Source organism: Sciurus vulgaris (assembly GCF_902686455.1).
Source record: "Sciurus vulgaris genome assembly, chromosome: 3".
Taxonomy (NCBI): Eukaryota; Metazoa; Chordata; class Mammalia; order Rodentia; family Sciuridae; genus Sciurus; species Sciurus vulgaris.
Window position 1 is genome coordinate 155603276 of NC_136463.1, and position 247733 is coordinate 155851008.

General features: G+C 34.8%; 2 protein-coding genes and 1 pseudogene across 18 annotated transcripts; 2 read left to right on the forward strand and 1 right to left on the reverse strand.

Moving 5' to 3' along the window:
• Positions 1 to 37514: 37514 nt before the first annotated feature.
• NBEAL1 (neurobeachin like 1) lies at positions 37515 to 237700 on the forward strand. 16 transcript variants are annotated; one of them, XM_079130555.1, is made up of 57 exons: positions 37516 to 37713; positions 38639 to 38910; positions 59759 to 59850; positions 67108 to 67269; positions 67954 to 68035; positions 69544 to 69671; positions 75808 to 75890; positions 84464 to 84549; positions 88838 to 89144; positions 98910 to 99016; positions 120505 to 120591; positions 122556 to 122642; positions 124676 to 124774; positions 124865 to 125445; positions 126174 to 126306; positions 127061 to 127180; positions 128254 to 128557; positions 130419 to 130504; positions 136321 to 136410; positions 138890 to 139058; positions 139479 to 139612; positions 140044 to 140203; positions 140310 to 140412; positions 141338 to 141494; positions 143479 to 143637; positions 145310 to 145469; positions 148291 to 148379; positions 150844 to 151416; positions 151862 to 152037; positions 153005 to 153158; positions 153447 to 153575; positions 164955 to 165260; positions 165353 to 165502; positions 175026 to 175183; positions 177299 to 177423; positions 181837 to 181963; positions 193504 to 193652; positions 194230 to 194363; positions 196485 to 196586; positions 198185 to 198280; positions 199036 to 199160; positions 201186 to 201326; positions 204450 to 204580; positions 207209 to 207318; positions 214878 to 214995; positions 215939 to 216036; positions 217606 to 217722; positions 220797 to 220859; positions 221025 to 221114; positions 222641 to 222750; positions 224075 to 224247; positions 224730 to 224824; positions 227622 to 227738; positions 228130 to 228291; positions 229060 to 229208; positions 231498 to 231633; positions 234230 to 237700. In XM_079130555.1, the coding sequence occupies exons 2-57, from the start codon at positions 38860 to 38862 to the stop codon at positions 234329 to 234331; spliced, it is 8232 nt and encodes a 2743-aa protein (XP_078986681.1). In that variant the 5' UTR covers positions 37516 to 37713; positions 38639 to 38859; the 3' UTR covers positions 234332 to 237700. The 16 variants fall into 16 exon arrangements, with proteins under 16 accessions (XP_078986680.1, XP_078986681.1, XP_078986672.1 ...); XM_079130554.1 differs by lacking the exon at positions 234230 to 237700 and having other exon boundaries at positions 37515 to 37713; positions 122559 to 122642; positions 231498 to 233279; XM_079130546.1 differs by lacking the exon at positions 234230 to 237700 and having other exon boundaries at positions 231498 to 233279.
• Positions 106864 to 108492, reverse strand: LOC306655916 (ADP-ribosylation factor 2-like). Its single transcript, XM_079130706.1, has one exon. It carries the CDS (start codon positions 107706 to 107708, stop codon positions 107067 to 107069), a length of 642 nt encoding a protein of 213 aa, XP_078986832.1. The 5' UTR covers positions 107709 to 108492; the 3' UTR covers positions 106864 to 107066.
• On the forward strand, positions 109657 to 119796 carry LOC306655894 (importin subunit alpha-1-like; annotated as a pseudogene). The gene has a single exon. The product of its transcript is annotated as an importin subunit alpha-1-like (transcript).
• Positions 237701 to 247733: the final 10033 nt, after the last annotated feature.

Consider the following 247733-nt stretch of genomic DNA (forward strand, 5'->3'; position numbering starts at 1 on the left):
ATTGGCTTATCTCACTTAGCATGATATTCTCCAATTTCATCCATTTGCCTGCAAATGCCATAATTTTATCATTCTCCATGGTGGAGTAATATTCCATTGTATATATATGCCACAGTTTCTTTATCCATTCATCAACTGAAGGGCATCTAGGTTGGTTCCACAATCTGGCTATGCTGAATTGAGCAGCTATGAACATTGATGTGCCTGTATCTCTGTAGTATGCTGATTTTAAATCCTTTGGGTATAGGCCAAGGAGTGGGATAGCTGGGTCAAATGGTGGTTCCATTCCAAGCTTTCTGAGGACCGATTCCTTACTTTTTAAATCACACAAATCAAATTGTCAAGAGCCTGGGTTAATGTTTAAACTAGTTGTATTGACTGTTTTGTGTATGTGTTTGAGCTCATGTGCACTTATATCAATAAAGGATTTCCTCCATCTTAACTTTTCACTCTCCTTAATTAAGGAAAGATAATTAGCCTTTTATAATGATAACATTGTATTTGACTTTAGTTATTTCACTTTTTTTTCTTTGTTTTTCTTCCCTTTCCTCTCCTTTAGGAAGCTTTAAGGACTAACTGATGAAAAATTATTCTGTCATGTGTTTAGGAATATCTACTGAAGAAAAGAAAGAAAAATTAATAAGATGCTTTATGTTTTTTAAATTGCTTTTTAAAAAGATATGTTTCTGATTAAAACTACAAGACAAGAAAGGTCTCAGTACCAAGATAAAAGACTTTCAAACAGGATTTAAATAATTTTTAAAAGATAATTCTATGTATAAATACAAAGCTTATATATTATGTGGAAGATGTTTATTAAATATTCCTGTTAAATAGATGAATCAGGCTGGGGTTGTGGCTCAGTGGTAAAGCGTTTGCCTGGCATGTGTTGAAAAGGGAGCTAAACCGCAGCCATGACAGGCTGCATTTAGGGCATGAAAGATTTCAGGCCTAGATAGCCGATTCCATGAAGGCTACTAGATTAGGACTGGCCTTTGGCAAACAACTAATCAGGAGCTAACAAGCCAGTGCCTAACATTCCAAATCATATATGTCAATATGTTAAGACCTGGGTACCCTAAGCCAATGGAAACATGCCAAACCTCACATGTTGGAAGATCAGCCAACTGTGTACTTTGTTTTGTTCAAATTTCCCGCTCTACTGTGGAGCTCATAAAAATCCCACTGAATGGAGACTGGGGACTCTCAGCCAGTACCTGCTATGTCAGTGAACCTGTGAGTCTGAGCTCAATCCAGCTTGCAATAAAGACCCTTTTGCTTTTGCATCAGAGATGGCTCCCTGGTGGTCTTTGGGGATTCGCAGTCTGGGCACAACAGCGTAAGACCCTGGATTCAATCCTTAGCACCAAAAAAAATAAATAAATAAGTAAATAAAGGTATTGTGTCCATCTACAACTAAATAATACATTTTTAAAAAGAAAATTTTGATATGTATAAACAAAACTCAAAAATTCTAAATGTTTCAATAAATTTTTAAAAATACATGAATCATTAGACAAATTAGAATGAATTAATCATATTGGTTTAAAGCATTTAAAAGCAATGATCTTCCTGACACTAGTGATACCGCCATTTACCGGTGACGAGTCCTGCTTCCTCAGGTATTGAAGTATAACGCCAGAGAAGCACGCCAAGGTAAGTGTAGAGTAGAAAGCAAGAAGCTTTATTAAAGAAAAGTAAAAGCAGACTTCTCCCAGGTGGAAGAAGGGGACCCAAAGGCAGAATCAATCGGATTGAGCAAATCTTGTCCTTTTTATAGGTTTTATTCTCCCGTTCTTTCCCCCTTATCTCTTTCCTTCCAGCCTACGTGATTAGGTTTGCATAAAGTGAGAAGCAATATGCAGGTAAGGACCCAGGGGGCATTCATTAGCATCTTCTTGTCTGTAGTCCCTATAAGAGCCGGTAAATTTGGCAATCTGGGCTCTGCAGTTCCTTGACATTCCATTCTCCCAGAGCAGTCTCCGACTTCCAGAGTCAGATGGTTTTCATGGCCCCCATTTCCTCAATTTGACCCGATCCCCTATTTCTACATTAACTGCCTGTCCCCAATTCTGGCTTCATTAGTATGTAAAATTAACGACAACTCGATACTCTGAATAAGTATAAACAAAAAGGTTGACTTTCTCATAAATTAAGCTATATTTCTAGCATTGATTTTATAGGTCAAATAGGTTATTAGTATTATCATTCTTTCTGCAAATTAGGATTACAAGAATTTAGGCCTAACTAAAATTGTAACAATGGGTATCTTTAAAAAATTTACATCTTATGATTTTTCATAATATTAAATTTCTTTACTTTGTTTAGCTGAATTTATAATTTCTAGATCTATAGCTAACTTAAATACCTGAGACAAATGTTAAATTGAATAAATTAACTGACACATAATCTTTGTATATTTGGAGAAAATCTAAAGAAAAAAATCAGGGACAAAATACTAGTCACTAAACAATTTTTTTTTTTTACTATTATTCTTATACATTTGGAGATAAAAATTTTCAGGAGGTGAAAATGTATTTGGATTTTGTTCCCTATATAGACTCCATAAAATTTATGAATATGAAAGACATACTTCTTTTTCTTTCATTTATTTTTATTGTAAACAAATGGGATACATGTTGTTTCTGTTTGTACATGGAGTAGCAGCATACCATTTGCGTAATCATACATTTACATATGGTAATGATGTTTGATTCATTCTGTTATTTTTTTCCTTCCCCCCACCCCTCCTACCCCTCTTTTCCCTCTATACAGTACTTCCTTCCTCCATTCTTGCCCTCCTCTCCCCCATTATGTGTCATCATCCGCTTATCAGCAAGATCATTCATCCTTCGGTTTTTTGATTTGGCCTATCTCACTTAGCATGATATTCTCCAATTTTATCCATTTGCCTGCAAATGCCATAATTTTATTATTTTTTATGGCTGAGTAATATTCCACTATATATATATATATATATACACACACCACAGTTTCTTTATCATTCATTAATTGAAGGATATCTAAGTTGGTTCCACAATCTGGCTATGGTGAATTGAGCAGCTATGAACATTGATGTGGCTGTATCTCTGTAGTATGCTGATTTTAAGTCCTTTGGGTATAGGCCAAGGAGTAGGGATAGCTCGGTCAAATGGTGGGTCCATTCCAAGTTTTCTAAGGAATCTCCACACTGCTTTCCAGACTGGCTGCACTAATTTGCAGCCCCACCAGCAATGTATGAGTGTACCTTTTTCCCCACATCCTCGCCAACACCTATTGTTGCTTGTGTTCTTGATAATCACCATTCTAATTGGGGTGAGATGGAATCTTAGTGTAGTTTTGATTTGCATTTGTCTTATTACTAAAGATGTTGAACATTTTTTCATATGTTTGTTGATTGCTTGTAGATCTTCTTCTGTGAAGTGTCTGTTCATATCCTTAGCCCATTTGTTGATTGGGTTATTTGTATTCTTGGTGTGGAGTTTTTTGAGCTCTTTATATATTCTGGAAATTAGCACACTATCTGAAGTATGAGTGGCAAAGATTTTCTCTCACTCTGTAGGCTCTCTCTTCGCATTGCTGATAGTTTCCTTTGCTGAGAGAAAGCTTTTTAGTTTGAATCTATCCCAGTTATTGATTCTTGCTTTTATTTCTTGTGCTATGGGAGTCCTGTTAAGGAACTCTGATCCTAAGCCATCAAGGTGAAGATTTGGACCTACTTTTTCTTCTATAAGATGCAGGGTCTCTGGTCTGATTTCAAGGTCCTTGATCCATTGTGAGTTGATTTTTGTGCAGGGCAAAAGATAGGGATTTAGTTTCATTCTCTTGCATATGGATTTCCAGTTTTCCTAGCACCATTTGTTGAAAAGGCTATCTTTTCTCCATTGCATAATTTTGGCACCTTTGTCTAGAATGAGAAAATTGTATTTATTTGGGTTTGTGTCTGTGTCCTCTATTCTGTACCATTGATCTACCTGTCTATTTTGGTGCCAATACCATGCCGTTTTTGTTATTATTGCTTTGTAGTATAGTTGAAGTTCTGGTATTGCGATACCCCATTTCATTCTTCCTGCTAAGGATTGCTTTAGCTATTCTGGGTATCTTATTCTTCCAGATGAATTTCATGATTACTAGCTCTATTTCTGTACGGTACATCATTGGGATTTTAATTGGAATTGCATTGAATCTGTATAGCACTTTTGGTAGTATTGCCATTTTGACAATATTAATTCTGCCTATCCAAGAACATGGGAGATCTTTCCATCTTCTAAGGTCTTCCTCAATTTCTTTCTTCAATGTTTTGTAGTTTTCATTGTAGAGATATTTTACCTCTTTGGTTAGATTGATTCCCAAGTATTTTATTTTATTTTTTTTTTTTTGAGACTATTGCAAATGGAGCTGTTTTCCTCATTTCCCTTTCAGATGTTTCGTCACTTGCGTATAAAAATGCTTTAGATTTATGCGTGTTGATTTTTATAGCCTACTATTTTGCTGAATTCATTGATGAGGTCTAGAAGTTTTCTGGAGAAGTTTTTTGGATCCTCGAAATATAGAATCATGTCATCCGCAAATAGTGACAGCTTAAGTTCCTCTTTTCCTGTTCGTATCCCTTTAATTTCTTTAGTCTGTCTAATTGCTCTGTCTAGAGTTTCGAGGACAATGTTGAATAGAAGTGGTGAAAGAGGACATCTCTGTCTTATTCCCACTTTTAAAGGGAATGGTTTCAGTTTTTCTCCATTAAGAATGATGTTGGCCATGGGCTTAGCATAAAGAGCCTTTACAATATACAGGTATGTTCCTGCTATCCCTATTTTTTCTAGTGTTTTGAGCATGAAGGGGTGTTGTATTTTGTCGAACACTTTTTCTGTGTCAATTGATATAACCATATGATTCTTATCCTTAATCTAGTGACGTGATGGATTACATTTATTGATTGATGGACATTAAACCATCCTTGCATTCCAGGGATGAACCCCACTTGATCATGGTGTATGATTTTCTTAATATGTTTTTGGATATGATTTGCCAATATTTTGTTAAGGATCTTTGCATCTGTATTTATCAAGGATATCGGTCTAAAATTTTCTTTCCTTGATGTGTCTTTTCCTGGTTTGGGTATGAGGGTGATATCAGCTTCATAGAATGAGTTTGGTAGGGTACCCTCCTTTTCTATTTCCTGGAATACTTTGAGAAATATTGGAATGAGTTCTTCTTTGAAGGTCTTGTAGAACTCGGCTGAGAATCCATCTGGTCCTGGGCTTTTCTTGGATGGGAGGTTTTTAATGGCTTCTTCTATTTCATTGCTTGATATTGATCTGTTTAAATTGTATATGTCCTCCTGGTTCAGTTTGGGAGGAGCATATGTCTCTAGAAATTTGTCAGTGTCCTCAGTAGATTCTATTTTGTTGGAATACAGATTTTCAAAGTAGCTTCTCATTATGTTCTGTATCTCAGTGGTGTCTGTTGTGATATTTCCTTTTTCATCACAAATTTTAGTCATTTGAGTTTTCTCCTTCTCTTTTTTAGTGTGGCTGAGGGTCTGTCTATTTTGTTTACTTTTTCAAAGAACCAACTTTTTGTTTTGTCAATTTTTTGAATTGTTTCTTTTGTTTCAATTTCATTGATTTCAGCTCTGATTTTAATTATCCTGTCTTCTACTACTTTTGCTGTTATTCTGTTCTTCTTTTTCTAGGGCTTTGACCTGCAATGTTAGGTCATTTAGTTGTTGACTTTTAATTCTTTTCTTGAATATGCTACATACAATGAATTTTCCTCTTAGTACCGCTATCATAATGTCCCAGAGATTTTGATATGTTGCATCATCGTTCTCATTGACCTCTTAAGAATTTTTTTATCTCCTCCCTGATGTTTTCTGTTATCCATGTTTCATTCAATACCATATTATTTAGTCTCCAGGTGTTGGAGTAATTTCTGTTCTTTATTTTGTCATTGATTTCTACTCTCAGTCCATTATGATCTTATAAAACACAAGGCAGTATCTCTATTTTTTTGCATTTCCTAAGGGCTGCTTTGTGGCATAACATATGGTCTATTTTTGAGAAGGTTCCATGTGCTGCTGAGAAAAAGTGAATCCGCTCGTTGATGGATGGAATATTCTACATATGTCTATTAAGTCTAGGTTATCGATTGTGTTATTGAGTTCTATGGTTTCTTTGGTTGGATTTTGTTTGGAAGATCTATCTAGTGGTGACAGCGGTGCATTAAAGTCACCCAGAATTATTGTGTTGTGGTCTATTTGATTCCTGAAATTGAGAAGGGTTTGTTTGATGTACAGGGATGCACCATTGTTTGGGGCATAAATATTTTCTATCATTACATCTTCCTAATGTATGGTTCCCTTAAACAGTATGAAATGTCCTTCTTTATCCCTTCTGACTAACTTTGGTTTGAAGTCCACTTTATCTGATATGACGATGGAAACCACCGCTTTTTTACTGAGTCCATGTGCATGGTAGGTTTTTCCCATCCTTTCACCTTTAGTCTGTGGATGTCTTTTTCTATGAGATGAGTCTCTTACAGGCAGCATATTGTTGGGTCTTTCTTTTTAATCCATTCTGCCAGTCTATGTCTTTTGATTGATGAGTTTAGGCCATCAACGTTCAGGTTTATTATTGAGATATGATTTGTATTCCCAGTCATTTGGGTTTATTTTTGGTTTTTAAGTTGGCTTGGTTTCTCCTTTGAGTGATTTTTCTCTAAAGTAGTTCCTCACTTTGCTGACCTACATTGTTGTTTTTCATTTCCTCCTCATGGAATATTTTGTTGAGAACATTCTGTAGTGCAAACTTTCTATTTGTAAATTCTTTTAACATTTGTTTATCATGGAAGGATTTTATTTAATTTTCAAATCTGAAGGTTAGTTTTGCTGGGTATAGGATTCTTGGTTGGCAGCCATGTTCTTTCAGAGTTTGAAATATGTTGTTCCAGGCCCTTCTAGCTTTTAGAGTCTGGGTTGAGAAGTCAGCTGCTATCCATATTGGTCTCCCCCTAAATGTAATCTGATGCTTTTTTCTTGTGGCCTTCAAATCCTATCTTTATTTTGAATGTTACGCATTTTCCTTATAATGTGCCTTGGTGTGGATCTGTTGTGATTTTGTGCATTTGGTGTTCTTTAAGCCTCTTGTATCCAATTTTCCATTTCATTCTTCAGGTTTGGGAAATTTTCTGACATTATTTCATTGAATAGGTTGTTCATTCCTTTGGTTTGTATCTCTGTGCCTTCCTCAATCCTGATAATTCTTAAATTTGTTCTTTTCATGATGTCCCATAGTTCTTGGAGATTCTGTTCATGATTTCTTACCATCTTCTCTGTTTGGGCAACTTTATTTTCAAGATTAAATATTTTGTCTTCATTGTCTGAGGTTCTCTTTTTCATGTTGTTCATGTATCTTCCCCTCTAGCAGTGCAGATCTTGGTATTGCAGATTTCCCCCTATAGCCTTATAGTGGCCCTATAGGTTTCCAAAACCTTTTCTGTAAGTGGAGATCAGTATTAGCAGTGCCCAATTCAGACACTATGCAATCCTATGCCAAATAGCCCCGATGAGGACAATAACAAAATTGTCATAATAAACAGAATGAGTTCAAATATTATCTTCAGTAAAACAAACATATTTGCAATAAAGTCTGCAGTTTTTAATGGAGGACAAAGAGGATGCAGAGGGATGTAGAATGTGGCTGTTAATGGGATAAGAAAAGAATATAGATAGAAGTTCTAGGTTAAAAAAGGGTGAGAGTGTAATCAAAAGAAATTGTATGTTAGCATGCAAAAAAGGGAGAAAGAGACTCGGAGGAAAGAGGTAAACAAAAGGAAAAGAGAGTAAGAAAAGTAAAGAAATAAAAACTTAAAAATTTCAATAAGGAGAAAAAAGAAAATCTATAGTATAACAGTCATATAGTAATAAAACCTCCCAGTCTTTAGTAGCCTGATGCAGGAGAAGTACCTGACATTGAGCTTCTAGTCTCCAGCAGGCGTCTCAGGATGGGATTTGCCCCACCTAAAGATCTGAGCTCCGGCTTCCAGGATAACCCAAGATGGCCGCTCTGGCTTTCAAATGTGTTGGCAAATGGGGAGCTGCAGCTCAGGGTGTGGCCATGGTCAGCAGGAGGTCCTGGAGACGGATGCCTTTGGTCAGGCAGGGGTCCTGGAGGTCGGGTGTGCTTGGTGTGGTTGCAGGATCCTGGAGGCCTGGTACAATCAGTGGGTCTGGGGTCCCAGTGATAGGGCGCAGTCAGTTGATCTGGGGTTCCTGGTGGCAGGGAGCAGTTAGTGGATGTGAGGGTCCCAGAGGCAGGGAGTGATTGGTTGGGCTGAGGGATCCTGCAGGTACTGTAACAGTGAACTTCCAGGCAACAGTAGGCAGCTGGTGGTGATCAGTTTGCTGACTGTTGTCAAACCTCGTGCTTGTTGGGTGATGGATAGGTGTAAGGCAGGCAATGACAGACAAGAGGCAGGTAAATGGCGGATGATAGGCACCTGACAGTGAGAAATCTGCACTCACAAAAGGCATAGATATGCTGGCAGACTGCAGGTGGTCACAGCAGAGAAATGGGGTAAACAGCAGGAGATAGATAAGCAGCAGAAACTGCCTCACCAAGAAACAGATATCCTCTGCTTGAAACCAGAGTTACAGAGCAACACAGAATGCAGCCTCCCTCTAGTCTGCCATCTTGGATCTCCCTGAAAGACATACTTATGTAGAAAAATAATTAAACATTTCCTGGTTTTCTGTCTTCTAGTTTTGCCTGGGGGAAAAGGTTGATCACTTTTGTTAAAGGGAACAATTAAGAGTATTTTTGGTATAATTAATTAGGGAGTGAGAGAGGAATATTTATGCAAGATAATTGATATTTAGGGAATATTAGGGATTGATTGAATCAGGGCCTTGCATGTGCTAGGCAAGCCCCCACCCTTTGTTCATTTCTTATATAAATTGCACTTTAGAATGACTTTTAATTTGCAAAGCTGCAATATTAACTCAGACACAACACTGAGACAATCAGTACCATCCTTAAAGATGCAGTATGCACATTAAATCAGAGACCTTTATAAGATTCTGCGTTCCCAACAGGAAGAATATAGGGGCCCAAGACCCAAGTGTCCTCATAAACCATCATTCCTAGGGATTACACTAGGAGATGTTGTGCTTTCCATTCTTTCATCTCTGGATCATCAGGGTAGAGGTCCTGTTCCCCCAAAGGGAACGTACGTTTGACAGGGGAAACAAAGTTTTTATTGAACTATAACATGGCTGCTTCAGTGCACTTTGGAGCCCTAATGTCCAGAGACCGGCAGGTGGATAGAGACATCAGCATTCTGGCATTGATAGTGTATGCTCATTAGCAGGAGGCAGAAGGGCAGGAGAACTCCATGTGGAACTCAGATCATCCATTTGGGCACCTTTTGATACCCCCATATTCTATTGTAACTGCGAATGAACACACGGCAACCTTGTTGTCCTGAAAACAGTATGATTGTTTAGATTCATTGAGGAATTAAAATTTGGGTCACACATCACCAATAAACCACGAAGGCCTAATGAGCTGATAGCTGAGGGTGAGGGAAATTAGAGTAGCTGGTGGAAAAAGGAGAACAGTAGTGCCACTTGCAATCCCAAGATCAACTTCAGTATCAGAGTCCTTCTGAGTTTGCCTCTAAGAAAATAGGCCCACAGAAGTCAGGCAGGAGCTGTACCTAGAGCCTGTAGGAAGACACAAATCACTTCAGTGCAAGAGGTGGACTGTAGCAGCTGTGAAAATAAGTTCCTCGGAGCTCTTGCTGTACAAACTAATTGAAACATGACCCCAGCTTTCTCTGGATCTACCATGGTGCTCTGCAGAAGCTATGCCTTTACCCTCAGAGATGATGCTAAGATCTGTGAAGTTAATGTTCTTCCTTACTGCAATAAACAAAAAACTCAGTTTTCTGTACCAAGAAGTTATGGAAGGTCAAAGTAACATAAGCTTAGAGATCAATATGAGAAAGTGGTATGAGATGAAGTTAGAGAAGCATCAAAGGGCTTGGATTCATGCTAATCATAGAGCCAATATCATTTTAAGAACAACAAAAACCATAAAGGTTTTTAAATGGAGAAGTGATACTGTAAGGCCCCCCAAAAAGGAAACCCCAACTCTGTCCCATGGATGGACGGCAACCCCAATCAACCGCAGGAGGCGTCACTTGATGCAAACCGCAAGAGGTGTTTATTCCAGCGCGCTGGGACCCAACTCGAGGAGTCGAGTCCCCAGCAGAAAATCTTGTAGGTTTATAAAGGCAGAAACCACACATCGGGAGGGGTCGCACATGAAAGGGAAAAGGGGGACAAAGCTGCCGGGAAATTTCAAAGGGGGTCTGGGTTTGCTGATAACATACAACATGTTTCACAATGTTTTACAACAGGGCGTAGATTCTGGTCAATAGTTTCTGGTAATCATTCTGTTTGATCACTATCTGGCTATCTGGCTCAATTTACCCTTTTATTCTCTGTTTGGGGCTGTTTCTTGGAACAGCTTTAAGGGCTTTGTTCCCATTCCTGGGAGGGTGACCTTAGGGAGTTGAGATAACTGGGAGGGTGACCTCAGACAGCTTAAAAAAAATGTCCATTCTTTCAATACCAGAGGAGTTTTTATGAGGGGAAGTAGTATGCCCTGGGTATATGTTGTAGGATAATGTATCACAGAAGGACATAAATTGAGATGAGGAGACTGATTAGGAGTTTATTGCAGTTGCACAGGTGAAAGCTTATGTTGCAGCTAGAGTGATAACAGCAGGCAAAGAGAAAAGGACAAATTCAGAGTACATTTTGTTGATAGAATTGAAGCCAGAATTGGGGACAGGCAGTTAGTGTAGAAATAGGGAATCGGGTCAGATCGAGGAAATGGAGGCCATAAAACCATCTGCCTCTGGAAGTTGGAGACTGCTGTGGGAGAATGGAATGTCAAGGACCTGCAAACCCATTGATGACCAAATTTACCTGCCCTTGTCAGAGACTGCAGGCAGGAAGATGCTGATTAATGCCCCCTGGGCCCTTACCTGCCTGAATCACTTTGGCCCTCCCCCTGCCCCATCCGCTTCTCACCTGCAAAACCAGGCCTAATCCTGTAGGCAGGAAGGAAAGAGATAAGGGGAGAGAATGGGAGAACAAAACCCATAAAAAGGACAGGATTTGCTCATCCCACGGATTCCGCCTTTGGGTCCCCTTCTTCCACCCGGGAGAAGTCTGCTTTTACTTTTCTTTAATAAAGCTGCATTTTCCACTCTACACTTGCCTCGGCGTGCTTCTCCGGCGTTATACTTCAACACCTGAGGAAGCAGGACTCGCCACCGGTAAAGAGCGGTATCAGATTCATCGACACTTGCTGACTGGGGTTGTTGGGGTTAGGGTGAAGTGAAGGAAAAAGAAGGAAGAATGACTTCAGGGTTTGGCCTTGAGCGGCTGAATAGAATGGTAGTGAATTTTACTGAGTTGAAGTGTTACAGAAAACTCAGCAAGAGACCAAGCACCACTTGGAAGGTTGGAGAACTCAGGTTTATTTTGTCTGCAGACCCAGGTAAGCTAGTGCTCTGAAATTCTGGGCCTTGAGCTGAGATAAAAGGGGCTCTATATAGGAAATTTGACATTATTCCTTAACCATTACAACATTGATGGGTTAGAATTCTTGACCTATGTGACCAAGAACCATGTACAGAAATTTTATGATATGTAGTTCACAGGTGCAGAACAAAGGCAGTAAAACACTTGCAAGTGTTATCATGAAGTGGCCTTTACCACAGGCAGCAGTAACTCAAAATGACTTGAGTTTACCTCCTTAAGAGCTATATTTCTAAGAACCAAGCCTATGAGCTTATAGTTTAGACAGCAGTTAACCTACAGTTTATACTAGCAATTAAGTAATACACCTACATTCCTACAGAATTTAGAAAATTATAATGTATAAGAAGAAACAACTGTTTTCACAGGCAACTGTTGAATCTCTGCCCTTGAAAGCCTGGCACAGGGATATTTACATTTTAAGAGGAAGTAGTCAGACTCCTAGAGATAGCTATTTACAATCCAATAGGTAGGGACCCTTGGTTAATTAGGTTTCCTGAAGAAAGGTTTACAGAAGGGGAGGAGAATTAACCCTTTCCCCAGGCATTGGATCTTAATCATAATGTTCTATAATTTTATTTATAATCAGGTCTGGTTTTTCCATCACAAAAGAATAGTCATGGGAGAATTGATTTAGAAGAGAAAAATGAGACCTTTTTTGGACCTGATTCATTTGATTTACAAATGGAAATGTTCAATAGGCCCTTAGAAATACAAACCTACAGGTAAGAATTAGAGATAAACATGTTTATAGATTATCATATATAAATGGTATTTAAAACTAGGGATCAGAGAGTTTACTTGAGAATAAAATACAGATAAAGAAAAGAAGAATGCTCAGTATCTAGCCCTGAGGCCCTCCAACATTGACATCAATTAGTTAAGAAGGAATGACTCAGAAGTTAAACACCAGAAACATGCCTGGCAGGTCTATAATCCCAGTCAATCTGGAGGCTGAGATGGGAGGATCTCAAGTTCTAGGCCAGCCTTAGCAATTTAGCAGGGCCCTAACCCATTTTGGGAGTCCCTGTCTCAAAAAACAAAACCAGAAGGAACTGGAAATGTATCTTAGTGGCTACATTGATTTCAATCCCCAGTACCAAAACAAAACAATCCTTTAAAGACAATAACAGCACATCACCAGGAATGCTTGGTCACTTGAGTTCACTTTAGAATCTGTGAGGGCAGAGACAAACCCAAATAAATACAGATATCTCATACTAGACAAAAGTACCAAAAACATTCACTGGAGAAAAGAGCCTATTCAACAAATGGTGCTGGGAAAAATGGAAAGTCACATGTAACAAAATGAAATTAAACCTCTATATCTCACCCTGCACAAAACTCAACTCACAGTGAATCAAAGACTTAGGCACTAGAACAGAGACCCTGCACCTAATAGAAGAAAAAGTAGGTACAAATCTTCACCATGTTGACCTAGGATCTGATTTCCTTAACAAGACCCCTAAAGCACACGAAGTTAAATCAAGAATCAATAAATGGGATAGATTCAAACTAAAAAACTTCTTCTCAGCAAAAGAATCAGTAATGTGAAGAGAGAGTCTACAGGTTGGGAGAAAATCTTTACCACATGCACCTCAGATAAAGCATTAATCTCTAGGATATATAAAGAACTCAAAAAACACCAGAAAAACAAATAACCCAAACAATAAATGGCTAAGGAACTGAACAGACACTTCACAGAAGAAGATATACAATTGATTGACAAATTTATGAAAAAATGTTCAGCATCTCTAGCAATTAGAGAAATACAAATCAAAACTAAGATTTCGAGCTGGGGTTGTGGCTCAGTGGTAGAGCAATTGCCTAGCATGTGTGCGGCACTGGGTTCGCTTCTCAGCACTGCATATAAATAAGTAACTAAAATAAAGGTCCATCAACAACTAATAAATAAACATATTTTAAAAACCCTAAGATTTCATCTTGCTCCAATCAGAATAGCAATCATCAAGAATATAAGCAACAATAAATGTTGACTAGGATGTAGGGGAAAAGGTACACTCATACATTGCTGGTGGGACTGCAAATTGGGGCAACCACTCTGGAAAGCAGTATGGAGATTCCTCAGAAAACTTGGAATGGACCCACCATTTGACCCAGCTATCCCACTCCTCAGTTTATACCCAAAGGGCTTAAAATCACATCAATCTTTATATCAACTCAATTCACAATAGCTGCTATGGAACCAACCTAGATGCCCTACAACAGATGAATGGATAAAGAAAACGTGACATATATATATGATGGAATATTACACAACTTTAAAGAAAAATGAAATTATGGCATTTGCTGTAAATGGAGTTGAAGAATATCATGCTAAGTGAAATAAGCCAAACCCAAAAAAACCAAAGCCAAATGTTTTCTCTGATATGCGAATGCTAATTCACAGTAAGGGTGGGTGGGAATAGAGAAGAATAGAGTTACTTTATGTTAGGTAGAGGGGAGTGAAGAGAGGGGAAGGGGTCTGGGGGTAGGAAGGATAGTAGAATGAAACTGACATTATTACCTCATGTACATATATGACTACATGACTGATGTGATCCTATAATATGTATAATCAGAAAGATTAGAAATTACATTCCATTTGTGTATGATCTATCAAAAAAGAAAGAACTAAGAGGCTGCCTGCTTCACTTACTTCTCCACCCTCTTCTCCATCCATACACTAAGAGAGAAGTAGCTCTTAATTCATTAATTTTGATTCTTCCATTTTAATGATGTTTTTAAAGTGTTTTTAGTGCTTTGAATTTTCCTGATTACTGTTTAACTATATGCCATTGGTCCTGATACATAATATTTTTATTATCATTTCTGTTTAGAAATTCTGTAATATTAGTTTGTTTCCCCTTTTTCTTCTGAGGGTTAACAACTTGTTTAAAATTAAAGGTGGAAGAAACTTAAAAAAAAAAATGGATAGATAAATAAATTTCCTGAGATCTCTAGCTAATAAATGGCAGAAGAGAAACAAACAAACAAATAAACAAACAAAAAGTCTGTAAAGGAATGGTAATGGCAATAAGGACCTCAAAATAGATTGGTTTCTAATTAAAGCAATTTCTTCATTCCCTTAGTCATATGTTCAGTGTATTATAAATGGGATCTCCAAGAGGCATTATGCTCTAAGATAGTTCCAGTCTAAATGCCTCTTATACACTACATATATCACCTTCCCCCTGAAAGCAAGGGTATCAGATCTCGAGGATTGATCATAAAACTATTTCAAAAAAGTTTGTCTTTCTACTCTCTAGTTCTTTTAATCACTTAGAAGTGATTTTTGAATCTTGCTTGTCATTCAATCTTGAGATCGAATAAAGTATTAAACTATTTTGCTTATTTTGTTTTTACCTACCATGTGGTCAAATGGCAGCATAAATTCTGGCTTTAAAATGATGATTAAAATATGTAAATATACTGTCTTAAGGAAATTTCTCCTTTCTTTTCAGGTTTCTTTAACATTTGAATGTTTTGAGATCAGAATTATATTAATAAAAAATAAGGGTGTATTTGGAACTTCAAGAAGAATTTAGCCAGGAGCTTGTAGATATAACTCAGTGGTAGAGTGTTTGCCTATCATGCACAAGGCCCTTGGTCTGATCCCCAGCATAAGAAAATAATTTAACCAAAAGTTGAAGCGAAAAACAAGGCAAAATAAAGACATCTAGCTCCTACTATCTGTAAAACAATGTGTGGCTTTCAGAATAACAGACTTCCATATTAGTTGTATAATAGTAATTCTTTATTCATAAGGTCTTTTTATTTCTATGGTCATGTTAATTTTTAATTATACTAGAGTTTATAGTTCCATAGATTTTAACCCTGTAATATTAAGCACAGAAGCTAGAGTTTTACTCATTTACACTTTAAAAAATATGAAGGAGGAGGGCTGGGGATATAGCTCAGTTGGTAGAGTGCTTGCCTCACAACCACAAGACTCTGGTTCAATCCCCAGTACCGCAAAAAAAAAAAAAAAAAAAAAAAAATGAAGGAGGAAAAGATGGTTAAAATGATTATGGGTTGCATTTAGTTGTATATTATGATTACTATTTATGGTACTAGGAATTGAATGGGGCTCTCTACCACCGGAGTTACAGCTCCAGTCCAGGACTAGAGAGGTTGAGGCAAGAGGATCACTTGAGACCAAGCTTTCAGGGCCAGCCTGGGCAACATTATCAGACCCTGTCTAAAAACAATTAGACTTCAAAAAAGTAATTCAAACAAGTACATTTAAGATACAACTTAAGTATTGCTTTGAAATTTCACTGTGTACTGAGATTTAGCTTCCTTTCTATTTGTATTTGTTAGTTATCTATATCAGTAATTCTCCACCTATTGATGAGACTCCCAAGGGTAATCCAAGAGTAACTCCCAAGGGTAATCCAAGAGTAACTGCAGAGAAATATGAGAAACATGTTGTCTCCAAATACATAATATGGTTTATATAAACAGAATAGTATCTGTTTAAGTGCATTAATAAAAATATAAAGTGAGAAGTATTACTAATTTTATGATATTTTCTTTTTTTGCTCAGTGCCTGAGTCAAAGAAATATTTTGATGATTAATGAAACTAATCATCATTCACTCTGGAAAGTTACTTTGTTTCTGTGTTTGCCAGCTTCCTAGAATGAGAGAAAACAGGTTTTCTTGTCAATGAAATATTTTTTATCTCAATGGAAAGTGAAAAATAACTATTTTTTCAACGTGATAAGTTTAATGAAAATAAAAATATTTAAAAATATATAATTTAGCTTTACATTTCAGAGGAAATATTGAAATCATTACTGGTATGCTGATATACCACAACATTTTGCACTTACTTTTCTAGATTAATATATGTGTCTTTACTAAGAACTGGATATACTAGCATTCATTTTATTTACATAGTAATAATTTGTGCTGTTATTATATGAATTATGAAAATTATACTCTAATTTTCTACATGTATCTTCCTTAAGATACTATTGTATTTGATTCATGTCTTATAATGAATATTATAGTAATAATAATAATGTGCAACATACTGTATAGTTTGCATAAAAACTCATTGTAGATGTGTAAGCTCCAGGGTGAGGGCGGGTGGAACAGAAGTTGGACAAAAGCTGCTCAAGCAAGCTTTATTGGATTTTGGCTCTCCAGCGAAATTCTCAGCCTGCTGGGGTACAGGCCAGGGTGGAGAGCCGGAGAAAATCGCACGTGGCCCAGCTGCCCAGAGTCTTTTTGGCCCAAATAGGAGGGAGTCCTGCTGAGTGATAGTGGACAGAAGGGTCAATGGGGTTTACCTGTCCACATTTGATTGGTTGCTTTTTGTCGCACTGCCCCCAGCCTTAGTTGTTCTGCTCCCTCCTATACAGCTGCTTAAATCTGACCTAACAAGATACTATATCTTATTTGAGTTTTATGTTTCCCTGATTATATAGGTAAGTATTTAAATTCACTTTATTTCAAAGTATATTCACCAGTTGCTTAACTCTTCACAAAATTTCTATAAAGCCATGTCTATTATTTTTCTATTTTATAGCTGAAGACATAGAACTATAGGAAATGAGTGACGTCTTTATTTATAGTACATGTCTGATAATTGGAGTTGAAGTTATATAAACATAATCACTTGGAGGTAGCTTTCTGGTACTCAGCTGGGTAATTTTTATATTTGAGATTATCTAAGCTACAAACGTTTAAATCTTAAAAATCTTAAATTTCCTTAGTTACTCTAGCTTTGCAATAATTCTGCTCACAATAAAGGCCCTAAAACATTTATTTTCAAGAGATGACGGAAATACAGAGTCACTTCTTATAAAAGAGGAAGTAGATTTGCTTATGAAATAATACATGAACTTTGGTCATAGGCATAAAATTAAATGTACAGTGAATGGCAATACATTTAATCATTTATTTTTTCAGTAAGTACATGGCACTTACAATATAAACCATAGTGTTTTAAAAAATGCACAAGAAAGAATCACCTAAGACTTGTGATCTAGCATCATGGACTTTCTTCATAACTTGCCTGCCCTTCCCCAAGCTATACAACATTAAAACTCCCAAAAATGCTAGAAAGTAAAACTGTTCTTCACTTAATATAGATTTATTGAGTTCCAAAAAATTATAATAGATAATATTTATTGAGTGCCAAGTACTTTATATTTGTTAGTTAATCCTCATAACTGTCCTAGATGTAATTCTTAATTTTATGGAAAAGAAAAGAAACTCAGAAAGATTCAGTACTTTGTTCAATCATGTATCCAGAACCTGGGATCTGAACTTATGATATTTTTACTCCAAAAAATCATGTCACAATTAGATGTACCTTTAAAAATTCATGAACTACCACAATTCACCATAAAGAAGAATATCCTGCCAACCTAAAGAATTCAGAAAAGAGACTATATTAATATATTAATGTGGGAACTAATATATTTCTTCCAAAGTGTACTTTAATTTTATTTTCAAGCCACCTTGATCTTTGAGATTTCTTGCAGCAGGAGGATTGTAGTTTTGAGGCTAGCTTTGGCAACTTTGCAAGATCTTTTCGAAATTAAAAGTTAAAAAAAGAGGCCTGGGGACATAACTCATTGTTAAAGCATCTATGGGTTCAACTACTAGTGGAATCAGGGTGAGACTGCAGGGGTAACTAAAAGGAATGAAGTTCTGACATATGCTATAACATGAATGAACTTTTAGAGGTTACCAGGAGTTGGATGGGGACAGGAATGGGGCATTATCACTATATGGTTACAGAGTTTCTGTTTGTGGTGAAGAAAGATTTTGGAAATAGTAGATAGTTGGACAACATTATGCATATTAATCTCACTGAATGGTACACTTAAAATGATTAATATGACAAATTTTATGTTATAATAAAATAGGAAAAAATAAATAAAAACAATAAAGGAAAAACATTCTCTATCCAGAGATAATGAAAATATCTACTAAAACTTTATAATTTACCCACCACCACAATATAATACAATACAATAAAATAAAGCTTTATAATTTTGATATACTTATTACCTGGAGTGAATTCATCTATACGGTATGAGATTGGTTCAAATTTCTTTTTTTATTTTCACATGAAGAGTCACTATATCAGTATCGTTTAATAATTATCTATTCCCCACCTCTTTGCAGTGTCCCCTCTGTCATTATTTATATGACCTTATTTGTATGGGTGTATTTCTAGATTGTACTCTGTAACATACGTGTGTTTGTCCAACTTTGCATAAATAAAACACTGTGTTAACTACCATAGTTTTACAATAAATCTTGATGTGTGTTAAGCAATGTTAAACATTGCTTTTTTAAATTTATTTTTTTATTTTTTATTTCTTTCAGTATGGGGGATTGAACCCAGGGCACTTTACCACTGAGTTACACCCCCAGGTTTTTGTTTTTGTTTTTGTTTTTGTTTTGAGACAAGTTCTTACTAAGTTGATGAAGATCTTACTAAATTGCTGAAGTTGACCTGGAACTTGAGATCCTCTTGTGTCAACCTCCTGAGTCTCTGGGATTACAGGCCTGTACCACCATGTCCAGTTGCTCTTCTTTTTGAAGAACATCGTGGCTATTATGGGATATTTAGATATTTTCACCTTTAATCCTTGAAGATTTTTGTTGTTTTGCATTTTCATATACATTTTAGTATGACTTTTTCTATATACATTTTCTATATACATTCTATGTACATTTCTATATATATTTTCATATATATACTTTTTCATATACATTTTAGTATGACTTTTTCTGGCAATGCTTGCTTTTGGAAGCCACCACCACACCCAGCTTGTTCTGAATTTTATAAGAAATTATTTTAAAGGTCCCTATTTAGAATAATGTTTAAAAATATTTAGTTAATATTTATTAAGTCTGGGAAATTATTTTCTGTTTGCCTTATTAATGTGGGAAATTACATTTATAGATTTCAACTATTAAATAATTCTGGGATAAATTCATTCATGTTTATCTTTTGACATGCTGATTTTTCATTTAAATGTCTGCTTGTGGAATCAGGGTTATACTGGTCTCAGAACATGTTTAAAACTATTCCTTTGTTTTCTATTGTGTAGAATGTAATTAATCTTTTGCTCCTATTTGAAATATTATCTTTTAAACATCTTTTAATTTTTCTGCCTCCTGTTTGTATGTAGAAATATAACTGAGAGCAGGGCGTAGTGACACATGCCTGTGACACCTAGTGACACATCCCAGAGATTCAGGAGGTTAATGCAGGAGGATTGCAGGTTGGAGGTCAGCCTCAGCAATTTAGTGAGACACTGTCTTCAGATAAAGATAAAAAAATTACTGGGGCTATAGCTTAGTGGTATAGTACCCCTGGGTTCAATCCCTGATACTGAAAAAAAAAAAAAAAAAAGAAGAAAGAAAGAAAGGGAGAGAAATAAAGAAATAGGGCAGGGATTTTTTTGTTTTATGCACTTTCACTGCTATACTCTAGTCTCTATAACAGTGCCTACAAGTAATAAGAACTCTGTCGTGTTTTTGAATAATGAATGAATTATTTATTTGCAAAATTGGTAATGATGTTCTGTGACTTGTTTTAAAATACCTACTGCAGGAGAGACTGCTTGTTTCTTATTTTATATCTATTTCCCACTGTTTCTCTAGCAAAAGATTATATATTGTCCTTGATGGCAATGTGACTAGCTAAAACCCTGCACTTTTCAGTCATCATTACAGGTAAGAGTGATCAATGAGATCTAAGTTGAAACAATTGAATTTCTACAAAATGTCTTTGAAGAGTTCTTAGCTCGAAGCAAGTTCCTGTTCTTTTTTTTCTCTTTTCTTTTTAGTTCTATCAGGAACTCAAGTGTTATCACCAGAGCCTAAGAAGCCATCTGAGATTATGAGTACCCTTGGCATCCTTGGCATCTATTAACCATTGAACAAAGTGCTAAACTGACACCTGTCTCTGGTCTTGAGATTTTCTGGGAGAAAATAATCCTCTATTTAAAAAAAAAAAATTTAGTTGTGGATGGACACAATACCTTTATTTTATTTTTATGTGGTGCTGAGGATCAAACCCAGTGCCTTAGCAAGCATTCTACCACTGAGCTACAACCAACCCCTCCTCTATTGTTTTTAAAGCCACTATTTTTAAGCCTTCTCTGTTACTAGCAGACAAATGCAGTTCCTAACTAATACCCTTGACCAACAGAGTATAGTGGTAATTGTGCTGTGTGACCTCTAAGGTCACACCATACTCTTCTAACTTGCTTTTGGAAGCCAGCAGCCATGCTGTGGGGAAGACTAAACCAGCCCATGCAGATAGGCCACATTTATAAAACAAGACTGGTGATTGATCTGACAACCCAGTTGAAGTCACAGCCAACAGCTAGCTTCAACCACAAGACATTTAAATGAAGACATTTCCAGATTATTTCAGCCCTTAACCACTGAGTCACACTTAGGTTTTGAATCTTTCAGCCCAACCCAGACATTGTAAAGCAGAGACAATTCATCCTTTCTTTGCTCTGTCCAAATTTCTGGTCTGTGAGCACAATAAAATGTTTCATACTACTGTTTTGAGATGTTTTATTATACAGGAATAGTATCTTGAATAAGAAGACTATGGGAACCTTTAGAAGAATTTTTTTGTTGGGGGGGGGCTGGGGATATAGTTCAGTTGGTAGAGTGCTTGCCAGCACCACAAAAAAAAAAAAAAAATTGTTTTAGTTGTAGGTGGGTACAATATCTTTATTTTATTTTTACGTGGTAGATCAAACCCAGGCCTCATGCATGCTAGGAGAGCACACTACCATTGAGTCACAACTTCAGTCCTAGAAGAATGTTGTGATAGATGCAACCTCATAGTTTTTAGTCTTTGAAGATATTAATATGTTAAAGAGAATCAAACGAAATTTAGTCATCATGATGATGGTGGGAATAGGGTAAAATAGCAGACTGTAAATTTCTATACTACCCTACTGGATGCCATACAAACCTATGCTAGTGGATGCCCCCCACATCCATTTTTCCATAGTATTAAATAGGTACATGGATTCTAGTGAGAAGTAATGTTTTATAATATACTTTCCAACTGGACATTGCCATTGACTAAGGTCTTGCCCAAGGAATGTGAAAAGAAATGATAGGCAAATACCATGTCACTAGCTTAAAAGGAAATCGCTTTTCAGTTCCGCTCTCTCCCTTACTGTGCACTGATTGAAAACAATATCCTAGGACATGAAGAGCAATGAGAAGAGAAAAAGGGAGTCCCTTCATTTCAATGTGTAAATGGAGCTGATCTACTACCTGAACAGCTAATCCTCCTTTAGATTGTTCAAAGAGAATAAATATATTTATTATCCACTGTTGCTTTTGGTATCTGTATTATATTAGCTTAACTGCTTACCTTAACTTATATAGGTTGGTTGGAACAGGACTGGAGTGACAGGAAGATAGTTGGGTTCCTAGATTCATAACTTTAGGAAGTTGGTAAGATTCATGATGATAAAGATATCACTTTAATGAAAACAGGGACTGTATAACCTAAATGGGATAGGAAGTTGCTCTTTTAGTTACTCATGCACTGATTCAGCTGGTCAAATAATGATCACTCACGTGTCTGAAATTTGTAACCATTCCATAACCTCTATTATTTTATTTATTTGTGGCACCATAGAATGAACCTGGGGTGCTTAACCACTGAGCTGCATCCCTAGCCCTTTTTATTTTGTATTTTGAGACAGGGTCTTGCTAAGTTGTTGAGGTTGGCTTTGAACTTGAAATCCTCCTGCCTCAGCCTCCTGAGTCACTGGGATTACAGGCTGGTGCCATCACACCCAAATACCTCTATTATTTTAGATAACTAAAATATCTCTATTATTTCAGATATCAACCCAAGTAGGTTGATGAAAATATTTACAATGCATAAAATATTACCAAAAAAGTCTGATTTGGCCTCTTTATCACACCTTGGTCAAGTGGAACAACTGGTTCTCGCTCTCCCTCCTCTAATTTTTCATATAGTAAATTATACTTAACATAAAACTTAACATTTAAATAATTTTAAAGTGAGTAGTTCATTTGCTTTCAGTACATTCACATTACTGTACAACTATCACCACTATCCATCTCCAAAAACTTTTTTTCATTCCCATCTGTAACTCTGTACCATTAAACTCTCCATTCTACCCTCACCCCAGTAATTCTGATTTTTTTTTAATAAAAGTTATCTTTTAGTATAACTAAAACATCAGAAAGATGTTTAATGGGATAGAATAGGTAACTATAAACAATAAGAAAACGTAATTAGGAAACTAAATTTTTGCAATGCCATTACTGTTCCTAAAAATTATTCAGTTAAGGGTACATCATTTACAGAGGCTACTTGATTTCTCATTTGGAAACATAAAAGGCACATTGAGGGGAAAAAAACACACACAAGATTTTTTTTTTTTTAATTTTCTATACTTCTCCCTCTAACTTTGTACTGAAACAAACTTTTGTTTCATTCATACTCATCTCTTTAGGGCACTATTTTCCATCTGCTTATTCACAGCTAGAAACCATAATCTTGATTTACTAATCTGTTTTATGGCCATGAGACATGTAATAAACAAAAACCAATGATCATTTTGACAGACAATAAATACAGAATTTGAATTTTCAATAAACAAATATCTTTTCCCCTACATTAAATCTATTACAATAAAATAGGGAAAATGAAATGTGTAACAATTCAGCAATGTCTTTAGAAACTTGTGAAACATTTTTTAATTTTAATCATTGTTGAGCAGACGGCTTAATATACATCAAACTCTCAATTTAAGTAGGAACTACTGAATTTCAGATTTGTTTTTTTCTTTCAAGTGTTACTACTATTTTAAATTTTTGATATATGAAAAAGTAAGATCCCATGAGTCACATAATCATTTACCCTGAAACACTAGTGTTACTTACAAAAGCTCATGTTTGAGACAATTCAATAAAGCTCAGAGGTGAAATGATTGGGTTATGAGAGACTTAACCCAATCAGTGTATTAATCCCCTTACAGGGATTAACTGGGTGGTAAATTTAGGCAAGTGGGGAGTGATGGGAGGAGGTGGGTAATTGGGGACTTACCTTTCGTATTTTGTACCTGAATAGTGGAAAACTCTCTCTCTTTCTTGCTGATGTGCTTTCCTCCACCACACTCTTCCTCCATGATGTTCTGCCCCACCTCTAGCCCCAAAGAATGGAGGCAACCTTCTTGGACTAAGACCTCTGAAACCATGAACCCCCAAATAAACTTTTCCTCTAATTGTTCTTGTCAGGTCTTTCAGTCTCAGCAATGAACAAAGCTGACTAAAGCAACTAGATCTCATTATTTTTTTTCATCAGTTTAATTCCAAATATACTAACAATTATTAATCTACTCTGTACTCAAACAAAAAGTAATAAGTGCTAATCAATGAAATGAAGAGATGCATCAAAACAAATATCTGAAAACACACTGCCAGATACAGTTCTCAGAAATGCTAAGAGATTAATGACAAGAAATAGCATGCATTCTTAGATTCTTTTTTATTTTTATTTTTTTTTTCACATAAGAGGGTTTATTAAGCAAACAGAGTGTCTCCCTGCAGGGTAAGAGAGAAAATGAGAGAAAAAGAAAAAGGAAAGAGAAAGGGCACGTGCTAGAGAGAGTGGAAAACCGAGGAGGAGAAAGAAAGTGAGTGAGTAGGACAGAAAAAGCCCATTCTTAGATTCTTATTGTGGGAAATGTAGGGAAAACTGTGGTACTACAGCAGACAGACTACACAAAGATATTTTCCTTTTTTATTACTTATAGTTGCATGCATGTTCCTATAAGAAACTTCTCTTGATACATAACAAGTAAAGATCTCTCAGATATTAACTTGAATTTGCATTACAGCAATTGACTTTCTTTCTTTGGTTGTAATAGGGGTTGAACTAGGGGCATTCTATCAGTGAACTACATTTCTAGGCCTTTTTATTTTTTATTTTGTGATAGGGTCTACTAAGTTGTTGAGCATTTCAATAAATTGCTGAGGCTGACCTTGATCTTGCAATTCTCCTGACTCAGTCTCCCAAGTCATTGAGATTATAGGTGTGTGCCACTGAACCTGGAAGAAATGACTTTCTTAGAATAAGAAATATCTCCCAATCTCAAAATGTTCTTTCTTTCACATTTACATAAAAGGGTAGAAGAATTTAAAAAGAGAAAAATGCTAATTTTTTTACATAAAAATTTCCTGTAATTTCCTTTTTTTCCCTCTACTGTAGAATGTGGAAGTCTTAACTGTCAATTAATTTCTCAGTCACCATGGAAAATTCATTATAGATGAAAGTGGTTTTCTTTCAAGTTTCAACCTAATTTTAATTACTCTGTGTGTGTGTGTGTGTGTGTGTGTGTGTGTGTGTGTGTGTGTGTATAAATTTACATGTTGCCTCGGGCAAGATATCACAAGATCCGGGACAACAAATACAGCTTTAATCTTGTTACATCCCCATTTACACACTCTGATTTACACAGAATTAATTCTAAATCATTGAACTGGCTTTCAGGCAGTCATCCATTGTAACCTGGTTGTAACCTACATCCTCCCTACCTCATGTCATTGTTCCTTCTACCCCAGGGAGACTGGCCACTAAATTCAGAGAATGTCTTGCTGGACACCAAAACTCTAACAATCTTTCAAGGCCTTATTCAGGTACACTTTCTGCAATGTACAAAGCTGCTCTCCCCGCCCTTTGCGGTGCAGCCATTTCCCTGCCTCCCAACTACTGTGAGTCTGTGAACATGGTAGCTAGCTATTGGTTGATCAGTCAGCTTGCAAGTATCCTTCTCCGTTATTGGTCCCCTGTTAGCCGAGGGGGGGTGGGATTCTTAAAGATAGTTTCACTGCCATCTTTGCTCTCTTGCTTTCTCTCCTCCACTCACTTTCTTTCTCCTCCTCACTTTTCCACTCTCTCTAGCATGTACCCTTTCTCTTTCCCTTTTTTTCCTCTCATTTTCTCTCTTACCCTGCAGGGAGACACTGGTTGCTTAATAAACTCCCTTATGTGATTTCCCATGTCCCAGCGTGGTTTCCATGGACTCCTTACACTTTCCACTGGAAATCTTCCTTAGCCATAGAGCTTACTTGGTGGTTTCTGCTGCCAACTCTCCCCATTAAACAAACCTCTGGACCTCTTTTAAGAATTCTCTTATTTCCCTGTAATTCTAGCTTCTTAGGAGACTGAGATAAGAGGATTTCAAGTTCAAAGACAGCCTTGGCAATGTAGTGAGAGCTTATCTCAAAATAAAAAAAAAAAAAAAAAAAAAAAAGAAGTAGGGTGCAACTCAGAGGTAAAGCATCCTGTGTTCAGTGCCCAGTACCACCACCGAAAAACAGGGGGAGGGGGTTATTTCTTTTCCTTTCTCTATCTTATTTTTCATATCTGCCTCTCAGTCCTGACTGCTAAAGAGGTTATGTTAGAGTGGATATTTGAGTAAAAATATATAGTGTTAAATATGGCTAGTTAGTATGATTTTTGCTTCTTTTTATTACTAGTAGTCTGTGGGATCTTACGCCAGTTACTTAAATTTTCTGAACCATAGTTCTCTAATCTGTAAAATAAGAATTCTATCTGCTTTGAAGTTAATCTGAGAATTAGAGATGAACTCTATAAATCACATAGTACTAAGTACATAGTAGGTAAAGCACATAGTACTAAGTACATAGTAGGTGCTTCACAAATGATTATTATTTATGTTTGATTTTAACTATTCTACTAATAGCTACCAATGGGAAGCCTCGTGTTAGTTTGCATTTATAGAACTAGATCACATTCTTGAAGTTGTTGTTATACAATCAAGTAAGCTGGATCTTTCTTCTTGTGGGACTCCTAAAGAATATTTTTTATGACTACAATATGCTGGTAGCAGAGATTTTAGACCACAGGTTCTTTTTTTTTTTTTTTTTTTTAATTGGAACTGAGGATTGAACCCAGGAGCACTTTAACCACTGAGCTACATTCTAGCACCCTGCCCCCCAATGTAATGCACAAAGATGCTCCCCGCCCATAATGTTGCATCACAACCTAGCTTGTCAGTCTGAAAGCTGCTCTCCCCGCCCTTTCCGGTGCAGCCATTTTCCCCGCCTCCCAACTACTGTCAGTCTGTGAACATCCTAGCTAGCTAGTGGTTCATCAGTCAGCTTGCAAGTATCCTTCTCCATTATTGGTCCCCTGTTAGCCCAGTGGGATTTTTAAAGATAGCTTCACCGCCATCTTATCTCATGCTTTTCTCTCCCCCTGACTCACTTTCTTTCTCCTCCTCCCTTTTCCATTCTCTCTAGCGCATGCCCTTTCTCTTTCCCTTTCTTTTCCTCTCATTTTCTCTCTTACCCTGCAGGGAGACACTCTGTGTCCAGCGTGATTTTCGTGGGATTCCTTACACCAACTTTTTCTTTCTTTCTTTTTTTTTTTTTTTTTTTTTTGACAGGGTCTTGCTAAGTTACTTAAGGCCTTGCTAAATTGCTAAAGCTAACTTTCAATTTGCAATCCTCCTGCCTTAGCCTCCCAAGTCACGGGGATTACAGGCTTTTGCCACCACACCCAGCTAAACCACAGGTTCTTAATTGGGGACAATTTGAGAACACTCCTCCAGGGATATTTGGCCACGTCTGGAGACATTTTTGGTTGTCACAATTGGAAGATGCTAAACATCCTACTATGCATAGGACAGCTCCCCACAACAAAGATTTATTCAGTCCAAAATGTTGTACTATTAAATTTGAGGAACCTGCTCTAAACTCATTATTTTAAAGACTCTGAAAAGTCAGCTTGATTTAGTTCTAAGAAGCCCAGGACTATGGGGCTCAGGGTTCTAGTTCCAGTTTCATCAAACACAGTTGTGCTACAGCGCAAGTCACCCTGTCAATCTATGTTTTCATTTTTATTTTTTTTTTGGTACTGTGGATTGAGCCCAGGGTGATCAATCACTGAGCTATATCCCCAGTTCTATTTCTTTTCTCTCCTCTGTTTTTTTTTTTTCTTTTGTACCAGGGATTCAACTCAGGGGCACTTAACCATTGAACTACTCTTCTTATTTTTTATTTTGAAATGGGATCTCCCTAAGTTGCTTAGGGCCTCATTGAGTTGCTGAGGCTGGCTTTGAACTTGTGAGCCTCATGCCTCAGACTCCCAAACTGCTGGGCTCCTTTTTCATCAAAAAAAAAAAAAAAAAAAAAAAAAAAAAAAAAAAAAAAAAAGAAGAAGAAGAAGAAGAAGAAGAAGAGAGACTCACTTGTACTAGACACTATCATTGCAATACAACCCCAGCGCCTCCTTTTTCATTTTTTATTTTAAGACAGGATCTGGTTAAGTTGGTGAGGCTGACCTAAAACTTGCAATCCTCTTGCCTCAACCTCCTGAGTTGCTGGGATTATAGGAGTGCACCACTGTGCCCAGAAATCTGTTTCTAAAATTTTTTTATTTGTGCATTATAAATATGGGAGTATGAAAAATGTTGGAATAAGACAGACATCATTATCCTATTCATACACAAATTGTATGAATCTACACCATGTATAACCATAGAAACGAACTGATGTACCCCATTTGTGTACAATGAATCAAAATGCAGTCTGTAAAAAATTAAAAAATAAATTTAAAAAATTACACATATAAGTGGGTTTCATTGTGACATATTCATACATGCACCTAACATAGTTTGGTCAATTTCATTTCCCAAAACCTCCCTTTTCCCTTTTCTCCTCCCTCCCTCTGGTCCCCTTTCTCTACTTTATTGGTCTCCCTTGTGTTTTCATGAAGTAACCCCCCCCTTTTTTTTCTTCTTTTTTTCTCTCTAGCTTTCACACATGAGAGAAAACATTTGGACTTTCTGAGTCTGGCTTATTTTGCTTAAAATAATACTCTCAAGTTCCATCTACATTCCTGAAAATGACATAATTTTTTTCTCATTTATGACCAAACAAAATTCCCTGTGTATATACGCCACATTTCTTTTATCCATTTATCTGTTGATGGACATCTACGTTGGTTCCAAAACTTGACTATTGTGAATTTTATAATTTCAGTTTTCTCTCTCCTTCTCTTTGTTAGTGTGGCTAAGGGTCTGTCTATTTTGTTTACTTTTTCAAAGAACCAACTTTTTGTTTTGTCAATTTTTTGAATTGTTTCTTTTGTTTCAATTTCATTGATTTCAGCTCTGATTTTAATTATTTCCTGTCTTCTACTACTTTTGCTGTTATTCTGTTCTTCTTTTTCTAGGGCTTTGACCTGCAATGTTAGGTCATTTAGTTGTTGACTTTTAATTCTTTTCTTGAATATGCTCCATGCAATGAATTTTCCTCTTAGTACCACTTTCATAGTGTCCCAGAGATTTTGATATGTTGTATCATCGTTCTCATTGACCGCTAAGAATTTTTTATCTCCTCCCTGATGTTTTCTGTTATCCATGCTTCATTCAATAGCATATTATTTAGTCTCCAGGTGTTGGAGTAATTTCTGTTCTTTATTTTGTCATTGATTGCTACTCTCAGTCCATTATGATCTAATAGAACACAAGGCAGTATCTCTATTTTTTTTGCATTTCCTAAGGGCTGCTTTGTGGCATAACATATGGTCTATTTTTGAGAAGGTTCCATGTGCTGCTGAGAGAAAGTGAATCCACTCGTTGATGGATGGAATATTCTATATACGTCTGTTAAGTCTAACTTATCAATTGTGTTATTGAGTTTTATGGTTTCTTTGTTTAGTTTTTGTTTGGAAGATCTATCTAGTGGTAACAGCGGTGTGTTAAATTCACCCAGAATTATTGTGTTGTGGTCTATTTGATTCCTGGAAATGAGAAGGATTTGTTTGATGTACAGGGATGCACCATTGTTTGGGTAAATATTTACTATGGTTACGTCTTCCTGATTTATGGTTCCCTTAAGCAGTATGAAATATCCTTCTTTATCCCTTCTAACTTTGGCTTGAAGTCCACTTTATCTGATATGAGGATGGAAACCACCGCTTTTTTACTGAGTCCATGTGCATGGTAGGTTTTTTCCCATCCTTTCACCTTTAGTCTGTGGATGTCTTTTTTCTATGAGATGAGTCTCTTGTAGGCAGCATATTGTTGGGTCTTTCTTTTTAATCCATTCTGCCAGTCTATGTCTTTTGACTGATGAGTTTAGACCATTAATGTTTAGGGTTATTATTGAGATATGATTTGTATTCCCAGTCATTTGGGTTTATTTTTGGTTTTTAACTTGGCTTGGTTTCTCCTTTGAGTGGTTTTTCTCTAAGGTAGTTCCTCCCTTTGCTGACCTACATTGCTGTTTTTCATTTCCTCCTCATGGAATATTTTGTTGAGAACATTCTGTAGAGCAGCCTTTCTATGTGTAAATTCTTTTAACATTTGTTTACCATGGAAGGATTTTATTTAATCTTCAAATCTGAAGGTTAGTTTTGCTGGGTATAGGATTCTTGGTTGGCAACCATGTTCTTTCAGAGCTTGAAATATGTTGTTCCAAGCCCTTCTAGCTTTTAGAGTTTGAGTTGAGAAGTCAGCTGCTATCCGTATTGGTCTCCCCCTATATGTAATCTGATGCTTTTCTCTTGCAGCCTTCAAAATCCTGTCTTTATTTTGAATGTTAGGCATTTTCCTTATAATGTGCCTTGGTGTGGATCTGTTGTGATTTTGTGCATTTGGTGTTCTTTAAGTCTCTTGTATTTGATTTTCCATTTCATTCTTCAGGTTTAGGAAATTTTCTGACATTATTTCATTGAATAGGTTGTTCATTCCTTTGGTTTGTATCTCTGTGCCTTCCTCAATCCTGATAATTCTTAAATTTGGCCTTTTCATGATGTCCCATAGTTCTCAGAGATTCTGTTCATGCTTTCTTACCATCTTCTCTGTTTGGGCAACTTTATTTTCAAGATTAAATATTTTGTCTTCATTGTCTGAGGTTCTCTCTTCCAAGTGGTCTAATATGTTGGTGATGCTTGCTTTCCATTGAGGTTTTTACTTGGTTTATTGTTTCCCTCATTTCAAGGACTTTCTTTTTTTTTTTTTTTTTTTTTTTTAGAATCTCTATCTCTTTGTTGAAATCATCTTTTGCTCTTTCAACTGCTTATTGGCATGATCATTCATTGCCTGCATGTGCTCTCTTAAGTCATCCTTTGCTTCATGAATCATCTTAATTATGTATAATCTGAGGTCATTTTCTGACATTTCTTCTACCATACTGTCACTGGATTCCATTAATATAGAATCTAGATTTGTTTGGATAATTTTCTTCCCTTATTTTTTCATGTTGTTCATGTTCTTCCCTCTAGCAGTGCAGATCTGGGGTATTGCAATTTCCCCCCTATAGGCTCACAGTGACCCTATAGGTTTCCAAAACCTTTTCTTTAAGGGGGAGATTAATATTAGCAGTGCTCAGTTCAGACAGTATGCAACCCTAGACCAAACAACCCCTATTAGGGCATTAACAGTATTATCATAATAAACAGAATGAATTCAATTATTATCTTCAGTATAACAAATATATTTGCAATAAGTAAGGTCTGCAGTTTCTAATGGAGGACAAAGAGGATGCAGAGGGGTGTAGGATGTAACTGTTAAGGGGATGAGAAAAGAATATATAGAAGTTCTAGATAATAGAGTGAGAGTGTAATCAAAAGATGGTGGTTGTTAGCATGCGAAAAGGGAGAAAGAGACTCTGAAGGAATAGGTAAACAAAAGAAAAAGAGAGTGAGACAAGTAAAGAAATAAAACTTAAAATTTTTTAATAAGGAGAAAAAAGAAAATCTACACTACAACAGTCATATAGTATTCAAACCTCCCAGTCTTCAGTAGCCTGATGAATGAGAGGTACCTGACAATGAGCTTCCAGTCTCCAGCAGGTGTCTCAGGATGGGATTCGCCCCACCTAAAGATGGAAGATACAGCTTCCAGGATTATCCAAGATGGCCACTGTGGCTTCCAAATGTGTTGACAAATGGGGAACTGCAGCACGGGGTGTGGACGTGGTCAGCTGGAGGTCCTGGAGGCAGGGTGTGGTTGGTCATGCAGGGGTCCTGGAGGTGGGGGGTGTGGTTGGTCTGGTTGAGGGATCCTGGAGGTGGGGTGCAATCAGTTGGTCTGGGGGTCCTGGTGGCAGGGAGCAGTTAGTAGATATGAGAGCCCCGGAGGCAGGGAGTGATCGGTCAAGCTAAGGGATCCTAGAGATGGGGTTCAGTTAGTCCAGCCAGGGGTCCTATGGGGCCTGGCTGTTATCTCAAAATGGTGGCAGCCACGTGTAACCAAACCTGTAGGTACCGTGACAGTGAACTTCCAGGCAGCAGCAGGCAGCTGGCACTCCACTGGCTATCTGTGGTCAGTTTGCTGACTGCTATTGTATGATCAGGAGGTGAACCTTGGGCGGAGGGTGATGGATAGGTGGAAGGCAAGTGATAGAAAAGCAAGAGGAGGTAAATGGCGGATGATAGGCGCCTGGCAGCAATGTGCACTCAGAAAGGTGTCGATATGCTGGCAGACTGCAGGTGGTCACAGCAGACAAATGGGGTAAACAGCATGGGATCAGTAAGTAGCAAAAACTGCCTCATCAAGAAACAGATATCCTCTGCTGGAAACCTGAGTTATGGAGCAACAAGGAACGCAGCCTCCCTCTAGTCCACCATCTTGGATCCTCTGACTAGTGTGAATTATGAAGCCATAAACATGAGTATGAATATATTGCTATAGTATGCTTATCTTAATTCTTTTGGATCAATACTGGGAGTCTTATTTTTAATAAACTGTCATTTAATTTATTCCTCTATCTTCTGTGTTTCTTATTATGCAAATTAGTAAGAAACCTCCCTGTAGAAATCAGAACTAGGGTAGGAAAACATTAACTGTAATAAATGAATTGCTGTATCTCAGAGTGGACATGTCTGCCAGTTAAAAACTCCAGGGTAGCTTCATTGTCAAACAGTAGCTGTTAACCATATATGGCTATTAAAAACAAAACAAAACACTGAAAGTTTATTTCTCAGTTGCAGAAGTCATATTTCAATTGTTTAACAGCTATGCCTAGTCCCTACTGAACAGTTTAGATGTGGAATATTTCTATCACTGCTGAAAGCTCTACTTGGCAGTGCTGGTCTAGAGGCTTGATTAAATTCAGGGTCAGGCCAGACACAGTGGTGGATTCGGGAAGGTGAGGCAGGAGGATCACACATTTGAGGCCAGCCTCAGCAACTTAGCCAAACCCTGTTTCAAAATAAAAAATAAAAAGGGTTGGGGATGTAGCTCAGAAGTAAAGTGCCCCTGGGTTCAATCCTCAGTTTAAAAAAATTTTGTGTGTGTCAGGTCTTTTTTTCCCCTCCAGTACAGGGGATTGAACCCAGGGGTGCAGAACCTCTGAGCTACATCCTCAGTTCTTTTTATTTTGAGACAGGGTCTTGCAAAGTTGCCAAGTCTGTCTTTGAATTTGCAATCCTTCCGCCTCAGCCTACCAAGTAGCTGGGATTAAAGGCGTGCTCCACCACATCCAGCTATTTTTTGTTTTTAATTTTTAATATGAAGATATTAAATTACATGATTTCTGCAGTCACTTCCCTGTAGGTCTGGGATTTTAAAAGGAGTTATATAAAGTAATTTACTCTATTAAAATAATCTTTAAACAGGTGGCTGAGTAGTTATGGTAACACCCACATTCCAATCAGTATAATCACAATCAGAGTGTTTTCATTAAAATGACTAATACTGTAGCTTAGATAATTGTACCATACCTATGTAAAAGAAATGGACAGCACTTCTAGTGTCCAGGAACTTGAAAGACTCCAACCTAACAACAAATAAAAAGCTAAACAAAACTGAAAAAAAAAATCCACAGTCATTTTTAGATCTATCAGAGGAATGAGATCACAGAGAAAACTGCTGTCACCCAAACTGAAGAGAGAGAGAATCACAACTTACCAGAGCGGAAACCTCCCCATAGAACCAAAACCAGGGTTGGAAAAGCTGAACTGTAATTAACAAATGACTGGAGGCTTGGAGTGGACATGTCTGCCAGTTAAAAATGTCAGAGGGGCCTAGTTATAGAGTCCCCCTCCCCACATGTTTGTGAGCTTTGCCTCCAGGAGCTTGAATATTAGGGGAAAATCTCCTCTTGTTTCCAGCAGGGTGTGTGTGGGTTGGGCAGGTGCTATTTTGAAATAAGCAAGGTTTCTGTTCTTAACTAGGCTTGTGCTCAAGAGAAACTTTTGCCAGAATTTAAAACTATTGAAGTTTCATCAGAGCACAGCCTACTTGGGAGAAGTGAAACAACCCACTCCAATCAGCTCCAGACTTCCATGGGCTACTCTAGTCACTCCTGCCTCAGTTGGGGAAAAACTGAGAAGCACTTGTGAATTCACAGTTCAGAGGCACAGGTTCATAAAAGACTGAGATCTAATCACAGGACTAGAGAAAGTTTCCTCTCCCCTAAAACCTTACCACAACATTATAAAGACCTACTCACAGAAGTTCCTTTTACCCAGTACATCATGTCCAGCTATCTACCAAGAAAGAAAATTAGAAGGTGCATTATAAGGAAAGACAAAACAAAACAAAACCCCAAACATAATTTGATAGGGAAAGGATCAGAATCAGACTCTCATATGACAGGGATATGACAGAGTGGGAATTTAAAACAACTGTAATTAATGTGCTTAGTGTTCTAATGTATAAAGTACACAATACAAGAGCAGATGGGCAATATAAGTAGAGAAATGGAAATTCTAAGTAGGATTTTTTAAATCAAAAACACTAACAGAAAAGAAGAATGCTTGTTAGTAGACTGAAGATGGGTTCATTAGGACACTGGATATGCTTGAGGAAAGGATTTCTCAACTTGAGCATATGTGAAACTTCTCAAATGGAAAAACAAAGGAAAGACAAAACAGCCGAGAACATCCAAGAACAGTAGAGTAGCAACAAAATTGTTACGTGTAATGGAAGTTCTAGGAGGAGACAAAAGAAAGCAACAGAAGCAATGTTTGAAGGAATAAAGGCTGAGAATCTTTCCAAGTTGATGACAGACACCAATTCACTCATCCAGGAAGCTGAGAAAATAGGGATAGGATTTAGGAAAGGGAAGCGTGAAGAGAAAAAATTAGTCCTTATGTTTTGAGCTCTGATCAACAGGAACTGTGTTCAACCTAGCAGAATTGAGTATCTGCTTCATTTGGAAGATTGGCAGAGTGGAAATGGCTTGTAGGCAGGCTATTATACAAGATCACACTACTCATCAAGTTAATCTAATTAATTTTACTTGCTCTGTATCATGATGAAGAAATATGATTTACCTCCTTATGTAAGTCTTTCTATGGAAAGAGAATACATTTCCAAAAGATAGGAATAGTCCACTTACCTTGGCAAGATGTATTTTTCATCTGTTAATTTGGTGGTATTCTAACCATTATATCTGGTGATAAAAAGTGAAATTTAGTGAGCTAAACTGAAATTTTTAACCCTATTGTCAGCTGAGAAGCTATTTAAGCACAGGACAGACTCAGGCAGAATCATTTGATGTGGAGGCCTTTTGTCATGAAAATCAGACCAGAAATATGCTTTCAATTTAAAAGTCCAGACTATTTTAGAAGCTACTAGGACACAGTCTTATTAAGAAAATGTGGTCTTGGTGTAATAAATGTGTTTACCTTGAGGTACGTTAGGAGAAAAAAAGTAGCTGTAACTTCACTGGTGGAGAGAGGTCTCAATGCTGTTAAAGCTTCCACTCAGGGAGCCAAAGTGTATCACAGCTCTTGGGAACTATCCAAAGCCTGAGCAGAGGAAGACTGCTGGTTCTAGCTGACACCTAGACACTACTAAATGTAGCAGAATTTATCAGACTCAAAAAGTGGCTGGGGCCCACACGAACAGACTCTTGGAGACAGTATGGAAAAGTTCCCTGATTTGAAATTCCTCAGTGCATTGCTTGAGACCTCCAATGGTACAGAAAGGAGGCACCTGCCATGCAGGTTAAAGGTTACTAGTCCTTTATGAGATTACCTAAGGTAAATAAATTTCCTGGAGCCCTCATTTCTGGTCGAAAAGCTAAGGCCTGTCACCCTCCCCATGTAGATGCCAAAGCAAAATACTTCCATTCTTGAATCTCAGGAGGGATTGTCACATCCTTGGGTTTGATCCCTAGTACCACTGCCGTCTCTCCACACACCCCCACCCACCGCACCCGCCAAAAAAATTTTTTTTTTGAGAAACAAGTATACAATATTATCCACCTTTGCCTATAAGTGCCCCATGCCTCTGATCTCAATGACAGGGAGGCTGAGGCAGGAGGATCACAAGCTAGAGGCTTGGAAGACACCGTCTCAAAAGATGAAAAGGGTTGTGTGTGGTGGTAGAGCTCCCAGGTTTCAATCCCAGTCCCACACCGAAACTAATAAACTAACATGTATTACTTTTTGCCCTAATTTATTTTTTTAAAGCAAAGTCTAATGAAGAGTCCAAAATCTTGTAAACTAACAATTTATAGGAAAACTGGAGATAGGATGGTATAAAAATAATGGTGAAACAGGACTTTCCCTTCATTCATATAGGATGCAATATTTAACTCCTACGTGTAAGACATTTTTCAAGGATCTAAAAATACAGCAGTGAACAAAGTCCTTGTTTTCATGGTGCTTACATTCTACTATAGTGGATCACACAACAAATAAATTACATACCAGCTGATAAGTGCTACAGTGAAAACCGAAGGAAGAAAGGTTACTATTTATGAAGGCTCAGGGAAGTCTTCTCGGATAAGTCTTGAGCAGAGACTTGAAGACTATGTGCAGACATCTAGGGGAAAAGCATACCAGGGACAGGGGAAACGTGAAAATGACTGACGTTGGAGTATGCTTTGCGCATTTGAGGAGCAGCGAGATAGGGGAAGATCAGAATAGTTGGGAGAAAGACAGACAAGTGCGGGATTTAGTGCAGGTCCTTGCTCGGGGATGGAACCCAGGGATGCGGCCACCACTAAGCTACAGGAGAGTCCAGTATTTTCTTTTGAAACAGGTCTTGCTAAATTGCCCAGGCTGGCCTTGAACATTCCATTAGATCTTCTTACTTAAGCTTTCTGAGTCGCTGGGATTAGACACGCGCCAGGTCCCCGCTGCAGGTTTTTATAAAGTGGAAGGGCAAACCGGGTTTGGTGGTGCGCGCCTGGAATTCCAAGCAACTGGGAAGGCTGAGGTAGGATGGCAATTTCGAGGCTGGCTTCTGCAATTTAATGAGGTTCTATGAAACTTGGCAGGAATGAACTCAAATCCTCACACGTGAGCAAGCTCTACCACGGAGCTACTTCTAGTTTAGTTTTGTAGATGCTTGAAATTTTCCCCAATAATTTTATTTAAATACTTAGGTTTTAAAAGTGATTCATCTTATGCATTTTTCCTCCTTAACCAAACATCCCCTGAAAGCTGTCTACAGCTAGTAAACTCAGTCGTCTGTCTTTTGCTTCTTGTAAAAGAGTAAAACCCAGTCTTCGGTGGTGGTAAAATAAATCCATTGGTTCGACAGCGGAAATTCGCGGCATAAAACAAACGCGCTCAGGGAAACGACTTTTTTTCCCTAGGAGTGCTTTTTTTTAAAAAAAAAAAAAACCTTACTACAAACTCCCAGGACTGATCCCACTTCTACAAAGTCAGAACGAAAGGCCCTCCAGATCCGCGGAAATGACGCCAGCAGCCGAAAACTCAGCCTGCGGGTTCCCAGCAGGGGCGGGGCCGGCGCGGACGTCAGCACGTCGGCCTTCTCACGCCCAGCCTGGAGAAGATTGACCAGAGCGCCCCGGCTTTCGACTGCGGCTGCGCAGGTATGCTGGGGCGTGGCTTCTGGTCACCCCGCCCCTGCCTGGTCTGCGCGACCACTGAGGAGCGGCAGCCGGAGGGCCGGGTAAATCCTAAGCGGCCGGAATGATTAGCCCAGGGCCGCCCCGCCCCGGCTCCTCCCGCCCTCGCGCCCCGCCTCGTGCCGTCGCCGCCCCGCCTCCCTCGCCAGCCCGTCTGCGGGGTGACACCCGGCTTCGCCTTGGGAAGGGGGCGAGGGCAGCAAGAGAGACGGCGGCCGGGTGGCGGCGGCTGGCACCCTGTGTGAGCGCAGGGAGGGGAAGGGGCGGATTGGGAAGAGGGAGCCGCGCGGCGTGAAGTGGGAGGGGTGCTTGGTAGCAGAGGGATCGTAGAGCGAGGGGCGGCGGTGAGGGGGCCAGGCTGTCCCGGGCGTGTCCTGGTGTAGTCCGGCTGGCATCGTTCGGGGGTCGGGGGACGCCAAAGTCGCCTTGCCCCATTTCTGACGCTTTTCTTGGCAGCTTTGGCACATCTTAAGTTTGTCTCTGCTTGCGTTGTCTGGGATGCAGGGAGGAAATTTAAAGATCCCCGTAACACTTGGACGCCTTCCCGGGATCTTTTCCTAGCCGTGTGTGCGTGCTCCACTCTTCTTCCTGGATGGAGAGGTAGAGAGGCCAGGTGGACAGGTTGACTTTCACTCTCTGAGGATTGTTAAAACAAACAAACCAAATTCCTCCCGCCCTCCCCCACGCCCTGCCCTGCAACGCAACAAACATGCCCAACAACTTTTAAGAAGCGGACTAGAAATTTCTGTGAGATTTTATGTGTTTGAAGTATGTGCTTTGGCTTTTGCCTACCATGCACAAGGCCCAGGGTTCTGTCCCCAGCACTGGGGCTGGGTGGTGGGGGGAAGAAATATGTGCCTTGTCCTTAGGTTTATAGAATGTATGTGAGTGGAAAGGGAGTCTTGCACATATTCTTAATGCATTTTGGGGTGTTAGTACTCATTATAAATCTGCTCTAGAGGATTCTAGGTCTTAATATTGATATTATATATTTTGTTTGTTGCTTGTTTTCCTGAAACTTAAGTGTCTGTGAAGTCTAATCATTTTAAGAGTTTATCTCATTGATTGTGTCAACTCAAGCAGATAAATCCCTTGTTTCTGACAAGTCTAGATTCTTTTTATGGCCTGTTTTGAACCAACCTTTGGACTTTTTTTTTCTTTCACAGATTTATTTAATTGCCTAGCTACCACTGATGAAAATATGTTGGAGTAACCGCCGAAACTGCCTTTTATTAACCAGACAGTCCATTTGTTTCACTTATTTTTGTTTGCTCTACTGCTGTGAGCTTTACTGTAACGACTGAGAAACTTGGAAAATAAAATGAACTTGCTGTGGTCTTGAAAATAATTTTTTGAGGAAAATTAAAGTGCCCGGGTGACAGCCAGAATGGCATCCAGAGAGAGACTCTTTGAACTTTGGATGCTTTATTGTACAAAGGTAACAGATTTCCTTTTTATTTCTATTTAAAAAATACTTCACTATAAAATTTTGTGACCGGATTTATCACTTTATTTAGTGGATAATAGGGTATTTATTCATACTAATAACCCCAAACTAAAAACATGAGATTTTCCATTTCCCACTTTTCAGGTTTGAATACATACATAATATTGACAGATTATTAAAAACTGTAGAGTGTGTTTTATTTGATACTTGTCTTCAGTGATCTCAGAATTGTATAAGTCAAATTATTCTCTTAAGAGAAAAAAAAATAAAACCAACACTTTCCTTACTGAAGATTGAATCCAGGGGCATTCTACCATTGTTCTACCTCCTCAGCCCTTTTTTTTCCACACAGGATTTCCCTAAGTTGTCTAGCTGGGCTGGAACTTGTGATCCTCCTGCCTCAGCCTCCAGAGTAGCAGGGGTGACATTTGCCATCATGCCTGTCTAAAATGTTTTTGTCTTTGTTTATGCTTTTCTTTTTCTCCTTCAAGTGGGAATAGGATAGAGCCATTTTCTTGAGGAGGGCATTAAACATTTTTCTCATGGTTAACCTTGTAAGTTGTATGTAAAGCTTATTGATTGAGGTGCTTACTGTGTGATTGTCACAAGGCTAGCACTTGAGAACATTGTCTCAGTTGATCATCATTACAATCCTGGGAGGTTGGTATTACAGTTATCCCCTTTTCCCACTGAGAAAACTGATGCAGGGGTGAACCTGAAACACAGTGTGCCTGACTCACGTCCATGCTTTTAACCATTGTGGCTCCCTTAACATTTTTTGTCATTTGAAAATAATTTCTTTTCTTCCTTGTCTTTATGTGTATTTTACATGATAGCTTTGATTTTATCTTTGACTTTAGATTATTGAGAAGGGTGTATCATAAAAACAGGTATTCAAGTTTCTACTCTGAATTTACTGGCAAGAGTCACAGAAACACCCCTAATCTATTTAAGTTAATTTGGGTCTGGGTGGTGAAGTTCTCAAGTCATAGCCTTTATTTCAGCATTATCCCTTCAGCTTCCTTTTTTTTATACTTTTAGCTCTTTAAAAAGCAAATTATTCTTTCACAGTGATCTCATTTATCTGTAATATTAAGTTTTAGAGATCACATTAGAATTTTCTTTAACTTCCTGGTTTGATGGGTATTAAATTACTAAATGACATATACCTTGAAATGTTTAATATAGGTTTTAAAAATAACTTTGTCTTCTGTAATTTAATGCCAGAAATATCTTTTTAAAAATAGACAACTCTTCAATAAAAAAGGAATCTAATTCACCAGAATCTTGAAAATAGAAACTAACACATGTTGACCAAAAATTAAAATGAAATTTTAATATGAATGTCCAGTAATTTAAAAATGATTTATTAAAAAGATAAGCTTTCATTGTTTTCAGAATGACAAAAGGTAAATGAGGTTACATGGTTTATTAATAAATTTTGTTGTGTAGATTTAATATTTAAGTGGCATAGTACTTATTTAAAAGATAGGGTCGTTCCTTTGCATTTACTGAATTCTATTTTATTTTATTTTTTAGTACTGGGGATTGAACTCAGGGGCACTAGACTATTGAGCCACATCCCCAGCCCTGTTTTGTATTTTATTTAGAGACAGGGTCTCAGTGAGTTGCTTAGCATCTTGCTTTTGCTAAGACTGGCTTTGAACTCTGGATCCTCCAGCCTCAGCCTCCTGAGCTGTTGGGATTATAGGCGTGCACCATGGCGCCTGGCTCTTAGTGACTTTTAATATAAATGTGAACTCTTAACTTCATTTTAAAATTTCTGTCCTCAATAATGAAATACCCTCATGGTCAATTTTCTTTTTCTTTTTCCTTCTTTTTTTTTTTTTTTTTGCTGTGCTAAGGATAGAACTTGGTCTTACTTTGTGCCTAGTAGATTCTGTATCATTGAGCTACTATTTCCAGACCGCTATGGTCAAAATTTGAAACCTGTTTTTTTCTAGGATAGCAAGATAAATTCTGTTTTTATGTGTAAGATTAAATCCTGTGTAGCCAGGTACAGTGGTATATGCCTGTAATTTCAGTGACTCATGAGGCTGAGGCAGGATGTGCAAGTTCAACCTCAAGAATTTAGTGAGGCCCTAAGGACTTAACAAGACCCTGTCTCAAAATTAAAAATAAAAGGTATGGGGATGTAACTCAGTGGTTAAAATCCTCTGGGTTCAATCTCTGATACAAAACAAAATATGTGAATTCTTAATAAGACATTTTTTTCAATTATTTTCAAAGAATTATTTAAAATCATGTTTCATCATTTCATAGATAATTTATTTATAAGATATTAATTTTCTCTTCTGGAGACATCTTGAATCAGATACCTACCAAAACCGGCTCATACATTTAACTCTCCTTCCTAATGAGGATGAATTCTGAATACTCAGTTCTTTGGACTTTCTAGCTTTATTGTTCCTAGCAGTTAGCTCCTCAGAATCACCTTTTTCCCCATCCAACAAACGTTTATGCCTTTTTTTAATTTGCTTTTTATAGTTTTGATGAACTTTCAAATGACTTCAGGACTGCTCAGATCTTTTTAAGAATGTTTTCTGTAACTTAGTTCTGAGTTTCTTAGACTTCTTTTTGGGCTTATAATTGTGATGTCTAGTTTTGACTCTGCTGCTATTCTCTTTTGTGACCTTGAGCAAGACATAACCTCTTTGGGTCTCATTTTTCTTATTTGTTGAGTAAGAGTGTGTATACAGGGAGAATGTTTGTCTTACTTCCCAGCTAAGATTTTTGTTTGTTAATTCCCAGTTAAGATTTTTGTTCATTTTGACCTCCGAGGGATAGGTAGGCTTTAAAACATTTTTTTGTTATTGTTTTTTTTTTGGTTCTCATTCTGTAGCTTGTTGTATAAAACCTTTTAGTTGTCCCTTTTAAAGCTTTCATTATAGAAAATTTCAAGCATACACAAAGTAGAGAAGATAAAGTAAACTGTTTTGTATCTGTCACCTTGTTTTAACAATGATAATTTAGATAAGTTTGTATTCGGTTGTTTTAAAAAAATTTTTTTTAAATATATTTTTTAGTTGTAGATAAACACAATACCTTTATTTTATTTACTTAATAACATTGAACCCATGTGCTAGGCAAGCACTCAACCACTGAGCTACAACCCCAGTCCTATTCAGTCATTTTTCATCTTTGTAGCCTTCCATTTCCCCTGTATCTACTCCTGAATTATTTTGAAGCAAATCCCAATTTATGATCTTTCCCATAGTTAATCCACACCACAGTAAATTTTTTTTTTTTTTTTTTTTTTTTTTATGCCAGGAATTGAACCCAGGGGTGCTTAACCACTGAGTCACATCCTCAGCCCTGTTTTTATTTTCCATTTTGAGGTAGTGTGTCTTTAGATTGTTTAGGGCCTTGCTATGTTGCTGAGTCTGGCTTTGAACTTGTCATCCTCCTGCCTCAGCTTCCCGAGCCTCTGGCATTACAGGCCTATGCCACCACACATGGTCCAACAGTAATTTTTTAAATTATCAAATTTGTGGTCATGTACTAACATTTCCTGCTGGTGTCATAATATTCTTATTTGCCCACTGTTTAAATTAATATTTAAACAAAGTATTGCATTGTATTTTGTTGAAAGAGTCTGTAAAGCTTTTGAATCTATGGTTCCTCCTTTCCACACTTTCTTGCTGTTTGGTGAAGAAACCAGGTTTTTGACCCAGAGTTTTTTAAATTCTGAATTTTGTTAATTAATTTCCCTTGATTTTAGTTGTTTCTTTCTGCTGATGATTGTAAGCTGGCTGATATAGATCCTTAACTGAGTCAGGTTTTGTATTCGATGTAGAAGACAATCACCAGTGATTTTTGCCTAACTGCATTATTTCATTAGGATTTTGCAAAACTATATGCTTTTCATTTATTGTTAGAACACACAGAAATATTCCTTTATCAGTTATTGATGACATTTTCTTAAAGAGAAGGCAGGCAGCATAAATGTTTGATTTTTCTTATTAATTTTCAGAACAATGACTTGATTTGCTAGCATCCTGCCAAGTTTTTTTTTTATCAAATTTATCTTCTTTAGTATCAAATTCATCTTTTTTTCTTTCCATATTTTTCATTGGTGCATTATATTTGTACATGTTGATGGAATTTGTACATGCACACCTTATGACAATATAGTTTGGCTAATGTAATTCCCTAGCACTTTTCCCCTCTTCATTTTTAATTATTAAAATTTAAATAATGTCCACTATTGTGCTACCCTACTTGGTTTGCTCTTTACACAAAACCTTGTATACAATACTTCTTGATTAAAGAAGACAACTTTGAAGGTTTATAAAAGGTCTGTTTTAGAGCAGTAAGGTTAAGATACCTTCCATTTTGCCACAGTGCTGACCTTGGCACAGGTAGTCCACAGTGTGTCAGTAATGAGTTAATATTAAGGTACCATCACAGTGTTTTTATGTAATACAGTGTTTTGAAAGTGGTTATTGACATTACAAAAGTTTAGTAAGTATTGTAGGTAGAAGTATCCTTTGTGTAATACTGCTTTGTCAAAGAATGCTAATGGGAACTATGTCTTCTACCTATTAGTTTGGGTGTGGTTGTCAAAATCCTTTAGTCAAATTAAGATAAATTACTAGTTTCAGTTTTTAGCAGATAGATCTTAACATATTAAACTTAATATTTGAAAAGAATTTAGGTAACCTGTGCAATTTTTATCTTAAATTGACAAATAATGTATATGTTAATGGGGTACAGTGTGATGTTTTGATGCACATATATGTGGTGGAATGATCAAGTCAAGCTGATTAGCATATCAATCACCTGACATTTATTTTTTTGTGGTGTGCAGTTTGTTTTGTTACCAAACTTTTCAGTACTATTTTTTTTTTCCACTTTGTCCTTTTAGGAATTAGGGTTTAATTGCATTGTTAGAAGCATAAATCTTCATAATAGGTTGTTGACCTTATGTAGTTATTACAAAATATAAGCAGAATGATGTCTGATTATCTAAGGTTTCTGTTCTCTAAAGATTCATCACTAGTGTCTAAGACTACTGTTTAAAATATGTAGGCTGAATTTTCTTGCCTCCAGATGGTCATCCCCATCCAGGGTCAAGGATTTGATTAACAGTGGATTTCATATAGCTCTATAGCTCTTATAAGTTAAAAATTAATTTTAAAAAGTTTAGTCTTATATGTGGATTTTAGTTCAGTAGTTAACAGCTAGCTAACGTGTTTTAGATACATTTATCTGAAGTATAGAAGGCAAAATGACTTAAGTTTAATGTCTGAAGAATTTAGTTTGTGTTATCTGTAGTAGGCACCATGTCTACTGTCTTTTGACATTTCTTCATTTAGCATGCTTAAGGTAAGGCAGACAGAGAAATAAAAATTGAGAAAAGCTTTATACCAGCTTTTGGAATTGTGCAACTTTTTGGAATTCATGGATTTTCAAAGAAAGATATATATGTATCATAAACTCCCTATGTCATCTGCTGCCCTTGGATAGGTGTAAGGATATATTTCTATTAGAAATTTAGTCTTTGTGGGAATGCTGCAGTTGGTCACCAGAATATATAGAAGAGAGAAACTGAAGTTTTCAAATTCTTAGGGATTAAGAATTTTTAGGTATCAAATTCTTAAGTATTTCAAATTAAGCTATTTTTGTTCTGTCTGGTATAAAGTCTCAAACTTTAAACTGAGTAAAAATACAAAATGACTTATAAGTGTGGCATTTTGAAATGTGACAGTGGGGTTGAAATTCAAGGTTCATTAGTTTTTTTTCAATTTACACTGAAAAATTTTGCAGAGCTAACAGAATTGGAGGGTTTAATTCCAGTTCTGCTTCTGGTCTTAGGGTCTGAAAGGAGATTACCTAGTTTTTTCATGTATCAGTTTTCTCATCTGTTAAATGAAAACAAAAACTATTTTACATATCAAAGTTGTTGAGAAAAAAAGTGAATTGATTGTATTTAAATGTGCCTTAAGAGTAAGATATATAAACATATAATCTTTATTTGTATTTTTAAAATACACATTTGTGTCTGGAATATTATTCCCAGATACTTCCATTTGGTCTTGTTGTATGATAATAGAGGGCTATATTCTCATCTTTTTATCAATAATAATGAAACTGTACTTATGAATGTCTTAAATAATTTTTCATCTGTACTTATTTAGTCTTGCATTCAGAGTGCTTAATTATCTTGAATAATCATTTGAGCTTTTTTCTCCCCACTCTAAACTGAGTTTGTTTTGGACCTTGATGATGCTCCATTTCCTGCTGTTGGCCTTTGTCCTTCTAAATCTGGAATATGACTAAAATAGATAGTTTTGCAGTGAGCTCAGAGTAAACTTCCTTTTCAGAATAAAAGTTTTTCTTTTAATCAAAATAGAATTTAGAGGTGTTTTATTCAGATAAAAAGGCAAGTACCTCTTTTTATACATATTTGGGGAAAATGGAATGCTCTTCTAATCAGGAAATTGACAATTTATATATAGTACAATTCTGGTTATAATCCTACATAAAGCTCTTAGTGTGATAGACTAATACATGTCTACCTATAAAATTGGACTTTAATTGAATCCTTATTAAGTCTCTATCATGTGCAAAGTATGGAAATGGATCTTGATTTTCTATGGCTTAATGACCTAAGGAAGGAAATATTCTTTGGCTTTAAAGAAAACAAAATAATTATTAACAACTAAAGTGGATACCACTGTGTGTGTGTGTGTGTTTAGAAGTTGGATGTGAAAACAAGAAGGGTATATTTTATATCACTAGACCTGGGAATACCCCTTAGGAAATAAATGTTGTTTTTGTGATTTGACTTGAGGATCCATCCCACTATTCTAAAAGTTGTTAAGCTGCAAGAACATTTTTTTATTCTTTCCTTTTGATTATTAAAATTTAAATTTCTCTGGTAGAAGGTAGAAGTGGTAGCACTTAATGTGTATACCTATAGCATAATTTGTAAATGTAGAAAAGTCTAAATAATTTACAAGGTTTTTTTTTTTTTGAAACTGATACTTGGACATCCCATTTACAAAGTTAGCTAGTACAAGACCACAAAGCTTTCAGGTAAGCATTCATGTGGGTAGAAATACTCCACATATGGATTTGGAGTTCAAAAGGAGGGCTGTGCTGGAAATAAATATTTGAGAGTTGCCAAAGTGGTAGTTGTTTGAAGTAAGAGAATAAGGTAAAAGGAAATTATCACTTAAGAAGGTAGAGGAATCGTCTAAAACCTTAGGCATGTAATAAATATTTTTTTCCTGTTTTAAAACATAAAGATAATAGAGGAAGAAGAGTTTGTAAGTAGTTTGAATGGAAAGAATTAAAAGTGACTGGTTGCCTCAAAGTAAAGTGATGTTATGAGGGAGAGTCAGGAGAGTCAGATTCAACAACAGTCAGGAAGAGCATTATGGACCACATAGTATACTCAATATTTCAGAGATTGTTGGTGGCTTTAGCAAAAGCAATTCTAAAAAAGAGTTGTTAACAATAAAAGATACTTGTTGGTTTATTTTTGTGGAACTAGGGGATTTAACTCGGGACTTTGTGTATGCTAGGCAAGGACTCTACCTCTGATCTACATCCCTAGCTATTTAATTTTTTATAATTTTAATTTTAATTAGTCAATTCAATAGATTTAAAATGATTGCCAAACCGTTTTAACATTTTTTTAATGTTTCCTCCTAATTATTTACTAAACTGATCAAGGATCTTGATTGATCTGTATACCAGAACATCTGAAAATTCTCAGATTCTCAAAAACCCATCTAACTCCAGAGGTGTATAATATGAAAAATTACTACTCTACAAACTGAACAGTCACTGATCATTTGGTACCAATGTAAATATGACCATTAAAATTGAATAACAATACTGATTACAAGGTAGTCATCCTTAGCCAGGCGTGGTGTCACATATCTGTAATGTAGCCACCTGGGAGCCTGAGGCAGAAGGAGGTGGGCAACTTAGTGAGGCCCCGTCTCAAAGTAAAAAATAAAAAAATTATTTAAGATGTAGCTCAGTTTGGTAAAGCACCCCTGGGATCATTCCCCAGTACCACAAAAGAAAAAACAGAAAACAAAGTAGTCATCCATGATATGCTTAAAGTATGAAGAAGTTACTAGAAATAAGAAAACAAACTTTAAAAATTCTTTCTGGAATTTAGAGATCCCTGAAAATTGCTGATAGCCCCAAAGGTTGTTGACTCCAGTTTCATAAATACAAGCTTTGATCAGTTATCATATCTGACGTACTGCCTTTTCTACAGCTTCTTTTTCCCTTCTACAAAATTACAGGGCACATCTGCAGAGGATTTAAGAAATGGGACCAAGTATCCAATGTACCACAGTCTGCTTTCTTGATTGCAATTATTTATAACACTGCCATATGTAAAATGAACTTCATGTTTATTTTAAGAACTTAAAATCTCTCATTCAGTAATGTTATCAGTCTTGAAACACGAAACCTTAAGATATATGTCACTCTCAGTTGCTATTCTCTTGATACTAAGCACTTTGCATTCAGGAGATATAATTGATATTTTCTATTAACACAACATATAGTGGTGAAACTGAAATAGTAATGCCTCAATAAAGACTCTTCAGGGCTGGGGTTGTGGCTCAGTGGTAGAGTGTGTTTGCCTGGCATGTGTGAGGCATGGGGTTTAATCCTAAGCACCACATAAAAATAAATAAATAAATTAAAGGTATCATGTCCATCTACAATTTAAAAATATAATAAAAAAAAAAAAAAAAAAAAAAGAGAGAGAGACTTCAGCTGGATGCTGTGGTATGCGCCTGTAATCCCAGCAGCTCAGGAGGCTGAGGCAGGAGGATTCCAAGTTCAAGGTCAGTCTCAGCAACTTAGTAAGACCCTGTTTCAAAATTAAAAATAAAAAGGGTTGGGATGTGGCTCATTGGTAAAGCGCCCCTTCAATCCCTGGTACCAAAAAAAAAAAAGGAAAAAGAAAAAGAAAAAAAGATTTTTTAAGAGGGAAGAGTGAGAGGCTTATAGAGGCACAATCAACAGTTATGAAAACTGCAAATATTGTCTGCTCTCTGTACCCTGGGTTCCATGATTTAACGCAGTTCTGTTCCTTGGAAATAGCTGCCCAGGCCACTCTTCTCTATTAATCTTGGCTCTTTACATTTTTTTAAATTATCGATGGACCTTTATTTTATTCATTTATTTATATGTGGGGTGCTCAGGACTGAACCCAGTGCCTCACACATGCTAGGCAAGTGCTCTACCACTGAGCCACAACTCCAGCCCAGCTCGTTTTTTTGGAAGGTTCATATTATTTTCCTTTTGCTGTACCTGATACACATCAATGTGATTCTGTGTGTTTTTTTTTTATTAGTGCACTATAATTATACATAGTATTTCAAGTTCTTTTTTTTTTTTTTTTTTTTTTTTGCAGTGCTGGGGATCGAACGCAGGGACTTGTGCTTGCAATGCAAGCACCCTACCAATTGAACTGTCTCCCCAGCCCTTCAGTTCATTTTTATGTGGAATTTGATTTCAATCCCTCTCTACCCATTCCTTTCCCTCCCCCATTCTCCTTTCTCCACTCTACCGGTTTTCCTTTCAAGCTTTTATTTTTTTTTTAATGTTATTTTTTATTCTTTTTAGTGATACATGACAGTAGAATGTATTTTGACATATTATACACATATGGAGTAAAACTTCCCATTCTTGTGGTTGTACGTGATGTAGAGTTAAACAGGTCGTGTATTCATATATGAACATAGGAAAGTGATGTCTGATTCATTCTACTTTCTTTCCTATTCCCCCTTCCTTCCCCCCATTCCTCCCTGTCCAATCTGGTGAACCTCCACTCTGCCCCCCATTGTGAGTCAGCATCCACATATCAGAATATTCGGCCTTAGTTTTTGGGATTAGCTTATTTCACTTAGCATGATAGCCTCTAGTGCCATCCATTTACTGGCAAATGCCATAATTGCATTCTTCTTTGTGGCTAATATTCCATTGTGTATATTTACCACATTTTCTTTATCCATTCGTCTGTTGAAGGGTACCTAGGTTGATTCCATGAGTTAGCTGTTGTGAATTGAGCTGCTATGAACATTGATATAGCTGGGTCACTATAGAATGCTGATTTTAAGTCCATTGGGTATAAACAGAGGAGTGGGATAGCTGGATCAAATGTTGGTTCCAGTCCAAATTTTCTGAGGAATCTCCATACTGTTTTCCAGAGTGGTTGCACTAATTTGTAGTCCCACCAGCAATGTATGAGTGTACATTTTTCTCTACATCCTCACCAACACTTATTGTTGCTTGTATTCTTGATAATTGCCATTCTGACTGGGTGAGGTGAAATCTTAGAGTAGTTTTTTTTTAATTGTTCTGTTTAGTTATACATGATAGCAGAATGCATTTTGAGTCATTGTACATAGATGGAGTACAACTTTTTCTCTGATTGTACACCATGTAGAGTCACACCATTTCTGTAATCATACATGTACATAAGGTAATGATGTTTGTCTCATTCCACCATTTTTCCTTCCCCTGCCCCCTCCCATCCCCTCATTTCCCGCTATACAATCCACATTCCTTCATATTCCCTCTCCCCCTCCTTGTGTGTCAGCATCTACTTATCAGAGAAAACATTTGACCTTTGAGTTTTGGGGATTGGCTTATTTCATTTAGCATAATATTCTCCAACTCCATCCACTTACCTGCAAATGCCATGACTTTATTCTTCTTTATGACTGAGTAATATTCCATTTTATATAAAAGATACACTCATACATTGCTGGTGGAATTGCAGATTGGTGCAACCACTGTGGAGAGCAGTGTGGAGATTCCTCAGAAAATTTGTAATGGACCCATCATTTGACCCAGCTACCCCACTCCTCAATTTATACCCAAAGGACTTAAAATCTATAGTGATATAGCCATATCAATGTTTATAGCAGTTCAATTGTGCAAACCAACCTAGATACCCTTCAATAGATGAATGAACAAAGAAACTATGGATGGGCTGGGGATATAGCTCAGTTGGCAGTTGCCTCACATGCAAAGGGCCCTGGGTTCAATCTCCAGCCCCCCCAAAGAACTGTGGTATATATGCACAATGGAATATTACTTAGAGTAGTTTTAATTTACATTTCTCTAATGGGTAGTGACGTTGAAGTTTTTCATATATTTGTTGACCATTTGTATTTCTACTGTGAAGTATCTGTTCAGTTCCTTAGCCCACTTATTGACTGGGTTATTTATTTATTTTTTCTGGTGTTAAGTTTTTTGAATTCTTTATGTGTTCTCGAGATTAATGCTCTATCTGAGCTGCAAGTGGCAAAAACTTTCTCCCATTCTTTAGGTCTCTCTTCTTGTTCTTTATTGTTTCATTTGCTGTGAAGAAGGTTTTTAGTTTGATACAATCCCATTTATTGATTTAAAAAAATATTTTTTAGTTGTTCATGGACATGTTATCTTTATTTATTTTTTTATTTTGTGGTGCTTGGGATTGAACCCAGTGCCTCTCGCATGTTAGGCAAGTGCTCTACCACTGAGCCACAGCTCCAGCCCCATTTATTGATTCTTGATTTTACTTCTTGCACATTATGAATCTTGTTGAGGAATTTGGTTTCTAAGTTGACATGGAGAGTTTTTTGCAGATTGAGAGATAGGGGTCTAATTTTGTTTTATTACATATGGATTTCCAGTTTTTCCAGCATTATTTGTTAAAGAGACTATCTTTTCTCCAATGTATGTTTATGGTGCCTTTGTCTAGTATAAGATAACTATATTTATGTTTGTTTGTCTCTGTGTCTTCTTTTCTCTACCATTGGTCTTCATATCTGTTATGGTCTTTTATTATTTTTGATTATACTCCGAGTATATATATAGAGAGGTGAAATTCCCTGTATATTCATATATGCACATAATGTGATTTCTTTAAATTCATTCCATATTCCTTCCCTTTCCTGCCCTCTCCTTCCCTCTCAATCTCCTTTTCTACTCCACTGATCTTTTATACATCTTTGTGATATCTGAAAGATATCATTAATCTTCACTAATTTTGCTCTAACTTCCACATATGAGAGAAAACATTTGACCTTTGATTTTCTGAGTCTGGCTTATTTCACTTAGCATGATGTTCTCCATTTCCATCCTGAATGAATAGTTATTTAAAGTTTATGAAATACTTAAAGTAACCAGGCTCAGTAGCATACAGCTGTAGTCTCAGTGACTTGGGAGGCTGAGGCTGCAGTATTGCAAATTCGAGGCCAGCCTCAGCAACTTGGTGAGGCCCTAAGTAATTTAATGAGATCCTGTCTCAAAACAAAGGGCTGGGGATGTGGCTTAGTGTTTAAGCACTCCTGGATTCAGTCCCAGTATCACCAGTATTAAAAACAAACAGACCAGGGGGGTGGGGGGAGGAGTAAAATTTGAAATAATTCTTAGTAGGTATTGATATATTCTAAGCCTACTTCTAATATTCTTTCTTTTATATGTGTTAAAGTTGCTTACAGGCCTTTCCTGGATGTGACATGCTTTCCTTTCATTAACATTTTTGCTTTCATCTATCTAATTGACTGTGACTTCACTTACTTCACCTGAGGGCATGCTTTTCTAGCTAGAGTCAGTTTTCCACTAAGGTTATAAGCCCAGATGTAAGAAAACCAAGGCAATCAGGATGGAAAAGTTTCTGAATCATCAGGGATGGCTTAGTGGAAGAGGTGGCATTGATCAAGGGAGATTATTTAATTATTTGTTTATTTTTGGTACTGAGGATTGAACCCAGGGGTGCTTTACCACAGAGATACATCCCTAGCCTTTTTTAAAAACAATTTTAGTAACTTTGTGAATCAGGGTCTCACTAAGTTACTAAGGCCTCACTAAGTTGCTAAGACTGGCCTTGAATTTGAGATCTTCCTGAGTCTTGATCAAGGTTTTAAAGAATGTACAGTAGCTTAATAGTAGTAAAAGGTATTCAGGCAAGTATAAGGCATAATCAAAAAGAACAAAGAAAAAGTGGTCTTAGTGTAGGTTTTTATTTCTGGTAATAAAGTATGCTATGTTTGAACTAACCTTTATTCTGAAATTACTCAGATTTCTGGATAAAAATTAACTATCTTAAAAACTTTGAAAGTCTGTCAAGAGAGCAAAGCATTAGAGTGAAATCTGAGTCAAAGCAGGAACATCAATAAATGGAAACCATTTTTGCCTGTTGAACTTGAGCTTTTGTTTTCCTGGCTTTGAGGGTGGACAGAATTCAAAGCCAAGAAACTATCCAGAATGAGAAATATAGATTTTCCATTATAATCTCAAGGCTTAACCTTTGGTATAAAGGTGAACTAGAAGTAAACCCACTCCACCAATTTCCACTTGGGAACTTCAGGGAAAAGTGCCTTGAGTAAGAATCAACAGGAGACAACAGAAACAGATCAGGGAAAAAGGAAAGACTAAATATGTTGATATTGAAATGCATAGATTATAAAATTAGTATGAAAACTAGGATTAAAGAAAATCAAATAACAGATTTTTGTGTTTTATAGAATTAAGACAACATTGACAATAAAATTTAGCATTTTATGGAACACTTATAAAAATGCTGGTAGCTAAAATTGCAGTTTAATACTATTCATGATGTATGAGTTGATAAATTAAAGTTTAATAATTTTATTCATGATGTCTGAATTGGTAATATATGAATACCTGTTACCTGGTTTGCACCTGGATAGGCCATGACAAATACATTAGCTGCCTAAGGACAATTAAAAAAATATGCATTTTAATTTTAAAGACTATAATTTTTTTTTTTTTTTTTTTAAGTGTAATGCCACATGTCTGTAATGCCAGTGACTTGGGAGCCTGAGGCAGGAGGATTGCAAGTTTGAGGGCCAGCCTGGTCAACTTAGCAAGACAATGTCTCCAAATAAAAAAAAATTAATAGGGTTGGGGATGTAGTTCAGTGGTAAAGTGCCATTGGATTCAGTCCTTAGTACCAATAAATAAATAAATAAATAAACAAATAAAATTAGTAGTTAAATTACTTTCTCAGTAATTTTCTGTAATTGATAGAAACAGTAAAGGTTTAGTTACAATGTAATGTATTTATGTAGACTTAACACTCAATATACATTTCTTTCAAATACACACATATTTACAAAGAATGAGAATATAATAGATCTAAGTTTCAACAGATTTTTTTTTTTTTTCTTTTGCGGTACTGGGGATCGAACTCAGGGCCTTGTGCTTGTGAGGCAAGTACTCTACCAGCTGAGCTATCTCCCCAGCTCCAGATTTCAAACTATTGAAATAGTAGCAAATGTTTTTTTGGCAAGAATGTAGTTAAGAAACTGATAGCAAGAAGATTAAAAAAAAAAAAAATTCCTGGAAGGTAAGAAATATGCTTTTAAATTAAGTCTCATTGAAGAACAAATAATAAAGGAAAATGATTTTTAAAATTGAATGATGAAAAGTACATTTTAGAACTTGACAGGAGGGTAGCTACTGTATTAGGAATATTTATGGCTTTAAATATGTTAGAAATGAAAAAAGACTGAAAATTAACTATAGTCATCTGTGGCAGCCAGCTTCTAAGATCTCTTTCTCCTGTTATTTACAGCCTTGTGCAGTTCCTTCCTGCATTGTACCAGTTTTGATCTTTGTGACCAAGAGAATTTGACAAGTTACACTATGTCGTTTCTGAAATTAGGTTATAAAAGACACTGTTGTTTCCATCTCAATTTTTTTTTTTTTTTTTTTTTTTTTAATTTACTCTGGGGAAAATCAGCTCCTCTGTTGTGAGAGCTCAATGGAGAGGCCCATTTTGTGAAGAACTGATGTCTCTTGCCGGTTACAACATGAATTAGTTTTTAAGTGGTTCCCCCAATCTAGTCAAGCTTTGATATGACCGCATTCTGAATTGGCATAGTTATTACAAGGCATTGAAAAAAGCTGAGTCAGTACCACCCACTTGAACTGCCTTAGAATTCCTTCCCTTTAAGAAACAGTGAAACAATGCATGTCATTTTAAGCTGCTAAGTTTTAGGGTAATTTGTTATGGAGGAATAGATAATTAGTACCTCATCCATTTAAGAAGATAAAAGAACAAATGAACCAAAGAGTGAAGGAAGTTAGTATTTTTTAATTTTTTTGTTCTAATTAGTTGTACATGACAGTAGAATGTATATATTTTGATAGATCATACATAGAGTGTAATCTCTCATTTTTCTGATTATACATTTTGTAGGATCACATTGGTCATGCAAAATTAGTATTTTTTATGTAAAAATTCTCAAATTTATTGTATTTTCAGTTCTAGGAAATACCTGTGTATCAGAAGTGGTATGTATTAAGGAATAGATTTAAATTTAATTCCTTTCCATTATATTCTGAGGATGAATAGCACAAGCACAATCTGTATCTGGATATACTTTTTTTTTTTTTTAAGAATTTTTTTCACAATACCTTTATTTTTTTTAACTTTTTTTTTTAGATGTTGATGGACTTTTATTTTATTCGTTTATTTATATGTGGTGCTGACAATCAAACCCAGTGCCTCACACATGCTAGCCAAGTGCTCTACACTGAGCCACAGCCGCGGCCCCATCCTTTATTTTTTAATTTTTTATGTGGTGCTGAGGATTGAACCCAGTGCTTCACACGTGCTGGGCAAGCGCTCTTCCACTGAGCTATAGCTCCAGCCCTGGATATACTCTTGAAAATTTGAGAATCAGAAAGTGGAATTGAACGTAAATATCTCTTAGTAACTGGCCTGGTAGCACAGGCTTGTAATCCCAGCTACTCAAGAGGCTGAGGCCAGAGGATCACAAGTTCCAGACCAACTTCTAAACTTAGACTGTCTCAAAAATAAAGAAAAATAAAAGTCTTCCCTCTGCAAATCTACTAGTCATATTCATATCACAAATAAATTATATTTACTTTTGTAGAAATTATTCCACAATGACTAAAAACTTGATGACAGAGTCTATGTTATAATATTGATTGTGGTAGCCAACATGTTTTGAATTCTTAAGTACCAGGTACTGCTCAGTACTTCATGTGATAATCTCATTTAGCACTCTCAACATCTCTGAGGTAGGAAATATTATCTTTATTTTTGGGTGAAGAATAGCTCAAAGAAGTGTAAGGTAGGGAATCTTTCCTTAGTCCCACAAATAGTAAATGCAAACAGACTTAAGAGGAAAACAATAACATTTAAATCAGGTAGCACAGGGGATCTTGAAATAGTTAAATATGTATGGCATAGAACATTTTCATTCGTAGATGTCCTAATTTTGGCACAAAGTAGGTTGTGAAGATAATATTGATTGATACTTATTGAGAATATACTTGTGTGCTAGGCATTGTTGTAAGCCTGTTACAGGTATTAGGTTATTTAATTTTCACAACCAGTCCTGTAAAATAGGTAATATCATTGTTAATTTTTGGTGTGCTGAGAATTGAACCAGGCCCTTGCTCATGCTAGGCAAGTGCCCTCCCACTGGGCTACATCCCTAACCCGTTATGTTTGTAGAGAAAGAAGTTGATGCGAAAACATAGGGTGACTTGTTGAAGAAGGTAGCATCAGGGATTAAAGTCCAGGTGAAACTGAATTGTCCCCAGCACTTCTGCACTAAACACATTTGTGTGTTGTGTTCCTAAAGATTGTGTAAATGGGGAGATAGTCCATACTGTGGTGTTTCAGTGTACCAAACCTATCTTTAGTTATGATAAGGACTAAGTTTAAGATTTAAGTAATATTGTTTCTGAGTATGTGGAGATCTTTCTTTTTGTGACCTTTAGGGTTTTTTTTCAGGTTATTGTATATCTTTTTGTTAACCATTTTTAGTCTTGAATTTACTGATCCTGACTAAATTCCACTTTTATTCTTTTTGCCTACTAAAGCTCCATTTTCAAATGAGTGTAGTGCAGTGGAAAGAGCACTTATTGGATTCTTATATCCTTGCATTTTAATTCTAGCACTATTAATTATTAGCTGTATGATTTTGGCCAAGTTATATATCCTTAGACTGTCCCTTTTGTGACATGTAAAATGGGAAGAATGTAAACCCTTTCTGCATAGTTGTAGGGAGTAAATAAAATGACATATTGCAAAAATGCCTGCTATGCCACTTAGTACATGGCAGGTGCTTTAAAATTTTCAAGTGCTTTTCATCTTAGTAAATGAAACAGTACCATTTCTTTCCTTATATTTGCTCAGATTCCTAGGGGAACTCTGTGCTTGCCAAACACTCAGTAGCCCTGACCTTTAGAATTTGAACCAGATACTGTAGAGTTCCTAAATAAAATATGAAGAGAATTGTGTTAATTTTTTATAGTGTTGTCGGACTGTTTTGTGTTTAACTTTTACCAAGAAGTAATCCTCTGTTTCATTAGGAAAGAATGCAGGATGGGGGGCGCGGGTAAGGAAAACTCCAGGTACTTGCATTTCCGGAGGCCTTGCAGAATGGATCAGTGAATGAATGAATAGATAAATGACGTTCCAATACAGTTGGAAATGTAAAAAGCAAATAATAAGACTCTTGAAAAAATTTCTCATAGAAGATTGGTTTTGTCGAAAATATTTCCGTCTTCTGCTTTCTCAGTGATGCTGTAGACAGTGGTAATTTATAAGCTGATTTTGGAACAGTATATTAATAGAAAAAACAAATACACAAAAGGTCAGCAGTCCCTGCATATTTTGGGAACATACTTTTAGATTCTGAATTATATAATACTTTTATATTAGGGAAATAAGTTGCTTATGTTTCTTTTATCTAAGAGTTTAAGCAGTGATGTTTAATTACTAAGTAAGTTTCCTGAATCATATGTTGAAAGTAGATCGTAATAAATGTTGAAGAGGCAGAATAAAAAAAAAAATCAAGTATCATTTTTAAGATACAGTTTATATTTTTAAAGAATTTCTGAGGGATCATAGTTTTTTCAACTTAGCTTTATTGAGATGTCACTTCAGGTCATAAAATGTGTATATTTAGGGCTGGGGTTGTAGCTTGGTGGTAGAGCATCTGCTTTGCATGTGTGAGGCACTAGGTTCGATCCTCAGCACCACATAAAAATAAATAAATAACATAAAGGTATTGTGTCCATCTACAACTAAAAATTTTTTTAAAAAATGAATATATTTAAAGTGTCAAAGGTAATGAATTTTGATGCATGCAAATATTTGGGTAACCACTACTTTAATCATTTTTATTCTTGAATGGTATTCCATTGTATTGATATGACATGATTTATGTATTAACTTGTTGATAGAATTTTTGTTTCCAGTTTTGGACTGTTAAAAATAAAACTTCTATGAGCCTTTTTGTACAATATTTTTGTGACTCTTTTCATTTTTAGGGAAGAGTAATGGCTTTTTATGTTTAAAAGAAATTGCCCAACTGTTTTCCAAGTAATTATACCATTTTATACTCCCACCAGTAATAGCTGAGAGTTGAAGTTAATTCCACATCTTCACTAACATTGGTATTGTCAGTCTTTTTATTTATTTATTTTTGTCACTTTTAATTTTTGCCATTATAGTGGGTATGTATGCGATGATATCTTATTTGATTTAAAAAAAATTTGTAGTTGTAGATGGATAGCATGCCTTTATTTCTTTTTTTTTAAATTGTTTTAGATGTTGGTAGACCTTTATTTTACTCATTTATTTGTATGTGGTGCTGAGAATTGAACCCAGTGCCTTACACATGCTAGGTGAGCACTCTGCCACAGAGTCATAACCCCAGCCCATGCTTTTATTTTATATGTTTATTTTTCTGTGGTGCTAAGGATTGAACCCAGTGCGACACACATGCTAGGCAAGTGCTGTACCACTGAGCTACAGCCCCAGCCCCTCATTCGATTTTTTTATAACTTTATTTTTTTATGTGATACTAAATATTGAACCCAGTGTCTCACACATGCTAGGCAAACACTCTACTACTGAGCTACAATCCCAGCACCCCCTGTTTGATTTTAATTTTTTTTCTCTAGATAACTAATGATATTGAGCACCATTTTTTATTTTATATGCTCTTTGGCCATTTGTTTCCTCTTTTTTGAAGTGCCCATTTTAAAAGTTGAGTGGTTTGTCCTTTTAAAATTTATTTTTTAGGCAATTGTCATATATTATTATAATTCTTTTGAGAGTATTTTGAAAGCATGTGGCTTGTTTTTCCATTTTCTGTTTGTGTGTGTGGTGCTGAGGATTGAACCCAAGACCTCATGCATGTTAGGCAAACCTACCACTGAGGTACATTCCCAAACCCATCTTTCCATTTTCTTAATAGTATCTTTTGCCGAGGAGAAGTTTTCTTTCATTCATTCATTCATTCATTCATTCATTCATTCATTCATTCATTCTTTTGGTGCTGGGGGTTGAGCACACTATTTCTGAGCTACACCTCCAGCCCCTAATTTTAATTAACACTAGTTTTCCTTTTTGGTTCATGATTCTTATGTCCTAGCTAAGAAATCTTTGTTTATCTCCAGGGCCAAAGATATCATATTTTCTTCTGAAGAGTTTTAATTTCAGTTTTTATGTTTAGATTAATATTCCATTTCAAATATGATTTTATTTATTTTTTTGTGGTACTAGGGATTGAATCAGGGATGCCTTACCACTGAGCTACATTCCCAACCTATTTTATTTATTTTTATTTTTTGAATTTTTAGAATCATTTTAAAATTGACTTTAATGTTTTTCCCCCTCCTGATACTGGGGATGCTGTGCAACTAAGCTATATCCTAGCCCTTTTTATTTTTTATTTTGAGATAGTGTCTTGCCAAGGTCCTGAGGCTGGCCTTGAACTTGACATCTTCTTGCCTCAGCTTCTACATAGCTGGTATTACAGGGATGTACCACCATGCCAGGCTTCCTTCCAGTTTGATTATATTTATGCATTTTACTTTTCCCTTTAATTCATTAGACAAATATTAATTGAGTACTGTTTTGGTACCAGGCACTGTTTTAGGCATGTGGTGCCCACTAACAAACAAAAAGATAAATATTCTCTGTGAGTATTTAGACCTACATCCTAGGGGAAGTGACAGACAATAAATTAATAAATACAAATAAAGGATCATGAAATTGGGAAATAATAGGGTAAGGTAAAAGGTAAGTGAGACGTTTTGCCTCAATGAAAATGTGTCATGTAAAGAATGAATTGCAACTGGTCACCATGGCACATTCCTGTAATCCCAGCAGTTTGGGAATCTGAAGCAGGAGGATTGCAAGTTTGAGGCCAGCCTCAACAATTTAGTGAGACCCTGTCTCAAAGTAAAAAGGGCTGCCAAAGAGTAGCTCAGTGGTTGAGCACTCCTGGGTTTGATCCCCAGTACTGCAAAGAAAGAATAACTTGAACAGGCAGGAATGTAACTTAGTGGGTAGAGTGCTTGCCTAGGGTGTGTGAGACCCTGGGTTCAATTCCCTCTACCACACAGAAGATAAAAAAGACTGGAAAAAGATGAGGGGTTAGTCATTCAAGTCTCTGGGAGAAGAATGTTCTGCATAGAGAAAATAAACAGTAAACAGTAAAGGTCTTGGGGCAGGTACATGTCTGATATGTCCAAGGAACAGCCAGGAGGCCAGTGTAGTACAGGTAACAGTAGATAAGATTACGGTGATATAGAAGGGCAAATTGTTTAGTGCCTTATAGGATATTTTTAATACTTGAGTTCTTTGAGTGACATGGGAAGCAATTTTAGGGTTCATTATACTTATACACATTTTAAAATAGCACATAGCTCTTCCTGAATACTACTTAGAGATTTCATATTATTCCTTCTTTAGATAGCTATTTAATGGGTGTGAAAGCATTAATTTTCCTGACAAGTTATCTAATATTATGATTTTTTATTTCAGAAAGATCCAGATTACCTGAAGCTGTGGTTGGACAATTTTGTTTCTAGCTATGAACAATTCTTAGATGTTGACTTTGAAAAACTGCCCACCAGGTATGTGAAAACACTAAATTCTTAGCTTTTGTTCCTGTTTTTTTTTTTTTTCTTTTAGTTGTAGATGGACACAATACCTTTATTTTTATGTATTTATTTTTATGTGGTACTGAGGATTGAACCCAGTGCCTCACATTTGCCAAGCAAGCGCTCTACCACTGAGCTACAACCCCAGCCCATCATTTCTGTTTTAACATAAAAATCACTGGTGACATACTACAAGGATGGCAATTATATTAACACTCTTGATATCCTGCATACCCTGCTCTCATCAGACATCCCTAATTGATCATAGCAGTCTTTCTTGATATTAAACTTGAACTCTAGAAGCCTTTTCTCTGCTTTGGTGATACACTATCCACTAGGTGTCCCACACTTAATTTCTGGCACTATCTACCCAACATTAGCACCAGAGCTTATAAACAAGGGCCAAGACCTCATAAAACTGCCCTCACTTTAGACATCAGTCACAAATCTTGGGGGACACCCAAGTTTCTCACCAACTGACTATAAATACAGCATTCTCTTTTTTCTTTTAATTTTTTTTGTAGTTGTAGATGAACAGAATGCCTTTATTTTATTTGTTTATTTTTATGTGGTGCTAAGGATTGAACCTAGTGCCTCAGACTCTGCCACTGCCCCAGCCCAGATTCAGCCTTCTTATTCACTCCATTTTAGTCAGTTTTCATCACTGTACCCAAAATACCTAATAGGAACAACTTAGAGGAGGGAAAATTTATTTGGGGCTCATCAGAGGTCTCAGTCTATTGACAGCTGAGTCCATTGTCCTGGGCCCAAGGGGAGACAGGACATCATGGCTAGAAGGCAGAGCAGAAGAAAGCAGCTCACCTTTTTTTTTTTTTTTTTTTGGGTGCTGGGGATCGAACCCAGGGCCTTGTCGACTGAGCTATCTCCCCAAACCCAGCAGCTCACCTCTTGGTGGCCAGGAAGCAGAGAGAGAGAGGAGGGAAAGAGGGAAAGGCCTGCCTACAGTTACCTCCTAGTCAGTCCATTCAAGTGAGGATGGACTTATTAGTTTACAGATCACATTCTAGTTTTCACCTCTGAACATTCCTGCATTAACACTGGAGCTTTTAGGGGACACCGCATATCCTAACCATAATACCTCCTCAGGTTCAAGTAATTCCCTAGATTGACTCAGAAGAACTCACTGAAAGTGCTGAACTTATGATTACAGTTTTATTAGAAAGGGTATACGTAGGACGCGGTCTAGAAGGGTCCTGGATGCAGAGCTTCTATGCCCTTTCTTCAGCATCAGTGTGTTTCATCAATCAGCAAGCTCTTCGAGCTTAGGGTGTTCAGAGTTTTAATGGTGTCTTACTACATTAATGTCCATGTGATAGAGCTCAGTCTCTATCCTCTCTCCCTGCCTAGGTGGTTGTGAGGGTGTCTCATGCTTGGTCTTTCTGATGTGACCAGCCTCTCTATTAAAACTGCTTAAGGACCTCCTATGAATAGCTTCATTTGCATAAACTCAGGTATAGTCCACAGGGGCTTTTTATGAATAACAAAAGATGCTCCTATCATTATGGTTCCTGTGTTTTTTGAAGCTCCATTTGAGGAAACTGGGATAAAGACCAGATATATATTCTTTACTATAACATAGACATGTGAGTTGAAACTTATATCCTTTCTTGACCTTAGAGTCAAGTCTTAGAAAATATCTTGAGGAACTGAAGCATTTAGATTTTTTAAAACTAGAGTTTAACAAAATCTAAAATAGGAGGGAATTAAAATTTTATGAAAAAGTGCTACTGCAAGCACAGATCTTTTCTTTCATTCTTGTGCCTGTCACCAGTTTTGGACTCTTAGTTCCCTGGCCACTTAAAAGCTTTTCTGTATCTCAGGCTACCTTGAAGGCCTAGTACTTGTCTGGGAAGAGGAGGTTGGGGTAAAAAGCAGGAGAAATAAAGAGAGGCATTGAGACACAAAGGGAGCTCCAGTTATAGATGTGAGTTGAGGGAAGGAAGAAGGAATAGATAGTGATTGATGATGAGAAAGTATCTGAAGAATTAAAAATCTGCCAAGGAGGAAAGTGCAGTAAGCCCTAGCACTGCATTCAGAAGGTGGAATTGAGTCTGAAGAATGAAATAGGAGGCCAAATCATGTGTTTTTCCCCTCCCTCCCTCCATCTCTTCCTTCCTTCCTACCACAGTGCTCAGAGTCAAACCCAGGGCTTTGTGTATACCAGCAAGTACTCTACCACCCAGCTGTAGCTCTAGCCCTAGGAGCCAAATCACAAAGTATCGTGTGTGCAATACCGATGTATTTGATTTTATTGTTATGAATAATAAGAATGTGGTTAAAAACTTTCCTGTGTGAGAATATCATAGTCAAGTTTGTTTTCAAAAGTCACTTTGGTGGCATTGTAGAGGTCGATTTGGAGACGGTTGAGACTGAAGAAAAGAGGTAATTATTTTTTTTTTAATCTTACTATTATGATTTTAGTGGTTCTTATTGATACTGAAAAAGACAACATTGTTCAGTGCTTTGAATAGGAAACAGATCATTCATAAGGGGAGAAGCTTATCTTTATTTATTTTTTAATTTTTTAATTATATACAAATGGGATACATGTTGTTTCTCTGTACATGGAGTAAAGGCATACCATTTGTGTATTCATAAATTTACATAGAGTAATGTTGTTTGATTCATTTTGTTATTTTTTCTCTTCCCTCTCATCCCTCTTTTCCCTCCATACAGTCCTTCCTTCCTCCATTCTTACCACCCTCCTTATCCCTAACCCTAAACCTAACCCTAACCCTAACGTTAACCCCTCCCACCCCCATTATATGTCCTCATCTGCTTATCAGCGAGATCATTCGTCCTTTAGTTTTTTGAGATTGGCTTATCTCACTTAACATGATATTCTCCAATTTCATCCATTTGCCTGCAAATGCCATAATTTTATCATTCTTCATGGCGGAGTAATATTCCATTGTATATATATGCCACAGTTTCTTTATTCGTTCATCAACTGAAGGACATCTAGGTTGGTTCCACAATCTGGCTATGGTGAATTGAGCAGCTATGAACATTGTTGTGACTGTATCTCTGTAGTATGCTGATTTTAAGTCCTTTGGGTATAGGCCAAGGAGTAGGATAGCTGGGTCAAATGGTGGTTCCATTCCAAGTTTTCTGAAGAATCTCCATACTGCTTTCCAGAGTGGCTGCACTAATTTGCAACCCCACCAGCAATGTATGAGTGTACCTTTTTCCCCACATCCTCTCCAACACCTATTGTTGCTTGTATTCTTGATAATCGCCATTCTAATTGGGGTGAGATGGAATCTTAGTGTAGTTTTGATTTGCATTTCTCTTATTACTAGAGATGTTGAACATTTTTTCATATATCTGTTGATTGCTTGTAGATCTTCTTCTGTGAAGTGTCTGTTCATTTCCTTAGCCCATTTGTTGATTGGGTTATTTGTATTCTTGGTGTAGAGTTTTTTGAGTTCTTTATAGATTCTGGAAATCAATGCTGTTTCTGAAGTATGAGTGGCAAAGATATTCTCCCACTCTGTAGGCTCTCTCTTCTCATTACTGAGAGTTTCCTTTGCTGAGAGAAAGCTATTTAGTTTGAATCTATCCCAGTTGTTGATTCTTGCTTTTATTTCTTGTGCTATGGGAGTCCTGTTAAGGAAGTCTGATCCTAAGCCAACAAGTTGAAGATTTGGACCTACTTTTTCTTCTATAAGATGAATGGTCTCTGGTCTGATTCCAAGGTCCTTGATCCATTTTGAGTTGATTTTTGTGCAGGGTGAGAGATAGGGGTTTAATTTCATTGGAAAGAGGTAACTATGATAATCCAGAGAAGAAATCCTTAGAGCTTTGGACCAAGATATGGAACTGAAGAAAATTAAGATTGTGCAAAAAAAGGACTAGCCTTTTATTATTTATAAATTAATAGTTTATTATTTATAAATTCATCTGCTACATGATTTTGTTTTTATTAAAATATTATTTGTGATAGGCTTATAAAGACTGAAAAATATTAAATCTTAAGGTATCTTCAAAATAAGTTTATGCAGTGTTTCTACCAATAAAATAATATTTTTATTGTTTGTGCTTATAAGTACTTTATTTTTAGGACCAGTAATGTAACTCAGTGGTAGAGCCCTTGTCCAGCATGTGCATGGCCCTGGGTTTAAGCCCTCGCACTGGAAAAAAAAAAAAAAAAAAAAAAAAAAAAAAAGAAGTACTTTTATTTATGTATTTTTAAAATTTTTTTTTATTTGAATAATTTTCAACTCACTTTAAATCATGGACATATGGAGTTAGGATTTGAGCTTTTAATTGTTTGGAATTTTGAAATGAGGCTTCTGAGGTTTCTAAAGTAGGATGTTATCATCCATAACATGTCTTTTTTGTTTTTTGTTTTTTTTAAGATCATTTAAAAAACATCATGTAGACTTATACTGCCACTGTGTTTAACTTAAGATATAGAATGCTAAGAGCATTGCTTTATTTATAATGTAATTGGTTTATTTGAAATTGTTTTTTATGTCAAAAAGTTGAATGATGAATTCAGAGTTTATTAATACAAAACATTCAAAATTAATTTCAAGTGCAGAATATATGCAAGACGTTGTATAAAATTAGTTAAGTCACCTTAAAGGTACGAAACTCATGAATAAAACTCATTTACAGTAAACTGACTTTATAGAATTCCTGAGCTAGAAAATTTATAATGCAAGGTAGAGAGTGCCTTTAACATTATTACTTAAAGCCTTGCACAAACTTTAAGGCAGTCTTCTTGAACTGTTAGACGCAATCATGTGCAGCTGTTTACAGTAGATGTTCAGTAGTCAGAGAGTGGAACAGATTTTCAGAGCATACAGTTTTGGACAGTTTATTTCTAGAGGTAGGAAAGTACTTACAGTTTCTTAAATACTCATTGTATTAGGAGTGTGAACACAAATTTCAACTTTACAAGTCATGTTCTAATCCAGTGCCAATTTTGTAATAAAAGCTAATTTTAAAAAAATCTCTATATTTCTCTTTTTCTGTAAGTTAATTATTTTGTGTGTGTGTGTGTGTGTGTGTGTGTGTGTGTGTGTGTGTGTGTGTCTTGCTAGAGATTGAACCCAGGGCTTCATGCATGCTAGGCAAGCACTTAACCACTGATCCACACCTCCGGTCCTAATTATTCTTTTTTGTGCATATAGTGCAGGGGCCTATGCATATGGCAAGTGCTCTACCATTACTGAGCTACATCCCCAGCCCTCAAAGCCAATTATTCTTGACTGTCTAGTTATTTATTTAAAAAATATGCAAATATAGACAGGGGTGACCAAGGACAAGGAGGTACTCTTTAAATAACTATTATGGAATATTGGAAAAATCCATTGTTTTCTTTGTTGTTGACATGTTTTTAGAAAATGGAGACAAATGATTTGTCTTTAAAATTACATCTAAATCTTTATTATTTTGAAGTTACTGTTTTTCTAAGCACCTCCTTTTAATTCTTCAGTGTATAAGAAAATGAAAAAATCCAAAGTTGTAAGTGAAGTAGTTCCAAAACTAAAATGAAACATGGTATCTTTATAACATGGTTATAGAATTTGGCCATCTTTGATCATGATGGGCTTTGTGGTTTTGCTTTCTGTATAATTTAGTTAAAATTAGGTCTTCACTTTATAAAATCACTTCCTTAATTTATGTGGTAGGGTGATTCAGAAAGATGATGATTATATTTATCATGTGTATTTGTGTGGTGATGTCCTTCAGAGTTTTCTGTCTACAGTGAATTAAATAGCCTTTTACCCAGTGTAAATTACTAGTTAGTAAGACTTCATATTAAACATTATCTGAAAACAAGACTGCTGTAAATTACAATGGTCATTTAATCATGGAAATTCTTTACTTTCTTGAGATTTGGGCATTCTTAATAGAGGTGGAGAAATTAATATACAGTGGCTTATGAAAAAATTCTTAGGCTTTAGTGATAGTATGTTCAAAATACATTATTTTAATAATTCTTAACATATTTCACAGCAAAAATGCTAATTGACTTTCTGATTTCAGAGCCCAGTGAAATAGGGCAGATGATATTAAAATTTTATAATTAGGGAACTTCAGAGATCATGTGACCAGCTTCATGTTACAAAGGTAGAATTTAGCATCCAGGCCTTTGGACTTTGAATCTAGGTATGCGTTTTTATTGTGAGAGACACGCCAGAGGAGCCACTCACATCTTGTGTTAGCTTTTGCTTTTAAAGAATCATGTAGTCTTCTTACACAGAAATCATTTAACAAAATCTTGTTATGTGACATTGAAAAAATGATGCCTATGGGCCGGGGTTGTAGCTAAGTGGTAAAGTGCTTGTTTACCATGAGGCACTGGGTTCGATCCTCACATAAAAATAATCAAAATATAGGTCCATCAGTAACTAAAAACAATTTTTTTTTAAATGATGCTTATGCTTGTGGTGTTCATTCGTCTTTTAAAAAATCTTTTCTCTTTGATCACATGACTTGATGAATCTATAATATAGTTCATTAGTGTTCAGTAAAACAGATGAGAAATATTAAACTAATAAATACTTGTTTTTTGTTCACTGGCTATTGTTTCTTTTAGAAATAGTATACATACAAACTGGGCATCATGGCACCTGCCTGTAATCCCAGTGACTCAGGAGGCTGAGACAGGAGGGTCACAAGTTTGAGGTCAGCCTCAGCAACTAAGTGACACCTTGTCTCAAAATTTAAAAAAATAAGGAGGAGGACTAGGGATGTGACTCAGCAGTTAAGCACCCCTGGGTTCAATATCTGGTACCAAAAATAATAAATTAAACTAAATTTAAAAATGAATGAATACATGATAAAAAGAAAGAAAAGAACTGGGATGTAGCTCAGTGGTAAAGCACCACTAGGTTCAGTCTCCAGGGCCCTCTAAAACAACAACAAACTCAATAAGAAATAGTATACATATGTAGGTAGAAAGTATACATATCTAGGTAGAAAGTTGATTACTTTATACTCTAAGTATTTTCTTTAAAATAAGAACACTTAAAAATAGTCTCTTTGTCTCCCTTGAAATAAGACTAATCATTCTGCCCTAATAATCTTATAGTTGTAAATCATTTGGTTATTCCTTACAGATAAGAAGGCTTACAGTATCTGGAAAGAATTTTAAAAATTCTTTAGGATGACTGAAAATGGAGTTCATTTCAGTACTAGAATTTTCTTCTCTTCTTTCAGCATTCCTTTCTTTTTGTGCCCCTTGCATTGTAGGGTAGATGATGTACCTCCAGGAATATCTCTGCTTCCTGACAATATTCTGCAGGTTCTGAGGATCCAGCTGCTACAGTGTGTTCAGAAAATGGCAGATGGGTTAGAAGAGCAACAACAAGCCTTATCACTTTTGCTTGTCAAGTTCTTCATTATTCTTTGCAGGTATGTGGTACAAAAAAGCAAAGTGAAAACTATAAAGCAGTATGTGGTATAATGGTGACAGTGTATACAAAATCTAAACTAATAATCTGCATAGGGAAAATACAGCCTGTAAAGAAATAATCTAGATGTAAATAATTAATTATGTTCAGGTTATAAGAATAGGTGAGACAGGTGTAGTGATGCATGCCTGTAATCCCAGGTGCTCGGGAGGCTGAAGCAGGAGGATTGCAGATTCAAAGCAGCCTCAGCTACTTAGCGAGGTCCTAAGCAACTCAGACCCTGTCTCTAAATAAAAAATATGAAAAAGGGGCTAGGGCTAAGCACGCCTGGGTGCAACCCCTGGTAACAGAAAGAAAAAAAAAGAATTGGTGATTTTTTTTTTCTCTTCTGTTTCTAATTTGTGATACTAATTTTTCTATAAGTAGATACAAGTCTACTTGTCCTAAGAAATTGTGGTCTTATATAATATTTGCTGTCTTAAACATTTTCTGTTGAAAATAGATAAATGGTGCTTGAGGTATATTTTACATTTGTGGGAAAACAGCTATATAACTATATTGATTTTATGTTTTAATAAACATAATTTGTGTTTTGTTCTTCCATACCTGTTTTCAGAATTCAAGCTGAGTACAAATTTTGTTCACCTTTCAAATGTAATAAAAATGTTATTCTTTTTTCTCATAGAAATCTATCAAATGTGGAAGAAATTGGAACATGCTCGTATATAAATCATGTCATCACAATGACAACACTCTATATTCAGCAAGTAGGTGTGAACTAATTTCTTATTTCTTTTTGGTGCTTAGTGAGACTATGGTTTTTTTTATGTTATAGTTAATATAATTAAATGTTTTCAGAGGATATAATAGTTGAGAAGAGAACCAAAATTATCATCGGGTAGTAAATATTTCAGAAATCATACACATACTATTTTATTTTTTAATTTATTTTTATTTTTTATTTGTTCTAATTAGTTTTACATGACAGTAGAATGCACTTTGACGCATCATACATAAATGGACTGTAATTTCTCATTCTTCTGGTTGCACATGATGTAGAATTACACCAGTCGTGTAATCATATATGCACATAGGATGATAATGTCCGATTCATTCTACTGTCCTTCATCTCCCCATGTCCCTCTCCTCCCATCCCTCCTCTGTCTAATCCACAGTATCTCTATTCTTCCCTAGCTGTCCCTCCACCCCTTGTTGTGAATTAGCATCCACATATCAGAGAAAACATTTGACCTTTCATTCTTTGGAATTGGCTTATTTTGCTTATTAGCATGATATTCTCCAGCTCAATCCATTTATTGGCAAATGCCATAAATTCATTCTTCTTTAAGGCTGAGTAATATTCCATTGTGTATATATACCACATTTTCTTTGCCTATTCATCTGTTGAGGAGCACCTTGGTTGGTTCTATAGTTAAGCTGTTGTGAATTGAGCTGCTATAAACATTGATGTAGCTGCTTCACTGTAGTACCCTGATTTTAAGTCCTTTGGGTATAAACCTAGGAGTGCTGGGTCAAATAGTGGTTCCATTCCAAGTTTTCTGAGGAGTCTCCATCCTGATTTCCATAGTGGTTGCACCTACCAGCAATGTATGAGTGTACCTTTTCCCACATATCCTTACTAACATTTATTGTTGCTCGTATTCTTGATAATTATCATTCTTACAGAGGTGAGATGAAATCTTAGAGTAGTTTTGATTTGCATTTCTCTAATTGCTAGAGATAATGAACATATTTTCATGTATTTGTTAACTGATCGTATTTCTTCTTCTGTGAAGCATCTGTTCAGTTCCTTAGCCCATTTATGATTTTTTTTTTTTTTTTTTTTGCGGTACTGGGGATCGAACTCAGGGCCTGGTGCTTGCGAGGTTCACTCTACCAGCTGAGCTATCTCCCCAGCCCTGGTGTTTTTTTTTTTATATGTTATATTAAATTTATACAAGTAGCTGTTATGTCATTGTAACTTAAAAAATTAAGGTGTTTTGTAAATGGCTTTTTAAAATGACCCAGTTTGTGATTTTATGTATTTAGTTACTGTTTATCACATATGTTATTGAAAACATCATTTTTTTCAAAAAAGGTTATCTATTTTAAACACTTACTAGGAAAAATTTCAAATATGAGAGGGTATATCTAGTCTATATGATTAAATGTCTCCTTTTGACCCAAAAGGAAATTAGATTTATTTGAATAAAAATGATTTATTGTTAGATGATGAATGAAACATGTCTAATTTTATTTTTAACTTTATTCTTAGTTAAAAAGCAAAAAAAAAGAGAAGGAAATGGCCGATCAGACATCTATTGAAGAGTTTGTGATCCATGCATTGGCATTTTGTGAAGGTTTATATGATCCATATAGAAATTGGAGACAAAGAATTTCAGGGTATGTCTTATAAATCATATTATTTAAAACCTGAATGTAAACATATGTGATTCTTCAAAGAGTATCTTTTCTGTGAAAGCAATTGTAAATATGTGTATAATACCCACAGATTTAACCCTGAGAGAAATATGTTAGAGGTAATGATTAAGTGATAAATGCTACTTCCAGATAATTAAGTGTACTTTGAAGTTGTATTTTGTAATGCTATTCAATACTGATAATTTAATAAGAAATGTTAAAAGCATATTGATATAAGTAGGGCACTGTATTTTTAAAGAACATTTCCAGGTACAGAACATTTTAGTTCTAGGGGTATGTAGCTCAGCGGTAGAGCACAAGCAAGGCTTTAGGTTTGATTTACAGCACCCCCAAACACATATATTTCATATTTTCAAAATACCTTTTTTTTAAATACCTTTATTTTTATTTACTTATTTGTATGTGGTGCTGAGGATTGAATCCATTGCCTACACATTCAAGGCAAGTACTCTACCACTGAGCTATAGCCCCAGCCCTCAAAATACCTTTTAGCAATATTTTGTCTATTTCTTTTTCTTTCCATGGTGCTAGGAATTGAACTCAGGGCCTCCTACATGGTAGGCAAGTGTTCTACTGGTAAGCTACAGCAACTACTCCTGTCCACTTATTTTTATCTGTGAGCATGTATCAGTGAAGGTCCAGTTAAGGCAACCAAAAACCACACTAGATATTTAAAAAAATGTAACACGAGGAAATTATTAAACAGACATTAGCTGAAAAAGCAAAGGTGGGACATACAGATAGTATGGAGATAGTGACTTCGTGAAAGTTTTCTTCTGTAGGCTTTGGGAACAAAGGGTAGAATGGAGGTATCAGAATCAAGATGTTTGGAGAACAGGCCCTCTAGCCCTCTAGAAACTCCGAAGAAGGAGACTTGCTCAGCTGGTTCTGGTATTGGTGACTAGCTAGGAACAGGCTTGTTCTGGGACTGCCAAAAATGAGTTGAAGATAGGAACCAGTTGCCATTTCTTCAATTAGGAACTGTTGCTGGGGCAATGTTAATGGTAAGTATAGCAAAGAATAATAGGGAAGAAGTGCATCCTTAATTTTTTCTTCTGCTTCCATCTCGTACCCACTGTTCGGGATCCCAGTAGAAAGGCAGCTAGAAAAACAATTTGCATTGTCTGCTCCAGCATCAGAAAGCAGAGATGTGGGACTGTGTGTTTGTAACATAGTAAAAATAGCTCAATTATCAATCCAGAACTCAAAAGAGTTTTAAGCTCACATGTCATTCTCCTCTATGGGCAGAGTATAGGAATAATTGTATAATCACCCTCAGTCCTCTTTTCAAGTTTTCCCAGATCTCAAGATTTTTCCATTTTCACTGTCAGTTTAACATGACCCCATTTATAAATACATTCCACTTCCTGCAACATGATCACAATTTTGTTAAATTCAGATTTTCACTACTAAGTGGTTTTTACAGGCATTGTATACCCTCATTTTTGAATAGATGAAGAGTTGATTGATAACCAAGAGAACATCTGTATAGACTATGTAGCAATATACTTTGTATGTATAATATAGTAATGAGATATTTTGTTTTTTTTAAATGGGGTCTTGCTGTGTTGCCCATGCTGGCCTCAAACTCAAGATCCTCCCACCTCATCCTCCTGAATAACTGGGATTACAGGCATGGTAATAATTTATTGAAATAAGAATATATCCTAATGAGGGAATTGAGGAAATGTTTAGAGGATATAAATTTTTATTTAGATAGAATGAATAAGTTTAAGAGATAAGTTGTACAACATGGTGACTATAATTAATAACAGTGTATTTTACAGGCTGAAGTTGTAGCTCAGTGGTAGAGCGCTTGCCTACCATGTGTGAGGCATTGGGTTCTATCCTCAGAACTAAATAAAAATAAATAAGGGTATTGTGTTCATCTATAACTAAAAAAAATTTAAAAATACAAAAGAAAAAAAAAAAAAAAACCCCTCACCCAATGTATTTTATACTTAAAAATGGCCAAGAGAATAGTATGTGAGGCCAGGCATGGTGGTGCATGCCTGTAAACCCAGTGACTCAGGAGGCTGAGGCAAGAGGATTGCAAGTTGAAGGCCAGTCTTAACAATTTTGTAAGCAACTTGAGTGAGGCCCTGTCTCAAAATTAAAAAAAGGGCTGGGGATGTAACTTAGTGGAAAAGTGCCCCTAGGTTCAATCCCCATTACCAAATGAAAAAAGAGAATAGTATATGGGATATTGCATATGTTAATTAGCTTGATTTAGCCATTCTGTAGTGTATACATATTTCAGAATATCATGTTTTATACCTTAAATAAATATATAATTTTTGTCATTGTTTAAAAAAAGATATCCTTTAGTTAATGCAAGAAAAGAAATAATAGGAACATGTGCTTCAATTATTAAAATACAAGAATCCCCTCTGAATGTTTTTACATTTACTATACACCTTGAGAGAATTTGCCTGTATGAGTTTGGTTCTTCAGAAAAACAACCAGTAGGATGTGTAGCAGGAGTGGGGTGGGTGGGGGGTAGGAATTGAATTTTTATAAGGAATTGGCTCATGTAATTATGAAAGCTGTTAAGTCCAACTCTTAAGTGTCTCGGCAGGTGTGAGACCTGTTTTAGTCAACTTTGTTGCAGCTGTAACTAAAAGACTGACAAGAACAATTTTGGAGAGGGAAAGTTTATTTGAGTGTTCCTGTTTCAGTCTTAATCCATATACCGCAGGCTCTGTTCCCTTGGGCCCAGGGTGAGGCAGAACATCCTGGCGTAAGTGTCTGGTGGAATGCACCAACTCACATGAGGATCAGGTAGCAGACAGAGAGAAACTCTATTCACCAGATACAAAATATGTACCCCAAAGGCACACCACCAGTGACCTACTTCCTCCAGCTATATGCTACCTGCGTTCGTTACCACTCAGTTAATCCCACTAGGGGATTAATTCACTGTTTGGGTTAAGGCTCTCTAACCCAATCATTTCTCCTTTAAACCTTCTTGGATTGTCTCACACATGAGCTTTTGAGGGGCACCTCACATCCAAACCATAACAAGACCCAAGAGAGCCAGTGGTGGTTGGGTGGCAGGTGGACATGCAGAAGATTCAAAGATGCAGATTAAGTGCCATGGTAGACTTAGTGTGTCAGAGTATCCCTCTTGCTCAGGAAAGCCAGTTCTCTTTTTCTATTCAGATTCAACTGATTAGATGAGGCCTGCTCGAATTATGGAAAACAATCAGAACTCACAAATTCACCAGTTATTCTTATCCAAAGACACCTTGTAAATAAAATTAGCCATCACATAATCCTTAGATTTCTTCACTGTTTATTAATGGGAAGGTACTAATAACCTTCTGAACACTTCCTTTTCTCTTGAATTATATGCCTTTTCCCAGAAAATCTTTGAATTTCTTTTGTAAAGATTTTGTGTCACTTAGGACATACTAGATTATGATACATTAATAAGGAGCATAGAATAATGAAAGTTTATTTCTTGTTCATGCTATCTGTCTAGTATTGTGTGTATTCAGGTAGCTTGTCCTCCTCACTCAAGGTCTCAAGCTGACAGAACAGCCGGCTTGTTAGGCTTTGCTATTTACTGCATAGGAGAGAGAAGAAAGTACTATAATGTCTCACATTGGTGATTGAATGCTCTTTTTTGGTCATGCCATGTGACACATAACATTTCATTCTGAGCTCATGGGTCAGAACTAATGACATGTCCCTGTCTACCACAAAGGGGCCAAGAAGTTCATTTTACCTGATATATCCTAAAACATCTTGTAATACTGGTTCACTCAGTGAAGATTTTTTGTTTTGCTTTGTTTTTGTCTTTGTGTTTTTGTTTTTGTAGGAGCTTGGACATATTTCCAAATAAAAAGTTAAAAAGATAAATGATTGTGTTCTATCCTTGATGAGAGAGTAAAAAAGAAGCATTACCTACCTCACTGGGGGACATAAACTTATAGAACTGAGATGCAAATAAATGTTTTGCAGGCCTCTCAGAAACCAGTTGATATATGTATTAATCTGCCAAGTGCTAAGTGCTTGGCCCAATATTAAATAATAATGGGGCCATCTAGTATGCTACGTTTTAAAAATGGTACAAGATTAAAGTTCATTTTTAGTTCTTTTAACCAATTGAAACATTAAGTACAAACAACAGTCTTTAATGTTTGTATTCTAATATAATAGTTCTCACCTTTTCCTTATGTTAGCTTATTAAATTTTTTATGACAAATATGGAAGTTATTTATGTAATATAATAAAACATATCTTCTTATGTTATATCTAATACAGGGATTTTAGAATGCATCTTTGATCACAAATTACAAAAGTACATTTTCATTATGTTTAATCAGGTGAGAATACTTACTATTTGTAGCACAGATTGTTTGGATAGGATATAACCTAGACAGTCTAATAGTTAATACCATAATTTATAAGAAATACACAAAATGGAAATAATCTCATGGACAGACCTAACTGAAAGCTAAATTGAATTTCATCTTTTTAAGTTAATTTTCTGCTACACAACTAAAATTCTTATTTGAAACTCCAGTAAATTTTGTATTTTCAGAAAGACAAAGTTTTTGATAAAGATCTTAAAAAGGAGAGCTAATAATGTTCTAAGATTTTATGTTTGAAATTAAATATAGGAGGTATGGTCATTTTTATGCCTTCTGCATATTGGAAATAGGCTTAGATTTGGAAAGTAGTGCAGTAGAAAATAATGTCTGAGGTGATTTCTAGTGAATCTAGACATTAGGTCTGGATCTTAGAACTCCATTCTGCTGTCAGTGAATTCTGCTGTGCCAATTCTATTTGTTTTTTTCTGTGGTCAGTTAACTTTTTTTCCTTGTTTTGAATTATACGGAAAGTAATTTAAATACCTTAATTATGGTCATTAAGAAGAAGGCATCTTAAATCAGTATAGATCTTGTTTAGATGTACAGGATTTCTTAGTAGCTATCCTTCAGGTATTTTCCCTTTCATTGACTTTACTTAATAATATTAATTGTTTTCTCAGGGGAGGGGAAAAATGCCTGTAATTTTTAAAAAATTCATCAGTTCATTATTGAATATATCATAACAATAGTCTTTATTCTCTAATCTCTATACCACCATGCCCATATGATAGATTCATTTTGTGTTGAATTTAAATGAATTTTCTCAGTAAAAGCACCTGTAATTTGTATCAGCCTTTGCAAAGTGTGTAGAAAACATCCATCAAAACTATTGGAATTGTTAACAGCTTTGGTAGCACACACTGTGATCCCAGCTAGTCACAGTCTAAGGTCAAGGGATCAGAAGTTCAAGGCCAGCCTGGGCAATCATGAGATCTGTCTTGATTTAAGAAGGCCTGAGGTTGTAGCTTGGTGGTAGCACTCAGCATGCCAAGAGACTGGATAAAAGCCCTAGTACTGCCAATTTTTTTTTTTTAAAAAGCTAAAAAGCTACTGGAAATGTTACTAAAAACAAAACCAGCTCATACTGGATCCATATCCTTAAAGTGATAAGGAATCTAATAGTCTGGACCCATTGTGTTCAGATAAAATCACAGAAAGTGGCAGAGTAACCTGTTTTTTTAGGGATTTCAGTTGTATTATAATAGGCCACTAGACTTAGCTGTCAATTTAGTAGTATTGTGAACTAATTCTTTTGTAAATTGGAAAATTTAAGGGCTAGCTCCTTTTTCAATTTCTAGTTAGTGGAAACAACCTGGCTACATTATGCTTTTTTTTTTTTTTTTTTTTTGGTACTGAGGATTGAACCCAGGGCCTGACTCATGTTAGGTGGGTACTTTACCCCTGAACTACATTTAGACCCTTTTTATTTTATTTGGGGATAGGGTCTTACTGAGTAGTCCAGGCTCACCTTGAACGTATAGTGCTCTTGTCTCAGTCTCTGAGTAGCTGGGAATGTAGGTGTACAGGTGTGTACCTCCATGTCCAGCATGATGCATAATTTAAAAGAAGAAATCCTTTAGCAGTATTTAAATTGCTCACTTCCTTTGTGTCAGTTCTGAAGATGTATACAAATCAAAAGTAAAATGTTAAATTTTTGTAATTGTGTCTTCTCTACTTGCCCGTGTTACAATTTGTTATTAACTTCTTTTTAATGATAGACGAATCCTTAGTTCTGTGGAAAAGAGCAGACAGAAATATAAGCCAGCTTCTCTCACAGTGGAGTTTGTTCCTTTCTTTTATCGTAAGTAGCACTCTTAATTCCTTTTATTTTTACCTTACTCTGATTATTCTTTATTCTTATTCTAATTTGAACCTCAATTCAGCTTTATGAATTTATAAGATGAAGGTTGTTTGAGAACCTCATTGGATTAGTTGATTTGTTTGGCTGAGATTGTTGTTCTTCGTTTTAGTTACTCTGTTCTTTTGAGAACAACTGATTTTCTTCTTTCTTGATGAGTTGAATATTTTAATGATTATAGTATATTTTAGAACTTCAGGATATTTATTTATTATTATTTTTTGCATAGTGCTGGGGATCTGACCCAGGGCCTTGTGCATACTAGACAATTGCTCTACCACTTAGTTACATCTTTCAACTGCCCCCACTGCCGTTTTTTTTAAATTTGAGACAGAATCTTACTAAGTTGCTCAGACTAGTAGTGATTATGCCTTCTCTCAAGAATTTAGAAAAATTCACATAATAGAAAAAAAAAACACTCTATTCCTAGAGTATATTGCCTCCTCACATTTATCAAAACATAACATTTTGCCATATTTGCTTTAGTTTTCCTTTTTTTTTTCTTTCTGTGAAATAAGACAGAACTAGGTTTTTTTTTGCTTATGAGGATGACTGCAGCGCCACTCTGCATGACCACCAGTAGTAATACTGGCATTGGCTAGGTAATCAAACTCAATTATTCATAATGAGCCACACCCAGAACTGGCCTCATTTAGAAGAATCAGGACCAGAAAGACAGTGTGCCAGTGAAACAGTATAAGGTGTTTCTGTTCAGCAGCAGTCTAAGTGCCATTCTTTGGTCTTTCAAGTGAGGTTATGGGGCCAAATTAATGGGTGTGGGAGCCACCCTGGTTTAGAAGCACAGTATCCTATAACAGCCTTTATATCCTGCATGTATAAGTTGTGCACATATTTTGTTAATTTATCCCAAAGTATTTTATGTATTTTTTGTTTGTAAATGATTTGTTTTTAATGTGTTTTCCAATTTTGTGTTAAAATATATATAGAAATATGGGGACTGGCACAGCGCTTGCTGTGATGAGGTACTGGGTTCTATCCTTAGCACCGCATAAAAATAAACAAAATAAAGGCATTCTGTCCATCTACAACTTCAAAATATTTAAAAAAAAAAGAAATATGGTTTATTTTTGTCTGATGATATTGTACTCTGTCACTTTGCTAAGTAAATTCACCAATAATTTATAGTTATTCTTATATTATTCCTTAGGGTTGTATATATGTACAATCCTGTTGCTTTTTATTTTTTCCTTTCCAAATTATATGCCTTTTTATACTGGTGAAGTAGTGAGAGAAGATTTTTATGTCTTGTTCCTAACATGTTCAGGGGAAAAAGTCTTGATGTTAGCTATTAAGTATATTAGCTATTAAATATGATGTTAGCTATTGAATTTTTATTGATGCTCTTTACTAATTAGAGGAAATTTTATTTTGAATAGATGTTGACTTTTGCCACATATTTTTACTGCATTTATTTGAGGTGATTTGTATGTTTTTGAGTGTGTTGTCATTTTTTTTCTACTTCAGTCTGTTAATTGGTGAAATAAATAGATTGATTTTTCAGTGTTAAACTAACATTGCATTCTGTACTAAACCACCTTTGGACATGATTAACAATTGTATTATCCTTTTTATGTAATACTTCATTTGACTTGCTAATATTTTCTTAAAGATTTTTCTATCTATATTCAAGCAACAAGTAGGTTTTTAGGGCTTTTTTCCTTGTTATATCTTGTGTAGTTTTTGTATCAAGATAATTGTCCTAGTCTGCTCTGGCTGCCATACCAAAATACTATAGACTGGGTGGCTTTAAATATCAGAAATTTATTTTCTCACAGTTCTGGAGACCAGATAGTGGAAAACCAACAGTCCAGCAAGATTTGATTTTTGGTGAGGTCTGTCTTTGTGGCTTACAGATGATCTCCTACTTGATATGTCCTTACATGTTGGAAGGAGAGACTGGTGTCTTTCTTTTCTTAGAAGAACAGTTCTCTTGGATCAAGGTTTTACCTTTACAATCTCATTTAACCTTGCTCACATCCTCAAAGGACCAAGTCAACTGAGATTAGAAGTGGGGCTTCAGCATATGAAGCCTGGTGTGTGTGTGTGTGTGTGTGTGTGTGTGTGTAGCACAGTTCAGCTTATGTCATTCCATCTCTGATCCCTCAAATTTGTTTTTATCATATGCAGAATACATTCATTCCACCTAATAGCCTAATATTGTGGCCCTAAAGGCATCTTTGCACCTAGGCTGCCTCTCAGGGCACCACTCACATGGCTGTCTGTGAGGGCAGCCCTGCCCTCAAGGTACTAGGTGGGGTCTTACTGGTCTACTGAAACTTGAGAAGTTGACTTCAATCTTGAAACAGGAGGAAGAAACACCATTGCCTTCTGGGTCTGTAATGGTCCTTAGTTCTAGTATCTCAAAACTCCTTTAACCTCTATCTGTTACCTAGATCTGCTTCTACATTTTAGGTATTTGTTATAGTAGCACTTACCTTCTTGGTAGCAAAATTTGTCTTAGTGTACTCAGGGTGGTATAACAAAATGCTATAGTTGAATATCTTAAGCAATAATTCTGGCCATATTAAAAGACTTGAGCAGTGTTTTCTTTTCCCCTCTTTTCTGTGAGAGTTGATTTGAAATTGTTATTATGGTTTCCTTAATATTGTTTGGCAAAGCCATTTCAGCCTAGAGCTTACTTTGTGAGGTTTTAAATTACGGAGTGAAGTTTTATACTAAACAGGATTATTCAGATTTATTCTGTTAGGTTTTGAAATTCATGTGTTTCACATTTGTGTTTTTCATCCATGGTGTTGAATTACTTAGTATAAAGTTGTAACACTTTTTTATGATCTTTTCAAAGTCTAGGAAATCTAGGTTGATACCCCCTCTTTTATTCCTGATATCGGAAATTTACATTTTCTTTCTTCTTTTTTCTAGATCAGTCTAAAGATAGAGATTTTAAAATTATAGTCATCTTCTCACTGAACCATGTTTTCATTTCATCATATTCTTTGTTGATTTATTTTTCGGTAATTAGCCCTACTTCTATTATTACCTCCCTTTTACTTAAAGTTTAATTTGCTCTTCTTTTTCTAGCTTCTTCAGTAGAGTTTTGATCTTTAATTAAACCTTTCTTTAGCACTTCTTTTTGAGCATATACATTTTAAGGTATAGATTGTTTTACGAAGCATTGCTCTAGCTGTGCCTCACAGAATTTGCTGTGCTTAGTTTAATTTTTATTTAAAATACTTGCCAATCTCTTTTTTTTTTTTTAACACAATGGTTATTAAGAAATTGTTGGCATCATTAGCAATTAGTGAAATGCAAATCAAACCTAAACTGAGATTTATATTACACCAGTTAGAATGGCAGTCATCAAAAATACAAATAGCCAGGCATGGTAGCACACCCTTGTAATCCCAACAACTCAGAAGACTGAGGCAGGAGGATCACAAGTTCAAGGTCAGCTTCAGCAACTTAGTGAGACCCTGTCTCAAAACAAAAAATAAAAAGGACTGGGAATGTGGCTCAGTGGTTACATACCCCTGGGTTCAATCCCCAGTAACATAACAACAACAACAACTACAGCAACAATAAATTCTAGAGGACATGAAGGAAAAGAAACACATTTACACTATTGGTGGGACTGTAAAATAGTACAACCACTGTGGAAATCAGTATGGAGGTCCCTCAAAACCCTAGGCATGGGACCACCATAAGCCCCAGCAATACCACTCCTTGGTATTTATTTTGAAGAATTAAAAGTCATCATACTACAGTAATAAATGCTTACCCATGTTTGTAGCAGCACAATTCACAACAGCCAAGCCTACATGTTCATCAGCAGATGGTTGAATAAAGAAAATGTGGTGTATATATACACAAGAGTTTCAATCATAAAGAAATGAAATTATGTCATTTGTGGGAAAATGAATAGAACTAGAGATGATTACATTAAGCAAAATAAGTCAAACTCAGAAGGTCAAGGGTGGTATGTTTTCTCATATGTGGAAGCTAGAGAAGAAAAAGGAAAAGAAAGATGGGGATAGATCTCATGATAGTCAAAGGGGATCAAGAGGTGGGAGGTGGGAGGGAGGGGAAATGCTGGGGACCTATAGTGGTCAAATTATATGTTATATCTTGTGTATATACGAATATGTACGAACAAATCCCCATTATTTACAACCATATTGCACCAAAATAAAATGTGGGGGAAAAAAAAAAAAAGAAATGTGTTGTTGGGGGAGTTGGAGAAATGTTGATCAGGGGATTCAAAATTTCAGTTAGACTAGGAGAAAGATTCAAGAGCTGTATTATACATCATATTGACTGTAGTTAATAACAATGTGTATACTTGAATATTGATAAGAGAGTAGCAATTTTAAGTGTTCTCATCACACAAAACAAGGTTATGCCTCTGTAAATTAGCTTGATTAGCCATTCCGCAACATATTTCAGAACATTTTGTATACCATAACTGTATATAATTTGTTGAACAATTTAATTTTAGAGAGAGAGAGGAATGTGTTGTTGGCAAAAGTTTGGGGATTCTTCAGGTTCTTTTTTTCTTTATTTTTTGAAGTACTGGGGATTGAACCAGGAGCAGTCTTCCACTGAGCCACAACCTCAACCCTTTTTTATTTTTAATTTTGAGACAAGGTCTTACTAAGTTGCCCAGGCTAGCCTCAAACTTGTGATCCTCCTGCCTCAGCCTCTTCAGTCACTGGGATTACAGGTGTGGCTCAGATCCTAATTTCATTTATGGTGAAAAACAGTCATGTGCCACTTAATGACAGGTTCATTCTATGAAATGCATCATTAGATGATTTTATCATTTTGCAAACATCATAGAGTATACTTAAACAAAAATGCAGTCAATAGACATGGTAAACACGAGACATGAGTCTGCTTGCTATCTGTGAAACATGGCATTCTGTTTTACAATAAACTTTTATAAGTATAAATATATTATAAAGATTAAAAGTGTAATTTAATAAATGCATGGGCCAGTAATATGGTCGTTTATTATCAAGTATTATGTACTGTACATAATTGTGTGTGCAGTACTTTTATATAACTGGCACTATTATAAGTTTGTTGACATTAGCACCACCACAAACATTTGAGTAATGTATAAGACAGCTATAATTTGATGAAGTGATAGGAATTTTCCAGTTTTATTATAATCTTATGGGATCACCATTTTATACTCAGTGTGTTATTGATCAAAATGGTGTTACGTGGTTCATAACTGTTTAGAATTGGCTAGTTGGACACAGGTAATTCCAATTTTGTTGACAACATCTGAAGCATTATAGTCAGGTGTCAGTAGAACATATGCCTTTTTCTTTCCATCAGGCCTGCTGAAGATGTTGACCTTGGCCATTTCAATGTGGTAGAACATTTTCACTGTTTGGTGCTTGTTGACATAGATATTCACAAGGAACACAAGTGTGTTATTGTCTCCTTTTTCATGACTGATGCAGTAGTTAGGAGGATGTTGATGAAGGCATAGAGATCAAGATTGTTTCTTCTAGGAGCCTTCTTCCAAAGATAATTGGGCTGTCTTTGGGCTTCATTGTCTTTGGATACCAAAAGTGGGTGACATGGATATTCTTTTTTGGTTACTATAGACCTTTTAGTCTTGTCCTTCAAAACCTTTGTTTGGCTTGGGCTTTAGAAGGAATTGGGATTTTCTTTACTTGGTGCTATCTTCATGAAAAGGGTCTCCAGATATCTTTATTTCATTACTTTATGATTCCTTTATGGTAAGAGAACACATTAAGCCTTCTTTTCTTTTCTTTTTTTTTTTTTTTTTGAATTTATTTATTTATATTTTTATTGTAAACAAATGGGATACATGCTGTTTCTCTGTACATGGAGTAAAGGCGTACCGTTTGTGTAATCATAAATTTACATAGAGTAATGTTTGATTCATTCTGTTATTTTTTCCCTTCCCTAAGCCTTCTTTTCATGGCCTGCTTTTTTTTTTTTTTTTATAATGAAATGTTCTTGTCTGCCTATGGTAATACTCCTTGCATGTGTTATTAGATATTAATATAGCCACCCCAGCAGTGTTATGATTACAGATTGCATGGTATATCTTTTTTGCATTCTTTATTTCCGTTATCTTTCTTGCATGTCCATTATGGCTGAATGGAACTCTGTCATCTTCCAGTTCTGTATGAAATCAGAAAAATTATTCAGCCTACAACTTCTCTCTAGTTGTTTGCCTGTCTGGTGGAATTTCACACTATCATGAGAGGATTAATGCTTGGATACAAAACAAGTCCTATGCATATTTTTGGGTTTCTTTGTGTACCTTCCTCCATTTAAGTACTCTGCTTCAAAATTCCAGTGTGTAGACTACCAATCATTGATATCTGGCTCCTCAACTCAGAAAATAGTGATGTTCTTTTTGGTTGCCCCTTTCCGTGTTATACCCCAGAAAGTGTTTTTGAACAGAAATCTAAGGTAATTCTTGGGCTTATTTTGTTTTCCTTCTTTTGTGTATCACAGTTCTCTGACTTTCTGGAACCTATTTTGCTAATAGTTTGTTTTCTCATTTTTAAATTTTTGTTTGTTTAAGCAGGAAGGCATGTGTAGTGCCAAGTATTCTCATGTAGCTGAAATGACTTAATTTTTTCTTTTTTGGGGACCAGGGATTGAACTATTCAGGGGCACTCGACCACTGAGCCATATCATCAACCCTACTTTTTATTTTATTTAGAGACAGGGTCTCACTGATTTGCTTAGAGCCTTGCCATCACTGAGGCTGGATTTGAACTCACAATCTTCCTGCCTCAGCCTCCCCAGCCCCTGAGATTATAGGTGTGGGCCATCATGCCTCGCATTAATTTTTAAGTTATAAATTTCTATCAATATGTTTTACCTCAGAACTTTCTTTTTGATAGTGTTATGTATAAAATTGAAAATAATTCTTTCATTATGGTAATTTCTAAGTGTGCAGTGATATATACAGAACAATATTCCTTACAAAAATTATCAAAAGAAAGGGGAAAGATTAACAGTTTATCAGTAAAGAACTAGTTAAATAAATGTATGTCATTTTAGCATTATATGTTTTATGATCATAAAAATGAGTAAGATAGATTTATCTGTTAAGATGTAATAATACTCATTTATGTTAAAAAACATGAAGCATGCTGCAGTCCTCCATACCTGTGAATTCTTCATCTTCAGATTGAACTGTGGTTTGAAAATAATCAGGAAAAAAATTTCATCTGTACTAGACATGTACAGTTTTTTTTTCCTTCTCTTCCTTCCCTAAAGAATACGACATTATGGACTGGGGTTATAACTCAGTGGTAGAGTGCTTGTCTTACAAGTGTGAGGCACCGGGTTTGATCCTCAGCACCACATACAAATAAATAAATAAATAAATAAATAAATAAAATAAAGGTATTGTGTCCATCTACAATTCAAAAAAATTTTTAAAAGCATACAATATTATATTAAGAACTATTTATATGGCATTTACGTTGTATTAAGTATTTTAAATAATCTAGAGATGATTTAAAGTATACAGGAGGGTATGCATAGGTTATATGTAATTACTGTACTGTTCTATATACAGGACTTGAACATCTTTGGATTTTGGTATTCTGGGATGAGTTGTTCAAAAATACTGAGGGAAGACTATATAGACAGTTCATTTGTTCATTCTTCTTTTTTCCTTCCTTTCTTTTTCTTCCTTTCTTTATTGAACTCAGGGTGGTTTACCATTGAGCTATATCCCTAGCCCATTTTATTTTTTATTTTGAGACAGAGTCTCATTGTGTTGTTGAGGCTGTGCTTAAATTTGAAATCCTCCTTCCTCAGCCTTCCAACTAGCTAGGTTTAGAGGCGTGCACCACCACACCCAGTCCTCCTCCTTTTTTTTAAGGTAGATCCAGGAAGAGGTCAGAAGGAGACTTATTTTTCCTTGTCAAATTTTTTCAGCTGTTTTAGTTTTTTTTTTTTTTGTCACGAGTATTTGTGATATTTTGAAATTAATGAAATAGTATATGATGTTAAAAGAAAAGTCACTATTGGTAGTAGATTTTTGGATACTAGCCCTGGAGTGGACCCAGGAAATGTTTTATTCAACTCTTTGATTTTATAAATGACTAATTAAATGATATAATTTTATAAATGACTTAGACAAATAAGAGAAAGGAGTAGTAGTAAAAAAATAAGTCTTTTTTATGTCAGATTTGGGCTAATTTCTAACTCTATTACTTAGTAGCCATGTTACTTCAGACAAAATATTAACTTCTCACCTTCATTTTGCTCATTTCTAAAGGGGGCAAGATATCTTTATATGGAATATTGTGGGAATTTAAATGAGATATCGTAAATAAAATAACTAAAATGATATCTGAACAATGGTTTCTCTTCTCCTTTCCTGTGACAAAATGCTTATCAACCTTACCATTTGACACTATTTAGAGTTTTCACAAATAGCTCTTCATGTTTTAATTTTACACTCCTGAGATGAATCATGTTGTGAAAGAGAAATCTTACTTACTTGTTTATTTGTGTATTCACAGAATGTTTTCAGGAAAGTGAACATCTCAAGGAAAGTCTTAAGTGTTGCTTATTGCATCTCTTTGGAGCCATTGTAGCTGGTGGGCAGGTGAGGACAGTATTGAAAATTAATATATAAATAATAGTTAACAATGCAGAAAGCTTTCCATGGATTATTTAATATAGTCTTTGTCTTTTCATAACTTCATGAATCATACAGGTATTTTTGAGTTTATATCTTGTTTAAAGCTAAACTTATTTCTTTTAATTATTATCTTCCAAAAAAAACTAAATAATAATATTAGCACTAACAATAAAATTACTGGGTACATAAACAGATTTAACAGTTTTTTGTATTGTAAGTTCATATTTGTGTTGGCTTTCAGTGACTTGTTTTTACTATAGAGTATAGAGGGAGTTAGTCCCAACTTGATGAAATCAAATTCTAGCAGTTTGGTTTCCAAAGAAAGAATTTAGTCACTCTACCTATAATTACTAAATGCATATATACACTTTTTAGTCATGTTTCAACAAACCCAACTTGTTTTTTATTACTTACAAAAAAGAAAGTCTAAGTAGAGCATCTTAAAAGTCATCTCTGCTAAATTTTGAGTATAACTACTAATTGTAATTCAGAAAAAACTTTCTTTATGTTTTCTTAAATCATATAATTTATATCAGAGGTTTTTAACTCTTTTGTTCTTTTTGGACCACATCCCCATTTGGCAGTTTGACAAGGCCCCTTGTCAGAATTTTTAAATGCCCAAAGAAAAATACATAAAATCACAAAGGAAACCAGTTATAATGAAATAACAATTACTGAAATGTTAATGAAACAAATATGTGTCTTAATAATGTGTGCTGTTTATAACACATGATATAAAAAGATTTAACTGTGAGCTAAACATGGCTGCTCACACCTGTAGTCCCAGCTACCTGAGTGGTTAGGCATGAGGATTCTTTGAAACCAGTAGTTAAGTGCAGGCCATATAGCCCATCTCATAGAGTGCCTGCCTCTCATGCGGGAGGCCTGGGTTTGAGTCCCCAGCACTCTGAGATTGTGGAAATAACAAACAAATGAACCCACTAGTTAGAGGCCAACTTGGGCAACATGGCAAGATTCTATCGCAATCAATCAATCAATAGCAATAAATCTAATAACATATAATTTCAAAGAATAGATGAGTATAAGTGGTGTTTTGAGATACTGCAATGATTATATGAAAAAAACCTTTCTATCAGTGACAAAATCACAAGTAGTATTACACAACTGTGCTTTGTAGCTTAGGTTTAAATTTGCAGAAAATTTAAATTTCAGTTAGAGATTAGTGGAAATACAGATATAATTATTTGTATCCAAGTGAATAAGTCCCTTGAATTCTCTTTTTTCTCAGGATGAAAATGTTTCTGTTTTTAATTACTAGCTTTTTTTTCACACAAAATATTTTTATTACATCACTGTACTATATCTTTATAGTATACCAAATATAATATTTAAATTATAATTTTATTAAAAAACTTACCAACCTATGTTTTTAAAACTTAAATTTTATTTAAAGATTTATCAGTAATACTGTAGGCATATTACCTTATCATCTTGGGCATTAGGAAGAAATTCTTGTCTATGTTCAGGAAGCCATCATGGAGGTTAGTATTTAGATATTATTTGTTAAGAGCCTCATGAACCCATTATCTTATAGTAGTAGGAATTTTTCATCTTATAGCAATTTATTTACTATTTATTATTTTATTTGGAGATTTGAGAGAATGTAATTTTCATTTTTCAATTAAACTGCATAAACAGGTGATTTTGTATATTTAGGTAATCCCTTTTTAATTAATGTGCTAAATTTAAATATATTTTCTTGAACATTGATCTTGTATATACTATCCTGAGGTTAAGAGTATCTATTGACACTATCTCAGTTCCCCTTTTTTCTTTATCTTTGGTTTGTTTTTGTTTTTTTTTTTTCTATATTATCATTTTTCATCAAATGTTCCTGTACTCAGTGAACAATTTTTTAAAACATTTTCCCCTCCTGTGACTTACAGAACACTGCTGAAACTTGTGTTTTTTAACGTCTTTCCCTTTTGGTACCCAGCCAAAATCCCTACCTAGTATTCCTGGTGGGCTGTGTGGCTTCCTCCTCACCTGCTGGAAGAAGTCTCCTTGTAATGTATTTTCCAGTTCAAGTTTGCTTAGTCATCTTTCTGTATTATCTGATATCCTTCCTTTGGGTCAGTATCTCTCCATTTTCATCATTTCTTCACTACTGTGAATAAGTATTCATAAAAAAAGTGGAAATGGTATTGTTATTGACTAATGCAGAATGAACTTGAATCCCATTCTGTTTTTGAACACACGGAGATGTGTTCTTGTTAGTGTCCAGGGATAATCAGTCCCTGAGACTTCAGTAGTAAAAAGTTAACATGAAAATCAAGTAGATATTAAAAGCCCCATTTATTTTTTCATACTGAAAATTCTGAAAATCCTGTGATGAGGGGATAGCTATAGTTAGATTTATATCAAAGTCAGAAGGTTGGTTGTTGCTTGCTGAATGAATCCAAACAAGGGGATTTAGATGAGTTGAAAACCTGAAGGTATAAGAATGATCTTATCACAAGGAACTAAAAAAATTAAAGACTGGTCTCCTGTCCCATGGCATTGTGCCTGGATTTTCCATCAGCATATTTGAGATCTGTGAAAACACACACACACACACACACACACACACACACACACACTAAAACCTGTTCTGTTTTGTGTTATGTTAAAAGAAATGATTTTGGGAATGTCCTAGGTTTGAGTCCCATGTCCATCTCAAACTGGTTGCTTAATCTAGATAAACTATTTACATGTTTTAGTTTATTTGTAATATGTAAACAATAACAGGATAGTTGTAAAGACTAAATGACACGTAAGTATGGTACTTAAATTTCCTGCTCTTGTAAAAACTAAGTAAAGTATTCTTATCAGCTAGGTTAGCAGCAGCTAATAATAAAATTATAACAGCTTAATTTATTTTACTTTTCTCTTTCAATTAAAAAAATAATAGTAGAATGAAATGGACAGTAATACCCTATGTATATTTATAATTACATGAATGGTGTGAATCTGCATTGTGTACAACCACAGAAATGAAAAATTGTACCCTATTTGTGTACAGTGAATCAAAATTCAGTCCGTAAAAATAAAAAAAAAAAGAATTTAATAAAAAAAAGTAGTTGTGGAATTGAGGGGGTATAGCTCATTAGTAGGGAATGCCCTTAGCATACACAGGGCCTTGGGTTCAATCCCCAGCAGGATCTTCAGGGACTTAATTCCTTCTAAATGTCAGCCTGTTATCCTTACTATTGTCTCTCAGGCTATAACTCCTGGAGTTATGGTTATCATGGTGTTTGGGGCACAAAGGTGAAGGAAGTAATGAAGGAGACAATGGCATGTGCCAGTTCTCTTACAGAGATACTGGAAAGTTGACATTCACTGTCTTTTTTTAAAAAAAAATATTATTATTTGTCAAATTCAGTGATATGACTATAAGGAGGCAAATACTTCCAGATGAAAAAAATGATAAAACTGCTATATGTTGACAATAACAAGTTCTAATGACCCAAGGGCTATTATTTGCACATGATTTTGCCTGTGTTCTGTTTCATAATGTTTGAATTTAACAATTTTGGGCAACATATACTGCTTGTTTCCAGGTTTTGTGGGTCACCTTGATATAGCTACAGTTACTTAGTGTATTTCAGATATACGTTTGTAGCATTAGAGCCAAGCCAATCATTGTGTATCTCTAAGTCCATTGGTATGGATTTGCTATGATCAACAGATAAAACCTAAGAGAGGCTTAACTGAATTGATTTTGTTTTTAAATTCTTAGATAAAAAATCCAGATGTGAGCAATTCTGGGCTGGTACAGTAACTCAATGAAATGATCAAGCCCTAGGGTCCTTTGATATTCCTGTTCTGTTCTCTGTAGGCTGCTAGTTTAATTCTTGGATGTACCTTTCCATGATATAAAGGTAGCTTCAAATATTATTTCCGCATTCTAGACTGGAAGAAGGTGAAAGGACCAAGGGCAAAGGAAGGGTCTTTCCCTTTTACTTGTAAAATGACATCCTCATCATAGTGTTTTGCCATAAATCCTTGAACAGCACTATGTTACATGGTTGCCTTTAGCTGTAAGGGAGGGTAGGAAGAAAATTTTCTATTAGTAGTGAGGAACAGAAAATTTAATATGTATAAAATATTAGCAGTGTCTGTCAAATTAAAAATTTCATGTGTGTTGATTTAGTAAGAGAAAAAGTTGCCTGCAGACTTAATCCTCTTTGTTACTGGAAGCTTTAACAGATCCTCAGATTTGTTTTCATTTTTATTGTCTTTAATGTTTCAGAGAAATGCTTTGCAAGCAATTTCTCCAGCCACCATGGAAGTTCTTATGCGAGTTTTGGCAGACTGTGATTCCTGGGAAGATGGAGATCCTGAACAAGTGGGTAGAAAGGTAGAACTGACTCTAAAGTGCCTTACAGAAGTGGTACACATTCTTCTTACTAGCAGTTCTGACCAGCGCCAAGTGGAAACCAGTACTATTCTGGAGAACTATTTTAAATTGTTAAATTCAGATCATTCAGCTTTACCCAATCAAAGACGGTCCAGACAGTGGGAAAGCCGGTTCATAGCTCTGCAGATCAAAATGCTGAGTAAGTATTCAATAAAGACAGTTTTCTGAGAGTAGAGAAAGGATGGGGACTTCACAGTAAGCAGCTTCCCAAGATGGAGTTAAATCAGCAGTTCTGCAACAGCAGAATGAGAGAATTGGGGGGAAAGAGGAGGGAAGCAACTCTAAACTAATATGAAGAAGAAAACTAAAAATATTGGTTCCTAGAACAGAAAGAGAATTAATAAAAGTAACTGATGGCAGCAGTGTCAATTGTGCTGTGGCTCAGTGGGGGAGGTGAAGCACTCCTCCAACAAGAAGAAAGACACTTTGCACTGAACTTAAGAAACAGATGCTATACCCACATTTCTACAATCAGAGCAGCTAATAAACTCAGAAAAGCTGGGTAGTGCCTGTCAGAAGGCTACCGAGAGAACTGGTAATCCCCATCAGAGGTATTTGCCTCTCCCTACCTTATTGAAACAGGGAAACACCAACAGCTTGAAGGAACAAGAGTCATTGATTGAACTTCCCAAGCCAGTAGACTTAGAATTCCTGCAATTTAACATTGTTTTTCAGAAACAGTTCTCTTTTTCCTTCCTTGCTTTCTTGTGTGTATGTGTGCATGTGTGCGTATTTGGTATACTTGCTTTTGTAATACCCGAGACCAAAGAGCCACTTAGGTTATGCTTTTCTCAGGATTGGTGAATATGAGAACCAGTCTGATCACAGAAGAAATACTCTGACAGGACTCTGCAGAATGCAGAAGAACAAAGGATTCTTCCATTGAAATTGGCAGATTGATCCATGGAATTAAGAATGTGACTTGCAGGGCGGGGATCTAGATCTGAGTAGCTTTAAATAAAAATACCCCCCCCCAAAAAAAAAAAAAAAGTTTAGTACACAAAACTCAGAATGAAGTACAGTTCAATCCAGAACTGTCTTTAGATGAAGCTGATGAGGGAACTGGCCAATTGACCTTATAGAATTAAACTCCTACCCCTTGATGTAACAGCAAAGCTATATTGAGAAAGAAAAGAAGTTTATCCCCATTGTTCCTCTAGCAAAGGTGACCAAGAAAGGAGTAGGTAGAATTCTGCATATAGATTCACCTAGTAAGTTGGGACAGTTTGGGTCAGAGCTGAAATAAGGAAATGATACAAGATTTGCATTTGAGTGTCTTCCTCATAGTTGGCAGTTTCTAAAATTTGAAACATGGGATACAGAAGACTTTATTTAAAAAACTTCAGTTAATCTGAACCTTTGAATGATAATTAATGTATTAGCTGATTGATATTAATCAATACCTAAATATCTCCTATATATAACTATTCTACTTCAGCTTCTTCTGTACCCATGTTATTTCCATTTTAACTTTCCCTTTGCACCCCCACTCTTACCTCTGGCCTCCTCATCCCCTCTTCTTCCATCCTTCCTATTTTTCTCTTTTCTCTATTTTATGTTTTTTATTCCCCCCTACTGGGAATTAAACCTGGGGAACTTTACCACTGACCTAAATCCCCAGTTCTTTTTTATTTTGAGAAAGGGTCTCTCACTAAGTTGCTGAGGGTCTTCCTAAGTTGCTGAGGCTGGTCTTGAACCTGCAATCTTCCTACCTTAGCTTCTCAAGTCACTAGGAGTAGAGACATGTGTCTCTACTTTGTTTTATTTTATAAAATAAAACACTCTATTTTGTTTTATTTTATATTATTTTCTTGGTACTGAGGATTGAAACCAGGGGCACTTTACTACTGAGCTATATCCCCAATCCTTCTTATTTTTTATATTGAGACAAGTCTTGCTAAGTTACTGAGTATCTTGCTGGGTTTCTCAGGCTGGCCCTCTAACTTGCCAACCTCCTCCCTTAGCCTCCTGAGTTGCTGGGATTACAGGCATGTGCCACCATGCCCAACTTCTATTTTATTTTTTATACCATCTTCAAATTCAATTTAGTGTAGTTTTTAATGTGTAATCCTTTTAGCCTATTGAATGTTATTCCTCACTCTCATGTTCCTCTTGGGTTAATTTAGTTGTAGAGATCATTAGTAATTACATTTATAGCATGTGTTGATAGATGGTTAAACTATCAGGATTACTTGCAGCATTCTCTCCTTTCAAAGAGGCACAGGAAAAAATGGCATGGTATTGGCCCAAAATAGACATGTAGAACAGTAGCACAATATAGAAGGCACAGAAACAAAACCCACATAAATACAGTTATCTCATACTAGACAAAGGTGCCAAAAATATACATTAGAGAAATAATAGCCTATTCAACAAATGGTGCAGGAAAAATTGGAAATCCATATGTAACAAAGTGAAAGTAAACCTCTATCTATCACCCTGCATAAAAGTCAACTTAAAGTGGATCAAAGACTTGGGCACTAGAACAGAAACCCTGCACCTAATAGAAGAAAAAGTAGGCCCAAATCTTCATCATGTTGGCTTAGGACTTGACTTCCTCAACAAGACTCCTAAAGTGCAAGAAGTAAAATCAAGAATCAATAAATGGAATGGATTCAAACTAAAAAGCTTCTTCTCAGCAAAGAAACAATAACATGAAGAGAGAGCCTGCAGAAGGGGAACAAATCTTTACTATATGCACCTCAGATAGAGCACTAATCTCCAGGATATATAAAGAACTCAAAAATCCTAATGCCAAAATAACAAATAACCCAATCAATAAATGGGCTAAGGAATTGAACAGACACTTCACGGAAGAAGAAATACAATCGATCAACAAACATATGAAAAAATGTCCATCATCTCTTGCAATTAGAGAAATGCAAATCAAAACTAAGATTTCATCTCACTCCAATTAGAATAGCAATTATCAAGAATATAAGCAACAATAAGTGTGGGCGAGGATGTGGGGGGAAAAGGTACACTCATACATTGCTGGTGGGACTGCAAATTTGTGCAACCACTTTGGAAAGCAGTATGGAAGTTCCTCAGAAAACTTGGAATGGAACTACCATTTGACCCAGTTACCCCATTCCTTGATTTATATCCAAAGGACTTAAAATCAGCATACTACAGTGACACAGCCACATCAATGTTTATATCAGCTCAATTCACAGTAGCTAAGCTATGGAACCAACCTAGATGCCCTTCAACAGATGAATTGATAAAGAAAATTTGGTACATATACACAATGGAATATTACTGAGCCTTAAAGAAGAATGCAATTATGGCATTTGCAGGTAAGTGGAGAGAATATCATGCTAGAGAAGTAAAGTAAGCCAGTTCCCAAAAACCAAAGGCCGAATGTTTTCTCTGATAAACAGATGCTGATTCATGGGGGGGTTGGGTAGGGAAAAATGAAGGAACTTTGGATTATGCAGAGGGGAGTGATGGGAAGGGTGGGGTGATGGGGATGGGAAGGACGGTAGAATGAGACAAATATCACCCTACATACATGTATGAAAAAAAATTTTTTTAATAAAAAATTACCAAATGTGAAAATAAAATTAAGTTGAGAATTAAAAAAGAAAAGAGGCATTGGAAGTTGAAAATATTACTTGGATTATGCTGAACCTATGTGTCAAACCTAAGATATACATCAGTATAGAATTTATTACAAGGAGATAACTACTCACGAAAGGACCCCCACATAAGAGAAAGGGGAATATATCTCAACAGATATGTCATTCTGGCACCTATGAAAACATAAGGGAACATGCAAACAAGTTTCCTTTCAGATTTACAATCCTCCAATAAAGGAAACCATGCATTTTAATTATTTCTTCTTTTTCTTTTTCTTTCTTTTCTTTTCTTTTTTTTTTTTTTTTTTTTTGATGAAGCTGGGTGTTGAACCCAAGGCCTAAGGCATACTAGGCAAGCACTCTGTCACTGATAGCAATTAACTAGGAACCCACAGATATTGATTGGGATAAAATTACAAAGACTACTATAATTTTGATTATTAAAATGATTTATGAACTAAAAGAAGATCTAGGGAATTGACAGCAAAGATAAAGAAGGGAACAGACAATTTCAGTAAATATAGATTCTGAAAAGAGATCATGATCTCTTGATGATTAGAGATCATGGAAATAAAAGACACAGCAAATCAAATTAAAAATTAAGTTGACAGTATGACCAACAGATAAGGTTATGTAGAAACAAATTTCATACCTTGAAGATAATATGGACTTAAATACTCAGTAAGCAGTAATTAAAAAGATATGATCAGAATATACAAGAACCATGGGACGAACAGACCTGACTTAAGAGTTGTTGGAATAGAAGAGGGCATGGAAATACAAGCTATTGCCATTAATAACTTTTTAGTGAAATAGTATCAGAAGAATCTTCAAATCTTAGGAATGAAATGGACATATACACACGGGGCTTTAGAACCCCAGATTGACAAGTTTAAAAAATAACCTCTTTAGATAATGCCTAATAAAAAATAAGGATATAATATTAAAAGCTTCAAGAGAATAGTGTGAGCTCACATTTAGAGGTAAACCAATAAGGTTAATTTCAGACTTCTTAACACAGACTCTAAAATGTGGGAGGGCTTATAGTGAAATAATTCAAGGTCTGAAAGAAAACAGTTACCAGCCATGATTGCTTTATCCAGCAAAGCTATCCATCAGAATCAAAGAAGAAATAAAAATTTTCCAAGATAAGGAAAAACTAAAGAATTCATGGTCTCTAAGGCAACACTACAGAAAATGCTTAAATAAATACTACATGCAGAAGAGCTTAAAAACAAACCCCAGAGCTCCTGAATGCTTGACGCTCACTATAAGAGCAGTTAAGCAATTGAAAGTTAAGACCAAATTAAATGTATGAAACAAATCAAAATGGCAGGAAACTATAAATATCTGTCCATAATAACTCTGAATGTAAATGGTCTCAACTCTCCAACTAAAATCATGGAGTTGGCAGAGTGGATTGAAAGATGAGACCCAAATATATGCTATTTGCAAGAGACTCATTCAAAAGACATTCATAGGCTGAAAGGAGAAGGTTATTCTATGCAAATGGATTAAAAAAAGTAGGAGTATCTGACAAAGACAATTTCAAGAACTACTGTTAATGAGAAGAAATGTGGAAGGTCACTTCATCCTGGTAAAGGAAACAATAAGAAGATGCAATGGTATTAGGTATTTTTAAGCATTATATGTTGGTTCACCTAATTACATTAAAAAATCCCACTTATTGGTACAAAATGTCAGACCCCAAATACAGTAATACTGGAATGATTTTAGCATACCCCTGTCACCAATTCAGACATAAAATCAATAAAGAAACTTCAGACCTAAAAAATACCATCAATCAAATGAATCTAACAGACATTTATAGAATATTTCATCTAATAACAGCTGAGTTCACTTTCTTCTCAGCAGCTCATGGAACATTCTGCAAAGTTGATCATATTTTAGGACACAAGCAGGTCTTAGCAAATATTTTAAAATTAATATAATTGGTATAATATAATTGGTATCACTCCCAAACCAAAACCAGACTAAGACACCACCAGGAAAGAAAACTAGAGACAATTCCTAATGAACATAGATACAAAATATTTAATATAATATCAGCATTACACATTTAAAAACACATTAAGGAGCTTGTATACCATGATCAAGCTTTTTCATCCCAGGAATGCAAAATTGGTTCAACATACACCAGTCTATCTGTATTTGTAATGCATCACATAAATTGAATTAAGGACAGTAATCATATGATCGATCATCACAATAGATGCAGAAAAAAAATCATTGACAGAATCTAGTGCCCATTCTTGTTAAAAAAAAAAAAACTGAAGAAACTAGGGATAGAAGAAACTTACTCAACATTATAAAGGATATATATAACAAAACCAACAGCATACTGACTGGAGAAAATCTGAAATCAGGAACAAGACAAGCATGTCTTGCTCACTCTTGTCTTTTCTCACCACTCCTAATCAATGTAATATGTGAAACTCCAGGCAGAGTGGTTAGTTAAGAAAAGAAAACTAAATAGATACAAGCAGGAAAAGGAGAAGTTATATTATCTGTTTGCTGATGATATGATCCTCTACTTATAAGACCCAAAAAACTCCACCAGAAGACTTTTGGAGCTGGTAATTTCAGCAAAATAGCAGAAGATCAATATACAAAAATCAATAGCTTTCTTATATACCAGTAATGATCCTGCAGAGAAAGAAATCAAGAAAACCTTTCTATTCACAATAGCCTATATAAAATATCGAAATAAATCTAAGCAAGGATATAAAAGACCTCCACAATGAAAATTATAGAACATTGAAGAAAAATTGAAGATGACCTTAGAAGATGCAAAGTCTTTAGTAGCCAGAATTAATATTGACAAAATGGGGCCATATAACCAAAAGCCATCTACAGCTTTAGAGCAATTTCCATCAGAATACTAGTGGTATATTCACAGAACTAGGAAAAAAAAAAGGTCCTAAAATTCATATGGAAGAATGAATGGCCCAGAATAGCCAGTTATCCTGTGCAATAAGAGGATTACTTGAGATTTCACAATACCTGATCTCAAAATACACTATAGAGCAGTAATAACAAAAATGACATGATATTGGTATATCAACAGACATGGAAACCAAAGGAATAGAAGAGACAAAGATACACAGATTCATACTCATCTGATCCTTGACATAGGTGTTAAAAGCATATGTTGGAGAAAAGTTATCCTTTATAACAAATAGTGCTAGGAAAACTGTATATCCATATGTAGCAGAATGAAACAGGATCATAATCTCTTACCCTGCACAAAATTAATTCAAAGTGAATCAAAGATGCAGGAATTAGATGAGAAGCACTGCTATTGCTGGAAGAAAATACAGGGTCAACATTCCAACATGTTGACATAGGCACCGACTTCCTTAAAGCTCATGAGTGGGGTGGCTTCAAATTTAAAACCTTCTGCACATCAAAAGAAACAAGATCATGAAGAGAGAGCCCACAGAATGAGAGAAAATCTTTGTTAGCTACCTTTTTTGAGAGGGGATTAATATCCAGCATATATAAAGAATTGAAAAAGCTTAACATCAAATAACCCATTCAATAGCTGGGCAAATGATGTAAACACACATATCTCAAAAGGAGAAATACAAATGGGCAACAAATTTATAAAAAAAAATTCCAAAATTCTTGTAATCAGGGAAATGCAATTCAAAACTATACTGATGTTTCATCTTACTCCAGTTAGAATGAATAGCAGCCATAAAGAGTATAAATAACAAAAATTGCTAGTGAGGATGTGGGAAAAAGGGTACACTTGTACATTGTTGGTGGAACTGCAAATTAGTATAACCACTTTGGAAAGCAGTATGTAACTTGCTTATAAGACTAGGATTGGAACCACCATATGACCCTGGTATCCTGTCTTATCCAGAAAAACTAAAATCAGCATCCTATAGTGATATATACATACAATGTTTATGGTAATACAATCAACATTGGCCAAACTGTGGAACCAGTCTAGGTGTCTGTCGACAGGAGAATGCATAATGAAAATGTATATACACAGCCATAAAGAAGAATAAAATTATGTCACTTGTTGGTAAATGGATGGAACTGGAAAAATTATATTGAATGAAATAAGGAAGACTCATAGAGTCAAGGGTGGAATGTTTTCTTTCTTGTGGAAGCTAGAGAAAGAGATTAGTAAAGAATAAGAAAAGGGATGTCATGCTAATGGAAGGGAGACCAGTAGAATACAGGAAGGGGATCAGGAACAGAGGGCATGGAGAAATGCTTGGGATCAAATTCTATCAAATTATGCTATGTCCATGTACAAATGTACCACAGTGAATTTTGTTTTTATATGTACTTAACAATGTACGAGTTAAAATAATAGTACTAATAGAAAGGAGAGAGTAGAGCAAGATCAGGGAGAGGGAAGAGGGAGGGAATACTGGAGAATGAAATTGATCAAATTTTGTGTATCACGAATATGGCATAATGATTTCCACTATTATATATTTATTATTATATATTTATTAAAGCACCTATTATAAAAGAAAGGTAATTTTCTCTGAGTCTATATTTTACTTTCATATCTCTCATTTGTTTTGAAATACAGAGCCACTGTATGGAAAGTGTTGATTGTTTAGTTCAGATAGCATGTGACTTGATATTTTAACTTCCAAATAATTTAATATAGAATTGATTTGTTTTTCTACAACACCTTCAGTTTAGCAACAACAGTCAAGTTGACTTTTGTTTGCGAAAGTAATCCAGACAAGGCATGGTGGCACACACCTATAATCCTTCATAATTGGGAGACTGAGGCAGGAGGATTGCAAGTTTGGAGGCCTACCTGCTCAATTTATTGAAACCATAATTCAAAATGAAAAAAAAAAAAAAAAAAAAAGAAGGACTTGGGTTGCAGCTCAGGGTTAGAGCTCTAGGTTTTGTTTTGTTTTTTTGGGTCCTGGGGATTGAACTCAGGGACACTTGACCACTAAGCCACATCCCCAGCCCTATTTTGTTTTTTATTTAGAAGCAGTGTCTCACTGAGTTGCTCAGGGCCTTGCCAAGTTGCTAAGGCTGACTTTGAACTCTTGATCCTCCTGCCTCAGCCTCCTGATCCACTGGGATTACAGGCATGTGCCAAGGTGTCTGGCCCTTCTCTGGGTTTAATCCCCAGCATGAGACAAGATAGAGAGTGAAGGGGAAGAGAAAGTGTAATCCACTAAAAGTATATATTAGAAAGAATAGTCAGTGTGACTTCAGATTTCTAGAAAATGTTGATTTTCAGAAATTGCCATTTATAATGTTTTACTTATGATAAGAATTGATTTTGTATATGCTTTTATAACATTTTGTAGAGGTTACTTCTATATCTGTCCATGGTCTAGAAGGCCTTTGATTTTCTTTTTTCTCAAAGCCTCTGTGTGTCTTTCTCTTTCCCTCTCTTTGAGGTGGATGTTTGTGTCACTCTGTAGATAGTTGTCTCTGCTGTTCTGCTTTGTAAGCTCCCTCAACAACATATATGGTTTCTTATTGCATTGCCATGTTAGATTGGTAAATACAAATGTTATTAACTAACAGGTCATTATTATAGAAATAAAATATTGTCATTACAGCTAAGCTAGGAAAGTCACATAAGAAAAATGGAAAAAAAGAAGTTCTTTATATTCTACCACCCAGACATAACATTAATGGATTGGTGTACAGCTTCATGTATATGTAGAATCAGTTTAGAATATGGGCATCAAAATCTTATTAAAAATGATTCATTACAACATTTGTTTCTATAGGAAGATAAGATATATCTTACATACTTTGTATTTTATGTTATAAAATATCATGTTTTATAGTTATTGAAAGTTAATAAATAAGTTTTTGTCTATATTGAATGAAGTTCTTTTTTGTTAGGAACAAAACATGGTATTGCCCAGGATAGATATCTCTTCAATAGGAAATGAGAGCATAACATTGTCATCTTTTTCAGGAACATGTGTTAATTTTATAATGTATAAATATAAGTGTTATGAAACAACCAGTTGTTGCCTATTAATAGCAAGTTAGACATAAACAGTAGGTTAGACTTGAGCCTTATGATGGAAGAATAAGTAAATAAATCTCTGAGAAATACTTATATAAGTCATGTAAACTTATTGCATTTTAAATTATTATAAAAATGTTCACTGTTTCTATCAAGTAATAATTACAAATTTTGTTTTCTATTATTCATGCCTGTTATTGCCAAATTAATTTTTATCTGTTTTGTCAACTGTAAAGCCTAAATTTGATAATAGTAAATGTTTGAATGAGTCCAAATTTTTGCCATTAAATAGATTTTGTTTTTATTTTTCTAGATACCATCACAGCCATGTTGGATTGCACAGACAGGCCTGTTCTTCAGGCCATTTTTCTTAACAGTAATTGCTTTGAACATCTCATACGACTGCTACAGAACTGCAAGGTACTTTTCTATTACTATTGCTTTTGATTTTTAAGAAACTTTTTGTTTTCTAAGTTTTAATTCAAATTTTAGCCTATTATTACTGTTTTTATAGTTTGTGTTTGCTTTTATGTATCAAGATTTTTTTTTTGGAGGGTGGTACTGGGAATTGAATTCAGGGGCACTCAACCACTGAGCCACATCCCCAACCCTTTTTTGTATTTTATTTAGGGACAAGGTCTCACTGAGTTGCTTAGCATCTCGCTGTTGCTGAGGCTGACTTTGAGCTCTTTGTCCTTCTGCCTCAGCCTTCCAAGCTGCTGGGATTACAGGCAGGCACCACCATGCCTGATTGTAATCAAGTTCTTTACTGATTGAAATTAACATTAAATCATTTGTAATTGTCTAACTACTTTAAAAAGAGTCAAACTGAAAACTAATTTCTTTATATGATGAGCATTTCAGTTCATGACATAAATTTTTTTTCTCATTTAATCCAGGAAGAAACTGAAGACCCCAAAGTTAGTTGCTTCTGATTTCTTGGCTAGCCATTTTATCAGAGCATACTAAGATGATCTAGATTTTGCCTTTAGTTCTTTGAAATATACTTCAGTTGGAAATGTTGTCTTCTACCGATCTGGAAACAATATTCCATGTTATCTATCCTATAATGTCTGCCACTGATTAACGAGAATATTTATATACAATATGAATTTTTGCAGTGCAATCCTATTGCTCCAACTCAAATTGTATGTCATTGACTAAATGATATTTTTGTATAAGAAATAGCGTTTTAGTTAACTAAGTAGACTTATTTAATATTTATAGTGTATCAATTGTGTGTCAAATACTGTTCTCAGACTGTTGATTAAAAATAAGAACTGTACTCCAGGACTTACACTTTGATTGGGGACAACACAAATAAGAAATCAAAAATATATAGGAGACCATTTGATGGTAAATGCTATGAGGAAACACTGGGTTGAGGGCTAGAGCATTCCTAGGAAGAGATAGATACAAAAGATAGATGCTTTTTTATCTAGTTTGGTTAGTGAAAGACTCCAGTAAGAGGACATTTGAGGAGAGATGTATAGGAAGTGAATGAACCAAGCTACACAAATATCAGTTTCCTAGTCAGAATACCAAAGTTCCTGAAGTTGAAGCACTCTAAATATATTTGAGGAGCAAGATATAGTCCATGGGGCTAGAGATAAAATCAGAAGGAGCCAAAGGCTAAATTACTTAGCATCTTATAGACCATGTAAGAACTTTTGGTGTTTATTACATTGGTACCAATTACCGTAGTGAATGGTAAGTGGTATAATGCTGGGAATCAAACCTCCAGGGCATTGTACATGCCAGGGATGTGCTCTACCACTAAAGTACACCCTCTACCCAGGGTATTTGTTTTTTTTTTTATCAAAATTTATTATGCTATAAAATTTGTAACAACTTCAGATAAACCTAAGCATTTGCTGTTTAGCAAGCTAATTTCCAAATAAATGAAAGTATAAATATAACAAAATATTTTCTAGAAATTTTAAATAATAGATATCTGATTTGACCTCTTTGACTAGACTTCGTATACTTTCTATTAATGTCCTTTTTAATCATTTTTTAGATTTCAATAAATTAAAGGTAACATTTCATCAATATGACCAATCTTCATAGCTGTTTTTGTTAAATGTTTTATAATCATTCCTTATTATACTGATATACATACAAATTTCTTTAAATGGGCTATAAAGTTGTGTCATTTTGTTTCTGAATTTAGATTTTAGAAAATTATTTCTAGTTCATAAAGATTCCATTGATTTTACTTAGAGTTCTAGATAGTTTCTCTTCCCCAAATACACTTTTTTAAAAAATATTTTGATGTTGATGTACCTTTATTTTATTTATTAATTTATATGTGGTGCTGAGAATTGAACCCAGTGCCTCACACATGCTAGGCAAGCACTCTACCACTGAGCTGCAACCCCAGCCCCCCAACTACACTTTTGATAACATTTTTATAATGTTACAGTGTGTCATGATAAGGAAAATAGTTATTTTTTCCTCAAAGACTATTTCCTTTGCCTTATCCTTCCCTTGCTTTTTACTCATTTTTTTCTTATGGCATCAGGTTAAGCTGTACATGCTGTTTTAAAAGTGGCACTGCTCACCGTCATTCATATTGTAATTCTGGAATAACTGTTAACTTCCATCAATAATGATGGTCATTTCTCAGGAAAACTTTTCTTTTAAAGTCAAAATTTCACTACACTAAAATATAGATATTGCTTATCTTTCAGTTGGTTTACTTTAATACCAGATTATAATATTTTACATAAATACTTAACTAATACAATGAGGAAAGAGTTTAGTGTGAGGGTAATTTTTTTTTTTTAGGTTTGCATTTTACAAAGACTTTTCAACATATTGTCCAGTTGAAAAATTTTAATTATATATGTATTTTTGAGACATATTCTCTGTTGAAAGTGTTCATTATGGAAAAATTGATACAATAAAAAAGAAATAACCCCTATAATTCTATAAAAATAAAGGCTATTATTATGATTAAGTGCTTGCTAATATGATGGACAGGCTATTAATTGCCTTGTTTGTATTTGAGGTCACACAACATATGTTGTCCTCATAATGACTGCTTTATAGATCAGGCAAGAAGTGGCAGAGCCAGAGTTTCAGTTTAATTCTTCTTGACTTTAAGGCTTTCATTTCTGTTCCTTCCCTTCCCTCCCCTCCCCTCCCCTCTCCTCCCCTCCCCTTCTCTCTCCTTCCCTCCCCTCCCCTCCCCTCAGCTGGGGCTGAAACCCAGGGCCTCATGCATGCTAGGCAGGCACTCTTCCACTGAGCTACATTCCCAAATGCTTTTTAAAATTTTATTTTGACACAGGGTATTGCTAAGTTGCCTAGGCTGCCCTCAAACTTGAGATCCTCCCACCTCAACCCACCCTGAGTAGCTCAGGTCAAGGATGGGGTAGATTACAGGCATGCACCACCACACCTGGCTAAATAATGCATTCTTATTGTAAAGTAGATACATTGGTATTGTACAGTTCTCCCATAAAATATAAATATATTAATTCTAACATTTTTGCTCATGGTTAAAAATTGGTAATAATTCCCATAATTCCTAATGGAAAAATATGTTTATGTTTCTGTTAATGGGAAAGTAAGATCAAGTATCAAGTTGAATAGTATCAGTAGAGTGAATTAATACATTTTTGATATCTCTAAACCATATTATAATACTAAACCAAAATTTGAAGCTACCAGCTACTTGGCAGTTTTTCTAGTGTTAGTGTTATCTTCTTCTGCAGTTGTTCAGAGGCTATATAAGTTAGTACAGACTTGTAGAAACCTTAATGTGTTTGTTAGTGAATTTCATAAATTGTAAGATTGCATTTTATAATGCAACAGTATTTTGATGCTAAACACAAAATATATAGAGACTAGACTGTATGGAAAACTGCATCAAATAGATGCTAAAGGGCAGAAGCACAAAAGGAGAACTTGACTTCTTATTTTCATAAGTAGAGCATACCACATACTGACTTACCATTTAAGAAAAGCAATTTCAGCTCTTATAAGCAAAATTGGGAAAAGAAAATGGTTAGCAAGTACAAACAGAAAAAATAATTTGAACTCCATTTAAAAATTTTTTAAAAATTCTTAAAGATACACATAAAAGTAGCATGTATTCTGACATATTATACATACATGGAGTATTACTTATTCTAATAGAATACCATTCTTGTGATTGTACATGATGTGGAGTTTCACTGGTCATGTTTCATATATGGACATAGGAATATGTCTGATTCATTCTATTATCTTTCCTATCCCCATTCCTCAAACCCCATTTTTAAGAGGTTGAAAATTTCTTCACATTTCAGTTTTTTTTAACAGAATATAGTAATCATTTTTCTTGAAAAATAACTTTATAAATAGGTTTATGTCCTCCACATTTTATATGCTGTATTTTTGATCATTTGAATGATAAACTGGATTATTTGAATTTTCCTTGGATAGTAAATATTTCATAGTAAAATTTAATAAGGTCCCATTGTCACAGTCACAGAAACTGCTGTCTAAAACTTAGAACTTATAGGAAATCTTTCAATTAGACCTAGAATGCAAAAAAAAAAAAAAAAAAAAAAAGTAATGAAATGTGCTTAAGTCTTCCAGAGATGACTGACACTAGCCTGATTGCTCTTAACCCATTGTTCCAAGGTGTTTCATCTCCTAATTGGGGTTTTTTGGTTTTTTTTTTTTTTTTTTTTTTTTTTTTTTTTTTTTTGCTATTTTCTCTCATTAACACAGTTTTCTACAATTGGAAATACATTTTGTGTGCATATATATATATATATATATACATATTATATATTGAGTTGTAGATGGACAGTACCTTCATTTTATTTTTATGTGGTGCTGAGGATTGAACCCATTTTGCTAGTCAAATACTCTACCACTGGGCCATAACCACAGCCCCACATTTGTGCTTTTGATAATAGAACTTTGTTATACACATAGAACTGTCAACTAGTATGTCTATCAGGGGCATCTCATGACTAGTATGACCCAATTGAAAGATTGCTTTTGTCCTGATTTTTAGGTGAGATAGAGTCTCCTGTAAGTACACTAGTAAGGTAGTATATGTAGTTATCGGGTCTGGAGCATTTTTAGAGATAGGACAAATTCCATTAATTTCAAATCATGTCTAGTTTCTGCCTCTGTGCAACTCCAAAAAACTGTTTTTAATCAAGGTCCTTGAAAACCTAGTTTCCAAGTTTAATGGACACTTGTTTTTATTTTTGCTGGCATTTTCTGTTTATCACTGTTGCTTATTGCCTTCTTGAGAAACTAAAAAAAAAATTGTTCATTAATGCCTACACACTCATCTTTTCTATGCTTTTTTCCCTGTGTACCACAGGAGCTGTTCTTTAGTCTCTTTGGAATATTCCCTTTCTAAAAATACTAGCATTACCTGTTTGATCCTAGGCTTTCACCCTCCCACACCTTAATTTGCTTATGCTTTGGATAGTTTCAACTATGTCCATGGCTTTACATATAATCTCCAGCTTTTTTTTTTTTTTTTAACTAATATTGATCTCTCTTAAGGAATTCCCATTGAATGCCACTCAGACATTTATCACATCTAAAATAGAACAAATCATCCCTTACTCTGTCTTTTTCTCTTTCCTTCCTCATCCTCACACCTACTTCTCTTGTATTTCCAGTCTAAGTAATAGACACCAATTCTACCCACTTTCTCAAGGGAGAAACTTGGGAATTACTGTAGACTTGCCCTACTTTCTCATTGTCCATGTCTGCTTATCTCACCTATTTTGCTTTTAAATATTTTCCTAATAGAGCCTTTTATTACCATTGTCATTGCTTTATTTTAGGGTCAAATTTTTTTTTGCCAGATTATTGCAGTGTTTTATTCTTTTCTCCCTTTTCAGTCTGATACCCTTCCACACTGAAGCCCCAAACCATCTTTTTAACACACTGATGCCATCTATCAATGCTTCGCTTAGTATGTCCTCTCCAAACCATAAAAATATTCTAGTGATCATTAAATCTCTTTACCATGACCTGTTTAAGACTCTTAAGAAATCTCGCTGAGTCCTATCTGTTATACCTTTTCTACATAAGCCATTTTAAACCCTTCGTGGTTTTTTGAACCAGTTGTGTTTATTCTTGCTTCTTTGTCTCCTTCACATTCTTGACATTCAGCTACTAAAAATACTTCCTTTCCTATTCCTTTTTCTGTTTAATGACTATAATATTTTCTGGTTCTGTCAGATTTAGAATGATACATATTTTTGTCCTGCAGAGTATCTTTCATAAATCTGTGGGGCGTCACACATTCTTTTTATGCTTCATACTAGACAATCAACTATTTGAAGGTGAACATTATGATTCCATTTCTTCTTTCCCATCGGTTTTTCCTTGCTACACAGTAAAAGCTTAATAAAGTTGAATTGATTAATTTTAAAGTTGAGAGCCTAGAACAGGAGGATTATATGTGGGTGGGGAAGCCCTAATGAATACTGAGGATTATATAATATAATGCTGAGGATGAAAAAGGAAGCGGAAAAGCATTTCTGTGTCCCTTCTTTGGCAGAAAGTAGTGCAGCCAAGAAAAATTTCAAACTAAATATATTTTGTTTATGGTCTTTAGGACCTAAAGCTCAAGTTTTTTGAAGTATTAGAACATCGTATGTGAAATAACATAAACTACAATAGGAGATTACCCCCCTTTTATGTATAAGTATGATTTGTTTTATGTTTTATTTTGTTTTGAGGGGCTTGGTATCAAACCCAGGGCCCATCCTACACTAGGACTCTACTATCTAGCTATATCCCCCGGACCATGTTACAGGTCTTTAATTACCTAGTGTATTATGTAAAAAATTTGACTACTATATTTATTATACTGTATTTGTCCTTTTGTGACTTGCTTCTTTCACTTAGCCTAATATCCCCAAGATTCACCCATGTATATGTATTTCTTTCTTTTTAATAAGCTAAATGATTTTACATGGTAAGTATGTATTGCAATTTTTTTTCCTCCTTCCAAAGCAAGTTCTTTATTATCCAGCCAATTCACGAGTGTTCAGGAAGCGTAGCACCATACCAGGTACACTGGAGTGAGCATAAATATAAAATTATGAGACACAGTCCCTGCCAGTTTCAAGCATACAATCTAAATATTTCTCAGGAATTACTGTTCAAAATCAAATCTGGACTTGCCAATATTGCAATAAGCATTCTTTAAAGAAAAACATTATGTCCCACATTTACCATTTTTTCCTATTATAACTTTGTTGTTATCAATGAACAAGGTTTACTTTTGTTAAAATTCACTTACCCTCCCATCTCTGAAATTGGAATCAAGACTTCTTTGAAAAATGAATTTTAAAATCTTAAATGGTGGAAGTGCTCAAATACAAATGTGGCTAACAGTTGTTTGGGCAAAAGACCTCAAAACTGAGAGAGCCTAGCTCTAATTAATATTTGGAGACAACATAAAGCATAAAACTGTTTCTAAACAGTTCCTAAGATGTTACTCCATCGGAGTGGGAGTGAGGAGCCAGGGAGAGTGATCTAGGCAAGAGGTGTTTCTTACAGAATATTTAGCACCTACTCAGGGGCAATGCCAGGAGTGGCAGGGAGCGAACTTCCTCCCCAAAATTAACCTCTTTATTTTCTCACAAACTTTCACAACTCACAGGTGTGAGATTCTGGAGGAGAAACTAACCAATATCCTAAGGTGGACTAAGACAGTGAATATGGTGAGACTCCTCACAGGAGTGAGCCTCCTGCTTTGTGTAGAGCATTGGGCACAGTAGGGAAGTGGGAACAGCAGCCTCGGGCCGTTTTAGGGATGGTGAAATGGGATGGTGACACCAGAACACAAAAGCAATATCCCTCACTTCCTCCACCTGACTCCCCCGCCCCCGCATTCTCCCCAGTGGAACCCTTACTCCACCATGGACTGTGGGCTCCAGGAAGAGCCTTGGCCTCACACTGGGCTACTCCCTGAGGGTCTCCATTTGGCAAGTAATGGAGCAAGTAGCCTAAGGGAAAGACTGGACAATTTTCTAGAGTTACAGTCCTGATACTCAAACAAAGAAATCACTGATTTCTTTGAACTAAAACATGTTAAAATCAGGAAGTTGGCTAAAGTAAAACTTAAGGGAAATGTTCCAATCTGAACCTCTTCACTCTGTAGTAAGTACCTTTTCTTTTTGAGAATCGTTGGCTTTAAAGCACTCAAAAGTAAGCTGCTAACTTTGGAAGTAATTCCTTCCTTCTTACAAAATGACACCAAAGTCTAACAGGACTGCAGACCCGGACTGTAACTGGACCTGTCTCTATTCCTCTTCAACTTCCCTTTCCACCCTGAAGACCACTCTGGCTATCATGCACCATTGAGCCTCAGGACTCCTCCATTAACTGCAAAAATGATCACCAAAGCTATTGAAATGGAAGGTAGTGTTTAAAACTTAACACTGGTTTTCTTATAGTGTGTATAAGTCACAGTGTGAGAAAACTGCCCCTACTCCCAGCCACACAGCCACCAAGGCTCCTCACATGCCCACGTGCACACAGAGTCCAGCTGGCTTTGCCACAATGCACAGGGGACTGTTTCAGGTTGCTTCTGATTTTTGAGCTGGTTGGAAAGCAGGTTCAGGCCTTCGTAAAACCCATCTGCACTGGTAGCACAAGTAGCCTGAATGTACCAATTTCCCTGGTGGAGGGCATGTAATCCAAGCTTGTCTGTTATCTGTGCTGCGTTCATAGCATTGGGAAGATCATGTTTATTTACAAACACCAATAAAACTGCATCTCTGAGTTCATCTTCTGCTATCATTCTAGTTAGTTCTTCCTGGGCCTCATTGACCCTCTCTCTGTCATTACTATCAACCACAAAAATCAGATCTTGGGTGTTCTGGACATAATGTTGCCACAAAGGTCTGATTTTGTCCTGGCTACTGACATCCCATACTGTGAAGCTGATGTTTTTATATTCTATTGTCTCCACATTGAAACCTATTGTAGAGATGGTAGTCACAATCTCTCCAAGCTTCAATTTATACAAGATGGTGGTTTTTCCAACTGCTTCCAAACCCATTGTAAGAATCTGCATCTCTTTTTTCCAAAATAGACTTTTAAACAGTTTTTCAGAAACATTCCCCATTGTAGTTTAAATCTATAACTGTCGCCTTTCTGAGAACTGGTATAGGAACAGCACTGACTCGGTTACCTTTAGATTTCACCTCCCCTCCTGTATTGCAATTTCTTATCCACCCATATGTCAAAGGACATTTGGGTTGCTTCCATCTTTCAGATGCTATGAATAATACTGTGAACACGAATATACAAATATCTCTTCCAGGTACTACTTTAGTTCTTTTGAATATATACCCTTGAGTGGGATTACTGGATCATATGGTAATTGAATTTTTAAGTATTTTTGTGGAACTGCCATTCATTAACACTGTTTTGTATTCCCAACTAATAGTGCACAAGGGTTCCACTTGATATCTGTGTGTGTATGTGTGTGTGTTTTGACAATAGCTATCCTGTTGTGTGTGAAGTGGTATCTTATTGTGGTTTTGAATTGCTGTTTTATAATGATTAGTGATGTTGAGCATCTTTGCATGTGTTCATTGACCATTTATATATTTTTGGAGAAAAGACTATTTAAATTCTTTGCCCATATTTTAATCATTCTGCTATTCTGCCTGGTGTGACATGAAACCTCAATGTACTTTTGATTTGCATTTCTTTAATTGCTAATGATGTTTACCATTTTTCAAAAATTTGTTGGCCATTCATATTTCTTCTTTTGAGAAGTGTTTGTTTAACTCATTTACCCTTGTCTTAATTGGGTTACTTGTATTTTTGTTGTAAAGTTTTTTTGAGTCTGTTATATATTCTAGATATTAGTCTTCTGTCAGAAGAGTAGCTAGTAAAGATTTTCCCCCATTTTTATGGGCTTTCTCGGCTTTGAAGTACAGAAGCATTTTGATTTGATGCCATCTTAATAATTAATTCATGGTATTATTTCCCGAGTTTTAGGGTTCCTATTGAGAAAGTTGTTGCTTGGGCCTATATCTTGGAATATTGACCCTATGTTTTCTTCAAGGAGTTGCATAGTTTCTGGTCTAATTCCTAGGTCTTTTATCCACTTTGAGTTGATTTTTGTGTAATGTGAGAGATAAGGATATATAGTCTCATTCTTCTACATATGGATAACCAGTTTCCCTAGTTCTCTTCGTTAAAAAGTCTGTCTTTTCTCCACTGTATGTTTTTGTCACCCTTTGTCAAGCATCAGATGACTGTAGATGTGTGAGATTGTCTCTGTGTCTTCTATTATATATCATTGATCTGTGTGTCTGTTTTCATGACAGTACCATGCAGTTTTTGTTACTATAACTATAGTATAATTTGAAGTCAGACACTATGATGCCTCCAGCCTTGCTTTTTTGTCTTAAAATTGCTTTAGCTATTCTGAGTCTTTTAGTCTTCCAAATGAATTTTAGGATTGTTTTTTTCTAGTTCTGTGAAGAATGTCAATTGTGTTTTGATGGAGTTTGCATTGAATTTGTATATTGCTTTTGGTAGTATGGCCTTTTTTTTTTTATAAAATCATTCTGTTTTATTTATTTTTTTAAATTCATTTTTATTGTAAACAAATGGGATACATTTTGTTTCTCTGTACATGAAGTAGAGGTATACCATTTGTGTAATCATACATTTACCTAGGGTAATAGTTTTTGATTCATTCTGTTTTTTTTCCTCCCCCCACCCCTCCCACCCCTCTTATCCCTCTATAGAGTCCCTCCTTCCTCCATTCTTGCCCCCTTCCCACCCCCTATATGTGTCATCATCCGCTTATCAGTGAGATCATTCGTCCTTTGGTTTTTTGAGATTGGCTTATCTCACTTAGCATGATATTCTCCAACTGCAACCATTTGCCTGCAAATGCCATAAATTTATCATTCTTTATGGCTGAGTAATATTCCATGGTGTGTGTGTGTGTGTGTGTGTGTGTGTGTGTGTGTGTGTGTGTATATATATATATTTATATATATATATATATATATTACAGTTTCTTTATCCATTCAGCAATTGAGGGGCAAATATGGCCATTTTAACAATATTAATTCTGCCTGTCCATGAACATGTGAGGTCTTTCCATCTTTGGAGCTCTTCAATTTCTTTCTTCATTGTTCTATACTTCTCATTGTAGAGGTCTTTTGCCTCCTTGGTTAGGTGTATTCCTTGTTGTTGTTTTGAGACTATTGTGCATGGAATTGTTTTCCTGATTTCTTTCTCATCATATTTGTTGTTGGTATATAGGAAAACTGTTGATTTTTGTGTGTTGATTTTGTAATCTGGTATTTGCCAAATTTGTTTATTAACTCCAGAAGTCTTTTGGTGGATTGTTTGGATCTTGTCAGTATAGGGTCAAATCATCTCCAAAGACTGATAATTTGACTTCTTCTTTTCCTATTTTAATCCCTTTTATTTCTTTTTGTTGCCTAATTGCTCTCACTAAAATTTCTAGCACTATAGTAAACAAGAGTAGTGAGAGTAAACATTCTTGTCCCAGATTTTAAAGAAAATACTTTGTTTTTCCCCATTTACTATGAGATTGACTTTTAGTTTTTCACATACAGCCTTTCTGATATTTAGATAGGTTCCTTTTATCCCTAGTTTCTTCAGTGTTTTTATCATGAATGGGTATTGAATTTTGTCAAAGGCCTTCCCGTCATCTATTGAGATGACTAAGTCCTTAATTCTGTTTTTGTGATGAATTACATTTATTTGAATTGTGTGTATTAAACCATCTTTCATCTCTGGAATAAAATCAACTTGGTTGTGATGTATAGTCTTCTTAATATGTTGCTGAACACAATTTGTTAATAGTTTATTAAGGAATTTTTGCATCTGCATTCATTAGGGATACTTATCTGTAGTTTTCTTTCCTTGATGTGTCCTCATTTGGTTTTGGAATGAATGTTTTACTGGCTTCATAGAATGAATATGGAAGTGTTTCATCCCTTTATATTTCATGGAATAATTTGAGGCGTACTGGCATTAGTTCCTCTTTAAAGGTTTTATGGAATTAAGCTGAGTATCCTTCTGGTCCTGGGCTTTTCTTTGTTGGACACAGTTATTTTTTGGTTTTTACAAATCTTTGTTATGAGATTGGAATTGTGGCTCAGTAGTAGAGCACTCTTCTAGTATGTGTGAGGCAGTGGGTTTGATCCTTAGCACCACATAAAAATAAATAGATAAGATAAAGGTATTGTGTCCATCTACAACTTAAAAAAAAAACACAGATTTTAATGTTTTATAACTTTTATGGATATTAACCTGCTTTCCATCATGAGATTATAAATCCATTAAAAGTAATAGCTAGGGCTGGGGTTGTGGCTCAGTGGTAGGACGCTCTCCTAGCATGCATGAGGCCCTGGGTTTGATCCTTAGCACGTAAAAATAAAAGTATTGTGTCCACCCACAACTAAAAAAAAATTTTTTTTAAAGTAACAGCTAACATACAATATCTCACTTGTCCATCTCTCTCAAAAAATAAACTATTTTACAAAAGGAAAAATTTCTAAACTGAACTTCTTTCCTCCTCAAATTTGTTTGCTTTAATCATTTTTGTAAAATCAACTGAAATGGATTACTTCCTACTATCTTATACATAATTATCTCAAACTGGCTAATTTTTTTTTTGATTCCCTTCAACCCTGCTTTCTGGACTATATGGAGAATATTATACTGAAAAACAGCAGTTCTCTCAGAAGTAATAGATGTATTCTGGTCTTTTTACATGATAATTCATCTGGTCCTGGGCTTTTCTTTACTGGAAGACATTATATACTGCTTCTATCTCATTATAAGCTATTGATCTGTTTAAATTTTCTATATTCTGCGACTGCATGGTCACAAGGGATAATGGGAGATGGGAAAAGACAAAAAGACAAATGTAGACAGAAGAGCTGGGACCTGATGGTTATTTTTCCCTTATGATGGATGAACAACCTAGAGTCTGTTCCTTCAAAGCATGCAGGATGAAGGACGAAGTCCTGGGTAACCCAATTATAATTAACTTGCACTTCCAATTATTTTCTCCCTGTAGCTGGTGTCTGAATTCAGGGTTGAGACTGGTAGTGCCGTGGCATGCACAAAACCTCTTTTGAACAGGGTGTCACCATAGCTCCTGGGCAGCCTCAACTTGCCCTTTGTACAAGAAGTTCCCAGCACAGTCATGTCCTGTCCATGGACAGTCAGATATGGTGATTGAAATCACTGCTCCAAACAGTGTCCCCTTGATTCAATTTTGGCGGCTCATGTTTATCTCGAAATATATCCATTTCTTCTAGGTGTAACAACTTATTGGAGTTTAAGTTTTTTAAATAGTCCCTAATGATCCACTATATTTATGTGATGTCTGTGGTGATTTCTCCTTTTTCATCTCTAATTTTATTAAATTTGGATATTCTCTTCTTTTCTTTTGATTAGTTTGGCTCAGGGCTCATCTATCTTGTTTATCTTTTCAGAGAACCACCTCTCATTTTATTGATCCTTTATATTTTTTTTCTCAGTTTCATTGATTTCACTCTGGTCTTAATAATTTCCTTCATTCTATTGGTTTTGGAATTGATTTGTTCTTATTTTTCAAGGACCTAGAGATCCATCATTATGTTGTTTATTTGGGATCTTCCTGATTTTTTTTATGTAGGCTCTAATAGCTATGAACTTTCTTCTTTAGAACTGCCTTCATGTTGTCCCAAAGGTTCTAGTATGCTGTATCACTATTCTCATTTGACTTCAAAGAATTTTTAAATTTCTCCTTTGATTTCTATCACCCATTCTTCATTCAAAAATATATTGTTCAATTTCCGTGTGTTTATATAGTTTCTGTAGGGTTTGTCATGCTAATTACGAATAATCTATTATAATCTGATAAGATTCAAGGAATTATATCAATATTTTTTTGTAGTTGCTAAGAACTGCTTTTCTAAAGTGGCTTAAAACATGATCTGTTTTGAAGACGATTCCATGAGTCACTGAGAAGAAAAGTCTATTCAGCTATTTGTGGTTGAAATATAGTGTTTTTCAGGTACAAAGAGTCTTTACTGAAATTTTTTTTGAATGACCTATCAAATGGTGAGAGAGGCATATTGAAGTATTCATAGTATTATTGTACTATGTTCTATCTGAGGCCTCAATTTGAGTAGTATCTCTTTTATGTAATGGGTTGCACCCACATTTAGGGCATACAAATTTATTATTATGTCTTCTTGTTGGATTTTTCCCTTTACCTGTATGAAGTGACCTTCTTTGTCTCTTTTGACTAATTTTGGTTTGAAATTTGCCTTGTCAGTTATGAGAGTAGCTACTCCTTGTTTTCAGGCTTCACTCACATGGTATATCATTTTGCATCCTTTCACTTTCAGCCAGTGGCTGTCTGCCTGTAAGGTGCATCTCTGACAAAAAATATACAGTTGAGTCTTGTTTTTCAATCCATTCTTCCAGCTATGTCTTTTTTTAAAATATATATTTTTAGTTGTAGGTGGACATAATACCTTTATTTTATTTTTATGTGGTACTGAGGATTGAACTCAGGACCTCACACATTCTTGGCGTGCATGCTACCACTGAGCCACAACCCCAGCCCAAGCCTACGTCTTTTAATTGAAGAGTTTGAGACCTGTTACATTCAGTGTTATTATAGAGAGATGTTTATTAATTTGAGATATTTTGATTTATTTGTCATGTTTAGTTTAGTCCTGTTTCTCATTTGCTTTGCTACTTTTCACATGAGATTTATTCATTCGTGAGCTTGCGTTTGTTTTTTGTCTAACAAATGCAGTATTTCTTTAAGTAAGTTCTCTAGTGCTGGTTTTGTAGTCATGAATTCTTTTGGTTTCTCCTTATCTTGGAAGATTTTTATTTCGTTTTCAGTTTTGAAGGATAACTTTATTGGATATAGCAGTGTTGGTTGACCTGTTTTTTTTTTTTTTTTCCCCCAGAACTTGGAACACATCATCCCAAGCCCTTCTGATTTTTAGAATTTGTACTGAGAAATCAGAAGTGATTTTAATAGACTTGCCTCTAAATGTGACCTGACATTTTTCTCTTAAGACTTTAAAAATTTTATCCTTGTTCTGTATGCTAGGCATTTTAATGTGTTTGGAGAGGTTCCTTGTTGATTTTGTTTATTTGTGGTTCTGAATGCCTCCTGTATCTGGATGTCCATCTCATTCTGAATGTTTGGAAATTGTTCTCTTATTATTTCCCTGAAGAGGTTATCCATTCCATTACCCTGCATCCCACAACCCTCCTTGATTCTTAAAGTTGATTTCTTAATGTTTTCCCAACATTATTGTATATTCTGATCTTGGTTACTTATTTTTTTTTCTTTAATACTGTCCGAATTAAAGGCTGGCTACTTTGTCTTCAGCATGGTATACTCTATTAGAGAGACTTTCAATTGAACATTTTATTTGATATATTATATCTTTCATTTCCAGTATTTCTAGTTGGTTCTTTTTCAGTATTTCCATTTCCTTGTTGAATTTCTCATACATATCATGTACTGACTATTTTAATTCAGTCATTTATTTTTCTGTTCTCTTGGAATTTATTGATCATTTTTATAATGATTCTTTTAAATTTTTTAAATCAGATATTCCATCTACTTCATTATCTCTGGGATCAGTTGCCAGTAAATTATGAATTTTGTGAGGTCTTGTGTTACCTTGTTTGTTCATCTTTCTTGCATTCTGTGTTGGCAGAGTCTTCACTTGCCAAAGCATCCTAGCGTGATCTAGATTTTGGCCCCCTTGTAGATATGTTATCTATAGCCTTTAGGTTAATTCTGTTTTTGCTGTAGCAGTGGACATCTGTAGATGGGACCTGGGGGTCCACCCACCCCTATCTATTTCTACTTGAGGCCTGAGTGTTAGTTTGGGTTTTTGTTGCTTCGATTCTTTGTATTAAAGTATAGCTGAAGATAGAGCATCATTAATTTGTGTGTGGATCAAGATGTGCTGTTTTTTGGTTAAATTTAGTTCAGCAGCCACGTAGCTACCCTATAAACTTGTCTTTCTAGATCCCTGCACCTCACAGAACAGGGCAAAGCAAACCATAGCAACAACTGAGGCAAAAAATATACAGCATTAAAGTAAATACTCAGTTCCTACTATGACATCTACAACATTAATTACCACAAAAAATAGAAATGGTGGGATCACCTGTTGTCAACAATAATTATGAACTAGGTCTGACTTTAAATCAAACAGCAGGTGTCAAACATGTCATCCACAACAGTAATAATTATATCAGCATTAATGGTGGGGGGGAAGGAGTTCTATAAACCAATTAACTCTGAAAGATGGTAAAATACAGTTAATTAGTAGAAAAGAAAATGTGCTAGGAGGGTAGGCAAGTTAGGAATAGTTAGGAATATGAAGAGAACCCACAGAATGGGAGAAAATTGTTGCTACCTACTCTTCTGACAGAGGATTAACATCTAGAATATATAAAGAGTTCAGAAAATCAAGTAATTCAACTAATAAAAGGGCAAGAATTAAAGAGACTTCTCAAAAGAAGAAATACAAATGGCCAACAAATTTTTGAAAAAATGGTCAACATCACTAATAGTTAAGGAAATGCAAATCAAAAGTGCACTGAAGACACCGTCTCTGGGGTAGCCACGGTGGATGTTTCGAGGGCAGCTGATCCGCAACCTGTGAGCCGCCTCCTCTGGAAGCCTGAGCCCACTGTGCAGCTTTCTTCTTTTGTCTCATAACCATGTCCACCAATGAAAATGCTAATTCACCAGCTGCCCGACTTAACAGATTCAAGAACAAGGGAAAAGACGGTATAGAAATGAGGCAGTGCCGAATAGAAGTTAATGTGGAGCTGAGGAAACCTAAGAAGGATGACCAGATGCTAAAAAGGAGAAATGTAAGTTCTTTTCCTGATGGTGCTACTTCACCACTACAGGAAAACCGCAACAACCAGGGCACTATGAATTGATCTGTTGATGACATTGTCAAAGGCATAAACAGCAACAATTTGGAAAACCAACTCCAAGCTACTCAAGATGCTAGAAAATTGCTTTCTTGGGAAAAACAGCCCTTCCATAGACAACATATTCCAGGCTGGTTTGATTCTAAAATTTGTGTCCTTTTTGGGCAGAACTGATTGTAGTCCCATTCCGTTACAGTCTGCGTGGGCTCTCACTAACATTGCTCCTGGGACATCAGAACAGACCAAGGCTGTGGTGGATGGAGGTGCTATCCCAGTATTCATTTCTCTCTTGGCATCTCTGCATGCTCACGTCAGTGAACAAGCTATATGGGCTCTAGGAAACATTTCAGGTGATGGTTCAGTTTTCCAAGACTTGGTTATCAAATGAGGCACAGTGGACCCCCTGGTGGCTCTTCTTGCAGTTCCTGATATGTCAACTTTAGCATGTGGTTACTTATGTAATCTCACCTGGACCCTTTCAAACCTTTGTTGCAACAAGATTCCTGCACCCCCATTAGATGCTGTTGAACAAATTCTTCCCATTTTAGTTTGTCTCCTGCATCATGATAATCCAGAAGTACTCGCGGATACCTGCTGGGCTATTTCCTACCTTACTGATAGTCCAAATGAATGTATTGAAATGGTTGTGAAAACAGGAGTCGTGCCCCAACTTGGGAAGCTTCTGGGAGCTTCTGAATTGCCAATTGTGACTCCTGCTTTACGAGCTATAGGGAATATTGTGACTGGAACAGATGAACAGACTCAGGTTGTGATAGATGCAGGTGCACTTGCAGTCTTTCCAAGCCTGCTAACTAACCCCAAAACTAATATTCAGAAGGAAGCTTCTGAACATTTCCAAACTGTACATGGACAATGTCAAACATCAGAGCTGGCCGACAGGACCAGATACAGCAAGTTGTCAATCATGGATTAGTCCCATTTCTCGTTGGTGTTCTCTCTAAGGCAGACTTTAAGACACTCAAAGAGGCTGTATGGGCTGTGACCAATTATACAAGTGGTGGGATAGTTGAACAGATTGTATACCTTGTTCATTGTGGCATAATAGAACCATTGATGAACCTCTTAACTGCGAGAGATACCAAAATTATTCTGGTTATTCTGGATGCCATTTCAACTATCTTTCAGGCTGCTGAGAAACTAGGTGAAACTGAGAAACTGAGTATAATGAATAAGAATGTGGAGGCTTGGACAAATTGAAGCTCTACAGAACCATGAAAATGAGTCTGTATACAAGGCCTCATTAAACTTGATTGAGTAATATTTTTCAGTAGAGGAAGTTCAAATGTTGTACCAAAACTACCTCTGAAGGCTATACCTTCCAAGTTCAGGATGAGACTCCTGGGACCTTTAACTGCTAGGCTATACAGCTGAGGCATGAAGTTTGTTGTGAACTATGTTTGTTATAAGTTTGTCTTACTGTTTCTCTACTAAGAGCTCTTTTTAAATGTGGTTTGTTATTGTAGCACTTTTTACAACAAAACTATATTTGAACAGTTCCAAACTGTACATACTGTATGAAACTTTTGCTCTAGATGAGTTTCTTATTTCTATGTGGAATTTCATATCTAACAGTGTCCTGTAAATAAAGATTAAATTCCACCCTTTTCTACTTAAAAAAAAAAAAAGTACACTAACATTTCATGTCACATCAGGCAGAATGGCAGTCAACAAGAATACAAATAATAATAAATGCTAGAGAGGATGTGGAGAAAAAGGAACACTTTGACACTGTTGGTGGGACTGTATATTAGTACAACCACTATGGAAATCAGTATGGAGGCTCCTGAAGAGACTAGGCATGGAATCACCATATGACCCAGCTCCATCTGAAGAATTAAAGTCATCGTACTACAGTGATACATGCATTCTCATGTTTGTAGCAACACAATTCACAACAGCCAAACAATGGAGCCAGCTTAGGTTTCCATTAACAGATAGATGAATAAAGAAAATGTGGTACACATACAGAAATGAGTTTTATTCAACCATAAGGAAAAATGAAGTTATGGCATTTGCGGGAAGATGGATGGAACTAGAGATGATCAGGTTAAGCAAAATAAATCAGACTCAGAAGGTTAAGGATCATATGTTTACTTTCATATGCAGAAGCTAGGGAGGAAAAAGGAAAAGAAAGGTGGGGTGGATCTGAAAATCAAAGGGAGATCAGTAAAGGAAAGGCACCAAGGGGTAGAAGACAGGGAGGGAGGAGAAAGTGCTGGGAAGTGACGTTAGCCAAATTATATTTTATTTATTTTGTTTAATTTTTCTTTTTTTTTTTAGTTGTAGAGGGACACAATACCTTTATTTTATTTATTCGTTTTTATACAGTGCTGAGAATTGAACCCAGTGCCTCACCCACGCTAGGCAAGCATTTTACCACTGAGCCACAACCCCAACCATATATTCTTTTCTTTTATTTTTTAAAACTTTTTTAAATTTCTAATTTATTTTTTAGTTGTCAGTGGACCTTTGCTTTGTTTATATGCGGTGCTGAGAGTTGATCCCAGTGCCTGATGCATGCTAGGCAAGTGTTCTACCAGGCTACAACACCAGCTCCACCCAAATTATATTCTTTTACATTGTCTGCATGTGCAAATATGTAACAACACATTCCATCAATTCTCAGCTTCCCTTTTCACCAATATAAGGTGGGACAGATTGGGAAGTAGTGTCAGTCAAAGTTTTATCCATACAGACCAGTTTGGTGCACTTGCAGGGTGAAGCTGATGTACAGTTTTAGGAGGGGAGTTCAGGTGGGTGGGATTTAGGTCTAATGCCTCAGGGGCTTTGATGGGTAGTGTCTTTCTGGAGAGATTCAATTAATGCACCCATAGGGCCTGGAATCTATCCCAGGAGCCTCCCAAGAATTCCACTACTGAGGCAGGGGAGCTAGTCCTCTACACACTCTGACGTCCCAAGACTAGTCCTTGAGTGTATTTACACCTACATCTTCAGATTCTCAAACCACTTCAGTTGATCATGTAAGCCACCAGACTCGAAGAAGAAGTGAATAGGGCTCCTCTTCACTTTTCTGACTTGAATCCCCCTGGGTACAATCTTCTCTGTGCCTGTTTTGCTCCCATTCTCTAGATACATCCTAGGCCCCTAGCAGGCACTTGAGGACAGCATGGCAGTGTCCTGGCTCTGCAGCAGAAAGTAGTGCAACTGCTTCAAGATGATTCCCACCTTCAGCTGTCCTGGGCCTGTTCGGAAACAGAGTACTTTTCAAGCACCAGTGCATAGTACAGCCTCTGAATCAGCTAAGTTCAGGCCTCTTTTCTGATCCCGTTTTTCCATACCAAATCTGTTTCTCTGTGTTCTCCTTCTGTGGTGAACCAGCTCTTCTGCTCCTTCCACGACTGCCTCAGGTTCAGTGCACTCTTTCTTCTTTGTTCATTTTACCAAAATTTCTGAGTCTCTACAACACATCCAATATTGAATTTTAGTGAACTCCCTCTTTCACTCAACTCACTGAGAAGCAGTACTCCTGCTGCTTGAATCCCAATCCACAGAGCAACTAGGAATGCAGCCTTCCTTTACTCTGCCATCTTGAATCCCCCAAGTTCAACTATATTTTGAAGTTTTATCTGAGCATTTTGTACATATATTCTCATGCTTTTGATTCATGTAATACATATTACTATTTCCATGTGCCATGACTTTAATGTCTACACGATGTGATATTAAGTACATGTACTGTAATCTTTTTACCAATTCCCTGTTAGCAGATATTTTTATTTTTGGCTACCACATAACTCAAGTTTTATAGAATAGAATTCTCTTCCTTACAGGGGGTTTTCCACTTCCCGTGTGGGTAAGGGGAAGAATTTCTGTCAGAGGATGATGGTGCTGGCAATCAATTAATTACTAATAAACATCTAATCAATAAACACAAAAATGAAGAATGACAGGGGATATAGCTCAATGATAGAATGCCACTGGGTTCAATCCCAGTACCATAGAACAAAACAACAAATAGTCTAAAATTAAAATACTTGATTCCTTTTTTTTTTTCATTCTGAAAAGGGTAATCCCCATGTGTGTCATAGTTAATACCAATCTCCTTTTCTAGAATATAAACTAATATAAGTTCAATTCTTTACAACTTTGGAGAATATTGTTTTATAGTATTCTGATATGATGTGCAGTGAGAAAAATTTGGGAAATGCTGTACCCTGACCTCACTTATGGGGTTATACATTAGCCTTTTTATTTATTTATTTTTGTGGTGCTGGGGATCGAACCCAGGGCCTTGTGCATGCAAGGCAAGCACACTACCAACTGAGCTATATCCCCAGCCCTACATTAGCCTTTTTGAGACTATGAGAAGTATTTCCAGGTACAACTCTTTCAATAGTTAAATAGTATTTCACAAACTTACTTTTATTAAGTGCATTATTATTTACTGTAATATATGGAGTCTATCTCAGTAGCAGCTTTCCTCTTCCTCTATGAGACATTTTCTTGTTTCTGTAAGAAGTTAGGAGTATTAACTAATTTTAATTACTGTTATTTCTTATCCTAGTAACTTTGAGTTCTTTTTTTTTTTTTAATTTTTTTAGTTGTATATGGACACAGTACCTTTATTTATTTATTTTTATGGAGTGCGGAGGATCGAATCCAGTGCCTCACACATGCTAGTCAAGTGCTCTACCACTGAGCCCCAGCCCCAGCTCGTAACTTTGAGTTCTAAGGGTGAATTGTATCTATGATAATTAGTCATATAATGTATAAACTAATATTAGTTTGTTACCCAACAAGCAAATAATCTGCAATTTCTGGAAGCGATATACTTCACAAGTGGATTCTTGGATTGGTTTTCAAGAAACGTGGGAATCCATTTAGGTTTAATTCTGCTTATAGGTAACAATTTAATTTTCTATCTCCATTATTCTTGTCTCTGTTTTTAACAGCTGTTTTTAAATGCTAATAATAAGGTGGCAGACAAGAACGAGAAAGACCTTGCCAACAAATTACTGACAGAAATGAATGAGGAACAGGTATCTACAAAGCCTGCATCTTGTTTCAGCTGAAGTCCAAAATCAGTCAATGGGAATAACTTTCCTGTACTTTTCTTCTTGTTTCTTAAAATACATAAACATTATCTAATTCTAGTATTCATCAATTATTTTTGAAAATTATTTAAATGTTAAGAATTACTTTCTCTTAAAGGATAACTATCTTGGTGGTTAATAGAAACAATGAGTAAAATGCCATCTGTGCATGTGTGTTCTCTTCAGTTTGAGGAGATATAAAGTACAGGAATGGGATCCCAGTATTGGTGCTGTCTACCTGATGGTGACTTCATATTTTGGGGGCTTCCTTTTCTAAGCACTATTGTTTAATCGGGATCTCAGGACTTTGTTTGTGAATATGTATGGTCATTGTTAATATTTTGATTCTTTGCTTCTTATTGACAAATAATGATTATAATTCAATGGACAACCTGAATCTTGGAGGAAGGGAAGAAGATGCTGAACTCTGAATATTAAATTTGCATAAACTCAACTTTTTCTATTCTAAAAATTCAACTCTGGTATGAAGATAATAAAGCAAAATTACATAATTTGTGTTGCTTCTTGTGTGTTAGGTAAATTAATTTGGAAAAAACTACCAATAAAGTTTGCTTTGTTAATTTTCTTTTCTAAAATGTAAGAGAACTACATCTTTTATTAACATTATATTAATGTTCTAGTTAACAGAGTTATGGTATAAAAATAAACTATGTTTTAGTCTTATTATTTTCTCAATGTGAAATACCAATTTACAGAGTACTCTTTTAGATTTCTCTATACATGTTTAGTCCCATTTAAGCCTACTTATACAGATTAATAAAATAATTATAATAGTCTTGTAGAAGTTTGTTACAGTTCCAAATGGTGGATATAATGAGGTCTTTTTGGCTTACTCTTGAATAAAATCTAGCATAGATCTTATCTGTATGAAATTCTGTTATATGCAGAATGTTTAATAAGTACTGTAATATTTATTACATACATGTTTATTCTAAATAATATTATTTAATAAACAGCATCAACAAAAATCAGAATTTTAGATTAAATACCCTACCTAAAGGTGGTAGAGCTTAGTTTAACACTACAAAGATCTAATCAGTTCCCTTTGCATTTGAATTTGTTTGCTGGGAGATGGAGAGGAAAATCTATTTGTGAATTGATTGACTTCAGATTGCAATCATATATTCCCCAGAGCAGATTTTCAGGACTATTTATTTTTACATCTTTCTAGTTCTTATTCTGTGCTTTTATGGAAGACATATATAGGCATATAAATATTTTATGCTTTTCAAGCTAATCCTATGAGTAGTAGTCATGTTCAGTTTTTAAATATGTGGTAGTTTATGTTTTTTTGCTATACAAGTAGTGCCTTGAATTTAATATGTCTGGATTATAATGAAGCATAAACAAAATGGAGCTAGTTTGTAATTCTTAAAATTTTTAGCACTAAAGGTTGTCTTCTCAAAAACATGACAGTGATTGTAGATACATATTTCTCTCTTCAAAGCTGTCTCAAAATTTGCATTTTTATAAAACATAACTTATTATGAGGATGATGATTAGTTGGTGTATGATGATCAATTTTAATATAGAGTGTGGAAAGTATATCTTTGCAGGGAAATTAAAACACAATAGAATTTCCAGTTATAGACCTCCCTCCCTTCCTCTTGAGATTGTCCATTCTTTTTAAAAGCATGCATTGAGCTTGGTGGGGTGGGGTTTTTTCCCCCCTGAAAACATTTAATGTAATGAGTGAATTTTGCCTTATTCTTCTTGACATATGACTTGTGTTAAGTAGGTAACTTTTCTTGCAGGTTACAGTGTTTCACAAATTCATTTCATAGGAGGAGGAATATAATGCATGTTAAGTATTTTTTCAGGTTTTCAGAACAGAGGTTTCCTAAGTGAATAAAAATCTTGACTTCTATTGATTTCTTGGTTTCCTTCAGCAGGCGTTTCAGGGACGGTTGGATTGTTTGGCAGTGTCAACCATCCAGGCTTTGACGGCAATAATGAACAAATCTCCAGCTGCTAAGGTAAAACATATTTCCCCAAGCTTTGAAATGGCTTAGATATGCCAACTTTCAGTTTGTAAACCCCAAAGTAATATGTAAAAGTTTATAATACATGTGACTTAATACCTGAAATAAAACAGTTCACAAAATACCTATTCTTAGTGTAAGAATAATTTACTGATAATTTTAATGACAAGCAAAGCCCTATGGACACAGAAGGATTTTAAAAGACATTGATGGGGCTGGGGTTGTGGCCAAGTAGTAGAATGCTTGCCTAGCATATGTGAGGCCCTGGGTTTGATCCTTAGCACTTCATTTAAAAAAAAAAAAAGAAAAGGAAAATAAGTAAAATAAAGACATTGTGTTCATCTACAACTTAAAAAAAAGAGAGAGAGAGAGAGACATTGATGACTGAATTGTAAACTAATGGAGATTTCCAGTGTTTTTCAAAGAATGGGAGAATTTCACTGGTGTTGAAATGATCATTTTAAGTGAGTCTATTGTTAATTAAGGAAGTAAATTTTATATTATAGTTTTCCTGCGTTCATAAGGAAAACCTCTTTCTCTATTTAATCAGTTTATGACTATCCATAACATAAATATTTTTCACATTGATCTTGTAATCTGCCCTGTGACTTTGGGATTTATTTTTCCAAATTGTGTAGGCATGGGGATTCTGCTTCTTTGATTGTAGTCACTAACCCACAGGGTTTTCTGTCCTTTCTCATTCACTACCTCTGACTGTCCTGTTCAATTATGCTCTCAGTTACTTATATGCTGATAACTATCTCATTGAGTAGTCATAATGTTTAGTAAGATCATCCATATAAAGTGCTGAACAGAGGCTGGAGTTGTGTCTCAGTGGTAGAGCATTTGCCTAGCACGCATGAGACACTGGGTTGAATCCTCAGCACCACGTAAAAATAAATAAAATAAAGATATCGTGTCCATCTAGAAGTAAAAAAAAATTTTTTTTTTTTTTAAAGTGCAAGGCACACGGTAAGTGCTCAGTAGATGTTAGTGACATTATTACCGCTTTACCTTCCTATCTCCTACCTCTGACATCTTTCATGCCTCACTTTTCTGGTACCAGAAATGAACTAATTACTCCCTGTTCCCCGTTTCCTTACGTTGTATTCCTTAGATGGTTTGTCTTAGAAAACTAACTTTTGCCCTGGATGTTGCTGTATCTCATGGTTAGGTTCCTATTGAATAAGCTTTTTGGATTTTACAGTCTGACTTCTGATTTTAATCTCCACTTAATAATAGTTTCTGTAAGGAAGTTGTTGACTATGTAATACTTTGCATGGTTTAAAAACCAAAGGTTATATTTTCCTCTTGTCCTTGACCTGCAGTGCAATTAGTTCCCCTTTCTAAAAACAACCAGTTTTACTGGTTCTGTTTAAATCTTTTGATTTTATAGTGAGTGTAAGTACATCTGCCTAATTTAATGGACTGATTTGGTATTTTCTAGTTTTGTTGGTTGTCTTTATATTTTACTGCATGACATTAGGTGCCTACTGTTTTACAAATATATGTAATTTAGAACTTCCTAAAATGAATTAATACTCCAGATAATTTAGACCATTGAGACTATTTAGCAGAGAAAAACTCTTTGTATTCAGTTTTTTTTCTGGCCATTACTTAAAATTGCCAGAACTCTTTGGTTCTTTGAGACCATTATCTGACTCCTCTTCCCCACAAGTCTTCTCATTTTTTCCTCTATTTTTGTTTCAATTTCACTTAATACTCTATTAATAAAAAATCAACTTAAAAAGTTAAGTGTCATTTGCCCTAATCTGCAAATAATAAAAAAATTCTAAAACACATTTATGCTTACTTTGTTTTGCATTTTGAGAGATTATTATAACTTTGATATTCCAGAAGATGTATAGATTCTATGTAAAGATGAACACATGTAATATGAGAATATTGAATTTATAATTTTTTATTTAATATTAAGTTCATTAGCTTAAATCTGTATTCAATATTTTTAATATTTCAACAAATCTAGGCATTTAAAATGTGCTTTTATGTATTGTTTTCCCCTTTAGGAAATATTTAAAGAAAGAATTGGTTATACACATATGTTTGAAGTACTAAAATCTCTGGGTCAGCCCCCACTGGAACTACTTAAAGAACTTATGAACATGGTAAGTTTTTAACCTTTTTTTGAAAGAAGCTAATTTATCTCCATTTCAAAAATGGTAACTAACTTTTTATCTGTTATGTTGCTTTTTCAGGCTGTAGAGGGTGATCATACTTCAGTTGGGATTTTGGGCATTAGTAATGTCCAGCCTCTCTTGCTTCTTATCCAGTGGCTTCCAGAGCTTGAATCCCATGACCTACAAATCTTCATCTCTGATTGGTTGAAAAAAATATGTTGCATTAACAGGCAGAGTCGAACTACATGTGTCAATGCAAACATGGGAATTAGAATCATTGAAACTCTTGATTCCCATTCTTCTCTTCATCGAACTTGTGCTGAGAACTTGATTGCTATCTATGGTTCCTTGGGGAGTCAGTCAGTGAGCTCAGAAGAAATCCGTTGCTTACTAAGATTGCTGAGAGTGGATCATTCTGAGTTTATTCATCCTTACACCACTCCTGTGACTCGAGCAATACTGACAATGGCCCGAAAACTTAGTCTAGAGAGTGCACTACAGTATTTTAATTTGTCTCATAGTATGACAGGAATTTCTGTGCCTCCCGTACAGAAATGGCCAGGATCTGCCTTTTCTTTCAGTGCTTGGTTTTGTTTAGATCAGGATCAGTCGACTCTTGGTGTTGCTAACAAAGGAGGAAAAAGAAAACAATTATACAGGTAATGGTACAATTTTGGAATATAAATAAATAGCAGTATATATGCTACAATTCTTAAATAGGAAAAAGCCTCTATAAATATTTTAATGTACAACAATTTATCTGAAGCTTTTTTGTCTGTTAGCTGCATACAGTTTAATTATAAGTGCTTTGTTATGTATTTTTATAATAATAATTATATATCTCAAATATTTTGCTACTTAAGTTCTGAGGCTAGTGTGGAAACATGTTTTCTTCTTACAAATACTGTAAAAATGTAGAAGAAGGGAATAATAAACTTCAGTAATAACCTTTGTGTCCCATTGAAGGTATTATACGCTTTTTATATGAAAGACCTTAAAATCTATGTGCATGTCCATCCAGACTGCAATACCTAATAATTTTTAATACTTGTGATTTTTAAGATCTTTATGTGTGCTTTCTGAATTTTATTTGGAAGAATGTTGAAGAAGTGAAAATTTTTAGTTTTGTCATAGTTTGCTAGTGAAATTCTAGTTATAATGCTGCCTTGTATAATTTGTTAACTCTTATACCAAAAAAAAAAAAAAAAAAAAGATTTTTAAAATGTCTCTGAAACAAGGTTGGACTGATGTGATGTGTGGCAGTAGAATTTAAGCTACAGCAGTGCTTATAAAGATGTTCATGATGGCTTTATGGTTTTGTGGGCTTCAGTGATGATGAAACTGATCAGCTGCCTTCAGGAGTTCTGATATTATATATTTATGTTAGCTTTTTTACAGGAGGTGGCATGGGTTTTGAAGCTTTTATTACCCATTCAGGTATGTTGGTTGTGGCAGTGTGCACCAAAAGAGAATATGCAACAGTTATGCTTCCTGACCACAGTTTCTGTGATTCCCTCTGGGTAAGGCTTTGGGGCATCGTATCTAACTTGTATTTAAACATCTATGTATTTAACATCGCATTTAATCTTAAAAGATTTGGTGCATGTTCAAAAGGAGTTTTTTTCATCTTTAAAAAAATTTTTTTAAGTTGTTGATGGACCTATATTTTATTCATTTATTTATATGTGGTGCTGAGAGTCAAACCCAGTGCCTCACACATGAGGCAAGTGCTCTACCACTGAGCCACAACCCCAGCCCTCATCTGCTTTTTGAATTAGTTAATTTTCACTTTAAGTTTCTATTCATTTTGGAGTTTGTCTATCAGAAAGTTAATACTGTTGATAGTATTAATTTCTGCTAAAAATTAAAATGTTATGATTTCTTTGTCTTCTAAAAGCAAATTTAATTTTGAATTTTAATTCAGAATGAGATAAGAAATCATGAAAAACAATGCATTTCTATTGCTATTCTAAAAATATAAAGTTTGTCTTTATTAGAAAGATTGATTCTGAAAAAATACTCAAAGCCTTGGAAAATGAAGAAAAGACACTATGTTAATAATTTTTGAGAGTTTTCTGGAAAAGGTTTAATGGTTTTGTAGTACTACAAAAAAATGGTTCTCACTTTAAGAACATCATTTTAATCAGTGCTTAACTGTGTTTAATCTTAATATTCTGTTCTCACAAACAAGTTATAGAGTAATACTTTGGAAACATTTGTCATTCCAAAGACTGTGTAATTTTAGCCTTTTAAATGTATGTTTTACTTCACCAGCACAACATAACTATTGTTCACATGCCTGGAAAAAGGCCCTTTGGTCAGAGTCTTGTTTATATCTATGACAATGGACAACAGAAAGTTTCTGCCCCTCTCAGATTTCCTGCCATGAATGAAGTAAGTATATCTAACCCATTCATTTCAGGCCCAATTTATTGAGAACTCTTAAATATTTCAGTTAATGTAGAAGATTTTGTTTATTCTAAATAAGGGGTCCTAAAATCTTGTATATTCTAAATATGGGGTCCTATTCTATATAATAAGATATAATAAATAAATATTTGTCAATCTATCATTAGATGATGTCAGACTGTGTGTAGAAAAGAAAAACAACTCAAGGAAGAAACAAATGTAATCAAAGACTTAGGGGAAAAAAAAGACTTAAAATAGGAAAGCCAAAGAAATGATTAGATAATTTAATAAAACTCTCTTATGACATACAAGAGTATTACAATGAACTCTTTATTTACATTAAGTTTGAAATAACAATGAAGAAACTTAAAACTTGCATGTTATGGTAAGATAGAATTTTACTGAGGTGGTTCTCAGTGACCACTTATATAAAAGTTCTTTGAGAATTTTTGGATAATTTTGAGAAAGGCTTTTGAAGGCAATGGAATGGAGTAGATTATTTCTTAAGTCCTTCTAGGAGTTGAGTAATTTCTTCTTGTTCTTGATGACCATTTCAGGATAGCCTGTAATGAGCATTATACTGACATGCAATTCTCTCCTTGTAAATTTTAATGGGCAAAGTAGTTTTCTCTATTTTAGGTAACAGTAAAGCTGTTTAAAATCTTTTAAAAATAATAATAAACACTCATTAAAATATTTAAAAAACACAAGTATGTACAATGAGTCATAAAAATAATACATCTGAATTCTATTGGCCAAGGGGATCTTTGGTAATGTTTTCTTATGTATATACATGTACATACATCATGATCCAGTAAAAAAAAAAAACCAAAAACTTTTCACTTTAACTTTCAATCTACTTATTTGCTTAGTTTTGTGTGTTGTTTATTTTTATTTATTTTTAATTTTTTCCCCATCATTGGGGATTAAGCCCAGGGCCTTGCAATACTAGGCAAGGACTCTACCACTGAGGTACATCCCTAGCCCCTCACTGTTTAACTTTAAACATGAAATTTGATATTTATTTAAAATGGTGTAATATTTTGTTTGTTTCTTAGCCTTTTACTTCCTGTTGTATTGGTTCAGCTGGACAAAGAACCACCACTCCTCCACCGTCTCAAATCCCAGACCCACCAGTTTCTTCTCCCATTACCCCTCACCGGGCGTCATTTGGTGGAATTCTATCATCAGCCTCCTGGGGAGGAGCAACTGAAAAATCAAAATTAGTTACCAAATTGATATCAGCTGGAACCCAAGACAGTGAATGGGGATGTCCCACATCTCTAGAGGGTCAACTAGGGTCTGTTATTATCTTTTATGAAGCACTGCAGCCTCCTCAGGTGAAGGCATTGTATTTAGCAGGTAGGCTTGTACATTATACTGTTTAATTAAATTTAGAGTTTTCTAAAGAAATTGTTTGATTTGAAGAGTATATTTGTTTTCAATGAAAAGTCCCCCACATATCATACCTTTTTTTTTTTTTTTTTGAGGTGCTAGGGATCAAACCCAGGGCCTTGTGCTTACAAGGCAAGCACTCTACCAACTGAGCTATATCCCCAGCCCTCATACCTTTTTTTGTAAGCATGAATAAAATAAGCCTTTGGAAAATATTTCAAATATCATCCATAACACTACCTGAATTAATCTCCTAGAATTGCCATTACAGAATACCACAGACTGGGTGGTTTTAACAGGAGGAATATATTTTCTCACAGTTCTAGAAAATAGAAGTCAAAGCGCGATGTGCATCAAGATTGTTTTCTAGTGAGGCTTCTCTTCCAAGTTGTCGGTGGCTGCCAATTGCAGTGTTCTCACATGGTCTTCCCTTTCTTTGCACAGGGACAGAATAAGAGACCTCTGGTGTCTCTTCCTTTTCTTGTGAGGGGCCATATCAGATTAGGGATTCACTATTATGACTTTAACTTTTTTCCTTAAGGCTCTATTTCCAAACAGTCATATTGGAGAGTATATCTTTACATTGAATTTTAGGTCCATCCATACACTGCCAGTTCTTTCTTCAGATTTTAATGAATTGATCAAACAAAATATAAGCCTATTTCCACAAGAAATCATAAATTTTGTTTTAAAACTTGTCATTTTTACAATTTATGTATTAAGATACCTGAAAAATAAGGTTATACTCTTTTTATTTTGGCCTTTTCTTTTGACCATGATTTAAAGCACACACATTCATTATCATTGGATCATAACTACTTACAAAATTGTATTCTAGCAGGATGTTCCGATGTTATGTCTCTAAGAGTCATGTGCATTAACTTTGCAGAATGACTTATTTTTTTGTCAAAATATCCTTTTTAGATTACATAGGAGTTTTGACATGAATGGGACTCTCCAGACTTTCAAAGTTTATGGTAAACCTTTGAAACTCACTAGAATGTTTAAAGATGGGTCTATAATGCAAATAAATTAAAGCTAGTAATAAATCATTGTGTAGTCATGGCTTTGTAGTTTACATTTTGTTCTTTTTTAAAAAAAATTTTTAGTTTTAGATGGACACAATACCTTTATTTTATTTACATTTATGTGATGCTGAGGATCTAACCCAGTGTGCTTCATATGTGCTAGGCAAGTGCTCCACCACTGAGCTACAAACCCAACCCTGTTCTTTGAGTTTTAGTGAAGTTGGGAATTTTTTTTTCCTATTCTGTGGTGTTTATTCACATTGACTGAATGTTTTACTATCTTTTTATTCATTTGAATTTGTGGACATTTGATAAATTAATAGGTGAACTTTGTTATATGTGATGATAGTTTTTTAATGCTATATACAATTTCCTTTCTGGAGTGAAGGTTGATTCACTCCCTAACTTTTCTAGGTTTTGGATATATTGGAGGTGATATGAAAACTAAAGTAGAGCCAGACACAGTGGCACACACTTGTAATCCCAGCAATTTGGGAGACTGAGGCAGGAGGATTGCAAGTTCAAAGCCAGCCTCAGCAACTTAGTGAGGCCTTAAGCAACTTATTGAGACCTGGTCTCAAAATTAAAAAGGGACAAGAGATAAGTGCCCCTGGGTGCAATCCCCAGTACCAAAAAAAACAAAACAACAAAACCCCTTAAGAACGTTTTAGCTAGTATGCTTTACTGTATTATTTGCATAACTTAAAACACTTTAAATTTAAATTTTGTTCTGATAACACAGAACCAAGGAGACCATAAATATTTAATGATATATATGTATGTGTATAAATAATTTTCAGGTCCAAATTGTTTAAGCCCTTGGAAATGTCAAGAGTCTGACATGTCTGACCTGCCTGGTAACGTCCTTCTTCACTACACAGCAAAGGTGAGAGCAAATGCATGGACTGTCCATCTAGTTATACCTCTGTTGTGAACTATAATTCTTTAGTATATAGTCATTCTGATAGTATAAATGGAAATAGTTTTAGGTGGAATTTATTAATGAACTGAATTCAGTAAATCAAACAGTTTGAACTTGTATTCACCTAGTTTTCTGGAAGGAGAGATGAAACAATTGTGCTCAAACTTTGGTATTTAAAAAAAATGTGATACAGCAAAAGAGGGAGAAAGGAAGGGAGGGAAAAAAGAAATGTTAACTAAAGGAGAAAAGAGAAACTTTCTATATGCCTATCATCCTTTTTCCTTCAAGGACTTAAATAATGAAAGTAATTGAAGGCAGCAAGGGCAGAAGGAAGGAAGATAAAAGTTAGAACTGGGAGGAAAGAAAAAGGAGATACTACAAACATAAGTTGCCTTCATTATATTAAATATTATGTTGACTCAGGAAATGCTTTGCTAATGGGGTATTCTACATTATAGAACGTGTTTTTCTAATTTAGCAATCTGGTATGTAATCATAATTTATTACTTTTGAGTGTGTGTTTGTTATATCTGACCTAATAAAATGAACTGATCAGTTTTATTTTCTCCCAATTTTTTATTTTGATAAATTTCAAGCCCAGAGAGAAGTCAAAATATGCAGTGTCCTCTTCTCCTAAATTCACCAGTTATTAACATTTTGCTGTACTTGCTAGCTCTCTCAAATCATTTGTGAAAGGAAATTAAAATAGCTGTCAGGCCAGGCATGGTGATGCATGCTTGTAATCCCAGTGACTCTGGAGTCTGAGACAGGAGCATTGCAAGTTCAAGGTCAGCCTCAGCAATTTATGGAGGCCCGAAGCAACTTAGTTAGACCCTGTCTCAAAATAAAAAGTGAAAAGTATGGGGTTGGGGGCCCTGGGAATGTATCTCAGTGATAAAGTGTTTCTGGGTTAAATCTCTAGAACCAAAACAACAACAACAACAAACTATCAAAACTTCATCCCTAATACTTCTATATAATCATTTACCTACATAAGAAACTAATCCATAATTGCATACATAATCTGTATTCAGTTTTTCCTACAATATTTATTAGCATTTTAAAAACTAACCTTGGATCTAGTCAAGGTCTTTGCATTGTGTTGATTATAATGTTTCTTGAGTCTTCTATCTTTTGTTTGCTTTTCATTTTACCAATGATGTATGTTTGCTTACCCAACTATACTTTTAAAATAACTCTGAACGTGATAATATAAGGTTGGATTTTATACTATTCAAAGTTAAAATTTCTGTACTATTAAAAATAGCTATTACCTTATTGGTTTTCCCCAAGAAATGCAGTATGACTGATATCATAATAAACAAAACAGTTTACTGCAGGACAGTTTCTCCAAAACTGTGGGATATCATGATACAAAGATTCCATGGTTAAATAAGTTTGTGGAGCTGGTGCATTCTTTATAGCCCTCTTGGAGATTAATGATACACTTTAAAAATCCTACCAAAAAACCCCTTTCACTTAGTTTTGTCCTTTATTTCCTAAGTCATTTGAGCATAAAACATTTTTTAAAACGACTTAGTTATTAACAAATGCAAATTTGCTAAAAGCTACTGTATGGAATTGTTTAGTAGTCATCAGTGTTTTCATTTTTGTCCTCTTGCAGGGGATATTTGGTCATCTATTTGTTCGCAGTTGATTGTCTTCTCTGTGACAAATTGACAAGAATTGTGCAAATTCTTAGGAAACAAAGATGACTAACTTAAGACTAAAGCCTCTAACTTTTAAGGATCTTGCTGTCTAAAGTGAGATAAATATGTAAAAAAGCATAATGTGATTTTATGAACTTTTTAGCTGTAATTTATTATGTATTTATAATATACTAACACTATACTGTTTGACTTAATCTTCATAAAAGCCCTGAGATGTATATGGTATTATTGGTATCTTTTCTAAGCTTTGTGTTTTCTTAGGCTCGGTAAAGATAAGTAACTTGCCTAACCTCGTAATTCTAGTGAATGGTAATGCTAACTTTAGAACCTGTTCAGTGCATGTCCTGAACCAGTGTACAGTATTTCTGTGTTGCAATTATGTACAGAATATAGTGTGTGTAAAGCGGGAAGTGGTTTGTTCTTCTAGGGACATGTGAGTTGTATCTTAAAAAGGCAGTTTTGAGGAGGAATTACAGTAAGCAGCGTCTACAAAAGCATAGACTATAAAATAGGGTTTTTCATGTATGTATCTGAGCAGGGGAAGAAGATATCTGGAAATGAGTTTAGAGAACAAGTAGAGACCAGATAATAGCAAACTTTGTGTGCCGGGTTAAGGGTTTTACACAGAAGAGTAGTATGTTAGGGTTTGAATTTTAGAAAAAGTTCTTGAACTGCAGTACAAAAGTTGGCTTGGAGAGGTAGGAGACTGCAGGCAACCATACCATTAGGAGATTATCATGTTAAGAAAGGTCATATATAAATAATGCTCAAACTAAAGAAGCAGCTGGAGGAAGACCTTTCTGTCTCTGAGACTGATGTAGACTGTTAAATATTATTATTATTTTATTTATTTATTTATTTTTTTTAATAATTTTTTTTATTGTAAACAAATGGGTTACATATTGTTTCTCTGTACATGGCGTAAAGGCATACCATTTGTGTAATCATAAATTTACATACAGTAATGTTGTTTGATTCATTCTGTTATTTTTTCCCTTCCCCCCACCCCTCCCACCCCTCTTTTCCCTCTATACAGTCCTTCCTTCCTCCATACTTGCCCCCCTCCCTAACCCTAACTCTAACCCTAACACTAACCCTCCCCTCCCCCCATTATATGTCATCATCCACTTATTAGTGATATCATTCGTCCTTTGGTTTTTTGAGATTGGCTTATCTCACTTAGCATGATATTCTCCAATTTCATCCATTTGCCTGCAAATGCCATAATTTTATCATTCTTTATGGCTGAGTGATATTCCATTGTATATATATGCCACAGTTTCTTTATCCATTCATCAATTGAAGGACATCTAAGTTGGTTCCACAGTCTGGCTATTGTGAATTGAGCAGCTATGAACATTGATGTGGCTGTATCTCTGTAGTATGCTGATTTTAAGTCCTTTGGGTATAGGCCAAGGAGTGGGATAGCTGGGTCAAATGGTGTAAATATTATTTTTTAAATTAAATTTTCTCAGTTGCTTTAAGAGGAAAGCAGTAGCCATATCATGTATGTTTCTTTTCTTTTGGAATGGGGATCAAATTCAAAGATGCTTCATTACCTGCAGATTCACAGATTTAATGTGAAGTTACATGACTTCATGAAAGGAAGTTAAATGGTTTTTAACAACTTTTTGAATTGCAGGTTAAATTCTTTTTTTTTTTTTTTTTTTTTCCTTTCAGGATGACAGTCTCTTTTATTTTATTTTATTTATTTATTTTTTAATAGTAAACAAATGGGATACATGTTGTTTCTCTATTTGTACATGGAGTCAAGGCATACCATTTGTGTAATCATAAATTTACATAGGGTAATGTTGTTTGATTCATTCTGTTATTTTTTCTCTTCCCCCCACCCCTCCCACCCTTCTTTTTCCTCTATACAGTTCTTCCTTCCTCCATTCTTACCACCCTCCTTATCCCTAACCCTAAACCTAACCCTAACCCTAACGTTAACCCCTCCCACCCCCCATTATATGTCCTCATCTGCTTATCAGCAAGATCATTCGTCCTTTAGTTTTTTGAGATTGGCTTATCTCACTTAGCATGATATTCTCCAATTTCATCCATTTGCCTGCAAATGCCATAATTTTATCATTCTTCATGGTGGAATAATATTCCATTGTATATATATGCCATAGTTTCTTTATCCGTTCTTCAACTGAAGGGCATCTAGGTTGGTTCCACAATCTGGCTATGGTGAATTGAGCAGCAATGAACATTGATGTGGCTGTATCTCTGTAGTATGCTGATTTTAAGTCCTTTGGGTATAGGCCAAGGAGTGGGATAGCTGGGTCAAATGGTGGTTCCATTCCAAGTTTTCTGAGGAATCTCCATACTGCTTTCCAGAGTGGCCGCACTAATTTGCAACACCACCAGCAGTGTATGAGTGTACCTTTTTCCCCACATCCTCTCCAACACCTATTGTTGCTTGTATTCTTGATAATCGCCATTCTAATTGGGGTGAGATGGAATCTTAGTGTAGTTTTGATTTGCATTTCTCTTATTACTAGAGATGTTGAACATTTTTTCATATATCTGTTGATTGCTTGTAGATCTTCTGTGAAGTGCCTGTTCATTTCCTTAGCCCATTTGTTGATTGAGTTATTTGTATTCTTGGTGTAGAGTTTTTTGAGTTCTTTATAGATTCTGGAAATTAGCACTCTATCTGAAGTATGAGTGGCAAAGATATTCTCCCACTCTGTAGGCTCTCTCTTTGCATTGCTGATAGTTTCCTTTGCTGAGAGAAAGCTTTTTAGTTTGAATCTATCCCAGTTATTGATTCTTGCTTTTATTTCTTGTGCTATGGGAGTCCTGTTAAGGAAGTCTGATCCTAAGCCAACAAGTTGAAGATTTGGACCTACTTTTTCTTCTATAAGATGCAGGGTCTCTGGTCTGATTCCGAGGTCCTTGATCCATTTTGAGTTGAGTTTTGTGCAGGGTGAGTGATAGGGGTTTAATTTCATTCTGTTGCATATGGTTTTCCAGTTTTCCCAGCACCATTTGTTGAAGAGGCTATCTTTTCTCCATTGTGTATTTGTGTAGTCTGAGAAAATTGTATTTAATCTGAATTAAACCAGAATTGTTTGTTGTTAATACAAGGGAAAATAGTGTCTTATGCCCATGATTGGATTTTCATATAATCAAATAAAATATATTATTTTGTGATTTCTCTATCTCACATTAGAATTATACATTTCTTGTATATTAAGAAATTGTGCCTAGGGAAATAGTAATGGGAACAAAATATTGAATTTTTTTTTCCCATTTCTGAAGACTGATCCCCAGGGAGCTATACCTCTGAGCTATAACCCCAGCCCTTTTTATTTCTTATTAAAAAAAAATTTTTTTTAGATGTTACTAACCTTTATTTTTATTCATTTATTTATATGTGGTGCTGAGAATCGAACCCAGTGCCTCACACATGCCAGGCAAGCGCTCTACCACAATCCCAGCCCCTATTTCTTATTTTTGAGGCAGGTTCTCCCTGAATTGCCCAGGCCAACCTTAAGCTTGCAGTCCTCCTGTCTCAGCCTCACAAGCAGCTGAGATTACAGACATGTACCACCGTGTCCAGCTGTGTTTTTTAAAGCCATAAGTCTGTTTGTATATATTGATTTAGAAAAGAAAAAAAATTAGACTCTCAGGTAACTGAGAAGTTATAGTATAACTCATCAATCAGTTGATAAGACTCAGTGACTTGATTTTGATAAGTGCTTTAAGATATAGTTCATGATTCTTTAAAAGACATTCAGAGAATAGTAATACTAAAATTCAGATGGGCCAGGCGTGGTGGCAGCACTCCTGCAATCCAGGCTACTTAGGAGGTGGAAGCAGGAGAATCACAAATTCTTGGCCACCCTGGACAATCTAGCAAGATCTGTCTAAAGATTTTTAAAAAGGGTGGGGATGTAGCTCAGTGCTTGCCTAGCATGTATGAGACATTAGGTTCAAAACCCCAGTACTGGGGGTGGGGTAAAAAAAGAAAGAAAATCAAATGGTAGGCATCTTCTCATTATTTATCTTTTAAAATGGTAGTGAAATGTTCCTTATATGTTTAAAGTTAGGTTTTGTTCTAATTGTACTTTGTTGTATAATTTCTTTTATTCTTAGGCCTGCAAGAATTCAATCTGCCTTGATTTATCTGCTAATTGTTTGCATGGAAGATTAACAGGAAACAAAGTAGTGAACTGGGATATTAAGGTAAATTAATAATAAATGATGAGCAACATAGTATAATATAATGATAACATAGTATAAGTTTAATGATCCTTTTAAAGACTTTTTTTTTTTTTTTTTTTGGCACTGGGGATTTAACCCAAGGGCAATTTGCCACTGAGCCACATCTTTATATCTTTATCCCTTTTTTTTTTTTTTTGAGACAGTCTTACTAAGTTGTTTAGTCCTTGCTCAATTGTTGAGGCTGATCTTGAATTTCCCATCCACTGGGATTACTGTATACCACCACCGCAACCTTCAAGGTTTTATCTTTTAAGCATCTCCAGGTTGATCTGAGTAATAGGTCTCATTTAAAATGTGGTACTGATACACAATTTGAAAGATAAACAAATTAGTTGAATAACTATAGTAGTGGAATAACTGATCCACTGGAAGCTTAAGTTGCCTTTATAAACTGTGCTGTGAGCATAATAATCTCCATAAATATGCTATTTTAGTCCATTAAGGTATTTAATCCCTAAAATTGTATATCACATTTCAACCTCCTAAATCTTCCCAGAGATTTCATTGATTATCTCTTTTCTATCAGACACCTCCCTCTCTACAGTCTGGTATACATCAGCTTCAGACAACTCAAATCTTTACTCTCAGTGATTAAAAATAACTTTTCCTCTTCCCCACATTGTCCTCTAGCTGTCAAATCTTGTTTGCCTTCTGTATCTTATATGTGTGTCACAACTCACAACTTTACTTCGATCTAGACTGTTTTAACTGCTCTTGTCATGGTATCTGTAGCACTTTATCATTTCACATGCCATTGTGGATAGTAATTGCTTGCTTGACTTTCCAGTAGTCCTTAAGAATTTCAAAGGAGAGACCACTGCCTGTTATACCAGTGCCTGGTACATGGATATACAATAAGTAATTACTGCTTTTCCCTAAATATAGTATTTCTTTAAAGATATTTTAAATAGCAGTTACAGCATAAATAGAATCAAAAGAAATATAAAAGATAGTTGTAAGGGGACTTATTGGTAATTCATCTAGAATTTATTTTAGTTAACATCTCAAAAATGCTTATTCTTTTGATGGATAATTTTGCTTTATAGAATTGAGTATTAATCTCATGTTATTTGAGGTGTGCAAAGCATTTTTCTCTGTGATTTTCAGATAAAAACATTTATTCTCCTGTGTTAACATAGTAACATAGTATGATGTATTGACAGTTCATGAGTTAACTTTTGCTTCACTTACAAGTGCATTATGCATTTATGCATTACATATAGATACCTAATTATTTCAGGTATGCTAAACATATTCAAAAATCAAAGCAATCTTTGCTGCCTTGGGTTATGGCTATATGAATTAAGTGGTCAGATTTTTGCCTGATGTGGAAAATTAAAAAGGGATAGAATTTGTTGCTACAACAAAATCAGACCAAAAGCAAGAAGGAAATGACCACTGGGAAATAATATTTGCCATCCAATAAGTTTATTTACTAAATAAAAAGCTCTTAAAATCAGTATGATAGCCTATTAATATGTACTATTTTTGTTTTTATTTATCAATGAAAATTTTAAAATAATCGGTATGAAAAATAGGCAAATTGTATCATATTAGGGACTTCTGTTAAATAAGTAGATTTAAGCTACTGTTGTCACAAAAAAATTAACTGTGAGATGATAGATATGCTATTGTGCTCCACTATAGTAACCATTTTGCCATCTGTATTATCCCATAACATCTTGTTGTAAATATCAAATTTATACAATAAAATTTATTTTAAAAATACAGCAGACAAAAATATGAAGAGATTGTTTACAGACTTAATCTGGGTCCACATGACAATTCAGAACATTTTAATAGTTGATAATAACAACAACTAACTTTATATGGCACCCACTATATGGCAGGCACAAAGCACTCATAATGTATTATCTTACTTAATCCTTGCAGCAATGTTGTGAAGGGGGATTGCCTTTATTCCCATTTTACAGATGAAGAAACTATAGAGAGATTAGTGACTTACCAAAGGACATAGGGTACATTTAATTGAGCTGTCCAAAATATCCAAGACTTTGAACTTTGACTGAAGCCACCTGTTCACCTTTTGGTTAGCTAAAAGTAGAGGAGTTAGTCATATTTCTACCACCAAATGCTTTTTTTCTTGATTCTCCTGTTCATGATACTTAATTGTGTAGTGGTAGTTGTTTGTTTGGACATTGTTAGATTTACATTATGAAGTCTACTAATGGGGTTATATTTGGAATTCCTGTGTTTTGAAATCCTTAAACTATATAAAATGGAAATGCACTAAAAATGATCTGAAACTAAGGCTGCTATTTAAAACATCTACCCTCACCAGGGTTCCTTCAATTTAGGCTGTCCTATACATTACTTAAGTTTTAGTAATGTACTATAACTTTATATATGCTATGTAGATACTAAATGATACCCTTGTCCTTGTTTTATAAGTCTAAGAAATTACTATTTTTTTTTTCAGGACATCATCAACTGTATAGGTGGATTAAATGTACTCTTTCCTTTATTGGAACAAATAAGCCACTTCACTGAAGAACAGATTCCTGAAGCAATGAATGAAAGCATAGTTCCTGAATTGATAACACCTGTAGAAGGAGATAGTATGTTACTGACCTCCACAAAGGCATCAGGTGATCAGATGATAACACAAAATGGTCATTGAAAATTTTGAGAATTAAAAGTAAATACCAGTATTAAAAAGAAACCAGTTATAGCAGTAGCAGCTGCCCTAATTTTACTAATAAAGGTCAGGAAGTTTGTAATACTTTAGTCCAAACACTTAAGGTGGTGGTTTTACTCTTGACTATCCGTATATTATACTCTTAGTGGAAAAAAATACTACATTGTTAAATTTGTGGTAGAGAAAATATTTATATATGCATTTAAATATATAGCATTTTATTGCTGCTTTTTTTATTTCATTGTGCAAAGCAGTCTTGGACACAAACTTTTGAACTAGATTTCTTCTTTGTTACAGTAAGCATTATGATATAGAAAATGGAAATAAAAGTGATGAATTATGATAATTAATGACGTTCTCATTTCCTTAGAGTCAAGACTAGAGAAAAATCTGGTTGCAACATTTATCTTGATTGTAAAGCACTTTATTCAGCGACATCCCATCAACCAGGACAATCTTATTCACTCCCATGGAGTTGCAACTCTTGGTGCCTTACTTCAGAAGGTGAGCCTGTCTGCATGGTGTTCATTCAGCTGGTGACTGTAATTAGCAGTTGGTGTTAGGATTTTTTTCTTCCTACTAAATAAATACATTATTAAAGATTGCAATGTTACATCTTCCAGGTTGTATTATGATTTGTTTCAGCAGCAGCTTTTAAAAACCTTTATGGAACTGTCTTATACAAGAGGTACTTACTTTATATAGCAGTATATAATCTTAGAAGTGTTGCTATCTTTATTATGTGGAATGTTTGAGAAATATAAGACTTTTAAGAATATGACATTAGAAAAATGTGTTCTAATGTCATAAATTAAGTTTTTTATATTTTTATGCCCTAGATTTAAAAATTTTTACATTTAGATGTTCTGAATTCATGATTTGAAATTATAGTTTATTAGCAGTTATTTATGGAACCCTTTTCTGTTTGATTTCAGGTGCCAGGCACCTTAATGGATGTCAATGTATTGATGGCAATTCAATTACTCATTGAACAAGTATCATTAGAGAAAAATATGCCACTTCTGCAACAAATGTATCAATATTTACTCTTTGACTTCCGTATTTGGAATCGTGGAGATTTTCCCTTTAGAATTGGTGAGTGTAGTCTGTTTGATAAAATTTTGTAGTTGTTTTAGAAATTTATAAGTACCTATGTGACTATTGTAGACAACATCATTTACAAGTGAATTTTCTATTTTAGGTCATATACAATATCTTTCAACTATCATTAAAGACAGCAGGAGAATTTTCCGAAAGAAATATGGTGTGCAGTTTCTCCTTGATACACTTAGGATTTATTATGGGTATGACATCCTTGGTCCTTCCTTAGGTTGATACGTTTTTATTCTGCTCCTTGACTGGAATGGGTAGATTTTCTCATTACCAGCAATTCTAACATCCTTTAACTTCAGAGAAGCATAATAGTGTGGAGGTTAAAATGATCAACAGTGGATCCACGTACAGTAGTTTTGAACATTGGTTTACTTAATTGTGTAGCTTTAGGCAGATTATTCAAATTTTCTGTGCTTGAATTTTCTTCCTCTCTGAAAAGCGTGACCTCCGCCAGGCATGGTAGCACACACCTGTAATCTAGATGCTGAGGCAGGAGGATCAGGAGTTCAAACCCAACCTCAGCAACTTAGCAAGGCCCTGAGCAACTCAGTGAGACCCTGTCTCAAAATGAAATATAAAAAGTGCTGGGGATGTGACTCAGTTGTTAAATACTCCTGGGTTCAATCCCTGGTACCCGCCACCACCATCAAAACAAAACAAAACAAAATAAAACTCCTCTGACCTCCTATGGTGGTTTTAAGAACTAAATAGGTTACTAATGTAAAAAGCACATACAACTGTGTGTGCTATGTGGTGTCGTATAAATGTAAGCTGTTTTAACATTTTTAGTTTTTGTCACTAAAACTCTTCAAAAGATTCAATCCCTGGTTACCACACCGCCCCCCAAAAAGATTTTCCTTAAAAAGAAAAGAAGCCAAAACTACCATGAATTATAATAATTATATGGAAAGATCGCTTTTTAAACTGTGAAATCTTAGGCTGGGGATGTGGCTCAGTTGGTAGAGTGTGGGCCTCACAAGCACAAGGCCCTGGGTTCAATCCTCAGTACTACAAAAAAAAAAAAAAAAAAACAAAAAAAAACTATGAAGTCTTATATAAAATGTACAAAATTGTTAAAAGTTAAATTTTCAATTTTACTTTTGTTTTCTCTTTTAGGAGTAGTTGTAAATATAATGAGCTGTCTCTAGATGACATTCGAACAATAAGGATTTCTTTGTATGGACTAATTAAATATTTTCTGTGCAAGGGTGGAACGCATGAAGAGATACAAAGTATAATGTGTTACATAGCTGCTACTAATGAAGAAGAACAGGTATTATGCCACAGATAAATCTAATCTTTCTTTTTAATATTAATTTGCTCTGTCATCTTGTAAACTTACATGTTTGCTCAATTATTTCAAGAATAAGATTATAAAGTATTATATACAATATTACATAATTAAAGAAGTAAATTTTATTTACTACCTGAAAGTTTAATAAGTAGATGACATTGTAATTTAATATTCTAATTAGCTCAAATGTATAAAATGTGGAAATACTGGCTTTCTCTGGCATTTCTGAAATCTGTTTTCATGGCCTGTTTGGTATATATCAACAAAGTTACTATGTAGATTTTTTTTTTTTTTTAATAGGACTTGAACCCAGGGATGCTTAGATGCTTAATCACCGAGTCGCTTCCCCAGCCCTTTTTTATATTTTATTGGAGACAGGGTCTCTCTGAGTTGCTCATGGTCTTGCTAAGTTGCTGAGGCTGGGTTTGAACTCCTGATCCTCCTGCCTCAGCCTCCCAAGTCACTGGGATTATAGGCATATGCCACCTCACCCAGCTACTGGGTAGATTTTTAACATGATTATTAGCATAGGTTCATAAACATGTTGCATAAGGATTAAATTGTAAATATCTATTTTCAAAATACTCTTACAGGGCTGGGTTGTAGCTCAGTGTTAAAGCACTTGCTTAGCCTGAGTGAGGCACTGGGTTCAATCCTCAGAACCACATAAAAATAAATAAATAAAATAAAGGCATTGTGTCCGTCTACAACTAAAATAAATATATATTTTTGAATATTCCCTTGTCTGAAAAATAAATGAAAGAAATGTAAATACTACATACTACTGATTCAGCTACTAGATTAAGCCCTCTAGGTCTTTTACAGCCTTTTAGAACCACTAATATAAAATGCACAGCCAAGGAATGACTATTCTCATTTATACTTTTGAAAATGTCTATTCAAAGTGATTATATGGCAACTTAAAAAGTGACACAGCTATTATACCTGGAACTAGGAGTGATGAATAGCTATTTTAGTTCATGATAACTGTATCTGATTCATGGCCAATGATATTTTCTTTATCAATTCAGTCAAGGGTCATTTGTTGAGAACTTACTGTGTATACAGAATGATGTTAGACATTGCAGTTAATTCAGTGTTGAACAAATTATCATTCCTACTTTTAGACTCAAGGGGGTGGGAGGCAGTTAGAGAAGTTTACCAAATACCTATGAAACAGATGTGTATGATAATATCTAAAAGGGAGATTTATAAGAAATATATTATGTATAAATCCTGTGAGATTTTCATAGGAGGGTTTTACATGTTGAGAAGTCTAGGAAAGGCTTTGTGGAAGAGGTGCCTTTTCAAATGGACAACATAGGATATGTGATGTGTGTGGTCTTTTGTTTGTTTTTAAATTATTTTACATATTATTTTAGTTGTTGATGGACCTTTAATTTATTCATTTATTTATATGTGGTGCTGAGAATTGAACCCAGTGCCTCACTCATGCTAGGCAAGCGCTCTACCACTGAGCCACAACCCCAGCCCTGATATGTATGGTTTTAAGAGGTGTTGAAAGATTAAAGACTCACCATACACTAAGTGGAAAAGCATAGAGGTCAAGGTGTGGTTAAATGAATGGCCAGTGAGTTAAAAGAGATGGGAATGTCAACTTGGTTCTGACTAGGAGGGAGTAGATGGAGCCAGATAAAAAGATGACTATTTTTCTTCATTTTTTATTGCCATAATAAAATATCTGATGCTTGGCATTTTATAAAGTTAAAAAAAAGTTGTCAAATATGAATAACAAGAGGATGTGCAAGAGAAAATGGAATAAGCCAGCAGCATGTCAGGAGTAAAGCAGGGCTAGTTCAGAAGACATCATACAGTCCAGTTAAGCTGAAGCATTAGGTTGTGTAGGATTGAGTTGAACAACTATTTCATAGTTTATGACTTCACTTGTTCTTGTATACATAGAGGTGATTCTTTTTGTTTTGTTTTGTTTTAACTTAAAAAGCTCTTGGGAATTTTGGATGTACTCCTCAGTCTCCTACGTACCAGCCCAACTAGAGGTCAGCTTTTCTTACTGCTGTTTGAACCAGGAAATGCTGACATACTTTATGCCTTGCTGTTAAATCAGAAGTACTCTGACAGACTAAGGGAAATCATTTTTAAGGTACATTTGTAAGCATCTTTTTATTTGATGATATTTTCAGTATGTGGATTTGAATGCAACTTAGCCATTCTGTGACTGTAAATTCTTTTTCATATCTTTCTAATTTTAAATTCCTCTTTTTTTGATACATATATTTCATATTAGTTCTTTGCGTATTTAAAAACCAATTATATTTCAGACTGTGGATATAACCAAGTGGTAGAGTACTTGTTTAGCATATATGAGACCAGCAATTTGATCCTCTTAACCATAAAAAAACCAAAGCAAAACAAAAACAAATAGAAACATACCCAACTAATTATTTAATAAATTGTCTCAGTGGAATATCTACTTTGTCATGCCATCCTCAGATAAAACCTCTTATTTCTTCTTTGATGTATAGTGAGTCTGGGTAGGCAATTCAAAAGAACATTTTAACAGTTTATAATAGCTAACTTCCTGTGGTACCCACTGTTGTGTCAGGCACTAAGCACTTTTAATATGTTAGCTTCCTTAATCCTTGCAACAACTTTATGAAGGAGTATTATATGTATTCCCATTTTACAGGTGAAGAAATTGAAGTCAGAGAGATTGGTGGCTTATCAAAGGACAGAGGATATAGTTTATTAAACTATCCACAATGTCCAAGACTTTGAACTTTGCCTGAAGCCACCTACTCCACTTTTTTGTTAATAAAAATAGAGGGGTCAAATACAACCACAATACATATTTTTTCTTAATACTCTTGTTCATTATGCTTAATTGCTTGTTGGCAGTTGTTACTCATTTTTAGAGTTATATTATAAAGTCTACTTATGGGATTGTGTTTGGATTGCCTGTGTTTGAAATCCTTAAATTTTAGAAAACAAGGTACAGTAAAAGTGATCAGAAACAATCTCTCTTGAAGCTGCTTTTTAAAGCATCTGCTTTCATGAAGGTTCCTTTATAGAAATTAAATGTTATTTCTTTACTCCTCCACATACCCTAGTACTGGGGATTGAACTCAGGGGCATTCTACCACTGAGCTACATCCACAGCCTATTTTATTTTGACACAGAATCACTTTAGATTGCTGAGACTGGCCTCAGACCTGCAATTGTCTTGCCTCGGGCTCTCAGATAGCTGGGATTACAGACATGTGCCTCCATACCTGGCTAAATGTTATTTTTCCAAAAACAATCTTAAAGGGATTGTTCATGATATTCAGCCAGGATTACCCTTTCATATAAGAATATAGCACCTCTATTGAAAAGTGTTGACCTCCCCTTATAAATATGGAGCTAATTCAGTATCCTGTGTTAGCATATGGGTTTACTTCATAAATGTTTCCTCATTTTTGAAAATTATTTTTATAACTGTTACATAGAATACTAGATTGATCCAGAAGTGTCTTGTTCCTCCTATGACCTACATGTGTACATGTTTTTCATTTGACATATTTGAACTAAAGTTTCAAGCATAATAATCACTCAACTGCAAATGTATTCCAGTCCAATTTATTCCTAAATCAGTTTTTTAAGAATAGCTTAATAAGGACATGTCTCTCTTTTTTAGCACTCAGGCATTTTCTTATACTTAAGGAATAAAATGATGCTCCAAAATCCAATGTACTGTAATATTTTATTCAATATTAACTTGTGACAACTGTTTAAGTTCTCTATATTGAGAAGAATATATTACTTGTTTTGACCAGGTTATGGAACAGATGTTGAAATGCACAAATGTTTATGAACGGAGTAAACAACGTATTCGACTTAGAGAAGTTGGATACTCAGGATTGGGACTCCTCCTTAATGAAGCATCCATTAACACTTCTCTCATTAAAAACCTTACCAATCAAATCATAAATACAGGTATGACTAAGGCTGATAATACTAATACATTTAAGAAGTAATTTTTCCTGAAAGATTTTTAACCTCTTTTCTCAGATTGCTTTTAAAATTACCGTTATTTGATTCAGCAGGGGCTTTCTTAGCTACTGAGTCTCTATTCTTTTGTTGTTTTAGTCTCCCAAGGGCATATAGCACATTGCCTTACCTTGTAAATGTTTACTGATTGAGTGATCAAGTTAATAATTGAGTCCTCAAACAAGAAAAGGACACTAGAGAAAAATATGTACAAAAGATTCTTTTTCTTGCTGTGTATGGTGGTACACGCCTGTAATTCCAGCAACCTGGGAGGCTGAGGTAGGAGGGTCACAAGTTCAAAGTCAGCCTTAGCAAAGCAGCAAAGCCCCAAGCAACTTAGTGAGACCCTGTCTCAAAATAAAAAATAAAAAGGGGGCTGGGGCTGTAGCTCAGTGGCAGAGCTCAAGGCACTGGGTTTGATCCTTAGCATCATATAAAAAGAAACAATAAGGGCATGCTGTCCTTCTACAACTACAAAAATGAATAAATAAATAATAAAATAAAAAGGACTGAGAATGTAGCTCAGTGGTGAAATGCCCCTGGTTTCAATCCATAGTACTCCCTTCCCCCCCAAAAAAAGGTTCTTAAAGGCAAAATGAAAATTAACTTCATATATTCTTTTTTTGAGGTTTTTTTCTTTTTAGATATATATGACAGTAGAGTGTATTTTGACATACTATACACACAGGGAGCATAACTTATTCTAATTAGGATCCCATTCTTGTGGTTGTACATGAGGTAAAGTTTCACTGGTGGTGTATTCATATATGAACATAGGAAAATTATGTCAAATTCATTCCACTGTTTTTTCCATTCCCATCCCCGCTCCATTCCCTTTATTCTCTTTTTTCTAGCCCAGTGAACTTCTATTCTACCCCCATCCCCATTGTGTGTTAGCATCTGATTATCAGAACATTTAGCCTTTGGTTTTTTGGGATTGACTTATTTCACTTAGCATGATAGTCTCTAGATTCATCCATTTACTGTCAAAAGTCATTCTTTTTTATGGCTGAGTAATATTCCATTGTATATATATATATATACAATATATACATTATAATATATATACAATATAATATATATACATTGTGTGTGTGTGTGTGTATATATATATATATATATATATATATATACACCACATTTTCTTTATCCATTATCTGTTAAAGATCACCTAGGTTGGTTCCATAGCTTAGCTGTTGTCAATTGAGCTGCTATAAACATTGATGTAACTATGTCACTGTTGTATGCTGATTTTAAGTTCTTTGGGTATTTACCAAGGAATGGGATAACTGGGTCAAACGGTGTTCCATTCCAAGTTTTCTGAGGAATCTCCATACTGCTATCCAGAGTGGTTGCACCAATTTGCAGTCCCACCAGCAATGTATGAGTATACCTTTTCCTCTACATCCTCACCAACATTTATCATTACTTGTATTCTTGATAATTGCCATTTTGACTGGAGTGAGATGAAATCTCAGTGTAGTTTTGGTTTGCATTTCTCTAATTGCTAGAGTTGTTGAACATATTTTCCATGTATTTGTTAATCAGTCATATTTCTTGTTCTCTGAAATGTCTGTTCATTAACCCATTTATTGATTGGGTTACTTTTTTTGATATTAAGTTTTTTAAAAATATATTCTGGAGACTTACACTCTAGCTGAGTTGAAATTATACTACAGAGTTATAGTAACAAAAACAGCATGGTATTGGTACTGAAACAGACATAAAGACCAATAAAATAGAAGACACAGAGACAAACCCCCATAAATACAATTATCTGTATGAGACAAAGGTGCCATAAACATACATTGTTGGAAAGATAACCTATTCAACAAATGGTGCTGGGAAAACTGGAAATCCATATGTAGTAGAATGAAATTGAACCCCTATCGCTCACCCTGCAAAAAAATCAACTCAACTCAAAGTGGATTAAAGACTTAGACATTAGACCAGAAATCCTATATCTACTAGAAGAAAAGATAGGCCCAACACTCTATCATGTTGGCTTAGGAACTGACTTCTTCAATGAGACTCCTAAAGCACAAGAAGTAAAATCAAGAATCAATAAATGGGATAGTATCAAACTAAAAACCAATAAAGAACATGAAGATAGAGCCTCCAGAATGGGAGAAAATAAGATGTGGTTTTTGTTTTGTTCTGTTTTTGTTTTGGTACCAAGGATTGAACCCAGGGGCACTTAACCACTAAGCCACATCCCCAGACCTTTTTTATATTTTATTTAGACACAGGGTCTCACTGAGTCGCCTAGGGCCTTGCTAAGTTGCTGAGGTTAGCTAGCTTTGACCTCAGAATCCTCCTTCTTTAGCCTCCCAAGCTGCTGGTATTACAGGCATGCACCACCATGCCTGGCCAGATGTTCTTTTATTTTATTTTATTTTTTTATTTTTTGTAATAATTTTTTTTTCAGTACCTACTACAAACTAGAATTTATTCCCAGTGCTGGGAAGTCATTGATAAGACCTATATGTAAGAATATAAAAATATTATTAGAGCCATTTAGTATGGAAGGTATTTTCACGTTCAGGCAATCACGAAAAGAACAGTAATTAAAGGTTGACTCAGGAAGGTGTCAAAGAGTCTAAAACCTGGTTTTTTATTTGTTGGTTTTTGGTAGAATTTGAACATGTCTTTAATTCTTATTTAAAAATGAGACAATTATTTTAGCATTTGTACAAATAATACCTATAACTCTTTCTTTGGCTATCTATGAAATTTAATTTTAACTTTTTGTCTTTTCCCGCCATAGATCCTGTTATTAATTTCAAAGATCTGTTATCTGTGGTGTATATATCTCACAGGACACATATAAATGTCAGAGTGGTCCTCTGCAGAAAGGTTCGTAAACTTTCGAGATCTGTTTTGACAACGACATCAACAAATTATGAAAAACTTTGGCATTACACATTTTGCAACAGATGAAAGTTTTAATTTCACTTATTTTATAAGTGATATTATTTTATAAATAAAAATTTCCTTCTTAAAGTGTATTAACTTCATGTGACAATAAGAAATCAGTATGAGAATTTGTTCTTTTTAGTTATACATGGACTTCTGGGAAATATTCCCTTTCCAGAATCAAAAATTTATTACCAGAGTTTTAACAAGAACCGTCAATGATTGTGACCATGTTTAATTGATACATCATATTTTAGGATTTCTGAATCTTTTCAACATTGCTGAAGTTTTTTTGTGGTTTGTTTATAAGTTTTCCAACAATAATTTTTCCTGAGTACACATTTAACCTTAAGAGGTAGTTATTCTGTTCGCCTCTTTCTGATTATATTCTTTTCTCTCATTCATTGGTAACCTCTAACCAGTCTACTATTTTCTTCCTAATTATTACTCCTAATTATGTCAGTACTTTTTCTGTAGGTTAAAAAAATATATATAGGAGTGGCTATCTTGTCTTTAATAGCTGTATAGTTTTTTATTCTATGACTCTTCTGTAGCTATCATCTCTTTCCTTATTGGTAGACAATTAAGTTGTTTCTTGTTTCTCCATGTTATAAACTGATGTTAAGAATAGCTTTTTAATGTCTCTTTGCCTGTTTGTATTAATATGTTTTAGGACATACTCCATGAGACAGAAATGCTTTATTAAAGAGCGTTCATATTTTACATTTTGATGGATTTGTACCATATTGTCCTTCAAAATAACTGTACCACTTTCATTTCTACAGTATGTAACAGTGACTCCCTTCATGCTTAATCCTAAGAATTTGGAATATTTCATATAAAGTGGTTCTTTCCTTTTAATATGCAATTACATAGAAACAGCTCTCAGTGTAGCTTGCTTATATCCATTATATACATGTAAAATAGAAGTAGTATTTTATGAAGTCTTCGAAGTCATGAAATCTTGAAAAGTTCCTTTGCCAAGCAAAACTTAATCTGAAAGAAAAAAAAAATTGTATTTTGCTATAGAATAATGAAGCTTGCTGACTGATGACATTAGTGAAGAGAGAAACTTCACTGACTCATTGCTTTCTCTATCAAAATATATTGGTATTTTTTTTTTTTTTTTTTTTTTTTTTTTTTTTTTTGGTGGCACTGTGGTTGAACTCAGGGGCACTTTACTGCTGACTTATACTCCCAGCCCTTTTTAATTTTTATTTTGAGACAGTCTTGCTAAGTTGCCCAGGCTAACCTCAAATTTGTGAGTCCCCTGCCTTAGGTTCCTGAGTTGCTGGAATAACTGAAGTGTGTCACCACCTCCAGCTATTACTATTAATATTAAAATCTATTTCAACATTGTTCATCTATAAAACTTGTCAAAATTAGAACTTCTGTTAAGAAAGATATTCAGTACCCTGGGAGCCAAAGTCCTTTTCATCTACATAGAAGTTTATTGACTTTGTGATAAAAATGCCTTAAAATCTTAACTGAATTACTGACTTTTTTTTTAATATTTTAAAAAATTTTACCATTTATTTATTTATTTATTTTTATGTAATGCTAAGAATCAAACCCAGTGCCTCACACATGCCAGGCAAGCGCTCTACCACTGAGCCACAACCCCAGCCCTCTGGCTGTTTTTTTTTTTTTTTTTTAAGAACTTATTTTCATCCAAAAAAATTAACTTAATTAGGTAGTGGAGATCATGCATATTGCTATGCCAGTATCTCAACTACTTATGTGAGCTAAACAACAGCATCCATCTTAGAATAAATGTTTAGTTTTTGTTACATTTTTGTAATGTACTGTCTAAGAAAAAAAAAAAAAAGTTTTCCCAGGAGTAATCACTGACTTTTTACTTGGGGAGAAAACAAAAACAAAGCGAGACCAGAAAACATTCTTGGTATACCTGGGTTCTGTGAAAGTGCCTGTGTCCTATTCATTCCCATAAATCTAGGCCTAAAAGTATGCTGGCACATAGTCAGTTGGTCGGTAATATTTGCTGAGCATATGTAGTAGGCTCATAGAAAGTATTTTGTTGATAATATCACTTTATTACATCTTACATATACCATCATCCTATTTATACTTTCTGCCTGAAAAAATGAGTGGTTACAGGTATATTTTGGCATGTGGAGGATCATTTTAGTTTTCCTTTTTTATCTTTCACAAAGATTTCAGTGCATCCCTACTTTATACATAAGTAATATTCAGATTAGTTGGATCTACAACGTCAGTCATCCATGTAGTTTACATAATTTGATTAAAAACATAATCTTTTGAAAGTATAGCCTTTCACATTTTCTCATTAAATTACTTTGTCATTAAAATAACTGAAAAGAGACTTTTTGATATAAAGTACTGTGTGCTTTTTGAAGAATTTTATTTCTTAATCTCTTTGCAGATTTTACAGATTTTGCATTCCCAGCCAGATGCAGCATATCAGATATCACAACAAGTGGGTTGGCAAGACACCCTAGTTAGACTTCTTTTAAAAGAAAATTTTGAAAATGGAAATTCTCTTCATAAGCACAGTAAAGCTGTTTTAATGAAAGAAAATAAAAATACATCAACTGAAGATATTAAGAAGAACTTTGAGGAAAAGACAGATGAGGAAAAAATCAACTCTTTTGCTTCATCTAGTGTGTCTTCAGATCAGTGGAGTTTAGAGGACAGACACTCTCTAGATTCAAATGCACCATTGTTTCAAGAAGATAGTTCTGTGGGAGAATTGTCTTTCAAGTCCGAGAATCAGGAAGAATTCTGGCATGGTAACCCTTCACATTTGAGTTTAGATCTCACTGGAGTAGATTCATGTGAACTGAGTGATAGTGGAAATCAAATGACAGATAGCCTACCTAGCACACCATCCCCAATAGAGTCTACTAAATCATTTTCTGTTCAGTCTGACAAAGAAAGTAGCATCACAAATGATATGGGCTTTAATGACGACTTCTCTTCACTTGAAAGCCAAGAGGTAAAATTCCTTATTTTTCCAAGTGTTGTTTTTATTTTTAGATGTCACTTATACACTTCTAATTCTTAGCAATGTGTGATCACTTATTAATAATTTCATATTATATTCATGTTCTGGGTCTCAGGATTTAAGGTTTAGAAGTCTAGAAGTGACTAAATTGTGTGTTATTTCTTTTTTCTTTCTGTGGTACTGGGAATTGAAATCAGGGCCTCCTTCATGTTAAGCAACCGCTCTACCATTGAGCTACATCCCCAAACCTATGTCTTGAGAACAAAGCCATGTTTTATGCTGGAGATTCAGGAATCTTCAGAGACTATTGAAGTTCCAGGTTTAAGGCATTTTAAAAATGTGTTATACAAATAGTCAGTATATATGATGATTCTTATGATGTGCTTATAACACTTCCTTTCTCTAATAATTTAATATTACTTTATCATTTTTATAGAGATGTGAGGAGGAGCTGCTTCAATTGGTGACAAATATTTTAAATTATGTGTTGTGTAAGGGACTAGAAAAGTCTGATGATGATACGTGGACTGATCGGGGTCAAGTATTTTCGGCACTAACTAAACCAGGAATATCCAGTGAGCTAATTCGACCATCAGATGAAATAAAACTAACGTAAGCATTCAGTTACTTTGTTTTTTTGTTTGTTTTGTTTTGTTTACCCTCATTTAGGAGTAGGCATGAGTCTAAAATAACAGTTATTAAACACTCAGTATTCATTATTCAGTGTCCATAGAGCAGGGGGTGAGGGTGGGAGGAGAAACCATACTCAATTTCCTTTCCTATCTTTTGTCATTGTAGTAGAATCTAGAGAGAAATACAAAACTAACTCTAATGTGAGAATACATAAATCTTACATAAATTAAGTTTTAAGCGATTTTACGTTTCTTATTTAAATTTTTTCCTGTAGAATCTCAGGACTTGGTGCATTATATTAACACAGGCTTGTCCAAATTTGAATGTTTGCATGCTAAAGACAAAGTAGTATTTTCATAAAAATTCCTCTGAAGTATTTAGATATCCTTATAAATGACAGCACTGTGTAGCAATAGCACACTAGGGAAGAGTTCCTCTTTGTATTCCTTTAGACTCTCTGTAAGACATAATAAGGTTTTCTTTCCTAACTTTCCCAATGTCTAGTTGTTATAGAAACTACTTAAAGTATCATATAGAGAATAGAATATATATTATTGTGTTGATCTATTTAGAGATAAGCAAAACAGGTAACTGACTTAATATTAAGTGTATTAAAGATAGATACTCCAAACATTAAAAAGTTCCTCCTTTATTGTTAAGTTACAGCTACATATCCTAGTAATACCTGCCACTGATAGCATAGCTTTGGAGATACAGTGCTGCAAATAAACAATAGTCATTATTTTTTCCTTGCTTGTTCTATCTTCCCGAGCTTATAGTTTTTTTAAAAATACTGTAAGTTATACCTGGACACAATACTGTTATTTTATTTATTTGTTTTTATGTGGTGCTGAGGATTGAACCCAGTAGAGGCAAGCACTCCACTACTGAGCTACAACCCCCGCCCCCTTACAATGGTCTTAAGAGGACTTTGTTTTACATTTAGTTTATTACAGAAGATGTTAGAGTGGGCAGTCACAGAAAACAGAGAAGCAAAAGCTAATCCAGTAACGGCTGAAAATGCCTTCCGACTCATGATGATCATACAGGACTTTCTGCAGTCAGAGGGACTAGTTAACTCAAGCATGTGGACTGAGAAGGTCAGTAATAACCCTTTGAAATTGAATTTTGGGTAGTTAAGGATTATTCAAAGAAAGAAATTTTGTATCTCCTTTTCTCAGAACATTAATACTTAAATGCAGTAAGCATGGACTAGATATGATGAATTGTCACAGATTTTGTTAGCTTTTACTAGGATGATTCTTTTGGTGTTCGCCAGATATATATTGGACTGGTTTTGAAATATTTATGATTTGTATTAGTTATAGAAAAACATGCCATCCATAATTAAAAACTGAATGCTTTTCTCAATTTTTCCTTTATGATAGCTTTTAGAGGATATCATGCTGCTTTTTGACTCTCTGTCAGTCTGGTATTCTCAGAGTCCACTATGGGTAAAGCTCTCTCAAATTCAGATCCAGTTGCTTCTGGGATTCATTGGAAGGGGCAATTTGCAGGTTTGTCAATTAATTTATTTTCTATACTTGGATTTGGTGTGGTTATTTGTATAACAACTAAATGATAATACCTCTTCAGTACTCTGTTTTATTAGTTCAAAAAATATTCTTAACTTTACTTGAAATTTCAATTTTGTAAGATCAGAAAGGAGCTTGAAAAGTTAGTTAATTGACTATTTCTTCCTAATATTTATGACTCCATGTAATTTTAAGGTTTCCTTTTATAGGATAATAGCTTATATTAAAAGCATTGTTCATATCATCCACATTCAGTATAACTTGATAGGTGCTAGATAGTCTGCATAGATTATATATATATGTATACCCACACACACATACACACACAATTTAGGGCTTGCCTTTTTAAGAAAATGATTTTCTGTATTGGTCCTTTCAAGTTTTTTCATGCTATTTTACTAATTTACAATTTTACTTTGTTTCCTATTTTTTCACTCATCAGACACCAAAGTGTTAATGAATGTGCTAGATTTTAGAAATATACACAAACTAAGTATATTCACAAAGAATATTTAAAATTTCTATTTAAAGTTTAAAAGGTTGGAAAAGTTCCATGTGAATTTTAGTCTGTTATTTTTCTGTTTACATTGGGTATTCATGAGACCTGGGTTGGATTCATCATAAGTATCCCACAGCTATTTACCTGGCCTTTTAATTTTCTCTTATTTATTTATTTTTTTAATTGTTGATGGATCTTTATTTTATTATTTTATATGTGGTGCTAAGAATCAAACCCCACGTCTCACACATGCTAGGCAAGTGCTCTACCACTGAGCTACAATGGTATCCAGCCCTTTATTTTCTTCTAATATTGCAATTTTAGTATTTGTTGTAAGAGAATCAGGATGGGACTGGTTTCTAATACCATTTATAAACTAGTTATAATATTGCTAAACACATGGCAAAGTTAAAATTCTGACATAAATTTGCCCTACTTTAAAAAGACCATAATCTGCCTGGTATAGCGGTGCACATCCGTAATCCCAGCAGCTCAGGAGTTTGAGACTCAAGGATTACAAGTTCGAGACCAGTGTCAATAACATAACCAGACCCTGTCTCAAAAGATAATAAAATGGACAGGGATCATGACACAGTGGTAGAGGACCTCTGGGTTCAATCCCCAGTACCAAGGAAAAAGAGACCATAATCTGATGATTATATTTTTTAGTGAATACTTTCTTCTGATCATAAATATAACACATGCTTGTTGGGGGAAAAGCACAAAAGCATAAAGAGGAAAAATAAATTATTCAATATTCCATACCCTAAGAGAAAACATTATTAATATTATAGTATACAATTCCCTTTTTGTTGTGTAGTTTTTTATGAATATATCTTTTTCATGTTATTGAAATTGTCATTTATTTGGGTAATTTTGAGTTCTTTTTCTTTCTCTTACTATTATATAAACTAATTTTCCCATGTTACTTTTTTTTGGTTGAGGGACAGGTGCCAGGATTGAACTTGGGCACTCTTCCACTGAGCCACATCCCTAGCCCTATTTTGTATTTTATTTAGAGACAGAATCTCACTGAGTTGCTTATCACCTTTCTTTTGCTGAGGCTGACTTTGAACTCAAAATCCTCCTGCCTCAGCCTCCCAGGCTTCAGGGATTACAGGTGTATACCACCATACCTGGCATCCCATGTTACTTTCATTAATTAGTTTCTCCTCCTCTTCTTCATGAATGTATAATATTCACTGTAGAATTTCATTGTTTAGCAAAAAAACTAAACAAGAAAATGGGTATTGAGACACATGGATAGGGCCCAGGTATGGTGGCACATGCCTCTAATCCCAGTGGCTCAGGAGTCTGAGGCAGGAGGATTGAGGGTTCAAAGCCAGCCTCAGCAGCTTAGCCAGGCCCTAAGCAACTTAGTGAGACCCTATCTCTAAATAAAATATATAAAAAGGGCTGGGGATATGACTTTGAGTTGAGTGCTCCTGGGTTCAATCCCTAGTACAAAAAACAAACAAACAAACAAACAAAAAACACATAGATGGTAAAAGTTTGAATTGTACAGTTTTTAGTACTATTTAAAAATACATGAACTAAGAACTTTAAAAAATAATGTTCTTTGTTAATCCTACTGATACTATATCCTTTGATAATCTAAACTATTGCAATCCTTATACACTTTTATGTTCATCATAGTATCTTTTTTCCTCCCACCAGAAATAGAACTAGGATAGCTTTTTTGACTTTATCATTAATATTAGCCTAATGATTGTCCAAGCAGTTGCATCTGACATGCAAGGTACTTACTTATTTTAGATGTTAGAACTCTTTTTTTTGTTGTTGCTGTTTGTTTTACAGTAGTTACCCTTGGTGTTTGTTTTTTCAATGCCATTTCCCTGGGCAGGATGTCTATTTCTGCAGTTCACCTTCAATATCCAGTGCCTTCTCTTCCTAGGAGCTCTGTAAATACTCAATGAGCAAACAAGTACAACACTTAGAAATGAGACTGACCCTATCTACCAATAGTTAGTTATCTCAAATATTTCTTAGTAGTCTGATGCTTAATTTTCCTCTTTCAAAAATAAAAGTGTACTCCCCTGAAGTTGCACATTTTAAAGGATAAGACAGAAATATCTCTAGAAAGTTTATAATAGAGCTACTTGCAAAGTGAATCTATCTAGGAAATTTGTTTTATTTGGCCGAACCATATTATTTAAGTGTTAGGAGATTTCATGTAAAAACCAAGATTTCCCAGCCTGTCTCCAAGTAGGATTGTATGGTTATTCATTTAGATACAGCATATAATCTCTAGTTGGATTCCCTGTTTCTCCAGTTTTTTTTTTTTTTTTTTTTTTTTTAGCTCAGTGATTCTCATCCCTGGCTGAACATGAGATCACCTAGAGAAGCTTTTTAAAAATAACTGTGTAGGGCATCACCCATAGTAATTCATTCAATATTTTTTGTAATTTCTCAGGTGATGCTAATGTTGTGCTCTATAATGAGGGCCAGGGCGGTGTGAACACATGTATGTATGTGGTATGTGTATATCCAAAATGAAGGCCAAGGAAATTATCTGGTACTTATTTAAAGTACCTTAGTACTTTTAAATGAATGTATAAACGTAGAGTTGTTGAATGCCATGATGTTAATTTAAAAGCAAAGCACTTGATATTCAACATTTTATGTGTACACTATTTTTAAAAACACTTGACCAAAAAGCCTTTGCTAACACCAAATATTAATATCAAATATAGTATCCAGCAAATACTGATCTAATTCTGAATATTAGCATTGGGTTTTGTTCTGAATGTAGGGATTTTACCACTTCTTCTTTCATATAAACCTCTGTATTGAAATTGTTTTAGTCAGATTCAAAGACTAAATTGGGAATGAGGGATGTGAGGAGGGTAGAGAAGCTTCATTTTCTAGTGGAGAAGTTAAAACTTTGAACCATCTCAGAGATTATTTCCTCCAGTGCTGTTTGCTTTGTCAAGATTTACATGGAAAGACTGCCTGTAGTCTATTTCCTTGGCATGCAAAGACTGTTGGTACTAACAAAACTAGCTTTTGGCACAAATACAACTTTGAAGTACTGTCTGGTTCTCATAATTTCTTACTTTCTCTTGCTCTTCTTTACATTGGATATAATAATTCAAAATAAGGTTATGAAATTAAGGGAAAAGGAGATACAGTTATATAATTTTTCCTGGTTTGGAGTTAAATTTTAGATCTTTCTCTAGCCTAGAAAATATAAATCCCCTTAATGAGCTAATTTACCTTTCTGCATGGGGTCTTATTGCCAATTTTTTCCCCTCTGCAGTGCTGCAGATCAAATCCAGGGCCTCGTGTAGGCAAGAACTCTACCACTGAGCTAAACTTGCAGCCATCACAAATCTTATAGTAATGTATAGCATTTTTTTTTTTTTTTTTTTGCCTGGCTTGTGCTCTGAGTATGTATTTTCTTTGGGAACTTTAAGAGTAATTTAGGTTTCTGGTAAACAATTTTCTATATGTCTTCATGTATTAGAATACTTTGGTTTCAAAATAGCAGAAACCCCAATTCAGAATGACATAGTTAAGATATATTGACTCAAATCATTGAGAATTCCATAGTTTAGATGAATTTAAGTCATGATTCAGTCAGGGCTCTGGTTCCACTTGTTTTCTCTTCTTACTGCACTTCTCTTGGTCTTGTGGCAGCTTGTCTTAAGCTGGCTTCCATTTTGAACACAAAATGGCTGTCAATTGGGCATGTATGCTCCCTCATTCCTACCCTGAGAAAGACAGTACTTCCTGCAGTTGTAAGACAGTTCTCCATGAGTCTCTTGTGTTTCTGCATATCAAGTCAGTAGAGGCTCTAGCTGCCCAATAAAAATTTTTTTGAGAGTGTTTGCATAGTGAATAACTTTGGAAGTTAAAGATCATGTTTCTTTGTAGAGCAAGAGGCAGGTTTGTTTACTGCCTGGTATAATAAAGGTAATCTCTCCTTCCATGGCAAAGGTCATATAAGCTGACTGCCCATTTAAAAGATTCAGGTTCCTTGAGCTTGATGTTCCTCTCCAAATAACCACTACTCTATGTGCAGGTATCATCTAGTCTTCTTCATCTCTCATGTTGGGGATTGTGGTTTGGGGAACCGTCCAAGTGCTGATACTGCACCTATTCCTATTGCTGTAAATCTTTGTCCCTAATATAAAAATCTTCATTTTGTTTGTCAACATCTATGAAAGGTTAGCAGGGCAAGTTGTTAGCTTGGAAATAATGTAATATTTCAGGTCTCACAATTCTTTCACAGTTTCACAGTATGAAAGTTCTGAACTTGCAGAGTGAGGCAGAACCTTTGCTATCACTAAATGTCTACTTTAGTCTATTTCTTATCTGATTTTTTTTTTTTGGTAAACAAATGGGATACATGTTGTTTCTGTTTGTACATGGAGTAACAGCATACCATTTACATATTCATACACTTACATACAGTAATGAAGTTTGATTCATTCCGTTATATTTTTCCTTCCCCCCACCCCTCCCACCTCTATTTTCCCTCTATACAGTCCCTCCTTTCTCCATTCTTGCCCCCCTCCCACTCCCCATTACGTGTCATCATCCGCTTATCAGTGAGATCATTCGTCTTTTGGATTTTTGAGATTGGCTTATCTAAATTAGCATGATATTCTCCAATTTCATCCATTTGCCTGCAAATGCCATGATTTTATCATTCTTTATGGCTGACTAATATTCCATTGTATATATATACCACAGTTTCTTTATCCATTCATCAATTGAAGGGCATCTAGGTTGGTTTGATAGTCTGGCTATTGTGAATTGAGCAGCTATGAACATTGATGTGGCTATATCTCTGTAGTATGCTGATTTTAAGTCCTTTGGGTATAGGCCAAGGAGTGGGATAGCTGGGTCAAATGGTAGGTCCATTCCAAGTTTTCTAAGGAATTTCCACACTGCTTTTCAGAGTGGCTGCACTAATTTGCAGCCCCACCAGCAATGTATGAGTGTACCTTTTTCCCCACATCCTCTCCAACACCTATTGTTGCTTGTATTCTTGATAATCGCCATTCTAATTGAGGTGAGATGGAATCTTAGTGTAGTTTTGATTTGCATTTCTCTTATTACTAAAGATGGTGAGCATTTTTTCATATGTTTGTTGATTGCTTGTAGATCTTCTTCTGTGAAGTGTCTGTTCATATCCTTAGCCCATTTGTTGATTGAGTTATTTGTATTCTTGGTGTAGAGTTTTTTGAGTTCTTTATAGATTCTAGAGATTAGTGCTCTGTCTGAAGTATGAGTGGCAAAGATATTCTCCCACTCTGTAGGCTCTCTCTTCGCATTGCTGATAGTTTCCTTTGCTGAGAGAAAGCTATTTAGTTTGAATCTATCCCAGTTATTGATTCTTGCTTTTATTTCTTGTGCTAAGGGAGTCCTGTTAAGGAAGTCTGATCCTAAGCCAACAAGGTGAAGATTTGGACCTACTTTTTCTTCTATAAGATGCAGGGTCTCTGGTCTGATTTCAAGGTCCTTGATCCATTTTGAGTTTAGTTTTGTGCAGGGTGAGAGATAGGGGTTTAGTTTCATTCTGTTGCATTTGGATTTCCAGTTTTCCCAGCACCATTTGTTGAAGAGGCTATCTTTTCTCCATTGCATATTTTTGGCATCTTTGTCTAGTATTAGAAAGTTGTATTTATTTGGGTTTGTGTCTGTGTCCTCTATTCTGTACCATTGATCTACCTATTTTGGTGCCAATACCATGCTGTTTTTGTTACTATTGCTTTGTAGTATAGTTGAAGTTCTGGTATTGCGATACCCCCTGTTTCATTCTTCCTGCTAAGGATTGCTTTAGCTATTCTGGGTTTCTTATTCCTCCAGATGAATTTCATGACTGCTTGCTCTATTTCTGTAAGGTACGTCATTGGGATTTTAATTGGAATTGCATTGAATCTGTATAGCACTTTTGGTAGTATGACCATTTGGACAATATTAATTCTGCCTATCCAAGAACATGGGAGATCTTTCCATTTTCTAAGGTCTTCCTTAATTTCTTTCTTCAGTGTTTTGTAGTTTTCATCGTAGAGATCTTTTACCTCTTTGGTTAGATGGATGCCAAAGTATTTTATTTTTTTTTTGAGACTGTTGCCAATGGAGTTGTTTTCCTCATTTCCCTTTCAGCTGTTTCATCGCTTGCATATAAAAATGCTTTAGATTTATGCGTGTTGATTTTATAGCCTGCTATTTTGCTGAATTCATTGATGAGGTCTAGAAGTTTTCTGGAGGAGGTTTTTGGATCCTCTAAATATAGAATCATGTCATCCGCAAATAGTGACAGCTTAAGTTCCTCTTTTCCTATTTGTATCCCTTTAATTTCTTTAGTCTGCCTAATTGCTCTGGCTAGGGTTTCGAGGACAATGTTGAATAGAAGTGGTGAAAGAGGACATCCCTGTCTTGTTCCCGTTTTTAAAGGGAATGGTTTCAGTTTTTCTCCATTAAGAATGATGTTGGCCATGGGCTTAGCATAAATAGCCTTTACAATGTTCAGGAATGTTCCTACTATCCCTATTTTTTCTAGTGTTTTGAGCATGAAAGGGTGTTGTATTTTGTTGAACGCTTTTTCTGTGTCAATTGAAGTAACCATATGATTCTTATCCTTAAGTCTATTGACATGATGGATTATGTTTATTGATTTACAAATGTTGAACCATCCTTGCATTCCAGGGATGAACCCCACTTGATCATGGTGTATGATTTTCTTAATATGTTTTTGGATACGATTTGCCAATATTTTGATAAGGATCTTTGCATCTATATTCATCAAGGATATTGGTCTAAAATTTTCTTTCCTTGATGTGTCTTTTCCTGGTTTGGGTATGAGGGTGATATTAGCTTCATAGAATGAGTTTGGTAGGGTACCCTCCTTTTCTATTTCCTGGAATACTTAAGTATTGGAATGAGTTCTTTGAAGGTCTTGTAGAACTCGGCTGAGAATCCATCTGGTCCTGGGCTTTTCTTGGATGGTAGGTTTTTAATGGCTTCTTCTATTTCATTGCTTGATATTGATCTGTTTAAATTGTTTGGGAGGAGCATATGTCTCTAGAAATTTGTCAATGTCTTCGGTACTTTCTATTTTGTTGGAATACAGATTTTCAAAGTAGCTTCTCATTATGTTCTGTATCTTAGTGGTGTCTGTCGTGATATTTCCTTTTGCATTATGTATTTTAGTAATTTGAGTCTTCTCTCTCCTTTGTTAGTGTGGCTAAGGGTTTGTCTATTTTGTTTACTTTCTCAAAGAACCAACTTTTTGTTTTGTCAATTTTTTGAATTGTTTCTTTTGTTTCAATTTCATTGATTTCAGCTCTGATTTTAATTATTTCCTGTCTTCTACTACTTTAGCTGTTATTCTGTTCTTCTTTTTCTAGGGCTTTGAGCTGTAATGTTAGGTCATTTAGTTATTGACTTTTCATTCTTTTCTGGAATGCGCTCCCTGCAATGAATTTTCCTCTTAGTACCGCTTTCATAGTGTCCCAGAGATTTTAATATGTTGTATCATCATTCTCATTGACCTCTAAGAATTTTTTAATCTCTTCCCTGATGTTTTTTGTTATCCATGTTTCATTCAATAGCATATTATTTAGCCTCCAAGTGTTGGAGTAATTTCCCTTTTTTATTTTGTCATTGATTTCTACTCTCAGTCCATTATAATCTGATAGAACACAAGGCAGTATCTCTATTTTTTTGCATTTCCTAAGGGCTGCTTTGTGGCATAACATATGGTCTATTTTCGAGAAGGTTCCATGTGCTGCTGAGAAGAAAGTGTATCCGCTCGTTGATGGATGGAATATTCTATATATGTCTATTAAGTCTAGGTTATTGATTGTGTTATTGAGTTCTATGGTTTCTTTGGTTGGATTTTGTTTGGAAGATCTATCTAGTGGTGACAGCGGTGCGTTAAAGTCACCCAGAATTATTGTGTTGTGGTCTGTGTGATTCTTGAAATTGAGAAGGATTTGTTTGATGTACAGGGATGCACCATTGTTTGGGGCATAAATATTTACTATCGTTATGTCTTCCTGATTTATGGTTCCCTTATACAGTATGAAATGTCCTTCTTTATTCCTTCTGACTAACTTTGGCTTGAAGTCCACTTTATCTGATAAAAGGATGGAAATCCCTGCTTTTTTACTGAGTCCATGTGCGTGGTAGGTTTTTTCCCATCCTTTCACCTTTAGTCTGTGGATATCTTTTTCTATGAGATGAGTCTCTTGCAGGCGGCATATTGTTGGGTCTTTCTTTTTAATCCATTCTGTCAATGTGTGTCTTTTGATTGATGAGTTTAGGCCATTAACGTTCAGGGTTATTATTGAGAAATGATTTGTATTCCCAGTCATTTGGTTTATTTTTGGTTTTTAAGTTGGCTTGGTTTCTCCTTTGAGTGGTTTTTCTCTAAGGTAGTTTCTCCCTTTGCTGACCTCCATTGTTGTTTTTCATTTCCTCCTCATGAAATATTTTGTTGAGAACATTCTTTAGTGCAGGCTTTCTCTTTGTATATTCTTTTAACTTTTTTTATCATGGAAGGATTTTATTTCATCTTCAAATCTGAAGTTTAGTTTTGCTGGGTATAGGATTCTTGGTTGGAACCATGTTCTTTCAGAGCTTGAAATACGTTGTTCCAGGTCCTTCTAGCTTTTAGAGTCTGGGTTGAGAAGTCAGCTGCTATTCGTATTGGTCTCCCCCTATATGTAATCTCATGCTTTTCTCTCGCGGCCTTCAAAATCCTATCTTTATTTTGAACGTTAGGCATTTTCATTATAATGTGCCTTGGTGTGGATCTGTTGTGATTCTGTGCATTTGGTGTTCTGTAAGCCTCTTGTATTTGATTATCCATTTCATTCTTCAGGTTTGGGAAGTTTTCTGATATTATTTCATTGAATAGGTTGTTCATTCCTTTGGTTTGTATCTCTGTGCCTTCGTCAATCCCAATAATTCTTAAATTTGATCTTTTCATGATGTCCCATAATTCTTGGAGATTCTGTTCATGATTTCTTACTATCTTCTCTGTTTGGGCAACTTTATTTTGAAGATTAAATATTTTGTGTTCATTGTCTGAGGTTCTGTCTTCCAAGTGGTATAGTCTGTTGGTGATGCTTTCCATTGAGTTTTTTATTTGGTTTATTGTCTCCTTCATTTCAAGGATTTCCGTTTTTTTTTTTTTTTTTTTTTTTGAGAATCTCTATCTCTTTGTTGAAATGATCTTTTGCTTCTTGCAGGTGCTCTTTCAGCTTATTGGTATTATCATTCATTGCCCGCATTTGCTCTCTTATCTCATCCTTTGCTTCGCGAATCATCTTAATCGTGTATAATCTGAAGTCCTTTTCTGACATTTCTTCTAAATACTGTCATTGGATTCTATTACTATAGAATCTAGATTTGTTTGGATCATTTTCTTCCCTTGTTTTTTCATGTTGTTCATGTATCTTCCCCTCTAGCGCTGCAGATCTGGGGTATTGCAGATTTCCCCCTATAGGCTTATAGTGGCCCCATAGGTTTCCAAAACCCTTTCTTTAAGGGGAGATCAATATCAGCAGTGCCCAAATCAGACACTATGCAATCTTAGACCAAATAGCCCCTATGGGAACAATAACAAACTTGTCATCATAAACAAAATGAGTTCAGATATTATCTTCAGTAAAACAAACAGGTTTGCAATAAGGTCTGCAGTTTCTAATGGAGGACAAAGAGGATGCAGAGGGATGTAGAATGTGGCTGTTAATGGGATAAGAAAAGAATATACAGAAGTTCTAGAAAATAGAAAGGGTGAGAGTGTAATCAAAAGACATCGGATGTTAGCATGCAAAAAAGGGAGAAAGAGACTCTGAGGGAACAGGTAAACAAAAGGAAAAGAGAGCAAGAAAAGTAAAAAAATAAAAACTTAAATTTTTTTTTAAAAAAGCAGAAAAAAGAAAATCTACTGTATAGCAGTCATATACTAATGAAACCTCCCAGTGTTCACTAGCCTGATGCATAAGAAGTACCTGACAATGAGCTTCAAGCCTCCAGCAGGCATCTGAAGATGGGATTTGCCCCACCCAAAGATCGGAGCTACGGCTTCCAGGATTATCCAAGATGGCCGCTCTGGCTTCGAAATGTGTTGGCAAATGGGGAGCTGCAGCTCAGGGGTGGACGTGGTCATCTGGAGGTCCTGGAGACGGGATGCAGTTGGTCCGGCAGGGTTCCTGGAGTTCGGGTGTGTTTGGTGTGGTTGTGGGATCCTGAAGGCCGGATGCAATCAGTCCGTCTGGGGTCCCGGTGATAGGGCGCAGTCAGTTGGTCTGGGGGTCCTGGCAGCAGGGAGCAGTCAGTCGATGTGAGGGCCCCAGAGGCAGGGAGTGATCAGTTGGACTGAGGGATCCTGGAGACAGGACTCAGTCAGTCTGGCCAGGGGTCCTACAGGGCCTGGCTGTTGTCTCAAAATGGCGGCAGCCACGTGTAATCAAACCTGCAGATACTGTAACAGTGAACTCCAGGCAGCAGCAGGCAGCTGGTGCTCCACTGGTGGTTGGCAGTTTGCTGACTGTTGTCAGATGTTCGGGAGGTGAACCTCCAGCGTTGGGTGATGGATAGGAGTAAGGCAGACGATGGACAGGCGAGAGGCAGGCAAATGGCGGATGATAGATGCCTGACAGTGAGCAATCTGCTCTCAAAAAAGGCGTCCATATGCTGGCAGACTCCAGGTCATCACAGCAGATAAATGGGAAACACCAGGCGATCGATAAGCAGCAAAAACTGCCTCACCGTGAAACAGATATCCTCTGCTTAAATCCGGCGTTACGGAGCGACAAAGAATGCTGCCTCCCTCTAGTCCACCATCTTGGATCTCATCTGATGTGTTTTTTTTCCAGGTTTGTGCAGTGGCGTCAGCTAAGCTAAATACCCTTCTTCAGACCAAAGTGATTGAAAATCAGGATGAAGCATGTTATATTTTAGGGAAGTTGGAAAATGTTCTCAGTCAGTCCATCAAGGAACAGACTGAAATCTACTCATTTCTGATTCCCCTTGTCCGTACTCTGGTTTCCAAAATTTATGAACTTCTCTTCATGAATTTGCACCTGCCTTCTTTACCTTTTACCAATGGTAGCTCCTCATTTTTTGAAGATTTTCAAGAATATTGCAGTTCAAATGAATGGCAAGTTTACATTGAAAAATATGTAAGTTTTATCTTTTTGAGCAACATTGCTTTATTGATTTATCATTTTTATAGAAGTATATATCAAATTCTGTATATTCTTTTTTTAATAAGATCATACCTTATATGAAGCAGTATGAAGCTCATACATTTTATGATGGTCATGAGAACATGGCACTTTACTGGAAGAATTGTTATGAAGCCTTAATGGTAAATATGCATAAACGAGACCGGGAAGGAGGAGAAAGCAAGCTCAAATTTCAGGTAAAATTTATTAAATGTTTTTTATGGCTTGGATAGGAAGTATCCCTGAAAAGCTCCTGTGTTAATGCTGGAATGCTCTGAGGTAAAATGACTAGATTATGAGAGCTGTGACCTAATCAGTCCATCCTAGTTTGAATGGACTGACTGGGTGGTGACTATGCAGGTGGGGCATGACTGGTGGAATTGGGTCCTCAAGAGTGTGCCCTGGAAGTGTGCCTCTGCCCTGCAGCCCTTTTCCTCCCTCCCCTTTCTGTTTCTGGACCCTGCCTTGAGCTGAGCAGCTTTCTTCTGGTCTTTCCCCTATGATGTGCCGACTCACTTTGGGCCCAGAGCAACAAAGGCCATCTATGGCCTGAGACTTCTGAAACCATGAGCCCCAAATAAACATTTCCTTGTTGGGGTTTTTGTCACAGTGATCAAAAAATGGAAAGAATGTTTTAGTATTTAGTTTTTTGTGTTGATTCCAAGGATTTAAATTTTACATGAGAGTAATATCAAATCTGAAATTTGAAAATAAGAATTGTCTGTCTGAAAATTATTTCAGAATTAGAAGAACAGCTAATCAATAATAATTGAAATAATAGTAAAGTATTATTAATATAGTGATTTCGTACAAAGTCTTTTAAACTGAAAGTCCTGTAGTAGATACTTTTAAGGAGTCAAGATACACATTAGTGCTCAGTGGGAAATTATAGCACTATGTGCTTATATTAAAAGAGAAGAAGGGGCTGGGGAGATAGTTCAGTCGGTACAGTGCTTGCCTTGTAAGCATAAGGCCCTGGGTTCGATCCCCAGCACCCAAAAAAAAAAAAAAAGAGAGAGAGAAGGAAACCCTCAAATTAATAATTTTAAACTCATGCCTTAATTAACTAGAAAAAGGAAAGTATTTTTAAACCTGTAACAAGCAGAGATAAGGAGCTAATAAATAAGAGAAATCAATGAAATTTAAAGCAGAAAAACAATAGAGAAAATCACTGAAACCAAAATCTAACTTTTAAAATTAATAGCAAAGCCAAGTTCAGTGGCTCACACCTGTAATTCCAGAGACTCAGGAGATTGAGGCAGGCAGTTTGAGGCCAGCCTCAGCAATGCAATTTAGACCCTGTTTCAAAATCAAAATGTAAAAGGTCTGGAGGTATAGCTCAGTGGTGGTGTACCCCTAGGTTAAATACCCAGCACCGCACAAGCAAAACAATACCCCCTAAAAAAAGAACCAATAAAATTGATAAAACTTCTAGCAGAAAAAAAAAAGAAATGAAAAATTACTTATACCAGGAATAAAAATGTAATATCACCACTGACTCCACAGATACTAATATGGTAAAAAAAAGATTGCTGCAAACCACTCTATGCCCAGAAATTTGACAACTTGAATTGATCAATTTTTGACAGACATAAGTTTTAGAACTTATTTAAAAATAAGTAGACAAATTGCATAGTTAAAGAAATTAAATTTATAGTTATAAATCTTTCACAAGGGAAAATGCTGGGCCCAGGTGGTCTCAATCTCAAATTCTTGAATTTAATGGAGATATTATATCTATTCCTTATAGTCTTTTCTGAAAACTGAAGAGCAAGAATACTTCCCAACTCATTTTCTGAGGGCAATGTTGCTGTCATACTGAAACCATGCAAAAACAGTACAAGAAAACTACACACCACTATCCCTCAGGAACATAGGTATAAACCAGATCCAATGGTACACATACAAATAACCTCACAACAAAATGGAGAAAATTCTGGGAATGCAAAGCTGGTTCAATATTTGAAAATCAATCAATATAGGAGACCACATTAATAGACATGTCAAGAAAAACTATATCAGTTACAGAAAAAGCATTTGACAAAATTCAACATCCATTTATGATCAGAGCTAGGAATAGTGAGGAACTATCTCAGTCCCTACAAAATTCCTACAGCAACTTCATATTTAGAGATTAAAAACTGAAGGCTTTCCCTCCAGATAGGGAACTAGTAGTAATGTCCAGTTTTCCTAAACCTAGTCACTATTTTATTTTAAATCCTAGCAAATGCAGCAAGAAAAGAATATAAAAGGCACTCATATAAATTTACCAAAACAACTATTTGCAGATAGCATGGCTCTCTATGTAGAAAATTCCAAGGAATCTATTATTTTTTAAAACCTGTAATTAATGAGTTTAGCAAGATTGCAGGGCATAAAATCAAAATACAAAACAATTAGAAAAAAATTTTTTTAAAGAATACTATTGACAACAGCTTTAAAAAGAATAAAATCCTGAGGTATCTAAGAAACTAGATTGAATGCAATACTATTAAAAATGCTAGGAAGCTTCTCTGTACATAAAGAGAATTTTCTAAAATTTATATGAAAAGACACAGGAATTTTGGGAAAGAAGAACAAAATTTGGGGACTGATGCTAACTATTTAAAGATGTATTTTAAATTCACTGATCCAAAACAGTGTGATATTGGCATAAGAATATACACACAAACCCACAGAATAAATAGAAAATATAGAAATCGAGTCATACATAGGTGTATGTGAAATTTGACAAAGTTGCAATAGCAATTCAGTGAAGAATGAACATTCTTTTCAACAAATGATCCTGGAACAACTGGATATCTGTATTTTCTTGCGGTTTTCTTTCATTTCTCATGGAAGCACCTGACTTACACTTCATATTGTAGCTCCAATGGGTTATACACTTAAATGTGAAATCTAAAACTTTTACTAAGATCTCATCTGGCAAGTTTCATAAATCTTGTAGAAGGAGCCACAGAAAAAGAATAATTATAACGTAAAATTAGAGTTCCTTTGTAAAATAGCAAAGACATAACACATAAAAGACAAACATTTATAAATTGGACTTAATCAAAATTAAAAACTTTTGTTGAAAGATGCTGTTAAAGAGTAAGAAAACAGTTCATGTGCTGGGAGAAAATATTTGCAAATAAGGTCATGGACAAAGGACTTATATACAGAATAAAGAAAAAGAATCCATAACATCACCAATAAAAAATACAATTAATAAATCGATAAAATAATTTGAAATGACTCTTCAACAAAGAAAATATATAAATGACAAACTCATGAAAAGATGTTTAAATCAATAATCATTGGGGGAATGCTGATTTAAATGACAGAAACTATTACATATGTGTTAGAGTGGCTACAATTAAACTGTTAACACTAAGTGTAAAAACCTATAGAACTGATTTTTTAAGAGTAATTATGAGTTTACTGAGGTGTTGCATGCCTGTAATCTTAGTGACTTGGGAGGCTGAGGTAGGAAGATTGCAAATTTGGGCTAGCCTGGGCAATTTAGTGAGACCTTGTCTCAGAATTTAAAAAATAAAATTTAAAAAAGGGTTGGGCAGTAGCTCAGGGGTAGAGCACCCTTGGGTTCAATCTCCAATATCTCAAACAAACACATACAAAAAGAGTAATTATGAAAAAGATAAGGGAATGGCATCCTTTAATATCTGAAAAGAAAAAAAACAACATTCAAATGGTGTTTTTGCTAGATTGGCAGCTTTATTTTCCTTTCAGTCTATTTGTTTTAATCAGTTGTCTGTTGCTGTGACAAAATACCTGAAATAAAGAGGAAAGGTTTATTTTGTCTCATGGTTTCAGTTCATGATTTCTTGACACTGTTACTTTGTCTATTTACCTCCTAGCAGCCAGGAAGCAAAAAGTGAGAGGAAGGGGCTGGGGCCCTGGCTCTCCTTCAAGAGCACTCATCCAGTGACCTAACTTCCTTCCATTAGGCCCCACATCTTAAAGGTTCCATCACCTTCCCAATAGTGCCACCACCTGGTGACCATGCCTTTATCACATGGACTTTGGGGGCATTTAAGATCTAAACCATAATATTTTTTTGATGCTGAGCACTTCAAATGCCTCAAGTATGTTGTAATCAACAATTATAACTGAATGTAGCTCTATAAGGTATAAGAAACAGAACTGTTTACTGACATTGGGATATCTCTGCTACATTTCACTCATACATACATACAAATTATTTCTTTAAATGTTCAGGTCTTTCCCCATTGTTGATTTTCATAGCAATAACTGCAACACACATGCTGTGGGGTTGGCCTTTGCTCCAAGGCTCCCTCTGAGCTGTTGCTACCTGCTGCCCAAGTAGCTGGGTGTAACCTTGGGGGCACTTGCTAGTTCAGATGCACACTGAATCCTGAGTATAGCTGTGGCTGCTTAGAAGGCGGCAGTATCTAGAGCAAATTGAACACATCATTTGCTACAGATATAAAGATGAGTATCTAGCCAGCAAACAGCACTCTATGTTAAGCATACAAGCTTGCTTCAATTTTCTTGTTGTTTTTGTTTTTATTACCAATCAAATACATATTCTGGAAGAGTGTTTTGGAGGAGTTTGGTGGTATATGAAGGGATACACAAATACCAAAGAATTATCTTCCAGGGAAATAAAGATCTTGAAAATCAGTGGTTCCCAGACCTTTTTTCCAGCCTGGTTTTCTGTTAGAGGAGAATATTAAGGCACTTTATGGCTGTTTAGTAGTTTCATTTAGGACAGAATACAAAAGTGAATTAATACTATTATCATCTCATCAACAGAACAATTGCCAAAATTACTAATATACTCAAAATCAACCCTATGGAAGAATAATCATAACATGTGTTTGGAATTCAAAAGATCTTCCTTTGGTGGCACCAAGTCTTGGCTATATTCTTTGCCACTTCATTGTAGTGAATAATAAGCTGTCCTGCTAGCTGCAACAAAAGACAGGTCTTAGGGTGCTTTCTGTATCACTGTCTGCTCCCAGCTCACGTATTTGATTTTGTAAATAACAAGCAGGAGCTAAGGAACTTTATTCAGCAAGTTCCTTGGGATGTGTTTGTTTTCACATGAATTACAGTGGACAGCTCTGCTTCAGCAAGGACCAAGATCTTTCTCCAAACTAAAAATCTCTAAGAGTTGAAATAGTTGATGATTTCAGGCTGAGGATCTGCAGCTTAAAGACTTCATTTTTCATTCATTTCTCAAAATGGAAATGGCTATTAGCATTTTGTGCCTTTGCAGATATTGTCTTCCAAGAATGTCATTGGTGGTTGAACTGGTTACCCCATAAAGTTTCATGTTGTCCAAAGTGACTAGGTCTTTCAGAAGTAATTAGACCTACACAGACCTGTTCATCATTTAGAACTATTGTTATGTTTAAAGTAACTAAATTTATTATTTAAACAATAAAATGACTTGAGCATATTCAGTTTATTAGAACAATTCTAAAACACTTATTAAATTGGAAAGTACAAACTGTGGTATATATACACAATGGAATATTACTCAGCCATAAAGAATGACAAAATTATGGCATTTGCAGGCAAATGGATGAAATTGGAGAATATCATGCTAAGTGAGATAAGCCAATCTCAAAAAGACAAGGGACGAATGATATCGCTAATAAGTGGAGGATGACACATAATGGGGGGGAGGGAAGGGTTAGTGTTAGGGTTAGAGTTAGGGTTAGGGAGGGGGGCAAGTATGGAGGAAGAAAGTACTGTATAGAGGGTAAAGAGGGATGGGAGGGGTGGGGGGAAGGGGAAAAAATAACAGAATGAATCAAACAACATTATTGTATGTGGATTTATGATTACACAAATGGTATGCCTTTACGCCATGTACAAACAGAGAAACAACATGTATCCCATTTGTTTACAATAAAATTAAAAAAAAAAATTGGAAAGTACAGTCTCTAAAAAGAATATATGCACATAGCTTGAACATTCAAACATACATTTTCATTAAGATTTTGTCCCTAAATTTAAGCAGAATTAATTAGCATATTTGGTGTAATCATAAACACTTAAGGTTACATTTATTATTAACTACTGCTATATTTTAAATCATATTTTGCGTTAAAAATGAAAACAAAACAAAGCCATTTCATACAAAAGTTGAGAGAAAAATACTACAAGATATATTAAAGGACCTTCTTCAGGCCACATAGAAGCATGAAACTGCAAAGCAGAAGGAATAATTCAAGAAAGAAGTATTTAAATAGACATAAGTGAATCATGATAGTTTAAAAAAATCAATAACTTATTGTGGGGTTAAAACACTTATAGAGGTGAAATAAAAGGTAACATTAAAAGGATAAATGGAGTCAGAATTGGTGGTGTTTTTTTTTTCATTGTTTTGAAAGTGGTAAAAATACTAATTTAAGGTAGCATAGGATCTTTTATCCTTCTTACTTGTTGCCATTTCCTGTTATATCCTAACATTATTCCTAATGTTCCTATTACCAAATAAAAATTATCATTCCATAAAATAAATATAAAAACATTTGTAATATTGAAAAATAATGTATTATCAAAAAAACTAATGAGATGAATAAATGGGGAAATGTTTCCATTGTTTTTACTGCCTTGGAAGCTTTTAAGAGTAATATTTTCCAAGCTTGGGTTGTGGCTCAGTCGTAGAGCACTTGCCTAGCATAGGTTTGATTCTCAGCACCACATAAAAAATAAATAAAAAAGAGTAATATTTTCCAATCCATTTTTCTTTCATTCTTACCCATCATCTATTTGAGGGAGTAGAGTTAGAATATCTGACTTATGGCACCAGTTTCATACTTAATAGCTGGATAATCATAGAAGCAAAACATTTCTTCTCTCTGGGCTCCGATATTCATATCTGTATAAGAAGGAGTTTGGACCAGATTATCTTTAATGCCCCATTCTGAATTAAAAAATGACTTAATTTTTATTGTTAGGTAAGTTATTTAAATTTAAGTAATAATAAGTTAAATTATATTGAGTACTAATTAAGATTTTTCTGGTCATAAAGGCAAAATATATTGAAAAGAAATGTGCAAAGTTTTAAAAAGAAAATGAAGGAATTTATAATCTAACTTAGTTGTTATTTTTTAATATTTTTGAGTACTATCTTGTGATCTTTATTCCCCCTTTGTGGTTGGGTATGTGTGTTTAAACAGATAAGTGACCTTGTTCTATATGAGCTCTTTTATCCTTCTTACTTGTTACCATTTCCTGTTATATCCTAACATTATTCCTAATTTTCCTATTACCAAATAAAAATTATCATTCCATAAAATAAATATAAAAATATTTATAATTCCATCACTGTTAACATTTTGGTATGTATCTTTCCTGTATTTTTATGTATATATTTGGTTAAACCAAAATGTAACTATCTAAAGTGCTAATCCTTTCTTATCTTAAAATATACAGTTGTATTTGTGGGGAATTTATTCCAGGATCTCCCTACCCATATGGATTCCAAAATCTACAGATGCTCAAGTTCCTTATATAAAATGGTGTCATATTTGCAGATAACCATGTTATATTTTATGTTTTCTGTGTTTGCACATCCTCCTCTCTACTTTGTCATCTAGATTACTTATAATATCTAATACAATGTCAGTGTTATTTAGAGTTGTTATACTGTATTGTTTAGGGAATAATGACAAGAAAAAAAATCTGTACATTTTTGGTATAGATGCAATTGTTTTCCTAATTGTTTGGTTTTTTGTTTTTTTGGTACCAGGTATTGAATCCAGGGGCACTTAACCACTGAGCCACATCCGCAGCCCTTTTTATTTTTTACTTAGAGACAGGGTATCACTGAGTTGGTTAGGGCCTTGCAAAGTTGCTGAGCCTGGCTTTGAGCTTGTGATCCTCCTGCCTCAGCCTTCTGAGCTGCTGGTATTACAGGAGTGCACTATTGTGCCCAGCCTTTCCAAATATTTTTAATCCACGTTTGGCTGATTCTGTGGAAACAGAACCCGTAGATTAAAAGGACTGAATGTATTTATCTTCCTATACCATTATATGGCTGCATAGTATTCCATTGTATGAGATATTAGAGCATCTTTTATTTATATCCCATTGTTGGACCTTATTTACCCTTTCACATCATTGTATAGTATTGAATATTCCTATGGTTATGTTTTTGTGACTTCCCTAGGTTGGTGGAAATAGTAGTATATAGTACTTATGATAAATACTGTTAAATTGCCCTGATTGATGTTCTACCATTTTATACTCTCATCAACATTTCCCCTATTATTTTTCTGTTAGGTTTCTAGAAACACCTAATTTAGGAATATCCATATATGCTTGAACTTTAAAACTCTGAAATCGATGTATGATTTTCATGGAGCTATCCTGACTTCCTGGATTTTCTCAGAAATGATCTGTTTTAAAATTTGATAATATTATAATCCAGATCATGGATTTTCTACAAATTGAGTAACAGTTACACTAATAACATATTGGGGATGAGGATAGAACTCAGTTGCTTGCCTCACATGCACAAGGCCCTGGGTTCAATCCCCAGTACCACACACACAAATTTTTTTATATATATAAAACAGCTGCAATTTATTGAGAAATTTTATTTTTCTGGCATTTATTAAGCACTTTAGATCTTAATCTTTCTGATGATTGTTATTGTCAACCTCCTAACAGATTAGGACATTTTCTGTAGAGAATTAGGACAAAACTGAAGACTAAGATAAGAGAATTAGCTTAGAGAGTAGTAGTTAAGATTTATACTTAGATCTAACTCCAAGGCTTATATTTTTAACCATGTCCTGTTATACTGCCTAAATGTTTGATCCATATCTTTAATGGTTCTTTTAATTCCGTATTGATTTGCTTGAAACTAATCAATGCTGTCATTTAAGATCCTAATAGATTAGGATCTTAATACACTAATAGATTAGTGTCATTGTGAGATAAACCAGTTTTACCACTTGTCTCTTAGAAAACTATAAAATTTTAAATTCAGGGCTTAATGACACATTTTGGTAGAAACTATTACCAGTCTTTTTTACCCTGAAAACTGGAATAAGTATATGAATTCATTTGGTAGCCAGGGTGCTGTTTAGAGAGCAGCAGGGTAAGAGATGACTTTTTTCATTATGAAAGACTTCCTGTTTTGTTTTTGGGATTGACTGTTAGGCCATTGGTGGCAATATGGAATGTGATTACTCTTCTTAATACTTTAAACTTGTGGGCTGGGGTTGTGGCTCAGTGTTAAGAGTGCTTGACTAGCATGCATGAGGCACTGGGTTCAATTCTTAGCACCACATATAAATAAAATAAAGGTCATCAACACTAAAAAAAATTTTTAAAAAATGCTTTATTTGTGCCTATCTTTTCACTGACAATAAAGTTAGCTGTTTTAATATGCAAAAAAAAAAGCTTTAAACTTGCATCTCCTTCCTTATAAATCAAAGGTAAATTATTTCACCTGATAGTAGAAGGTTCATTAACCCAAGTTTATAAATCCCTTGTTGAGGCATTTTCCATATTTGAAGTTCTTCACGTGTTTAGTGCTACAGGTTGTTTTTAAGTTTAAAAAAAATCTAAATAGATATCTAGAATTACATTGTGGTTCATCAAAAGATTATTGTAATGGAATACTAAAAGCATGTTGGTCACCAACTTCTTTCTCATTATGTGATTTTAATGGTCAAATTAACAATATTATAAATATGATTCAGTGCTCTTATTTATTGCTATTTCTTTTAGGAGTTTTTTGTGGAACCATTTAATCGAAAAACACGCCAGGAGAATTTGAGGTATAATAATATGCTTAAACAACTTAGCAGTCAACATTTAGCCTCTCTTAGACACTGGAAGGCAGTACGACTCTATCTTACATGTGAAAGGGGACCTTGGGCTGAAAGGTAGGAGTATAAAATTTATTTTCATTCCAATTTGTATGGTTTTTAAAATTTACTTTATTTTTGTGAATTAGGTCTGGAATGATTAGAAGTTTGTGTATGTTTTTCATCATACAGTTATTGCCTTTCCTTCCTATCCTTGATAAAAGATATATTGGACATTAAATTCTTAGTGTTAAACCAGTTTACTTCTGTCTTTCTGACTACCTCTTTGAGTTAGGGTTAGTGGTGCTATGCATTTAAATATTTTACAGTTTATTCTATTGATTCGAAGTAATTTCTGTTTTGCCGTGTTATATTATCATTTTTGCAGTCATTTTTTAAATGTGGCAAAATACATTTAAAATAAATTTATCATTTGAAAATGTACAATTTGGTGGCATTAAGTACATTACACGTTATGCAGTCATCACCACTGTCTGTAGAATGTTTTCATCACTACAAAAAGAAACTTCATACCCTTTATACTGTTACTCCCCATTATCCCTAGCCCCTGACGACCACCAGACTTCTTTTTGTCTTTATTATTTGCCTCTTCAAAATATTTCATATTTATGGAATTATACAATATGTAGCATTTTGTGTTTGGCTTTTTTTCACTTAGCATAATGTTTTTCTTTATAACACAGCATATATCAGTATTTTTTTCCTTTTATGACTAAATAATATTCCATTGTATGTATATACCATACTTTGTTTATCTGTTCATTGGTTGATGGGCATTTGGCTGTTTCCCTCTTTGGGGATATTATAATTAGTGCTACTAAAATTAATTGTGTAAAAGTGTTTTTAATCCTTTTGGGTATATACCTACAAGGGGAACTTCTGGGTCATAAGATTCTGTATTTAAATTACTGAGGAATTGCCAAATAGTTTTCCATATCAGCTGTACTATTTTGTGCTCCCACTGGCACTGTATGAGGGTTCCAGTTTCTCCACGTCCTAATCAATACTTGTCATTTTCTGATTTTTTTATGTCTCTTCTAGTGGGTATAAAATGGTATCTTATGGGCTGGCCCTGGGTTAGATCCCCAGCACCGGCAAAAAAAAAAAGAAAAAAAGGTATCTTATGATTTTGCTTTTTTTTTCCTAACAACTAAGGATCCTGAACATCTTTCTTGTACTTTTTGGCCATTTGTGTATATTCTTTGGAGAAATGTCTACTAGATTCTTTTGCACATTTTTAAAAATTGGGTTGTTTGACTTTTTGTTGATTTGTCAGTTTCTTTTATTTACATATATTTTATTTACATACATATTTTTGCCAGCCTGGGGATTGAACCCCCAGGGGTATTCTACCATGAAGCTACATCTCAGCTACCCCACCCCTTTTAGTTTCTTATTTTAAGACCAAGTCTTGCTAAGTTGCCCAGGTTAGCCTCAAATTTGCAATCCTTCTGCCTCAGCCTCCCAAGTATCTGGGATTATAGGCATGTACCTCCACACCCAGCTCTGTATGCATAGTTTTAATAACAGGTCCTTATCAGACAGATTATTTGTAAATATGTAGATTATCTTTTCACATTTTAATAATGGTCTTTGACATACAAAAATTAACATTGGTGAAGTCCAAATTATGTAATTTTTCTTTTGTTGCATATTATTGATGTCATCTAAGAAACCATTCCTAAGTCCCCAAGGTCATAAAGATTTATTCTTATCTTTTCTTTTTCTCCTTGATAGTTTTAGCCCTTATATTCAGACCTCTTATCCATTTACAATTTTATTTTTATTTTTAATGAAATTATTTTATTTTTAAAATGGTGTTTGGAAATATAAATCCATTGTATAGTTAATTAAGAACTTCCATTCAACAGATAAAGAGTAAGGTATCAAGCTGTCATTCTGAAAGTCCTTTCCTATCTTATTTCTGCTACTGGTAAACCTGATGGCATCTTAGGCAAATAGCTTAGCCTTTTAGGTTCCTTGTGTATTAAGTGTAGATATATAAACTTAATTCTCTCATGGTTAGTTGGATTATATTAGATAAACATTTTTATAAAATGGTACTAAGCACAAATGTAAAGTCTTCAATACTTTCTTATACTACTTCAGTCAACCAATCTTTCTAACTCAAAGCTAAAAAAATTTTACTTGTTTGCTTATGAATATTTTTAGGAAACAGAATCCAATCCACTGGAAACTAGCCAATGTAGAAAATTATTCCCGTATGAGACTTAAACTGGTGCCAAATTATAATTTCAAAACCCATGAGGAAGCTAGTGCCTTGAGAGATAATTTAGGTAAGTTCCAATGACTGTTAATTATTTGTTGAATGCAGGGTATTGGTGGACTGGTTATTATTGCTTTATTCATTATTTTTTAAATGTTTCTTTATGAAAGAAAGGTGGCATTTTTAAATATATCTTTTATTTGTTGATGGACCTTTATTTTATTCATTTATTTATATGCAGTGCTAAGCATCAAACCCAGTGTCTCACACATGCAAGGCAAATGCTCTACCACTGAGCCACAACCTCAACCTGAAGGGTGGCATTTTATAATTGATATTTAAATGGTTGTATGAGTTCAATGCTGTTGTATTTGGCCTAAATCTAAGTTGACTTCATATTTTCATTTATTGTAATTTCTCAAAGAAAAAATGTTTTTAATTATAAAATTATACTATACTTCAGATCAATTGGTATGTATCTTATAATGAAATAATGTCCTTCTCCCTTAGAGAAGTTAATGTTAGATATAATTAGAATTCTTAGCAGTCCTCCAGCCCTTTCCATTATAACCTTTGTTTATAAAAAAATAGAGTATTTTTTAAAGAACTCAAGACTCTTCATGTCTTAGGTGAGTCAATGCCTTCTTCTAGAACCAAGTACGTTAACGTATTTAACCTAGCAGTATTTCAGAACAGATTTTAAGGGGTTTCTACTACTTTTTAGGAAACCCTCCCCTTCCAACCATCTCGTTTGTCATTTCTCTCCTTTTGAAGATAGGTCTGTGAAATACTCCAGATATTGTTTGTGAAGTCACTGGGAGTCATATGTATACTAAATTGTAGTTATTTTACCATAGCCACCTGTGCATCTTGTGTTCAATGAATAGGTTATAGATGAAGTGAATGCCAACTTTTAGATCTTATTTTTTAATTTAACATATTGGCCAATACATATGATACCTCAAATTAATCAAGAAAGTCATGATGCCTGTCATTGTCTTACATTCTCAAATAAATCAGCTGTGGTGGTTTTTTAATGCTATTTTTAGTTTCCAGTCCACGATACAAACCCTGACTTTGATTGTATCTTACATAGCAGCAATTATTTGTCGCTTGTCTCTCTCAGTATCCTGAGTCTAATGTACTTTATTCCTTGAAATTTAAACATAATTCTCATGTAGCAGACATTTTTTGGTGAATTATTTCAATCTAGAAATTTTTTAAATAGTAGTATTCCCTATTACTTTCCTGACATTTGCAAAAAAAAAATTCTCTCTGGGGAAATTGCCTCTTTCTTTATCCCCTTTTCTCTCCTCTATACACACATACACGTATAATTTTATGTCCTTTCTTTTTGGTCTCAGTTGTTTTGTCTGTCTGTCCGTCTGTCTATCTACCTATCTATCTTTATGGTGGGTGTTGAACCCAGGGCCTCAAGTATACCAGACAAGCATTCTACTGCTAAGCTGCACACCCCGTGCACTCAGTTATTTTAAGTCCAGAAAAACCAGTGTCTTTTTTCCTTTTTCCACCTCAGTTTTTCTTATTATCTATTTTAAAAATTTACTCCAGTTAAAATGATAGCAATAAAACTGTACAGAAGAAAATAATTTATACATATCTTTGTGAAATGGAAAATAGTAAATCAAACAACCAACAGCAACAATAAAAAACAGCAATATCAGTCTCTGTAAAGTTCCCTCAGGTACACATATTTCAGAATTAACTATAAAATGTTTTGCTTACCTCTTTTTTTCTATATAAGTATTTTGATTACCAAATTTGTAGTATTCTTTTAAAAAATTGTTTTCTTATTTTGTTTTGTTTCACTTAAGCTCAGTACTGCTTTTTAAGCAACTCATTGCAATTGTACAGAATAGTGTTTACATTACAGATGTTTCAACTAAATTAACCAATATTTATAGATTATTTTTGTTGGAAAATCCATTATGAGTTGTAAATAAATGATTTGTGAAATATCTTTTGAAACATAGAGACCTGTTAACTAGGGAATTTGAGTAGTCAAAAGGAAAGTATATTCTTAAGTGTATCATTAAAATAATTTGGTTTAAGAAAAACCAATTTTTTGTTCCTACATCTTCATTAGACCTGCACTTTTCTGATTGACAAGTTTATAAACATTTTTAGTCCTTATATTGCTTTCATTGTCTCTGAAACATTTAGTAGTTATCCTCCTTTGTAAGTATATTCCCTTCTTAGCGCTGCTGCTTGACCCCTTACTTTTCATACCAATTTTTTTTTTTTAGTTGTACATGGACCCAGTATCTTTATTTATTTATTTTTATGTGGAGCTGAAGATTGAACCCTTTGCCTCTTACGTGCTAGGCAAGTGCTCTACCACTGAACCACAAACACTGCCCCTTTTCATACCATTTTAAGTTGTTCTAAAACTTTCCTGTTCACCTTTTAAGTGATGGTATTCCCAGATCTGTGCCTAGCCTTCGTGCCTTTATCTTTGCTCTTCCTGTGTCATCTCTTGGCTTCCCCACTGCATATATATAATGACACTTTCCCATCTGTTTTTCTAGTTCTCTCTTTTTGACTATAGATCAGTGTTTCTAACAGCCTATGAAGGTACCTCTTCCACAGCCTCCATTTGACATTTCTAAAACCAAATTGTCTTTATTCATTTGTATATTCCTTACCCTAGAACCTGTTTATCTTCTGTCTTGTAGTTATCAGTGTTTCCATATATTAGTTATCCAAATTAAAATAATTAATGTTGTCTGTGAATCTATTTGCTTCTCTCTTAATTCCTTGCACATAATAGCTCTTTAGGTACCTTGTTCGTTGATTGTAGCTCTTATGTGTATATCTTTGAATGTTTTTCCTAATTTCATTCCCTTTGATATTGCCATGGCTTAGCTTGGTGCTATCTTTTCTCATACTTTACCACAAGTTTCCCAACGGACCTCCTTGCTACAGTCCCTCTACCAATATTTCATCAGATTTTCAGGTTATGCTATTAATGGAATAGTGTCATTTATTTACATAAGATCAGTTCTCACTGGGCGTGGTGGCACATGCCTTAATCCCAGCAGCTCAGGAGGCTGGGGCAGGAGGATCTCAAGTTCAAAGCCAGCCTCAGTATAAGTGAGTGCTCAGTAATGCAGTGAGACTCCATCTCTAAATAAAATACAAAATAAGTCTGTGGATGTGGCTCGGTGGTCGAGTGCCCCTGAGTTAAATCCCTGGTACCCCACCTCCAAAAAAAAGGATCAGTTCTCTATCAGACTATCTAGACCTCCTTCTTTTTTGTTTTTATTGCAAATTTTTGCTCATATTACATTTCATGAAAAAATGTGTACAGTAGAACTAGTTACTAACTTACTCTAGGAAGATCACATACCATGTAGAAAAAGGTGTGATCGAGGCATATTTACAAAGAAAAATGTACATTAGGTTGATTCATTGTTTCTATTGAGAAGAGAGAATCCGTCATCTTTTACAGTGTTTTGTTATTTATAGTTATTTGCAGTGTTATTTTAATTTTACATAGATAAAATATCTTTACTCATACTTAAATACATAAATTTTTTCACTCCTACCTATAAATTATATATATATGTGCATATGTATGTATATATATATATATATATATATATATATATATGTTATTATTGTTCTCCTTGTGCCAGTCAGGTAGTTAAGAGGTAAATGTAATAATAGCTACCTTGTTTTATATTTAATGTGTACCAGGTATTTCATATGTACTACCTTTCATATTTATAACAACCCTGTGATGCATTCTCCATTTCACATTTAAAAAATCATAGAATCAGAAGAGTAACATGGCTAATAACCCTTTCATAGTTTTAACAACCCTGTGATGAATTCTTCATTTCACATTTAAGAAAACATAGAGTCAGAGGGATCATATGGCTATAAATGGCAGATCAGAATTTGAATGTAGATATACCACCTCACAGCTCATGTTCTTCCCATCATACTAGTCCTGCCTTCCTTCAAAATGTTTAGTTTATAAAATATGTTGCTTTTATTGCATATATGTGTATCAGAATTATCTATTAAATTCCATATGCACCAGAAAGTAACACTTCAGCTTTTAATACTTTCTTAGTATTTCTTTAGTATAAATGCATAATAAAATAGTTCTGTTACATTAATACAGTGAGAGTGATTCTTTGACTAATAATTGACATGCTTTAGAATTAAGTATGATTAATGGAGTAGTGTAAGTCATCTACATAAAATCTGTTCTCTGTCCATATCAGAGTACTTGGCCTATTTGTGAATCAAATAATAATGACTACCATATTTTTAAAGAATTTATTTCTTTAGCAACATGTTTAATAATTATAAGAACCATCAGCAAATATCATAGATTATTCCAAAAGTACATTTATATAACCACATATTATTAGATTAATAATCAAATTATAGAAGGACTATAATATTATTTTTTTATTTCATGTATAATAAATATTTTGTGTTTAAACAGGTGTCCAGCACTCACAGCCTTCCAGTGAGTCATTGCTTTTGGAAGTAGTGAAACAAGTTAAAGTTAGTGATATGGAAGAAGATAAATTAGAACTTCTTGAAGAGGACATAACAGCAAGAATAAACATGTATGTATAAGTATTTGAAGGAATTTGAAATGATTTTGTTTTAAGAAATGGGATTGCAAAACTGAATTTACTTAAAATTCTAACCATGTATTTCCAAGATCCAGTAGTTAATGCTGTATCAGCAATTAGGAGTTTATCTGATTATCTGAGTTTACTGGGATTATGGAGGAAGGTTTCTTTTTTCTTTTATTTATTTATTTATTTATTTATTTTATTTTATTGTAATCAAATGGGATACATGTTGTTTCTCTCTTTGTACATGGCGTAAAGGCATACCATTTGTGTAATCATAAATTTACATAGAGTAATGTTGTTTGATTCATTCTGTTATTTTTCCCCTTCCCCCCACCCCTCCCACCCCTCTTTTTCCTCTATACAGTGCTTCCTTCCTCCATCTTTTTTCTTTGATTTTTATTTTTACAGACTGCATTTTGATTCATTGTACACAAATGGGGTACAACTTTTCATTTCTATGGTTGTACACAATGTAGATTCACACCATTCTTGTAATCATACCTATTCATAGGATAATCCTGTCACAGTGTACTATCTTTCCTTCCCCTACTCCCTCCCACCCCAATTTCCTCTACACCATCCAAAGTTATTGAGGAACATTTCTTAGAATTGGAATCTCTTGGAACTAGACCTTAAGATGTAGCTAAAACTGTTTAGATAAAAATGTGCAGCATAGGGGCTGAGGATGTAGTTCAGTGATAGAGTGCTTGCCTAGCATGCATAGGGCTCTGGGTTTGATCCCACTGCCAAAAGAAATAAGAAATATACAGCATAAAATGTTAAGTGCAAAAGAAAATAATATAGAAAAAATCAAAATTGGTGGAAGAGAAGACAAAAAAGATTTAAAAAAAAAAAGCTATTTAAAAATAAGCCTAGTCCCCCCGCTGGAGCAGTGAACTCAGACAACTGGGAGCATCGTAGAGGAGGCCGCTCAGCACAGCACTGGGACTCGGAGCAACCACTGGGGCTCTGGTGGCTGCCCAGGGGAGGAGCGTCGAGGAGAGCTGTGTGGACTCAGAACACGGGGGCCTGCCCTGAAGAGGAGGAGGAGGAGCGTAGCTGCTTGGATTCGGAGTGACTGCACCAGAGGTACAGGCAGTTGCCAGAGGAGGAGCTGTGCGGTGAGCTGTTTGGACTCAGAGCGACTGCTCCTGAACACCGGGGCCTGCCCTGAGGAGGAGGAGGAGGAGGAGCGCGGCCGCTTGGATTCGGAGTGACTGCACCAGAGCTAGAGGCGGTTGCCAGAGGAGGAGCTGCGTGGCGAGCTGTATGGAATCAGACCACTCCTGAACACCGGGGCATGCCCTGAGGAGTAGGAGGTGGAGGAGGAGGATCGCGGAGGGACGTTTGGACTCGCAGTGACTGCATTAGAGCTCCAGGCTGCTGCTCAGAGGAGGAGGCGATTGGTGAGTTGTTTGGACTTAAAGCGACCGCTCCTGAACACAGGGGGCCTGCCTGGAGGAGGAGCGCGGTGGGTCGCTTGGTCTCCAGTGGCCACACCAGAGCTCCAGGTGGCTGCCCAGAGGAGGCGTGCAGTGGGTCACGTGGATTCAGAGCCACTCAGAGGGACTGCTCCTGAACACCCGGGGGGTTACCTGGAGGAGGAGGAGGAACGGGGCGGGTCACTTCGACTCGGAGTGATTGCCCAGGGCTACGGGCGGTTGGTGGGAGGAGGAGGCACACAGTGAGTTGCTTGGACTCCTAGTGACCGCACCAGAACACCGGGCGGCTATCTGGAGGAAGAGGCATGCGGCGGGTCTCTGGGACTCGAAGCGATTGTTCGGGGCCCCAGGTGGCTGCTCAGAGGAGGGGCTGCATAGCCAGGTGATTAGGTGCAGAGCAGGGTCCCAGGACCTAGGAGGCTTCTTGGTGGAAGAGCCGCACAGAGACACGCTTAGGGGCGGAGCAGAGGTTCCAGGACTGCAGGCAGATTCTCTGAGGAGGGGCAGCCTAAGGAGATTCATCTGCAAAGGGTGAGGCTCCCAGGCCCAGGAGGTAGGGCCGGGCCCCTGGGAACTTTGCAGAGGAAGGCAGCCCAGCCCAGGCAGTAGCTGTAAATTGAGGGGAACCTCTAGGAGGGAACTGACCACCAAGACCTCCCCACCGGGTGAGTCTTCCCTGCTGGGTGAGGTTTCCCCACAAGGACGGTAAAACCAGAGACTCAGGCCCAAACAGGCCTTGCCTCAGCCCGCAGCCTAGATCCCCTTTGGATGACCATTGGTCAACAAGTGGAGGCACCTCTGCCCACTAGCAGGGATTATACCCCACCTGAAGGCCACCACTCCTAGAGAGGCAGCTTCCTTGTGGAGCACCGCATTATCAACTTCCTCCAAGACTTCAGCCTACTGAAGGCTAAGGGGGGATATATATAGAAATCTTCAGGGACATTGTAAGTCAATAGAGGAAATCTGCAATATCTCAGCGGTCCTCTGATACCTGAACAATATGAGAAAACAAGGAAAGAAAATGCTGCAAACAAATCTAGATGTTACATCAATAAAACCCAATGACAGCATGGCAGAAGAAATGACAGAAAAGGAGTTCAGAATGTACATAATTAAAATGATCAGAGAAGCAAACGATGAGATGAAAGAGCAAATGCAAGCATTGAATGATCGCACCAATCGACAGTTAAAAGAGCAAATACAGGAAGCAAAAGATCATTTCAATAAAGAGTTAGAGATATTGAAAAAAAACCAAACAGAAATCCTTGACATGAAGGAAACAATAAACCAAATTAAGAACTCCATAGAAAGCATATCCAATAGAATAGAACACCTGGAAGACAGAACCTCAGACATTGAAGACAAAATATTTAACCTTGAAAACAAAGTTGAACAAACAGAGAAGATGGTAAGAAATCATGAACAGAATCTACAAGAACTATGGGATATCATGAAAAGGCCAAATTTAAGAATTATTGGGATTGAGGAAGGCCTAGAGAAACAAGCCAAAGGAATGAACAATTTATTCAATGAAATAATATTAGAAAATTTCCCAAATCTGAAGAATGAAATGGAAAATCAAGTTCAAGAGGCTTATAGGACTCCAAATACACAAAATTACAACAGACCCACATCAAGGCACATTATAATGAAAATACCTAACATACAAAATAAAGACAGAATTTTAAAGGCTGTGAGAGAAAAGAACCAAATTACATTCAGGGGGAAACCAATATGGATATCAGCAGGTTTTTCAATCCAGACCCTAAAAGCTAGAAGGGCCTGGAACAACATTTTTCAAGCCCTGAAAGAAAATGGATGCCAACCAAGAATCTTATACCCAGCAAAACTTACCTTCAAATTTGACGATGAAATAAAATCCTTCCATGATAAACAAAAGCTAAAAGAATTTACAAAAAGAAAGCCAGCATTACAGAACATTCTCAGCAAAATATGCCATGAGGAAGAGATGAAAAACAAAGAAGCAAATCAGCAAAGGGAGGAATTATCCTAAAGGAATTGTCAAATAAAGGAGGAAACAAGTTGTGTCAAACAAATAAATAAATAAAATTTAAAAAATGAACCAAACAACCGGGAAACCAAATCATTTCTCTATAATAACCCTGAATGTTAATGGCCTGAATTCATCAATCAAAAGACATAGACTGGCAGACTGGATTAAAAAGAAAGATCCAACAATATGTTGCCTGCAAGAGACTCACCTCATAGAAAAAGATACCCATAGACTAAAAGTGAAAGGATGGGGAAAAACATTCCATGCACATGGACTCAGCAAAAAAGCTGGAGTATCCATCCTCATTTCCGATAATGTGGACTTCAAGCCAAAGTTAGTCAGAAGGGATAAAGGAGGTCATTTCATACTGCTTAAGGGAAGCATAAATCAGCAAGATATAACAATCATAAACATCTATGCCCCAAACAGTGGCTCATCCATGTTTGTCAAACAAATCCTTCTCAATTTCAGAAACCAAATAGACCATAACACAACAATACTAGGTGATTTTAACACGCCTCTCTCACCACTGGACAGATCTTCCAGACAAAAATTGAACAAAGAAACCATAGATCTCAATAACACAATCAATAATTTAGACTTAACGGACATTTATAGAATATACCATCCAACCAAGAGCGAATACACTTTCTTCTCAGCAGCACATGGATCCTTCTCTAAAATGGACCATATATTATGCCACAAAGCTAATGTTAGCAAATACAAGAAGATAGAGACACTACCATGTATTCTATCAGATCATAATGGATTGAAATTAGAAATAAATGAAAGAGTAAAACACAGAAACTATTCCAACATCTGGAGATTAAACAATATGCTATTATATGATGAATGGATAACAGAAGATATTAGGAAGGAAATTTAAAAATTCTTAGAGGTAAATGAGAACAAAGAAACATCATATCAAAATCTCTGGGATACTGTGAAAGCAGTACTTAGAGGGAAATTTATTTCATGGAGCGCATTTAATAAAAGACGTAAAACTCAACAAATAAACGACCTAACACTACAGCTCAAAGCCCTAGAAAAAGAAGAACAGAACAGCACCAAAAGTAGTAGAAGACAGGAAATAGTTAAACTCAGAGCTGAAATCAATGAAATTGAAACAAAAGAAACAATACAAAAAATTGACAAAATAAATAGTTGGTTCTTCGAAAAAATAAACAAAAAGATAAACCTTTAGCCACACTAACAAAGAGAAGACGAGAGAAAACCCAAATCATTAAAATTCGGAATGAACAAGGAAATATCACAACAGACAGGATTGAAATACAAAACATAATTAGAAGCTATTTTGAAAATCTGTACTCCAACAAAATAGAAAATTTCGAAGGCATCAACAGGTTTCTAGAGACATATGAATTGCCTAAACTGAACGAGGAGGACATAAACAATTTAAATAGACCAATTTCAAGTACTGAAATAGAAGAAGTCATCAAAAGCCTACCAACAAAGAAAAGTCCGGGACCAGATGGGTTCTCAGCCGAGTTCTACAAAACCTTTAAAGAAGAGCTCATTCCAATACTTCTCAAAGTATTCCATAAGATAGAAGAGGAGGGAAGTCTCCCAAACTCATTCTATGAAGCCAATATCACCCTGATACCTAAATCAGACAGAGACTCATCAAGGAAAGAAAATTTCAGACCAATATCCTTAATGAACATCGACGCAAAAATTCTCAACAAAATTTTAGCAAATCGCATACAAAAACATATTAAAAAGATAGTGCACCATGATCAAGTTGGTTTCATCCCAGGGATGCAAGGTTGGTTCAACATCAGGAAATCAATAAACGTAATTCATCATATTAATAGACTTAAAGTCAAGAATCACATGATTATTTCAATAGATGCAAAAAAAGCATTTGATAAAATACAGCTCCCCTTCATGCTCAAAACACTAGAAAAAATAGGGATAGTGGGAACATTCCTTAACATTGTAAAGGCCATTTATGCTAAGCCCATGGCTAATATCATTCTAAATGGTGAAAAACTGAAAGCATTCCCCCTAAAAACTGGAACAAGGCAGGGATGCCCTCTTTCACCACTTCTATTCAACATCGTTCTTGAGACTCTGGCCAGAGCAATTAGACAAACCAAAGAAATTAAAGGGATATGAATTGGAAAAGAAGAACTCAAACTATCCCTGTTCGCTGATGACATGATTATATATTTAGAGAAACCTGGAAATTCCACCAGAAAACTCTTAGAACTCATAAGTGAATTCAGTAAAGTAGCAGGTTACAAGATCAATGCCCATAAATCCAATGCATTTTTATACATAAGTGATGAATCTTCAGAAAGAGAAATTAGGAAAACTACCCCATTCACAATAGCCTCGAAAAAAATAAAATACTTGGGAATCAATCTCACAAAAGAGGTGAAAGACCTCTACAATGAGAACTACAGTACACTAAAGAAAGAAATTAAAGAACACCTTAGAAGATGGAAAGATCTTCCATGTTCTTGGATAGGCAGAATTAATATTGTCAAAATGGCCATACTACCTAAAGTGCTATACAAATTCAATGCAATTCCAATTAAAATCCCAATGACGTACCTTACAGAAATAGAGCAAGCAATTATGAAATTCATCTGGAAGAATAAGAAACCCAGAATAGCTAAAGCAATCCTTAGCAGGAAGAGTGAAACAGGGGGTATTGCAATACCAGATCTTCAACTCTACTACAAAGCAATAGTAACAAAAGCGGCATGGTATTGGTACCAAAATAGAAAGGTAGATCAATGGTACAGAATAGAGGACATGGACACAAACCCAAATAAATGCAATTTTCTCATACTAGACAAAGGTTCCAAAAATATGCAATGGAGAAAAGATAGCCTCTTCAACAAATGGTGCTGGGAGAATTGGAAATCCATATGCAACAGAATGAAACTAAACCCATATCTCTCACCATGCACGAAACTAAACTCAAAATGGATTAAGGACCTCGGAATCAGACCAGAGACCCTGCATCTTATAGAAGAAAAAGTAGGTCCAAATCTTCACCTTGTTGGTCTAGGATCAGACTTCCTTAACAGGACTCCCATAGCACAAGAAATAAAAGCTAGAATCAACCACTGGGATAGATTCAAACTAAAAAGCTTTCTCTCAGCAAAGGAAACTATCAGCAATGTGAAGAAAGAGCCTACAGAATGGGAGAATATCTTTGCAATCATACTTCAGATAGAGCACTAATCTCCAGAATCTATAAAGAACTCAAAAAACTTTACTCCAAGAATTCAAATAATCCAGTCGACAAATGGGCTAAGGAAATGAATAGACACTTCACAGAAGATCTACAAGCAATCAACAAACATATGGAAAAATGTTCAACATCTCTAGTAAGAAGAGAAATGCAAATCAAAACCACCCTAAGATTCCATCTCACCCCAATTAGAATGGCGATTATCAAGAATTCGAGCAACAACAGGTGTTGGCGAGGATGTGGGGAGAAAGGTACACTCATACATTGCTGGTGGGGCTGCAAATTAGTGCAGCCACTATGGAAAGCAGTGTGGAGATTTCTTAGAAAACTTGGAATGGATCCTCCATTTAACCCAGCTATCCCACTCCTTGGCCTATACCCACAGGACTTAAAATCAGCATACTACAGAGATACAGCCACATCAATGTTCATAGCTGCTCAATTCACCATAGCCAGATTGTGGAACCAACCTAGATGCCCTTCAGTTGATGAATGGATAAAGAAACTGTGGCATATATATACAATGGAATATTACTCCACCATGAAGAATGATAAAATTATGGCATTTACAGGCAAATGGATGAAATTGGAGGATATCATGCTAAGTAAGATAAGCCAATCTCAAAAAACGAAAGGACAAATGATCTCGCTGATAAGCGGATGAGGACATATAAGGGGGGGTAGGAGGGGTTAGCGTTAGGGTTAGGTTTAGGGTTAGGGATAAGGAGGGTGGTAAGAATGGAGGAAGGAAGGACTGTATAGAGGGAAAAGAGGGGTGGGAGGGGTGGGGGAAGGGAAAAAACAGAATGAATCAAACAACATTACGGTATGTAAATTTATGATTACACAAATGGTATGCCTTTACGCCATGTACAAAGAGAGAAACAACATGTATCCCATTTGTTTACAATAAAAAAAAATACATTATAAAAAAAAAGAAATAAGCCTAGAGCAGAAAAGCAAACCTCCAGTCAGGTTGATTAAGAATAAAGGGAACACAGCATAAATTGCCAGTATCAGAAATGAAGAAGAGATACTGCCAGAAATATTAAAGTAATTAAAAGGAATAGTAATGACAACTTTATGCCAATAAACTTGGCTATTTAAATGAATAAATTCCTTGAAACACATAAATTAACAAACCACCCTTAAGAAGAAATAGATGACCTAAATAGCTTAAGTCATTTTAAAATTTTGAATATGTAAATATTAAATATATTCATCTCTCCTTTGTGTTACTATTGTCATGTCTATATTTGCTATATAATCACCAGATGTATTTTTGTTGTATGCATTCAGTTACCATTTATTTATTTTCTTTCAGCCTGAAGGACTTCCTTTAGTATTTTTTTTTTATTACATTTTAGTTGTAGATGGACACAATGCCTTTATTTTAATGTGCTTGTAATGTATAAAGCTGCTCCCCAGCCCTTTCCGGTACAGCCCTTTTCCCCACCTCCCAACCACTTGTCAATCTGTGAACATCCTAGCTAGCTTTGGTTCATCAGTCGGCTTGCAAGTATCCTTCTCCGTTATTGGTCCCCTGTTAGTAGAATTCAACTGCTTCACTGTAGCTACCCCACCATCTTTTCTCGCGTTTCTTTCTTTCCTACTCACTTTCTCTATCCTCCTCACTTTTCCACTCTCTCTAGCGGGTACCCTTTCTCGTTCCCTTTCTTTTCCTCTCATTTTCTCTCTTACCCTGCATGGAGACACTTTGTTTGCTTAACGAACTCCCTTATGTGATTTCCCGTGTCCAGTGTGGTTTCCGTGGGATTCCTTATAGTGCTGAGGATTGAACCCAGTGCCTCACGTGTGCTAGGTGAGCACATTACCACTGAGCCACAACTCCAACCCTAGTATTAAAGCAAGATCTGATGACCACAAATTCTCTCAGTCTTTGTTACCCATGAAAGTCTTCATTTTGTGCTCATCTTTTTGCTTTTTGGTTGTTATTTTTTGTTCATTGTTTTTTCCCTTCAAGGCAGGGTCTCACTGTGTTGCCCAGATTGGTCTCAAACTTGGGATCCTTTTGCCTCAGTCTCTTGAATAACTGGGATTACATACCTCCCTTAGTTCCTTTATAAAATCAATTTACACTTCATCTAACCTAAAATTTACCATTGTAAAGTGTGTGGTTCACTGATTTCTTAATATTTACTAGGTTGTACAGTTATCTCTGCAGTCTAATTTCTGAACACTTTTTCACCCCAAGAGGAAATCCTGTACCTTCTCATAGTCAGTCCCCATTTTTCCCCTCCCCACATTCCCAGGCAACCATTCATCTGCTTTCTGTCTCCATGGATTTCCTCTTTTGGACATTTTCTATAAATCGTACAGTGTGGCCCCTATACTATTCCATTTATGGATACCACATTTTGTTTATTTGTTCATAAATTGATAGGTAGTTAGGTTTTCTTCTACTTTTGGGCTATTATGACTAGAAAATATTCATGTATAAGTTTTTGTGTGAGCATCAATTTTCAGTTATCTTAGGTATGTACCTGAATAGAATTTTTGGGTTATGTGATAATTATATTTAATTCGTTGAAGAATTGACAAACTGGTTTTTACAATGACTACACCATTTACATTCCTATCAACAATGTTTGAGTGCTCTCATTTCTCCATCTGTACCCCAACTCAATATTTTCCTTGTTGTGCTTCTTAAAAATTTAGTTCAGCCATCCTAGAGGGTTTGAAATAGTATCTAATTTGTATTTATATTTCCCTATTGGTGAATATGTGTTTATTGTACATTTATATGTCTTTTTATTATTGAGTCTTAAGGATTGTTTATATATGTATGATTTGCAAATGTTATCTTCCATTGGATGGTTGTCTTCCACTTCATTTTAAAATATATATATGTATGTATTTATAAACACACACACACACACACACACACACACACACACACACACAGAGAAAACCCCTTCAGATAAGGTCTTGTTATGTTACTCAAACCACTCCTGGCCTCATCCTGCCAAGTAATTAGGACTATAAGAACACACCACTACTAATCCTTTGTAGAGAAGTCCAATTTTGATGATTTATTGTTTTCTTTGGTTTCTTAAGCTGTTAGTGACATGTGTAAGAAACCCTTGCCTAATCTAAAGTCTTTCAAGTTTACTGTTGTGGTTTAAGAGTTTTGTTCTTATATATTGGTGTTTCACAGATTTTGAATTTATTTTGTATATAATGTGATGCCAAAGTCCAAATTCATATTTTTGCATGTGTTTATCCAGTTGTCCCAGAACCATTGCCTTTATTAATTATGGATGCCTTTATTAGATATGGAATTCTTGATTGTCAGAATTTTTTCTTTCAGCATTTTTGAATACCTCATTTCTGACCTGAATTTACTGGATGTCAGGCTCATTCATTTTAAACTGAAGAACCAAAACATTCTCTACTATTAAATATAAATAGCCTTCAGACTATTTTTTTCTTTTAAGTTACTCACTACTTCATTTATTGCTGTACATATTAGAATTTCACTACTTAGGAAAACATTCTTTCTAGTAATTTTTTAATGCTCTAGCTTTAAAGAAAGGGTTATAATATTACCAGGTAAGTTGGTGATACTGGTAGAGTATCCTCATGAAAATTCACTGGAAACAAAATTTGACTTTGCCATTGTTATTCTAGACATGAGACATATGTGAAATGTATATTCTGTATAATCGATGTGTACCAATTTTTTAAAAATATATATCTAGGCCTAAAGAACAGCTGGCTTGGGCTGATAATATAACTCAGTGGTAGAGCACTTGCCTATCACATGCAAGGCCCTGGGTTCAATCCCAGTACTGACAAAAACAAAAACAGTACATACACCTGGCTTGGCTTGAGTGATTTTCTTGAATAACATTCTCCTATGTGGGAGGGTTTCCCATTTCTTTACCCACCCAGCAATTAAATAGGCAACCTGAAGAATCTCCCTTTCTAGTTACTCCTTCCAACAAGTATAAACGATAACATTCCTTTAATACAATTACAACAGTAACTCTTCTTCTTTTTCTAGGTCCTTTGTTGTGAGGATACTATAATGGTGATGCTCTAGTTTACATTACTCTCAGTCTCATTTTACAATTTGAAATTCATAATTAGATACTGAGCACAGTAGTACATTCCTATAATTCTAGCTAATTCAAGGTCAACCTCAGCAACATAGGAAGACGCTGAAGATGTAGCTCAGTAGTAGAGCACTTGCTTTGCGTGCCCAAGGTCCTGTGTTCAATCCCCAGAACCAGGGGAAAAAAAACTCAAAATAACAACAAATCAAAATTAGTACTTATAATTATCTACAAAACACCACTAAAATGCACTCTTTTATTCACAGATTTATATATTCCCTGGGTCAATTCATGTGTTCCAGAACACATAACTATTATCTCCATTATAACTAAAGTGACATGACCAATATTGCTATATTTTTTAAACTTTATTTTCTTTATTTTTTATGTAATGCTGAGGGTGGAACCCAGTGCCTCAAGTGTGCTAGGCAAGCGCTGTACAACTGAGCCATAATCCCAGCCTTATTGCTGCATTTTTAACTGTCTTCTGCCAGTTGTATTATTCATTTTCTTTTGTTTAAATGGGTCATATAAAATTAAAATATGAAGCATATTATTCATGAAACTAAATCATTGGACAATAAGAGTAATATTGAAGTAATTTAATATGAACTAAAGTGTTTCTTGTAAGAAACTCAAATAGTCTTTCTTGATCATCAATTTTATAGTCATGAGGTTTATATTTGAATATGATACTCTTTTCCATTTAAGTAGAATAAATTTATGGGTGGGGTTTTTTATTTTTATTTTTTATATAGTGATGAGAAAGAAGAACAGGATCAGAAAGAAAAACTGGTGTTGACAGAAGACTGTGAACTCATTACAATAATTGATGTAATTCCTGGCAGATTAGAAATCACTACTCAACATATTTACTTCCATGATGGCAGCATTGAAAAAGAAGATGGTAAGGAGTTTTGGGGAAATAAATTTATGTTCGATAATTAATTGTCCAGTTTAATCATGAATGAGAAGAGCACAATGAGATGGGACAGTGAAATTGTAGTCTGTTATATAAAATTAAAAATGGAAACTCATTATGGGTTTAAATTTATTCAATAATGGGTTAAAGGAGAATGCTTTTATTTTTTACTTATTTTGAAAGAATTGTCTTGAAGGGATTATAATAAGTTATAAAATACAATATTAATTTATTATACTTTTGCATGTGTAGTTAATCCTGTAAGCTTCTCACCTAATCCTTTATGTAATAATAAAAGACTAATTGTATCTTTAAAATGCCAACATAGAAAAGGAAAACTGTTTCTAAGAATATTAAGAATTATTCTCTATTCTCATGGGTAGGCAGTAGAACAGCTGTTGAAATTTAAAATAGTTTTAAAAGAAACCGTTTAAACATCCTATAAATTTAATAAATGGTTTTATAATTGAGAATGCCTTTTCCCTAAGTGCTACTTTTGACAGGAACAAGAAGATACTTTCTGCGTAGCATGAGTAATTCAAATATTTTTTTTTCTATTCAGGAGTAGGTTTTGATTTCAAATGGCCTCATTCTCAAGTTCGTGAGATTCACTTACGGCGTTACAACTTAAGGAGATCAGCCCTTGAGATTTTTCATGTTGATCAATCCAACTACTTTCTAAATTTCAAGAAAGAGGTATGCTACCTTTCTGGCAATCCCAAAGTACAGCTTAATGTGATCTTCCAGCTAATAAACTATATGGGACTTTGGATAATAGTCTTTTGTCAAGATTAGAATATTGGAAGAAAAATACATACACTGTCCCAGAGGCTGGGGTGGCTGAGGCAGTTCAAAAGCCAGCCTCAGCAATTTAGTGAGACCTTGTCTCAAAAAAATAAATGAAAAAGACTGGAGATATTGCTCAGTGAAGCACCTCTGGGTTCAATCCCTGGTACTTCCCCACGTGTGTGTGTGTGTGTACACATATATACATATACATACACATATATATATACATACACACACACTTTGGGAGCTAATCAGTGTATGAATTTTTGTTGGGATCTGTTTATATTTGAATGTTGGGAGAGTGGTTGTTTTCAGTTTAAACATCTATGTAAAGTAGTCAGTAGAAAATTTGAGTGTGTCAACCAATAGATACCTCACAGTATCCAGTTGTAATATAACATGCAATATACAAGATATGACTGAATTTTTTGTTAGGTTGGATTCAAATTCAACTATTGGGGCATCTTTTTCTCTAGGAATAGTAAATTCTTACATCGTGTAAGTGATTGAGCACACAGTCTTTGGAGCTAGATTGCCTGGGTGCAAGTACTATCTCCACCACTATTCTGGGCCTGTTATTTGGATGTTGACTCAAGCCTTCCTCCCCTTTCTCATTCACTTGGGGACAGGCTTGTCTGAAGTTCTCCTCACCTTGCTAGCTCTCCTCTAGTAAAATTACATGTTTAATTCTATCTTGTCATCTGCTTCTCAGAAGACCCAGATTAGCACAGACAATAATTAATTTTCTGTTCATCTCTGGGACCCAGGTTTGCTTGTAGATGATTTGATTCTGATGTTTTAAATGCCTTTCTCTTTTCAAAAAAGGATACCTTTCACTATTAAAAATAAAATTTAATTATGTTTTATGAAAATCTATGTCATGCAATTAAACCAAGATTGCCTCTGCTAAGTACTTTTTGAATTAGTTTATAGTTTTTAAAACACCTTTGTATGTAGTATATAATCTTTATTACAACCTTGCAGTTATATATGGCAGATTTCATTCCTTTTTTCATAGATGAGGAAATTAAAATTCAAAGGTGAATTTTATTACTTTACATTTATATAGCTCTGAATAATTCATAACATTATAAGAGTAGAAATTATGTTTATCATAAATAAAAGTCATTGAATTATTTTATTTTCTAAAATGATTAAGAAATAACAGAACTAAGTTTGAACCAGACTTGAACAAGTTTTCTCATTCAAAATCTAATACTTTTTATATTATACAGTATAATTTTGGCAGAAGATAGATGGCTTAACTTCACCAACTACCATTTTATGTTGCTATATCAAAATATCTGATAATTTCAAAGAATAGAAGTTTATTTGGCTTGTGGTTTTATTGGATAGGAAGTCCAAGAATGCAGTACAAGCATGTAAAGGCTTTCTGTACATGGCAGAGTACATCACATAGTGAGATAGGGCAATTAATGCTAACTTGAATCTTTCTTCTTCAGATAAATCCTCTAATGCCATTATGAGGTCCCCACCCTTAGGACCTCATCTAACCTGATTATCTATCTTCAATTATTAATACCTGAATTTGGTGATTAAGTTTCCAGTACATGAATTTTTTTTTTTTTTTTTTTTTTTTGTGGTGCTGGGGATTGAACCCAGGACCTTGTGCTTGCGAGGTGAGCACTCTACCAACTGAGCTATCTCTGCAGCCCCAGTACATGAATTTTTGAGGAACATATTCAAACCATAGCACCAAATATAATAGAGAAGTTAAAACCATATTCCACTGCTTATATGAGATGTCTGGAATAGGCAAATCCATAGAGATAGAAAGTAGATTTGTGGTGTTCAGGAGATAAGGAGGCAGAATTGGGGAATAATTTATTAATATGGACTTTCTATGGAGGGGAGTGATGAAATTTTTCTAAAGTTAGATAGTGGTGATAGTTGTACAACTCTTGATTATACTAGAAGGGTGAATTATATCTCAATAAAGCTGTTACAAAGATCATAACCCAAGTTTGTTTGACCAGTTTTTAAACTACATAATGGTATTTTTTGTAGGTTAGAAACAAAGTATATAGCAGACTGTTGTCACTTCATTCTCCAAATAGTTATGGAACAAGATCACCACAGGAGTTATTCAAAGCATCAGGACTGACACAGGTAAGGAATTTTGAATCATGAATCACTGTATTCATTTTATATCAGAGATTTTGCTTAAAAGTAAAACATGCTGGGCTGGGGAGATAGCTCAGTCGGTAGAGTGCTTGCTTTGCAAACACAAGGCCCTGAGTTCGATCCCCAGCACCACCAAAAAAAAAAAAAAAAAAGTAAAACATGCTTCTTGTAATTATTTTCTTTTGATTATTACAACTATTATTCTTCCAGTCTCATCTTTTGAATTCTTTAAATCTTCTTTTGTTTCCTTCACATACACCAATTTCTTATCCCTTCAGCTGCCATATCATTCATTTCATGGGCATACCCTTCAGTAACTTTGTCCTTTTTTAAAAAAAATAATATGGAATTTTTTTCATAAAAATAAAAATAATCCATGCATAAAGAAAGAAAAAACAAACAAATAGGAAAATAGAAAAAAGTACCCTGGAAAAGGCAATCAAAAAATTGCCCTTTTACGAGCTAAAGCTAATTAATGCTCTCATGAATTATATTCCCACTTATATTGCAATGTGTTTTGAATTTGTACTTCCAGGACCCAAAAGAAGGCTGTTGGTTTTTGCTTTCTAGGATTGTTAGCAGTTTCTTAATCAGGTTGGCTCTCTTCTTCGACAGATATGCATCTTTCTTATGTGTTGCTCTTGTTCCTGAGCTATGAGCAATTCTTCCTCTTTTTTTCTTTCATTTTGGTGGTGGAGATTGAACACAGGGCCTCATATGTGCTAAACTTCACCATGGTCTATACTGTACCCAGTCATGTTACTATTGCCAGTGAAATAAGCTTTATTTAATAAAGTACATTCTCTTTTGCTTATGCAATACACTTTATTAAATACTGATTCCTCAACCTGGCACTTAAAACAGTTGGGCATCCTTTAAATGTGAACATATATAATTGCAAGAGTGTGTGTGTGTGTGTGTGTATTTCATTTCTCACTATTCATTATAAGTATTTCCTTTGCTTAAGGCACACAGTAAACTTAAAGGTTAATGCTAATCTATCAGCAAGACTCAACCATGCCCCTGCTGTGTAAAGTAATTAGAAGGCCAGGTACAGGGAGGTGATTCATTATCTCTTTCCTGAGAAAATTTTCTAATAGGTAAAATCTCATCTACAATTGCTCTCTAGTGGTAGTTTTCTCTAGATAGCTACTGTAATGTTGAAGTAATACTAGCTTATGGTATATTAAGTTTTAGGCACATTAAGGGTAGATTTGGTATATTACAGTTTTTTAATATATATACTTAGGAAAATTTCAGGTTTTGATTGGGATGTTCTTTTGAGAATTTAAAATTTTAAGGTATTCAAATAAAACATTTAATTAAAGACATTCTTATCAAGACCTTTTAGACTCTATTATAAAATTTGTGTTTGGTTTTTATTTCCTAGAGATTATTTTTAAAAGGAAGTAAATTGAGGAAAAGCAATTTATCTCCATGTTAAGCCTTTTTTTTTATCCTTTTGTCAAGAAGGTAGAGAGAATGTTCACAAAAGATTGTGTCGGTCTTGTTAGTAATACTTGCCAGTTTCTAAGAGATATAGATTATCTAATTCTGACATTGCTCTTTTTCATACTGTCTAGAAATGGGTGAACAGAGAGATATCAAATTTTGACTACCTCATTCAAATAAATACAATGGCAGGACGAACCTATAATGACCTTGCACAATATCCTGTGGTAAGCTTTGTATAAATGTCATAAATGTTAAATTACCTTGCAGTTTTATAATATACAAAACTACGGTGAGGTTGTAGCTCAGTGGTAGAGTGCTTGCCTAGCATGTGTGAGGCACTGGGTTTGATTCTCAGCACCACATATAAACAAATAAAGTAAAGGTTCATTGACAACTAAAAATAATTTAAAAAAAAAGAAAAAGAAAACTATATGCATGATAGTTTTTATTTTTTAATATATATATCTGGGGGTTGGGGGCATACCTCAGTGGTAGAGTGCTTGCCTTTTGTGTTTGAGGCCCTGAGTTCGATCCCCAGTACAGCACACACAAGCACACACACACATATATACACACCCTTTTACCTTTATGTATATTTCTCCCCTAATATTTTTAAGAAATATATCAACATGAGGAATAATGAAAAAGTAAAAGTCATTTTCTTTTACCTCCTTAAAAATGTTCCAGTGTAATTGCAGAAAATACACTGTTGAACTAAAGATGAATACTTAAAATATTTATTTAATGTATTCCAGTGTGATTATAGAAAATAACACTATTGAACTAAAGATGAATATTTTCTTTTTCCCCAGCACTGCACAAAAGAAAGATGAATGTTTAAAATACTTAAAGTATTTGCAATAGGGGAAAGGTATTTTTAGAAACTCTTTCTGTCTTTATGTAAGCATTTGATGTTAAACGTGGGGATATTAACTTCTCTAGTAAGGAATGTCTAAATTGTAAATTGTGACTTTTTTAGTTTCCCTGGATTTTACAAGATTATACTTCAGAAGAGTTGGATCTTAATAACCCCACTGTATTTCGAGATCTTTCCAAACCAATTGGGGTAGTTAATGATAAAAATGCCAAAGCTATGAGAGAAAAGTAAGTGCTTTTTAACCCTTTTGAGAGAAATCCTTGGCTTTTTTGAGTTTGTAATGATTTCTTCCAAGGCCAGCCGAATGTTATTTATTTTTAATGTATGATTAATTTTGGCTCTCAGTCCAATAATTCTTCACTAAATTTTCCTAAGTATTGGTTGCTCTTCAAATAATTATATTTCAGCTTATTTTATTGGTAATCAAGGCTACAAGTTGTTCTAAATTTTGATAGTCTGTTTTTGCATGTGAACAAATGACTTTGACAAATTATTTTTTAATCCACTGAATACTAACTAGTAAATTGACCTAACCTTGATGAATTGACTACAGTTATCCCTTGGTATCAATGGGGGTTGGTTCCAGGACCCCAGCAAATACCAAAATCTGCATATGCTTGTTTTTTTTATATAAAATGGCATAGTATTTGCATATAGTATGTGCACATCTTCCTGTATACTTTACATCATAGTTGCTATACAGTATTGTTTAAGGAATGATTACAAGGAAAAATGTCTGTGCATGTTCAACACAGACAAAATTTTTTTCTCAATATTTTCAATCTGCAGTTGGTTGAATCTACAGACGCAGAACCTGTGTATTCAAAGAACTTATTATACTGTTTCAGTTTTTTAAAATTCCTTGTTTATTGCTTCCAAAACACTGTTCATTCTTATTTTATACACACTAATTCAGATGTCATCATTCAGATTGGTCATACATGTATTAATGATAAGCTTACAGAGTCACTATTTATCCATTGCTAATAATCTTGTTTAGTCCTTTTACTTATATACCATCTCCTATTTCTTTTAGATTACTAGGCTTTTATTTCCTACTTTTATTGACTACTATTCCATATATTTGTCCATTAATTTGGCCACAAAAGGATGTCTAATTATCACATTGCTTATAACAGAAAAATGGAAACCTAAATGTCTAAAAGTAAGGAAATAGTTAAATTGTGGCACATCCTTGTAGTGAAATACCACATGTTCATTAAAAACATTATCATTTGGAAAGATGTTAATAAAAGGTTATTAAAACATAAGATTTATGTATTAAATTTTATGTACAGATTTTTTTTTTCCAGTGCTGAAGATCAAAACCAGGAGCCTTGCCGAGCACGGTGGCGCACACCTGTAATCCCAGTGACTTGGGACGCTGAGACAGGAGGATCATAAATTCAAAAAGTCAGCCTCAGCAACAGCGAGGCGCCAAGCAACTCAGTGAGACCCTGTCTCTAGAGAAAATACAAAATAGGGCTGGGGAGTGGCTCAGTGGTCAAGTGCCCCTGAGTTCAATCCCTGGTACCTGCCCCTAACCACCGCCCCCCCAAAACTAAACAAAACAAAAAAAACAGGGCCCTTGCCCTTTCTCGGCAGAACTATACCACTGAGCTACATCCCTAGCCCTTTTTTAAAATTTTATTTTGAGACAGGATCTTATTTAGTTGCTCTAGGCTAGCCTTGAACTTGTGAAGCTCCTGCTTAAACTTCTGAATAACTGGTATTATAGGCATGCACCACTGTTTCTAACAATGTATATAACACTTTTATGTTGAAAAATATTTGCATGGCTGGGAGTGCAGCTCAGTGGTAGAGCACTTGCCTAGTACATGCAAGGACCTGAATTTGATCCCCCATTCTAACAAAAAGAAATACTATGTATTAACTTACACATTAGAAAAGACAGATATTCATCAAGTTAATATTAATTATCTCTTGGAAGTAGAATTATAGTTGAAGTTTTTTTCTATTTTAATTTTGTTTTCTAATTTTCCACAGTGAACATGTAATATTATTGAATAATATGAAATTATTTCAGAATCCCATGTTGGTGATGTTTGGAAGAAAGTATTAAGGAATAAAGCTTTTTCTATATGTTAATATGATGTGATGCTACAACTACATAGTTTGATAATGAAGCATATGAACAAGGACTTTTAAAAAAACTGTTTTCAGCACATAAACTTTGGTCCCCTTATGTAAGTTTGTTATTGTGGTTATAAAACTGTAATTTTTTTTTTTAGATATGAAAATTTTGAGGATCCTATGGGAACAATTGATAAATTTCATTATGGAACTCACTATTCAAACTCTGCGGGGGTCATGCACTATCTCATTCGTGTAGAACCATTCACCACCCTCCATATCCAGCTACAGAGTGGAAGGTATGTTTGGGGTAAATAAGCTATTTTCTTACAACTGTGTTAATGTAGGAAACTGTTTGCTTTGACATCATCTTCTCTGTAATAGGGCCAAGTCTTTTTTTTTTTTTTTTTAACATTAATACCTTTATTTAACTTAATTTATATGTGGTGCCGAGGATTGAACCCAGTGCCTCACACATGCTAGGTAAGCATGGCTACCACAACCAGGCCATGTCTTTTTTATTCTTCTCTACTAGGTTTTGATTCAGATAAAATAGCCAAACTAGTTTGAGAATGAGTCACTCAAACTGACTCACAGAAATGACCTTTAAGGAAAATTCTTTTTTACTGTTATCCCCAGTGTACCTTTGGGATTCATACTATTTTGGAGAATCCATCAGAGATTTACAATTCAAGTTGATTTAGAGTTAAGTCTAAATCTCCTACAGATTTAAATCTCAGCAATGCTTATGTTCCTAAGAATATTCATCAAGAAAACAAGAAAGAAGTAGCAGTGCAGGGCTCTTACAGCAGCTGTTTAAATAAGTCTTTGATACCACAGTATTAACATATTATCTGTGAATATTACAGCTTGACTTTATTTCATGTTTTCCTAACAAACTAACTTCTCCACGAATACTTGGTTCTTAATGTATCCTCCAGGTAGCTCCTACTTATATGCATTTTGTCTCTGTGTTGCTTTATTCCTTAGAGGTTTGTCTTCCTCACCTATTCAGAAACCATGTAAACACTGCCCATACTATTTTCTTTCCTGTATAGTTTCTCTCCCCCACAGTTATCCTGTATCTTCTATCCCTATCTTAAACCTTGGTTTTCAAGAAGAAGCTCTGTCCCAGTATCACTTAACATCACTAAAATATTACATTTACCATGATAGCAGCTAATTTTTCCTACATAAGATGTAAAGTATAAATAGGATTTTTCAGCTTTTTTATGATTTTATGAATAAATGATTTTTTACAGAGCTGTTTTAACTTCAGAGAATACCATCAGGAAAGTGAAAATCTTGGAGCTGGGATTGTGGCTCAGTAGTAGAGCACTTGTCTGGCATGTGTGGGGCACTGGGTTCAATTCTCAGCACCACATACAAATAAATAAATAAAGGTTCATCAACAACAAATAAAAAGTTTAAAAAAAAAAAAGGAAAGTGAAAATCTGATAAGGGACTTGTATCTAAAATATATATCTAAAATATATAAAGAGGCCAGGTGCAAGGGTGCATGCCTGTAATACCAGTAATTCAGGAGGCTGAGGCAAGAGAATTGCAAGTTTGAGGATAGCTGTGGCAACTTGGCAAGATACTGTCTCAAAATAAAATGTAAGAACTATACAAGGGCCACATGTTTCAGAATTTATGTGAACTGTACAAAATGGAAAAATCTATGGAATCAGAAAGTAGATTTGTAGGTGCCAGAGATCAAGATAAGGCGAATGGGAAAAGACTGCTAATACAATACTGTTTTAGTCAGCTTTTTTGCCACTGTGACCAAAACACCTGACAAAAATAATGTTGAGGAGGAAAAGTTTATTTGGGGTTCACAGTTTCAAATTTCTGAGTCCACAGATGACTGAATCTGTCATTCTGGCCCCGAGGTGAGACAGAGCAGCATAGTGGAATGTGTGGTGGAGGAAAGCACATCGAATGTGGCATCAGGAAGCAGAGCTGTGCTCACTGGCGTCAAAGTATAAAAAACAAACGCACCAACTCAGTGACCCACCTCCTCCAGCCACACCCTGCGGTTAGCCTATAGTCACCCCGACCCCAAGTTAAACTATGCCACTGGATTAATGTACTGATTAGTTTAAGGTTCTCATAACCCAGTCATTTCACCACTAAACTTCCTGGCATTGTCACACACATGAGCTTTTGGGGGACACCTAATATCTAAGCTGTAACAGGCACACTGTTTCTTCTTGAAGCAGTGAAAATGTTCTAAAATTAATTGTGATTTTGGTTGCACAACTAGGATTATACTAAGTTAAATCATTGAGTTGGCCACTTAAAATTAGTGAATCATTTATATGCTAATTTTATCTCAGTTAACTCTGTACCTCTTCTTTAATGTGGGTAGGCCAGCATTAAGCTTTTTAAGAGGTCCAATTTCTGTCCTCAGTTAGATTCAGAGTTCTTGTAAGATCAGTTCTACTCAAACCTACATTAACAGGCATTTAAATTAAAAAAAAAAAAAAAAAAAAGCCAAGTTATCATCGTGTCACTTTTTTTCTTTTATTGGAGACTTAACTTTTTAGACTCAGGTCATTATTACTAAGTAAAACCAGAAACATAATATCAAAGGAAATAAAACAGAGGGGTTTATGCTTTTTGTGGTTAAGGAAAGCATAGTACAATTGCAGCATTACCACTTGAGCTTCTTCTAACTACCATAAGCTCTAAGTACCCATGATGAAACTTAAATAAAATTAATTTAAAAAAATAAAAGTAAGCTAGTAGTATGTGCAAGTAATATATAAAAGCTTCAACCACAGAGCTGTCTCCCTAACTTACCCTTTGGTTTTGAGAAAAGTTTGTATGGAGGATTCATGTATCAAGGATTAAATCAACATTCCTATAAAACTATTAACCAAACATATTAATACTGTAATGTTTAAAATTTATTTAAACTCTGATTTTCAAATATCTAAATAACATTCACTTTATGTAACACATTCAGCAAAATTTATGCCTTTTTAAAAAGTATCTTAAGATTATATTTTATTTACTTGGGCTGGGGTTGTGACTCAGTACTGTCATGATTGCCTAGCACGCATGAGACCCTGGGTTCAATCCTCAGCATCATATAAAAATAAAATAAAGGTATTGTGTCCACCTACAACTAAAAATATATTTTAAAAAAAGATTATATTTCATTTACTTGAAATTTTTCTCCAGTGTGATCTTAACTGTTTATAATAGTAATTAAAATTATAGTACTTAGCTCTTGACAAAAAAAATGAAAGATTATTATCATAGAGAAAATTACATTTTTAGGTATGAAAGAAAAAGATGAAGAAAAGAGCAGCTCTAATCATTCAAAAACCTAAAGGAAGTTTGAAGGTTTTGTTTCATGCCTCATTGTTGCTTTCATTCAATATTTACTGTTCTTTTTCAATTTCTGCACGCAGGTTTGACTGTGCAGATCGACAGTTTCATTCCATCCCTGCCACCTGGCAAGCTCTCATGGATAATCCATATGATGTGAAAGAACTTATTCCTGAATTCTTCTATTTTCCAGAGTTTTTGGAAAATCAAAATCGTAAGAAATAGATGATTTAAAAACTTAACTTAGCAGATTTCAATGATGGAACCTGAAAAATAACTTTCAGAACATGGCTATAATGTCATGTAGCTTATTTAAGGTTCATTCTATCTATAGATTAGTTAGTGACAGAATTTAACTGATGCCCTTCTAGGGAAGTTCTATAGGGAACTAAGATTAATGAGTCAAATCTGAACTGGTATGAAAATTTATCTACACATTGTTACTAGAGAAGCAAAAATGACCATATGCTGTCACTAAGAGTCTTTGCATTAGATAAGGTGAGGATTTAGACCAGGGGTCAGCAAATTACAGGTCCACAGACCAAATCCATAAGTGAACTTGTACTTTTATATAGTTTTATTGGCACACAGCCAACTCTTTTATATGTCCTCTATGTATGACTGCTTTCAGAGACTAATAGTATACTTGAGTAGTTGCAGCAGAGACTGTATCACTCACAGAACCAGATGTATTTATATTTTTTTCCTTTATTGAAAAAGTTGATAGACTCCTGATTTAGAACATAAGAGAGGAGTCAAATTGGGAATAATGACTTCAGTTTATCACACCATTTGAAAATTCTTATTGTTTTTGAAGTACACAAGCATAGAGCTAAATCCAGTCATTTAAAATACCTGAACACTTTCTAAGTAATATTACATTTATTTTTTTAATAAAGAACGTGGCAAGATTGGTACTACTGGTGTTCGTTAGGGCAATTCCAAAGTGTTAAAGGGTCATTACCAGCTACTCTTTCTTCCTCTAACATGCAGTGTCAATGTTTGACCCTTTACTTGATCAGAAGAGTTTGTCATGCTGGGAAGAGCATATGCAGGGCTTAATGTTGCTTTGATCATGCACTCTGGAACAGGTTTTAGAGGCAGGGCATCTTACTCTCAGAGTAATACAGTTAGAATTGGTGACATTGAGAAGTTCAGGTGGATCTGTTGACTGAGTCTGATCCCAAGGTCAGTCAGCCATTAGACTGAAGTCTCCTAAAGCCAGAGTATCTGGAATAGGAGGGATGAACAGGCTAAATTTGGATGAAAAATTTAAGGTACTTTTAGCTCAACAACTCATGACATTTATCAGAGAAACACAGTGCTGAGGACTGTGTTCTGATGGCCTCCATTTCTAACTATACATTGCCTTTTTGTTTGAAATGAGCTGGGTAGGAGAAAGTAAATATATCAGGTAGCCTGCCTTCAGGAGCAAATATTAATAAAACCAACTTAAAATTGTACAAACAAGGAAATTTTAGTATTTTCAATAATAGAAACTTAGACTTATGGTAGTTCTAGATAGCTTAATATCATCAAAGCCAGCTTTCTTTCTGTGTTTCACTCTGTCATTCTGAGTATTTTGACTTTGTCTAAGACTAGTTCCTCTCTCATAGTTACAAATGACTGAAGCAGTGTTAAGCGTCATAGGTAGATACAACAGTACCTTAGAAAGAAATGGGACTATTAATCCATTAATCCATTGTATCCTTTTTTTTTTTTTTTTTTTTTTGTGACCCTGGAGATTAAACCCAGGGGCACTAAACCAACTGAGCCACATCCCCATCCCTTTTTTATTTTTTATTTTGAGACAGGGTTTCCCTACGTTGCTTAGGGCTTCTTCACTAAGTTGCTGAGGCTGGCTTTGAACTGCAATTCTCCTGCCTCAGCCTACCTAGCTGCAGGGATTACAGGCATGCACCACTGTACCTAGCCCATTGTGTCCTTTCTTCAGAGTGAGGAACCCTTTCTTATAACCTCTTCTCATTCCCCAGAGCTGGGTCATTCCCTGAAACAGTCACCAGGAATGAATGTGAAATGTAGGGCAGAAATGAAGACACAAATGAAATAAAGGTTCTGCTAGCAGATAAAAGGAGAAATAACCATAAATTTGGACAATGAAAAATATCTGCTACACAGTAATTAGCTTAACATAAAGCCAAAGACCCTGTACATCCTGTTATTCTATGACATTTAAACCTTACCCCAACTTTGAACACATGGTATTTTAAAGCAGCACACTGTTATTTTAAGGCTGGTATTTTAAGACCTTCTTGTCTGAAGGTCTTTTATGTTAACACTTTTCCTCCCACAAGAAAACCTCACATTTAGGAAAATTTCGTCAAAATTCCATGTTCTAACTATATGAGCAAAATTTTATTATGCAAATATCTGTTTAGAATAGTGGTATATAAATATATTATTCTTCCATAAAACAAATACAACTCTTCCAATGAGTGACTTTTTTTTTTTTTTTGAGTGACTTTTAAGATATAAGTTATACCAAAAAGTTTTAAGGAATTACATTTTATAAATTACCTTTTGCAGAACTATGTTTTTGATTTTAGTGTAAAAAGAATACTTAATACTGCATTTTTGTTCAGATGAGGGTTGTAACTATTATCTCCCCTCCTTTTCTCAATAAAAGAATTCTTATCCTTATTTCCCCTGTAAAAATTAATTTAAAACTTTTTAAATTAATGCAATATGTATATGCCAATAGATAAAAACTAAAGATGGGGAAAGCCACCTATTTTGCTTTGCAGCATGCCCTCATTTATATTTGATTTACTTCATATATTTAAATCTAAAATGATATGTTTTTATCTTTTATATGTCTTAGAATTTAACTTGGGTCGTCTACAAGTTTCCAAAGAACTAGTAAATAATGTCATCCTCCCCAGATGGGCTAAGTCAGCTGAAGATTTCATCTATAAACATAGGAAAGCTCTGGTAAGATTTTTGTTTAATTATTAGACAGATTAATAAGTTACAGATGTATTTTCCAAAGGATGAGATAAAATATCTGATTTTTATTTTTCTAAATTAATTTGTAATATATGATATGTTTAGAATGTACAATATAGTAATTTTATTAAGATAAGAATCTTCTGATACAGTAAGAATATGTTATAGTCCATGAATATAACCAAACAGAGATTGAGCATCCTTAAACTTATTTAAAGTAATCTTTGGATCTTAGAACATTTGGGATTTTGGACTTTTGCTCAACAGGTCAAGTCTATGCAAATATTCCAAAATGGGAAAAATCCAAAATCCAAGGCAGGCCTGGTGGCTCTCACCTGTATTTCCAACTACTTGGGAGATTGAGAGGGGAGAATCCCTTGAGCTGAGGAATTTGAGGCCAGCCCGGGCAACATAGTGAGATGCTGTCTCAAGAAAAGAAAGAAAGGAAAAGTGAACAAAAACAGAATCTGAAACACTTCTGGTCCCAAGCACTTTGCATAAGGAATACTCAACTTTTATTAAATATTCCAGTTCTATATCTCCTTGCTGTATGTGTAACTGTTCCATTTACCAAACTGGTATAGTTTGATGTTTTGAACTTATTTCAAATCTCAAGAAGAATGAATATATTAAGTTTCTAACAACAAAAGCAACTAAATTCTAAATGCCACCTTTTGAAGCTTACTAGTTTTCAGTTAAATTTTCAATTTGGAATTAAAGGACTAGTGAGGGCTAGTTTAAATTGATAATTGTGTTACTATCTTGCAGATGATATAATTGACTCTTATTTTTTCCCCTCAGTAGACCAACAGTAAGTTTGGTGTCACAACTAATTTCTGCCTTTGCTGTGTCAAAACAAATTAGATGTGACTGAGTTCTACTAATCTACAAAAGTGACAACAGATCACATTGACCCCCATGCAGTAGTTAGCTTATCCCTGCATTAAGACTTGAGTCCTAAAGTCTAGTATCTTGATACCTAAATAAAGTCTATAAGTGTCTAAAATCACTCAGGTGTTGCTCCTTTTGGATCTCAAGACTAAAGTAAATTATCTGCTTCCGTATAACAACAGTGATATGACAAAACAGAAGAACTTCACTAGAATTCTTGTTTAAAACAAAAAGTGAAAATGGATGCCAACCAAGAATCTTATACCCAGCAAAATTTACTTTCAGATTTGACGATGAAATAAGATCCTTCCATGATAAACAAAAGCTAAAGGAATTTACAAAAAGAAAGCCGGCATTGCAGAACATTCTCAGCAAAATATTCCATGAGGAAGAGATGAAAAACAACGATGCAAATCAGCAACAAGGAGGAACTAGCCTAAAGGAATAGCCAAATAAAGGGGAAACCAAATCATGTCAAAAATAAAAATGAGTCAAATGACTGGGAATACAAATCATATCACAGTAATAACCCTGAATGTTAATGGCCTGAACTCATCCATCAAAAGACATAGACTGGCAGAATGGATTAAAAAGAAAAATCCAACAATTTGCTGCCTGCAAGAGACTCATCTCATAGAAAGAGATACCCATAGACTAAAGGTGAAAGGATGGGAAAAAACATACCATGCACATGGACACAGCAAAAAAGCTGGAGTATCCATCCTCATTTCAGATACTGTGGACTTCAAGCCAAAACTAGTCAAAAGGGATAAAGAAGGACATTACATACGGCTTAAGGGAAGCATAAATCAGCAAGACATAACAATCATAAACATCTGTGCCCCGAACATTGGCTCATCCATGTACGTCAGACAAATCCTTCTCAATTCCAGAAATCAAATAGACCACAACACAATAATACTAGGTGATTTTAACACACCTCTCTCACCGCTGGATAGATCGTCCAAACAAAAATTGAATAAAGAAACCATAGATCTCAATAACACAATCAACAATTTAGACTTAACAGACTTATATAGAATATACCATCCAACAAAGAACGAATACACTTTCTTCTCAGCAGCACATGGATCCTTCTCTAAAATAGACCATGTTTTATGCCACAAAGCTACTGTTAGCAAATACAAGAAGATAGAGATACTGCCTTTTACTCTATCAGATCATAATGGATTGAAATTAGAAATGAATGACAGAATAAAAAACAGAAACTTCTCCAATACTTGGAGATTAAATAATACACTATTATATGATGAATGGATAACAGAAGACATCAGGAGGGAAATTTAAAAATTCTTAGAAATAAACGAGAACAAAGACACATTATATCAAAATCTCTGGGACACTATGAAAGCAGTACTTAGAGGAAGATTTATTTCATGGGGCACATTCAACAAAAGAAGTAGAAATCAACAAATAAATGACTTAACACTACAGCTCAAAGCCCTAGAAAAAGAAGAGCAGACCAACACCAAAAGTAGTAGAAGACAGGAAATAGTTAAAATCAGAGCCAAAATCAACAAAATTGAAACAAAATCGGAAAAATTAACAAAATCAATAGTTGGTTCTTTGAGAAAATAAACAAGATTGATAAACCCTTAGCCACACTAACAAAGAGAAAGTGGGAGAAAACTCAAATTACTAAAATTTGGAATGAACAAGGAAATATCACAACAGACACGAGTGAAATACAAAACATAATTAGAAGCTATTTTGAAAATCTATACTCCAACAAAACAGAAAACCTCAAAGACATCAACAAGTTTCTAGAGAAATATGAATTACCTAAACTGAACGAGGAGGACATACACAACTTAAATAAATCAATTTCAAGCAATGAAATAGAAGAGGTAATCAAAAGCCTACCAACAAAGAAAAGTCCAGGACCAGATGGGTTCTCAGCCGAGTTCTACAAAACCTTTAAAGAAGAGCTCATTCCAATACTCCTCAAAGTATTCCATAAAATAGAAGAGGAGGGAACCCTCCCAAGCTCATTTATCACCCTGATACCTAAACCAGACAGAGACACATCAAGGAAAGAAAATTTCAGACCAATATCCTTAATGAATATCGACGCAAAAATTCTCAGCAAAATTTTAGCAAATCACATACAAAAATATATTAAAAAGATAGTGCACCATGATCAAGTGGGTTTTATCCCAGGGATGCAAGTTTGGTTGAACATCCGGAAATCAATAAATGTCATTCACCATATCAACAGACTAAAAGTTAAGAATCACATGATTATTTCAATAGATGCAAAAAAAGCATTCGATAAAATACAGCATCCCTTCATGCTCAAAATACTAGAGAAAATTGGGGTAGTGGGAACATTCCTTAACATTATAAAGGCCATTTATGCTAAGCCAATGGCCAATATCATTCTAAATGGTGAAAAACTGAAAGCATTCCCCCTAAAAACTGGAACAAGGCAGGGATGCCCTCTTTCACCACTTCTATTCAACATCATTCTTGAAACTCTAGCCAGAGCAATTAGACAAACCAAGGAAATTAAAGGGATACGAATTGGAAAAGAAGAACTCAAACTATCCCTGTTCGCTGATGACATGATTATATATTTAGAGGAACCTGGAAATTCCACCAGAAAACTCTTAGAACTCATAAGTGAATTCAGTAAAGTAGCAGGTTACAAGATCAATGCCCATAAATCCAACACATTTTTATACATAAGTGATGAATCTTCAGAAAGAGAAATTAGGAAAACTACCCCATTCACAATAGCCTCGAAAAAAATAAAATACTTGGGAATCAATCTCACAAAAGAGGTGAAAGACCTCTACAATGAGAACTTCAGAACACTAAAGAAAGAAATTAAAGAACACCTTAGAAGATGGAAAGATCTCCCATGTTCTTGGATAGGCAGAATTAATATTGTCAAAATGGCCATACTACCTAAAGTGCTATACAGATTGAATGCAATTCCAATTAAAATCCCAATGATGTACCTTACAGAAATAGAGCAAGCAATTATGAAATTCATCTGGAAGAATAAGAAACCCAGAATAGCTAAAGCAATCCTCAGTAGAAAGAGCGAAGCAGGGGGTATCGCAATACCAGATCTTCAACTCTATTACAAAGCAATAGTAACAAAAATGGCATGGTATTGGTACCAAAATAGACAGTTAGATCAATGGTACAGAATAGAGGACATGGACACAAACCCAAATAAATACAATTTTCTCATGCTAGACAAAGGTTCCAAAAATATGCAATGGAGAAAAGATAGCCTCTTCAACAAATGGTGCTGGGAAAACTGGAAATCCATATGCAACAGAATGAAAGTAAATCCCTATCTCTCACCCTGCACAAAACTAAACTCAAAATGAATCAAGGACCTCGGAATCAGACCAGAGACCCTGCATCTTATAGAAGAAAAAGTAGGTCCAAACCTTCAACTTGTTGGCTTAGGATCAGACTTCCTTAACAGGACTCCCATAGCACAAGAAATAAAAGCTAGAATCAACCACTGGGATAGATTCAAACTAAAAAGCTTTCTCTCAGCGAAGGAAACTATCAGTAATGTGAAGAGAGAGCCTACAGAGTGGGAGAAAATCTTTGCCACTCATACTTCAGACAGAGCACCAATTTCCAGAATCTATAAAGAACTCAAAAAACTCTATACCAAGAATACAAATAACTCAATCAACAAATGGGCTAAGGAAATGAACAGACACTTCACAGAAGAAGATGTACAAGCAATCAACAGATATATGAAAAAATGTTCAACATCTCTAGTAATAAGAGAAATGCAAATCAAAACTACCCTAAGATTTCATCTCACCCCAATTAGAATGGCGATTATCAAGAATACAAGCAACAATAGGTGTTGGAGAGGATGTGGGGAAAAAGGTACACTCATACATTGCTGGTGGGGTTGCAAATTAGTGCAGCCACTCTGGAAAGCAGTATGGAGATTCCTCAGAAAGCTTGGATGGAACCACCATTTGACCCAGCTATCCCACTCCTTGGCTATACCCAAAGTACTTAAAATCAGCATACTACAGAGATACAGCCACAGCAATGTTCATAGCTGCTCAATTCACCATAGCCAGATTGTGGAACCAACCTAGATGCCCTTCAGTTGATGAATGGATAAAGAAACTGTGGCATATATATACAATGGAATATTACTCCACCATGAAGAATGATAAAGTTATGGCATTTACAGGCAAATGGATGAAATTGGAGGATATCATGCTAAGTGAGATAAGCCAATCTCAAAAAACGAAAGGACAAATGATCTCGCTGATAAGCGGATGAGGACATATAAGGGGGGGTAGGAGGGGTTAGCGTTAGGGTTAGGTTTAGGGTTAGGGATAAGGAGGGTGGTAAGAATGGAGGAAGGAAGGACTGTATAGAGGGAAAAGAGGGGTGGGAGGGATGGGGGGGAAGGGAAAAAATAACAGAATGAATCAAACAATATTGCCCTATGTAAATTTATGATTTTTAATTAAAATAATTTTAAAAAATATTTTTAAAAAAGTGTGGGGCATGACAGGAGGCTCCCAGTAATCACTGGTTTATTGCAATTCAAAATTCTAGTAAGAACATGTTTGTAGATTTTTTCATTAGGGCCCAGTTATGTTCCCTGAGGGTGATTCTCAATTGTTCTCAATTCTGTCTTTGGTTCTTCCCCTTCCTCCTTTCTTTCTTTATGTGGTGTCTTACCCCTACTAGGCAAGCACTCTCCCACTGAGCTACAATCCCAGCGCCCCTCCTCCCTTCTTTCCCATTAAAAAGACCTTTGTTTACATAAAATCTTTGTCAATTTCTTTTCTAATCATAGAAGTTGAAAGCCAAAGGGCTCTCTTTTTTTCCTTTTTCTTTTTTCAGTCTCTTTTTTAAAATTATCTGTTCATTTTTTAGTTTTTTACAGACTGCATTTTGATTCATTGTACACAAATGGGGTACATCATTTCGTTTCTGTGGTTGTACATGATGTAGATTCATACCATTCATGTAATCATACATGTACATAGGGTAATGATGTCTTTCTCATTCTACCATTTTTCATACCCCCTCTCCCTCTCATTTCCTTCTACATAATCCAAAGTTCCTCCATTCTTCTCTCACTCCCCACCCCCCCCACCCCCATTATATATCGTTCTTCACTTTTCAGGGAAAACATTCGGCCTTTGGTCTTTTGGGATTGGCTTATTTCACTTAGCATGATATTCTCCAGTTCCATCCATTTATTTGAAAATACCATATTATTATTCTTTTATGGTTGAATAATACTGCATTGTGTATATATACCACAGTTTTTTATCCATTTACCTGTTGAAGAGTTTTCTTAGCTCTATTGGACAAAAGCCATTTTGCATTACTTTACAAAATGGTCCCTTTTCTACTTTGGGCCAAATGATATCATCCCAGAAAAATGCTGTTAAGATTCTTAGACTCTACATTTTCTAGTTGAACTGAGAGGTACAACCTTGAATCTTTCTGAAGTCTTAACAGATGGTTTTATAGCCGAATCCCTGAAAACTTTTACCCAAAGCTATATTTTAATGATAATGATCTGATTTGATCATTGTCTCAGACCATTTCTCATTTTGAGAATATTTTCTCTCTAGAGTTCTGAAATTGTTTTATTTTCAAATCCAGCAAGACCTGACTTACTTATATTTTCTTAAAATTGTGCTTAAATAGTTTATTTTTAACCCATCTTACTCCTCCCTCACTTTATTATAGGCAACTGAAAGAAGCCAATTGACACTTTAAAACTTTCTATCTGGAAAACATCCACAGGCAGATGCCTTTCTGTCTTTGATGTATCTGGAACAGGAGTCCCCTCTTCTCTTGTCTCTAGTAACATCCTCCCTAGCTGTCTCATCGCCAATAATCTCCAAACACTCTCCATCTGCTCCCCAGCTCAGTTTACCTCTTGGTGTGTGCAGCCACATTTTCCACCCGAAGGTTATTGTTTTCTTGAATTGAATTTTTTTTCTTTTTTCTTGAACTGAAAAATTCTAGACAACTGTTTCAATGGAAACTATAACACAGTGATACATTTCACAGTTCTCATTAATTCTTGTAGATATTTGGGCTGTTACTAGCTTATTTATGTTATTTTCTACCCCTAGTAGTTAGGAGATATATACATCAAGATACAAAAAAAAAATAATCATCTACCTTACAGTATATATGGATAGTCAGTAAATGTATTAGATACTGAATAAATGTTTAACATGTTTTGTTTTTCATCACAACTCTTTTTAATGGCAAAAACTGAATAACTTCACTGTCCAGTAATACAGGGTTAATTAATGAATTTTTACTTACAAAGACTTGATACATATGAATGCATTCCAAGAGTTTTTATCAATGCTTGTTCTATATGTGAATATTTATTGAATAATAACATGTTTTTGGGAGAATTTTATGTACAGATGATTTATGTGTAGAAATGTTTCATTTATGTGTAGAAATGTTTCATTTGTTCTCTTTTTTTTTTTTTTTTTTTTTTTTTTGCAGTGCAGTGGGATTTGAACCCAGGGCAAAGAACTCTACCAACTGAGCTATATCACCAGCCTTCATTTGTTCTTTTCAAAGAATAAAAATTATATTGTAGTTGAGTGATATCTCAATTATTAAATTTGTTCTTTTTCTAGGAATCAGAGTATGTTTCAGCTCATCTTCATGAATGGATAGATTTGATTTTTGGTTATAAACAGAGGGGACCAGCTGCAGTGGAGGCCCTCAACGTTTTCTATTACTGTAGCTATGAAGGTATAACCCTGTATACTTTTTCTCTTACATTACCATGATGGAAATTTTGTTCAGTAGGTGGTCACCTGTGGTATTTTGAACCTGTTAAATATAGGAAAGAATACATTAACAAAACAACTTTTGGATTGAAAGAGTAAGATACTGCTTTTTTGGGGAATAGTAACTAAGTGTGTGTGTGTGCATGTATACATATACATGCAAATCTAATTACAAATGTCAATTATTGGTGTTAAAAGAGGGTTTGGGGTTTGGTTTGGTTAGATGCTAGGAATTGGACTCAGAAGTGCTTTACCACGAACTACATCCCAAATCCTTTTTATTCTTTACTTTGAGACTTACTGTATTGCTTGAGGCTGGCAATTCCACCTCCTGAGTTGCTGGAATTACAGGTGTGCACCACCATGCCCGACTGTCTTAAGAGTTTTTGATATCTGGCATATATGTCCTAGTTAGTTCTGCATTAAATATTACATATTAAATTGCTAACAAACTTTGAAAGAAGGCCTTTAGAAATATCAAGAACAAACTCTTCAAATGATGTTATTTAACTCAGGATCAAGAATGTTTTCTGCATTCTACTGTTATGTAAAACTCGAATGAATTTTTTAAAAAAAGTTTTCTGATTGCTTTAAAAGGCTGAAAAATCACCTGACATAGTGGTGCACATTTGTAATCCCAGTCACTTGGGAGGCTGAGGCAGGAGTATCGCAAGTTCAAAGCTAGCTTGGGCAAACTTAGTGAGACCTTGTCTCAAAATAAAAATACAAAGGGGTAGGAATGTACTCAGTGGTAGAGTGTCCCTGGGTTCAGTTCCCAGTACTGCAGAAATTAAAAAAAACACACACACACACACATGAGTATGCTGATTTATTTCTGACATATTCATGTTGTGGCATACTGTTTTATTTTCACTCTATAGCGAGTTTATTACTTCTGGTTTTAGGAGCTGTGGATCTGGATGCCTTAACAGATGAGAAAGAAAGAAAAGCCTTAGAAGGGATGATTAATAACTTTGGGCAAACACCTTGCCAATTGTTAAAGGTAAATTATATAAGCTATTGTCAACCAAGGATGTCTAGAAATGAATTGCTAAAGAATAGTATTACCATTATTTTTAAGAATTTTAATGATTTAAAACCTTATTTCAGGGTTACTATCCAGAATTTGGAAAAAATTACCTTGTATTTAATTGATTATTCCTATTTTTAAATAATAAAATATTGCATTTAAAGTCCATTTATGAAGTCAGGTATTATGGTCGATTCCTGTAGTCCCAGCTACTTTGGAGTCTGAGGTTGGAGAATCTCAAGTTCAAGACTAGCCTGGACAACATAAATGAAATTCTATCGCTACTGCCCTCCCCCACCCGTGCATAGCAAAAAAAAAAAAAAAATCCACTTATTAGAGCACTTGCCAACCATGTACCTGGATTCTATTCCCAGTATCAATAGCAGGGCAAAAGGATAAAAATCCATTTCAGTAGCCAAGTACTTACAAATCACAGGAAGGGTTTTTTTATATTTACCCAGAAAACCAATCACTTCATATTTCTGACAGAAGAAAACCAACCAGTTTATGCTGTTAAAACTACCCTTAAAGACTCTTTCCATATGTAAAACTTACAGTTGCTTATAGCTGCTAAAATCAGCCCCAAACCCAATCCTAAGAATGAAATTATAAAATACATAACGTGATCAAATTATTAAATATTGGTATTGGTCTTTTCCCATTCCAATATCTGAAGTTAAGTCATTATCTTCCTTATTGCCATAGCTTTGGATTCAGAGGAGTCAATCTGCTAGTTTTGAGAGATGTCTTAATCTTTGATAACATATGAACTTAAAAATGAGGAATATACAATAATATTCCATTTATTAAGTAAATGCTTTCTAATTCAATCACCGTTAGATACTTTCCTAAACCCTCAGAGTGAATATCCAATTATCCTCATATTTTAAATGATAAAGCCAAGCCTAACAGTAAGTAATACCTATCCACAATACCTTACTTATTAAATACTTTTAAATACTTTTAAAAATTACTTATTAAATACTTTTTCTACATTTACCCAACTAAAAAGTGACAAGGGTAAGATATATATGCATGACTAACTCCAAAGTCTTTCTACCATGCCATGTTTTCTCTGAATTAGTAGCTATAAGCCCCTTGTTATACTATATCTCTTTTTGTTGTTTTTATAGGCCTTAGTTTAAAAGTTAACTATAACACTTTATGTCTTAGCTATTTATCTCTGTTCCTCACTAAATTATAAATATGTTAAAGGCAGCAACCTTCTCTTAATTATATCTTTTGTGCATATAGTATGTATAAAGTAAATTTTTTGTGCATATAGTATGTATAAAGTAAATTATTTGTTGAATTGAAATTTCCACAGCTATATGCAATAGGGCATCTAAGCTCAAGTTTATAGTTATACTTCTGTCAACTCAATTTTTAGGCTAACTTTATAATTGTTACTATACTTTAGTGACAATTGGCCTCCAACATTGGTTTTTACAGAATAGTCATATGCAGTCAGTTTGTGTGAAGGAACACAGTGAGAGATGTTTTAATGTAATTATGGAATTTTTTCTTAAAATTATTTTGAAGGAGCCACACCCTCCTAGATTATCAGCAGAGGAAGCAGTACAGAAGCAGACCAAAACAGATGCTTCAACCTTAAACCTATTTCAACATCTCCCTGAACTCAAGTCATTTTTCATAGAGGTAATATACGACTTAGTAATATCAGTTTTCTCTGTGTATTCTGTACACCTTAAAGTTTATTTAATTCTTAAATGGAGCAGAAGTATTATAATATTTAATACCAAATGGTACATTACACTGAAATAATCTGTTCTTGGATTTTTAAAACATTTTTATTGAAAGCTTTTATTTGAGCTGAGTGGTTGTCTCAACTATTTCTCTTGGCTTGCTTTCTTCTACTTCATATTTTGCTGACAAAGAAGAACAAATAATTGTGTTTAAGATGCTTTTTTATGAACTGGGCACAGTGGCACACACCAGTAATCCCAACAGTTTGGGAAACTGAGACAGCAGGATCATGAGTTCAAGGTCAGCCTCAGCAATTTAGTAAAACCCTCTCTCAAAATGAAAAATAAAAAGGACTGGGGGTGTAGCTTAGTGGTAAAGTGCTCCTGAGTTCGATCCCTAATACAAAACAAACAAACAAGCAAACAAACAAAAAAACAAACTTTTTGTGACGATTGAAGTAATATGTAGAGAGCTAATATTTTAATAGCTATTAATATACTGTCTGCTTAACAATAAAATGTGGCCCTATAAGTCTAATTGTTAATTGATAGTATAAGAAGGAATAGTCGGGTAGCGGGAAGGAAAAACAACAGAATGAGACAAACATCATTACCCTCTGTATATGTATGATTACACAAATGGTGCAACTCTACTTCGTGTACTACCAGAGAAACAACAGTTGTCCCCCATTTGTGTACCATGAATCAAAATAAATAAATAAAAAGAAGGAATAGTCAAACAAAACAGGAATAGTTAATACTATAAGTGAAAGCGTACCTTCAAATTTAAAATTAAAAATTCAAATATTTAAATATACATATTGAAATACTTCAGGTAGTTCAGAATGTGATAATGAAATGCATTCACACCTGAGCAAATTCATACAAATTTGTTTATAACAGATGATTTTTAACTCTTTTGGCAAAAAGAAAAATGAAGATTAAAAGTTACTAAGTTAATAAAAATAGTTTGGAGATATACATAGAACAAGCTATCACTCACAGAATACAGCAGAGGTTGGCAAACTTTTTTTAAGGATCAGATAGTGAATATTCTGGGCTTTGCAAGACATGAGGTAAAATGAAGGGTATTATGTAGGTATATAATACCACTTAAAATGTAACCATCTAAAAACATAAAAAGCTTTCTTAGCTCACTCACCGCCTACATAACAGGTGGTGGACTAGATTTATCTCACAGGCTGTAGTTTGTAAAACCCTGCATATGAAGCATCACTGTAGAATGTTTCTTAGGTTCATTACCATGGGAAAACATAGGGAGGTTTTGATAATTTAATGTAAAAAATCTTATGGGATTTATACTAGTTATGTCTTCATGAGTTTTACTTAAATGAATTTTGTTGTAGTAATCACTATATTTTAATATAGATTTACTTTCACATCTTTGTGAGAGCACTTGGAAAATCACTCTTTATCTAGATTCACATAGTTATGTCAGGCTTAACAATACAAACTTTACAATGTTGGTTGTTTTCCAGAAGTATCTAAGTTAGTTGCCTAGAACTCAGAACAACATAGAAATGGTGCTGAGAAGTAGTGACGAATTCCTAAGATGTGTTGGGTGGCCCCCAGGTTGAGATTTGCAGAGAACTCACAGGAGTCAACATCTACCAGTTGTGCTAAGATGTATTTCAGTGGAAGGGTACAAAGCAACATAAACAAAGAGAAAATACATATGGGGAGAAGTCCAGGGGAAGTCAGGCACAAGCATCCAAGAGTCATCACCCAGTGGAGTCACACAGGATATGCTTAATTATTCCAGTAATGAAATGCGAAAACACCTTTTTGTGTACCAGGGCAGCTCACTAGAGACTCCGTGCCCAAGACTATTATTGGAGGTTAGTCACACATACCTAGCACATATTAAAATTCCAAACTCTAGGAGAAAAGCCGGTATTCAGTATAAACTTTACACAACATAGTGTAGGTATATGGAACAATCCTTATCATTGAGGGAAAAGTTTCATGGCATTGTAAGGAGCTGTTTACCTGCCAAGTCCCAGAAGGTAGCCAAGAGCCAACCTTGCAAGTAGGCCTTTTTAAGGATAACATACTAATGTTGTATTCTTTTTACTGCCCATAAAGCAATCTGTAAAAATCTATTTGACCCATGGTGTGATGGATATACATTATTATATTTGTTACATAATGCTGATAGAACTATTTTCATTATGTCTAGTCATCAGCAAAGAGAAAAAGCACATAAGGAGACATGTTCGTGACAGCTTTTTATATGATAATATACTGTGATATATAAATATGCAATGACACATTTATCCTTTTCTGTATGCACCATGTCACATGGTAGCTCTCCCCCAAGAATAGTTATCTGGAGCAGGATAAAAACACAAAAGAGGGGCTGGCTCAGTGGTAGAGCACTTGACTAGCATGTGTGAGGCACTGGGTTTGGTTCTCAGAACCACATAAAAATAAATGAACAAAATAAAGGTCCATCCACATCTAAAAAATTATTTAAAAAAACACAAAAGATATCCTTGGGTACTAATAACTTATTAGTCTCTTTTTGTCATCAAAAGAGATGTTTCTCCATACATTCCTGTGAAAAGAGAGAACCCTCTGTAGGTCATCACTTCCTACTTGGTACTTAGTAGATACCAAATAATGTTGTTCAGCTAATGTTAGGCTTCATTTATGAACTATTATCATATTAGGGAACTAAGTTCAAATTCTCAGTGTCTTTCACATTGTAATAAGATAATAGTAGATGTTTTCTGAGAATTATATTTTCTGAGCGTAACATTGGGGCTTTTAGGAAGTACCTCAGTTAACAAAAGAGGTCTATTTTGGGGAATTTAAACCTAAGAGACTTTATCTATAAATTATAGTCAGTTTTTCCATTTGACTTATTTGATAAATGTATTCTTATGTGGTCTATATTTTCTACTTTATATTCATGTCAGTATAGCAAGGGAAAAGGAAAGATCGTAAATCACTGGCTGTTTTAAATGATTGCTGCTCCTTGAAATCTACATCTCTATTTAACAGCAGAGTAGTGGAATAGAAGAAGGTGATGGGTTTCAGAAGTTTCAAGTATGCCCTCCAAACATGGTATATAATTCCTTTCCTACATTTTAAATTAAATGATTATATGATTCAATAGGGTAAAATGCCATAACATAGGGTTCATCCTTCTTTAAAGAAACAGAAGTTTTTAGTAATCTGTGCCTAATAAATGTGAGAAGAGCCAACAACTGAACCTCTTTTATTTTATAGGGAATTAGTGATGGTATTCCACTATTAAAAGCCATTGTCCCCAAAAATCAGTCTCGTTCTTTCATGTCTCAAGGCAGCCCTGAGTTACTGGTAAGTTGACTTATACCTTTGTCATGCTGTGGTGTCTATATCCATTCTAATTTACCAAAAAAAAAAAAAAGAGGAAATAACATTTTTTAAAAGCCTTTTTTGGGCTGGGGTTGTGGCTCAGGGGTAGGAACACTTGCCCAGCATATGTGAGGCACTGGGTGTGATCCTCAGCACCACATGAAAAAATTAAACATATAAAGTTATATTTTTAAAAGCTATTTTTAAGAATAATAGAGGACTAACTTATACACTGGCTTGTAATCCCAGTTATGCCAGAAGCTGCCATAGGAGGATTGTAAGTTCAAGGCCAACATGATCAACTTGCAAAGACCCTGTCTTTAAAGTTTAAAAAAAGGGCTGAGAGGTAACAGCTCAGCAATAGAGTATTTGCCTAGCCTGCTCACGGCTCTGGGTTCGATCCCTAGTACCAAAAGTAATAATAATGATAATAATAACAGAGAACATTTTTATAGAATTAATTTGATGAAGTACAAAATTCATCTTCTGTTTATGTGGCTTTTAAGTAGTTACTGTAATTCTAATATGGAAAAATAAATATGTGGATATGTGAAAATATCTAGAAGAATAAATATGTGAAAAGAACCAGGAAATTTTATACATGGAAAATAGAGGATAGCATCTTATATTAAAGTTATATTGTTATAAAACTATAACAATAATAATGAGATATAAAGCAGAATATGTTGACATATATTCAGGGCACTTTGGTCAATGTTTTACATGACTCTTTCATTTAATTCACCTAATGATCCTATAGGCACTACTATCACTTCCCTTCTACAGATAAGAAATTAAAACTCAGAGAAGTAATTTGCCCAAAGTCACAGATCTAGCATGTAAGACATCTGGGACCTTGGCACATGGACACAACCTAAGTCTGTATTATTCTAATTTTGTCACTTAGAATTAGACCTATTTTTATAATTATACATATAATTTCTAGAAAGATATGTGAAAATAACAGTAGTTTTTCAGCAGTAAAATTCTTGTGATTTTCAATTTTAATTCCTGTATTTTTTTTAAGTTATGTGAATCAAGGAGTAGGGGTAGCTTGTTACCTTTTATGATCAAGAGGTAAAAAAGCTTTATGAAGTATTCACTATGTCAATTCAGGGAGTCCTTAGCAGTTCATCGTAAGTTCTACTTCTCAATCCCCAGTACCAAAAAAATAAATAGGTAGGTAGATAAATTCTCCTTCTGATTTATGTTCTAAATGATATATGTGTCATATTTTTATGATAAGGCTTAACCTTGAATTTTCTCTGACTGCCAGTAGTTGCTAATAAGCTTTGAGAAATTATGAGAAAAAAATAAAGGTGTATTTGACAACTTTTCTTACAGTAAGATAGACCTTTTTTCATTTGAACTATTTGAAGATTTAATGGGTTTCATATGTTAAATATACTGTCCCATAATATTCCCCAAATGATAAGTGACATTTGATTGTTCTTCACTACTTTCTTTAATCTTTCATTTAAGTCTTCATTTTTTTTTTTTTTTTTTAGATAACAGTAAGCATGAATTATGTTATTGGAACTCATGGATGGCTGCCTTATGACAGAAACATTTCTAATTACTTTACATTCATCAAGGATCAAACTGTGACAAATCCAAAGTAAGTAAATGAACATTTAAGGCAGAACAGCTACAGTCAGTACCTTATTGCTGGGGAAAAAATTGATTCTGGCCTTTTTTTTTCTTTTTTAAATCTTCAAAAAGAATTATTGGTGTGTTATAATTATACATTACAGTGGAGTTTGTTGTTAAATATTTGTTTATGTTCATTTTGAAAGTAATGTTTTGAGACCCAGATTTTGTCTTCTTTTTTCCACCACTTCTTTTTCCTTCCCTCTTTTGAAGTTATATCTTGACTTGATGCTGGTTTAAAGGCAAAATTTAAGTTCTATAACTGTAGCTATGAAAGAAAAAAATTACAAATAGTAAACTTAATTTTAATTATTTTCTACTTTATAACTTCCAAATAAATCTCCTGTGTTTTAGGTAGTAAGAATCACCTTAGTTATTTTTTTAAATCAAAAATTATATTCCAATTCAAGGTAATGTTTCTCTTACTCTAAATTGTCTTAGCTTTATGTTTACTTGTATTTTTTTCTAATTAAATCACGTTCAGTGTTCTTTTGAGGATCAATTGCATCATATATTTGAAAACTATTTAAAATGATGTGATTGTTATTATTGTATCTTTCTTATCTTCCTCAACTAAAATAAAATTCTGTGAGATTAGGGGATGAGGACTTTTTCCTTTTTATCCCACATAAAACAGTAGTGCTATCTTTAGCTCAAAGTATGTTCTCAAGAAATTAATGTGGAATAACAGTTCTGTAGCTGAACTGTCAGAATTAACTCCTCATTTTTTATACATATACTGCAATCACTGTATCTTTCTGCAGAATCTAAAAAATTGTCTATGCTCACAGGTATTTCATTCGGAAGCAGATAAAACCCGTAAGCTTGCTTTGCTTGCAATGGAAGATCAGGTCATCGTGAGCATTGTTAGATATTCATTTATTTGATTTATCTCAAATATATCACCTTGTGTAGGAGATCTTTGATTTTAGTTTTTTACTGATTTTCTTGGTCCTATTCTTGCCTTTATACTTTGCGATCACCATTTATAGAATTGTCAATTTTATTAAATTAACTTTGAAATTGAAGATTAAACTTTTTTCACACCTTCATCAATCTCAATTTCTTTATGCTTAACTTTTGTGACTATTTGTTATTATATATTTAGCTTATGAAGACTATGAAGAAAGTAAGATTAATGTGTTTTCTGAAATTTTATCACTTCTTAATATACATTTTAAATACAACTTCAGAGACTTATTTTTTATTTATCTTAGAGAAATTTTTTAAATAGTTGGTATCAAACCAAGTAATCTTTCAAGAAAAATTCTAATGTTTAATTGTGTTTACAGAACTCAGCGTAGTATGAATGGTCCTTTTGCTCCAGGGCTGGAGATCACTTCTAAGCTATTTGTGGTATCACATGATGCAAAGTTGCTCTTCAGTGCTGGACACTGGGATAACAGCATTCAAGTTATGTCACTTGCAAAAGGCAAAGTTATCTCTCACAACATCAGACATATGGGTAAGCACTAACATTTTTTTTCCATAATTTTTTGAACTATTTAAAAGTAGTACATGCTTCCTATAAAGTGTTAAATTTTACCTCCCCCTCCGCCCCCCAAGGACACACAGTCATAGGATTTTAATGCCCAGTGGAAGGAGAAAGTGATTGAGATGAGAGGAGAAAAGTGTAACAAAATTAACTGGGGATACATTTCAAGCTTTCTGACCTCCTCCCCGATTCTAATTGACATTGTACGTACCCCACATCTGCACCTCACACTAAAAAAAAAAGGATAATGTCAAAGAAAGCTGTCCTAGGGGATTTTTCATATTGCTTCTTTCACATGTCACACATTGCCAGTAGTTTTCCAATGCCATTTCTACATTCCTCCCTGTTAGAATAACAGCTTTAGTAATGTTTGAACATTAACCAAAATTGCTCTTAAAGTTATCTTTCAGCAAAACCAAGGTTTCATTTTGTTATATTCCTTTTTCTTACAGATATTGTGACTTGCTTAGCTACAGATTATTGTGGAATACATTTGATTTCTGGTTCCAGAGATACCACATGCATGATATGGCAAATAATTCAACAGGTAGTCACACATTTAAATGTTCTTGGATTAGATTATAGATTCACTTTGAGAAAACCAACAAGATGTTCTAATAGGATAATGAACTTTTCTCTGGTAGTAAATGACAACTTTTCAAGCTCCTTGCATTCTTTTACCTAGATTCTGTCCTGTCCTGATCACTGTGGCTTTTTCTAGGTTTATTTTTTTATTCATTGCCTATTCCCCTACACTTTCCAAAAGCTTCTCCTTGTTAACCTTTCCTAGGAAAATGGTGATTTTTTTCGTGTCAATAATATAATACTCTTACTACCTTTTTTATTGGACTCTCTAGAAATTATAGATATATAATTTTCATCAACCTTTTATATTCTCAGTAATACTCAGGGAGTATCCCTCTCCCTTCCCTCACCCCCCACCCCACCCTCTCTCTCTCTCTCTCTCTGTCTCTTTTTTTTTTTTTTTTGAGGGATTTTTTTTTTTTTTCTTGTAAACAAATGGGATACATGTTGTTTCTCTGTTTGTACATGGCGTAAAGGCATACCATTTGTGTAATCATAAATTTACATAGAGTAATGTTGTTTGATTCATTCTGTTATTTTTTCCCTTCCCCCCACCCCTCCCACCCCTCTTTACCCTCTATAAAGTACTTCCTTCCTCCATACTTTCCCCCCTCCCTAACCCTAACTCTAACCCTAACACTAACCCTTCCCTTCCCCCCATTATGTGTCATCCTCCACTTATTAGCGATATCATTTGTCCTTTGGCTTTTTGAGATTGGCTTATCTCACTTAACATGATATTCTCCAATTTCATCCATTTGCCTGCAAATGCCATAATTTTATCATTCTTTATGGCTGAGTAATATTCCATTGTATATACATACCACAGTTTCTTTATCCACTCATCAATTGAAGGGCATCTAGGTTGGTTCCACAGTCTGGCTATTGTGAATTGAGCAGCTATGAACATTGATGTGGCTGTATCTCTGTAGTATGCTGATTTTAAGTCCTTTGGGTATAGGCCAAGGAGTGGGATAGCTGGGTCAAATGGAGGGTCCATTCCAAGTTTTCTAAGGAATCTCCACACTGCTTTCCAGAGTGACTGCACTAATTTGCAGCCCCACCAGCAATGTATGAGTGTACCTTTCTCCCCACATCCTCGCCAACACCTGTTGTTGCTCGTATTCTTGATAATCGCCATTCTAATTGGGGTGAGATGGAATCTTAGGGTGGTTTTGATTTGCATTTCTCTTATTACTAGAGATGTTGAACATTTTTCCATATGTTTGTTGATTGCTTGTAGATCTTCTTCTGTGAAGTGTCTATTCATTTCCTTAGCCCATTTGTCGACTGGATTATTTGAATTCTTGGAGTAGAGTTTTTTGAGTTCTTTATAGATTCTGGAGATTAGTGCTCTATCTGAAGTATGATTGGCAAAGATATTCTCCCACTCTGTAGGCTCTTTCTTCGCATTGCTGATAGTTTCCTTTGCTGAGAGAAAGCTTTTTAGTTTGAATCTATCCCAGTGGTTGATTCTAGCTTTTATTTCTTGTGCTATGGTCTCTCTCTCTCTTTAAAGTTGTCTTGGTTTTCTTTCTACCTCGCTTTAACAGATTTGAACCATCCTTAAATACCTATAATAAATCCGCATAATTCATGGTGTATTGCTATTACATTTTGTTGCCATATTTTATTTGCTTGCACTTGCTTTATCTACTCTTAAGTGAAATAGATCAGCTTTTATTCTGTCTTTATCATGCTTATCAGTTTTTGTTCTGCCTTTATTAGGATATGTAAATGAATATGTTAAATGAATTTGAGGAATATCTATTTTTTGGTAATGAAAATTACTTAAATAATATAGAAACTACTTGATTTGTAAGTTTAAATACACTAAGCACACAGGTAGACACTCAAAGGGAAAGAAGACAGTGTGTCTGAGGTAATAGTGTCCATAGAAGTTAGTGCACACTATATAGGATTAGATGGTGTGAATAGAGTTGCCTAAAATAATCATGAATAAAACAAATAACTTGTCAATTATTTAAACATTCCATAAGTATAAAAAGTAATATATAAGCAAAGTATGCTTAAGACATGAAGAAGGAATCTTTTTTCTTCTGGAAGAAACAACTTAGAGACAGAGGATTCCTTGCAATAAAATTATGTTATTAGGAGAACAGTTCATTGAAACAGAAGCTCAAAGATAAAATAACATAGTAAAATGAAAATGAAGGTTACAGAAGAATCAAACAGAATAAAACCAATGCCATTACATATGTAAACATACCCAAAACAGAAACAGGAAGAAACAGATTTGATGTGTTTTTAAAACCAAATTCATGGCATGAAAGAAAAATTTAAGGTAATCAAAGTAAATACAAATGGAAAAAGTAAAATGATTATAACAGAGAAAGAATGATAACTCTGGATATTAAAGATAAATCAGAATAAAGATAATTGAGGTCCCTGAGGTGAAGACCTTCAATAAATGGGGAAAGAGAAGAGATATAAAACAAAAGTTTATTTGGAATTAATGAAGAATAAATCTATAAATTAAAAGTACCAGTAACATACCTGGAAAAAATTAATCTAAGATAGCCAGCATTAAAACCATTGAGATTGAGTTTTTGACTTTAAAATTGAGAATAAGTTAGAAATCCAAGGAGAAATGTAAGGAGTACTACTATGATTCAACTCAGTGGTTATAACAACTTATAGTATTACTTTGTTAATAGAAAGTTTAAATGTAGAATGAACTTTGTTATTAAAAAGAAGTAATAAGAAACTCTTTGTTTTCTTTCCTGTTTTAATATTAGGGAGGCGCCCCTGTGGGCTTAGCATCTAAACCTTTTCACATTCTTTATGGACACACTGATGAGGTATTGAGTGTCGGCATCAGCACTGAATTAGACATGGCAGTGTCAGGATCAAGGGTAAGAGTTCACTTTAAAGAAATCCTAATTACTTGTTATAGAAATTCAGTAGTAGTATTTATATCTAAAAAGCTTTTTCTTGGAGAATTGGGAAAGAAATTTTATATCATGTTTGTGTAGAACACTGAAAAGTGGATGAATAGAGGGAAAAATCATAGATACTGAATTCTATTGGGGATTTTATGTGTCTTGTTAGTTAAGACAGCATTCTATGAGATAACATACTACTTGAAATCCAAAACTGGAATTTTTCCCAAGGTTTATATGTGCTTGGTAGAATAATCATTTTCCAGTTCCCTTTCCATGTTTATTTTCCAACCACTTTACTTTCTTTTTTTGTGGTTGTTGTTTTTCCTTCTCTTTTTCCTTTTGTAATGTTTCTTGTATGTAGGATGGCACTGTGATTGTACACACCATTCAGAAAGGTCAGTACATGAGGACTCTACGACCACCTTGTGAGAGTTCTCTATTTCTGACCATTCCCAACTTGGCTATATCTTGGGAAGGACATATTGTCATCTACTCCAGCAGTGAAGAAAAGACCACCCTCAAGGTATGTAACACTTTAATGTAGTAGGTATAGACTACAGATAGTATGTCTTTTCTTTCCCACAACATGTATGAAGCAGTTTGAGAAAGGAAAGAACACCATATTTTAAAAAGACTGTTTTTCCTTTAATCATTTTTTCTTACTATTAGACTTCCTCTATAATCTTGGCCTCACATTTGTATTTTGTATTGGTTTGTATAACACATGATTTCTAAAAACAATTTCTGATTATGTGGAAATGATAGACAATATAAATTCTTTTCACACAAGGCAGGGTATAAATAAATAAAACCTGAATTTTATTTGTTTATTTCCCTTCAGTGATAAAGCTTTTAAATATTAAGGAAATGTTTTTGTTTTATGAATGCCGGGTGTTTTGGGACTAGAAAGAGATTTTAGTTCTTTTTTCGGGATGAGATTTCTTGTTTAATGTTTATTTACTTGGCAGTTTGATTTGAAATCACTCTAATATTATCTATACATTTTCTCTCTCTCTTTTTTAAAGCTTTAAAAATTTTTTTGTAGTTGTAGATGGATATCATGCCTTATTTGATTTATTTTTATGTGGTGCTAGGGCTCAAACCAGTGCCTCACACTGTGAGAGCAAGCCCTCTGCCACTGAACTACCACTGCAGCCCACTTTCTCTTTAAATACAACCATATTTTTATCTCAAATTGTAATCATTTTGTTATAGTCATAGTATTAGTTAACAATACAAAAACTCAACTTTTATTCAAGACTATTAAATTTTCCTCATTAATTCTTTGCAGGATAAGAATGCATTACACTTGTTTTCTATAAATGGCAAGTATTTGGGATCTGAAGTTCTAAAGGAACAAATATCAGATATGTGTATAATTGGAGAGCACATCATCACAGGTAGCTTACAGGGATTCCTATCTATAAGATACCTCCACAGGTAAGTAATAAAAATTATTGAACTACCACTTAATGAAAGAGGGCTGGGTTGTGGCTCAGTGGTAGAGCAACACTTGACTCACATGTGTGAAGCACTGGGTTTGATTCCCAGTACTACATATAAATAAATGAATAAAAAATAAAAAGCTCCATCAAAAACTAAAAAAAAAAAAAAAAAAAAATTTAAATAAATAAAAAATAAATAAATAATAAAAGGTAATAGTACTTCCAGCATAAATGGAAACCAGGAATCTAAAATTTCTAGTTGTAATGTAAATTTATTATAAATTTCCTAGCTGTGGAAAAATTAAGGAAGATAAAGGATTCCTGAATTAGTAAGAATAAGGAAAACACAAAGGGAATTTGGGAATAGAGGGATAAAAGTGAATTTGATATTTATATAATAAGATAGAGTACTCTAGACCAGGAAGTAATGTATAAGAAAGATTTTTGAGGGTAGGAGGCAGCCCAAGATAGTTTGATGCATATAAATGAATCATAATACATTTTGTAAAAAAGGGGAAAAGGAAAAGAATATATTTGGGATATATATGTAATAAAAGTGCTTCGTGTAATTAAACTAGTAATCAAAGAATACCAAACTTTAACACATATTCATTACTCAGACATCCCTCTCCTTCACTGCATTAAATAACAGAAGAGTCTCCATGCACAAATAGGTTAACCTTAAAAACACTTTAGTTTGTCTCACCACAATAAAAAAAAAAAAATCCATTCCACTTATATCTTTCCAAGAATTTTTTACAGCCTGGTTTTGGAGTACTATTAACAGAATCTAAAATTAGGAAAATCAATGGAATCTTTTAGCATTTTATTCTAGAATATAGTTCATGTATCATAGGATTCTTCTGTATTAAGCAAACACAGGCATTTATCATAATGGACTATCAGACAAAGCGAATAGACCAATTTTATTGACCTCAAAAACACATACACTCATGTACACTTTTTGAACTTTTTTGGCTTTCTTACATAACTTCCACTTATTAGTCCACAAGGTAAAAAACATTTAGTGAAAGAGGTTTGTGTGCCCAGTACTATGATGCTTATTCATAATAACTGACCTTAAAGGGTTTAAGACTAGTTAGAGAAGTACTAATGTTTGTGAACTAATAAGAACAAATTTTAAAACTAAATTATATTACATTAGTTATATGTGTAGGAGGAGATTTAAAGACAGTAAGGATTACTGTGGATCTCAGTAGTCAGATGTATCCATGAAGGAACTGGGGCTGTAGTTCAGTGGCAGAGCGCTTGCCTGTTATGTGTGAGGCACTGTGCTCAATCCTCAGCACTGCATAAAAATAAACAAAATAAAAGCATTCTGTACAACTACAGAAAAAAGTTTAAAAAAAAAAAAAAGAGTCTCCATGAAGGATTTGTAGGAACTGAGATGGAGATGGAGGGCCATCTTCTGGAGGTGAGGGAGGTGATGTATAAGAAAATAAAGCATAAAGGTATAGGATACATACTGTGCTAGATTTCAGCAACAAGGTAGGAGTAGAACAAATGCCCACTGATAATCTGAGACTCAGAGAATAATGATGGATGCAAGAGCTTTATTTCCACGTGTTTAGGAAGGTCACTAAGGACAAGAACGTAGTTAATATCTACATAGAGAATTCTATCTGTTTTTTTGTTTGGTTTGCTTTTGGTTTTGTTTTGTTTGGTTTGGTTTTCTTTGTCTCTTACTTTTCCCCTAATCCCATCAGCAACCCTTTGGTAAGGCAACAGATAGGATATTTGCATCAGATGTTTGATGAATCAGAAGAGGATTTGTAATAATAGAATAGATTGGAAACTGAGGAAAAAGAATAAGGTTCTCCAGCTGGTGCTGGGGCTCAGTGGTCATGTGCTTGCCTGGTAGCACTTGTGAGGCACTGGGTTTGATCCTCAGCACCACATAAAAATAAATAAATAAAATAAAAACATTGTGTCCATCTACAACTAAAAAATATTTTTTTAAAAAGAGAGATTCTGTAGAGAGTAAGAAAAATAATTTTCATGTACTAGGTTGATGGATGTTTTATTAATATTTTGTTTGATTATAGACGATCAAAAGAAAAACATGGTGAGAATAAAGATTTACCAAGTATTTTAAGTATTGCTGTAAATGTGGGCCCTTGGATGAGTCACTGAGACTGTCTGAACCTAAGTAAAATTACAGTGTAGAACTAGATGATCATTAAGTTATCTTCCAGGTATAAGATTCTGTGAATCCATTATATATGCATATAATAATGTCTGTGTTTTTTTATTTCTCTTCTAGTTTGAATCTCAGCATCACTCCATTAGCTATGCGATTGCCTATCCACTGTGTTTGTGTAACCAAAGAATACAGCCATATTCTTGTAGGTTTAGAAGATGGCAAATTGATTGTAGTGGGTGCTGGCAAGCCAGCTGAGGTAAAATCTAGTGTCATGGATTTTATTTCCCGTACTATTGGGGATTCCTTTGGTTCTCCTTCATTCCAACTGATTCAGAAGTCTCCATTATGGATAAACAAGTTCAAAAACAAATTTGATTTTTCAAAGGGCAGTAAATGAAAACAGGATAAAGTTGTTACTCAAGAGTGATATTTATATTGTGATATAATTGAAAATACACATTTGGCAGTTTCTGTCTACCACTGTAATTGAATAGAAAGTTATTTTATTTCAAATCTAGATTCAGGACCACTGCATGAATGTTAGTTCATTAAAGACTTTATAAAAGTAAAATATAATTAGCCCAAACAGTAAAACTACTAAATTTAATTTTGACAAATACCCAACATGACTGAGTGTCCTTTTGCAAAATCATCATTTTCTGTTTAGAACTATAAATGTCCCCATATTAATGTGCTTACTCTCAGTGAGTTTCCTATACTGTAAATTTACTTACTGATGGTTTATCAATTACTAAATATTTAAATGTCATAAATCATTATGTCTAGGAAAACTTAGTGACTTACTCAAGGTAATTTTGTGGTTTTTCCAAGGAATTTATTACATTGAATTAAATTAATCATTATAAATTTGAGGAGGTCATTATTGATCTTTTCTGAGAAATCTATATGGCATCTATAGGAGTTATTTCAAGAGAAGAAATTATTACATTATCAGTGATTATAATCTATTTTAGAGCAGAACCTTTTGCTCTATAAATGTTTTAAGATTCCTTTAGTCCTTATACTCTTTTTCCAGGATACTCTTAAAAGTGTTACATTTAGTTTCAGAGGTATTAATCCCCTAAAACAACATGAGCAGCTCTATATCTCAGTATTTCACTTAATTTAAGCCATGTTGAGCACATATCCATTAAACACTTAGTTTCTTGATTAACGAATTTCCCAAATCATACCCACCTGTCCTTTGCTAATGTTATGATTACATAAAAATTCTGCTCAAACTTTACTCTTCAAGTGTTTCACTTTGTGTGGATTACCCAGTGCCTTTTAAATTTGCATGCTTTCCCCACCTTAGGTAAGCTTGTTAGTTTCTGATCTTACTAAATTTTTTTTAGTGAAATGATCGTGATGTACATACATTTTTTTAAAAAAATTGATTGGAAAAAACAGCTAAGCAGGTACATTTTGTAGGACTAAATTAATGTTTTGTACTACTTACCAAAATTTTGATAATTTTTCCCACTGTAATATATATGTAGTCTACAATATGTAGAATCTGAATGCTGTATAAATCATCAATAAAAGTATTTTCTATCTGTTTTATATCTTTAGATGTATTAACTGAATTATGGATCTATTATAGTGAATTGAATATTTAATCTTTCATAATTGAAATATAATTTATTGTATAAATATAATTTATTGTATAAGGTATTATTATATAAATAAATATAGAATATGAGCTAGATCAATAGTTATGAAGTCATTTGTTTCCAGAATTATTTTTATCTAAAACATTAAATCTTGATTAGTATATTTAAAATCACATATCATACTTATATATTATTCTGCCAGTAAGAAATTCATATTTATAGATCAGATGGTAAGATAGTAATAGATTAATGAAAATACTGTTTCAGAAAATACATGTGGAAGCAAAAATGTAAAGCATCCAAAGCCACTGGTATCTTTGTATGAGGCTTATCTTTTATTACTCCAATAAATGTACCTGAGAAAAGTTACTATTAAGAAAAGGTGGCAGAGGAATCACCAAACTAAAAAGTAGATTGTAGGCTGGGCAAGGTAGTACACACCTGTAATCCTGTCTACTCAGAAGGCTGAAGCAGGAGGATCACAAGTTCAAGATCCACCTGGGTAACTTAGACTTACTGTCTTAAGATAAAATGAAAAGAGCTGGGGATATAGCTCAGTGGTAGAGCTCTTATCTAGCATGTGTGATGTCTGGGGTTCAGGCCCTAGTACCACAAAAAAAAAAAAAATATTGTACATAGAAAAGTGATTACACAAATCATATGCGTTTTTAGTTGCCTAGCTGTATAAGTGCTTTTCAAAGACATTTACACACTGATTTAATTAATATTTGGTATGTATTAGGAAAGGTGGTAGGTGATGCAGATTTAATGGTGAACAAAATGTGATTCTTATCTTTTGCTATTCTTGCTTTCTAAACTACTTTTAATCATTCTATCGTTAAATATTTTTTCTTATATCAAATATTTTTAGATTACTTTCATCAAAATATTGTTTTACTTTATTTTTGTTTTTATGAGTAGCATTAATAGTATAAATACCAAAAAAAAAATCCTCAAACCTGTATGCCTTATTGGTAGATTATAGTGTAAGAAGCTTGTTAAAGGAGTTTGGTAACTTTTACATAATTGGGACATTTTCTTTTTAAATTTACATATTAATATTAGACCTTTCCCACCTAAATGACAATCACAAGACTTTATTATTAATCATGCTGATTATGCTAACAAAACTTTATTTATTCTTTATTCTACAAAATCAGTGTCTTATGTATTGATTTTATGTATCCTTTTTAAATTTCTTAACATCTATTCTTCATTTTTCTGGATTACTTTAAACAGATGCGCTCAGGTCAGCTTTCTCGAAAATTGTGGGGATCTAGCAAGCGACTCAGCCAGATTTCAGCTGGAGAAACGGAATATAATACTCAAGATTCCAAGTGATTATTATTTCCATCTTCCGTGATAAATAACTGAAACTTGATTTATTATTTTGTCACTTTAACCACATCTCTCAACTCTCTGAAAGGTTTTAAGGTCTTTATCCCTGAAAATAATTTAGGGACTGCTACAGTTTGATATGGAGTATATAAAGACATAGGTTATATTATTATCCTTTTAAAAATTTCTGGTTAATATTAATGAATCAAGTCTTTTTAAGCAATTCTTGGTGTACACTAAGATGAATTTGAGAAAATAAATTTGATTCAATTTAGTGACCTGTTTCTAAAGATCACAGGATCCATTTTTAAAAACTAACTTCTAAAGTGAAATTAGGTTCAATTCACTTATTCTCAATAGCAAAATTTAAGGTATCTATTAAAAGAGTAAAGGTAATGCGACAGTTGAGAGATATGACTCTCTTTAGATAATCATTTTTCTATTCACTCACCACAACATAAAAAATACCTGATTGGAGAGAATAATTTTAAAACCATTTGTTGCACATTTGGATTTTCAAAACTCAGCAAAAGTTCCAGGTTTGCATGGTAAGATTAAAATATGAATATTGAAACTGTTAAATTGACCCATTCTGCTACTATTTAACACATTACTAATGAGAAGGTATTGGATTGTATTATTATTTTTAAATAATAAAAGTTGAGTAGGTAAGAAGAAACTAAAAATTACGTTTTATGGATTTTTTTTTTTTTTGCGGTGCTGGGGATTGAACCCAGGGTCTTTTGTGCTTATGAGGCAAGCACTCTACCAACTGAGCTATCTCCCCAGCCCTGGATGTATTTTATTAATAGTATATTTAAGCAAAAATACTGATTGTGATTTTGATAGTGGACCCTTTAAGTGGCACTTGCAGCACAGTTTACATCTGTAAAATTCAAACTGTTTTGGCTTTTTCTTTGCTAAACAAATAGTGTGTTTTGCTCTGGTAATTAGAAGAGTTAGCAATCATACCCAAATGCATTACTTTTTTACCTGGAATATCTCTGTGATTAATGAACAAATTGAAAAGATACATATGACTTAAAAGTAGCCATTCAGATGATGTGATTTTTTTTAGAAACATATTTCTGATTCATTTTATATATTACTTTTAGGATTACAGTTAATTTTGTTATTGGTAGTTAAATGTTACATTATGCTTTATTATAATATTCAAGACTTTGAAGTAAAAGGCTTGATTGATTTAATTTGGAGTTCCAAAAGATTATTAAGCCTAATTCTTTTATAAAATCATATTTTGAGTTAGGTCAGAGAGCTTTTATGTATATCAGTATTATTAATCTGAGGTTCCATGGGTTTGGAGGAATTTATGAATCCACAACATTGTGCAGAAATTTTGTATGTTGAATGCCCTTTCAGGAAAGAATGATTGCATTACTTTCTTAAAGGGGATTATAAACAAAAGAGAAACAAAATATTTTTACAGTAATATCTTCTTAAAATAATAATTTTCTTTTTATTCCACAAATCATAGATTTCCTTCCATCTGATCATCTTCTCCATTGAATCCTGGAGAAATTTTCTTTCGATTTTCTCTTTCCTGTTGACCATGGTATTCTATACCCTTTTCTTTACAATCCTATGAGTAAAAAACAATTTAAGAAATAAAGGATTATTTAGGGAAACTTTTGAATAGTTTGATGGTTTATAAGTCAGGACTAATAAAAATTATAGGATAATTTTCTTTCTAACAAGTTAAAATATTTTTTCAGGAAAAATATAGCTGCACTTTAGGTAAATAACACTGAAATCACCTGATGCAAAAATAGGACATGTAAATGTGAAGTCCTCTTCTGAGAACTTCAGGAATTTGTGTTGGAAAAAAATCTTAACAAGTTAATATAGAGAATTATGATTTATAAGTGAGATTTATTGCTTCTTTTTAACTGATTCCCAGTCTAGTGCTTCACCCATGTTGCCAACAGAACCATCTCATTCTTCATCTTAATTTCTTCAGGAGATTTCAGGTTGATTGATTTTTTAGTTTGAAAATATTTATTTTGAGGGAATTTTTTTTCTAAACCAAGTTTTGTACATTTTCTTTTGGTTATTTATTTAGAGATTTCTATATAAGATACCTTCCCTTTTTAATTTTTTTTAGTTGTAGATGGACATAATACTTTTATTTTATTTATTTATTTTTATGTGGTACTGAGGTTTGAACCCATTGCTTCACATGTGCTAGGCAAGTGCTCTAACACTGAGCTACAACCCCAGTCCCACCTTCCTTTTTTTTAAGATCACTTAATATTGGATTTGAAAATTATTTTAGATACTGAAGTTATAAAAAACTTAGATAATTGGAGAAAACTTCTTAAATTGATGATGTTTTACTGTGCTGCATTTGAGTTAGAGAAGTTGAATAAGCAGTATTTATAATGCAAATAAGAAACTTTGTTCACGGTATAATATCTAGACTAATACTAGATGTTGAGAGTAGTAGAATTACTCCTTATATTTGTTTTCCAAAAGTAAAAACCAAAATTGTGATTTTTTTTTTTCTTTCGTACTAGGATTGAACTCAGGGGTTCTTAACCACTGAACTACAGCCCCAGCCCTTTTTATTTTTCATTTTGAAACAGGGTCTTGCTAAGTTGCTGAGACTGGCTTTGAACTTGCAATCCTTCTGCCTCAGCCTTCCTTGTCAGTGGGAAAATAGTGGAATTTTGAGACTGTTTAGCAACAGTGTAGAAGAGTGGAACTTAATTTTTATTTATTAAAATAAGCAAATATAGTAGAACTATTAGTTTAGGAATATGTTCCTCACTTAAACAGCAGAGCTCACTGAATTAAAAATCTCTAGATAAAATCACTGGTAAGATACACTTTTAGGTGTTATCCATAGAAATTATTTTTATATTATATAATAGCAGAAATTACCTCTATATTAAAATGGAATAATAGGTGGGCATTTTTGTTGATGAATATAATATCTCACCTTGGCTGTTACCAAGTCTGTTATCTTTGTAAAACTTTTCATCTGCTTCTGTTTCTTGACACTGGTGATGATGAAAATAAGAATCTCAACATCCTCATGATGGGAACGATTTATACTGATGTTTTACTTTTGGAAAGCGAGGTCAAGTATTACATTAAAATTGTTAAGTGCACTTAAAAAATAAGCTTTATAAGAATTTTTACAACTCTCCTCAATCAATATTCTGTCATTACTTCAATAAAATTGGAAGAGAAAAGGAAAAATAGATCCGGACATGAAAATCAGGAAAATGTGTAAAAATGACATTTGACCAGTTTAATCTTTTTAGTGTGTGAAGCTCAGACCAGCTCTGAATAAATTTCTGCTCATTTCCTTTATGTTACAGTGATTCCATTTGTAGGAAAAAAAATGCCAAATATCAGTGGGGTTGAGGATATAGTTCAGTTGGTAGAGTGCTTGCCTTGAAAGTGCAAGGCCCTGGGTTCAATCCCCTGCACCGCAAAAAAAAAAAAAAAAAAAAAAAAGGTATCCGTGGTTTCCTTTATTTGGAATATATCAAAATTATCCTTCAAAGAACCAATTTTGAACATGTGTTAAGCTTCTGAAAGAAATATATGTCCTCATAATTAGAATTTAGATTCGAAGGTTGAATGTTAACCCGACTTTATATTTTGCTTGAATAGAAGTAGGCAAACAGCATTAACTTAAGTACTCGATTTTTATTTAATGATGATAGAGACATAGCCTTTGCTTTTAAGTATATTTTATATTCTTATTGCTAAAGAAATCACTAAGGAAATCTTTAATTGAATTTAAGAAGGTTAGCTCCTTTTATATATTTATATTATAAAATAAGCAGCATTATCTTAACTGTCTTTCCAATGAAAAGATGCAAGTGCTTGGACTATATTAAATATACTATATTAAATATATAATATTGAATATATAATATGATGTGTACATGCACATGTATTTGTAAGGTTGTTGGTTTCTTCAAATATGTTTTTAAGTCTGCCTTCCATAAATATGTGTTACTTTTTTTAAAATATATTTTTAGTTGTTGATGGACCTTTATATGCGGTGCTGTGAATTGAATCCAGTACCTCATACATGCCAGGAAAGCTCTCTACCACTGAGCCACAACCCCAGCCCCCATTAACAGGTCTTAAATCTGTCTTTAGCATACAATTTTTGAATGGTATATAAAAAAGGAAACATTATTTTTACTTTATAAATCTAATCTGTTCATTTTTCAGCCAGACTCATAGGTTGCCCTAAGTATTCCTCTCATCAGTAGAAACTGTTCTTTCCTAATAAGTAAGCAATCTTAAACACTTTTACCACTCTCAACAAATACCCATTCTCATTATTTTTCCTAATGCATGCCTGTATTGTATATACTCAGCATTTGATTTGTTTTTAATGACCCCATCTAGAACATTGTTCTATAGAGTTTTTTCTTGTATTTATCAGAGTTGTAGCAGTGCTTTTCCTGATGATATTAAGACAACAATAGTGTTATCAGTCTGTGAGCAACAGCCTTACCTCTTTAATTTAAATTAGCATTTTCTAGGCTAGTGGTTCTTAATTGAGATTGCAGATTAGACTTGTCTATAGAGTTTTATAAATATACGATGTCCGGGCACTGCTTTGGACTTACTGAATCTCTTTACTTGATATTCTTGGCATAAAAAATTATGTCTCAGGATTATTACATTTTGAAGTGTTTTCCACTGTAGAAATTATGTCCATTTATTTTTACAAATCAGGTATAATATCCTGAGAGACATTTTGTCTTGGTTTTATTATCTTTGTTTTTCATGTACAGAAACAACCAAATTTCCTTCTCAGTTCATTATTATCATGAACACTCCACAGACCTTTCATATTTGAAAATTTTAACTAATATTTGTCTTTTAAAAAGTGTGTCTGTTTGCTAATATTAATTCCCAATAATAATCATTATTTTACACACTTGAATTAGGTAACATTTTAATAAGAGAATTAATTTAAAAAAACCTGAGTAACAAATGCTAAATTTAAAACATAATTAGATCTCTTGTAGTCTTGAAGCTTATAATCAATAGAATTCTCCTAATTAAGAAGCATTGTATAAATTCTCCAAATATTTCTAACAAATTCTTAGGTACAGCCTCTGTATGGACATGATCTTTAATTATCCATAAGTGTTAGGGGTAACAGAGCATTAACATTTAAGATATTTAGTCCTAAATTGAATACAATTAAATTTTCTTTGTAAGAAAATATAAGACCATCCTAGAATATAGGAGTGATGTGATTTTATTTAGTATGAGAACTTTATGTAAAAATGATCATTTATTAAAACTTTTCTGATATATGATAGTAATTCCTCACATCATCTTAGATTATTATCTCACTGACCTTTGTCACATTTTTGTGGTTTCTAAACATATTGCAGGATTCAGACCCATGAAACATGTTTTAGTGACAAGTGAAAACACATAAATTCAGTAGTATTTATCTTTCTGTTAATGCTTGTCGTCTTACAAGCTGAAAATTCAGATGGAAAAGAACAAGTAGAAAGTCATTAATTCAACATTTTTCTATGGTACAGTTTTCATATGTTTCCCTGGAAACATTTTGCAAATATAACCATAATAATAACAATTCTGTCATTTGAAAAATTATTCATCTGGGCACTGTGGCCACACCTATAGTCCAAACTACTTGAGAGGCTAAGGTGAGAAAACCACTTGAGCCCAGGAGTTCAAGATCAGCCTGCGCAACATGGTGAGACCCTATCTTAAAAAAAAAAAAAAAAGAATCTATTCATATTTCAAAGTTGACTATTACAGTGACACTTACATGATCACTGTTTCATTATTTAACTTTATTTAAAATTTTTTTATTTGTTCTACTTAGTTGTGCATGACAGTAGAATCCTTTTATACAGTTTGATAGCTCATACATAAATAGAGTGTAATCTCTTATTTTTCTGATTATACTATTTAAATTTATTTATAGCCATTTTTGAGTGGATAGAGTGATTAGCTGCTTATAACACATTATGATGTGAGCCTAAGAAAGTTTAGAATTTAGAAGAGATTGAGAATTTTATTGATTTAAATATAAACTATTTTTAAAACAATTATTATTCCAATTCTTTTAAATTTTAATTTTGGTACTATATTTCAACTTAAGATAAATTAAAATTAACGGTTCTCTAGTAGTGTACTAGACAACTTTAAAATGCTATTTTTGATGTTTTCTTTTGGTAATATCTTCCCACACTATCTAAACCATGTATTACACCATTTAGTGAACTAGACCTACAAATTTGTAAGTGCTACTCTTGTATTTTGAAGGGAAAAGAGCCCTTATCTGTAATAGACAACTATTTTGCTCTTCAGAATGCTGAAATTATATTAGTAAATAAGTGGTTCTGGCAAGGATATACCAGCAGTCAGATTTAAATGAAAAATATTTCAGCTTCTTCAGTTCTTATGTAGGGGTTAAAGAAAATAATTTGATTTCTTCCTTTGGAAATTAGATTGCTGTTTTTAAATTTTTAGTGGCTAAATTACAATAGTTTCTTTAGCCCTGCCAAAATTATGATATATTATAGTAGATTTTACTGTTGAAGACCTTTTACATTTTAAACCATGTTTTCCTCTTCTCTTCTTACTAATCTCAAAGACTAATTCATAAACATGATCACCAAACCTTATTTGTGGCTACTGCTTATTTTGTAGTTAACTTTATGTAAGAAAGCTTGTTATAAATCCATGTGACTGTTTTATTCAGAGACTCTTGAGAGATAGACCATCCTTCCCCAACTGTTTGCTTTTATACACTTGGAGCAAAAATTTAGCAAAAAATAATCAAATGTCTGGCCAGCCATTTTCTGTCAAATTCATTGCTATGAGAATCCATTAAGGCAGAAAAATTCAAGCATATTTGATTAGTCTCTTTTGCCAGTGTTCTAGGACCCAGAAGAGTAGGAGCATTTCACTGTTTATTAATAGAGGGTGACAGTCTTGAATGCGTGTATATTTAGAGGAGTTAGCTGAGAATTCAGAATAATTTGCTAAAGAAAAAAAAAGTACTTAGAAATTGTGCTGCTACTTAAATATTTAAGAAATTCAAAAAGTTGTGTATTTATTTTAAAAGTGTTCCTTCTCATTTATTCTACTGGAATTGACAATGAAAAAGAGAACATTAAGCCTTATTTATATCTAATTATTGACTGTGCAAACTGTGACTTATTGGGTATTCGTATGCCAAAAAAAAGTTTTAAAGTTTTCAAGCAAGTTTTGGACTTAATGGTATGTAAATAATTTTGATTAGTACAAGGAAGTTTCTGTTATTTTGGTGCAATACATTCTTTCCCTCCTTGTTCTTCTAAAAGTAAGTATATTAAGATGTATGTTTTGTTCCATTAAGTGATATGTTTTAAAAATTTATGTGTGTACATGAGTTAATGTTTGATTTGTTTCTGTATAGTATGATCAAAGATAATAATTAAAAATTTTGCACTTTTTTAGTCCCTTGGAAATTTGTATTGTAACACTTTTTAAGAATGTACATTTATTTTGTACATACTAAATCAGCTTTGTATATGAAAATCAGTTTGAATCAAATAAAAAGGTGATGTTACTTTCAGCAGTTGATCTGTAATTCTCGATTTATAGAGTCTGATTAGAACTTAGCCTTGGCGAAATTCTTTGTTAAGCCAAAAATAGACCATTGTTCCTTTCTTATATGAGTAGAAGTTCTTTGGTAGTCCTATGTAAACAAAATAAATATTACTTTAATCAGATTTGACATACATAATAGCCTTTCATTTCAAAACCACCTCAAAAACATTTTGCATTTTTTCCCTTAGCAAATGATCATATATTGTAAATCTGTACTTGTAGTTGATCAGATAATGCATTAGGGTTTTTTAAACCTTATTTCCTTTCATAATTAAAATCTTTTATCCATTAATTTCTCTTTTTGCAGTGCTGGGGATGGCACCCAGGGCCTCAAGCAAGCACTCTGCCATTGAGCTACACCCCACCTCCAACCATTCTCCAGAAACTTTTGACACTCTAAATATTGACCTAATCTTGTTTTTTTTTTTTTTTTTTTTTTTTAATTAGTAGAACCTAATCCACAATAAGACAGAATTCAGAATTCAAACTGTATTCCAGGTTCTTGCCTATACTGTAGTCTCTAGATCCAAAATAATAAAACAACAGGAATGAACTTTATCCTTGATTGCCACTATTTCCAATACTAAGATTTATTAAGGACATGTCACTAGAATTAAAAATTTTCTGCATTAATTCATCTGGAGATTTCTGAGTCACTGGACAATCAAAGCCAGGTTATAGGCTTACTTAAAGCTTCCTTGCTTTTGTAGAACAAGTCCATAGCATCATATCAGGCATCAAATAAATGTGTTTTTGTTTCACACAATAATACTAGAACCTATATTTTCTTTTCATTTACTATCACATCATTCAATTGATGAGAATATGAGATTAAACAATCTTTTAAAACTTCTTTTATCCAGATTTTTCTTTACTTTACTCATTGCTGTATGTAGAATGATTTTTAGTCTATTCAATTCTTGTTAAACTCTTTACCTGATTCATACTTGGAGTATTCTCTGAAATGTGTTTTCATTCAAAGATGGTTTAATTATAACTTCGTAATCACTGAAAAAGTTAGGCGAAGGCAACAGAGAATTTGTGAATTATCATTCATGTTTTAGCAAGATAGAAATTTTTTAAAAGAAGGACCTTCTTAGATTATTCAACTCAAATTTGTACCCCAAATCCTTTAACAACTCATGGATTTTGAAGGAAAAATCAATGTGCCAAATCATTCAAATGCTTATGATATGATGATTAATGGCAAGAAGATAGATTTAATTATCCAACCAGGAATTAGCATTCTAAAATCCTGTGTGAGCATTTCTATCTGAATGCCATCCAGGTATATCACAGAATCAGAAGAAGATGAGAACTTGGTTACATAACTTGAGCACATTGTCAAAGGAGTTGAAATGAACATTGGTGGTCTAAAAACTTAAATCAAATTTTGCATGTGAAAGGGAATATGCAGATCACCCGGAACTTTAATTATTTGAGTATAAAATTTTGAGAAAGTCTGTAAAAAGGTCATTTTAATATGATCAATTGTGTCATATTAATACAGCCTATTGGGCCAAAGGGTTCTGCATCCATGGATTCAATAACCAACTGCAGATCAAAAATATTTTAAAATAATTGCATGTGTGCTGAACGTGCAGAGACATTTAAAGAAAATGTTTAACTGTTTACATAGCATTTACATTTTATTAGGTACTATGTAATCTAGAGAGTATTTAAAGCATAGGGGAGGGGACTGGGGTATAGTTCAGTTTTAGAGCACTTGCCTACCATGTACAAAGCCCTAGATTCAATCCCCAGCATTACAAAAAAGAAAAAAGTATATGGGAGGATTTGTGTATAAATAGTCTTACCAATTAGATTCATAATAATGTGTATGGACTTCAGATGCAGACTTTCTCAGGATGATTTTACCTTAATGAACTTTCCATGGTTTAGGATCTGCATATGACCTCATTCTAAAAATGATCAAGCTTAGGAATGCTGATTAACACAAGCTCACAAGAGTGATATATATATATATATATATGTATAAATTTATATTTATATATATATAAACTACAGTATTAATTTGCTAATTTTTAATGTGCATATTGATTTCCAGTGCTCACTGTCTTTGGAGACAGCTTTTGTTCTTTTATTTCTCTTAGTTTCTTACATTAACAGAAAAAATTATCTTCTGCAGGGCTGGCTCAGTGGCAGAGTGCTTGCCTAGCACTTGTGAGGCACTGAGTTTGATCCTTAGCACCACATAAAAATAAACAAATAAAAGAGACTCATGCTATCTACAGCTACTTGAAGAAAAGAATCCTCTGCAGCTAACATAATTGTGTGTGTGTGTGTGTGTGTGTGTGTGTAGAAAATCCTAAGAAATCTACACACAAAACAATCCTAATAAATGAACCTAGTAGTCACACACAAATAAATTGTATTTCTATGTCCTAGTAATGAAAAATTGAAGTTCAAAACAATATATGATAACATTCCAGACAGTAGAAATAGGATGAGCATAGACACGTAGATCAACAGAAGACTTCATCTGCACCTGAGCATAATTGGTGAATTGTCTGCAAATGTGCCAAAATAATTCAATGTAGGAAGAACATTCTTTGGAACATAGGGTGCTAGAACTGGTTATCCACATGTAATACAATGATCTCTTACCTTCATTTAAAAATTAACTTGAAATTAATTATAGACCTAAGTGTAAAACCCACAACTATATACATCTAGACAAAAGCATAAAAATACATTTCATAGTTGTGTCATAGCCCAAGAATCTGAGCTTAGGAAAGTTGAGTTTTTTATAATAAACCACAATCAAACCTCCCATCCTTTGCTCTGGAAAGAGATATTATTTTTACTGGTGAGTAAGCAAACTTGTCTCCTATTCAGAAGAGTATGTCCACCTTCCAAGGTTATCTGCTTTATAAACATCCTTGAAAATATATGTCGAAAATAAAATAGCAGTTAATATCTTATTCCCAAGAAACAGTATCTCAACACTACATTCATCAGTTGTGTCTTGTCAGACTACCAATTTTCCCCCCAGTTGCAGGATGAATGCTCTACTAACTGTGCTTGATGCCCAGCCCAAGACCCCCAAAGACCAGAGGACACAGGCAAGAGTAGTCCAGATTCCGTAAATAGACAACTGTTGCCCAGTGCATGCTGAGACTGTATAGGTGATCCTGTGTGGTCTTATGGAAAAGAAAAAAAAAAAAAAAAAGCCAAAGCTCATTTACAGATGGAATGTTCAGCAAAACCAAAAATGAGTAGCAGCTCAACTGAAAACCTAACGGTGGCATAGAAAGATGGTAACACAGGAAAACCATCTAAATAGACAGGTCTTCAATTATAAGCCATGGTGTTCACTTTGTGTGGAAAGAAGTTTAATGTTAAGACTACATACAGAATCGTACACAATCATGGAGTGATGAATACCGGGGCAGCTGGTCAGAGGCACAAATGGAAAAAAGATATTTAGACTGGGGAGAGGGAGGCTGGGGTTGTAGCTCACTGTTAGAGCACTTGCCTAGCATGTGTAAGGCACTGGGTTCAATCATCAACACCACATAAAAGTAAGTAAATAAAAGTATAAAAATACGATAACTTTTTTTTTTAAAGATGGAACAGGAATCTCTAGGATAAGTACCTGGGTATGTGCAAATGAAAAATTAACACCCACCACAGAGCATCCACCCTGAAAAAAGGTACTAACCAATCAAGTGGACAAAGTGACCAATCCGGTTTGTGTCAGGCACCCCCTTCATTGGCCTCTCCAGAGTGAGCACATGATTTCTTATGGCCACAATGTCAAAAATGGAGGCTGCACTTGGGCCACAACAGCATGAATTTTCACCAAAGCTGATCAAGCTATCACCACTGCCAAATGTCCAACAACAAAGATTAATGCTTAGCCCCTGATATAGCATCATTCTTCAAGAATGGACCAGTTATTGGCAAGATAGCCATTTGGGGGCCCTTCCATTCCTGGAAGGGGTAGAAGTTCATCCACAAAGGAACAGACATGAAGGGTTTGCCTTTTCTTTCTACATGGCCTCAACCAGCACCATTATCTGAGGACTGTGAATTATTTGATTTGCTGACAAGGGATCCCACATAACATTCTCAGACCAAAGGACCCACTTTATTGCAAACAAATGCCAGAGAGAGCCCATGACACTCCCAAACTACCATCCTGACAGAGCACTGGAATGGCATGCTGAAGACAGTTTGAGCATCACTTCCAAGCAATACTCTGATGATGAGGTGCTAGCCTTCAGAATTTACTGTTATCATTGAATAAAAGAATTTTTTTCATGCTATGACTTTGATTAGAATAATACATGGATCACCAAGCATGGTGGCACATGCCTGTGATAGCAGTGACTCTGAAGCCTGAAGAAAAAGAATCATAATTTCCAGGTCGCCTGAGCAACTTAGTGAGGCCCTGTCTCAAAAAATAAAAAATAAATAAGTAAAAAGGTATAGAGATGTAGCTCAGTGGTAGAGCGCCCTGAGTCCAATTCCCAATCCCAGGGGTGGGAGATGGGGAGAGAATAATACATGGGTCTGGAACCAAGGGATGGAAGCACAAGCACACCCTCCGACTTTCATTGATCTCCTGGAAAGTTTTGGTCTGAATGGGCAATACTGTTGTTCAGCAAGGACTGGAGGATCATAGTGGGCACTGTACCTCAAAAACTACCAGTATAGTAAGATAGAGCTTGTGCCAGCAACAAGGCTTGGGTGAGAGGAAGCAGAGAAGGATCCTTCTAAACCTACTTTCTTCTTAAACTCAGCCTACTAATGCCTCCTATTAGTGGAACTCAAGTGGAAAAAGAGCCTGAAGGAAATAGCTACCATGGCCACAGTAGGAGGCAAAAATCGTCCCAGAATCTGATGATACAGTGGGGAGACTTATGAGAAGGAAGAACAACTAGCACAGGTGTTTTCCAATTCTTTATTTTCAGTAAAGTGGAAAGAGAACTCAGACGAGTTAATAGACCATCAGATATAAAATCAGTTAATAAAATCATAAATTTGTGTGACTTTTGGATTGTACCCCAAAAGGACTGCAAAAAACAAATGATGGGGGGCTGGGGAAATAGCTTAGTCGATAGAGTGCTTGCCTTGTACCCTGGGTTCGATCCCCAGCACCCCCCAAAAACAAAACAAAACAAACAAACAAAAAAAAAAAACAAATGATGGGCTGGAGTTGTAGCTCAGTGGTAAAGTGCTTGCCTAGCACATGCAAGGCACTGGGTTCCATCCTCAGCACCACATAAAAATAATAAATAAAATAAAGGTATGGTATCCATCTACAACTAAAAAAATGTTTTTAAAATAATGATAAACTGGGTGTAGTGGTGCACACCTATAATCCCAGTTACTAAGGAGGCTGAAGCAGGAGATCTTCAGTTTCAGCTCTGACTGGGCAACATAGTGAGGCCTCATCTTAAAAAGAAAAAAATGTGATTTCTACCAAATGAAAGATTAAATAGCAATGTTTCATTATATTTGTATATATGCCAAAAGACTTAGCATTTCAATGAGGTATATTTCATAGCCATTTATCATAGAAGTTCTAAAATGCAATCTGGAATGATTTCTTCTTACAGAATGGCTGCTTGTTCTTGACTCTTCATTTTATTAAAGCTATAAAATCTACTAATATTTCTAGGGTGCTTTCACTAAATGGAATACCAATAAGCAGCCGGCTTTGCCTTACATTATCCAAGTCAAAACTTAGTAAAATAGAAGAGTTCTAGGGTATGTTTCTGCTCAGAGCAACCAATTG

Bases quoted from the DNA above. Each gene is read 5' to 3' on its own strand.
- NBEAL1 (XM_079130546.1), top strand. From the start codon at position 38,860: ATGGCATCCAGAGAGAGACTCTTTGAACTTTGGATGCTTTATTGTACA. The intron at 136,411-138,889 runs GTAAATTAATAA...TTTTTTTTTCAG, and splicing joins TAGTGAACTGGGATATTAAG to GACATCATCAACTGTATAGG. The intron at 140,204-140,309 runs GTGAGTGTAGTC...TTTCTATTTTAG, and splicing joins AGATTTTCCCTTTAGAATTG to GTCATATACAATATCTTTCA.
- LOC306655916 (XM_079130706.1), bottom strand. From the start codon at position 107,708: ATGGGGAATGTTTCTGAAAAACTGTTTAAAAGTCTATTTTGGAAAAAA.